General features: G+C 39.7%; 1 protein-coding gene across 1 annotated transcript; it reads right to left on the bottom strand.

Moving 5' to 3' along the window:
- Positions 1-64,742: 64,742 nt before the first annotated feature.
- On the bottom strand, positions 64,743-286,698 carry CNTN6 (contactin 6). Its single transcript, XM_054033268.1, has 23 exons — positions 286,586-286,698; positions 241,673-241,807; positions 203,543-203,669; positions 193,500-193,675; positions 166,643-166,738; positions 150,385-150,588; positions 148,410-148,512; positions 133,550-133,734; positions 131,004-131,140; positions 125,672-125,801; positions 124,216-124,366; positions 97,391-97,518; positions 90,301-90,476; positions 89,843-89,960; positions 88,710-88,868; positions 88,469-88,618; positions 83,888-83,958; positions 80,725-80,959; positions 79,948-80,063; positions 78,277-78,463; positions 69,171-69,283; positions 66,933-67,101; positions 64,743-66,082 (listed from the first exon to the last, which is right to left on the bottom strand). Exons 2-23 carry the CDS (start codon positions 241,725-241,727, stop codon positions 65,982-65,984), a joined length of 3,087 nt encoding a protein of 1,028 aa, XP_053889243.1. The 5' UTR covers positions 241,728-241,807; positions 286,586-286,698; the 3' UTR covers positions 64,743-65,981.
- Between the last annotated feature and the right edge of the window lie 1,660 nt (positions 286,699-288,358).

The raw sequence follows: 288,358 nt of genomic DNA, 5'->3' as shown, positions 1-288,358 counted from the left end.
GCCAATAAAACTGATTACATGTTAAATGGGAGATAAAAAATATAATATAGCATGGAGATCTCTCTCTCTTCCTCTTTTCTTTTTTGTAATTGCAAATGATTGTCCTTGTATGAAACAAGAAGTCATTAACCTAATGGTGATCACCAGTATTGATCTGTTTTGATTTCATTTTCTGTCTAGTTACATTTCAGTGATGTTTCTTGAATTACCGTAGACTTTCCTGTAAAGAATATATATTAATGGGGAATTCGTTACTAGGCATGGAGGAGGCTAATCAAATTAGCCTCTCTCCCAATTGATCACTCAAAATTCAAACCAAAGTCCAATGGTTCCGAACATTTGCTAAGTGTCTTAAAATTTCAGATGTCATTTCTTTACCATCGTTTTTCATTTTGATACATCTCAACATTTATTGTTTTTGAGGAAAAAAACATGAGTCCCCCCTAAAAGGCATGAAAAAGGCCTTTCTCATTGCATTTCTGACTGTAAGTCAGAAATCTCATGAACCTATTTTTCACAAGGTATCCAGGGTTTTTGTTTTGTTTTTTGTTTTGTTTTTGTGTGTGCACACTATAGTGTACAGGAATCGCATAGTCTCCCTTTAACTAGTTTGATACCATTGTTTTTTGGATATCATATTTGCAGAAAACACTTTTCTGTTTTAGAGGAAATATCCTTCTCACAATTATTTGTTGAGTACTCACTGTGTGCTCTGAGTAACACATGTAAAAGACGTATCTCCCCTACCACCAAGGTATTGATAATCTAGTGTACTGTAGTGGAGATTAGGAGTGATTAATTACAATGATAAACAACGTCTTTTATTTAATATTAGAGTCCATTACTTCAATAGGACTACTCAAGTATTTAAAGTTATGCCCAGGTTTAAGAGTTGTATTGCATTTGGGCCAATGTGAATGGCAAAGTGGAATATGGCCCTGAAGATAAACTGACAGGTATTCAAATGGGAGTGCACAAATATTCCCAGTTGAAATGCTGAAAATGGATTGAAAAGTGTTTGGATGTACAGGGCTATTTTGAAACTGATTTTAGCTATTTTGGAGTGAGATTTGGTGGCTAGGGAATTTTATTTCTAATCTGATCAATGTAGGATTTCTGTGCTCTGACTGGAAGTTGGAATGCAAATATGTGTGAAAAAACAGCGTTCAGGATCCCGAGAGCCTGTACATTTCTTAACATCTTTAGGGATGGACTGTATTAGCAAAGATGCTAGTGCTTTTCTTTCATTCGGATTTGTCATGTTAATTAAGTTTAAATAGAGAAAAATGTCTACCAGAAATAATAATAATAATAATAATAATAATAATAATAATAATTATTATTATTATTAATAACAGTAAAGAAAGAGAATAAATAGGTGGCTTCTAAAATGTTCAACACCACAGGAGCAGTTGGTTTCCATATCAATAGGTTAACAAACTATTGCTCTAGTAATAATTCTATAGGGTTTGGTATGTAAGACCATTTGTATTTCAACAAACACTTGAATTTACAAGCAAAGAGACAAAAGAGAAATGCTTCTCAAATACTGATAAGTTTACATTCGTAACTTATTTAGGAATTGCAATGATCACAGGATTATAATGCATCTTCAAAACACAATGTCATTGCCAGATTAGGTTAATGTAACTGGAAACCTTTGTTCAGCTTCATTGTTCAGACCAATAAGTTACTGATATATAGTCCCTCTGTTCACATGAATTTAGATGATCACCTGGAGAACACAAGGTAACATTTTCCAAAGTGCCTACTTGACTTAGGACCTTAAATCCTGCGTTGCCCACTGGGACCAGGAATGACGACTCTGTGGCTGGGTCTACACTACCCGCCTGAATCGGCGGGTAGAAATCAACCTCTCGGGGATCGATTTATCGCGTCCCGTTGGGTCGCGACAATCTATCCCTGAATTGACGCTCTTACTCCACCAGCGGAGGTGGGAGTAAGCGCCATCGACGGGAAGCCGCAGAGGTCAATTTTGCTGCCGTCCCTACAGCGGGGTAAGTCAACTGCGATACGTCGAATTCAGCTACACTATTCGCGTAGCTGAATTTGCGTATCTTAAATTGACGCCCCCCCTGTAGTGTAGATGTAGCCTGACTCATTCTATATTAGGTCAGAACTCATCATGAGAAAATTCCATTCTTTTCAATACAACCCTTTTTTGTTGGAAAACAGAATCCCATTTTTGTAAAACATAATTCCAACTATACATACAAAATGATGGAGTCTGAATTAGCTGTTACCATTCAAAAAAGATCTTGGAGTCATTGTGGATAGTTCTCTGAAAACATACTCTGAATGTGCAGCGGCAGTCAAAAAAGATAACAGAATGTGAGTGTAACAGGGTGCTGGCTTAAGAGGCACTGAACCAGCCCCTGTTAGCTCAGAACCTGCTAGCGTAGCTCCCATAAAGGGGAACTGATGGAGCTGGCAGGGTGTGGCTCATTAAAGGAGCCTAAGAGCAATCACCTGTGAGCCTGCTGAGAAGAAGGCCTATAAAGTTGACAGGAAGGAAGTGGAAAGGGAAAGAAACAGAAGGAGTAAGGAACTGCTGCTCCTAGCTAGCAACAGGCACTAGTTGTCCCCTAGCTGGCTACCTAACTGCAATTGACTTGTACATAGACTTGTATACAGATGGTGGTGGGAATGAACACAGGGAAATAAACGTACACTGGGTTGCAAAATAAGAGGTCTCTGGCTAATTTGTACAGCGAGCAAGAAAGCGCTCATCTACAGTGAGGAATTATGAGGAAAGGGATAGATAAGGCAGAAAATATCATAATGCAACTATATAAATCCATGGTATGCCCATATCTTGAATATTGCTTGCAGTTCTAGTCACCCCATCTCAAAAAATATATTAGAAATGGAAAAGGTATAGAGAAAGTCAACAAAAATGACAACGGGTATAGAACAGCTTCCTTCTGAGGAGAGATTAAAAAGACTGGGACTTTTCATCTTGGAAAAAAGATGACTAAGGGTGGGATATGATAGAAGTCTATAACATCATGACTGGTGTGGAGAAACTGAATAAGGAAGTGTTATTTATTCCTTCATATAATACAAGAATGAGGGGTCACTCGGTGAAATTAATAGGAAGCAGGTTTAAAACAAATAAAAGGAAGCACTTTGTACAACATACAATCAACCTGTGGAACTCATTGCCTGGGGATGTTGTGAAGGCCAAAACTATAATAGGGTTAAAAAAAGAATTAGATAAGTTCATGGAGGATAGGTCTATCAATGGCTATTAGCCAAGATGGTCAGGGATGCGACCTCATGCTCTGGGTGTCCCTAGCCTGTGACTGCCAGAAGTTGGGAGTGGACAAAAGGGATCGATCATTCGATGATTGCCTAGTCTGTACATTCCCTCTGAAGCACCTGGCATTGGCAACTGTCGAAAGATGGGATAATGGGCTAGAGATGCACCACTGGTCTGACCCAGTATGTCTGTCCTTATGTGTTGTTCACCAACAATGAAAAGCAGCTTTGGACTCTTTTTTTCCAATTCTTCATTTTTCTGCTAGTGAAAACCACTAGAAGCACAGGCTTGTTTCAAATAACCCTACATGGAAATAAAAAAAATCCATTTGTCTGGCTATTGTTTAGACTTCAACTAGATTCAGAGTCAGCATGCAAGTTATGGTCACTCATTACTATCCCTTGCAAAGGGACTTAGTTGTTTTGAAAATTTTACCCAGAAAGTGTGTTCTAATAAGGATGTTGCGGAACTGACTGATCTGTGCAGTATTAAAATGATTGATATACGGTTCAAGAGAAAATAGAAAAATAAACTATTGTTTTTAATCAAATTTGAGTTGAAATAACTAAACATGAAAACAAGAAATGACTGTGTGTCCCATCCAAGAAAAAACATAACAAAAGATCAACCATTGTGCCAAAGTATTGAAAGCATAGAATGTTTCCAAACTGTTAAAACACTGAGATACCTCTAAGAACTGGTTCACAGGATGTGCCTTTGGACTCGCTATTAATTTCCTTGTTTTCATTCTCTCACTATTTTAATATCCCTTTAAATAGAGAGGGGATATTTTTTTAGTAATTTTTTGGTGTGGATTATTTCTACTCTGAGACTTGAAATTTAATGAGTGGGCTTAAGTTGCATGCAGACTGTGAAACTAATTCAGGATTTGCCCACAATGGCACATACTGGAAAATCGATCTGAATAAACTAAATTGTAAAGTGGATTAGTTTAACTGCATTAAACCACTGTGTGAACACCCTCATCCAGAATAAAAGTAGACTTAGACCATGTCTACACTGCAAACTTTGGTAAAGCTGCTTGCGTGTGTGCATACTTGGCTGCTTGTGTTGGCACTATGCATGCTCAACAGGAATGCTTGTGTTTATGCACAGCGAGGTGAACTATGGATGAGTATTCTAGTATGCGATGCAGCACCATTTGGTACACTGCCTTTTGAGAAACTTTTTTGCAATGCATTTATGTGTAGAAAAGAGTCATGCAGAGATGACTGGGAGCAAAGGGTCAAGTTCCCTCAATACAACTTTCACTATTCCTTAATGCAATCTACATGACATAAATTTTGTTCCTTTTTTTCAGTCCCACAAACTGTACCCTAATTTTTTGCTGTATGTGGTCTCTGACAGAAGCATGGAGCTTGCAGAGCTCTATACTAATGTCATGAATGTTGCAAACATAGGATGAACAATACTCCATTATTTTCAGAGCTGCAAGAAAAAAACACAACAACGATTTCATCAAGGACAGATTGCCAAGGGACATAGTGAAAAACAATTGAAGATTGTTGGTGGCATGCATGAAGCAATTGTATACATTGCATTGCTGCTTCTGGGCCAGAGAAACAAGCATTGACTGATGGGATTACATCATTAATGTAGGTTTGGGATGATAAGCAGTGGCTGCATAACTTTGAGATGCAAAAAGCCACATTCCTGGAACTGTGTGCTGAACTTCCTCCAGCATAGGGACACCAGAATGAGAGCTGCATTGACAGTGGAGAAACGAGTGGCGATAGCACCAAGGAAACTTGCAATGTTGGCATGTGACTGATCAGTAGAAAATTATTTTGGAGTTGAAAAATCCACAGTATGCAAGTATGTAGATCCATCAGTTGTCTCCTGCTACAAGTATTGTGACTTGGCAATGTGAAGAACATAATGAATTTGCAGCAATGGGTTTCCCAAACTGCAGTGAGGCAACAGATGACGTGCACATCCCTAATTTGTCACAAACCCATTCCCTGCCAGACAGTGGAAAATGCACTCAACTCCTCCAGCTGGGTCACATATATTCAAAACATAGACCGGTGTGTCATCATCATATTAACAGGGATTCATAGGCATTGTTGTCCTGCTGACAGTGAAATGAACAGCAAAGTATCTTTTGACTTCAGTGGAAGACACAATACAACAAATTATATGCCTTGAAGGGCTTAAAGTCGAAACAGGTGAGATAGACAAACCATGGGGGAAGGAAGCATTATTATCCTCCTTACAGAGATTGGGTACTGAGGTGCAGAGACTAAAAGGCTAGATGCTTTGCTTGGTACAGGAATTAGTGCATCAGAAAGCTAGCTCCTGATTACTGGGGGCATCCCTGCCCTGAGTTAAAATTGCTGTGAGTTTTAATTTGAACAAATGCACCCTTTGACAGTGCATTATTGCTATGGTAGAGGAGAGATCTGCCATGCTCCTTGCACTGGGGTGTCAGAGGTGCAGGTCCCATAGACAGCACATTTGTGACTGCTCAGAGTTCCCCTCTGATGGGAATTTTCAGCTGTCTTGTTGCAGTTCCATTTGCACCTCCTTGGTGATGTAAGGGGACTGGAAACTGATTAGAGAATCTGTCCCTAAGTGACTTGCTCTAGGTTACACATTAAGCCTCTAGCACAGCTAAGAATTGAACCCAGTCTCAGGGTAACTGCATCTGTATCCCCTTCTCCATGGTCCACTCCAGAAGTGCCCAGTCTGGTCTCAGGTCTTCAGCTGTCACCTGTCTCTGGGAACGGACCTTTGTCCCATTCCCTTCTGATCAGGGGGTTTTAAGGCTGCCTTATCTCCAGCAAGTGAATCTGTCTAATGACAAGAGCCCGTGCATTGTTTTCTCTCTATGGGCTATAAACCGTCTACTGCCAGCAGTTACAAGGTACCACACAGCTCTTTCTAAGCAAGCACATTTATTCTTAAGGTAAAAGTATTATAGATAAAATGTATTAAAAACAATAAAAAGTTCCTAAAAGCTTACTAGAGGCCACCCAGGGGTCCTAGTAGGCCAAAGTCTTTCCAACCCTTTTGCAAGAGTTGGGGTCTCCTTGGACAGAAGGTCCTGTTCATTTACTGGAGCAGAAAGAAGGCCCGAGTCAGTTTAAACAGTCTTTTTATATTCAAAGCCCTTTCTTTGTCTGTTAGTCTCTGGAAAATCCAATGTGAACCAGTATTGGCAAACCTCCCCTGGGGGTGCTACCTCTCTGGAGGTGTTTACACCATAAGTGATTCACCTTAATCACCCTCCATTGGTGGTTCCTGATGGAGCTGCAGTACTTCTCCTCCCCCGAGTAGCATACAATCCCTGGTCCACAGTGATCTTTACATTACTTATAAACTTAATACCATATGGTCCCCAAAGGTATTGCAGAGGGTTTGGGGGGTTGCAATCTCTGTCAGACCTGGGTCTGATGTCAGACCTGGGTCTACTGAGCCTCAGTCCATTGCTTTAATTATGAGACCACCAATTTCCCCAGCATCCAATGCTTCCTTTCCAGCACCTGGCATTCACTGTAAATTCATTTCATTTAATTAAAAACAGCCAAGAATTCTAAGATCATTACAGGTAATGGGTAACTTTTCAATCAGCTTCACGGTGTCATAGTTTTCTTCCCTAGACTGTATTGGGTGCCACATAGAGATATCAGAATTTATAATTCTATCCTAATTGCTGACTCCCCATGCCTCCTTCCCAATACACAAATGTTTTGTCCATAGAGAATACAACCGTGCTATCAGTGAGCAGGTTAAAACTTTATTAGACAAGGTCAGGAATTTCTTCGACATGCCTGTGTAGCTGGAATACCAATATAGCAACATTTTTGACTGAAAGGGAAGTGGGAAGGATCACAGTAAATGTCATATCCCAACAGTTTACTCTGTATGCTGTTTAGTCTGTTTTCTTTTTATATTTCCATTTAATTATATCAGTATTATACAATGCTGTTAGGGAGGATTGTTACGCTTGCTTTGATAGTCCCAAAGCCAGCAGAACATTTTGTGGTTGTTGAACAATTATGCAATTAATTGCTCAATAAGATTAGCAATTGTGTTGCTAGGGAGATAGTCAAAATGATTTTTTATTATTAGTTTTGTAATTCAAAGTGGGTCCCAAAGAGTATTGTAGTTTCTGCCTTGTTTGCTGTCACTCGTGCTCTAAATGTCAATGAGAGAGAACCTTGTTCATGTTGCACTCTGAGCATAAAGGCAGTGGAACAGAGTGGAACAATTAGCATATTGATATTTTTACTTTTTTTTCCCTATCTCCCTAAACAATTTTCTAACTTTATAAAAAAATTTCTATCAATCATGTTCTTTTTTAGTGTTAGAATAATAGTAAGATTTCATATATAAATTCCCTTCCCTTACTTTGTAACATCCTTTGTAACTCAGGCCCTTTATATACAATTTTTTCTCTTCTGACTTTTGCACATAAGCACTATCAAAAGAATTTCTCTCAACTCCATAACAGAAAAATAATGTGATCCACACTTGCTGTAAAGTCATGTCAATGTATCTGTTGTATGTGTGTATGGAGAGAGAGAGAGAGACCTGAAGTAGAGGTCTGAGTAAGCTTGAAAATTTTTCACCCACAGAAGTTGATCCAATAAAAGATATTACCTCACCCTTGTCTCTCTCTCTCCACACACACAGACTCACATTCACATTCATGCTCAATGTGTGTACATGAGCATCTGTGTTCACATGCACCTGTGCAAGCTAACTTTATATTCAAGCCAGCTGGAAAAGTCTTCTCTGGAATTTGTGATTACGGCTCTGATCTTCCTCATGAGAAATCCATTGGAATCTGCTCACACTCATCTCATTGCAGGATCAGGGCTTGAGTAAAGATATTGTAAAATAAAGGAAGCAACAGGGTTTGGAGAGATGTATAAAGTTGTGTGTGTGTATGTGTGTTCGCATGACATTTTTCTACTATATTGGTTGGCTGTAGAAAAATGTCTCTCTCTCTCTCACATATACACACACACACACACATACACACACCTCTCCAAACCCTGTTGTTTCCTTTCTCACTTTAATGAAATCCCCAGTAATGATGCATGTCAAAGAAGACTTGTAATGATTCATTTTACAATTTAATCATGTTATTTGACCATCCAATTTTCTGGTTGCTGATATAATAAAGAAGTGGAACCATATGGATGAAATAAAAGGTAACAGAAATCCTACAAACAGTGATTAATGCCTCTTACACACCACCCATATACCAATTAGCGCACCATGTTTCACAGCATGCAGCCTCATAAAAATAACCCCTCCACAATGTTATTGACAAGATATTTTCATCCATAGTTAATAGATGAAAACTGAGAGCCTCCGTCCCACAAAAGAGCGGTTAGCTGCTTGGATTTCTGGCTGAGCTTTGAAAACTTTGGAAAATCCAGCTTCCAAGCAAGCCCGCTTTCTATTAAACCATGCTATGTTTGCAATTTCTCTCTTGCAATTAGAAGTGAGCCTATGGGGTGAATGGCACTTAGCTTACAAGCTTTGAGGGGCTTATTTGCCAGACATCGAAACTCTAGTGCGCAGCTTGCTGCAATTCTGTTTCTTAATGGCATGTCAGGGAGTTATAGCCTGGGGCTATAGAAATCTGTGGACGTAGAAAATCTGTGACTTCTGAGGAGTTAGGGTTTTCACAAAGCTTTCCTGAAGATTTTTGTCATATTTTCCAGAATGTAAGCTTTCATTTTCAGAAAACAAAATTTCTACAACTAACCAGGATGAAAAACCAGAGAATGTGGACTTCAGAAAAAATAAATATTAAAGGAATGTTTTAAATACAGTGGGTTCCAACCTGCAATTTTTATTCACTCCTCACTGAGGGAAAAACTCCCCCTAGAATTGACGGGAGTTTGCTTGAATGGTCGCTCAAAGATTTAACCCAATGGGCCAAAATCCACAAATATGACAGTCATATCTGTCTCGTCCTTAAATCCATTTACTCACAAATGGCTAGAATGTGACATCAGGCACAAGCTTGAGCAAGAGGTGATATGAAGCATCAATCCAAGAGTAGTCTCTGGAGACATCATGACTCAGAATCACATTTCTGTCACAATTCTTCCCTTCCTTCTCATTTGCTCTAGGGGATTAATACTTTGCTGGCCTATAGCTGCAGAAAATTACAATCCTCCCTCATCTTGTCTGCACTAGCCAGCAAGTGCATCTGTGTGTGTGTGTCAGGAGGAAGGAGGGGAGACGAAGGCGCTGCACACTCTTTGCTTCTCCCCACACACCCCTTCCAACTCAGAGTGTAAAAGTAGCAAGTGAAAGGAGAGAGTGGCACCTGTACTGATAGAATAAAGGAATCATTAAGAGTATATGACAATTCCCCTACTGCAGAGCTGTCTGGGAAGAGGAAACAGAGCCAGAAACTCAGTGATACAGGAGATGGAGGCTAATGGACATAGGTCAGAGTAAGAGTAAACAGCTGCAAAATGGTGAAAGGGGGAGAAACAGGTGCATAAGAAATGTTCACATAACGGTGGCTACCAAGCATTTTGTGAAAATATACATCCCAGTAGAACTGGTCGGGAATCATTTTTCATTGACAAGTGCCAATTTGTTGGATCCAAAACTGTTTGTGAAATGGGGTTGAGATTGAGGAATTTCTTGACTCAGAAAATGCTGAGAAAAAAAGTTTTGAAATTGTTGCAACATTTCATTTTGACATTTTTAAAAATGAAAAATTCCAGTTTTCCAGTTCAAACTACTTTTTGTTTAGAAATGTCAACTCATCAGACTGAAAAACCTGTTTGAATTCATGAAACATTTAATAACCAAAACAAAATGTTTAAAAATTGGTTTTTGATTTGCCAATATTTGAGATTGACTTCTAATCTCAATTCGAGTTGCCCACTCGCTGGACAATGGGAAAACAGTTCTGCATCATGCCCAGCTCTACATCCCAGAATCATATTTCTGTGGGATATATATATTTTTTCAGTGTCAAAAGAACAGCATCAATGCAATTATCTAGTTGTACAGAAAACATGGCACTGGAGAGAAAGAAGGTGAGGAAATCTGGGCCAAATTCTATCAGTGGGTAGGTCTGCACAGCTCCCTCTCACTTTAAAGGAATCTACCTGTACTGAGGGCAGAGTTTGGTCATTGGAATCAGCTTTAAAAATAACCATGACATAACACTGGAAAAACATCTGTCAAGCATTCATTAGACCAGCAATAGAGCACTGAGAATGGATGGAGGTTACAGGGGAAGAATAGAACTGAAGCCAGTAGAATGATGGGAACAGAAGAGCTTGGATGGAAGGAAGAGTATGGATGTCTATAAAAGCAGCTGGAAATGTGGCGGAGAAGGAGCTGCCTTTACTTAGGGGCCACACCTTTATCTCAGCTGCCTTTATGAAGGGCCACTGCTACATAAAGAGGAAGAGGAGAAGAAACAGACTTTGTGCTCTTTGGAGTGGGCAGAGTTGTTTCATAATGTGTTGTACAATGTCTAGTGCAGTGGTGTCCTGATCCATGCATAGGTGCTGCAACTAGGGGCTCTGGGGGTCCGGCTGCACCCCCTGGCTTGAAGTGGTTTCCCTCATATACAGGATTTACAGTTTGATTCAATGGCGCTCAGCACCCCCAATATACAAATTATTCCAGCACCCCTGGATCCATGTGTGGAGGTCCCTGTGTGTTACATTCATAGCATACAAACAGAGATGTTAGATTTAAAAAATGCTTTTTTAGGTAGCTTTGTGCTAAGCTAGCCCCCTAGCCTGTAAGCAGGACCAGGAAACTCCTTGCAAATTAAAGTGACAGCCTACAATTCCCATACACCATGCTATGCACTACCACAATACTACCACTACTATACTACTACTATGAGCTGCCATTTCAAACTTGTGACACCAGTAAGGCCATAGCTGCCAAACATAACTGGGAGTGAACAGTGGAAGAGGAAGAGCCACCACTGGTAGAGGAACATGCAACAGGGAAGTATTAGCAGGACAAGAGATGGAAAGGCACAACAGATGGAGGAGGGAGATGCACTGAAGAGTAAGGGGAGACCGTTTCTAATTCTCTCTGTCAAATAAGGACCAAATACAAACATATTGCATTAAACACAGTTCAAATACACACATACTTTCCTACTATAGCACTTCCCTGTAAACAACTGCTTTGACCTTGATAAAAAAACAACAGGGAGGAACCAGCCAGAGACTCCAACTGGTTGGAGCAACTGCGGAGCAGCCAAAGCACAGACTGCTGTACTGAGGAGAGAGGGGCTAAATGAGGCCCAGCCCAGGCCACATCACGCCCAAGCATCCTCCCCTCCAGCTTTGTGGAAACTAGGACTCAGGGTGTACTTTTTTCCCTACCACAAACCTCCACTACCTGGTCAATAACTCCAGCCAGTGGGAGCGGCTGCAGAAGCAGCCAAAGCAGGGACCTTTGGACATTCAGAGACCTTTCTACAGTTTTGACTGGTCTTTCTCTGCCCCATGTTGACTGGCAGTTTGCTCCAACCCTTCCTCCTCCTCCTCCCTCACAGTCTCTTTTACCTTAGCTTCATTCCACAACAGTCTGTTTTACCCTCTTCTTCCCTCCCCTGGCCCTCTTACATCCTCTCCATTAAATGTCCCCCCTCCCTTCACTTTTTTTCCCATCTACCTGATCCCCTCCTAACCACCCCACCCAAAAAATGTGGAACTTAACATGACCTTTGCTGCTATCACATCTTGTATTATATTCCTTTCTAGCCATCCCATGGTTGCCTTGTCTCTTCAGATTGTACAGTGTGTCTGGGGTCCATATGTGCTAGGCATTCTTGGTTGGTCTCTAGGCACTGCTGTAATAAACATGATTAATAATAATAATAATTTGTCACAGGGATTTTGTATGCTCATGAATGCAGACTTGATTGGGAGGTAGGGAAAATGTGGGCCAGAAGACTATTTCACTATTAATATATAATAAAAACAATAACATCTAGCTCTATATGGCCCACACTATGGAGCATTTTGAGACTCCTCCACACCTCCCCTGAAGTTTTCCACTACCCACACAGATACAGAGGGGTTTTCCTTAAACTATGCACGTAGGGCCTCAGTCTCCCCATTACTCATGCTAAGTCATAACTTATTCCATGGCTAGTCCCTTTGGGCCAAATTCTATCCCTCTTGCATTGATTTCAGTGGGACTACTCATGGAGTAAGATGCTACTCAGTGTGAGTGTTGTTGAATCTGGTTCTTACTCTTTTGGACTATTTACTTACTTTAAAAGATTTCATACAAAGAAACCATTTTTTTTGGTGAGAGAACTTGAATTCATGTTGAACTTTCATGAAAATGGATTTGGAAGAAAAACGTGTTATGTACATCTGTACTATTCCTTATTCCGGTATCTGTTTTTATTTGAGAATTGACAATGAGACAAAAAAGAAAGGGTTTGCTGATTGAAATGGATTAATTAGACAATATTGTATTGGACTGTATTGTTGAGGAAGCAATTTTGTTAGACCTCTGAATACTTATTGTTCTGTGCTGTAAAGTGGAGATTGCTTTTATTTATTTTTTTATGGTACCATAAAAAATAAAAAGGAAAAAAGAGCACTGATCAACAATCTTTTATTACACTCAGAGACTAATACAATGCAGCTGCTTCAAACATAAGAAAATATATTCAACAGGCTACTTTACCCCGGATTCCTTGTGGTAGGACTTATTGAACTAAGAGGTTGTTGATTTGTTTATTTTTATATAGATCCTTTCAAGAAGAATGTACACCACAGACCAAATGTTCATATGATGAGTGGGATCCTTGTATAGATGAGTTATATCTCTGCACGGCTGTCTTAATGACAAATGAGTCAGTTCACTTTGGCTAATTGATCATGCTTTGTATATTTGTTTATTAGCATGAAACCATTTGTTTCTGTTCTTATTTTGCATCTGTAGAAAAGTAAAGCTGGCAACTGGTAAATTATATAAGAGATCTCCTTTGAATTGTAATGATAGGATCATTTTTGAGATAAGTTGGGCTGCACTTTCTTTCAGATACTTTTGTGTTCATATAAGTAAACTACAAAACAGATTTTAAAATCATGTGCTAGATTGTAACCTGTCCTAACATGGTTGCAAAAGGCAACCAGAAGAAGTAAAGCCATGGACACATTAGTGGATCTGTCCCAATGACTGCTTTCTAGCCATCAGAGGAGTGAGGTTCAGGAACAGCTTCCCAATAGGAGTTGGGAGGACAAACAACTTAATTTTTAAGAGAGATCTGAACACATTTATAAGTGCAGTTGTATGACAGGGTTGCTTGTGATGGAAGGGAATAGGGCTCAGAAGGCCTGAGGCTCACTTCCAGTTTGTCTTATGTTCCTAAGTCTCATGCTTCAGAGTTTCAGCCAAGCACTGTCAGGGATCAGGAAAGGATTTTTCCTCCCAATGGTATTCTGGGAGGTTTTTTTAATCTACTATACTTTCTCTGAAGCATTAGGAATGGCCATAACTGGAGATGAGACATTGGGTGAAGGTTCGGCAAGGGCTCTGAGGTGGCCCTGGGCATTCTCTCATTGATATCAACTCCTGCTTTCATGTATTGTGTGGGTCTCTATTAGCAATTAAGGAAATATTTGAACCCAATAACATTGTTTAGGGAAATCAATATAAATTTACAACAAGGCTAACTGACTTTCAGATTGCACTGTAACATCTCTTCCCTAGAGTAGTTCAGGAATTCATGTGAATGGAGAGGTTTGGATTTCAGGTGGGAAAGTAATTGGACCAAATGAGGGACTACCCAGAGAACTACAATATAGGGCCTTTGAGGATCACATAAAGGAACACAGTGGGAAGGAAAGCACAAAATAAAAAAGCCAGATCCTCAGCTGGTTTATAATGCCGTAGCTCTACTGAAGCCAGTGAGCTGGGCTGATTTACAATTGCTAAGGATCAGGTTTAAAGTTATTTTGCAGTAGGTACAAGTTGCTTTTTAGGAAGTTGTATAATGATAACTTCCAGCATAAAACAATATTCAACAGTAAAGTATATTAAGGAAAGAGCTGAAAAGGAAGATAAGGAGACAGTCTAAGAAGTCATAACTCAAGACAGGAAGAAAGTGGAGTAACTTTCAAAGGAATTAGCAGAAACAGAATCCCTTGTTGGTAGGAGTTAAAACATTTTTCATGCTGACAATGATCACAGTTAGAGGTGTATCTGTTCTTATCAAAAGTAACTATGTTTGATTGAGGCTTATTTGGCCAGATTAAAATTACCCAAGACATGATTCCTTGAAAATAGAAGGGGTAACTTGACTACCACAAAATGGTTAGTGCTCAGCCATGGAAGTAGGGTGACCACCCATCCCAAATTGGGTGGGCCAGTCCCAAAATGCAGACTTCAAGTCCTGGCCCCAGGCTGAATGACTTTGACTTTGGGACAGCATTAGTCACGGATTCCCTGCAGCACCGCTCCATGGCTCAGGGATGGCACCAGCATCTTCCCGGTGGTGGGAGGAGGGGACTTAGTCCCCCTTGCCACAGGGCGCTGCCCTCTGCTCCCCTGAAGCCCCTCCCCCTATCCAGACCAGAAGTCAGACCCAAGCAGTAGTAAGAGCTGCCCAGGGAGCCTGGGCCATTGCAGGGAGTCCCGGACCCTCCACCTGCCCTGGGAACCAGGGATGGGCTTGGGCCCCCGGGCCAGGGCAGATGGAGGGTCCAGGGCTCCCCACAGTGGCCCAGGCTCCCTGGGAGGCTCTTACCACTGGCCAGAGGGCAGGATCTTGGGGGGAGGAGGGGAGAAAAGAGAAGGATCAGATGGCAGGGCCACAGAGGGGTCAGGGCTCCTGCATATATCTGGCTTTTGCCTTTTGAAAATGTGGTCATCCTACATGGAAGACACTGCATAAGAAGAACTGTCTGGGGTAATACCAAGTATTTTCTCCACAATGTTTACCAGCTGCTGGAGTAAGAAAGGGAACTTCCACCCCTGCACACATTCAAACAAGAACATGAGAGGAAGGCAGTACAATGAGAAGAAATAATACTTACTCACTGAACTGTAGGCTATCTAAGGGTGAAATTCACCCATGCAGAAGGCACTGGGTTGCATGGCCCTCTGCACATTTCTCCCCTTATGTATTTAAAACCATGAAGAGTGTTCACACTGCCCTTAATGCCCTATTGTCTAGGTGTTTTCCTGGACTGACAGCTAACTCCATCACTGAACCATTCTTCAAGACTCATTTATTTGATAGACAGTAGCCAGTAGGTAGTTTCCATTCTGCTTTAATATTGGTTTAACCACCAGAAGAATTTTAGTGTTTAAAATATTAAACACATCTTCAAATATTAAACAGTTAACATTCCCCCTCCCCCCGATTGTTACATTTGTACTGAAACTGCCTGGAAACTGTGGTGCAGCCAGTATCTATGGATCTGCGGAAAACTGGTATCAATGGCTATCTCTGATCTCATATACATTTATAAAAGCAGAAAGGGCTCGTTGTGAAGACTTTCAGAACATTGCTCAGAGCAAAATGGGGAAAGCTTTTCTTATGTGCCTTTGTGATTGCTCCAGTGGGAAAAAAATCCATGCCAATGAGCCTAAAGGGCCAAATTGATCAGTAGAATAACGGACAGATTATTTTTGCTTTTCCAAGTTTAACAAATGAAAATAATTAAAAATGGGAAAGTAGATAAATGACAAAATCTACTTTTAGTGAGTAGTACTGGGGGCTAACTGCTCTTCCCAGTTCTCTCTGCTCACTGAAAACAAAAGAACAAGTAAAAGGACTATGAGCAGGGGATCTAAGAGAAGCTAATGGGGTTGGGTGTAAGGACACCACTTCTCCACTCCTCTGACATTGCCTGAATGGATGTGCAGCTGCTCCACTGAAATAATTACAAGCAGAGAGTTGTTGTAGCATCCACCAGGCGAGGTTAGGAAAGGTGTGGTTAAGATTGTGAATCCATGTAGTGATGGATCTACTGGGAAAACTCACACCATGCCTGCCCCAGCCATACCTGAAACCCCTGTCTCTGTTGTCATGGGGAGAGGGGCTTCACAGTGTGTTGGAGGTCTAGAGTCTCTCCATGGTCTGTCCTTTCCTTTCCTCTTGCCATGCAGTGTATCGGTGGTAGGTTCACTGGGTTTAGGATCTCACACACAGATAAAAAGGAAAGAAGGGATGTAGTGGCTTTGAGTGGTTCCTCTCGGTCAGCCTCGAAAGGAGGCCACTCCATCTCACTATGCCACCTAGCTATCGATAATCAATTGGCAGGGGATTAGCAAGGTATGGTAGCAGTTAATGGTCTAGGCCCCGGCCCCTGGGGCAAGTACCAGCAATCACCCAAGCTCCCTCACTTGGGAGGATGGCAGCCACCATCTGGCTCCAGGCCTCTGGGCAGGGCAGAGCAGTTAGCAGTCTTTAGTCCAGCCTCCCTGGCTGGGGAAGACAGCAAACACAGTCAGGCTTTAGCCCTCTGGGTATTTGGCAGATGGCAGCAAGGCAGGAGCGTCTGCCTCCTTCTCTGGCTCCAGCCCAAATGAGCTGGAAGCCCTGCCTCGTGTACTTCCTGCCCTGCCCCCCTGCTTCTGACATTGGTGGCAGGCCTGGCCTAGCTCTGCCCACCAGGGGGCAGGGAGTGGTTCCTCCTGATCAGCCTTGGAGGGAGGTCACTCCACCTCACTATGGGGAGGTAAACAGTTGGTCCTGAATATCTATATTTCTAAGGAAAAAAATGACATTTCATAAATATTGAACTGTGGTGTCATTTTCAACCTATGTCCACTTTCCTATATTGGATTCATTTCTAAAATCTACTAAACCAGTTCAAAAGACTGAAATGTTAAATTAACAAGTTCTGGAGTTTTATCAGCAACATGTAGCTTTTTCATTCAATATATTTGCATTTAAATGACCCCGATGGCTCCAGGGCACTAAGGCAACAATTATTTCATTATATTATTCCATGAATAACTAATAATCATTAGTGGGATGGAGTTTACTACTCTTTTAAGTAGATTTGAAGGAAACTATTGTGCTTGGGAGAATTCTTCTATAGATAGCACTAGAGAGTGAAATCTTCAATATGCCTATGCACCATTTACTAAACGGACAGTAGAAATGTAAGGTTCCTCAAAATACTCCCCCAGTTTGCTATAGCCTTGACATGGAGAGAAATATTGTTTGTTCTCTGTGATGAGACTGCCGGCAAAAACTGTCAATTAGTGACAGTTTCGTTTTGTTGCTGTTGTTGTGGTCATCAGTCACTTAGGAACTGCACTGAAGCATTCAACTCACAAGGCCACTGAACAGTCCTCAGTTGTTATTAATTTTAGCTAATTTCCCTGTTGTGCCAGATTTGTGTCAGTGTTCTACAATACTGTTGATGGTATACTTTGTATTTTCTCCAGAAAAACTGGTTTAATGTCAAAATATGAAAGTGTCACTGAACAGATTCTCTGTTCTTTGACGGAAATTCAAGATTCTTTAAATTGAAAATTCTGAAAACTCCGATCAGCACTACGAATCATTTTGTTTAGCTGATCTAAAACATATTAAGTATTTGAAAATGGATGTATCCTTTGTTTTCTCTGAGCATACAGTTTACTGGAACTAGTATGATGATTAATCATGTGTCTTGAGATGGGATTTGAAGAGAGTCAGAAAGGTCCAGAAGGTGGGACAACATGGGAGAAAATGTTTCCCATTTTTGTGAGACAAGAGACCAGGCTGGAGAATAGGAAAGGTTTCAGGAAAGGACCTTGAAAATTATAAGGAGAAATATTGCATTGAATTCTTAAATGGACTGGAAGCCGTTGCAGATTTCTGAAGGCTGAGGTCTTCCATAAAGCCAAACGCACAGCCCTAAGCAATTTAATTTCTTTCCATTTTTAGGAATCCATAAAGAGATGAACTACCATGTTTTTATCAAATCAAAAGTTACATTTTTTTAAAACTAGAATCCCTAAATCAATCTCAGGAGATAAGTTCAGAAGTACATTGGAGTCACTTTATGTAAAAGTGTACATATAGGAAGCACATGTAGTATATAGAAAATACACTGACTATATGAAGAGTGGATGTTTCTCTTGTTTTGTTGACACTTCCATTCATATGGAAAATTCAGTGCCAAGTTTTCATCTCTTCATGTTCTGTTACCTCTTGTAAAAGTCAATATGTTACTATTTTCTGTATGTCAGCTAAGACTGATTGGACTGCTGACTTTAAAGACAGGTCAGAAAGTCACTGGGAAATAAAACAACAACCTTTGCTAGAACAGAACAATGATAAATGTCACAGAACAAAAGATTTAGATTCAGAGAAGTGACATGCAAAATGTTTTGACTGCCATGTTTAGGGGAACATTCTTTTAATCATATTATTGTTTAACAAACTTTGCAATATAAACATATGGATAGTGATAGCTTAACATGTCATGTTCTCTTCTAAACTGCACCAGCTTAACTGTACCTTTAAGACAGTGAGCTCTGTGTTGTGGGCCGTGCAGAGCTGCACTATTAAGAGAAGCACCTACTGGCACTCTGCAGAATGTCTCCCAGAACTCACAGCACACACAGGGAGCAATGTGCATTTCTACACCCATTTCTAGATACACTCCCCCTTCATGATGGCCCATTTCCATGGGCTGGTGGAGGTGAGGATTATGCCCCTTCTCTTCCCTGCCATTTTGGATAACTCCAAAGGGAGAATAAAGAGACTTTTTACATGGCTATAAATGTTTTTCAGTAAAATGTCAGACCTGGGAATTCTGAATTCACTTCAGTTGCCTCATTCATTCCTTATTCTGTGCTATTAATAATCATACATAGAGCACTATAAATGTGCAAAGTACTTTACAGACATAGAGTAAGACATGTCCTTGACCCCAAAGAACTTTAATCTATGGGCTCAGTTGGGAAACACCTACTCACACCACTTGTCCTCATTCACAAAATTAGTCTCATTGAAGTAAATAGAAATGACTGAGTTGCGGTTGGAAGATCAGACCCTTTCAATCACTTCTGCATGTCTTTCTTCAGAAGACACTATTTTAGTTCCAGTGGCAGAGCAGCAAGATAAGAGCACCTTAAGATTTGATCTTCTTCCTAGTGTTAACTGGGTCTCAATTTTCAAACCCACGTTTTTGGGGCTGAAAATAATCAGAGGCAAATAGTGAATACAAAAATAAAGGCCAGCTGTTAAAAACTTGTTCCTTACTGTGCATCCATGCTTCACTTAATACATTCTTCATACCGCTTTAAAAGCCACAAAGTCAGAATTTGAAAATATGACTACTGAACACATCCATTTTAAATGGTTCTTTAACAGCAGAGTTCGATTCAAAAGTAAAACAAAGTAGAAACTGGATGATTTCAAGGTATTGGTAATGGGAGGTGTAGTCTTTCAACTCTAGGTCAATGGATCACCTCTGGCTGAGTTTGGAAATGACAAAGTCATTACCATCTGATTGTTCAGTGTGAAATAAGTTGCGAGTCTCAGTCCTGTTCTAGTATTACAAGTGGCATGAACTGAGAACCTAAATGACAGTCTAAGCACAAAGGGCAAAGGTTGAATGAGCCCTGAGATGCTGGAACTTCTCACCTCAGAGGGGGTTGCTGAATTCTCCCGGTCTAAATGAAACTTGTGGAAGATACAAACAGATTCCTTCCTGCAAACATGCTGCAAGTGGAACTCCTGCATGTTGGACACTTACAGTACCTGGCATGTATATTCAGTTCAAGTATGATCAACATTTATTAACAGTTGCCATATGGCAGTATCTGACATATTTCCTTACCTAAGTATTTTTGAAGATTTTGATTCTATCTTTGAGCTCTTAGAAATTTGGCAAGGTGCACAAACAGGTTTAACATAAGCATTCTTTTACAAAAGTTCCTTGGTTATTACTCTATAATTTTATGGGATATTATTTATATGATATTAAATTAAAATTAAAATAATAAACAGTGTAATTGCTTATTGTGCAATACTAACTTTTATTTGATCAATTATGAAAAAATTACCTACCTAATACATTTAAACTAAAACATTTTATTTTTAGTCTATTCCTGTATTCCAAGTTACTCATGGATGTTATCAAGGGAATTCAATCCAAGTTTTTTAAAACTTTGATCAGCAAAACAGTTTGAATAATTGTGACTGACAACCATAGTTATTAAACTGTTGATCTGTGTAGTCCCATTTTAATGGTATCTTTCAGGGAAGAATATATGTATCATATTAGCATAAATTTAATTTAGTTTCTCATTCAAAATGCAAATCAATAAAGCTTAATTTTAAGTAGCTCTCCTTTATTTTTATTTTCTTTTAATGCTAGCAACTCTGTAGGGCCAAGTTTCTCAGCATCGGTGAGATATAGGTGGCTAGATAAACAAATCACTCTAAATCTAGTTTGGACTCATCTATGAAGATATAGCAAATTGTCAGTTTTGGGTGTTTGCCTGATGAGGAATCTATGAAATCTGAGTTGGGTACACCTACTACAATAATTTTCTCAGATATGATGTGATGACAAGGAGATGTTCTTATATTGTTTGCTGGAGACTCAAACTTAAATATGAACAGTAGAAACTTCAGGGTTGGATGTACAGCAACATCACTCCAGCTGAGGATCTGGTCCCCAGACATTATTTATTTATTGAAGACCAAATCTGGCCATCCTACTCGAAATGACTAATACCTTAATTCACAAGTAGCAGTCTCATTGATTTCAGTGGGATTACTTACAGAGTCTCGTCATACTCAGTGTGAGCAAGGTTATCAGAATCTGGCACTGGAACAGCTGCTAAGCTGATTTTAGCCCCCAATAAACAAATCTCTACCCAACAAAACTCCACTCCCGTGCAAATATGAGCTCCCATCAAAGCCCTACTTCATTCCAAGCCTGGGAAAATAAATTGTCTTTTGGAGTGTGCCCCAAAGGTCCTTCTAACCTGAAAATAGAGCATGGCTTTCTAGAAGATGACAGTTCTTTAATATGATTTCTATGTTTATATATTTTTCAACTTAAAATCCTATCTTTATAATTGAATTGAGAAACAAAATATTTTGCCTCTGATTGACTGGAAAGAAACATTTTACAGCTTTCTCTAGAGTTCTAAGAACTGTTTAAAGTCATCTGGTTTTTAAAGACAAAAGTTAAAGGGGAGCAATTTCAAAGAACCACAGAGGAGAGAAATCACATTTTCTGTATCTTCTTATTTGTATACACTTAAGCACTTATTTAAAAGAAGGGAAAATACATTCTGTTTTGTACAGGCTCAGGATGTGAGACAAATACTGCTTAGGCATTGTCAACTGCAATGCAGTAAAAGCCTAATCCCAACTCTCATAGAAATCAACGTGATCCTTTCAATTGACTTCAGTGCAAAAAGAATCTGGCTCTGAAACATTCAGAAGCAGAAGAGTATTGTAGCACACTGAGACACATTCTGTATTTACTCCGTTTGAGCAGATTATGTCATTGGGCATTATGTCCGAGCATAATTTAAGGGTAGAACATGATTATGACTTCCAGGTAGAATTAAACAAAAGTCACCTGCCATAGAGAAGCTGCTGTTAAAAGCTAGAAATCTGACATTTTCTGATTGTGAGGTTTCAACAGTAAAATCTTGATTCAAAATGAAAACTAATTTCTAGCATTCTTTTTTTTCCCCATGTCCCAATCAGCTCTATTGATAATATTGTTGCCCCTTCTGCTGGCACCAGTGACCATTCCAGCATCCCTAACGTCCTTCTGGCAAGTGGTAATAATGGAGAAGAAATCCATGAAACAGAGTCTGGATATATTTAAAGTGCAACTTGCTTTAATTACACATACACCATTCCTGGAACAAAGACAGTCACAAGCATGATGCAGGTAATCTCCTCTTCCAGACATTTCCATCCCCTTATCAGTGCCTAGTTTCCAGGATGCTATTCTGTCCCAAGAATTCTATCCAAATAGAGAATAAAGCAGAGATCAATCTCCATCTGTCACAGCTTCTTTCAAAGGGCCATCACATAACAAAACTGACAATACAGCATTGCTTCAAGGACTGAAAACTTGCTTGCACTCAAAGAAAAAGATAAACTATCTGTGATAGTGCCATCTGCTGACTTGTGACAAACAATATCCTACATTTTTAGGATTTCATTAATCTCAAAGTTGCCCAAAGTTCTTAACTATACAGAAATCACTTCATTTACCAGTGAAGGGCAGACACCTCTGAAGTGAAACATGGCATCTACTTTACAGCACACAGGTAGGTATTAAAATATCCAACTTAAAATACAGTTGTCTTCCAGGAGGGAAGAATGTACCTTTCTGAGCACACTGTGGTATGGCTGCCTAAAGCAGAGGAAAAGGTTGATCAGAAAATTTTGGAGATTTTCTTTCCCCAGAGATAAAGGCAGTTCTCATAATTACTGTTAACAGTAACTGGCTTTATTTTCTGCTTGGTTATAGTTAGTTTAATTTTCTTTCTCTTTTTGACATTTTCCTGGTTTTCATAACAATAGTTGTTGGTTATTTACTGTATGTGAATACCTATTATGTTTTGAAATAGTCTCTCAATCCTATTTATTTGCATTCTCATTATATTCCTTTTCTTCAGAAGTTTTCAGGGTCCATCGACTTGAGAAACTTAGTCTGAACTCCTTGACGAAAGCATTTCATTTGACAGATCATTTTAACCTTCTGAGTATAAACCTCTCTCTCCACACAATGCAAAGTCAGTCCTACTTCATAATCTTATCTCACAAATATAATCTGGCCTATCCATCTTTTAATGCTACTTCTCCAAAGGCAAATGTCATATCACCACAATGCCTCAAAGTTCCAATTCTTCAAATCTCCCCAGGACAAACACAGTCATTGCAAAATCCCCAGATATGTTGAAAATATCAGATCAAGAATTAAGTCATATCCACTGGTCAATAGTCAAATAGAAGCTTCCTGCTTACGGTAGCCTCTTCACTTGGAGATATTTTCCCCACCATGTTTGGCCTTTGATTACTACTAACACAAATCCTGCTCCTGTTGAATCATATAAAATTGCCATTGACCTCACTGGGAAAAGGTTCAGGTTCCGATTTTTGTCATTCAATCAACAAGAAATTTTAAAGATTAGTTTCTTTACATCTTTGCTTAGTTTGATCTTATATATTCAGTGAGCCGCTCTGGCTGAGGCTCAGAGCAATCTTTGCAGACTTTGGAGAGAGCCTTTATGTCACAAACGAGAATCCCTACAATGGGGCATTTCAGGATGGAGGGAGGAAAGCAAAGAAGAAAAACAACAAGCTGCAAAGATTCCCCCAAGAAGAACAAAGAATAAAATTAATTAAATGGTTTGAAAGCAGTGTTTAATCTTTTCAAATGAACTGAAACCTGTTTCCACCCTCCTACCTCTGTTGATTTCTCTTTGATATAAACCCTCAATTAATTTTTGTAGGCTTTTTTACCAAGGCAGTAAAAAGCTCTCATGAAAATGTCCAACTAGCTGATTCTGTTAATCCACTTCTCTAGATTAATATCTAAATTACATTATAGTATCTGTCCAGCACGTCTACATAACATTCTCTCTTCTATTTTCAATACACCTTCATATAATCACTGGTCCCTATGAAAGGCTTAATTTGTCATTTCCTAAAACTAATTCATCTTCTTTAAATCCCTTTTCAGTAATCTCTGAAATTAAGAGAAATTATATAAATAAACGATTCAATCAACAATTTTATTTAGTCTTCTGTTTTTTTCTGATGTGTCTGGTCTCAACATTATCCACAAGTTTTAGAGATTAATCAGGTTCTCTTGCAAAGGCTTCAGTTGCTCTTAAATAGTTTCATCTCATCTATATTAAATATTTAAACTTCCAACATTTAATAATGATGAATAAGGTTAAGATTGGAGCTAAAAGTAAATTAAGAAAAGTTCTTTTATTTCAGCCAGTGATCACCTAATAGTTTTAAAGAATTATTAAAACCATCATTCCCATATTTCTTTTCAGGTCATAATGTTGCCAGTCTTATATTTAAATATATTCCCTTTTTTGTCTGCTTTGTACTACTCTTGCTGTACATTAGAGTTGGTGCTTGAAAGATTTTAATCTGGCCTCGTCTATTTGCATACAGCACACTGCTTTTTATGTTGTCTTTTAGGAGACCTAAGTTTGAAAGTGACCTCAGATCTTCTGATTTTTTTTTAGCTCAGCAGAGGATGGAAGATGGGGGATTAATTGGCCAAGCCCTGTGCAAGTCAAACCAATGGGATTCCTTCCGTGAACAAGTGCTAAACTATCTGGCCCAAAATTATTCATTTTGGGGTGTTTTTCTTTCCCTAGAGGAGGAACCTGATTTACCATTTCAAATACTTCTTCTCCACTCCAGAAATCTCAAATGCATTTTTAATGTAACAACACCTAATAACTTTCTAATGTTTGCATTATTGCTTTTTATTTTCAGATCTCCCTTTGAAGAAATATTGAACTTCACATGCAGTCTATATGCATATAGATATTGCAGGTGGCAATTCATCCTGTTTGTGACTCTTCTGTTTATATATATTGTAGTGCATTCATTTTTTTATCTTTCAGTAATAATAAAACATTTTAGCGATTGAGTGTTCTATTCACTAACTCTCTGATGTCTAATTTTCTAAGTGACGTATGCTTTTGGGGTATTAACTTACCCGGTTTCCCCAATCCACCTTTCTTGAGGTGTAACACCCAATTACCTCCAGATGTTTCAGACTGTTAGTAATAAATATTAAGTCATTAAGACATTCTGAAATTTCTGTTCTTCTGATGCATATGTTTGTAGTATGAAATCATGATTTAAAGCTTTAGTTGTGGTCCCTTATTAGACACTTCACCAAATTATCAGTCAAACTCCCTTAGTAACTGTCCTGTTTGCAGCCTGTAAAATCAGCCTTCTTTCAGGCAAGGCTCCATGTTAGTTTCTTATTTTACTTGTAAGATATGTAACGCTTTTCAACTGTTATTTAATGAGCGCATTTCAGTTACATTCTCCCAACACCCTGATAAGTAGTAGTATCCCCATTTTACAGATGCATAACTGAGGCACAGATAACCCGAATCAATGGCCATTGAAGGCAATGAAATGACTCCCATTGACTTCAATGGGCAAAAAAGATTAAAGATGGGGTTTTCAAAATCACTCAGGTCTGCTCCCATTCAAGTCAATGTAAGTTTTACCATTGACCTCATTGGGAGCAGGGTTAGGCCAAACACTGGACTATTTTGGAAAATCTCACCCTAAGTGGCATACACAAGGAGTTCTGTGTGAGAGATTGAAATAGAACTCCACTGTCTGGAATCACAGTCCATCTGTGGGGAGGAAAATTCAATAGTGTATGCTATATATGCATTAGACAGACTACATCTTCATGAGATGAAGATGTTATTAAGACTAACCCTTGAAGGCATTAAGCCAATAAAAGAATGGCAACAGCTAATTTTTGAATACAGCTAGCCCTAAAAGAGGTGAATCTTCCTCTTTCAGCGAAATTAAAAGAGAGTGGTATAAAGTCTTTCTGAATTGAACAAGCAATGCTCTTTGCTCCCCACTTTTGTGATAATTGGACCTACAAATTTACACTAATTGTGAGTTCAACTGTAAAAGGTACGTGAAAGTTCATAAAATGTCACGGTAACTTATAGTGACAAACATTAATGGGAAAAGGTACAAAAGGGAGATGGACTGAACTAGACTAAACACAACAGACAACTGATATAACTCAAGGACTGTGTTGATATCATGCTTGGTAAAAACAGAAGTGGAACTGGAAATTAATGTACTAAAACAAATAATAAGGGGATGGGCTATTCCACCTATCACTCCCTTTTTGGGTCCTTAAAGAAAGAAACTTTGGAGATAAAAGATGGAAGAACAGATGGAGGATCTGGAGCAAGCTTCACTATCATGTCTTCCATCCCACATTTTCCTGGGACACTAAGCCTTCATCTTCATAATCCTGAGAGATGTCTTGACCCGAGCGGTCAAGAGAGACACAGATGGCATTGCCACTTCTACCAGCTCCAGCTAAATCCCAAATATGGCCTGAGATGAAAAGGGATTAAATTTAAAAACAGCAGCAATGACAACAGCCATAGGTGATGAGTTACTTATCTATTGGGGGGTGCTTCCCCCAGCTCCGCCCAGGCCCCACCCCGCTCCACCCCTGCCCGTCCCACCTCTTTCCCGCCCAGGTCCGCCCCCTCCCCTGAGTGCGCTGTGCCCTATCTCCGGCCCTCTCCCTCCTAGTGCCTCCTGACACTGCGAAACAGCTAATCCCTGGCAGGCAGTAGGCGTTAGGAGGGAGGAGGAGGTGCTGCATGTCGGGGCACGCTGGCGGACAGGAGGCACTGCAGGGAAGGGGAGGTTCTGGTAGGGGGGCTGCTGGTGGGTGCTCAGCATCCACCATTTTTTCCCATGGGTGCTCCAGCCCCAAAGCACCCACAGAGTTGGCACCTATGACAACAGCAGCTCCAGCTCATCTCAACTAACTTCTTTTACCCAAATGGATAGTTATTACCATTTTTATACCAGCCAAACAGAAAGGGTACAAGAAATGTTGTCAAAATGAAAGTCTTACTTAATACTTTACATTTAAAATACTTTAACTGTTTTTATTTTTCTGTATCTTTAATAAAAGGTTAAAGGGATTTTTAAAGGTGTGTTTGATACAGTACTAAGCAGGCTGTGGTTTCTGTATAACAAATCCTGCACCCCATTTAATGTTGGACAATGACTAGGTTATGTTAACACCTTTGGCCCATTTATTCCAACTAAACCAATATAACTGCACCCTTTACAGAGCGCATCATGACTCATCCTGTTCATTTCACCTCTGCAAGGAACCAGCAGCTGCAAAACTACAGCTAAGAAAAGCAAACAGCCACAGAGGAGCATTACGAATAATCAGCTTTCCAGTTCAGATGACATCATCCATGTTGCAGTCATGTATTGGTGAGATGAAGTTATAGAGCACTGCCAAAGAATTAATTTAGAATGTATCTTCAATGATTTTAAATGGATGTTGAAATGCTATGGTAATTTAAGATACTAACAGCTTCTCCTATTAAACACATAGTTGTTTAGACAGTGTATTTCTGGAAAGGAGATATAAATTCACATTGGTAAACAAAAAGATATAGTGGGATTTAATTCAAATTTAAAATTGGGAATATTCATTCATTTGTGGGTCTCAAGACAGCTCCTTGTATGGCCTACTTTGACTCAAATTCTTTCTTTGTTATAGGACTTAGTGGAGATTACACACCTTTGCCCACAGCCTGTTTAGGTTATCCATAATAAACCAAACAAGACTCCCACTGCTTTCCCCTCATCCACAGAGCCAGTGCATGTGTTATTCCTTGACTTTAGCAAAGCTTTTGATATGGTCTCCCACAGTATTCTTGACGGCAAGTTAAAGAAATGTGGGCTGGATGAACGGACTATAAGATGGATAGAAAGCTGGCTAGATCCTCGGGCTCAACAGGTAGTGATCAATGGCTCCATGTCTAGTTTGCAGCCGATATCAAGTGGAGTGCCCCAAGGGCTGGTCCTGGGGCAGGTTTTGTTCAATATCTTCATTAATGATCTAGAGGATGGTATGGACTGCACCCTCAGCAAGTTTGCAGTTGACACTAAACTGGGAGGAGTAGTAGATACGCTGGAGGTTGGGGATAGGATACATAGGGAGCTAAACAAATTAGAGGATTGGGCCAAAAGAAATCTGATGAGTTCAACAAGGACAAGTGCAGAGTCCTGCACTTAGGACGGAAGAATTCCATGCACTGCTACAGACTAGGGACCGAGTGGCTAGGCAGCAGTTCTGCAGAAAAGGACCTAGGGGTTACAGTGGACAAGAAGCTGGATATGAGTCAACAGTGTGCCCTTGTTGCCAAGAAGGCTAATGGCATTTTGGGCTGTATAAGTTGGGGAATTGCCAGCAGATCAAGGGACATGATCATTCCCTTCTATTTGACATTGGTGAGGCCTCATCTGGAATACTGTGTCCAGTTTTGGGCCCCACACTGCAAGAAGGATGTGGAAAAATTGGAACGAGTCCAGCGGAGGGCAACAAAAATGATTAGGGGGCTGGAGCACATAACTTATGAGGGGAGGCTGAGGGAACTGGGATTGTTTAGTCTGCAGAAGAGAAGAATGAGGGGGGATTTGATAGCTGCTTTCAACTACCTGAAAGGGCATTCCAAAGAGGATGGATCTAGACTGTTCTCAGTGGTACCAGGTGACAGAACAAGGATTAATGGTCTCAAGTTGCAGTGGGGGAGGTTTAGGTTGGATATTAGGGAAAAAATTTTCACTAGGAGGGTGATGAAGCACTGGAATGGGTTACCTAGGGAGGTGGTGGAATCTCCTTCCTTAGAGGTTTTTAAGGTCAGGCTTGACAAAGCCCTGGCTGGGATGATTTAGTTGGGGAATTGGTCTTGCTTTGAGCAGGGGATTGGACTAGATAACCTCCTGAGGTCCCATCCAACCCTGATATTCTATGATTAAATGAAATTATTTTGTCCATCTTTAAACTGTTTAGCCATCTATAGTTCCATAAAACAGGACTCACTCCTGATTTTGAGAACAAGGATAGACCACCTCTGAATGGTATCATCTCTGGTGAAAGTTCTCCACAGAAGCCCATAAAGACGAGACTGTAACCAAAATACTTGTTTGCTGTTTTATTTGGTTTTTAATTTCCCCCTTTCTTTAGCAATAAAATAGTTATAGTTAATTGTGATTGTTGTTCTTGTCTTTAATCATGGTGTCCATGAAGCCATGACAGAGAACCCCCTATGACTAGTATAGTGGGAATTACATCCCTGTATTGGCACTAAGAGACAGAGCTATTAAGATTTGTTTCTCTAGCCTAGAAAATGTTAGTAACATGGAGGGGGGGGGGAATTACTTGAAACCGCCCTTTTCTATTCTCCACATCCTTCCGCACAAGTGCACTCCTGTAGTGGAGGACCGATGGATAACCTCTGGTGTAAACCTCAGTCATCTTTTCTTGACCTATTTTTTAAGGAGGACGATTGAACTGTAGATTAATCAAGATCCATACGGAATGTCTGAAAACAGAGTACAATGAAATCTGCCAAAACAGGGCTGAGCTTGCTGTGATCCTTCTTTTCATCACTCTTTAAAAGCTTTTCTAAGGATAAGTCTAGAAGTGAGCATACTAAGCCACTGAAACCTTTTCCTAGGGCTTAATGAGTCCTACATTTCTTCAGCTCTGGGGCAAAGCAATAGATGTGTTGCAGCTACTTACACTTTTTTAATTTGTATCCCCGTTTATTCTGTTGTCCCTAGATATACAGTTACTGGGAATGTGCCAGTAGCTAATGTCTCCATTTTATTACCTTGATTTTGTCTGTCCCTAAAGGGTATCTATTTTTTTCTATGGTTTCCTAACCTTGCTTCATATCTGATTCAATAGCTGCCCTACAGTTGGATCCTGCATAAGCTGGAGTCAATGGCAAAACTCCCCATGACTTCACTGGTGCACTAGTAGGCCTGGAATTAATAGTATACTGTTCATGTTATTTCTCTCTCTTCTGGCTAATCACCAGAATTAGGCCAAGGGAATGTATATGGACAACATCCAGTCAAGATGCCAAATAACACAAAAATCAGTAGGCCATATGCAGCAATGGGAAGATCGTCCATGATATGCCACTGTTCTATTGTGGTCCTCGCCTTCCCTCAGTTCTAAGAAGCTCATGCAAAAAGATACATTCTTTAAAAAGTTCCCAAAAATAAAAAGTTTGTTTCTACTTGCTTGGCAGGAGGAAGAAGCAGCTAATGTCTCCCTGCTGAAAGCATTAACTGATTGCATTGTTGCTTGAGCACAGCAGCTGTCCTTATACATTTAGACTCCTAGTGACAACAAAATTAAGGCAGTCTCCCCTCCTGTCAGGCAATAAAATGATTTTATCAACTTCTTTATTTCTTAGGAGAACTTCTCAGATTAGGAGGGACTCACAGGAGAGAGAGAAGACGTGGTCTTTTCAGTGACTGACCCTCTACAGCTGCACTAAGCTGGTCACATGGAATAAGTCCAACTGAACGTAATGACAGAGCCCGCTTTTTATTGTTCCCAAGGAAGGCAAAGAAAAAAATAAACAAGAAAAAACTCAAATTCCAATGTGCCCTGGGGAGAGATTTCCTTCCTGGTCCCAAATTTCCCACTTAGTTTAAATTTGTTCATGTGAGCAAGTGTTTCATCTCGTTTAAGCCCAAGATACCACAGGCATTCCAAGTAATTGTTCATTGTTTTCTTGTATGCTGTTAAGTGGATCCTGCCAGTATATCTGCAGCAGAGTATGATTATCCAGCAAGGGGAGGGAGGATGCCCCTGCATATATTTAACTATTTCTTTTTCATTTCCTGAAGGAGTTCCCAGAGGCTTTCTCATTGCTGCTAAATCTGAGAAGATCCCTACTATCCCTAAGGTGAGCTTTCACTGCAGTAATGTCTGTGATGTCCCAGGCAGGCTATGGATCAAAACTCAGGAGCTGTCAGGGTTCCCTCCCCACTCTGAACTCTGGGGTACAGATGTGGGGACCCACATGAAAGACCCCCTAAGCTTATTTCTACCAGCTTAGGTTAAAAACTTCCCCAAGATACAAATCCTTCTTTGTCCTTGGATGAGTACTGCTGCCACCACCAAGTGAGTTAGACAAAGATTGAGGAAAAGAAACACTAGGAGTTCCTGTTTCTCCAAAATATCCCCCCAAGCCCCTTCACCCCCTTTCCTGGGGAGGCTTGAGAGTAACCAAGGTGAGCACAGACCAGACCCTTTTAGTGTCCTAAAAACCCAATCAGATTCTTAAAAAACAGAACTTTATTATAAAGAAAAAGTAAAAGAAGCACCCCTGTAAAATCAGGATGGAAGGTAATTTACAGGGTAATCAGGTTCAAAACACAGAGGATTTCCCCTCTAGGCAAAACTTTGAAGTTACAAAAACAGGGATAAACCTCCCTCTCAGCACAGGGAAAATTCACAAGCTAAAACAAAAGATAATCTAACGCATTTCCTTGCTATTACTTACTATTTCTGTAATATTGGATGCTTAATTCAGCTATGGCTTAGGGAGAGGAATTTTCCCTGCCCTGGTTCCTCGCTGACCCAGAGAGAACACAAGGGAACACAAAACAAAAACCTTCCCCCACAGATTTGAAAGTATCTTCTCCCCTCATTGGTCCTTTTTTTCAGGTGCCAACTAGGTTATCTGAGCTGCTTAACCCTTTACAGGTAAAGGAGGGATTTTATGCTACCCTTAGCTATATATTTATGACAGGGGCCGATTTGGACTTTGGTTGCCCTTTGGATTGTGTAACTCTACCTTTGCCCCTTCTCCTCCTTTGGGTTCTGTCAAAGTTGATCTAACAGGGCAGCTATGGATCTCCTTGTACAGAACAAAAGGGGGGGGGAGAAATAGCTCAGTGGTTTGAGCATTGGCCTGCTAAATCCAGGGTTGTGAGCTCAATCCTTGAGGGGGCCATTTAGGGATCTGGGGCAAAAATCTGATCTGTCTGGGGATTGGTCCTGCTTTGAGCTAGATGACCTCCTGAGGTCCCTTCCAACCCTCATATTCTATGATCTTTAGAAAAATCTACATATGGCACAGCCAATTCTACATCACCTTCCCTTAGCCCCCTGTATTGCAGGGTACATGTTGATGGCATAATGGGGATAGAAGGGCATATGGGCAGCATAGAATACTCTTCAGTGGTCTCCGGATGGTGAAGCAGGTGACCTAAATTAGGTTGGGAGCTGAACCAGCCCCAGCAGTCCCATGTATGTTGTCCCAAGTATACCTGAAGCCATCATAGACCCTCCCCTTTCAGGTGCACCAATGCTCTGTTCTGGATCATTTGAAGATCTGGGCCACTATCTCTAGTTCTTTCTACTGCTTTTATGTTAGGCCATCGCTGAAATATGGCTTTGCGATCTGATAGTGTAGCGAGGAATAAGAAAACTCCAAGTAGTTTTAGCCTCCAGGACTTTAACACTTTTCGGAGACAAAATTATTAAGGGAAAAAACACAAAACACTTGATCCATTTCCGTGTCTTCAAACGCCTATGAATGTTTTTATTTGGGTGGACATCTTACCTCCTGTGAAACCAATGGCAAGAGGAAACCTCTGGAACCTGAGTGACCCATTGCTGAATTGAATTGCATATAGTTGAAATAAACGGAAGATGAGTACAATGGAATCACAATTTCAGTATATATATATGAAAAAAAATGAATGAAAAAAAGTTAAATCTTTTTTAGGAAAGAATAAAGAGCTAATTTTTGTATAGTTGTGGTTATATATGATTGCATACATACAGCTGAATTCAAGTCAAAGACTTCAGGAGCATTGCTGAGTCCTTGTATCCAATTGACTGTAGAAGAAAATGTTAACACTTTTCAGCATTCAGCTAAATCATCCAAATTTGCCACAGCAGGATACTTTACCTATTTTCTGAAACATTTAGTTTAATTTTTTCCCTCTCTTAATCTGACCCTTGTAAATCAGTGATGGTAATTTGTGCTCTCTTAAAAATCCCATTTTAAACATTGAGGGTTAATAAATGCATAGTAATACACATTGGGAAACATAATCCCAACTATACATATGAAATGATGGGGTCTAAATTAATGGTTACCACTCAAGAAACAGATCTTGGAGTAATCATGGATAGTTCTCTGAAAACATCCGCGCAATGTGCAATGGCAGTCAAAAAAGCGAGCAGAATGTTAGGAACCACTAGGAAAGGGATAGATAATAAGACATTAAATATCATAATGCCACTGTGTAAATCCATAGTACATCTGCACCTTAAATACTGTGTTCAGTTCAGGTCATTCTATCTCAGAAAAGATATTAGAACTGGAAAAAGTACAGGGAAGCACAACAAAAATGATTAGGGGTATGGAACAGCTTCCATCTGAAGAGATTAAAAAGACTGGAACTGTTCAGCTTAGGAAAGACATGACTAATGGGGCACATGATAAAGATCTATAAAGTCATCAATGGTGTGGAGCAAGTGAATATGGAACTGTCAGTTGCAAGTGCTTTGTAGGATAGAATAAAAATTCAAAATGATATGAATAAACTGGAGAAATGATCTAAAGTAAATAGGATGAAATTCAATAAGGGCAAATGCAAAGTACTTCACTAAGGAAGGAACAATCAATTGCACACATACAAAATGGGAAATGACTGCCTAGGAAGGAGTACTGTGGAAAGGGATCCAGGAGTCATAGTAGATCACAAAATAAATATGAGTCAACAGTGTAACACTCTTGCAAAAAAGCAAACATCATTCTGGGATGTATTATCAGGAGTGTTGTAAGCAAGACACAAGAAGTAATTCTTCCATGATACTCCATGCTAATTAGGCCCCAACTGGAGTATTGTGTCCAGTTCTGGATGCCACATTTCAGGAAAGATGTGGACAAATTGGACAAAGTCGAGAGAAGAGCAACAAAAATGATGAAAGCCCTAGAAAACATGAACTATGAAGGAAGATTGAAAAACTTGGGTTTGTTTAGTCTGGAGAAGAGAAGACTGAGAGGGTACATGCTAATAGTTTTTGAATACATAAAAAGTTGTTACAAGTAGGAGGGAGAAAAATTGTTCTACTTAACCTCTGATGATAGGACAAGAAGCAATGGGCTTAAATTGCAGCTAGGTCGGTTTAGGTTGGACATTAGGAAAAACTTCCTGTCAGGATAGTTGAGCGCTGGAATAAATTGCCTAGAGAGATTGTGGAATCTCTATTATGGAGGTTTTTAAGAACAGGTTAGACAAACATCTGTCAGGGATTGTCTAGATAATACTTAGTCCTGCCATGAGTGCAGGGGACTGAACTAGATGACCTCTCAAGGTCCTTTCCAGTCCTGATTCTATGATTTAGCCCTTCACATAACACAACCACCATTAATAGGCAGCAGGTTTAACATAAACATAAGGAAGTACTTCTTCACACAGAGCACAGCCAACCTGTGAAACTCATTGACAGGGGATGCTGTGAAGGCCAAAAGTATAACTTAGTTCAAAAAAAGAATTAGATGAATGGAAGCTAGGTCCATCAATGGCTATTCGGCAAGATAGTCAGGAGCACACCACCACACTGTGCGTGTCCCTAAACCTCTAACTACTAGAAGCTAGGACTAGACAACAGGGGATGGATCACTTGATAAATTGCCCTATTCTGTTCACTCCCTCTGAAACACCGGGCACTGTTGGAAGACAGGATACTTTGCTAGATGGACTATTGGTCTTATCCAGTATGGCCATTCTTATGTTCTTAAACCATTATTACATAGGTATTGCCATGGAACACTGGAAAACAGCTCATGATATAAGAGCAATTGTTATAAAATGACACTCATGCATTTGGATTTTAGCTTTAGAATTAAAAACACCGTTTATTTTGAAATAATGAGGCAATGTTATTTCTACAATTTTTAGTCTGATTTCAGCAGTTAGAATCTCAGTGTGACATCCTAACATGCTAGCATCTTTGCAAGAAAAACACTGATGTGCCATAATTAGTATATTAAGATAAATATTGTAAATTTCTTTTGAAATATGCCATTTTTCTGCCCCTGGCCTCCAAAATGTTATGATCACTTTAGCAAGGGATGGTGTATGAAAGTAAGCTTTATAACCATGTTTCCTTGTGACATACAACATGAAGTACCATTACTCGTGTACCTTACCATCTGCTTCCTTCTTTCTCACTCTTCCTATCTGCTTGAGAGCCTCTCACACAAGTGACATGGCCACACACCTCCAATGATTCTGCATCAGCCCACATGCTCATTCAGTCCCTAGCTTTCTACTTACACTGGTGCCCATTGATATGGTGTCCTTTATGCTACAAAATGGACTCATGCTCAGTTGGTATGGGAATGAGCCTTATCTAAATGCCTAGACAGACTCATATCGCCATCTGTTTTCACCAGAGAGGCCTTTAAACAGTGGCCTATTTTTTTTTAACAGATAAGCTAAAACCTCCAGGACTTTTAAAGACACATCAGTCCTAGTTAGCTAGGACACTCATACCCAGTTGCGTATTATAACTATGGATTTTAAATTTAAATTTAAATCGTATTTCTCTTTTAGCAAAAATTCAAGTTTTAGGGGATTCTAGGAACTACATTACTGACTAAGATCCCAATCTTGCTACGATAGTGTCGCCAGTTCTCACAATTATTGTGAGTCTTATCATATTTAATTTTTGTTAACACTCCAACTGCTGGAAAAAAAAGATTGACTGCAGGAGAATCTCAGCATTTGTTTCTCCAAAAAAGTACTTTCTAGCCCTCAGGATTTCAAACAAAAGCTGACCTGAGGGCATTCTCAAGCTCAGAAACCAGAAGGCAAATAAAAAGAACCCCAAATTTATTATTTAGGGAAAAAACCCTGATAATTTTATAGGGCTAACTTATGAATTTTGAATGCTTGAGGTTGTCAATGCTTCAGTAAGTTCTGTGCAGGAGTAGGGCCTGCCTGCATGGAGTTCTTAGCAGAACTGAGTGGATGGAGGGCGGCTAAGTACGAAATCCATTGCTGTGCAGATGGCCCCCATGAGGACTAAGTCCTACTTACATGTTATTTTGAATGCTTAAGTGGGTCTTAAGTAGTGTACAGGTTTTAAGCTGGCGCTCTTCAGCGGTATGAATTGCACTGTAACAGAAAACAGAGAGGGGTCTATCCTCTTCTTTGAAGTCAGTGGCATAAGTTTCAGTGACTTCAATGGAAACAGGTTGCAGATAGGCAACATAAGCTACTCCCCTCCTATCCTCCAGTTCTGTCTTCCAGAGCTACATGCTAGCTAATTTCCAAAGGAAGATTGATATGGACAGAATGTTGCTTTTAGAATCTGGGTTTTTATTGAATTCCTCTCTCCTCACCAAAATTTTAACTGCTTAGCTGTGCTGACCTGAGATTTTCAGTCAGTTTGTGTACTAGTTAACATGATATATTGCTGCTAAAGAAATTCCATTGAATGTGGCAAACTTTTTATCTATAACACAAGATCAGGATGAAACTCCTTAATGCCATCCTGAAAGAGATCTATTTTCATTCCTTTTTGAGCCACCAGAAACACATTTTGTATTACAAACCACAATTGTAAATAATGATTCTCTTTTAATTCAGTAACCTCAGTGTCTAATCTTCCACTGATGTGTATATGTCACAAGGAAAGCTTAAAGACGTAGCTGCTAAATAGATCAAAATGAGCTAAGGAAAAATGCCTTTAGCTGAAGAGAAATCACAAATATTATTTAAGGCACTTTATATGTTCTCAACATGCATGAATGCTAATCTTTGGGAAATTTCATGTAGCAAACATGGTTTTAATTCTCATCTTTAGTTCTCTCAGTCTGGAATTGTAAATGAACTTCACCCTATAAAAAGAAATAGAGACATTAATTTTCTTAAGCGATCTAGCTTATTCAGCTGGAAACTAAATGTGAATTAATGGTCCTGATACACTGAATATAAAATTAGTGATAATGTGAAATGCACATAATGATAATATCAGCTGAAAGAGTTATAATGCTAGGGTATAACTCCCCCCCTCCCTCAATACACTCCACTAGTATAAAAAATGCAGTGAAATGTGCTATCTAGCACTTGGGTGCTTTTTCAATAGCTTCTTTAAAAGAGTTTGTAACACCAGCCATATTAACACTGTGAATGTATACTTTATCTTATTTGTGTGAGACCTGATTTATAACTATGTTGTTCACTGGGATAATATTATAATGGAGCTCAGGTAAAAACCTTCTTGCCACAGGTGGACATGACAGCTGCCCTTCATCCAGGATAAATGTAAGAAACAGCTAAGCTCCTTTTTGGAGTAGATAGCTGAAATAACAGGAGGCAATGCAGAAACTGACTGGTGCAGGCGATGGATTTCACTGGGTATTGTTTGATGGAGATATCTCTGATCAGGAACAGAAGCACTCAGAAGTAGAGCTGGTCAGAAATTTTTCAGCAAAAAGGTTTTTTTGGTTAAAACTGAAACTCTTTGTGGGAAAGGGTTGGTTCTAATTCATTTCTCTTTTTAAACAAGTGGAAACAAGTTTTGAAATTGCCAAAGTGATCCATCTTGACATTTTCAAAATGTAAAATCCCTTTCTTATGGATTTAAAATGGCTTTATGTTTTTAAATTTAAGCTATTTATACTAAAAAAAGACTTTTTGCAGGAGGCGGCATACTAAAACACTGTAATCCTGGCCAACTTCCAAATTACTAAGATTCATTCTACCATTCTTCACTTCTTGCCCTAAATTGTTATGTAGTATTGCTATACACTGTTAAACAGTTGCTGCATTTCACTGTACTGTGGGGTACATTTCTTTGTATCTGTGTAATGGCATCTTCTTTAATGATGTAAAAGCAACCCAAGTATCAGAATGCATGTTGGTAGAAGTCTGGGTATGTGTTCATTCATGTTAGTGGATACATGGTGACTAACGATGTAAAGTCCCATGATGACAAGATAATTTGTAGTTATAACACCAGTAATTAGGCCAAAGTATACTATATTTACAAGTTTGGTTGACAGAGATAATAGTATTGATGTAATATACTTACATTTCTGTATGACATTTGACATGGTACCGCATGTCATTTTGATTAAGAATTAGAATGATACAAAGTCAACAAGGCACATATGAAATGGATTTAAAACTGGCTAGCTGATAGGTCTCAAAATGTCATTGTAAACAAAGAATCATCACTGATGGTGTATTTCTAGTGGTATACCACAGAGAGAGGTTCTTGGCCCAACACTATTTAATATTTTTATCAATGACCTGGAAGAAAACAAAAACTCATCACTGAAAAAGTTTGAAGATGACCCAAAGATTGGGGGAGTGGTAAATAATGAAAAGGACAGGTCACTGATACAGAACAATCTGGATCACTTAATAAGCTAGGCACAAGCAAATTATTAGCATTTCAATATGGACAAAGGGAAGGAATAAAGAATGCAGGCCTTACTTATAGGATGGGGGACTCTATTCTGGAAAGCAGTGAATCTGAAAAAGACTTGGGGGGCCATGTTTTGGGGGGGGACTTAATGTTATCAGTGCAACGTTGTGGCTAAATGTGCTTATGTGATCTGTGGATGTATAAACAGGGGAGTATTGCCTAGAGGTAGGGAGGTTTTTATCACCTCTGTATTTGACACTGGTGCAACCACTCGACCCAATAAGTTAATCAGTTCTGACGTCCACATTTCAAGGAGAACGTTGAAAAATTGGACAGTGTTCAAAGAAGAGCCACAAAAATGATTAAAGGATTGGAAAACATGCCTTACAGTGTGAGAATCAATGAGCTCAATCTATTTAATTCAGGGGTGGGCAACTTTCGGCATGGGCCCCATCAGGGTAATCCGCTGGCAGGCCGTGAGACATTTTGTTTACGTTGACCATTCACAGGCCCCCAGTATGTGCCCGCAGCTTCCTGCAGCTCCCATTGGCGGGGAATGGCGAACCGCGGCCACTGGGAGCTCTGGGAAGCCGTGTCTGTGGACAGTCACCATAAACAAAATGTCTCGCAGCCCGCCAGCAGATTACCCTGATGGGCTACGTGCTGAAAGTTGCTGACCCCTGATTTAGTTCATAAAAATAAATGGTGATAGGAATTCTTCAGTCTGAAAGATAAGAGTGTAGCAAGTTCTAATGGTTGAAGTTATACAAATTCAAACTAGAAATAAGGCATTTTTTAATCAGTGGGGGGTAATTAACTATTGGAACAACATTCCAATGGTTGTGGTGGCTCAAATGTTGTAACAAAGATTGGATGTTTCCCTAAAAGTTACGTTCTAGTTCAACCACAGCAATTAGCATCGAGAAGGAATTAATTCAAGGAAGTCCTACAGCCTATGTTATGCAGAAGATTAAACTTGATGATCATAGCAGTCCCTTCTGACCTAAAAATCTAGGCCCCCCCCATAGTCTTATCTCAACCCTCTAACACATTTTAAAACTACAAATTGCTTTGTCTTCACTAGGATTTTATCTCATGTTAGTTACCACATTAGCTAACATGAGTCAAGAACACGACTGTTTTCCTAGTAAAGACAAGACTATTTTCTGAAGAGGTTAGATGTCAGTTTAAGTTTGTACAGTGAAATGCACTATATCTAATCAGAACAGTTGCAGAATATTGACTGTGCCTGCAGCCCATTAAGCACAAAATGTTCTCTGTAAAATAAAGTCTAGTTTAATAACCAGTAATTATTAATTTCCTTTCTTTTCAGACATTCATCTTTGAGAAATAAACAAATGTGTAAGATGTAGTTTAATTTAACAAAAGTTCAGTTGAATTAAAATCCACAAATAAGTCTTAGAAAATGAATCCTGCAATTTAAAGCCTCCTCAGTTTAACCTTTGTAGTGCTCAGTTAGGAACAAAAGATAAGTGTAAGCAGACAAAGTGTGACTCACAGGCCAAATATAATTGTGAAATATGGCTTGCTGTCATCTTCATCTTTAATAGGCCTACAGAGACTACAGGTTCCAGCATGCCATACTACATCTTAATCTGAACGGAATTGTTGCAGCATCACATGCTAGGACTTTTATTATCTCTGTTTGTCTTAAATTGGAATATTGAACACTGGGACTAGAGCTGCTTGGAAAAAAACAATGAAGAAATCTTTTTCCAGTGCAAAAAATGCAGTTCCGTTAAAATCTAAAAGCTTTGTAAAATCATATTGATTTTGTTTTGAGCAAAAAAAGGGAAAATATAGTTCTGCCATTGTCAAAACATCCTTATTTGACACTTTTGGAATGAACCATTTCAATTTTTCCTTTTGAAATGAGTTTTCATTTCAAAATTTGTTTATTTTAATGGAAAAGTCAAAATTGAAACAAAAAGTTTAGCTCGGCCAAAACAATATTTCCCCCAAACTTTTCTTTCATGGATCATTTTGAAATTTTCAGGTTTTGTTTCTAATTGCAATGAAAACAAATTTTGCAATCTCATTCATTAAATTTTTGTTCTCCTCACAACTGTAGCTGGGACATAATTTTTTGGCTCTATACAAAAGACAAAAGAAACGACAATCCTGCCTGAGAGTTTCCACAAATTACTTGCAGTTCTTTGGTACCAAGTAAATTGTCTTTATGAAGTCTTTGATTGGATGATGTTTGGATGTCACTGTGTAATTAAACCCCAAAAGAAGAGTCTGATAAAGCAAGTAGCTCTGATAAAGTAGTGCACGTCTCACATACAAATGGGAAATCTCTCCTCTGAGGTCTATGTGGCAAATTTTGACTCCAATATTCTATGCAAGTGGAATATGCAGGGTCCATGTAATGTAAATATGAGTTCTATGAAATGAAGGAGAGCAGAATATTGGAGGGTCTGGGATTGGAAGCCGAAGGACCAGAGAGTAGCATTTTGTCCATAGTAAGTAATGAGCAATATCTTATTAAACATCAGGGACCACATTGGAATTGTGGTTTAAAAATGATGATATGATTGGGCCCTGGATATTTAATTTTATTAAATGCCAAACTACATACCATAATAGCTTGGAGAGCCTATGAATCAATAAGGCTTGGCAGTTTTATTTTGTTTAAAGCTGTGAACTACCACGTAGTGACCAAACCATAGTTAATGTCTTTAATTTAAAATAAAAAACCCAACTGTTAGGCTGGCATAATGATAAGCAACAGACTGTGATTTTATCTCGTACTTTTCATTTAGTGTTTTTATTAAAATGCTTTACAGACAAGGTTTTATAGAGCAGGGCATGTTCCCATTTTTTACTTCCTCACAGTGACTTGTATGTCAAAGAACCAGTGATGTATTTATAGAAGAAATCTTCCAGGAGTTGGAAAAAAATAGTTTTATGTTTGGAAATGATTAGGAATCCATACTTATGAGTGTAGTACCATAGATAAATTAGATAAATTATTATGGTGGGCCTTAGATACAAATGTCTGCTGCTATGCACTGCCTAATATTTCAGAAACACTTTGATTTTCCTTGTCTGGGAAAGAGAGATGATGAATAATTTACTCACCTCTTGACTATGTTCTGCTTCTAAAATAAGGATTTTTAGTTACTGACCCTTTTTATTTTATTTTTCTAAGCATTCTCAAGCTCTCTGTGTAACAATGTAAAGATTTGGCGGCTTAGCTATTTCAAACCTCAATAACAGGAAGGTCCTTTTGGAATATCCTAATCAAACTACCCTGTATTCAAATTTCTGTCTCTTAGTGAGATCAAGCTTGCTGTTTTCAGGCTATATGATTACATGAAAATGAGGTTGCAACAAAATGATTTTTTAAAGAGACAACAAATAAGCCAATATAAATCTGAAAATCATACTGTTCTATTCAGGAGGGTAGGAACATTTGAAATTCATCAGTTAATGGAATAAACAGCAACTGCAAATCTTTTATGGTCAAGGTTACCTAGCGCACACGAGCAGGGTCTACATGGACCAATTAATGTGCAATACATTAGTGCTTTTAGAAATCACAAAACCCATTATGCACATTTCCCCATTGTGTAGACACTCCTAGGTCCCTTTTGAAAAGATACTTTGGCTCCTAAATCATATAGCTGCTTTTGAAAATTACACCCTTTCTCTAATCTTTTGTTCTTTGTCATTGAAGCTTAAGTGTAATTAACAGCTCAGTTCCACAGTACCACCTTCAGATTCAGTCTGTCACTGCTAGACAAGTAGGATGGCACAATTTTTAATCAATTGTATAAGCTTCAATAATTATACTGTACATGTTCCACACACTGGGGGCATCTCAGGTGTTTGTATACATATTTATAAATATAGCATCAACATCCTGAAAGTCGAAGGCAACACAGACTGGCAGGAAGAAGTTGGTCAGAAAATGGAATTTCTGTCTGGAAAGAAATTCTGATGTTTTGAAGTGTCCTTTTGTCCCAAATCCAGATGAAAAAGTCAACAATTCTAAATTTAGTTTGCGATGAAAATGTCAAAATATTTTATTTCAGAACCATCAAAATACTTTATTCAAATGTTTCATTTTGACAATGTAAAATATAATGTATTCAATATTCTATCATACATATTAAATATTGAATATACTATATGATATAATATTATACATTAACTCCTCACTTAACATTGTAGTTATGTTCCTGAAAAATGCGACTTTAAGCGAAATGATGTGAAGCGAATCCAATTTCCCCATAAGAATTAATGTAAATGAGGGGGTTAGGTTCCAGGGAATTTTTTTTCACCAGGCACACACACACAGTATAAGTTTTAAACAAACAATTTAATACTGGTACATAGTGAGGATGATTGTGAAGCTTGGTTGAGGTGGAGGAGTCAGAGTGTGGGATATTTCCCTTACTGCTAAATGATGAACTAGCAATTGGCTGAGCCCTCAAGGGTTAACTCTCTCTCTACACAAGGCAGCAGGAATGGAGGGAGATATGCGCATTTCCCCTTTAAGCACACTGCCTTGTTAATTAGATCAGCTTGCTGAGATGCAGCTGCTGCAAGCTCCCTCCCTCCTGAGCCCTGGTGTGTCCCCCCTGCTCTATGGAAGATGGGGTAAATGGGATGCAGGAGCAGGGGGAGGGGGACACCCTAACATTACCCCTCTCTTCCCCCCCCTCCCCGCACAGCAAGCAGGAGTCTCAGAGAGCGGCTCCAAGGCAGAGGGCAGGAGCAGCAAATGGCAGTGGGGGGAGGGACAGCTGCAATTGCTAGCCTGCTGGGCAGCTGCTGCACAGGGAACTTAGAGGAGCAGGGAGCTGATAGGGGGGCAGCTGGTCCACCCTGGTTCCAAGCCCCCACCAACTAGCTGCAGGGCTGCTCTTCCTGCAAGCAGTGGATAAAGCAGACAGCTGCCAAACGACATTAGAAGGGAGCATTGCACAACTTTAAATGAGAATGTTCCCTAATTGATCAGCGACATAACAACAAAACAATGTTAACTGGGATGACTTTAAGTGAGGAGTTACTGTACTAAATTAATTAAAAGTTACAAAACTCAGAATGAAACAGGAAAGATAGAACAACAACAACAAAAGTTGAAATGAAATACTCCATTTTGATAGAAATTGTTTCAATTTTTTTCTGTCAAATTTCACTGAAATTGACACATTGCCATAAAATGTTTCGATTTTGATGAAAACAGTTCAGACAAAAAAAAAAAAAGGTCAACCATCTCTAGCAGGAACATTGCCTATTCCTGTTGTGTGGGCAAGTGAAGAATATATATTATTTTAGGCTTGATTCCAGTAATTTATAGGAAAGTGGATCTGTAATAGTACTCTTTCAGTCAGGCAACTAGTTGTGAGGGATGCTGTAGTTAATAGTACAATAGCACCTAATATTTCTATGCACCTCACTTGACATTGAGTAAGAGAAAGTGTTGTTATGAAATCCCTCTCAGAAAGACTGTGTTCTTCCAGGCAAGTTCACAGTATCAAATAATGGTTGAGCTGATAAATTTCAAAATGTTCAGGTCTGATCATCGCTTTCACCTTTTCCTCTCTCTCTCTCTCTCTCTCTCTTTTAAACAAGGAGAACAAACATTAGAGGTTGCTAGCTGGACTGGAATTTTTTCACACCAAGAGACATTATTCTTTGTCTTCTCTTAGGGCTTCAACAAAAGATCTGCCTCATTGATATTTTTGTGTATTTGTTGTAACATTTTATTATATGCTAGATCTTTTGGAATTTTGCATTCCTTAAAATCAGTCAGGAACTGCCATCTACTTCTCATGGTGGCTGGGGGTGTGTGCATAAATTCAGACCTCAACGTTTTTATACTTTTGCAAGTAGTTGCTTTGAGTGTCTTTTCTCTCTGTGGTCTTGTCATATACAGTGCTACCACTAAAACATACGTGTTTCATTACACAGTAATGTAAATTCTATATGGAAATCATCATTATATAATAGGCATCAAGCCCAGAATAAGTGATAAAAATGCAGTGATCTGGTTAAAAGTACTCCTGTTCTTTTTACGGATACAGACTAACACGGCGGCTACTCTGAAAAGTGATGTTGTTGTTTTTTTAAAACATTTATACTTTATCATCAGGGGTTGGGATGAAAATTTAGTCCCATTTCAAATGAGATCATGAAGGATCCTAAGAGTTTTCCCTCTAGCCACTATTAGATTTCTGCCTCTATTTCTTATAGGCAGAGGTCATAGAAAATAACTATACACCTCTACCTTGATATAATGCGACCCGATATAACATGAATTCGGATATAACACAGTAAAGCAGTGCTCCGAGGGGGCAGGGCTGCGCACGCCGGCGGATCAAAGCAAGTTTGATATAACGCGGTTTCACCTATAATGCAGTAAGATTTTTTGGCTCTCGAGGACAGCGTTATATCGGGGTAGAGGTGTACTTTGCACCTACTAGACAACATTTTTGGACAAAACTTTTTGGGTAATAAACATGCATATTTGGGTTGACCAAAAAATTTTGTGAATTAGTGTTGAATTCACCAGATTGTTTTGGCTGGGGAAAAAAAATCCAAAAAATATCTAAACGTTTTGTTCAATAGAAGCTGGTCCAATAAAAGATATTACCTCACTCACCTTGTCTCTTTAATATCCTGAGAGCAACATGGTAACTACAACACTGCTTAGATTTCTGATTTTGATTTTTTTCATTTGAAATGACTTTTGGTCTTAAATTTTCATTTCATTTTATTTTAAAAAGGTAAAAAAAAAAACCCTCCTCAAAAATGAAATTACGTATTTTGTTTTGCTACAAACTAAATGTTTCATGTAAACTAACACTATTTTTTTTACGTTTTGTTTCCCTGAAAAAAACAAAAACAAAATTGGGTCAACCAAACCAACAAAAGGATTATTCGCATAGCTCTAGCACATAGTGGACCAGGTCCTGCGCTGTACATAAGAAACACAACACTTCTCAGAATAATGAGAGACAAAGTTGTCATTTGGTCCTCCTTCATCTTAGAATGGCTCACTGCCCAAGCACATATTAGAATGCTACATGAAGGCTACTCTAAGGCCTGGTCTACACAAGGAAATTAGGTCAGTATAATTATGTCACTCAGGCATAGTTAAGCCATTGTAACCCCCCATATAGAAAGCACGTGCTAGCCCTCCTGGGGAGGTGGATTACTTAAACTGATGGAAGAGCTAATCTGCTTATAAGGATTTGGGGACTAGAAGCCAGATCTGCAGAGCATGGGACAGCTGATGTTCCCACAATGCCACCAGGAGGCCCCTGCAGGAAGCACTATGGAGAATAGGTGCCTCAGGAAATACACCCAAAACATCCAGAGTGACAGTGCCATGTGGCCCTTTGATTGGCCAAGCACACAATTTAACAATGGAGGGTGCCTCCGGAAGCTCTTTTTTAATAATTGGTGTCACATTAGCTATCCTCCAGTCATTTGGTACAGAAGCTGATTTAAATGATAGGTTACAGACGACAGTTAGTAGTCCGGCAATTTCACATTTGAATTCCTTCAGATCTCTTGGGTGAATACAATCTGGTCCTGGTGACTTATTACTGTTTAGTTTATCAATTTGTTCCAAAGCCTCCTCTAATGACACTTCAGTCTGGGACAGTTCTCAGATTTGTCACCTAAAAAGAATGGGTCAGGTTTGGGAATTTCCCTCACATCCTCAGCTGTGAAGACCAATGCAAAGAATTTGTTTAGTTTCTTCGCAATGGCCTTATCATTCTTGAGTGCTCTTTTAGCATCTCAATCGTCCAGTGTCCGCACTGGTTGTTTAGCAGGCTTCCTGCTTCTGATATACTTAAAATGTTTTGCTTTTACTTTTTGAGACTTTGGCTAGCTGTTCTTCAATTTATTTTTGTTTTTGATCTTCCTAATTATATTTTTCATTTGCCAGAGTTTATGCTCCTTTCTATTTTCCTCACTAGGATTTAACTTCTATTTTTTAAAGGATGCCTTTTTGTCTCTCACTGCTTCTTTTACTTTGTTGTTTAGCCATGGTGGCACTTTTTTGGTTCTCTTACTATGTTTTTTAATTTGGGGTATACATTTAAGTTAAGCCTCTATTATGGTGTCCTTAAAGAGTTTCCATGCAGCTTGCAGGGATTTAACTTTTAGCACTGTACCTTTTAATTTCTGTTTAAGTAACTTCCTCATTTTTGTGTAGACCCCTTTTCTGAAATTAAAGGCTATAGTGTTGGGCTGGTGTGGTGTTTTCCCCACCAAAGGGATGTTAAATTTAATTATATTATGATCACTATTACCAAGCAGTCCAGTTATATTCACCTCTTGGACCAGATCCTGTACTCCACTTAGAACCAAATCAAGAATTGCCTCTCCTCTTATGGGTTCCAGGACTAGCTGCTTCAAGAAGTAGTCATTTAAGGTGTCAAGTAAGTTTTTCTCTGCATGCCTTCCTGAGGTGACATGTACCCAGTCAATATGGGGATAGTTAAAATCCTCCATTATTATTGAGGTTTTTTTATTTTTATAGCCTCCCTAGTCTCCCTGAGCATTTCACAGTCACTATCACCATCCTGGTCAGGTGGTCAGTAATATATCCCTACTGCTATATTCTTATTATTAGATCATGGAATCACTATCCATAGAGATTCTATGGTATAGTTTGATTCATTTAAGATTTTTACTTCATTTGATTCTACGCTTTCTTTCACATATAGTGCCACTCCCCCACCAGCACGTACTGTTCTGTCCTTCCAATATATTTTGTACCCTGGTATTACTCTGTCCCATTGATTATCCTCATTCCACCTCATACCAACCCCCCCAAAAAAACAACAGTTGACCTATAGGGTCCAGTAGGTGAGTTATGAGCACGCTTGCTGGATCAGACCACCTGGGCGAAGTAGGAGGAGGAACTCCATCTTCTCCTGGTTCTGGGATGCAGGTGTAACCCACACATCTTCTGGGTGTGGTGTTCTGTCCCATTTAGTGGCACCAAGACCACTTAAAGAGAAAGCTAAAATGAGTCTGCTCTCCAGCCTTAGCTAAGAGGCAGTTGGCTTTTAGCTCATGTGGTAGAGGCTCATGCACTAAGTTCCAGAAGTCCCAGGTTCAATCCCGCCTGCCGACAATCCGGGTCTGTGGGAGTTACAAGTGGGGTCCGGACTGGGATTTCAACTGGGAAGTCTCTGAAGCTCGAGATGTGCTTCCTAGGCTACAGGAAGTATGTAACCAACACACCTTCTGGGTGTGGTGCTCTGTCCCATCTAGTAGCACCGAGACTACTTAAAGCAAGAGATAAAATGAGTCTGCTAACACAGCCAGTTGGCTTTTAGCACATGCTGTAGAGGCTCACACACTAAGCTCCAGAGGTCCCCAGTTCAATCCTACCTGCCAAGGATCGGGGTCTGTCGACATTACACAGGCATCTAGCTGCAAAGTGCCTGACCAGAGGCAGAAGATATAGGCACCTAGGGAACTTTTACTGCAAAAATTTAGGCACCAAGCAAGTTTGGGTACCTGCAGGGTTTTGTGAATCCTAGTGGGGCTGGAATCTGGGATTTAGGTGTCTAAAGTGGCATTTAGGGGCCTACATCCTTTTGTGAATCTAGCCCTAGGTGTCCTGACTCTGCTGCTCTACCCACTGTCCAACCCACCCTCCCAATAAACCAGTCCAACGCATACAAAGCAACATTTCTTCCGCTGTTCCTTCTGGGGACAGTGAGGCCCTCACATTTCTTTCCTTCACAAGTCTAGCTGGCCCTTCCACTCTCCTGAAGAAGGGAGTGGGGGAGGGAGAACAGAGCTCACCACCAGCATCAGTGAACAGCAGTAAACTCCAAGACTCACCTGGAAAAGCTTGAAGAATGAATAGCTATTTGATCCTTTAGTTCAAAATTAAAAGTTATCCTTTTAACATCCAAGTGTCCCAACTCATTCCCTACCTGAGATTATGGGGTAGGTGTTAGCTCAACTACAGTGATATGGCAGGGGTTGAGCCATGTAGAGTCAGGAGCTTCTTTTCTTGGAGTCAGCTTTTGTCTAGTACTTTCTGTGCTAGAAGCAGGAATATAAACATGTAGCACTAGCTCAGCCAGGAGGAAGACTTTCATCAGCTCATTTTTGTCAATAAAGAGAGGAGTCAATCACTCTTGGAATGCAGCTCTTTCCAGTGCTGTACATACTAGGCCAGTGCAATCGCAGAATAAATCAATAACCACATTAATCAATACGCAGTAAAATGCTGATCTCAGTGGATAAATTGTACAGCTGTAAGAAGGCCTTCAAATAAATTTCAAACCCACTCGAACTTTGTAGGCTTTCAATTTACTTAGGATAGTGAGATGTGTGACAGATTCCTGTTACACATATGCAGTCCCTTTAAAATCTCCAGGGTAGCAGTGCTGCAGAATAACACAATTAACTCACACTAGCACCACCTAAAATGTCTACTTCATGGCACATTGAATGCCCCAGGAAATATCCTTTAGCTGATACCTGTCAGCACAGAAAATTATCAGGAGGCAATGACTCAGGAAGAAAGGCCAGGATGAATGCAGAGGAGTATAAAACTAGTGGATGCTGGACTGGAATCTGGATTGAAGACATTGCGGTTTCATGGATGTAAAGAAGGGTAGATTTGCGAATCTAATTGCCACAAATGCTACCATGTGCCTAGGGCAGGCTGGAATAGTTGACCCACCAGACACTTTCTGAGTTCTGATTGAGTGATTAACTCTAGGGGTATGTCGATGCCGCAGCTGTGCGGGTGCTTGCCAGCAGAGATACACAGACACACACTAGTTCTGATAAATCTACCACACTAGAAGTAGTCACATGTCCATGGTGGTCTGGGGTGGCAGCTCAAGTTAGCCACCCATGTACCAACCCACCTGACCCTTGGGTCTGTACTTCGATTGCTAGCCTGAGTCAGTGCCCATAGCAGCCACACTACTATTTTTAGCATGCTAGTGTAACCCACACACTTTCTGGGTGTGGTGTCGGTCCCATCTAGCGGCACCAAGACCACTTAGAGAGAGTTAAATGAGTCTGCTCTACAGCCTTAGCTGACAGTCAGATGGCTTTTAGCTCATGTGGTAGAGGCTCATGCACTAAACTCACAAGGTCCCCGGTTTGATTCTGGGGTCTGTCAGCGTTACACTAGCTCAAGCAGAGCTAGCATGTGTCCATCTACCTGCATTGGGAAGCACACTCCCAGCTGCTGTACAGACATACAAGCAGGAGATGACTGGAAAGAATATTAACATTGAAGTTAAACAAAACTAAAATCCTCAGATGAAAGGCACTATGTAACCACAAAGCATTATTTTCTCAGTGTTAATAATAATTACTAATGAATATCTAACCAATAAAACAAATCCTTTTTCTTGTTGAGAAGGCCATGGAGAAAATACAATTTTTTAAATCTATTTGTTATTCAGGATTATTCAGTAGTTGTAGTTTAAAATTCAAGCTGTGTTTCTTTTTTCTTTTTTTATTAGTTGGGCAAATCAGATGGTGTTGATTATGTTACCTGACTGAAACTTTAATGTTTTTGCTCAGGTTTCTGTCTAGGAGACAAGACTGCTTTTGAAGTCACTTTAGGGTAGTTGGTATTTCTCAGCGTGAAATCCACTCCATCTGTCTAATCTTCTGAGGTACTCTAGTATCTACAGGCCAGATTTTAAAAGGCATTTAGACCTGTCTAAAGATTCAGATAGGCATATAATCAGACTTTTTAAAGCACTATATACCTAATGCCCATTGAAATCAATGGGAGTTAGGCACCTAGTTGTTTTTGAAATTCATGCTAGGCCAAGAAGGCTAATGGCATTTTGAGCTGTATAAGTAGGGGCATTGACAGCAGATCGAGGAACATGATCGTTCCCCTTTATTCGACATTGGTGAGGCCTCATCTGGGGTACTGTGTCCAGTTTTGGGCCCCACACTACAAGAAGGATGTGGAAAAATTGGAAAGAGTCCAGCGGAGGGCAACAAAAATGATTAGGGCTCTGGAGCACATGACTTATGAGGAGAGGCTGAGGGAACTGGGATTCTTTAGTCTCCAGAAGAGAAGAATGAGGGGGGATTTGATAGCTGCTTTCAACTACCTGAAGGGGGGTTCCAAAGAGAATGGAACTCAGCTGTTCTCAGTGGTGGCAGATGACAGAACAAGGAGCAATGGTCTCAAGTTGCAGTGGGGGAGGTCTAGGTTGGATATTAGGAAACACTATTTCACTAGGAAGGTAGTGAAGCACTGGAATGCGTTACCTAGGGAGGTGGTGGAATCTCCTTCCTTGGAGGTTTTTAAGGCCCGGCTTGACAAAGCTCTGGCTGGGATGATTTAGTTGGGAATTGGTCCTGCTTTGAGCAGGGGGTTGGACTAGATGACCTCCTGAGGTCCCTTCCAACCCTGATATTCTATGATTCTATGATTCTAGGCACCTTTAAAGATCTGGGCCTGGACACCTCACTATCTTTTAATATATGTATCCATCTTCACAATGCCACTGCGAGTAGAGTAGCTCTATTATCCCCATTTTACAGATGGGGACCTCAGGTAAAAAGACCAAGCCAGGGTCACACAGAATGTTTGTGGAATAGCAGGAATTGATCCCCCTCCCCCTCTGGCCCAGCGTGCTAACCACTGGACCAGCCTTCCTATCCAACCCAATAAAGCCCTAATTGTGCTCTATATGCATAGAGTACAGAGATGTTGCTAGCCACCACACAATCTGCAGACAATGAGCAGAGCTGTTGTGAGCCCACCTCCTACTTCCCCATGCCTGATACTCAATTGCAGCCCTTTTGCCTTCGTTCACTAAGCAAAATGGACACAAAAACAATGTCTGTGGTACACGTGTACAGGCACACATTAGTGGCCACTGCTTTATTCTCCTTTCACAAATCTAAGTATTGTGGAGGGCCTAATGGGGTTCCTTTATACCACTGTGGATCTCAGCCTTATTGCTACCAAATAATTCTCTTTCTAAAGAAACATGTTGGCATTTGAAAGGGAAGATTAAGTAACGAAAAGATACATAACAATGGTATAAAAATGACATTCTAATTGCTACCTCAGACATATTTTCAGGTACTAAGTGCTAGGAATTTACAAAGAAAAGAAGTTCATATTAGAAAACGAAATGTTTGAGGGCTGTGGAGAGGCCTTGATTTTACCATTCTGTCAAAAATGTCCAAGTGACCTTTTCTATATGGGAAATTTCTCCAAGGAAGACTTTTTATGAACCATTTAATAACACTGATTTTTTTCTCCTGCTTTTAGGATTGGATAATGGTCAGCATGAGAGAAATGCCAAGTCCTTGTGTATACTCTGGAGATGACATGGGGCACATTTGAATTATATGTTGATGTTTTGCAATGTTGTTTAAATTTTCAGAAAGAGTTCATATTTTTAATGCGTCATTTTCTATATATTTTTTGCCCCTGTCAGACAGAGCTATCCTCATAAGTGGCAGAACTCCAGTAATACACACTCAGTACTAGAAGGCAGGAAATAGACATTATATCATTGCAATGGCAGAGAGAGGTTGGACTACCTTTTTTTTAAATTATTCCAGAAAGAGAGGTGCAGTGTATGTTTGCACACTATCTGCACTTTGAAAATTTCATATATGTCCTTTTGGAACCAATTTATAGGTCATTGGTCTGATAATTTTATTATATGTCCATCCACATTTACGCAAAGGACAACATTTTCAAAACTGGCTGCATAAAACTAAGTCCTTAAATCCATTTTTAGGCACTGATGTAAAAGTGGTCCAATTTCCTGGGCAACTTCTATGGGAACTGTGGGTGCTGGACATCTCAGAAAGCCAGACCTCTGACTATGCATCCACATGTGAAAATATTGTCCCAGGCAATATTAAAATATTCTCCTGAAAAGGTGTTTGCAGTACGCCAAATACTGCCTTTGAAAACACCATGCATCCTCTACTGAAGCCAAAGGAGCTGAATGAAGCAGCTGAAAATCCATCCCACTGTGATCTTGTTTTCATGTTTGTCATCTCAGCTGATATCAAAAACGTACGAGCAGGAGCAGAGTGAAGCTATAGGCTCAGCTCATTAGTTCATTAGGGAACAAGGAGTATTCTTGCCTCAGCTGTGCAGAGCAGTTGGAGCACGTCCTACTGAGCATTCATTATCAAAACACAGGTCATTTAGCTGCTGCATGTTCCAGAAGAGGAGGGGAAGACTTGTCTGTGGGGAGAAGGAAGCCTTCTGTTGATGTGAGTGGCCAACAGTCCCCCAGCATCTAACACCAAGACAGTCAATCAGAGATGGTGCCCTGAGGCCTGGCAGGTGGACAAGCAAGCTGTAAGCTAATCAGACCCCCAGGAAACCCAAGTGTGTCGCACATACTCAGATATGCCAACAGCAAAAGATGTTAGAAGAAACGCTGTGGCATATAGGCATTGACAGAAGAGAGGCAGGGGACGGCCCAGGAAGGGTGCCAAGTGTCAGCAGTATAAATGTGCAGCTGTATCCCACATATATTTCCAATAGCAGAGGGCAGGTCAGCACATGGAACTGGTGTAGCTGGAACCAACAATAGCAGTGTGAGAGACAGCCCAGTATATATGTCGTGCCCAGCCAATATTCTGTACAGGCACTAGAAAAAGACAATATGGAGGGTATTATGGGAGCTTGGAGAAGTGACTTGTTCCAGATAAAGAATATGGTGAGATGAGTGGGATTCTTCAAATCCACACATTAGTGAGGGAGCAAGGAATCAAGACTCAAAAACACACAGAGACTTCTGGACCTTGCATAATTATGCTTCACATGCATAATTCCCAAGACCTTCAAGTGACCCTGTCTAATAGCTATTGATTTCTGTCATACCTCAAACATATTCAATCCCAGGCTCTGCTCACCATCACACGCTCCCACCTGTGACTATGATGTAGTCGGGATTTGTGCTCTTCTGAGAGCCATCACAGGACTACCACACTATTCTCACCACTGAGTTCCCAACCCCCAGTGCAAATGGAAGGAGTGGATATGCATGTAAGGGATCCTTCTGAGATCTGTTGTGTTGATAAAGGGGTGTTTCCTGCCCAACAAGAAGTAAGATGTTAATAAAATCCTTCTTCACTTGTTAGAACATTGAATGGGTAAGTGTGGTTTGGGGTTTCCAATCAAGTTATTGCTGGTACTGCTTTTGTAACAAACACCATTAAAATTTTTACCATTTATTAAAGAGACAGAATAAGAAGGAAAAAGAATTTGAAATGTAAATTACTAAGTAAGGCCTTCATTAAATAGTGTCTCCTATGCCCTTTCCCTTTAATTCTAAACAGACTTTTATAGGGAAAAACCCTCTTTGACAGTCTTTTAGAGGTAGTTAAAGATGGTATTAACAGCCCTTTTCAGTAAAGAAGAGAACAAGTCAGTCTAGGTAGTCTTGAGCTGCTGCTGACGTCCAACTTTGTTTCCTTTAAGACAATGCAAAACAAATGCACACAAGAGGGAAGGAAAAAGAGCAGCGAAGACAGAAACAATTCTGTCTCTGGTGCTGACTTTATAACCTTGGTGCTGGGAAACACAGACTCAGCAAGTGGTCTGATCAGTCACTCCAAGATGTGGCAAGCTTTTATTAGCATTGGCTGCTTAAGGCATTGTCTTACAGACTCACAGCTGTTGTTACAAAGGTTGCCTTGGCCAGATGGGCCAGACTCTACTTAGCTAGAAAGCTGGGGAAGAAAATATGAAAAAGGAGAAATAAAATGGGGAAGGAAAATGACAATGAGGGGTGAGAAAGGAGGCAGCTCATGTCCTAGGTATTAGTCAAGATTTAGCCAAAGCTGGGGGGAGGAGTGGCAATGTCATTTGGTTCCCCCTCTGTGGCATGGTCTGGTCAGAGTGCCTTACAGTATCAGAATAACAAAGACCCAGTGGTGGTGTGGTAGATCCGGGGGTCCCAGGAGATGCTGAGGATGATGACAAAGTTTCCTCCTTCTGTTCAAGCATTCTGCTATTCCTTTGAGTGACCACCTTCCCATAAAAAGATTGAGAAAAAATTGACAAATTTCCATTAAAATTAACAAATCAAAACACATGTTAGTGATTTAACTGTAAACATTTCCTCACTGCACTTCACTTGTTCAAGCTTTCCCCCCAAACCACAAGGGACCAAATTTTACTTTAAAAAAACGAAAGCTGAAATTCTCCTAGAATCTCTTCATTTTAGCAGATAGGGCTTCAATGAAAATGTCAAACATCGGAAGACTTCCCATAACATCAAGAGCTGGCAAAACTGCCCTTATCGCTGGTCTTTTAATTTAAACAATTTAGTTTGTCCCAGCCTCAGTTTTTTGAACAGGCTGAGTTGGATTTTTGAAAGTTTAGAGTACAGGCCTCCTCACAACAGATCCTCTCTGTAGTGCTGCACTGCAAAGGAAGGCCAGGGCTAAAGTGAGAAAGATAAAACCATTGTTATTGTTTTATGGTCTTGCTACTGCAAGACCATAGTTAAGGTTCCCTCTGAATATTTTTATAGGATCTGTAACTTAGTGTCTTGCCTTTATTCAGAAACTTTTTTTGTAAACATACCATGAGAAATTTGAACCAAATTTCAGCCACAAATTACTATGTGTCTGGAATGATCTCCAATGTGTATTTTGTGTTACCATGTTGTTGATGTGTTAGTAAATTTGGGAAAACCAGAACACAGGAAAAACTTTTTTTTTTCCTCACTGTGAACATTTGCTGTCCCCTGCTGCTGACTAAACAGTAACATTGTGACATCAGAGACCGACAACCACTCATCACACCCTCCCTCCAGTTCATTTGCATACTTGGGAAGAATGACTATTGTGCTGGTTGTCGTGGCAATGGTTGCCTTTGATAACTGATTTACATCAAATGACCAGAACATTATTACTAAGAGGAGTCATGGGAGGAACTGTAAGGAAAGCAGACTGGGTTTGGATAAGCACCTGGCACCTGCTTGTGGTAAGTTATACTGTTTCTTTTCAAAGGGTAATTGTATGTTATAGAGTCATAGCGTTGAAGACCAGAAGGTCCCATCAGAACATCTAGTTTGATCCACTGCATATCACAGGCCACCAACACCACCCAGCATCCACATGCTAAACCTAACAGCCTAAAGTAGACCAAAGTATTGTAGCCCACAGAAGACTAGACTATTATGTGCCACAGGCAGAGAAAAGAAGTGACCGAGGTGCACCAGTTCCCAAGGCCCCCACAGTGGCAGGGAAGTAGTTAAGTGAGCAATACACAGATAATCTTGGCAAATGACCCACAGCCACACACTGCACCCCACCACCCCCAGGTCACTGCCAATCTGACCTGGGGGGAAATTCCTTCCTGACTCCACATATGGTGATTGGTTAGATCCTGAGCATGTGAGCAAGAACCAAGCAACAAAGCATTTGAGAGAGAGAATGATCGGTGCCACCTCAGAGCCCTGGCCCTCCCCACTTAGTGTCCCATCTCTGGACATGGCCATCCCTGATGCTTCAAAGGAAGGAGACCAAAGAAACCCAAATACACTGGTTGGACAGAGAGGTCCCTTCCTGACGTCTGCAGCTGGCCAGCTGAAACCCTGAAGCATGAGCTTTTAGGAACATAAGACATTCAGCAGAGCTGAGCTCCAAGGGTGCTGAGCCCTGCCCTCTATCATCAAATAATTGCATTCATAAATTTGTCCTGCTCTCTCTAAAAACTAAAGTTGTTTATTGGTTTGCTGCCACAACTCCTATTGGGAAGCTGTTCTAGAATCTCATTCCTCTGACAGTTCGAAACATTCTAATTTCCAGCCTGAATTTGTTCATAGCTAAGACTAAGATTTTATCATGGTTATTTTTAGTACAAGTCACCGACAGGTCATAGGCAATAAACAAAAATTCATGGAGCCCTGACTCCAGAGCTGGCCACAGCTGCAGGACAGAGGCACACAGCCCAGCTGCAGCCTTTGCTAAGCCTGGGTGATAGCCGGGGGGGATGGGGGTTCAGGGCTCTGAGAAGCCACGAGGGGGGCACACGGCACCAATGCAGCTGCTGGCCAGGGGCACACAGCCCTAGCTGCAGCCTTTCCCCCTACAAGCCACAGGGCAAGGGCTGCAGGGTCTTGGTTCCAGCCATCCAGCCCCAGCTGCAGCAGGGCAGGGGCGCACAGTCCCACGTCCAGGCCCGGCTTCAGCTGCTGACAGCTGAAGTGGAAGAAATCACAGAAGTCCGGTAAAGTCACAGAATCCATGACTGCAGAGACCTCTGTGACTAAATCATAGCCTAATTCATGAACAGTTTATATCCATTTATTCTTGTGCTAACAGTGTCCTTTGGCCAAATAGCTCTTCATCCTTTCTGGCGTTTACCACCCTGATATATTTGTAGAGAGCAACAATATCCCCTCTCAGCCTTCTTTTTGCTAGATTAAACAAGCCAATCTCTTCCAAGCTCCTCTCATAAAATAGGCCCTCCATCCCCCTGACCATGCTAGTAGCTCTTCTCTGCACCTGTTCAAGTTAGAATTCATCTTGCTTGAACATGGGTGACCAGAACTATACACAGTATTCCAAATGGTGTCTTACCAGTGCCTTGTACAATGGCACTAATACTTCTCTCTCTCTGCTGTAAATGCTTCACTTAACACATCCGAGGATTGCATTTCCCTTTTTCCACAGTGGTATCCAATTGGTGGCTTGTAATCAGGTTGTGATTGACGCACACACCCATGTCTCTCTCCTCTGTCACTTCAAGCTGATGAGCCCCCAGCTTTTAGGAGAAAAACTTACTATTAGACCTAAAGTGCATGACCCTGCACTTTGTACTTTTGAACTTTATCCCATTTCTGTTACTTCAGCCTTCAGGAAGATTGGAATGACTTCGTATAATATTCTGATCCTCTGTATTGACTATGTCTCCCAACTTTGTCTCATCAGCTAATTTCATTAGCACACTCCTACTTTTTATGTCAAGGTCATTAATCAAAAAAATTGAATAATGTTGGCTCCAAGACTGATCCTTGAGAAATTCCACCAATAACCTCCTTCCAGTCCTATAATACACCTTTCAGCACAACATTTTGCCTTTTCCCCTTTAGGCAATTCCTTATCCACCTTACAATTCTGTACTAATCCCCATCTTCTCAAATGATATTCCCATGTAGTACATTGTCAAATGCTTTACTAAAGTCCAAGTGTATTAAATTTACTGTATTTCCAGTATCTAAAAAAATCAGTTATTTTCTCAAAGAAAAAAATCAGATTAATCTGTATGATCTATTTTTGATAAACCTATGTTGCATTACTTCCCTTTTACTGTTTACCTCCATGAATTTAATTATTCTTTTCTTCACAATTTCTTCTAAAGCCTTGCATACTATTGAGGTCAGACTAACAGCGCTGTAATTGCCTGGGTCACTTTCTTTTTCTTTCTTGACTATAAGTAAGGCATTGGTCAATCTCCAGCCATATGGTACTACCCCGAATAGATAGATGTATTAAAAATCCTTGCTACCAGATTAATAATCTCATGTGCCAATTCTTTTGGAAATTATCTCACAACACCCCCCCACCCCACCCCCGCCACCAACCCCTCCAATTTGAGCATATTAAATTCTTTAAGTTTTCTTCCACCTCAGATGTGGTAATTTCCATTTCTATATGATCACTTCCATCAGCTTTCCTGCCTTGTTGTGCCTGTTCCATATTATCACCCTTATTGAAAATTGAGGCAAAGTATTCGCTTAATTTTGGTCATACCTAGATTATCTTTAATCTCCTTCCCATGCACACTGTAAAGTTTTTTTTTTATTTGAGAATTTACTTAAAGGTTTGCTCTTTGGGACAGCTTGGTAGGCATATATTTATATATATAGGTGAGAGTATTAGCTCAGGCATGTTATTCCAGAATAACATACTTTATTACCACATAAATACAGTGCAGGATACTATAAATGGCAGACTAAAGCAGTGAGCAGGGTCAATTTCAGTTCCTTTTACTCTATTAAAGTTTCTCCAGGAAAGAGATTCATATATTTTGTTAAAACCAGGTGACGTGTCTATATCAGTGGAATAGTTTATTCCAGTTGAATGATACCAAAAGCCTGCGTCCTGCAGACATCTTTAGAACATATTTTAATTGAACCGTTTGAATGAACAGTAGCAGCTAGCAGACTGCTGGGGCCGCACAGATAAATAATGATTGTTGCTAATAAATATTTACAACGTAATTATAGTGGGCTAGATTGTGTTTAGGCTCAGCCCTGTGGACAGTCCCAGGCCAGAAATGTGACCAAAAGAGGCACAATTGCTTGTTTGTTCTAAGGGAGTTTAATACACATGTAACTTTATTCACATGAGTAGTACCACCGCCTTTGCAGGAGCTCCACACTTTAATGGGCCCACTCGCATGAGTAAAGTTGCACACTATGAGGCGTTTCATGGCTAGGCCTTCTGACCATTTTCTCAAGCAAATAATCCTATTGCAGTCAATGGGACTAATGGCATGACAAAAGGGTTTGTAGGATCAGATAAATATTTGAGGCTAGAATGAGAATAGCAAGGAATGGCTAGAAAAAAATGCTTCCATTTGAAAAGTTTCTTCAAAAAGAGAGAGAGCGCAACAACACTGTATATCGAACTGTCCCCATGAAATGTTTCATTTTCCACTAATCTGCGCTCTCTGATGGAAAACCAGTCCCTCAGAGAAATTCTGACTAGCTCTAACTGTAACTAATAGCAGCTTACCTATGACCAAAACAAAACAAAACTTTTCATTATGGTACCTTCCTGGTAACACCACACAAGCAATACATCCATGAGAGAGTGAAATGGATTCTCGTCTGGCTCTGATATCATCAATGTGAGATGCAAATTTCTAACAGTGTTTGCAGGATCAGGGCCAAAGGGAATTTTGCCTCTGTAAAGGCTGCTTCCAGCTGCAGAATCTTTATGAATTATAATGTCAGACAGCCCAGAAAGAACCAGCTTAACATTCAGAGCCTGCTTACGTTGCGGAAGTGGTACATAGAGACGTCAACTCTTTACATGTGACCTGCGGAAGTTAGATGAGTGATTATTGAGAGGTAATTAACGTGGAAACTCCCAGCAGCACGCTTGGAGAATGGCTTTCTAGAATAGAACTATACTTTTGTTTTGTGACAAAATCTAACAAGAGAATGTACGGATGTTCAGCCTCCCATCCCCATGTTATTTCTTTGTCTGGTAGACACTATACATTCAGATTACAGACATCTGAAATTGCTATTAGCATGGAAAGGTGCCACGTGAACTGTAACCTACCTGCTGTGTCTGTAAATTGGCAGATACAGCACTTGCACTGACTATTCAAATTAGCTGAAAATAGTTTTGCTTATCTCTATTTTTAAATGTCATCTGTCATAAAATATTAAGCGACTCTAAACAATGTTCAGATGGCTTGTGGGGTTGTGCATGCAGTCAGATATCTGAGTTGGGATTTTGCTCTGACTGTGAGCTCTCCGCAACGCAGAAGAGTGGGAGCAACTCAGCACGTGCTTGCAAGGTTAAATGCAATGGTAACTTCATGAGACAGTCTCTTCATTTTGAAGTAGATAATAAACTGTTCTGATTTTGAAGCCTACTAGTGGATTTGATCATCATGTCAACACAGTCATTTTTTTTTAAATTAATCTCAGTTTTGAAATTATTGGGGTTTACTCTGGTCTCACACTGATCTTCCTCTATTGACTGCAATGGAAAACTCCTGATTTACTCCAATGGGTGAGGAGAATCAGAACCACCCTACTCTTAATCCATCTGTTCCTTCTTCAACGATAATTCAACGTTGCTATAACAGCTAGAGTTGCCATTTGAAACACTTGAAAATATTTCAGCCTCTTCATCTACACAGGTTATTTTGGACATGAAATTTGTTGGCTAAGGCTGAGGTGAGCTTTGGATAGTCCTAGTGCCTTTCTTTGATTTAGAGGAAATAATTAGTTATTATTCTTTCTTTTCATGCTTTTAGATATTCATTGTCTTTCAGGAAGTCTTCAAGGTAAACAGAGAGACAATGGCGATAAAAGAAAAGGTTGAAATTAGAACAAATTCTGTGGTTAAATATCTGAATAAGAGACTATCTACAGCAGGGCTAGTCAATAGGCAGACCATGAGTCAAATCCAGACTGCCAAATGCTTTGGAACAGACTCTGAAATCTGTTTATTTACTTATTATTATCATTATTGTTGTTTTTGTATTATTTTCTCTGGAGTCTGGACCTTGACTATACCTTGACCAAGAAATTTGGACCTTGACAACAGATAATTGATTACCCCTGACCTAAAGACTAAGTGTTCTGCCCCAATTTACATGGATTTTTAAAATTAATACACTACACAAAGCATCTTTGTGCAGTTAATACACTACACAAAGATAATAAAGATACTAAGTGCAGCATAAATCCTGGTTCTATATCATAGTGATGTCCCAGGAAACGGATCTGGATTACATTGGAAAAAAAAAAAGTCACTGGTGCTGTCTCTCTCTCTTTCAAGGGTGGACTGGAAGTTTCATTTGTCTTCCCTGGAGCTGGGAGAGGACATGTACCAAACAGTTCCAAATACGAGGCAACGTTCCCGAAAGTAAACAATTCAGGTTCCCCAGCAGGGTTTTTCCAGACTGCAATTCCCCTAGCATATGTACCTTAACTGCCCCAGCATTTGGAAGCAGGAAGCTAAAGCTTCCAACATTTGAATGACCCTTCTCTCATCGACAGGAAAGCTGCATTTATTTTGCTTCTCTAGTCCTGATTGGCCCCAGACTCTGTTTTATTCAGAGGCAAGGTTAGGCTTGCTGAGAATTAAACCAAGACAATTAGCCCTGTCTTGTCTGGCCAATTGTTGTTAAGGCAACCCAACCAAGTCCCAGGTGTCAGGAATCTCTTAGGCTCATTTGATTCCCAAAAGAGCGTGAAAAAGGAATTCAAACAACAACAATAATTCTGCAGCATAGACAGAGTATAGTACAGAAAGAGAAAACAAGGCAAGATGATCTTTCATACTCCACTTACATCACATTTATTCACTTAATCAAACCACGTACAAACCTGAGTTTTATAGGCTATAGGAGCATCTATATACCCCACAAAGCACCAGACCATCCTGTCACATTCCTGAATATGGGCACCCTTCATGGCACATCTTATCCCTATGTATTACCAAACAGTGTAAAAAAAGATGTGATTCATAGGTGTGCTGGTAAGAGATTAATCTTTATTTCCAACTCCTGGTTCAGTCAGCTGACATGAGTCCAGTTTACAAAAGGTTATACCATTGTCACATACCTGGGATCATTGTCTATTGAGTCCTGTGTTTATTGTTACCTCTTCTTTTTGTTTAATCTTTTTGTTAAATCAAATGCAAATAAAGCCTCGTATCAATAAAATTAGCAACCATCAACAAGCACAGGTGATCAGTGGAACACACCAATAAAGATGGAAAAATGTTATGTTCTCAGAACAGTTTTGTGCCTGATTTGGCTTCTGAAGTGGATCTGCCATCTAAAGCCCGTGTTTTTTAGTGCCAGTGACTGGGTGGGTGACTTTTGTTACCTCCCTCTGTCAACAGCATTCTGGATGTCCTCAAGAAATAGAGACAATGTCTGCCTTACTTTTGTTTAAGTATCTTCTTTTCCTCTAGCACAACTGGTTATTGCATATAATCATGTTGTGGATTAACTAGATATTAATTTAGCACATTGGACGCCAATTTCTGTTTGAAATTTGCCTTTCTCTCCCACTTGACATGGGAGTAACTGTTTGCCATTTGTCTTGTTCACTATCCTCCATTCAAGTTTCCTGGCATATCAGTTTCTTGTAGAGGTGGTTGGAACATTTTCTGCAAAATTTCATTTTGTTGCCATATGCTATTTCATCAAAGCTGAAACATTTTGTGGGGGTGTATTGGTTTTGACAAAGTTTACCTTGGAAAGGAGAGAGAGACTTTCACACAGCCTGGTGTTTAGGGCACTTACCTTTACACACACACACACAAAATGAAAATCTCTGTTTTTTGTCTGAAAATTGACATTTCAACACAATTCCATTTTCATAAAAACATTTGAAATGGCTTGTTTTCATGCCAATGTGGAACAAAAACAAATTCTGAAAATTGCTGTAAATTGGAATTGTCAACTCTAGTTTTTGTTATCTACTTTAAAGTCAATTTCTTTGACTCAAGAAGCATTTTTAGATATTGTCATTCTGCCCATACATCTCCAGAATGGTGATCCTACTAACACATGGGAAGTGTAATCTGATATTGTAATTAATGCTTAGTATGACTCCCTTGAGTTAATCGGGGATATTTTAGCAAGTTCTTTGCTATTTGCAGTGACTTTTCTGCTAATCCATTTAATGGTATTGAGTAATGGTTTGGTGCTTAGATATCAGAGTTCCTGAAATGAACCATATATGAATTAGGGTCAGATATCTGCTCTTAACACTTATGAACAAACTATGACTCACGATATATGGTAGGAAATTTATTAGAGCATAAGCTTTCGTGGACTACAGCCCAATTTGTTAGTCTCTAAGGTGCCACAAGTACTCCTGTTCTTCTTTTTGCGGATACAGACTAACACGGCTGTTACTCTGAAACCTGGATATATGGTAATGAGCAATTACATTGCTACTGAGGGGGTTATCCAACAGCTCAATTTTCAAAGAAACTGAGTATTAGTCCACTTAAAAAACGGTAATCTTTTCTATTTAGTTTAGATATGCAGGCCTTGCAGGAAGGGTGATCAGGAATCTCATGTGATTTTTCTGCCTTTTGTTGTATTTATTGCAAATTCCTCTCCCTGCAGTTCCTTCTTTTCACTTGCTCTTGAAAGTGTGTCCACTATAGGAAGTTCCTCCTTGGGCCTGTATTTCACATTTAATGAGGGTTTTTGCAAGTTCATGCTAATTTATGGATGTGTAGATGTCACCTCTCACAATGGTAATATAGTTTCCAATGGTTTATAATCTCTACCTTAACAGATTTCTGCCAATATACATATGCATGAAGCTGCTCACAACCAAGCACAATTGCCAGCATTTCTTTTTCAATCTCAACATAGTTCTGTGGTGTTTTAATCAGTGCTTTGAAAGTGTGTATGCCAGGGGGTGACTAGTCTGCAGAATGACATCCCCCAATCCATTTGAGCTCACATCTGTTATAGGCAGCACTGGCTCTGCCGCTGATCAGGCCTTCCATGTCTATGGACGAGCATGATGTTTTGAGCTTTGCAAAATGTGACCTGTTCAAAATAAATACTAATCTTAATAAGAATCTGTTCTTACTGCTCTGCTCCTTAGTATGTGACTAGATTTCTTTTCCCTCTGGGCCTTTTGTGAAAGGGAATGGGTACACAATAATCATCAGTAGGAACATTCAGAACATGTAAGCATGTTTCATGAAAAGTGCTGGTGTTAGTAAATATTTTCTCCATATTCAGTTTTGTAACAAGGAAAGGGGACACAGCCCGGGTCTTCATGCTGAGGGTGCACGTTACACAGTATTTAGTAGTGGAGAGGGAATGTAAACTAGTGCGAAGTGCTGAGGAACTTTTTGGTCCCCCAAACCTAATGTGAGAGAGTCAGTCCATTGATACTGGTGTTCATAAAGCTGTCAAGCTATAATCAACTAGTGTCACTTCACATTTTGGGCCAAACTCGTTTATTTTAAATGGTTTATAGTCCCCTACGATGGGACTGAGTTTGACTGTCTAATAACTGAATAAACTGAAGAACTTAATCAGGTGATTTTCATCATCTTGTAGTATAAATATAAAATATTGTTCCTTTCCTTCCCCCTCACAGTCCCGCCTGAAGATGAAGCTACAGTTTCAAACCGTGACAAAATAACTAATAGCTAATACATAGTGACGGAATCTGTCAGGAGACTAGTATAATTTTTTTTAGTGACAAAGCATTTTAACAAGCTCTGATATAACATCATTGCTCTGATAAATGTGAGAAAATGGTGGAAGTCAAACACAAAGGGAAAACAGATTTTTCCTTGTGAAGGTTGGTAAAATCTATACTGTATATATCGGAGAGAAAGAGAGACAATCTGTAGGAATTATGACTAATACTCTTGCTGAATTGATTAAAGAGCAACTTTACAAACCATTAAAGACATTGGATCCTATTCTCCCACCACATGATTTCAGTATCTCCTGGTCAGATCCCTTTAAGGGCCCTTTAAGATTAGTCAGTGATGTAATATGCATTAGGTGATATTCTACCCCATTGAAGTCAATGGGAGATTTGCTATTGACTTCAATAGGGCCAGGATTTCATCCACTATGTACAGGCAGAGGGGAACCACATAAATGTGAATACCCTGCAATTAGATGGCTGGCCACAAAACATTTCAGAACTTTTTAAACATTTGAGATGATTTATGTCAAATCAACATGCAGAGCTTTTCAACAAGCCACTGTATACTTTATTGGTAACGGAAAAAAGTTCTCCTCAGATTAGTCATTAATTCTTTCAATGATTGCATTTTATTCAACAGCGTAGTATTGGTATAAAAAAAGATATTGTGAAAAGTTTTCTATAAGGTCACACAACAACCTTTCATCTCCTGAGTGGCATTGCTGTATGGTTGTGAATTGCATTAATGCTAAAGGAAATTATGTACACAAAGTATATCCCAAAGCAGCAAGATGAAAATGTAGTCTTAAATATTTAAGTAACTATATGGTTGGATTATTCAGTTATTTAATTTATTTATTTATTAGAAAAACAGAACCGAAGCAGATGATTTAGAAAATGAAACACAAAATTACATTGAATTTATAAGAAAAATAGTACGTCAAATATTTCACAGACCAACCGTGAAGATGTTCCTTTACTAATAATCTTAATGTAAATATTTAGCCCCCTCTGAAATGCTTGATTTATTGACCAGAAGAGTTTCTTTGCATAAAAAAGTTTTTTAAAAACGTATTTGAGACTATACTGGTTTAGTGTATGCTATATCATAAGAAATATTGTCTCGTTAAGGGCCTAATCCGCAGGCTGTGGGATTGAAGTCAATGGGATTGTTTTAACTGAGTTCAATGGGTTTTGGAATGGACTCTAATTCCTTTTGTAGAAGCAGATGACTATTTCCCTTTTCAGAGAAAATAATTTGGTAAAGTTCAAAAGGGTACATTATATGTCGATTCATGTCTTGTAACATCCAGGTAGTAACCTGATACAAATAGGTGCAAAATGTAAACAAATATTTTTTTCATTAAATTGTAAAGTGTGATTATTATTCTTTTGTAAAGATTGAAATGAGGAAGATAGGGTAAATATCCACTCCACAAACATCTGCAAACCTATTCCCTCTTTGTTATCAATTCACAATTTATGAGTTGGCCCGGGTCTTTCATGTGGGTCATATAATTAAACTGGATTTGCACCATACCTCATTGTTTGCAAAATATAATAGGTGTCACTTGTTGCAATCACACAGCTATATTTTGGCACCACTCCATTTAATTTATTTATATATATTTATCCACAGATTAATATATTTTTATTAATGCAATATTGATATTTACATTCTTAATACTGTACAGTGTATATTCCCACCCCCCCAGTAGTATAGTCATCGGGAATGTTGACTGTGGCTGGAGTATCAGGATAAAATCTATAGACGAGTTACTTTCAAAGGTCCATGACTGTCCGTGGCTTTAATCATCAAAGAACTGAGAAAGTAAGAATGCAACTCAGAATCATAATCCCATTTGTTACCACATGGACTACCAACTGGAATGATTTTGTTCCTCTGGAGTTTAAACCTATAAAAATACAAAAATAAAACCACCTCAGGCAAGTAAATTCATATGCAAGAGTACTTTGTGTCAGATCTATTTTTCAAAGAATTCAGAATCATTCAAATTTTTCAGCAAAAATGCATATACACATGTTATGAATTATAATAATTCATATCAGCTCATGCAAGGTGCTAAGTGTCATCAGTGCCCAGAGACGCTAGCACTTCATAAGATTGGGACCATGATGCTTTGTTACTAGGGTGACCAAATGTCCTGATTTTATAGGGACAGTCCCGATTTTGGGGGCTTTTTCTTATATAGGCACCTATTACCCCCCAACCCCATCCCGATTTTTTAGACTTGCTATCTGGTAACCCTCTTTGTTATTGCTAATGGGCTCAAATCGTACTTTTTCCGGCAGCGTTGCCCAGGAATTACAGAAGTAAAATGACATCACTTCATCTCAACAAGAGAAAAGGAGGAACCTTTTCATGATAGCTGGCACCTTCTCTGAAGGTATTTTAGGAGGAGATGCACCCCCAAGTCTATTACCAACAAATCAGTGCTACATAATGCCTATTAGGCACACCCTTGTGTTGAATAGAGTCACTTATTCCACGTGGAGTTTTGGTCCCACTCTCCAGGCCACTGCAGAGGGAGAGATACCCTAAAAAGTTAGGCCACATACAGACTGTATAAATTGCTTTCCCCAATTTGCATTAAACATAAAACTATACCAGAGATTGCTCCAGGTTTACCTAGATCAAGCCATGCTATTGCTCATCGATGGTGGTGAAGATCTAGTTAGCCTTCCCTTTAGAAGTGCACTGGCTTCATTTTAGACAATAATATTCAGAAAAAAAAACCAACTTACTTGACATTTTTGGAATCCTAATTTCCTCACTACTGCTGCCATCCCCACCATCGCTGACTGTTCTTATTTCTATGAGATAATCTTCTTCAAATGGTACCAGAAGCTCAGCTGAGGTGTTATTTGTCTCCAGTATATGAGTTTTGCTTTGTCTAGTTTGCCTGTATGAAATCTAAATATAAAGGGATTAGAAAAAAACAGAAATAATTGGATTTTTGTAGCTGCCTTTTTTAGGGTCTCTGAGAGCGCATTATTTCTCATATCTCACACACATGTAATTCTTCATTTTCAGAACCCTGCAGATTTATTGAGCAGAAACACAGACCACTTCAGAAAGTTACTATCATTTTCTGTGTAGATTCAGCATATGGGGCCTAATGGGTGTAGTGCTTCAATTACAATGCCAGCCCTTGTCCTATGTGCAACACAGTATTCATAAGAAATAGATCCAAATTTCAGTTACAGTGTAAGGCCATGAAAGATTATTCAAAATGTATTATTCATGTCTCTATCTCAGTCAGTGTGGAAGTACGGAAGATGCACTTAAGGCCAGATTTTAGAGTTTCTCATCCACAATTGAGGCCTGATTTGAAAACAGCTCAGCTCATTGCCCATCATCTCCCCTTGTGGCCCCATTTTCAAAACAGCAAAGAAACCATTGTGCTGAGCTCCTTTGAAAATCTGCCCATTTGTTTCTGATTCAAAGTCCATCTGAATCAATACAAATACTCCCATTGAGTGCAATGTAATGCTTATCTGCAGATCTGAACAGGGGTGGCTCTAGCTTTTTTACCGCCCCAAGCACGGCAGGCAGGTGGCTTTCGGCAGCATGCCTGTGGGAAGTCCGCCGGTCCCGCGGCTTCGGCGTACCCACCGCCGAATTGCTGCCAAATCCACGGGACTGCAGACCTCCTGCAGGCGCGCTGCCGAAGGCTGACTGACTGCCACCCTCGCAGGGACCGGCAGGGCACCCCTTGCGGCTTGCCGCTCCAGGCACGCGCTTGGTGTGCTGGTGCCTGGAGCTGCTGCTGGATCTGAAAAAAGTGAAGCAACCTGTAGGTATATGTACTAAAAAAGCTCAAGAGGAGACAGTAATTTGGATAGTGTCAACTAGAACTCCTTCTCTCCTAACACAGAACTCACTTCATTTAGTACTGTTCATGTGGTCTTTTTGTTATGATATCATCGTGCCAGCTTACAGATTGGTTGGACTATTTCACTGGTGCACGAGGGCTAGCCAGAAATAAATTTAGATGCAAATCCTGCGTGCAAGAATAATCTCTTCTTCAGGAAGTCTTTCTTCTTTGCCAGCACAGCAATGACAGTATATAACTTCTTGCTCTTGGCAGCTTTTTGACACTTTTATGTTAAAAAAGATAAACTGAAGAGTGAAGTGGATGGAGAAATGGTGTTAATGGGCATTTTTAAAATAGGTTTATTGCAGTGAGTACTTAAAGAGCTCCTAGAATGTTGAAATATAATAGAAAAGTATTGCCTAGAAGCAAATGGTTAAAGCACAAAGGAGTGAACCTAACAGAACTCAACAGTCTAGTCTGTCCCCAAAAGTGTGCAGCTCGTCAAATAACATAACTCATTAGGGAGTAACAGTGTATGGGCTCACCTCTCTTCCAGAAATGTTGGATGTTTTTGTTTTGTTTTTTGGGGCAGGGTTCTTTTTTTTTTCATGGGAAATATCTGTGCATAACCTTGGGGTGAGTAAAACAACAATTCCACAAAGGTCCTGCATGTCCTTACTCATGCAAGTCTTCACCCATGTGAGGAAGAGTTTTTTCAGGACTGGGCCTAAAGGCCAGTGTCTAAATTCTTCATGATGGGAATGAAGAATCTTTCCTTTCTTGAACTGGATTGTGGCCACCTCCCTCCTTGGTCAAAACCACTGCAAACAGGCTTCATACTAAATTTACCCTTTTAAAACAATAGATTTATTAAAATGATTTTCATGTAGAGCTCCTTGACACTTTTATTACCTAGAGGTCTATCCTCTGATCTGTGTGGAGATGCATTTATGCATTGACAAATTATAAGAGCTAATAGCAGATAGCCCAATTTTAATTTTTATATTTGACTGTCCATCATGCATCCCAAACACTGAAGAAGTCAATATTTTCCACTTAGTGATTAGTCTCAGGGAAAGTATGATTGTCATCAAGCATTTGCTCTACTTGTGGTGTCTCTATTATAACCAATATGTATGATTAATTAGACAAAGAAATTACTTACTTTGTAGCCTAACACCTCTGATTCATTTTCCATTGTTTTTACATGTTCCCAATTCAAGCATATTTTTGAATTTGTCAGTTTCCATGCAATGTTTGCTGGTGGTTGACTTGGTGCTTTAAAAAAGATAATCACAAGATACAATTTGATATTAATTTGCATAGTATAATCGAACAAGCTGCTGACATGAAAGTAACCAATGCACGGCTGATCCAAACCAAGAGGAGTAAAAATATTTTCAGGTCAGTCATCCCTATCATGTTAGTTAGAATTGTAAAGTTCTACTCATAACACAAATAACCTACTGAGAAAAGTGCAATTTAGGAATATAGGAAGAATCTGGTGCTTTCAGCCTATACTAAGTTACACTGAATAGATTTTGTTAAATTTTAAGTACTATTACGAATATTTAGATGTAATGTACTACAAAATGTTTTTCTATGTGGATATCAGAAAAAAAATGAGGTTACAAAGCTTGAAACAAGCTCAATGTGCAAATCTTTGTTTTTAATAGATCAGACTGCCAGGGTTTTAGGAACCCTTGTGTCCAGTAGACAGAGTAGACTTTTGAAGGTACAAATAACACTCATTAGGTGCTAGATCCACAATGTTCCAGATCCTCAAAGGTATTTAGGTGACTAATTCCTGCTACAATCAAGTGGAGTTAGGCACCTAAATGCCTTTAAAAGTTTAGTGCCTAAATTGAACCTTTCGGCACTACTGAGATCCAATGTTGAATTTAGGCACCACTGAGATCCTCAAAACCCTGCTGATCTGCCACCTAACCCAGTAGGCACCTGGAGTCCCCACGGCACCTAAGCTTCCAGTTGTGGGCATGTGCAAAAAATGCCTAAGTCCTGACTGCCACCAACCTGCTTGGTGCACTAGCCATGCCAGCATTCCTAAATGAAGTGTTCCCCTGCCTGTCTTGCTTGTGGGGCCCAATCTGGTATATATGCTCACAATCCTCTGTCTTTTTTTTCCATGAGAAAGGACTGACTAGGTTTAGGAGACTAATTCCAGGAGAGGGTTCATGGCTGAGAATCCCAAACAGGGGGAGGTGCCTCCCTTTTGCCTGGAATTGGGCACCTAAATATCTTGGAGTGGAGACTGGTGGGACTTAAGCCTGTCTCCACTCCTTGGCATTTCCTGGTGGCTAGTTTAGGGATCTCTTCACTCAGGCCATTGAAAATCTACCCCAAAATGACTGGGATTAAATCCTGCAAAATTCAGAGTTCTCCAAGTATCAGGGGGTTCTCCAAGGATGTGTGAAGTTGAAACAGCATCTCTGAACTAAATTTGAGATTTAGAATGGTGGATTGTATCCTGCGGTATGGTGTATCTGTCTTGGTTAGGGGCCACATCTGGGAGGAGAGCATTTAGAAATTAAGGGAATGAGATGAGATTGCCTACAATGGCATATGACTACTAATAGAAAATATCTCCAACAGCCAGATATGGGACACTACATTGGGTGGGCTTTGAGTTACTACAGTGAATTCTTTCCTTGGTGTCTGTCTCACTGGTCTCACTGACATGCCCAGGATCTAACTGATTGTCATATCTGAGGTCGGGAAGGAATTTCCCCCCAGGTCAGATTGACAGAGATTCTGGGGATTTTTTGCCTTCCCCGATGCATGGGGCACAAGTCATTTGCTGGTTCAAACTGGAGTAAATGGTAAATTCTTTGTAACTTAAGTCTTCAAATCATGATTTGAGTATTTCAGTAACTCAAACAGAGGTTATAATCTATTACAGGTTCTGTGGCCTGCAACGTGCAGGAGGTCAGATCAGATGACCACACTGGTCCCTTCTGACCTTAAAGTCTATGAATATAGACTTGGATTGGAAAGAAGAAAATGGATTCATTAGCACCAGAAGGACTCCTATGGTTTTCATGACTCAGACCTAAAATGAACATATTAATTTTCTGGCATCCATTTTCTCCCCTTTTAAATCTATGCACTGCTGTTTCCACATCTGACCTTGACACTTAACATATGTAAATTATAAGGAACAGTTAATTTGATAACAGTCTGTAATCTCCTTTTGTTTCCTACAGAGATGGAACAAACTAATTGTTATATTATGCAAGAAAAGTAGTGATGTTTGTTTCATAATTGTGGAGAGGTTTAATCCTTTTCATCAATAGGAAAGGAAGATGTTGGTGAACAACCGAGGTGTAACCAAACAGATGTGTGCATATTTCAGCCGCTCCCTCACTGAGAAATAGTCTGAAAGCTGGGTGAATTCTGATTTCTTTCTTTAGAAAACGTCCATGAACTTGCATAAAAAGTGAACTCACTTAACTGATGTTCACAACCTCTTATTTGCTTTCCACAAACACTTTTTCAAGCAATTACTTGTTCACAAGGAGGCTCAGTGAAGGGAAAGTGTCATGAATCCTCAACCAATTGTGTATGCTGACGGGTATTTTCATGGTAGCGTTGCAAGTACTTGTGCATGGAGGATCTTCACCCCTCTCCAAAGGGCCGCCACAAAGGTCTTTGTTGTGCCACTGAAGTCTAACTTAAACTCATAAGCCATTACCATTTGACTTTCACCCAAAATGTGTCCGTTTGTATCACAGGAGAGTTATCCAAACCCTCTTGCTGTTACGGTGTATATTCTGCCTGCCTTTGTGCAGCAAAACTGGGGTGGAGGGGAAGGAGATTGCAGAGGGAACTCCAGGCCCTACTGCTATCTGTATGTAAAAGCCACCCAGAATCTAGAACTGGTGTTTGTTCTCTTCAGCACAAGGATGTAGGCTGGCCAGCCACCATGAATTTCCTAAACACCAAAGGGGTAACAGAGACCTCCAAACCATGTAGCCAAGAGCAAAAATTCATGGCAGTCACATTTGCCGACCTAATATACAAAAATACAGCTATATGTGTGATGGTGTCCTTGCTGTGATAAATGTGCAGCACCCTGTGATCTTAGTTGTATTTAATAATTTTTGGCTTATATAGGAGAATAAAAAAATGCAGCGTGCATATTAATTTTCTTGCTTTATCAAACAGTCAATTAGCTCCAAAATGGAATCTCAACTGTGCTACCCATTCCCAGTCAGTAACTTCACAGCCTCCTTTCAGGCTGCTTTCTCAGAATCTGCCCAGGTCCTTTTTTCCACACTCACTGCTGGTACCATGTCCTGGTGGGGAGGCACCGATGGACACCATTATCACAGTGTGGAAATAGACAGCATTATGGGCTAGGATGGTCACCAAGTGAAGAACAAAGGGAGGAGGAGCACTTTCAATTTGCCTGCTCCAGGACTGGATTCCCAATACAAATGGGCTAAGAAGTGGAAACTTCATGGGTGAAATTCAGTTTCTCCTCAACCATCCCAGTGGGATCCCCCTAACATCCCCAAAGTGGAATGAGCCAAGAGGCTTGCCTGTTGTGCCCCCTCCCCCTGCACTACCCATCAACAAGGCTCCAGTGGAGCAATATGACCAGGGATGCCCTGTGATCTCAGCTGCCCCTTAAAATGGGATCCCAACAGTGAAGAGGGTTACAACAGGGCTGGTAATACGGCCTGTGGTACTACCATCCTCTCCAGAGAATCCCCAAGGAGCTTGAGGAGGGGAGAATGCATGATTCACCAGCCTCACTCCATCCTACATGGGGCTACCTATGCCTCTATTTTGCCCTCCATAGCTATTTGTAAGGCAGATTTCACAAAAAAATAAAAACAAATAAAAATATAAAAGCTCGGGGCCAGATCCTTTGCCCTCCACCTGGCTGCTGTACACCTTGTAAAGCTCATGTGGTATTCTGGGATTCCTCCCTCTAGCCAGCAGTACCCTGTCCACTCCTAGCCCCACCACTGTAGGGGGATACATCTGGAGAGGCCTGAAGGTGTATCATAGAATCATAGAATATCAGGGTTGGAAGGGCCCTCAAGAGGTCATCTAGTCCAACCGCCTGCTCAAAGCAGGACCAATTTCCAACTAAATCATCCCAGCCAGGGCTTTGTCAAGCCGGGCCTTAAAAACCTCCAAGGAAGGAGACTCCACCACCTCCCTAGGTAACGCATTCCAGTGCTTCACCACTCTCCTAGTGAAATAGTGTTTCCTAATATCCAACGTGGAGTTCACTGTGCTAATGGAACAGTCAGTGGGGCAGTCACTACCTGTGTAAATTAGAGCAGTTCTAATTACTTTGGAGGCCAGATTGGCTCCCAGCCAGTCCTAGATTGGTGGACAAGAAAGGTGGCTTACAGCTATCTTTCCCATCCCTCATACCTCCATGTGACTGGACTAGGAGGTCTGGCCTACAGAGAGAAAATAATGTGAATACAATATTCTTATTAAAATAAATTAAGCAAACAAACAAAAGCCTAACAGTCTTTGCAATATTTGGAATTACACTTTCTTGAGCAAGAAGCTTCATCCTATTGAATATTCTGATAGGCAGATCTCACTTTGATATGTCATTCTAGTGTCATGCTAATCAAAAGAAAACACAGATGCTTTAAAAAGAACAGGAGTGTTTGTGGCACCTTAGAGACTAACAAATTTATTTGAGCATAAGCTTTTGTGGGCTACAGCCCATTTGTTAGTCTCTAAGGTGCCACAAGTACTCCTGTTCTTTTTACGGATACAGATTAACACGGCTGCTACTCTGAAACAGATGCTTTACTAAACCACAAGTATTTTGGTACATAGAGAGAAGTGGGTATTTGGTGGCGAAGGTGGGAACTAATCAACAAAGCTGCTAGTGAACATAGTTAGAAGTGCTTAATCTTTTTGCTGTCAGTCATAATAAATACTAAAGATAGGCCTAAAACACACAGATCCAAATCCCCTTGAAATGTGCGGAATTTCAGTTCTAGATCAGAACTTCATAGTTCAGGCCCATACGGTACCTACTCTACATTCTTATGTACTGTCCTCTAGTGATAAATGTTAGAGTATCTAGAGAGCTTAGTTTCATTTATCATTACTATTACTTGATACTTGTCACATATAAAGCACCTATCTTCTGAGGAACTTAGAGTTTTTCAAATATTAGTTAATGAGCCCTCATAACGTCGAAGTATAATTACACCCTTTAATAGATAGATAAATTAAGGTTCTAAGAAATTAAGGGACAGATTCTGCCATTTTCAGTTATGGTGAGTAATGCCTTACTGTGTGCTTAGGTGACCAATCACACCACTTCAATGACAGGGTGTAACAGGGTGACTTGCCTCTTTAAATGCTAGCCAACCCTAGTTACTAGGCAGGCCTCCCTGAGCAGGGCTCACCTGTATCTGTTATTAAGGACAGCGGGAAGCTGCAGAGATGATATTCCCTAGGAGACTAGAGTGGGGATGGAGGGAGACGACTGATTGTGGAGAGCAAATAGGCTCCAGCAGAGAACACTGAGATACCAGGGCTGAGCTGAGAGAGTTATGGAGGCCATCTTGATTACAAAGGTTGCTGGGAGCAAGTAGGTTCCAGCGCAGAAACCTGGGACTCTGGGATTGAAATCGGAAGCAGGAGGCCTCCAAGTGACCTGATGAGAAGATGTAAACAGATCAATTTAAGGAGGAATTTGAATGTTTATTAATTTAATAAACCAAAATCTAAGGAGATGTGTGAATGGACAAAAGGATTTGTGAGTTATAGAAGAAGCACCTAAAAGGCAGAAATTGAGGTAGGGGCTATTTGCAGGACTGCCTTGAGGTCACAAGAAGGCACTCAGCCACATGATGATGTATTCAAACTGATATATGTAGTGAGCAGCTCACAACAAATCCATAGGCTAAAAGATTTTACCCACAATAATCATTTTGAAGGGTAAGTTAATCTGCATAAAGCAGTCACTTCGGACAGGAAAAAGGACTAAATTCATTGGCTAAACTGTTTGTTACAAATTTTGTGTTTAGCTCTAATTCTGATGTACTCTTTTGAGGAATAGGCAAAATTCAGTTCTGCTGATAGTGAAGTTTACAAAAAACAGTACAAAACAAAACATATTTGTTCTCTCTTCTACAAGACAAACAAAATGCTACCTTTTCATTTTTCTAGCAGCAAAAGTTGTAGTAGATCCGTTCCAGGAAGCAGTATGTAAGTTGTGGACTGAAGGTGGGGAGATAGGACCCAAGGTTATGATAACCACATTTATCATGGGTAAAATAAACTATATGAACTGTAACTAGAAATTTAGAGTGAGAAGGGTACATCTTGAATTATTTGGCCTTCCCCTATGCCCTAAGTATGATTCAGTCAATGGAGCTAAGTGTCCAATTCCCAATGGAGCTAAGTGTCCAATTTAGTCCTAACTCACTAAATCCCTTTTGAACATTGAAGTCTTTGCAATCTAAAAAGGAGATGCAGTTAAACAAAAATAAGGATGGCAATACTCAATACAATTGTTTCTTAAATTGACATTAATAGGGGACTCACTCTTTCTAAAGCCTAATATTCAGGAGGAAGAGCAAATCCAAGAAGCAAATGCAAAAGATTTTGAGAACATTGAGGGCTTTTCACACAGGCCCTAATTCTGGACTGAGAACTCCACTCCAACTCTATTTTTTCTAATAATACTTGAAATATTAAGCTGTATGTACTGGGACACGTTTGAGCTTTCATAATGTATCATAACACTACATATTAAAAAGTCATTTGGTTCCTCTTAGTTGCCATTATGTTCTGCTTCCAGGATATGCCAAATTTCCAGGTTCTATGCCAGGTTTCTCCTGAATTATTTTTCACTTCCAACTCAGAAACCACTGAAAACAAGAGTTTATTATGAAAATGATGACAAAAATGTATAGCAGAGTTTCCAGACAGCACTATAATAATAAATTTGGCTTTATAGAGCCCCTTGTATGTGTATTTTTTCATCTCTAGAAATGATCTGTAATAAAGGCAGAAAAAAAAGCAGAATTATGACTGGGGTTAAGATAATATGTGAGAGGCACTCAGAATGTATTTGATAGCAAGGAAAAAACTGTATACTACTTAGTAACTTACATGTCCAACATTTCCACCACTGTATCTAATTAAGGATCAGTACAATTTCTAGCTGTAAATGCTATCAATCTTCAAGGGGCAAAAGAAGTTTAAGTAGTTGATTTAAGCCTTTGACAACAATATGCTTATTTAGATATCATTTAGACATGAAATGTCTGGTTAATATTCAGATTTTGTTTTGAATCTGCCATATGGTATGCACATGCATGCTCACTATTGCACAAAATTGTTCTTCAAACTCTTAATATTTTTATCCCTGTTTTATCCAGTGCCCACTGACGTTAATGACTTCCACTGGAATTGGATCAGTCTTAAATCTTATTCTTATCATGATTCCACAAATACATCCCTTCTGTGTAGATCTGTGGCATAATGCTTTTTCTAATGTGTGTTTACTGTTAAGTAATAGGTCTCTCACACGTCTTTAAAGACTCTATCCTGCGAGATGCGTGGTAGCTCCTGGATTGCGCTTGATACTTCCAGGAGTTTCTCAGAACCTTGGAGAATCAAGCCTTAAAACACCATCAGTTATTAGCTTCATTGGACAACGTTCTAAAAAGGGAGTGGCATGTTTTGTCATAATTCTGTTACCATGGGAAATTTAAATGACTGAATAATCTGCCTTTATATGAATCCATTACATATATTTCTCTCACTCTGCAGAACACTGGAAGACAACAATGTAACCAGTCAAGTATCAGAGGGGTAGCCGTGTTAGTCTGAATCTGTAAAAAGCAACAGAGGGTCCTGTGGCACCTTTGAGACTAACAGAAGTACTGGGAGCATAAGCTTTCGTGGGTCAGAACCTCACTTCTTCAGATGCAAGGGAAGAAGTGAGGTTCTGACCCACGAAAGCTTATGCTCCCAGTACTTCTGTTAGTCTCAAAGGTGCCACAGGACCCTCTGTTGCAATGTAACCAGTAACATTTAACAACTGTATTACAAAAGAACCCACCCCAAACTCATATTCCTGGTTCCCAATATTGTTGTTTGCCATTTGGAACAGCTTTTCTTTATTGACGTGCCATCTCTTTTGAAATCGCATATGAAAACATGCAGCAATGTAGCACATCATGGCTATTCAAAAGTAAATGTTTATCAATGGTTGCCACATGGCAGCATAATAATGTCTGGAGATATAATGATCGCATAGAACTGGAAGGTCATCAAGTCCAGCCCCCTGCCTTCACTAGCAGGACCAAGTACTGATTTTGCCCCAGATCCCTAAGTGGCCCCTCAAGGATTAAACGCACAATGCTGGGTTTAGCAGGCCAATGCTCAAACCACTGAGCTATCCCTCCCCCCTAGTGAACATAGTTACAAGTGCTTAATCTTTTTGCTGTCAGTCATAATAAATACTAAAGATAGGCCTAAAACATACAGAACCAAATCCCCTTGAACTGTGGGGAATTTCAGTTCTGAAATGCCATAGATATTTTATGTTCTAAAAAATGTGAAATTACTGGGGGAATCACCTAAAGGTAGAATAGAACAGATAAAATAACCTGCAGAGGTGAAATCATGGTCCTATTGAAATCCATGGGAGTTTTGCCATTGACATAATTAAATGACTCTATACTGCTTGCGACTGGCCCTTTTCAGCTGACTTGGGCTTGATCTAAAGGTCTGTTTAATTCTGGTGTAGACATTCGGGCTCAGCCTGGCGCTGGGCTCTAGAACCCTGAAAGGTGGGAGGGTCCCAGAGCTCAAGCTGCAGCCGGAGTCCAAATATCTACACCGCAATTAAACAGACCCTTAGCCCGAGCCCCTTACCCCGAGTCAGCTGGCACAGGCCAGCCACAGGTGTCTAGTTGTCGCGCAGACATATCTATTGTGGCCAGGATTTCACCCCAGGAGTTCCCTTTGCCTGTTTACTGAATGGGCATCTCAGATATCACAGGGGAGGAAACTGTTGGTAAATGTTGACTTTTTAATGTTGACTACTCTGCCTATTAACAGCAGAAGGAGAGATAAATTAGTTTATTTTATTTTTAAATGCACTGTTTAATACTGTCAAGCTATTTGGGATCCATTTATTAACATCACCACATAAAACAAAGATGCACTGTGATATGTTGATATTAGGTTAGGCATTTGTTCTGCTTTTGTATAACTCATTGCATATGAAATTAAATACTTACGTGACTTCTTAGTAGTGATGTTGACTGGAGTGCTGGATGGGCCTGTCCCAGCTGTATTGTAAGCCCTTATTGTTGCAAAATATATTGTGTTGGCCTTTAGTCCTGTGATGTTTTTTGCTGTTACATTTCCACTGACTCTAACTTTACCAGCTGCAGTTTCCTTGGAATCATCTGTCCAGTATAAAACCTGAATATTAAGAGCAAAGAACAGACAGTTCATTGTTTTCCCACCAATTACAGTCTTGATTGGAAACGAGACAAGCCAACAACTACGGTTTCAAGAAAGACAGCATGTTTTGTAATTGAAACTGTCAGGAAATAAAATTAACCATGAATATTTATAGTGAAGAAATAAAATTTCAGACTCTGAATACAAATTAGAAAAGCAAATGAGAAATCCCTAGCTTTATAGATGTCCAAAAGGGAAACCTTGATAAGGTAAGAAATTTTAAAGGCTTGTCTGATTTTATAATTTGAGCATATTTGAAAAAGACTTAAAAAGACACAATGAGACACTTATATCAGCCATCAAGGAGGGTTTTAATTATGAGTTTTGATACAATAGCAACTATTTACTTAGACCTTTCTCTTGCTCTAATGGATGTTTAATTTAGTAGGGCTTGCATACTCTACACCCCTGCCCCTTTGTTTGATATGTATGCTCATAATGATAGGACAATAGAATTTTAAATATTTCTGTTGTCTGCATTTGATTTATTCTAGGCTTATTTTATCTAGAGAAGTTGGTGTTTTTTTTCATAGTGCATGTGGAATGGGTTGGATTTACAGCATTGGAACCTCAAATAATATTTCAGTGTTAGTATATTCATAGAACATATAGAGCACAAATAATGGTAATGTAAAAAACTTTCCCCCACCCTTCACCAGTGTGCCTTCACTCTATCCTGAAGGCACCACCTCTTGGGATCAATCCCAATTTACATCCCATGAAAACCCATTGATATCAATGGGGTTGCATGTGGTGTACATCAAGGGGCAGTTTGGATGAAGTCTTCACGACCATTTCAGTGCTAGAGACTTCCAATCAGTGTGTGAAATAGGGAGAAATGTGCTGTTACTGTAAGCGGTTATTTTTTATGACATGGACAGTTATTCACTAGAAGCTGGACTGAGAATACCAATGTATTTCATATAAGCTACAGAACAGTCTTTTGATGGTAACAACTTTCAGTTACTTTCAATTTCAAATGGATTTGTACTGGTGACCCAATGTTAAAATACTACTTGCTCTAGCTCATCTATATGTCTCAGTGCCATCAAGTGCCCGATGTTGCTCAGATACTATAGTGATGGTTATTCTATAAGAACATGAATAGATGGATAGGTAGTTATGGTTTTTAGAATACAATGCAAGTCCTCTTATAGTACTCAATGCAAAAGAGTAGACCTAAGTGCTGTTAGTGAAGGTTTAATTTACTTTAGTACATTATAGGAAGGCATAGACAGAACTGCAGTACTGGACTGTAAATACTTGTGATTATTTCAGGTGAAATGTTGCTAATGAGAGTTGGGTGAAGGGCTCTTATCCATTAACTCACTGTAATGGAAGGCAAGCTAGAATATGCACGGCTTTCGGAAGAGATATGATTGCAGTGAAGTCTGAAATTAACATCTTTCAACAAAATATGTAATTAATTTTTTGTGTATCACCTCATAGCCAAGTACCCTTCCTGTATGCCTGTTCCATGCAATAGCATTCCAAGATACTTCAACTTCGGAAGCTGAAAAGCTCTGCACAGAAACCCCCATTGGTGCAATCTGTGGCTCTAGGATCATAAGAAAGAAAATGCATGTCTGTAATAAATGCAATTTACAGAACATATCATTTGATTAAAAGTTAAACATCAAAAGTGCAAGAACTAAAAGGAGTAAAAGGTATTATGGTTAAGGCACTAGTTTGTGACTCAGGAAATTTGGTTTCAGTTCCTGGTTTTGCACAGACAGCATATGTGATCTTGGCTAAGTCAGGGAACGATTTTCCAAAATGCTCAGCACCTATAGCTTGAGTCAGATTTTCAGAAAAGCTCAGCTCCAATTTAAGCACCAAAAATAAGTGGCCACATTTACAAAAGAGTTTGACATTTTGGATGTCAAACTCTTTAGATAAAACTGGCAATAAGTAGTCTCTTCTAGCCTTCTCCTGAATCCACTCAATGGGGGCTGCTAGATGCGGAGTGGTTTTGAAAATCTGGCCCTGAGCTCTCTTCACCTCCATCCCCTACCTATACAATGCAGGTAATATTTTTTCCTCTTTTACCACATTTTGCCTGTCTTGTGCATTTAGATGGTAATCTCTTTGGGGCATGGAGTGTTTCTTTGAATATCTGAACAGTGCCTAGCACGATGTAGCCCTAATCATGGCCGGGGGTCTACAAATGCTAACAGAACACAAATAAATAATAAATAATAATAATAAATACTGCTTACCATCTTCTCCTGAGTAGACAATAGATATGGAGCTCAGAGTCCCTTCTCCTTCATTATTGTAGACACCCACTTTAACTTCAAAAGGGGAGAGAGGTGTAATACTTTCATTTCTGTAGACATACTTCGATGCTTCTACTGAAGCCACTACTGCCTTCGTCCAGCTTGTTGAACCAAGAGGCCGAAACATAATGATGTAGCCAAAACCTTTCCCATTTTGTAATTCTTCAGGAACTGACTGTAGATGTAGAGGAAATCAATCAATCAATAAGAATTTGAAAGTATATATGGTTTTAATTGAATCTTCATTCTATCAGTATATTTCAGTTGTATTGATTTGGTTGACTGTGCCTTAAGAAGATAATAATGTTTGCTCCATCAGTCAATTTCATATTGAAATAAAAATCAAAACAATATATCTACTGAGGCAATCCATTTAGAAACAAAAGATTTGATCAGTCCCATTAAAGGCATGCTCTTGCAAGTGTGAAGTTTTTTAAAATTAAAAGCATTTCACGCAATTCAGGATGTATCTGAATCTTTTCCCCCCACAGGGACTGAAATGCTAATTTTGGATGATTTATAAGGAAAAAAGAATTTGGAAAAGAGCAAATGTATATGCTTAAGTGTACGTTAATTGCATACTTATATGCACACCACTTTTATTTCAATTTTTAGATGAGTGCAATCCCAAGTGCATAAAAATGTCCTTATTTAAGTTTGTCTTGCACAGAAATGTTACTGAAAGTCTACATGGCAAAATTAATGTTTCTATTAATGAAATCTCCTCTCAAGGTATCTATCAATGACTCATACCAAGCGGGCATTTTCATCAGCGCTGTATCCAGTTTGCCCTTTTTTTCTGAGAAAAAAAAAATTACTGCCATATTGGCCTCTCAAGGAGAGAGAACATCTGTGTAATATTTTGAACAAGAAAGTGAAAGGATCAGTGCTGCATGATACAAGATATACAGGATGTATTCCTTAGCAATATAGCACGCCTGCAAATATTCACATCAAACAAAGATGCACTGAAAAGCAACCATGCAAAAGGGGTAGAAAATCTGGAAGTATAGACAAGGGCAGGAAGAACTGCAGAACCTTCAGTGAGCCTTAGCTTACAGTTCAAAGCTCTACTGTGTGTTGGAATCACCATGACCCATCATCAATATTGTAAAAAGGAGAAAAAAAAGCTAGAAGAGCATAACAAGTTTCCTAAGAATCATATTTTAGCCTATTCTCCTTAATCCTCCTGAGCCCAATGGCAAGGAAGACCTGAAATAGAAAAGATTAGCATCTATATTGAGCTTACCATCTTTGAAGTGCTTTACAAACATTAATCCTCAAAACCCTCCACAGTATAGCTTCCCCTTCTATTTTGTACTCAGGATTGCAAGAGTTAACTGTGATAGATTATGGTGTGTGGGGGGGCGGGAGGAGGATATGTCAGAGTTTAAGCTATTTGCTAGAGCATTTAATTTGTTTTGAGGCTTTTGTGACCTCAGCTTTAATCAGGGTGATTAGTCAGTTCATCACGGTAAGCAGAAGAGTTGTGTTCCGTTTTGTTAGCCTGGTATAAGAAGTGTCTCCCATGGCTGGTCCTCAGGACAGATTGCAGAGTCCAAAACAGGGATAATTTGATGTGGGTGTTTTGGGGTTGTTGCTGTTTTCTTTTTTCATGAGGGATGAACAGAGGAGAGGAAACCAAAAAGTGGAGAAAATAGTATATTGAAAAATAAGAAAATCATCATTGAAGTGACATGGGTACACAGGGTGCCTGATATACAAGAAGAGAAACACTTTGTAGCACTATAAGAAACAAAAAGCCCATTGTGCAATTTAAACTCTGACTCCAAGATTCCTATTTTCTCAGTAAGAAACTGTAAAATATTTTACTGAAATCACCATTTGCTCTTCGATTCTTTCCATGGAGGGAAGAAAATAACAGCAGTGTCATCTCTCACGGCCATGGAAATCAAGAGGTGCCACTTATTTCTTGACACTGGGTAACAGAAGAAGAATTTATCTAAGGAGGCTGAGTGAAATGTCAGTTTAACATATGATCAAACACAGGTGAATTTATATTAGTTGTGGCCACTAATTATGGAACTTGCACCATTTAATTGTCCTTAATCTTCTCTAGAATTACACCCTATCTATAAATTCAAGACTCTCCACTTTTTACAAAGGGAAGCAAACTCAAGGGGCAAACAGAGGGGCAGAATCAGATCATGCTCCCTCATCATCCTGAACCATGGAGGAAGTTCGACCACTTAGAGAGGGAGCACTGTGAACTGAGGAGCCTGACCCAAAGTCCATTAAAATAAATGGGAGTCTTTCCCCTTAAAACATGTTTCATCTTGTAGAATGTCATATATACTCAGTCTCCCCAGCTCTATCCTAGACAGGAAAGGGTGTGGCCTATTTGCCTGGTCTTCTCCCTCCGATCTGGGTTGACTCCTCCTTTTCATATATCTAGATACAGGTTGACATTTTCTAAGACAACTAAAATATTTAACAGTTTAACTCCCATTAATTTCAGTGTGAGTTGTGTGTCTAAATCCCCTAATTGGCTCAGAAAATCCAAGCCACATTTCTGATCAGTAACAAAAAAACTGAAGGGAAGGAAGTGTCTATCACAGGTGTCTATCACTGATTCTAGGAGTGGTGATTGGAGTTTTAATCCAGACTGTATCTTGTGGCTTGTATATTTTAAGCAAGAGATTTCCTTAGTATTAGAGAATTAAAAACCAATCACACATCAAAGTGTATGCACTGAAAACCTCATCTCTTTTAATACATGATAGGATATGCCTTGTCAGCATAGTATTCAAGAATAAACAACATGCAAACAAAAATGTTAAAAATGTTTAATGCAGAAAATGTCCAAGCAGATTAGCGTGTTAAGCAATTTTCTGTATAATAGAGATAACAGGGTTATAGACGTGTTCTAAATATATTTAGAGGATGCCTCTCAAACTGTTCAGTTCTATAAATTATTTATGACAAAGAAAACCTGATCTGTATCTTCTGAGTCTTTCCCAGGCAGAGGGTGAAGTCCTGGCTCAATTTAAATCAATGACAAAACTCCCATTGGCTTCAAGGGACCTAGGATTTCACCCATATTCTTTTAGAAAACTATTAGATCAATCGATTTAAAAGTTACCTCCCATGTGATGACAAGCTCAGAGCGACTCCCTCCACCTCCGCTCACATTTGTTGGTGCCACTAGAGGAACTAAAGAACAAAGGGCATTTGTGACTTGCGATTCACAGCAGCTGTTGTCAAATGCATGATTGCAGGCTCACATTTTAGCTGGTTTTATATACAGCAATTTCTCTTTTCAAAATGTAATACATGGACTCTGTGGTACAACAGTATACTTTAAATGAGTTTTAAATTATATTTACACATTTTCAGTTTTCTAAGACTGAGGGCACAGATGGGCATCCTGGTTCAAAAAATTAAAGAACCTAGTAACATCAAGTATCTGACACTAATATGCATCAACTAATTGCAAATGTTCCATTCAGACTGTAGCTGCTATACTATTGATTTTCTGGCTAATTATACATTTGTGCAATAAACATGTTGCTGGAGAAATATATATTTTTAATTAAATATAGGTTTTCATTTTTCTTAAGAAACTCAACACTCAAAAAAATCCCACCACGTTTGTGCTTGTTTTTTAACAAGCAATCAGAAGAGGCCAATGGTGCATAAATATGGGGGCCTGATTCACCGTGACACTAGAGTTCCGGTGTCCAACTAACGTAATGCAATGGTGATTCAAGCTGAGGAGCATACTTCATATCACTCCCAAGTGAGGGTTGGGGAAGGGAGGCAAGAAAGCCAAGGAAATTCCCTGCCTCTTGCAATAAGTTCCCAGCAGAAGGAAACTGTTTTTAGTCCTTTCTGTGAACCTCACAATGTGCCATATTCTGACAGCATTACTCAGATTGAATAGCACCCCACAAGTAGCACCAATGAGAAGGATTCTCACCTCCACTATGGCCCTAAGTTGGAATGCTGGAGCTAACCAAAAGAGCATTCCCTTCATTAGGAGCATTGCTCAAGGCAGTTTATGCTGCTCTACAAGGCCTCCACTGCAAGGCGTGATGTAGAGCAGAGTCTGTGTCAGATGTGTGATGTGGGCCAGAAGGATAGGTCAGAGATGGAAAGGGTAGGTTACAAATTACTGGGCCCTCCATGCACCTCAAGCAGGCCAGGTCTGAGAGTGAACAAAGGTGGCTTAAAACCTTCTGAGCTGCAAGTTTTATGCTCTCAGAGGCACACCATAAAATAACACCCATTGACTTCAGTGGGACAATTTCTGGACTAAGTTGATATTAAACCAGAGTAGAGGTAGAGGAATCTGACCTTATGGACCAAATTCTGTCACCTTTACCTTGAGAAGTCCCTTTTTTTTTCTTGTCAATATTCTATGGGACTAATGACATAAATAAGCTACTACTCAATATCAGGAAGATAGCAGCCATATATGTTGATGCGCTTTGTATTGTCATTAACCAGATACATGACCACACACTAATTACAGGACTCCAGTACAGTTCTAAACCTTTGTGAGGCTTCATCCTCTCTAGAAATATTGTCTATTTGACATATTGACTATAAATCATAGTCTCTCTCCAAGAGAACATATTCTATAACCCAAGTTTAGCCTCAAGCTCATGTCTTCTGAACAACATTTCAGAGGACTGGGTGCAGACCATTCGTTTTGCTTTGTTTTTCCATTTTTAGAAATTTGATGACAGTAAAGTATGATCTTTTGGTGGGTAAATTTTATCGCTCATATCCAACGTCACTGTGTGCTTCATAGTTAAGGAGTTTAAGATGGGAAGGAGGGGGATTAATTTAAAGAAGTAAATGAAGAAAAAGACTTTCAAGCCAGACTCAACTAGCACTCCACTGTTCCATGAACCAGTTGATGCTCAATTAGCACATGTGTTAAATGAGTTCAGTCTTTACTACATTTGCATGGGGAAAAATTTATACTACTGCTCAACAGAGCCTCAACTGGGTCATAGTTGAGAAACAGATGAAAATTTACGGTTGAGTGCACCAACGGCGGCTCAATTAATTCTCAGCTGCATTTTAATGAAATGAGCAGTGGCTCATTTGCATCCACAAATCTACTAATGCTCAATCAGGTTTTAGCTGGCAAAATAGCTATTACAACAGGGCATTTCCAATTTACCCTTTCACTGCTAGTCTTCTGCTGCCACTGCTGTGTTCTCACTGTGAATTCATATTCTGTTAAGAAAAGAATACTAGGCTGTGTCTAGTATATCTCGCTACACAGCAGTTGTAATCAGGCTGCATATACAGCAGCCAGAATGTTTTACAGCAATAAAGTGTTTAAGGCAGTAGGACCTGACCCAAAGTCCAATAGAATTGAGGGGAGTCTTTGCACTGACTTCCATGGGCATTGGGTCAGGCCCTAGTGAATGCATTGTGAGAAAGTTGTTTTCTCTTATTTCGATTTCTCCCCAGTTCCCTATTTTAAATTGTCATCTTGTTGCTGGGTGTGTGTTTGTTTGTTTTTGCTGTGCAAGTGCCATCTCTTCACATCTAGTCTTGTGCAGCCCCCTAGCAGAGCTACTGAAAGCTTTTCCTGATGGAAGGAATCTTGAATTCCAACCTACTAGTTCTCACTGAATCATCATGTAAGCCACAGCATTGCTAATTAAGGGAGGGAATCAAAAGTCCCTGACTCCAATAGGTGCTTCTGAAACCTCATCCTGAGAAGATATTTTGGCATTTGTATCACTCTAGGTTGGTGGGGAATTAGAACTCCCCCTGGGCTATACTGAACTTTCATGCTCAGTCCTATGTGAAGGATGACACATAGCTGTACTGTCCCAGCAGCAGTTTTAGTAAGTCACAATTCCTCTCATACTCCCCACTTGCTCCAGGGGGAGAAGGTAGCAATTTACTATACCCCTTCTGGGGCTGTAGCATACTCCCCTTGCTCTTAAGAAAAGCTGGCCTGTATCTTCAGTCTATTCATCACCACCACCAGAATGAGAAGGGGTGAGTCACCCATTCCAGCTGTGTTGGGTCCCAGTCTTTAAAAGCACATAGTCTCCCAGTGGGTGGTAAAATGAAGGCAGCTGGGAGACTAAGGGAGTTAGGTAGTGGGTGACTTTCTCTGGAGCACTTCTGACTTATTATTATTGATTAACTGGGGGGGGGGGAAGAGGAGCTCTTTTTGTACTGGGAACTTGCCATTGAGTTTGGTGGGATTCTGGACTGGTTTCTGTGTTTTGAAATCTAGATGAGGTTGAGGACTGTCTCGGCTAGATTGCCTTGAAGTTCGGTGAGTTAGCACCAGCTTTCTGGCAGGGCTTTTATAAGTCAGAGCAGTGCAGTTTTTATTTGAATAGACCAGTAATTAGAGGCAGCTGAGTGAGACAGGTTGAGTCACTCATTCCTGCTGTGTATGGGGCCCACACTTTCAGAAGTATGTACCAGGGTATGTCTACACTACAATTAGACACCTGAGACTGGCCTGTACCAGCTGACTCAGTCTTATGGGGCTTGAGCTAACAGGCTATTTCACTGTAGTGTAGACATTTGGTTTGGGGCTGGAGCCTGAGCTCTGGGACCCTGAAAGGGGGTAGGGTCCCAGAATTTGGGCTCCAGCCCAAGACCAAATGTCGACACCACATTTAAACAGTCGCTTCACCCAAGCTCCACATCAGCTGGCTATAGGCCTTTAGTTGCAGTGTAGACATTCTTCAAGTAGTTGGTAAGATGAAGGCACTTGGGAGCCTAAGGGAGTTTGTCGGTTGAGGAAGGGGTAGGTTTTAAAAAATAATCCTTTCCCTAACTTGTAGGTACTCTACAAGGAAGACCCCACAATGGGGGGAAAATGGCATATCACCAACACTACTGCTAGCTTTTCCTCTGTGTGCACCTGTGGGGGCACCCACCAGATATGCATCCTGACTCTGGAGGCTTCTGCTCAGGCTCTAGTCTTGACTTGCAGGGAATGTGGCCTGCATGTTCCCACAGACAAAAGCCAGGCAGGGAGGAACCAACCAATATAAGAGGTGTTTGTTGGTAAAGTCCCTCAGGAAGTAGGTAAAAGAGCTGAAGGAGGGGGTGGTTAGAGAAATGTGTAAGGGCTAGGCTGACTTTGTAGCAAAGGACCTGATCTTTTGGCCACTGAAATCATTGGATACAATCCTATTGGCTTCAATGGTCTTTGGATGAAGTTCTAAGTTACTTCCTTCAGCTATGCCCAGATACTGGTGGCTGAGCTCTCAGACAAATTTTGAATGGAGATGTAAAATGTTGTTAGGGACTCTACTCAGGAAGACGACATTAACCATTCCATGCTGATACTTTGCTCTGTGGCTGGCATGTGCACATCATTATAACAGGCAGAAAACAAGATCTGTGATTAGTGTTTAAACAATAGAATTCATAATTTTGTTATAACAGTATGGCCAAACTCAGGCCTAGTGTAAGAAAAAACATCTCCATTGAGATCACTGGAGTGTCATTAAGACTGAATTAGCATATTATGAACTGAAAGATGCTTCCACAAATCGATGTACACAGGGCGTGGACCATGGCTCATTGATGTCAATGCAAAATCCTCATTGATTTCCGTGGGCTTTGGAGCAGTCCCATAGCCTGATGTAATTTCATTTTTAAATAGAACAGAGTAGTGACTAGGAGGTTTCTAAAATCATTGGAATAAATCAGGAAGACTTACTTGATGCTTTCGTTCTTAGCAGCTCTGATGGTCTGCTTGGCTCCCCAATCCCGATGTTATTGCCAGCAACCACACGGAATTCATATTCAACCCAAGGGTTTAAACCAGTCACTGTTGCTGAATAGGTTCTGCCATTGAGAACTTCAGGAACTAAATACAAAAGACATGTGAGTGAAAATGCACCTTTGGATTAAGTCTTGTGACATGCATGAAAGTGAACCAGAAATTTCAAATTGCTTACCGGTTGAAACTGCTTGCCATCCAACTGAAAAAGGAGTCCTTGTCTGAACACCGTAGATCTGGACTGGACTATTATTATCTGTTCCTGGTCTCCAGCATAGCAGGGCAGTAGTGCTAGAAATGTGTTCGACTCTAACATCTTGTGGGGGACCTGGAGGGCCTTATGGAAACATATATTTTAGGGTAACCGATGCCTAGGATAGTGAATTCATTGTTGGATGGGACTGTGCAACCCATATTCACTCACTGAAGTTAGTGGGCCTGTCTCATGGAAATAAGGGCTCACCTACATGAGTAAGAGTTACATAATCTAGCTCTTAAAATTTCATGTCTTCATTAAATGCTTAAAAAAATGACATTCCTGGGGTATTGAAAACAAGATATTGAACATATCTCTATTGTTAGCATGAAGGAAACAGAACTCAGTTGAAAGAGTTATTATATGACTATGTAAAATAACATTTTGGACCTCACATTCTCTGAATATCCAAAATTCCCACTGAAGTTAATGGGAGATTAGGGTCTGGATGGAGCCTTATACCTAGTAGAATTTGACTTTTCCTAAAGTTTGAAATGGATGCATAACTGAGCTTCAACATCTATTGTAGAGCATCTTCTTAGATTCTTAATTGTATCCCTGTATTCGGCGTCTCGGCAGCCAGTAGAATGCACAGAATGTTCCATCCTAAGAACTCTAAAGGAGTGAGGAGGGAAGGCATGATCATGACATTGCCTTTTTGCACCAATGTGAAGAATAACTTGGGTACACCTGGACGGGGGTCGCGGGGGGGGGGCGGGGGCAGGGGAGAGCAGACTGTGCCATTCTGAAGGTGCAGACTGTGGAGACAACCTCCCCATTTATTGGAATGCTTGGGGAGGATGTTTGCCACCTTATCTTAAATGGGGCTTGCTCCCATTGGAATGGGCAGTTACTCACCACCCTTACTTTAGCCAGTACCTACCAAGTATAGTTTAGTTCAAAGAGAGCAATGAGTATAGGAAATGCCATCACATAACTGCATTGTTATACCAGAGACCCACAGACTTTTTAAATTTCACCAACCTAGTTGCTGATGTTAACTTATGTAAGAATGTGAAATGCTTATGTTAGAATTCTACACTTAATAGACTTACCTCTTACAATTACATCTGCTGTTGCAGATAGACTGTCTATGGTTGTTTGTACCGTGCAAACATATTTCCCGGAATGATTTAGCTGAATATTTCTTATCATCAAATCCCCAACAGATTCCTGGAGATAAAAGGAAGAAAAAGATAAAACTAATCACTCACAACATGTTTTCCAACTGGACATTTTTATAACTTGCTAAATATTAATAAAAATGCAGCTTTTAAATTAAAGCATTCATTGCTGTCATCAGTTTATTTCGGTTTGACACTTTTATTATGGCTTCACAAATAACTTGAGCATGTTTATGAAATATAAGAAAGCAAACTAAATGGATGTAACTTTTATAAAGGAGCAGTGATTTGACATACATATCAAAAATGGGAATTATGAAAGATGTTTATGTGGTTTAAGGACTGTTAAGGACAGTTTGATGAAGCACTAAAGAGTTTGAAGAACTTACTCCTCCAATTCTTTCAAAATGATTCACTCCTCTTTTAAAATCTATCACATCTCCATTGAATGACCATGTGAACACAACCTCAGCGGAGGGGTCATGAGACACCTGACATGGTAGGACTATACTCTCTCCAACTGTAACATCCATTTTAGAAGGTGGAACAGTAATTACAGTCCTCTCTGTTGAGAAAAATCATTCTTTATTATAAACAAGTGTATAAAAATACCAGTATATGTTTGTAATAAAAAAAAAATTGAATGATTTTTGCAACATTGCTGAAATGATTTAAAATTGATCTAATGTTCTGCTACTGTCCCTATTAAAGAAACTGAGCGTTAACATTTTGATGATTCCAGTGCATTATTCATCATTTACAGCCTATTGCCAAGAGCACTGTGAATAGAATGGGTGCTATGTATATCTTAGAGAAGACTAGAAAATGTGCAACATACCAAATTATTCATCTCCTATAGTATGCTGATTCATAAATGCCATACTCACTAGATCTCAAACAAAACAGCATACATTGTTGAGGCTGCTAAGACTACATGGAGAAGGGAAGAAACATGATAATGCAGACTTTGAAAAACTGTCCTTGCAGAATACCGCAACCAAATAAAATGTGGTCACTGTTTTCTTACTTCTTAAAGAGAAATGTCTTGCCCTTTTAATTTATTATTTTAATAAATTTAATTTTCATTGGCAGTTTCCCACAGTGTCACGTGCACTGCAGTATTTAGGCTCCAAAGGAGACGACTCGAAAGACTGAAAAAGGATTTAATCTTTTTTATCCCCATACACTGATAACGAGAGAAGCAGCTCTCACTAAAGGAAAAAGTAGCTTGTTGAAGGGGAAAGACAGTGGTTTATATGGTTTTACTACTGTTGGCATGATTGGCACATAACCTTTCTGTGAGCAATTCTCTTGAATAAAGTCTCTGTGCAGGAACATTTATAAAATCATGAGAATTCAGATACATATGAATAAAATGTGCACAGAATCCATTCAATGATAATAATATGTTCTGAAAAAAAATATGTGTGGGGTGGGGGGGAAGATGAGGGTTTCAGGGACTGCATTAGTTCAACAGGTCTATCCCATGCCAGGATTAACCCCGTGTATTGGCAAAGTATTTGAGAATACAGTATTTTATTCAATAGGGGGCCTTGACTTCAAAGGGATCACTCATTTATTAAAGGTGGAAGATATTAATTTGCTATTCAGAAAACACTTTTGAGCAGATTGCCAAAGCAATTGCAGTCACTGAGTGCTATGCAGGTGGGAGCATTCTGTATGGTCCTGAAGTTCAAGTGACTTCCTCACAGAGTTGAGTTACAACTTCTGCGACTGTCAGGGCTGCGGTCAAGTGGCAATGAGGAGGAATATTGCGTTTTCTGTGATCCTTCTTTTGAACTAAAACTGAGTCTCCAGTTACAGTGTTTACACCCCCCGTCTTTAACTGGCACTTCCCAAGGAATTCAAAGAAGGATCTTTGTATTGTAAAAACAGATTAGGTGTTGCTAAAATCTTTTCTTTGCTGGACTCCCCCTTTAACAGGTACACATTGCAAGGAAAGGAAAAAGAGTCTTTGAAGAACCTCAATTGCTGAAGCAGAGCCAACTTTTTCTTGGTTTCCATTGCATGAATTAATTGCTGTTTAGAACCCTTTCTTTTAATAATCAGAAGAGTTTCACATCACTTGGTTTTTTTGAAGATTTGCCCCAGGGTGAAGGCATGACATGACACTACAAAGATTTTATTTTAACCAGTAGAATAGAGAACATTTTCCCCCTCTGAAAGCAAGAGTGGCAGGTGCATTCCATTTCACATGGATTCAAAAGCCAAATTCTCTGTTGGCACAACTCCATTGATGACAAATACTCTGAAAAACACCCAAAGAGAGTTTGACTCTAAAAAGCTTGTAACTCCTCTAACATCAGTGTAGTTACACTAGGGGTTCAGTTCACCTTCTATGCCTAGCTTGATTCATCTTTAATAAAGCTGTGAATGTACATTATATTTCCCATGTGCCAAATGGCCTCCTTGTCCTTCAAATTCCTCTTTGCAACACATATCCGTCACAGAAATCTTGCCATGTCAATCTCTTCTAGGCTGTCTGAACACCACCTGGTGCCTGAGCTGTTCTCCTGCAAATCTTACTCATCTGTACGGGATGGTAAATCAATGGAGCGGGTACTTTGTGCCTATTCTGTAAAGCTATGTGTAAAGTTATAGCACTCTATGAATACTAATACTACTAGTAAAAACAATTTAGCCTTATAGGGAAGTTGTATAAACAGTTAGAAATTAAACCAACAGGGTTGTGTGTAAGTTAAATAGGGCTCCATACATATAATTCAGAAACCTATGGAGTGTAATAGGAAATGATGGAACACCAGCCTCAGTTAGGTGACTAGAGTGAGTTGGGGATTTTTCAACACATCTTTTTTTTTGGTCAGAAACCGCCAATTTATCAAATCTAAATATTTTAATGAGAAAGGGTTGGCTTTGAGACATTTCTCAACTAAAAAACATTTTGAAAGGAAAGTTTTGAAGTTGCCAAAATGAAACACTGACATTTTCTAAATAAAATATTCAGTTTTCTCCTTCAAAAGGACCTTTTCATTTTGAAACATTAACTAATTATAATTTTTTAAAAATAAAAACAGTCATAATCGAAACAAAATGTTTCAGTTGACCTAAGCTGATTTTTTTGTTTGTTTGTTTTTACAAATTTTCAGTTTGCAAATTTGTTTGTGATTTTTGACAATGTGGGGTGGGAAATGTCTTGAAGTCTTGAAAAAAAATGCAAGATGGGAAAACTATTTTCTACCCAGCAATATCTGTGAGTGGGTGGGGTCTGATGAGTCACATGCACACACGCAAGAAAAATAAAATCAGTAAAATCCTGCTAGGAGACAGAACACAAAGAAAGAGCAATGTATCCCTCCCTTCTTTCTTGCCCTCTACTGCCTCCAAATACAGAGCTTTGTTTCCCCCTCTCCCCTTTCCATTCTACCATAGTGCTCAGTTCACTACTCCATATCTTAGGATTGCACAGGCAGGCACAGAGAGAGGGAGAGGGAGAAGGGGAACTCCTCAAGCATGTAGTACATCCAACTTCCATTGTGTCTGCCTATTGCTATCTCCCCAGAACCGTGCCGTTGTGACCACAAAGAACTGTTGGGTAAGGTCAGCTGGAAGACTATTTTTTCTGGGAATTTATTTGAGTCACAGACCCAAAGAAACTGAGAACAAACCATTATTCTAACAGTTGACAGTAATATCCCTGTTATAGAATTGTATAGATTGAATTCTTAATCCAATAGACAACTTGTCATTTTCTATTGAATCCCATAGGACCGATCCATAGGGATAGGCAAGCAGTTTGAAAAATGTAGTACTAGGGCTTCCCACTACAGATCTGCTCTTTTGGAATATCAAAAGGCTTCCATTTATACACTGACAAAGTCTATAACTACACAGTTCACATTACCTGCAAAAGAGACCTGCTTTCTCAAAACTTCAGGTATCTTTTTATTTTTCTGCAAATATACTTTTAAACGTCATTATCGTGAATTATATGGGGGTATGTGTATGTGTGTATTCTTGCTGCTTTAGCGAAAAAGGAAAAAGTACATCCTTATAGAAGCATCATGCTGTGAGGTGATTGTTCCTTTGGGTTCATCATTCTTGCTGAACCATGTCACATGACATGTCTCATGCCTACTTGCTCACTTAGTATGATCTTTGCTATTTCCTTTATGAAGTTGTGTTTACAACCTCCACCTCCGATCCTTTCAAATGCCTCTCAAAAACCTTGGTTTCCCATTATCTATCCATCTTGCTTAGTAACTGCAGAGATGTATTAAACAGAATAGCTTTTTTTCCAGAGACAAACAATAGATAAGATGCTGTGTGCTTGAGGTATAATAAAGACTTCTATCACAAAGAATAAACAACTCAATGAGCAGCAATAAACTTAATTTGCACATTAGATATGCTTTTCCAAGTTCTGACATTTCAGTTGAAAATAATGCTGAAGCAATGAGCCCTATAATTGAACAGCCAAAACTTCTCCAGAGGGGAAACAAAAACAAATGTTCCCTGCAAACAAGATCATTTTTATACCATGTTATTACTCTGTTTTTAATACACTTTGTAAATGCCAAATGAAATAATTTTGTTGTTGTTTTTAATGTGATTTTTTGCATACTGCTCCATTAGGATGTATATATGGCGGTATGTGCAATGGTATCTAACTCTCATGAAGTAAGAGCTCCTCAAACACTACACGACTCATTTTATTCACTGCTAGCTGTGCTGTAACATTCTCTCAAATTACACATCACATTGGTACTAACTGCACTTCCAAAATTTGAACATGAAAACTACGTTAGCCAGCTGCGGTATGGTAAGGAGGAAAGTCAAGCCTGCAGGCTAGGGTAAATGATTGGGAAGTTACCTAAAATGAGCCAAATCGGGGGGGGAAAAAAAGCTGAGTTACAAATTATGCTGAGTAATCTGTCACTCTCATAACTACTATCATTTCTAGTGTTGTCTAACATCGAGAGTATTCTGCTCACAACTGTGATAATTAAATTCAAAGTTACATGTTTTAAATTTACTTTTCTCTACCTTTTCATTGTTACCATTTAATGTCACCAGGATGTTTTCATAAGAGACCAGTTATATATATATATATATTAAGAATTGCAATCATGCTTAGTTAGCAGCAAGAGAAGGTACAAAATTTCCCCGTTTTCCCTGTGTTGGCAGCTACATTGTTGTAATGATTCACCCATCCACTGATCAGCAGGGACTGAACCCAGAATCTTCAGCACCAGTCACAAGCATCCTACTTCTGAGATAAGGAAGTATCTTTATAAGCTGCTAGCAATAGTACATTCTTAACAATTAGGAGGCCCAGCTATGAAATGGAGGACAAGATACAGTTAGGCTTGTCTACGTTGCTATGTCAGCGTTCAGTGCAGTTGCACTAGTGAAAATGCTTATTACAGACATGATTTAGATTGATGTAGTGCAATTTGCCTGTGTTGCAAAAAAAAAAAAAAAAAAAAAAGGTTATGATATTAAAGGCAAAGGTAAAATGCACCATTGTCAATCACAGATGCACTCAGGGCTTGCAGATGAAGTCCCAGTGTAGACAAGGCCTTAGTCATTGTATCACATTCACAACAGAGAGAAAAAGATCATAGAAGCATAATAGACTTTAACGTGCTTCCCAGAACAGCAGTAGGAAGTCAGAGACATTTAAGTTGACAATCACAGAGAGATATTATAGCTACAAAATCATCATTCCACCCTTAAAAATACTTTTAGCTACTCAGGTAGGGTGAATTTCCCCCTTCCAATACAAACGTATCACCCTGTTTTAATAAGGCTTAGGTGCATTGGCCTTTTACTGACCTGGCATGCTGCAGGTGAATGTAACCCTTTCCTGTGCTGGAAAATTGTTTTTTTTTTATTCTGTTAGGGTTCCCACCCTTTGTGGCTAATCATTCCATGTAGTATATAAAGAGATCTGGATACTTAGAGTTAAAAAAAAAAACTGCCCCTTTCTTTCTCACAAATCCTTTTGTAGGTGATCTTTAGGATAGGTAGGCAGGGCTGATGTGGGGAGGGAGCAATTGTATGGGGGTCCTGAGCTCAGGGAAATACCAAAATATCTGTATCATCTGTGTAAATAAAGTGAAATGGGAAAATGTCAGGTCCCAGATAACATGATGTATCGAAGCCTCAACATTTCCCTCAATGGGCCTGTAGGTAGGCAATTATCTGTAAACAGCCCCTTCAGAAAAAATTAGGTATAGCTCATAGGTAGGAGTAATTAATATGTTGACTCCATAACTCTTTCAATGACAATTCAGATTCTGAGAAACTTCTTTTCATATATTAGCCTGGTGGGTGCATTTTGACATATCCCATCAGTTTACTTCAGTCACATTCTCTTAGAACACTTCAAACTGAATTTGTCAGAATGCAAGCTGACTAGGACAAGTCCACAGTGATGTCTCACAAAGTTATATCAAAGAAGAGGATTAGAAGTTCCACTAATATGCAGTTTGCAAAAAAAAAAAATTACACGAGAAGAAGGTGTTTTTTTTCCTTCACTAAAATGACTTGCTTGGTGATGTGAACATTTCTGGTTAGTTGGCAGCTCAGATTACTCCCCCAAGAAGCAAATATTTTTAGCTGTTGGAGCAGGCAGTGAAATGACACATATGAATTTGGGAAGTTAAAGTGTTAAAATTCAGGAAAGTCACCAGCAGTGACATGTAGGAGATATCACAACTGCTCCTTGTGTTCTTTGGGAGTGTGTGTGTGTGTGTGGGGGGGGGAGCATTTTAATATTAAAAATAGGAAACCATCTGAAGGGCCTGAGACCACTCCTCTTTCAGTCATGTTGTTTCAGTGTCATCTGCCAAGGTGGTTAACCACAATTGTGACAGAGGGAAGCAGCTTCTTACTGGTTCTGTTTTATTAGAGTGAAATTTTTATTCAGCTTCTAAACCAACCTTTTTTTTTTAAATAGAACAAAACATCAAAACAAAACAAAAACAATGAAACAATCCAGTTATCAAATTAATTCACTAAATCTCTTTTCCTTAATTTACAGTGGCAGAAATCTTTTTTTAGCCTGAGATCCAATGTAAGCTATAAATGAGCAGCATTGATTCAACCCCTCATACATAGTGGAGAACAGAAAGGTGTTCAGAGGCCCACGGCCACTATAGTTCAATTTTCTGGTCCGCAAGCTCTTTGGGGCAGGGACTGTCTTTTTGTTCTGTGTTTGTACAGCATCTAGCACAATGGGGTCTTGGTCTAAGACTAAGGCTTTGTTGTCAATATCCTCTAAGAATGATACTGAAGCATAGTCACTACCTGTGGATAGGCCAGGCATTTTAACAGTTGCTGCAGCCATCTGGTAGTTCTGTTTCAGTGTAAAGATTTAGTTGAAATCCTGCATCATAACAGCATTATTATGATCTTTGACATCCCAGTATGTTTCATCAAATATGTATGTACATTTCCAATATTCATAAAGCACAAATGAAGACAATAAAATACCTTTCACAATCAGGTTTCCTGAATTCCTGGCAACTCCGAATTGATTCATTGCTATACAAGTGTACACTCCTGCATCTGTTTTGGTAATATTATATATCTTGAGACTGCCATCCTCTAGCATAAAGATCCTAAAAAATATACAGATAGATAGATAAACTTAACAGGATATTGTACCAACTTCCTGTACAGGAACTGTAATAAAAGTAGCATTGCATTGTTCATATTTAGATACTATTATTATGATTATGCTTTCCTACAACAAACTAAACGTATTCCCATTATTTTTCACTTCCATATATTAACTGTCAACGTATAAGGAACATAAAAGTGACATACTGGAATTGACCATCAATCCATCTAGTCCAATTTTCTGTTCAATGTTGAATGTTTCAGAAGAAGAAATAAAACCCCAATAATGCAGCTAATTATGCTATATTATACTAGAGGGGATTTTTTCCCTGACCCCAGATGGTAAGCCGCTTACGATGTGAAATATGAGGACTGACAGCCTGTGTAATTTTGTCAATTTTATAAAAAGTTGTTACCAGTCTAGATGAGAGCCTGAAACACCCTCTCACAGACAATGAAAACATAAAATACACAGTTTTGTCATATTGCTCTAAGAAATCACCTTATTAGTGATTATGTTTTATCTTGCTAAGTTATGTACTGATTTGTGAGTACTGACTAGTTATACTGACTAATATTATGAGAACCTCAAAGGTAATGGTGAGATATGTGGAAAGAAAGTTGGAGAAATAGATGCCAGATGAAAGCAGTGCCGGTATATATCAGAACTGTCTCAAGTAATGTAAACTCAAAATCTTGGATTTTTACCTCTGAGTCAACGTGGTATTTCAGAGTATAATCAAGTGCCCAGTTTGGCCTAAGTTCTTGCTGGTTAAACTTTGAGGTGGTTTGAGCAAGGACTCAACATTGTGTTACCTCCCGGATGATGAATATGGACAGATAACACTAGACTTTTCCTGTGTCATTTTATAGACCAGGGATCGGCAACCTTTGGCACGTGGCTTGTCAGGGAAAGCTGCTGGCGGGCCAGCACATCCCTCAGCGCACGCTGCTTCCCGCAGCCCCCATTGGCCTGGAACAGTGAACTGCGGCCAGTGGGAGCTGCGATCGGCTGAACCTGTAGACTCTGCAGGTAAACAAACTGCCCTGGCCCGCCAGCGGATTTCCCTAACGGGCTGCATGCCAAAGGTAGCCGATTCCTGTTATAAACTTACACACAATGTGCAACTATCCAGAAGTGGGAAAATTAATTTCAAATCTGAGTTAAACGGAGAAATAAAAAGTGAGGGAATTTTCTGGCAGAGGGGGAGATATAAATCTGATACATTATTTTTTTTATGTAAAATATTTTTATAAGCCTCACAGCCAGGGTGTTCAATATTTACAACATAAATGTAGATGATTTAACATTTAAATTATTAAAGCAAATGAACAGCAACTAGAGCGCAACAGGAAGTTGGCGGTAATATCAACTATGTTAAACATATACAAAATATTATTGTATCCTGTATTCCTACATATATTTATATCTTTGTGTTTATCTGCATAACGTACCATGCGCTATGTTCTACTCTCTTACCTGGGTACAATTCTCATTTACTTTATGTAGTTGAGAGCTGTTCTGTGTCACTGAATACGGAATCTGGTCCAAGTTTTGATAAAGTACAAATTATAATTCATCTTGTAGCATCACCACACTGTCTGTGAACTGCATGAACAAATTCTGATTTGTGTGGAGCTAGACATATGATTAAAACTGTGTTCAACTAGCTGTCCAATGAAAGGGAACTCTCACACCAGTTTAGTGTGCTGGGTGATCAGGTGTGAGTATAAAAGTTAGCTCTGTGAGGGTATGGATGGGGAGGGCTTTTCTGTCTGCCACTATTACTGAATCAGCAGAATGCTTTCATAGGTCCTAGAACTGACTAAACTTACCTTCTGATCTACATTTTCACCAGGTATAATTCATGTTGTTTATTCTCACACTGTTCATCTCCAGGGGTGGCTCTATGTTTTTTGCCACCCCAAACATGACAGTCAGGTGGCTTTCGGTGGGATGCCTGCGGGAGGTCCACTGGTGCCGCGACTTCAGTGTCCTCGCCACCAAATTGTCGCCGAAGGTGCGGCACCGGCAGACCTCCCGCAGGCATGCCACTGAAGGCAGCCTGACTGCCGTCCTCACAGTGACCGGCAGGCCGCCCCCCATGGCTTGCCGCCCCAGGCACGCGCTTGCTGCGCTGGTGCCTGGAGCCGCCCCTGTTCATCTCCTAAAAATGTGATTTTTGGGTGGGAGGGGGAGAGGTAGAATATACCTCCAAAATTCTCTGCTGGTGTTAATCGATCACAACTCCACTGAAATCAGGGAAGGGAGGGATTTTCCAAGGTCCGTAACTGAATTAGGAGCCCAAGCCCCACTCCTATATCACTTAAGTGCTTTAGAAAATGCATCCATAAATTATACTCTACTCAAACTAGTGAACAAAGAAGAATAATGCTAAACCAGCCTAATCTCCCCATGCCACACTGAGGAACTTTGTAGCTAAAATGGGACCTAAACCTTTTGGAAGCCTGATAGAGGAATGACCCAATTTATTTTTTGCTAGGTTGTCACTAGCCCTAGCATAGCCATATTGGGAAGAAAGACATGGCTGCATTCGGATCTTATATCAGTTCAGGGGCTTTAACACCAGCGCTGCCCTCTGTGAGGCAGTGGGCATATATTCTTCTGCCCGCCTTGCTTCCCGTACTGACCAGTAAGTCACTTCCCTCCCCCTTTTTCCTGCCCCCAACAAGAGCAAGAGGGAATTGTGGACGGCATTGTGACTGTGTTCTTCCCAGGCTTACTCCGGGGGTGCTGCAGTTTGTGCACTGTACATTGTGCCTCAGGCCACACTAGCCCATAGTAAGTATTGATGAAAAGATTACTGCACTCTCAAGTCTTTGGATATCAACACAATCACTAATACACAGCAAATCCAGGGACAGAAAATATTCCCTTTGAGAAACCAACCAATGTTCTGTGCATCTGCCTTGTTATTCCCTATACGCAATGTAATTTTATACAGTACTTTTGATTGCCCCTCTATGCCAAAGTATTTGACAAATGTGACACTTGTTAAAAGCAATATGGGCTCTTTTTACAGCACAACTTGAGTGTCTCTGCTTACAAACTGGGTCAAATGACATCCCTCAGGTTTTACCTTTTATACAGCCAACAGCTTTAACACAGCTGGAGATGAGGGAGGATGGCCCGACAAGGCCATCCATTGAGCTGTCCTGTACAGGAGCACAGCAGCATCTGGGACAACAAATTACAATAGCTGCCACAAGTGGCTATACTGCCGTTCTGAATTCTCTGGTGAAAGGGAAGCTTTATCCTCTGGATTTGGAGTAGAGAGAGGAGAGGATTTGGCCTTAAGTGAATATCCTTGTTACCTTGACTATGAGGCTGCTGAGCTGCATTCACATGCATACTGTTAGTAGCACTGTAAGAAAGTAAGTTTGGATTGAACAGCCAATTTGTTATAAATCAACATATCAAACCAGAACTTAGCAACATATGAAACAAAGAGGCAGACTTTTAGATCTAACAATATATCAACTAGCTGACATTTTCCGCTAAGAATGGCTGCACACAGAAGAAAAAAACTAGCACTTTTTAATTGACATCATTAAGCTAGATATCAGTACAAGAAAATAAGGGTGCCTCTCTTAATTGGTTTTGGAGAGAGACATGATAATAGAATCATAGGACTGGAAGGGACCTTAAGAGGTCATCTAGTCCAGTTCCCTGCACTCATGGCAGGACTAAGTATCATCTAGACCGTCCTTGACAGGTGTTTGTCTAACCGGCTCTTAAAAATCTCCAATGATGGAGATTCCACAACCTCCCTGGGCAATTTATTCCAGTGCTTAATCATTCTGACAGTTAGGAAGTTTTTCCGAATATCCAGCCTAAATCTCCATTGCTGCAATTTAAGCTCATTGCTTCTTGTCCTATCCTCAGAGGTTAAGTAAAACAAATCTTCTCCCTCCTCCTTGTAACAACCTTTTACATACTTGAAAACTGTTTATCATGCCCCCCCCCCCCCAATCTTCTCTTTTCCAGACTAAACAAACCCATTTTTTTCAATCTTCCCTCATAGGTCATGTTTTCTAGACCTTTCATCATTTTTGTCACTCTTCTCTGGATTCTCTCCAATTTGTCCACGTCCTTCCAGAAATGTGGCACCCAGAACTGGACACAATACTCCAGTTGAGGCCTAATCAGCACAGAGTAGAGCGGAAGAATTACTTCTCTTGTCTTGCTTACAACACTCCTGATAATACATCCCAGAATGATGTTCACTTTTTTTGCAATAGCGTTACACTGTTGACTCGTATTTAGCTTGTGGTCCACTATGACCCCCAGGTCCCTTTTCGCAGTATTCCTTCCTAGGCAGTCATTTCCCATTTTGTATGTGTGCAACTGATTGTTCCTTCGTAAGTGGAGTACTTTGCATTTATCCTTATTGAATTTCATCCTATTTACTTGAGACCATTTTGAATTTTAATCCTATTCTCCAAAGGACTTGCAACCCCTCCCAGCTTGGTATCGTCCGCAAACTTTATAAGTGTACTCTCTATGCTATTATCTAAATCATTGATGAAGATATTGAACAGAACCGGATCCAGAACTGATCCCTGTGAGACCCCACTCGTTATGTCCTTCCAGCATGAGTGTGAGCCACTGATAACTACTCTCTGGGAACAGTTTTCCAACCAGTATTGCACTCACCTGACAGTAGCTCAATCTAGATTGCATTTCCCTAGTTTGTTTATGAGAAGGTCATACGATACAGTATTAAAAGCTTTACTAAAGTCAAGATATGTCAAGTCAAAGATGACTGTATTTGAAAGATGGACTTGTGTAAATATGAAGAAAAATCATTTGCAAATGTTTCATTCTCTCTGCTGCAAGCTTCTCCGGCATTTAAAATGGGTCTATGCCACAGCTGCAGATACACAGCCATTAGAAAATACTGGTGATAAAATAGATTGGCGTGACTAATAAGCAAAAACAATTCATTCTGTATAGTGAAAATCAAAGAATATTTCACCTGTGGATTACCATGTGGTCACACACTGTATACCTGAGTTATAATTCAGACTGAGCAGGAGTTAGAGAGTTTAGAGATATTATGTACTTATTATTTGTATTGTGGTAGCTCCAGTCATGGACCACTATGCTAGGTGCTGTGCAAACATAAAACAAAAAGACAGTCCAAAGAGCATATGATCTAATTAAATAAAGATCTGAACGAATACCTACTGACAGAAAGATCAATCGCATGGCTATACATAGGATCTTTCCATGCACCATAGCTGTAGAGCACTTTGTATATCAGGGATTGGGAAGTCAAAAGGTAGCTTTCTGTTACCTCACTTGTAGGTCAGGAGAGTTCAGTTCAGCTCCTAGTGTAATTTACAGCTCTTCTAAGTCACGCCAGTTTGTAATGCCCCCCAGATGCCATTGTGTGAGCCGGTGGCAACAGAGCATGTTGTGTTGTGAGGAGGTGGTAGGAGGAGCATGTGCTGTAGACCTGGCTACATCACCTCTACATAAGCAGAGCATACCCCATGCCAAGGCATTCCCCTATATAAGGACGTTTTACACTCCCTTTGTACAGCCAAAGCAGTGTAAAGCGATCTGATACAGAACTCAAGAAATTACTGACACTTATACTCAGGTCTATTCATCAGTGCTTTATTTGTTCCAGGGCTGAGCCCCGGCACCTCTAGGCCTGGCAGTTCAGAGCCCCAGCACCTCTGGGCTGGGCAGTTCAGAGCCCCGGCACCTCTGGGCCGGGCAGTTCAGAGCCCCGGCACCTCTGGGCCCCGGCACCTCTGGGCCTGGCAGTTCAGAGCCCCGGCGCCTCTGGGCCCGGCAGTTCAGAGCCCCGGCGCCTCTGGGCCCGGCAGTTCAGAGCCCCGGCGCCTCTGGGCCCGGCAGTTCAGAGCCCCGGCGCCTCTGGGCCCGGCAGTTCAGAGCCCCGGCGCCTCTGGGCCCGGCAGTTCAGAGCCCCGGCGCCTCTGGGCCCGGCAGTTCAGAGCCTCAGCAGTTCACAGCCCCGGCACCTCTGGGCTTGGCAGTTCAGAGCCCCGGCACCTCTGGGCCCGGCAGTTCAGAGCCCCGGCACCTCTGGGCTTCCTGCATCCGTTATGAATGTAAAAAAAATTGCTTGAGTGCCAGCGCCTAATTGCTTGAGCCCAGACACCTCTTTGATTACAGATTAAGCACTGCTATTCATTTACAGTAGACTTGTTCCATGAACACAGAATGCTACAAAACAGTCCTCAGCATCCTGCCAACCTATTCTAATTAAAGTGTGTTTCAGAACATTACATGGGGACTTCTCACATGTACTGCAAAGGCTGTAAAGATTTCATTATTAAGACATTCAACACCACATTCTGCCAAAGTGACTGGAGTTTGAAATTCACTCTAATGGAAAATTCCTCAAATTTATGAAGTTAATCCAGCTCAGAGAGAGATTACTGCTGATGGTTCATTTCCTGAATTTAGCTGTGCAAACTCAGATATGTTTCTATATTCTCTTCTAGAAATCTAGGCCTCCATGGAGTTGAGCACAATGATTAATGCATATTATGCATGATATCTTGGCTACACACATGTTTATCCAGTTGGATTGCTTACTGTCCACTCAGATGTTGGTCAGATAATCCTTGACCTAGAGAATCACTGTTGATACACAAATCTTTAAATAATCAGCCAGTTTGAAACTAGACGTGCTTTCTCTACTGAACAAAATATATGCTGGCAAAGAGAAACTGTGACAAAAGCAAATGGAAGTTTTAGAGTGGTTTTAGAATTTGAAGTCACATTACCTAAAAATTAGGAAGCTGGCAGTAAATAGGGAACACAGGCACAATTATTTCAAAGGGTAATGAATACATAATTAGTTAAAAGGAAAGGCAGTTAAAGCAAAGAGTGTGAGTTTGTTTCTGGAGAAGGATGGGGATACAGAGCATGGCAGAAAAGCAAGACACAATTTAAATACATCCAGAAAAATAAGAGGGTAAAATCCAGGATTTCACTCAGAGGATTGGGCTGGTTGGCCTGTTTCTTGTATTTTTCAGTATGTCATTTATGCAGTGAAATTGTGGGCCTGATTCAAAGCTCACTGAAGATAATCGGAATCTTTCCACTTACTTCAATTGGCTTTGGATCAAGCTTCCTCAGCAAATGATTAGCAAGAAAAGAAGCTGTGAAAAGTGACCCCATTTTGCTTTGTGAAATGCTTACTATAAAATAATAACTTTTCACAAGGTGTGGACAGTATGAAGCTTGGTAATAATAATTCTTGTTTATATCAAAAGTCAAGGTAATTCCAAGTACTTGAACAAGATAATAATGTGCGTAAATATTTAAAGTTCAATCTAACACAAGTAACCAAGGGATACATTTTCTCCTCCAAGAAAGTCAGTATTTGCCAGCAAATAAATTACCATGTGTCAAAGGACAAAATGAATAAAAGTTAAGGTGAATCTGTTGAAAGCATTTCCATTAAGAGATGTCATGAAGCAAGAGTCAATGAGCTTTTCAGAAGATATAATTGGTTTTCTCTTTCAGACCCCATGTCGGCAAGCTACTTGACTGCGAGCCTAACTCTGAGCATGAACTAGTCCCAGTGAAGTCAGTGGAATGGCTCACTGGCTTGAAGGTAGTCATGTGCTTACTATTAATCCGGGTCTGAGCTGTGCTACCGTAGTGTAGGTGAATGACACAAATAGGTGACCATTCCGTGCGGAAATGAAGCGCTGAATGAAAATCCTGCTATATCAGGGGTGGCCAACCTGTGGCTCGGAACCACATGTGGCTCTTCAGAAGTTAATATGTGGCTCCTTGCATAGGTGCTGACTCTGGGGCTGGAGCTACAGGTGCCAACTTTCCACTGCTCAACCCCAGGGCCTTCCCCCACTCCATCCCTTACCCCAAGTCCCCCGCCTCTTCCCACACCCTACCCTGAGCCTGCTCCATCCCAGAGCCTCCTGTACACGGCAAAACAGCTGATCGCGGCGGGCAGGAGGCACGGGGAGTGAGGGGGAGGTGCTGATCGGTAGTACTGCCAGCGGGCAGGAAGCGCTGGGGGTGGCGGGGGGCAAACTGATTGGGGCTGCCGATGTATTACTGTGGCTCTTTGGCAATGTGCATTGGTAAATTCTGGCTCCTTCTCAGGCTTCTGTGCTATATAAACACATAAAATAGACACACACCCACTACAGACTTGAATTAATCCATTATTTCTAGAATTATTGCTTCATCTAGGAGATAAACATAATATAAAGTCCTATCTCTATAACTACAATCCTTAGCTCTGGATGCCTGTGACTTTACACTACAAGAGAAAATAAAAAGAACACTAAATTTTCACCCAAGTCAAAATTTTCTTAATGGTCTCCAGGAATAAAGACATTTTTTGCCATTTTTGTGCAGGAGACACAAGTCTGAGCAACACCAAAAGTGTTCACTAACACTGCTGCACATAAGCAAAAGCTTAAGAAATCAAGCAGAGACAATATGTACAACTTTTAATTAACTGTTCCAAACAAATCATCTCCCAAAGTGATATCTCCTGTGAACAAAAGATTGTTGACAGCTATTTTTCTTGATCTTGAGAGCGTGAAAGAATAATATGTATTTAACAAGGCTGATAGAAAATAAAAGCTGGAAGAGGTAGCAGATGTCAACACATTAGATTTTTAACTGTGACAGAGGTAATGTGTACCCCGCTAAATTATTCAAGGCAAGTTGTGCCGTTATGTCATTCATTTTACCTATTTACACACTTGCACCCCTACTTCACCATTGCTTTACTTCAGTACCCCACCAGCCTAAAGCCACTGAAATCATTAGTTACATGGGTGTAAAGTTTGACTAATGTTGTAGTGAATCAGACCCAATGGTCCAAGTCCTACAGTGTTTACTGTAGCCAATGGGTCAATTTTCCTTATTAAGGGCTGCAGAATCATTGTCTTTTAATTTTTAAAAAAATGGTGTTATTTAAACCTACTGCAATTAGGACAATAACGGAGAGAATTTTTTAAACATTAGATCTGAAATTTTGTGTCCAACTTGTGTGCACAATTAGCACAAGTGAATGCACAAGTCTGACATCTGCATGCACAAAGAGGTCTGAATTAAGGAATAGGCACTCTAGGCGTATGACTAGGGACTACATTCCTGGAATTATATGATTAGAATGGAATCTCCGCTTTCATTTTGGGAATGGGGAAGAAGTAATTTTCTAGTCCTCAGGGATGTGATGAAAAGCTTTAAACTGTGAATCAGTCATAATCAACCCAGCAACATTTGCCTGAGTCTGCAGACAAGCTGGAACAACAACTGAAACTGGTGTGCACAGTCTCATGCATTTCGATAGATTGTTAACTCCAAGACCAACTGCTCTGCTCGGTCTTACCAACATCACCCAAATAGAGGACCCTGTGTGAGAGGAGGGTGCAACATTGTCAGCACATCCATCCAAGCGGATCGGCCCTAGCTGCTGGGATAAGTATCGGGGAGGGGTATCCTTGTAGTCACTCTTTGTGAACAGAAAGTGCCCCCTTTACTATCATCACTCCAAGGAGGTCTGTGGTGACGTTGCTGGGACAAAACTTTGCACGGACCCATGTTGTGGTGTGCCAATAGGCCTATATTGGTTTAATCCAGCCCTATACACAAATAAGAATTGTTAGCCATTTGTGAATTTAATTACCTGAATTGTATATACAATCAGGGTAACTACATTTACAAATTGGACCAGGAGACCAGATTTTTAAAAATAGGACCGTAAAGTTAGGCTCATAAATCCATCTTTAGGAACCCAAATTAATAGCCTTGTTTTCAAATTTCAGATGAGTACATTCAGAATTCAAATGAGAGAGAGACTGGATTACAGTGATTTGGATAAGTATTACAGAAAACAAGAGAAAGAAATAGAAAAGTGAACCAGATTCTCAAGTAATTTCACTAAAGACAGTCAAATTATACTTTTGAAGGTGTAAATTAGACTTAAATTTAGCTAAGTGAATGAATTGTGCCTCATGACAGCTTTGGTTTTAGTTAAAAGGTTCTACTGACTTCCATCTTAGATCCAGTTGTTTATATTATATGTTAATGATCTTTGTACCTGTTTATCCCATTCAAAGTATTAATTTGTATGCTAATAGTATTGCTATTTAATAAACTATGTTTAAAAGAAGACTTTCTTTATCTGCGGGCTGATATTAATGAGCTTCAAAATCAAATGGCACAATTAACTGCAAAGAAAATAAATACCATTAAAACCAATGTTTGCTATTTGGATCAAAACAAAGATACAATATCTAACTGAACAGGGTTATTAAAATATTTAAATAAAGAATATTATAAAGCAATCATAATAAGCGATAACACAACATTGTTCCGTGCTAATTAAAAAGCAGGTATCTTATTTTTACTATTTTTTCACATAACCTGGGGTGTAGGATCTATGCACAATTTGGGAAGACAAATATTTGTTTTATGCAAATATAGACAGACATCTGAATTGAGTTTTACTGAATGATAAAGCTTACAGGCAAAATGCAATATGGTGAGGAAACTAAGTTTCCATAAAAGATAAGTTAGTAGAGTCCCCCATTTCATCATAGAGAAGAACCAAACCGAACCCATGAGGTCATTTGTGCAGTGACCTGATTTAATTTTGTCTAAGAAAAAAATAGTATAGTGGGACCATTGTTAACCAGCAACTCACTGTTCAATACAAAATACACATGATATAAAGGACCCTGCTGCAACTGGATAAATCATAGAATCGTCAAAAAGTAGGACTGGAAGGGACCTCAATAGGTCATCGAGTCCAGTCCCTTGTACTGAGGCAGGACTAAGTATCATCTGGAGCATCTCTGACACATGTTTGTTTAACCAGTTCTTAAAAACCTCCAATGACGGAGATTCCACAACCTCCCTAGGTAATTTATTCCAGTGCTTAGCTACCCTGACAGTTAGACAATATTTCCTAATGTGTAGCCTAAATCTCCCTTGCTGCAATTTAAGCCCTCAGTGGTTAAGGAGAATAATTTATCACTTTCCTCTTTATAACAATCTTTTATAGATTTGAAGACTTGTTATCCTGTCTCCCCTCAGTGTTCCCTTCTTCAGACTAAACAAACCCAGTTTTTTCAATCTTTTCTCATACGTCATGTTTTCTAGACCTTTCATCTCTTTGGTGGCTTTCCTCTGGACTTTCTCCAATTTGTCCACATCTTTCCCAATCTCCCAATCTGTGGTGCCCAGAACTGGCCACAATATTCCAGATGAGGCCTTAACAGTACTAAGTAGAATAGAAGTATTATTTCTTGTGTCTTGCTTTCAACATTCCTGCTAATACATCAGGAGAAAGTGGATAAGGAAAAGTTATTTACTTATTCCCATAATAAAAGAATTAGGGGTCATCAAATGAAATTAATAGGCAGCAGGTTTAAAACAAATAAAAAGAAGTTCTTCTTCACGCAGCGCACAGTCAACTTGTGGAACTCCTTACCTGAGGAGGTTGTGAAGGCTAGGACTATAACAGAGTTTAAAAGAGAACTGGATAAATTCATGGTAGTTAAATCCATTAATGGCTATTAGCCAGGATGGGTAAGGAATGGTGTCCCTAGCCTCTGACTGTCAGAGGGTGGAGATGGATGGCAGGAGAGAGATCACTTGATCATTGCCTGTTAGGTTCACTCCCTCTGGGGCACCTGGCATTGGCCACTGTCGGTAGACAGGATACTGGGGTAGATGGACCTTTGGTCTGACCCGGTACGGCCTTTCTTATGTTCTTATCCCAGAATGATGTTTGCTCTTTTTTCTCTTTCATTATTGACTCTCATTTAGTTTGCAATACATTATAACCCCCAAAAATCTTTTTCTGAAGTACTCCTTCCTAAGCAGAGATTTCCTATTTTGTATCTGTGAAATTGATTATTCCTTCCTAAGTTTAGCACTTTGCATTTGTCCTTATTGCATTTCAGCCTATTTATTTCAGATCATTTCTTCAGTTTGTCAAAAATCACTTTGAATTCTAATCCTGTCTGCCATAGCACTTTCACCCCCCTCCCAGCTTGGTATTGTCTGCAATCTTTATAAGAGTACTCTCTGTGCCATTATTTAAATCATATTGAAGATATTGATAAGAACTGCACCCATGATGGATCCCTGTGGGACCCTACTCAATATGCCCTTCCAGCTTGACTGTCAACCACTGATATCAGCTCTCTGAGTACAATTTTCCAACCAGTTGTACACCCCTCATAATAGGTTAATTTAGGCTATATTTCCTTGGGTTTGCTTATGAGACGGTCTTGAGACAGTATCAAAAGCCTTACTAAATTCAAGATATATCACATCTACTGCTTCCCCCCTCTCCACAATGCTTGTTACCCTGCCCCCCTCTGATCACCAATGTCCTCTTTTTATGCCTGTCCCAGCTCCTCCCCTGTCCGGGCTTCATCAGCAATTAGACCTTCTCAGCCATGACTCTCCTTGAGGTGCACCCTGTCACAGGGTTAGCTGGCCCTTTCCACTTGGTCAATCCTTGTGTGGGGTAGACATCCCATCACAATACCACAAAAATAACTGGTTTAAAGGCCAGTGGCTGAAATGCCATTAAAGGTTTAACTCAACCTGAAGAAAAACATTACTCAGCATCCCCAAATTCCTGTTGTCTCCCACTCCATTAATATTGGCTATCTATAGCATATCCTCCCCCGATCCAGTGCTGCAAACCGCAACTCCCCATCCTGGTCTTTTCCTAAGGTCTCCATGTGAGCTCAGGCTACGCACACCATATACTCTGCCCTACAGTTGGGAATATGGGGTGTGAATAACTGTGTGAACCAAAGTGCTGTGATGTAATTCCAGCATGTGGATACTGAGGGTATGAAATAATTTTTCTAGTTCACATTAATATAGTCCTGTTAGAAGATGACTAGGTAATGCAAACTAAGAACCTTTGTGTTTGCACACACAACGTCCACATGGAGCAGTTACAGCTCAATTTTTTGCAGAGCATTGCTATTCACACCCCCATAGTCCCAACTGCAGGACTGTCTATACAAGCCCTCAGTATTAAGGTTCATCCACACTAGTTATGTCCCCTTTCTGTCTAGCCCCATCCTATCTTCTCATTCGAACAGAAGGCTAGGAAACTGTGCCAGGTTACTTGCCCAACCTCAAAGTTGTGACAATATATACAATACTTTGCTCCTCGGGTGTCTGTGAAGGATTAAATTACCCAAACTGCAAATGGAGATAACATTCCATCCTACAAATGAAAAATAACTAGCCAGCTTGCTCAAATAAAAATCAATACATATAGCAACCACTGAGCAATTCCTGCAAAAGTACACCAAGGAAGCCAACTCCTGCTTCCCTCTCACCGCCACACACACACACACACACACACACCCCTACAACTTTTTCAGGCAATCTGTGTAGGAAGAAAAATATACTCCCAACTACCAACTTAGCAATCAATATTAAGCAGCATAGCTAATCAAGGACCAATTCAAGTGTCACCAACCTGTTCAGTACCACCCACCCAGCTGACCGCCACCTGATTGAAAGCTACAGCTAGAGTGAGAAGATTACCTTCTATTAGCACAAGGGAGGACAAATAATCCTCCCATGCTGTCAACAGGCATACACCAAAACTCATCGTCCGGCTGAGAGAGGTTGAAGGTTTCTTCAGTATGGTTCTGCCATGTGAAGGTGGCACAGTGAAATATAGTCCTTACAGACCTGGGAACCTGAGCCAAGAGTCCGCAGCAGGAAGAAATATAATATAGCTTTCTACTGAGAGGGAAAGAATCAGCTTCCGCTGGTTGTTGAATTCTATAGTGAAAGTAGAAGTGTAAATGTCAAATATAATTGTCAGAAGGATAGCCTGCCAATTTCTCCTGTTTGCTAGTAAATCCTGCTGTGTTTGAAAGACATTAACAATGCAGGAGCGCCAGAGAAAATCTCACTTACCCTCTGACAGCATGCCCACACAGCTATTATTAGATCTAATTCCACCATTAATCATTATTTTTCATGATGTTTCAGGTATTATTATGAGTTCAGATACAGCCACTGATAAGACCAAACTCAGTCCTGATGTAAAGTTAGACCATTAATACAGGACTTAAGTGGGATTTAAATGGTGAATTGAGCCTTATGTGACCCTTTGTGTGGGAGTGAATTCATGCCCAGAGAGATTCTTCCTTCCTCTAGGACATACTTAGAGTCAATATAAAATCAAAACTGTTGCTGTCTCACAAATATTCCATATTTACTGTCTGTACAACCAGCAAGTAACATTTAGCCACACCTCAGACCTAAAAGGCCTGTTTTGCAGTCCCTGGACACTTATTGTCATGAACACTGTCTACAAACACACACAGTCAACTGCATGTGCAATTCGGTGCACTAATATCTGTTCATGCAGTGGAAAGATTCCAACACCCGAATAATGAAATCTTTATAATGAAATCACACTGATCAAAATAGAATTTGTGAATGAAAATTCTAACATCCCTAACAATGGGATGGGGACAGAGGACAAGAGGCAAACAGGCAGGTCTGCATTTCTCTCTTACGAAGAACTCCTCATTGCCATCAGTCTTCCCACCTGATTTCAACATCTGACTCTCACTTCCTCTCCTCACAATCTCCCACACTCATCCTTGTGACTTCAGATTGGTACTGATGACCCATCCGACCCCTTAGCTGTACACCAGATCCTCGTTCTCACTTCTTCATTTGACCTGCAGCCCTAGTTCAACTCTCCGACTCCAACAGGGCCGTTAACTTGATTTGGTCTCCACCAAACACTGTTCTTTCTCTGATCTCTCTGTTGCTGTGTTCCCCATCCCTGACCAGCACCTAGCCTCTTTCAGCATCATTTATCAGCCCCACACTCATGCCCTGCCATGAAGGCTTCCTGTGACTTCCAATCCACCAGAACCAATGACTACTCATCAGTGTTCAACACTCTATTCCATGCCCTCTCTTCCATTTCTTTCATTGATATGATTGTCAATTATATCATTCCCCACTTTCCTTCACTATTTTTCCTCTCTCTCATCACAAAGTCAGCCCTGCCAACCCCCAGCCCAGGCTCACCCCCAACATCTGCTTCCTCAGCTCCTGCTCTCACGCTGCAGAGCATCTCTGCTAGCAATCCCATGACAAGGCTGATTTCTTCCACTACAGATTTGTTCTTTCCTCGTTTAGTTCTACCTTCTTGCTAGCTAAACAATTCTACGTCTCCAACTTAAGAGAATCCCCCACCCGCAATCTCAGCTGAATATTCGCAGCATTTGACTCACTCCTCAACCTGCCCCCAACTCGTGCATCCACTTATCTCTCTGCACAGGATCTCACTGTCTTCTTCCGAAAGAAAACTGACAAAACATGACATGCCCTCCCCTCAGGCTTTTCCTCCTTTCCCTCTGACAACTTTTATTATTATTTTTATTATCATATCACCTAACAGCCCCAATCATGGACCACTGCGCTAAGCGCTGCACAAATACAGAACAAACACACCGTCCTTGCCCAACGGAGCTTGCAATTTGTGTGTAAGGCAAGAGTAAACAGATGGATTCAGACAGACCACTGAGTACAAGGAAACAAGGAGACAATATTGGTGATAGGCAGTGGTCATAAAACTCCAGCAGCCTAATTATTGTCACGTTTTTTGGAGCCATCATGGGAAAGGAGAGTTTTGAGATGGGATTTGAAGGTGAGTAGTATGTAGCTATGCAGATATACAGGAAGCATCTCCAAAGCATGAGGGGCACATAATCTTTCTCCATAATATACGGTCTTTCCTATCCACACGCACAGCTAACACTCTCAACCATGCTCTCGTCATATCATGTCTCAATTAATTAACATCCTTTTTTTGGACCTTAACATATGAAATCTTTCCCCATTCAGTCCCATTCACAATGCTTCTGCAAAGATCGTTTTCCTAGCCCATTGCTTTGATAGGTCCGCCCTCTTTTCGCATTCCTTCACTGGTTCCCCCTTCTCTGTTGCATCAAACATAAGCTAATTATTTTCACTTTCAAGGCCCTTCATGACCTACCTCCACCTACCTTTCATCTCTTATTATCTTATGTCGAATTCCACCTCCAATCATCCCATGATGCAAGCCTCCATTTACCACTTGTTAAATTTTCAAACATGCTTTCTCCCAGTCTACCCATAAACATTCACAATATTAATTCATTACCCTGCTTAAAACTCTCTTTTTCCATGATGCCGAGCTTCCAGTTATCGATCTGATCTAAAGCCCATTGAAGTCAATGGAAAGATTTCATTTGGCTTTGAATCGTGCCCTAAATATCAATGATATTTATATTCATGAATCAAGGGCTGAATATGAAGCTCAGAAAGAGTGACAGAGGGCTCATCAATGACACTCACAGGATTTGAGCTTGTTACAATTCCATATGAAATGGTAAGAATGGCAGATTGTTTGGGACATTTTCAGCATGTACTGCATCCCCCTTGGTATAGCTCACCTTAACAAGGCTCCCAGGAGCTGAATCTGAACATTTTTTTTAACAAAGACAACATACAGAAGGTAAATTGTAACATGTCGATTATTATGCATGTTGTCATTCTTCCTTAAACATGAGAACATATGGTTCATTTGCCTATCTGACGCTCGCACTAGCTGCTGTACTAAACATGTTACATTAAGAAGTCAGTGATATAAGATAAAATTAGGTTTATTGGCTTGTTCCATTATGAAGCTCTCTAAGGAGGGGGAAGATGGAGAAAAGTCTTTTTTATTATTGCTTTCTAATACTGGCTGCCTGCTAACATTTCATTGGGTCAAGTAGCTATATGGGTCCCATTCTGCATTCTCATTAAGTTTCGGTGCAATGGCTTCAGATGGAAAGAGAACAGCAAAGGAAGAAAGGGGGACAATGAAACAAAAGTGATAGGATAAGAAAAAAAGGAGGATGTTCCCCTCTCTTTTCCTATCCCTGGCTCATTCTTCTCCTATTATCAATAAATATTTCAGTTCTATATTTGGGGGGAAATTGATGATGTAGTCATGTCATGCAAAAACACTCTTTTCCGTCTATATATCTCAGGAGGGTGTTAACAGCCGGTACTAATGTTAGTCATTTTTAAATCAGCAGGTCCAGGTAACTAGAATGCAAGAATTTTAAAAGAGCTGACTGAGGAGCTCAATGTTGATTTTCAACAAGTCTTGGAGCAGAAGACTGGAAGAAGGGCAATGTTGTGCCAATATTTAAAAAGAGTAAAGATGATGACAGCAGTAATTATTGGCCTGTCAGTCTGACATTGATCCCAGGCAAGATCATGGAGCTGATATGTGATTCAATTAATAAAGAATTAAAGGGGAGGTAATACAATTAATGCCAATCAACATGGAAAATAGATCCGTCAACGTAACTTGCTACCTTTCTTTGAGTTAATAATGCTGATGTAATATACCATATATTCTCGTTCATAAGCCGAATTGTTTTAGTAAAAAAGGGAAGCACCAGAGAAGGGGGTCGGCTTATGAACGGGTATAGAAAGGGGAGAGGTGGGACACAGCCCCACCCTCAACAGAGGGAGCAAGGAGGGGCAGTAAAGCCAACAGAGCCAGAAGGGAAGAGGCGGGGCCAGAGTCTTTCCGCTTCTGGCCATGCTGCTCTCCCCCCAGCCTCCGAAGCAGCTGCAGCTCCGGGGCTGGCAGGCTGCAGCCGTGCCGCTCGGCCCTGCCCCCCAGAGCAGGACCTGGCCCAGCCCGCTGGAACATGCTGCAGCCGTGCCGCTCGGCCCAGCCCCCCCAGAGCAGGACCTGGCCCAGCCCGCTGGAACATGCTGCAGCCGTGCCGCCTGGTCTGGCCCAGCAGAGCTGCTGGAGCAGCTCCAGCCAGGCCAGAGACATCCTCTCCTGGCCCTCCCCAGATAAGGTGGGAAGGGATGGGACGGGGAGAGTATGGGGGTCCTGGGCTAGGGGTGGAGTCATGTGGGGGGGGTGGTCACAGGGGTTACACCCCTGATCTCCAGCTTCTCCCCCCTCAAAACATTTCCCCACCAGTTGCTGTCCTGGCCCTTCAGGGTAAGCAGCTGGTGCGCTGGGACACTTTGTTTACTTAGGTTTACCTCCATGCCTGTGGACGCTCGAGGTAAACAAACCATCTCAGCCCTCCAGCGGCTTATCCTGATGGCCCGGGAGCCGAAGTTTGCTGACCCCTGAATTATAGGGTCAGCTTATGAATGGGTTATAAACATTTTCCATTTTTACTCATCCATCTTGGGGGGTCGACTTATAAATGAACCGGCTTATGATTGAATATATACAATGCTTTCTTTAAGGTGTTTAACTTGGTACCAGACGACATTTTGATTAAAGAACTACAGCAATATAAAATCAACATGGCACACATTACATGGATTAAAAGCTTGCTAACTCATAGATCTCAACATGTAATTGTACATGGGGAATTGTAAATGGAGTGTGCGTCTGGTGAAGTCCTGTAGGGATTGGTTCTTGGCCCTATGCTAATGAACATTTTTATCAATGATCTAGAAGAAAACATAAAATTATTACTGATAAAGTGTGCAGATGAGAAAAAAATTAGAGGCATCATAAATAATGATTGATTGATATAGAGCAATCTGGATTGCATGGTAAAATGGGTACAAGCAAACAATATGTCTTTTAATATGGCTAAATATAAATGTGTATATCTAGGAACAAAGAATGTGGTCATCCTTATTGTACAGAGGACTGAAAAGATTTGGGGGATGTGGTGGATAATCAGCTGAACATGAGCTCCCTGTGCAAAACTGTGGTCAAAAGTGCTAATATGATCCTTAGATGCATGAACAGGGCACATCTCAAATAGGAGTAGAGAGTTTATTCTACCTCTTAATTTGGCACTGCTGCTACCATGCCAGAAAACTGTGCAGTTTTGGTGTCCACAATTCAAGATAGGTGTTGTAAAATTGGAGAAGTTTTAGAGAAGAGCAACAAAAATGATTAAATAATTAGAAAACATACATTATAGTGATAGACTCAAGGATGAGAGAGAAGGTTAAGGGGTGACTTGATTACAGTCTATAAGTATCTACATGGGGAATAAATATTTTATAATGAGCTCTTCAATCTAGCAGGAAAGTGTAACAAACTCCATTGCCTGGAAGTTGGAACAAAACAAATTCAGTCTGAAAACAAAATATAAATTTTTGACAGTTAGGGAAATTAACCATTGGAACTATTTACCAGGTTCATAGTGGATTCTCCATCGTTGGTAATTTTTAAAACAAGATTGGATGTTTTTCTAAAAGATAAACTCTAGAAATTATTTGGAGAAGTTTTAAGGCCTGTGTTATAGAGGAAATCAGAGTAGACGATCACAATGGTTCCTTCTGGCCTTGGGATTTATGAATCTCTCTTCTCTCTTATCATCTTTCACCCATTAGCGAACATAAGAACATCAATAGTTGGTCAGACCAATGGTCCATCTAGCCCAGTATCCTGTCTTCTGACAGTGGCCAATGCCAGGTGCTTCACAGGGAATAAATAGAACAGACAACCATCAAGTGACCCATCCCTTGTCATCCACTCCCAGCTTCTGGCAGACAGAGTCTAGGGATGCTCAAAGCATGAGGTTGCATCCCTGACCATCTTGGCAAATAGCTATTGATGGACCCATCCTCCATGAACTTATCTAATTCTTTGTTGAACCCTGTTATATTTTTGGCCTTAGTCTTGCCTGGAGTCTTTCGGTCTTCCTCCCCCACAACACTCCAGGCAGAGCAAGTGCTCCTTCTACTTTGCAATCCTCCCTCTTATCTTAAGGGAAAGAGAGATTGATAAGGAGAGAAAAATGATTGAACCTAGAGACAAATCAATATGGTTAAAATGAACTTGGAACAATCTGAGCAATTTCGCAACATTCCTATGAATGGACAACTTTTCAGCCAATGGTTTTTGTCACAGTCTTTGCATTTGGGTGTGAGTGTCTTTGGGTTCCCTCATTCCTTGCTGTTAGACCAAAGGCCCTATTTCTGGAAACACTTCTGCATATGCTTAGTTTTTCATTTGTGAGCAGATCCACTGAGTCCAATGACACTATTCAGAGATGCAAAGTTAAGCATGTGGAGAAGTATTTGTAGAATTGAGCCTAAAATTGTACATAATTCACAGGAAACAGGATAACAATAGAGTCATTAACAGATAAATATATTATCAAGGTCTATAAGTCCCTTCTTCTTACATATTTTTGCCACAAAACATCATTTGCCATCCTTCCATATAAAGAGAAAGAAGCCACTGTGCTCATATAGTGAAATATAGTTTTAAAACACAAATACTCATCACTGTTACCAGCATTCCCTTGAAAGAGATGTAATGATGATGCTGTCAGCTTAGCAGAGTATGTTAAATGTTTAGTGCTTCCTGCTAGAAGAAAAATCAAAGTGATTCTGTCCAGCAAGCTGAGATTTTGCATGCATTTTCATATCTCAATAGGTGATTTCAGAACAAGCAATACATGGGCACTGGAAATAGGCAGGGAAATCTATGTATTTGATTTCTGTCAGTTCACTTGTTAGCTAAGAATAGAACTGAAGTGATTAATCAAATTTAGCAGATGCGGAATCAGTTCCATTGGTTCCCTAAGTCAAATTAGAATGTCATGAAGAGATAAGCTTAATCTGTATTCATGTTGACTTACAGTGATGCTGCCTGAGATATCTAAAACTGTTCTGACTGCTAATGCCAATACTTCAAGAGCTCACTTTAAAAACTAGAAAGGGAAATGAACTTTCTTCTTTACAAGTATACAGGCACTGATAAGATACTGAGTTAAAGGGAATCATCAAAGCTATGAAAAACTACTACTGAAGGAAGAGCAAGAAGGATAAATGAGAACAGACTGAAACTGGGCCCCAAAACTGGAAATGCACAAACCCAAACTATTTTGTAGGTGCACATATGTTCATTGAACATTTTGTTAGAAAAACCCGAAACCAGAAGTGCTGAAATACAGTGAGAAAGGTTGTTCATGTAAAACTGTGAAGTCAGCACAGAAGGTCCCATCCCACCCCTCACTGCTAGCAGAGGGTGCATAAGGCAGTGTGGTCTATTGGCTGGGTCACTAAACTAGGTATCAGGAGCCCTGGGGTCTATTTCTCTCTGCCACTCTCTCATGTGTGACCTTCAGCACATCAATTTGCCTTTTCTTTGCTCCTCAGACCCTTTGTCTGATATTTCAACATTCATTTTCATCAGAAATGTTGAAATGGTTTGTTTCACCATTTTCAATCAAAATGAAATATTGTGACATTCTGAAATCAAAATATTTCATTTGTTTGTTGAACTGACCTGAAATGCCTCATTTCAAGTCAGTTCAATATTAATCTGCATTTTTCCATTGTGGTGCATTGCTGTCTGGGAGCTGTAGTTTAAGAGCCTGATGCCCCTAATCTCCCCTGAAGGCCAGATACCCTGGCCAGACTACATTTTGCATGATGCATCTGAAATCATGTGATTCCCATGATGTACTACGCAGCTTGGTGAGAAGGGAGTCTGCATTGCATTGTGTCTGATGTAATCCTCCAGGGAGCCTAGTGGCCTTTGGCGAACAGGAGAGAATGGGGGCCTGAACTACAAGAGACAAGACAATGTGCTGATAGGGAAATGCACTTTAATGTTTTCTTGAACTGATTCAAAACTAAACATTTTGAGTCAGTTAAACAAAATGAAATATAACAATTTGGGTCAAGCCAACCAGAAACAAAACATTTTTATTTATTTTCACCCAAACAAAAATTACATTTTTTTGGCAAAACTGAAATGTTTTGATTTTGTGGAAACTGTATTTTCCATTGGCATACATGTTAATTGAAAATTCCTGACCAGCTCTTCTGTCTTGTCTATTTAGAGTGTAAATCTCTGGGACAGGAACTGTCTCTTGCTAAATGTCTGTACAGTGCCTGGCTTTGATTTTGGTTAGAGCCTATAGGCACAATTGTATTACATATAAATAAAGCCTTTCGTGGCTGGGGGCTGGCCCAACATCAGTCTGGTTGAGGACACCTGGTTGAGGTATTTCCTGAGTTGTGCAACATGCAATACTTCTAGGCTGTAGGACTGGACCTAGTACTTGTAGGGTCAGGGTTAAATTATGTTAGCAAATATGTAGGTGGTTTACACTGTTGTTGACTATCTTGTATCTGTTCTATGGACAGTGAATTTCAGTTCCGAGGTCTCTCAGCAGAGCATCTTCCATGAGCACTAAATTCATTAAAAAAGAAAATCTTTGCCTTAAAATGGAAACTTATGATCCCTTTCTTCCTCCTCCATGGTATCTATGTTTGGTTGTTTGTTTTTAGTCTAGCTAAAAAGCCACCTCAAACATAGTATCTTTTCCCCCGTTCCCAAATAGCAAAAAACACCCCCCCAAAGAAACCCCCAAACCACCAAAAGCATCGACAGCAAACAAACAAACAAAAACCTAAGGAGACCTGTCTACTCATCAGGTGACAAAAATGTTTTAACTTTTGACATGCTTGGCCTGACTGGGGTCTGAGTCACACCATTGTAAATAAGGACCAACTGCATTGAGACCAAATGTACTACCTTAGCATACAAATGGTGTAAATGAGAACAAGGCCCTTATGCTCTCACAATATTGTACAAGCTAGATTTTTCCAAACACAAGGAATTGATAATATCTGTGCATCCAAACACAGAGCCCTGGAAGAACCCTCCTGCTTAGCAAGCTGGTGGCACAGTTCAAATGCAATACCTTGCTATAAACAGACTGAAATCCTTTACTTAATGCAGTGGTTCCCAAACTTGTTCCACCGCTTGTGCAGGGAAAGCCCCTGGCAGGTTCGACCGATCGCGGCTCCCAGTGGCCGTGGTTCTCCACTCCAGGCCAATGGGGGCTGCTGGAAGTGGCGTGGCCCAAGGGACGTACTGGCTGCTGCTTCCAGCAGCTCCCATTGGCCTGGAGCAGCGAACCACAGCCAGTGGGAGCCGCAATCAGTTGAACCTGTGGACACGGCAGGTAAACAAACCTGTCCGGACCGCCAGGGGCTTTCCCTGCACAAGTGGTGGAACAATTTTGGGAACCACTGACTTAATGAAACCTCCTGGGTCACTACACACCATGTTGGGAATGGGCAGATCTCTCTGAGTTTAAGACTGCAAAGGTCAGCTGTAAGATCTTAGCGATTACTGGATAAATCTTTATTAGGCAGCGATAAAAGTCTGCAATTACAACATCTGTTTAGTTGTCTAAGTTTTCTTTTGATAGGTTATTAAAAGACAGCATCTAATTCTTCTTCTTTTCAAGAATTTCCTCATATTCCTCCTCTGATAAATGCCAATAATGTGCATGGTAAATACTGAAAACCCTACATGAAATACATCATGTACTGGAGCTTTGATTTTGGATAGATAATGTCCCTCATGTCTGTAGTGATGGAACTGGAATAAAGTTTTAGCTTACAAGTCAAACTGGGACCAATAGATATTGTAAAATAATGCTTCCCTTTGTAGATTGCTAGACTGATTTTTGTCCAGTTGCATTGTTTTCTAAAAAAATAAAACAACATTAAAAAGTCTGGAGTTTTAAAATTATGACTATTTTTATTACTGATTATTAATTCACTGAAACAGCTGTATACAATTAATATATTCCTTCCTCTTGCCTTATTAAATGATTTCTATGCTTTACCTCAGCAGGCTTCCTGTAAGAAAAGGGTGAGTGATTTATATATGTATGTACGTATGTGTTTACAGCATTTTGGGATCCCTTGTCCTTGTATTCAGGAAACAGCGTCTCTCACAGATGACCAACTGGGATAAGATTCCCATCTACCAGCTTGTTTCAGCTGAAAATAACTTGTAATATATAGCAAAGTTTTCATTAGGTCCTGATCCTGCACCCTTGAGGTCAATGGCAAAGCTCCTAATGACTTGTGCAGGATTAAAGTCTAGAGTTCAAAACTTCCTTTATCTGAGGTACAAATCACTCTCTCCCTTCTCCCCCATTTCTGCATTATTCAAAATTTGAGCAAACAGCTAAAATGAAGGTTTGAAAATACTCTTATAGACAGAACAAGAAGGTGGATCTCAGTTGATTAGTCAGTTCTGCCTAATAATCTCTTTGTTTTTATATGTAGGAGATAAAATAGATAAAAGGTAACATTTTCAGACCATGTGATTAAAAAAGGAGTAGCTGCTCATGATAATACTATGCATAGCCTATGCATAGCCATCAGAAATAGATCAAATCGTGAGCAAGCACAGGATGGGGCGGGAAATGAGTATCTTTTCTCCTTCAGGGCAAAATATTCTCCAAAGGTTTGGTAGCCCCATCTCCTTAACAAAGGATTTAATTTGTCTAGATCATCCTAAAGGAGCTATGTGGTTTGACTTATTTAGCAACTTGTCCATCATCACATTCCTGTCAGAACTGTGAACGATATTTTTTCTCAGATAATATGACAACCAGCTTTTCAGAAAGGTTAGAAAACGGGTCCGTGGAGATTATAAATGCTGCACAATAAAATAGGAAAAGAAACTCAGGTAACCTTTAGTTAAAATAGTTCAGATTTATGTGTCCTGCTAGAATTAAAATATACATATAACAAGCTAGAGGGGATACTTCCCCCCTTTTTAATAAGTAAAGATACATATGATTTTGCTAGGTGAGGAAAAAAACGTACAAGTCCTTACTTCATTTTCTGTATGCTACCTCATATTCTGCGGGACTTCTGGAAGAGTTCTACTACAGAGAACTCTGTCTATCATCTTTAAAATTCTGGCAATAGCTACTTTATCATTTAACAATCAAGAGAAGTAGCAATTTACAAGAGATTGTTGGTTATTATGTTACCTTATGTCCAAATGATACGCTTTAACTGCATGGGAGGAATGGGGGGCTGGTGAATTCAAACACCCAACCATTGCCTTTATAATGGAATTTATACGTTGGTTTGTTTTTTTAAGGTGCCTGGACCTCTTAAGGATGGATGCCCATAAATGCAAGATTATTATAATTATTAATAATAATTTAACAGGATCAGGGAACATATAAGTCCAAGTAAATATTATGGCTGTGTGCATGTACGTTTAATTTTATATATAATTATATACAATTATATATTTTAAAAATATATATATATTATAAAAATGGATATATTATAAAATTATAAAATTGCAATGATATATCTATTCAAGAATTTTATATATAAAATTAAACATACATGCACACAACCATAATATTTACTTGGATTTATATATATAACATGCACATGCAAATCCGATGGGACCCTCATTGCCAGTGCAGACCTTAATGTTGTAAAGTTTAGGCTGTCTTTATCTCCTTACTACTGTACATAAAGAAGCCAAATCATTCTCTCTGTACATTATAGATGTAGCATTTTGGATAGGGACTTGGTTGAACATATTGTATAATCTAAAAATAACTACGTGAAAGATCTGGCTAAACACTAATTAAAACAATACTCATGGTAAGTAATAGCTGAATGTTTTCCCCATAATTTAAAGATACCTCCTTTGCTATTGTTTCAGAGGAAAAATAATTAGGAACTTCTGTTGTGTAATAGCATCTTATATTACCATCTCTGGGCCAGATTCTCTACTGACTTTATCTTGTGTAATGATTTGTACCTGCGCGAAGTAGATGCAAAGTGCTCTCTTTTTGATTTGGTGGTGTTTTACGCTCACTTTGTACAGGTGTAAATGAATATATAAAGTACAAACAAATGGAGAATCTGGCCCTCTGTTTCTATATTTAACACCATTATATACAATTGCAATACTGAATATGGAGACACATTTCCACATTGCACATTTGGTTGGTGTAATACCAATGAATTATAATTTAAAGAGTGTTGTTATGGAAACTTAAGGATAGATAATAGGATGTATTAACGGATGGATGGATGGATAGTTTTCCTGTATGGGTGATTGAAAATCTTAGGTAGATCTCCCTTTAAAATCTTAGGGTATGTCTACTTTGCAGCTGGGGGGTATGATTCCCAGAGCAGGTAGTCAGACTCATACTAAGTCTGCTCCAGCTAGTGTGCTAAAAATAGCAGCACAGGCTAGCCAGCTAAGCTAGGACCCAGGGTGTCCGGCAGTCTTGAACATGAGTGGCTCAAGGTAAACAAAGGAGTTTGTGGTGGAGGACTTCTGCAGAAGGGCCAGCACATGGCAAGTGACTCTACTGCTTTGCTGATCCACTAACAAAATCTCCTTGCTTAAGTATTAAAGGTACGGACCGTGGATAATGATGTAGCCCTGGGTTGTAGTGTACAGCCTATGAGGTAGATTTCATCCACTCAAACCTCCACTGATCTCCCTAACATGAAGCTGATTCAATCAGGCTCTGTATGGGGTAAGAAGAGATGGCCCACAGAATATTGCAATGATATAGCTGTTCAAGAAAGCAAAGCATGTATCCCACAGACAGAATTTACAGTTACCCAAATGTATTTAAACCAGCTTTGTTGTCAATCAGCTTTCTATCTAGAATTGTACGGATAGAGTTCATGATGAATAGGCCTGCAGCATCAGAGTATTCCAGCAATGAGCTGTCAAAAATGATACTTAGTCAACCGATGTTCAGATACCAACAAAAAACCCAATCCAAAAACAAACAAAAAAACCAACTCAGCAATCAGTTTACCAAAGTACCTTTTGTTTTGTCGCAGAACATTGGTGCCCTTTTTCCAGTTGATAACTGCCCGGGGAGAAGCATTTGGTTTACATTCAATGGTAACTTCACCCCCAACTTGAGCAACTGACATTTGTTTCACAGGATTTTTGGAAAAATCTGGGGCTGAAGCTTAAAAAAAGAAAAGGAAAAAATGAAGAAACTCATAATATAGTTGACAAAATAAATCAATTTTCTGAAATTTTCTCTCTGCTGAACATAGTGGGTAAACTCAATTGCCTTTTTGCCTTTGCAGATTTGAATTCAAGTTTTTTATTTGAATTGTAAGAACTTAAGTCCGTTTAGAGGTCTTGTATTTATATTGCTTTTTATGAATTTTGTTCACCTGGAAACAAAAGGATTAGAACGACCCAACTTTCTGTGGTATCTCTGGTAGGCTTGGCTTAGGACTGTCTGAGAACTGGAAGGAATGTTTATTTTAAATCAGGAATGAGGTGATTTAGCAGAGCTCTAACAGTCTGCACAGTGAGTGTGTATCTAGATAGGGTCAGGTGGGCTTGTGTAGCCCAGGCCAAAGACCACACTACTGCATCTTCAATTTATTTTTAGCACACTAGCTGGATTAAAAGCTAAAGCAGATATGTCTACATGAGCTACAAATCATATGCCCAAGCTGCAGTGTAGACATACCAAAGGCTTGAGCACAATTAACAGCATTAAGCCTGAATCTAGTCCATTGTATTCATTGCTAGAGTGTAGATTATTCATTGCAAATACATTTTTCAATTCGTTTTTTTTTTTTTTTCTTCTGTTCTTGATTTGAACCCGATGTATGAAATCCATTCATTATTCACAGGTATTTGTCAAATAATTTGTTGGTGAAATTCAATCTTCTTGAGAGGAGCAGCACAAGACCTAGTGCAATTGGAGGTCGTGTTTTGATGGCTTAAGCGGGACCTGATTGTTGTATAGGCTGCAAAATGACTCTCTGTACGGGGATGAATTTCACCACATGTGAACAAATTTCAGCCTGTGGGTGTTGTTGAAATTCATATTGAGATTATATGCACTAATTGTGCTGTTTGCTTAAATCACGTGACATTTTTTGCTCACTTGAAATAATGACTGATGTTTTTAAATTGCAGAATAACAAATAATAATTTCAAATACCAAGTAAGGAATAACACACAATAAGCACCCTTGTTCACCCACAGAAATTCTGTTCACATGAAAATACCGATAAAGAACATCCTTTCCCCCAAACATTCATGCAAACAAAACACGTTTGCCCAAATGTTTGCGAATAGTAAGGGATACAAACATAGCTGAACTAAACAGCCTTGTGGAATTCAAATAGTCCACAAAAGCTGTTTTTGCAGTATTCAGTCAGCTCTCTTCATTTCTCACTTTCAGAATTTTGAAATTAGTTTTACATTCTAACTGCTATCTGCTTATTTTAATGACTCATTTACTTACCTATCACTCTTAACTCAGCATTGACATAAATTGTATTGTATTTGTTTTCCGCAACACACTGATAGAGGCCAGAATCTGACACATTCAGCATAGTTATGGTAAGAGTTCCATTTTCTATTTGAATTCTCTCCTAATAAAGGAAAAACAAGCAAACATTTTGTTTGAAGCAGTGAACATAAAAGCAGGCGGTCATGAGTCAGAAGTTGAGATTTTGTTATTTCTGAATGCTTATTAAAACACTATGAAAATTTAAAAATAAATAAAGCCAAGTAGCTTAGCTCAAATATATATCTTAGAAAAAAGGTTACATGATGGCTGTAATGAAATAAGAGGTGTTAGGCAAAATTTTTCTCATAAAACTTTTTTTTTGGAGGAAAATTCAGATTCAGCAACACCAAAATATTTTGCAAATTTGTGTAGATTTTGATGTAATTGATTCAATTAAAAAAAACTTAAAAAGAAAAAAAGAAAACACTTTATTTTTCTATTTTAAATTACCTTTATTTTATAAACATTCTTTAATTTATTTTTAAAAAACACATAAAAAAATTTGAAATCAAATCATTTGACACCCCCCTAACTATTTTTTCAACTTTTCGATTTGCCAAACATTTTAAAAAAATGTTTTTAGCTTGACCCAAAATGAGTTCTTTTCCAATTTATTAAAATTGCCTGCAAACCAAATAATTTGTTATTTGCCCAGCTCTAGCTTTAAGGCCCCAGTTCATCTAAGCAAATTAAACATATGTTTAACTATGGGCACATGCTGAAGTCTCATTGTTTAAAGGCATTGCTGCATTGAGAGCTAAAGGGTTATGCTTCAACAGGAAGCAGACACCAAAGCAGCTGCATCAGGGACAGCTACACCATGAGAGGAGATGGGAAATGAGACCCTGAGGGGTTTACCCGCTTCAGCACCTGAGAGACAAATCTGCAGGGAGACTCCTCCCCAGGGGCACTAAGGCCCATGTAGTCCACCCTTCCCCTCCATCCATGCGGATTTGGGGAAGACAAAAGCGCCAGAGTAGAACCAGAAACTCACCAGGCAGGAGCAGATACAGAAGCAGCTGCATTAGGGGCCTTTGGAAATGTATGATGTCAACAGACTCTGTTTCTCAATTTTTACTTTGGACATTCTCTCCTCTCTGCTAGTTGGCTGTTTGCTCCAACCCCTCATACACCCTCTCTAACAGTCACTCATGCCCTCCTTAAGAGTCACTTACCTCAGCCTCACTCCCCCTGCCCACCATATTCCCTTCATTTCTCCTTCCCTCCTCTTCACATTCCTCTCTTCCCTTGCTGTTTAGCTAATTCCCTCCAAATAAACCTTCCCTCTCATTTTTTTTAAAATCATGAAACGAATATGATGTTCGCCAACAGTCACTCTGCCTGTATATTCTAGACTTTTCCTTAATGATTTAAGGATTATGATCAAGGGCTACCTTATTACAAATCATAAACATGCCACATAACCTGCAGGACACTATGCTGTGCCACTTGTCCAGCTAACACTCACATATTCCCACACAGAGAAGTGGCTGTAGAGACTGAGACAGACAATACAGCTAGGCTAGATTACAACAGCATCACAACTGTCTTGCAAACTTGTCTTTCTCACCAACAGAAGTTGGTCCAAGAAAAAGACACTGCCTCACCCACCTTGTCTCTCTAATATCCTAGGAACAACACGGCTACAAAACCATACAGCACTATTTCTTATTGTTAGTTAAATAAATAAACTCTCCTTAAACCTTACCTCAGTCATCAGTTAAACATTTCAGGTGTCGAGCAGATTAGATAATATTGCCTAAAATATTTAAGGCATGAGTCATGTGAAAACAATCAGAATAAAATTTTGGAGGGCAATGGACTTTTTTCCATTGATAACGGGGGCGGCTCTAGGCACCAGCAAAGCCGGCAGGTGCTTGGGGCAGCCCATTTGTGGAGGCGGCAGGGATCCAGCATGGGAGTTGAGAACCAACAGGTGGCCCTGGGAGCTGTAGTTCCTTGGTTAGCTCCCTGCCTATAGAGCCAGCCCTGGAGCAGGGGAAAGAACTACATTTCCCAGCATTCCCATGGCCACTACCAACAGGAAAGAGGGGGAGGGAGTGAGGTAGCTGAGACCTCATGCTGCAGCCGCCTGTGAATGGAGAGCTGCACTGTGAGTAGGGATTCCATATTTTAACATTCCAAAAATAGGACACTCCATGGGGAGGGAGGGTAGCCCCACCCTGCCCCCATCCACTCCCTCCGACTGCCCCCCCCACAGAAACCCCAACCCATCCAACCCCCCTGCTCCCTGATCATCCCCTCCCGGGACCCCAGCCCCTAACTGCCCCCCAGGACCCCACCCCCTAGCTAAGCACCAATAGTCCTTGTCCCCTGATTTCCCCCTCCCGGAATCCCACCCCCATCTAAGCGTCCCTTCTCCTTGTCCCCAACTGCCCCCTCCTGAGACCCCCCCCCAACTTACCCCCTAGGATCCCACCCCCTACCTGTCCCCTGACAAACCCCTGGGACTCCCATGCCTATCCAACTGCTGCCTGTCCCCTGACTGCCCCCCCCAAATCCCTGAACCATCTAACCTCCCCTTCTCCTTGTCCCTTGACTGCCCCCCGGAACCCCCTACCCCTTCTCCAACCCCCCCAGCCCCCTTACTGTGCCACTCAGACCAGCGTGTCTGGCTTCGCGCAGCGCCAGACACGCTACTGCATACATGCTGCCGTGCTCCCCTGTGGAGCCACAGCCTCCCCCAGCACCTGCCTTCCAGATTTGAACACCTCAAAATTCAGGAGTGCTCAAGCTCAGTTTGGGCAGCTGTTACTTCATTTCTCCCAAATCAAATATACTGATCCACTGTAACTTGCTGTAGAAAAAATAGGATAAAATTGAGCAAGAAATGCTTCCCAGTGGCTTTTAGGACTGGAATTGCTATTTTCAACAGCCATTGCCTTTTGTTTGTTTGTTTAAAAGGAAGACAGTGATATTGCATTGACAAATTCCCCATAGAAAGAAAGAGTGGAACAAAAGAATAATAAAGGCACCTCAACTTTTCCTCATTTATGTAGGACAGTCTTATAATATGCATCCAGATATCCTCCAATCACACAAGCTGAAAATTGTTCCACTTTACTGCAGCCCTGTAACCATATGGGAAGCAATCCTGTCAGTGTTCTGTGCACATCCAAAATTCCTGCTGAATGACCCGCCCTGGGAGCGAGTTACCAGGAAGGAGGGTACAGGGCGGGGCGGGAGAGCCCAGGGCTGAGGCAGCAGGAGGTGTGTGTGGGGGGCAATGGTGGGGTGGTAGTGGGGACCTCAGAGCTGGGGCAGCAGAGTGTGTGTTGGGGAGAGCCCGGGGGGCTGGGGCGGCAGGGGGATGCGGGTGGGGGGGTGAGAGCCCAGAGCTGGGTGTGTGGGTGGTGGGGGAGAGCCCAGGGTTGGGGCAGAAGGGGGGTGCGGTAAGGAGCCCAGGGCTGGGACAGGGGACAGCCAAAATTATTTTTTGCTTGGGGCGGCAAAAAACCTAGAGCCGGCCCTGATTGATAAGCACATTTAGTCCTTCAACTTTGGATCATGTAATGATATACTCCATTTGTGAATACTCCTAGTTACTATCCAACAATTTTATCCATAACTACAGTTTGGTATCCTTGTTATTAAAGAGTAAAATATTAAGTATTTTAGGTAGGTAGGTCCCAAGTCAATTAGGGCTTTAAATTACAGTCTTCACCTTAAACTTCACCTGCAAACCAACCAGCACAGATCATCTAGTGGAGGCTGGATATGCTTAGCTTGAATTCAAGCTTTTACTAGGCCAATTTAATCAATGGTGTAGTGCTGCTGAAGTAAAAACAACAACAACAAAACAAATAAAAAGACCACACTCACACACTAGGGATAAATTTGGCCCATATTTTTGTTTCTATGCTTTAAACAATTTTTTTTTCTTCACTTTTCCTCAGCACACAATAAAACTGGCTCCGTACTACTAACATAACTTAAAACCAAATATTTCAAGTCTTACTATCACTATCCTCCAGGGACAATAAAAGCCACACTGTAAAGTAGAATACCAAAAAGCAAGAGAGAGTACTCTCTCCAAAATGAATCAGCGAGAAAGAAACCCACAACAACAGAATATAAATTCCATCATTGAATGCAGGTCTGGAAGCAACAGATTTGTTTTACTATTATATTCTTTAGACTGGCTATTCTGCCTCCATAGAATTTAGAGTGCACCATACAGTGCTACAGTATGTAATAGAATCCTCAGCTGAAATACTGTATGCATCTAAAATAAAATGTACATTTGTGAACTAGTCAATGCATTTCATGTAACTTCCTAATAGTAAAAGATAATGCTAGTTACAGAGATTATTTGATGTCCTCTTGTTACTACATTGATGCATAGGAAAGAGTGCCACCTATTGAGTCAGCAAAAACAATTTCTTCAGCATCTTGGAGGTCTCCCAACCAAGTACTGACCCAATCCAACCTTGATTATATTGAAAATTTGATGAGAGCATAGCCTGGGGTTATGTAGCTGGTATATTGCTAACTAATTAACAACATCACATTACTTATCCACTTTTTTCCTCAAGATTCTGACTACAGATATCTTTTGCATACTTAGTTCTACCTGCAGGGTGTTTGCTATCCTCTCAATGTATTTTGTTCTTCTTCTTTTTTTTTTTTTTTAGCAGACAGTCTATGAATTTAAAAACCCTTTAAAAAAGTAATACAAGCAGTTCACGCAGAAGCTGAATTCCCCCACCACCTCATGTCTCAGCTGACTTTTTTTTTGAGTTATTCAGACAAAATGAAGAATAAAGCACCACATTCACACAAGCAGAAATAATGTAGAGATGACCAGCTATGTGGTCAGAAAGAAGTAGTTTGTTAAACAGTGGACCTATACTATAGAATTAACCCTAGGGTGGAAAGCAGCTTGCTAAGATATTTTCAGCAAGCATAGTGACAGAGTGAATATTTTATTACGCTCACTGTCCATTCACCTGCAAACTATCCATTTAGTCCATTGAGCAACAACATTCTACATTTTGTTACTTGAAGTATTCCATTTACAATGTACTGTAAGTATTGTGAAAAATATTAATGAGACTTTAGAGTATTTTATCCCTCTTTTATTAAAAGAATACCATTAGAAAATGGCAAGCTGTAAATAACATCTCCTTCTTCAAAGACAGACTTGATAATTCCACTTAACAAGGGGCAACAATACTCACAAAATGATCATGGTTGTTTTTTTTTTTTTTAAAGTCAAAGCTAAATCCACCTGCTAAACAATGTAAAAAATGTTGTGTCTTACCTCTGGCATAAGGGGTTGGCCATTTTTTAACCAACTGTAGGAAGGACTTGGTTTTCCACTTGCCTTACATTCCCAAAACAAGCTGTCATAGAGAGACAGATAGGCATTTTGGATTTTTTTATCCCATTCAGGGAGTGCTGTATTAACAAGACAAAAAGTGCAAAGCATTGTAAACAGAAGCCATGCTTTTGGTTTGCTCAGTTTACAGCCAATCACGTGGACCAATATTGTCTCATTGTTTCCTTGTATTCCCCAGTCTGTCTGTATCCATCTGTTGTCTTTTGTCTTATACTTGGATCATAAACTCCCTGGGTAGGGACCGTCTATTTGTTCTATGTTTGTACAGCGGCTAGCACAATAGGATCCTGGTATATGACCGGGGCGCCTAAGCACTACGGTAATACTACTAGCAATAATAGGGTGACCAGATAGCAAGTGTGAAAAATTGGGACAGGGGGTGGGGGGTAATAGGAGCCCATATAAAAAAAAGCCCCAACAGGACTGTCCCTATAAAATCAGGACATCTGGTCACCTTACGTAATAATAAATAACAAACTGCATTCTTGGGGGGTGCACTGGGAGATATCCCTCTGTGAACTCTTCAGTGGACCAGGGGACTGTGACAGGATGATGACATCTGCTCTCCCTGGTGTGCTGATCCTGCTCCAGAGACTAGCACAGAGGAGAGCTGGAGCAGAATCCTATCTATTCCTTGCTACTGTTTGCCTTCTTTGAGCTGAGAGGCATCCCTGAGAGGCATAAACAGGGAGCTCTCACTGAGTTCTCCTGCAAGAGACACTTGGGCAGGGTGTTCAAAACGCAGAGAGGCTCTTTCTGACCATACCATCTCACGCTCCAGTGTAAGGGCCAATCACAGTTCTGCCATAATTAACAAAGAAGATCATTGTAATTTCAGGGGATGATCAGAACAAGATACTGTGACAAAATATCCTTCAGTGTTATTCCTGATACACAGCTAGCTATTGGTTGAATCCTGACTCTGTATCCCCAAATTGTTCATCCATGGAGGCAAAGCTCTCTTAGAGTCCAATCCCTGCATTGGGAATGTACATTTGTGATAAAAGAACAAGTTGGTAAAAGCGGACCATGCTTACCGTTAATTATGAACCGTATTTATTACAGTAGTGCCCAAGGACTAACCAAGAATGGAGCCCATTGTGCTAGGCACTGTACAAATACAACGTAGCAGACAGTTCCTGCCCCAAAGAGCTTACAGTCTAAATAGATCAGACAGACACAGGGTAGAGGAAATGGACAGAACTTTCTGCAACAGTGTGGGAATTAAGCGTGAGGAAGTAAATCACACACAAATCATGCCAGCCTGCTTATAAAATCATGAAAAATGCTTGTGAAAATGTTTGTGCTATTTATATACATTTCATTGCCTACCAACAATTATGAATGAAATTGTAAAGCACAATTAATAAGCTTGTAATCTTAATTGCATTTACTGCATTAATAATTGTATAATTAAATTAGTAGTTATTCGTCATGGCAAGGTAATCTGCTAAATGTAATACAACCGTTTGATTCGCATTCCATGAAAACAACTAGACAATGAAAACAAAATAACCCCAACCAAAGCATCATCATCAACAACAATTAAAGCAGCAGCAAATTGTTCTATTTCTGGCATAAACCTATGCTTTGACATTAACCTGGAGATTGGTAGTCTGTCAGTTAAACCAGACTCTACATTAGAATGGAAGTTTCCTAAAGAAAGAAAGAAATGTCTGTTGACATAGAGCCAACTGCAGGATCAGAGAGCTTAGTTTTAAATGATCATGTCTCATTGTCCTGTTTTATTCTTTATTCTCCTCACTTTAAAATTATTTCTGGCCTACAAAGAACAGTGTCATACTTTGCTATTTAGGGAAAGAATGTGGGCTGGTCCTATGTACCCATGCATGAGAGCAAAGGTGATAAGATGCCCCCTGATTTTCCTGTGTGGGCTACATGCATCTTGGGTCATAGAATAGGAGTGGGGATTGGTTTCATAGGGCTGCTACTCTACACTTCTGTGCAGGTGGGCAAGGGGTAGTTGGAGAATGACTCCCTTCTACAACACATTGGTCAACACAGCTAAACCAGGCTGGTAGGTGAAGGAATCTGCTACTGGTATAGATCCGAGGGTCACAATTCCTTCCCTATGTTCATGGGACATCACAGCTACATGCTGCCCCCATGATATGGGCTGAGCGTAAATTCTCTATCCATCCCTTAATGTTTCATGTAAATACATGAGATTTCTTTCTGCCTTATATTAACCTTCATAGCTGCAGCATGGCACAGCCTACATTTTTCAGTCTGATACTAATACACAATATCTTGTACTCGCTGAAGTTTAAATTGTAATTCAGAGGTCATTTCAAGCCTCCAATCCTTTTATTAATCAGCTTAACCTGAAACTATATTCTTCACTGATATCTCCTTGCAAGGGGCTAATGGACTTCATTATCTTTGTCTTGTACAGAATATTTCCAAATGCTAACATACTCTATGTAAAAACAATTCCATTTGCTCACCGTAGATTATTAGTTGACCTCTTGCAATGTTTCTTCCTCTAATGTTCCCTGCAATACATTCATAAAAGGCTTCATCTTCCTGCTGAAAATCTGGGATTTCAAGGACTCCTTTGGATTTGTAGTGTTTAATTTTCCTTGCCAATGGGTGTCCATCACTCCTCTTCCAGCTAATACTGGGAACTGGACTAAATAATTAGACTGCATTAGATGTGGGGATAGTTCAATCAATACATCAGAGAAAAGATAAGTATAATCCCTTAACAATAACTCCAGGGAGAAAGGGGAAGGATTTTAAATAAAGTTTAATAACACTCCCACATTTCTAAAATGTTAATTAAAATGGTCTCCAAGGATGGGATTTTCAGATGCATCCAAGTGACTTAGGAGCACAAAACCCATGCAATTGGACAGGCAATTGGATTTGTGTTCCTAGGTCACTTAAGTGCGTTTGAAAATTCCAGCCTCAGCCAATACTGCTTCACCCAGATCTGCTCAACTTTTAGGACCAAATCCTGACATCTGATATCAGAGAGAGAGAGACAGAAAGGAGACTGGGGGAGGGGAAACCTTAGAAAGCTTGAAAGGGCAGCTAATCTTCATGCAAGAATCTGAATTATTGGTTGGTTTTCAGAACAAACAAAATGTCTGCACCATTTCAGATACTCATTGCTAATCAGAATGATGAAACTTCTGACAGGCACACAAAGAAGGAATGAAGAGCTATACATAAGGCTATAAAAAGATGGAGTGAAATGAGGGTACAAAAAAAGAGAAATGAGCAGAGAATGGGAAAAGAGCATGAGTGACTGAGTCAGGAAGAAGGTAAAGAGACAAGGGAGAATATTTCCTTGTTTCGCATTTTATAGCTTTTTATCGTTTCCATTTATGTTCGGATCAATGTATTCTATATATGATAAAAATACTCAAGTGTGAACAAGGCTATAAATACTTCTTGAGTTTCTGGTAATATCACAGACCATACAAGCTTCACCTTCATGATTTATTGTGTCACCAGAACACTTTGAAATATTAATAGTCTTGCATTTCACGGTTGCCTTTCATGGTACTGAAAAGTAAAGTAAGCTGCTTTTCCATTGCAGAAGATCTGTTACACTGGGAACAGCTTTTTGAAGGGGCTTTTACTGAATGTTGGAGTGACTGTTTTTCCCTGTGGCTAGTAATGGCATCAGAAAATATTCCGTGCTAAAATTTAGAATGGCAACAAATATATTTTGTGTAACTTGTTGTATGCATGTTCCAAGGGAGCAGTAAGTATATGTCCTGATCCTGCATGCTCATCTTCATGGGCAGATCTCTGCTCCTGCATAGAGCCTCATTGTTTATGTCGGTACTGCTAATAAAACCTCACAGCTGGCTGACTCAGCATGACAGGGCTCAGGCTAAGGGGCTGTTTAACTGCGGTGTAGACGTTCGGGCCTGAGCTGCAGCCCAAACTCTGGGAACCTCCCACCTTGCAGGGAGGATCCTAGAGCTTGGACTCTGAGAGTCAGGGTCCCGGACCTGTATCAACTTGTAGAGCAGGGGCTATCCTGTGTATGAGTCTGTGTCTAATTATATTGAGAGAGAGGTCAAATGTTATCTGTATGGAAATATAATTATCTAAGTAGGGGAAAAAAACAAATGTGCACAGAACAATTTACAGTTACAACACCATGAAATTTAATGAAACACAAAATCATGCAAACCTCACTCGGTTAAGGTACCATTACAAACTCAAAACTCAGACCAGACGCACTGAAAACTTTGCAAATGTTTTCAGCCGTCTAGTGCTGGCAGAAGTTGATAAATTGTGCAGCAGAAGGACTTCTACCCTAAGCTCCTTTCTGCTATATGAAACTGAAAAGTATAGCATCAAGACCAGAACTTTAGCTGAAAACCCTCTAAGAGCTATTAGAGAACTCAGTGATCTATCTAGCTATCTTAGTATTTCATCACAACTATGCAGCCTACACAGCCAGTGTCCAGTTATATGCAATTCATTCTGGGCCTGACTGTGGCATTTAGCCACAGCCCTGAGTGAATATATATGATTCTAATCTGACCCCTCAGAGTAGCTTATTCAGTTACATCGAAGTGAGACTGGGAAATGGCTGAGAGCTAGCTGAAGGAGTCTTAACTGAATTAAAACTAAGGTAATGTCAGTAGCAAGGGGAAGCACCTGGAGGAAGCAACCAAGATTTTATCAGTGCCCACAATTAATGTGCTATGCCCTCTTTTCTTGTGCAGGTTTGTAACCTACAGGGCTTTTTGGGCCCCAAGTATCTTCTGGATGGTCAGATAGCAGTGGTTGTAAATTGATTCGTTTTATTACAAAGTAAAAAGATTACTTTTATTATTTGTGGTTCTCCAGGAGGTTATACTCTCTTTTTTGCAGATGAAGACCTGCTCACTGTTATCCAGGGCTCTGCTTCTGTACATTGGATTATTGCAAAACACACTGCTTCTTAAGCTCATGTAAAAAATGCAGCTAGTGTGCAGAAAAGGCCTGTCCCCTCCTTATTGTGATCAAGATTACGAAAAAGCTTAGTTGGAGTAGATCTTGCTATAGATTGACTGAGGCCATTGATAACAGGCAGGAGAACATGGCAGGCTTTTAAAACTGATATTGCATATTAAACAATGGATGAATTGCTAAACTTTTTAAAACTGTATCTTAGGGGGTGGGGGTTAGCTGGCAAAAAGATGAGAAAGTAGGAACCATTGAGAGGGAGGGCGGAAAAAGACAAAAAAAAGAAACAACAATTAAGTGTATTCACTCATACTTTGTTATCCAGAAATGATTATTTAAAGATTTCCTACCCTCTTCCTGGTTTATTTTATCTTAGCAATCACTATTAATGAATAAGGAAAGTCTTCAGCAGACACCAAGGCCAGAGGCAGGGCTCTGTGGAAAAATGCCTCTTCTGTCAATCTGTCAACTCAGATTTAGCAAGGCCTGAGCTGAAGATGTCCTCCTGTTTTCCTTATCCATGCCAGATCCTTATAATTACTTCCTTGGGGATCTTTCAAGACAAAATCTCCTCCTCTTTTCTTCCCCCTTTCCTTTGAACCAACACGATTGAAATGCATTTCTCCTCTGTTGTGAACTATTACAGGATGACAGAAGTAAAAGTCAGCATTTGGCTCATCAACTTTGCTCTATTTAAATTAGTAATTGCAATAAATACTCAACAGTACTTTGTTCTCTCATAGCAGAGGCTTAGACCCAGTGAATGGCCTAGTTTTATCAAAAGAGAGAATTCATTTGTGAGGACAGCAGCTCCAGCAGACCTTCTCCAACCCAAATTATAGGTTAAATGACTGCTGTTGCAGTCTATAGTTGGATCAGTGTTTCTTTTATGTGCCTATCATACATAAATAGAATCTGCATTATCTGGGCTGTTTGAGAAGGGTTGCATTTCTCCATTGGCTTTTTCTGGTAATTCATTAGCATGGGCTTTCCATGTCTTCAATCACTATTTTTTGCACAAGGCAGCTTTTTATCTGGTTTCTATAGATTTAAATGACACCCTGTTACCAATGAGCTTCTATTCATTACTGTAGAACCTCTTAGTAGCAACCTATTACAGTGGGCCAAATGAAACATTTTGACTAAGGGGAGGGGAAAAAAAGAAAACACTGAATGGATTTAAAATGGGTAAATTAAAATTCACCTTAACAAAGAGAGAGTAATTTTTTGCTGCTAGTCACTTTCATTAAAAGTCAGTGCTTTAAGGAGCTTAAGTATTGATAAACACACACACAAAATTGTCCAAATGCCAAGCTTGGACCTTTATAATGGGAAGTATTTTTTTATGGGAGGATTTGTGTTCATTATTTTTAAGATCAGAATTATCTCAAAGGCTAGTGAATCACCATAACATGAAGGGTCAGGCTGTAGTACCCTTACTCACACTGAGTAGTACCTAACACTATAAGTAGTCCCACTGACAATAGTGAGAGTGCTTGGGGTGTAAAGTATACTCAGTGTGAGTTAGGATATCACAGACTGGCCGTGAGTGTTTCCCCTTTTTTTAACTTGTCCTTTCTCAAACACATATAATAGAAGACTTAGAGGCATCTCTTGTGCATTCATTCCAAAGGGGAATAAGTCTTGAGCAGGTTCAATATAAGAAGCACACACAAAAAAGGATTATAGAGTGCCAGCCACTTGAGGTCCACTTCTCATCTGTCATTCCCCTTGAAAATACATAAGAAGGCATGAATATGGTGAAATAGTGTGAATGCAACTTTATGGACTTTCAGCGTAACAGGAATTCCAGCTCATAAATGATCACACAGCACCCAGGCCTTTCCAGATCTTTGGTCTGTGAAGGCCTCTTACGAAGCATAGTCGGGCGTCTCCATCATAATAGGAGGTCGGTCCTACACACATAAATGTTTCTCCTTCCCCACTTGCCCCAGAAATCAGATATCCACTCCAAAGGCTCAGCCTTTTCCCCGGTTCCCATCTGGATTTAAATCTCCACTGTGCAGTAGTGTGCAGGGAGCTTCAATGGAGCTGGTCTTCCTAGTACACAGGGGGTATGCATCCTTGTGTTGGCTCCCCAAAGTCCTGTCCCTCTACTTCTAACCCAGCCTCCCACTACCTCCAACACATACAGTTGCATTAGCTCTGCTGCAAATAGGCCCTCCACAACAAAACAGGGGCAATATTTGTTCCTCTGTTAACAATCAACTCATGTACCTTTGCTTTCATTTAATACATAACAATAAACAGACTAAATTAACTAAATTAAGTCATTGTTTAGGATTGGAAAGATTTGTAATGTCTAAGAAAGGGTGTCATAAGGAGGAGGGAGAAAACTTGTTCACCTTAGCCTCTAAGGATAGAACCAGAAGCAATGGGTTTAAACTGCAGCAAGGGAGGTCTAGGTTGGACATTAGGAAAAAGTTCCTAACTGTCAGGGTGGTTAAACACTGGAATAAATTGCCTAGGGAGGTTGTGGAATCTCCATCTCTGGAGATATTTAAGAGTAGGTTAGATAAATGTCTATCAGGGATGGTCTAGACGGTATTTGGTCCTGCCATGCGGGCAGGGGACTGGACTCGATGACCTCTCGAGGTCCCTTCCATTCCTATAATCTATGAATCTATAAGAAGAATGAGGACAATTTAAGAAAGTATTGCACTTCCCAAATAAGAAAACACAGTATATAAATGTGTGCGTGACTGCGAAGATAAATCTGTAGTTTGTTTCAGAGCTCCAGAGCACCGAGGGACACTGGGCGCAGCTACTACTTTTATTCATATTCTACAGCACAGACTGCAGAGTCACAAATCCATAAGTTACTAAGTTAGATAGAAAAGAACAAAAATACTTTATTTTGGGGGATAAGTCTTATCACACTGGGCCTCAATTTAATGTGTTTGTAACGTCATCATCTGCACCGATAGGAAGGTTCCAGCTCTTCATGAAATGAAGGCACATATAGCATAACAGCCAGTCGATCACACTGTATTTGCGTAGCATCTTTCATGCTCCGCATCTCAGGACACTTCACAATAAAATTAAATTTGCAGCTTAGATAATTAAGACCATGCCTGGTTAAACAAATGAGACAAAGCTGAGATTTGAAAGCTGCTATAATGTCTGCATCAAATACTGACACACGAAAGAATTAAGATCCAAAGGGCATAATAATTAAAGGGCTCCAGCTTCCAATCATTCCGCTTGATTACTTGGAGAGCAGCTGAGGCTTCCATTCCTCTGCAAGAGATGGCTGGTCAGACATGTGACAAGAATCAAGTGATCCACCTCAAGCAGTGCAACAGGGAGATGGAGATGATCCCCCTGGAGCTTGTAAATGATGATGTAAGGGGGGGGAGGGATAGCTCAGTGGTTTGAGCATTGGCCTACTAAGCCCACAGTTATGAGTTCAATCCTTGAGGGGGCCATTTAGGGATCTGCAGCAAAAATCTGTCTGGGGATTGGGCCTGCATTGAGCAGCGGGTTGGACTAGATGACCTCCTGAGGTCCCTTCTAACACTGATATTCTGTGATTCTGTGTAATGCTAAAAATTGGTTATCTCTAGCAGTTAATATACAGAGCATAAGCCAAAATATCCATTCCCTGAATCAGGAGTATGGGCTAGAAATTGTCCATCCCATTTTTAGTATATTAGAACTGGAGAATATCATTGAAAAAAATATTGGGAGCCTTCTAGTGGTCCTCCCTGTCTTCTATTTCAGTAGCCACCAGATCCTAGCAGATTATCAGTGTGTAGAGTTAGCTAGAGCTTGCATGTTTTTATATAGTTAGTAAGTATGTCTGGAAAGTATAGACACAATGTCCAAAAAGTGTGGCAAACTGATGGGGACCCCCCACCCCCAACCATGATAAGTGTTTGGGTTATAAGTCAAAGGACCTGAGCTATATAGACTCCATGTATGTGTTTGTAAGTTCTCTGATCCAGCAATGGCCTTGTGCCCAAGCTCCCACAAGGATTATTCCTGATGTTAGCAGAGATAATCTATATGGGGATGTAGGGATATAAAAGAAGGTACTAACAGTGATTCCCCCAAGTGATAGTGACCCCCTCATAATTTGTCCCACACACTTTAAAATTGTTTCACCAAGTACAAAAATCTTTTGGGTCTTCTGTTAAAACTTGTAAGCTACTGTCTGTAGAAACCATTGATTATATCTATCCTGTGAAAGATACTTTACTACTATGTAAAACTTACAAATAAGTTAACTAACTTTGTTCTTGAAGTAATTGATACAATGTAAACAAACACTATAAGCTGTTAAGTGACTTTCACTTCATTCAACGGCTGCTAGGACAGACCCCCCCCCCCTGTGATTAAAGGGCCGGGAGTTTCAAATGAATTAGCACACACCCCGAAAGTGGTGGAGACAGTAAATTAAAATATGGTTAAGGTATGGAATGTATGCTGATGAATGCTTGATATACATGAATGGTTAGGGAGGTGCCAGCCTAGAAAAGGAGTATCCATCGACCGAAGAATGTGTCAAGTGGATGACCAGAAACCCCGGGAGGGTAAACTGGGATCCACCCCATCACCTGGAAGGATGAGAAACACAAACTTTGGACAGTGTGGAGCCACCAGGAATGTGCCACTTTGGACAGGAATGTGCCATCTGCTGATTGAGTCAGCAACAGCAGGATGAAACAGCTCCCATAGACTAACATAGGAACTAATTCCTATAAGAATGGACTCTAAAGACTGATGACTTTGAGTCTCTGGTTCTGCTGCCAACCTCCAGGAGCATCAGGTGCACCTGACACAGACTCGGCTCCATCCTCATGACCAAGATACCTGGCCAGTAACTTGGCATGAGCAACTTCTAGGCTGGTAACTATAACACCTATACAAAACTTGAATGAATGATTGTGTGAATGAACCTCTCTCTCTTTCTCTGTATATATATATATGTGTGTGTGTGTATAAGAAATAAGTAGTCAAACAACATTGTTTACTTTTATCTTTTGCTTTATCACTATATTTACAATAAATGTGGCATCTTTGCCTTATCCCTCTTAATAAGATCCTGCTGGTTTTTATTCTACTGATATAACAGGGAATGGCTATGAACAAGGTTACTCCCACTCAGAATAAAAGTGAACTTTGCATTTGCAGCATGTGTGCCTGTTTTGGAGCCATTTTGTTTATTTTCATAACACGTAAGCATGCTCCTATTCCCATTTGGCCCAGGTCAGGGTGAAAAAGCATTTCTGGAAAGGTGTCTCATTTTGGAAGTTATGTATTTTATCAAAAACATAAACATTAAAATGCTTTTTAAAAACTCAAAATCAAACCAAAACTGTTTTTGACATTTAGTTTTGCTAAAAAAAAAATGAAACATTTTTGTTTCAGTTTGAGCCTGAAATTATTCCCCTTCCCCTCATTTGTTTGTTTAGCCACCAAACTGAAATTAGGTGAAGGTTCCTAACTATCAAAGGAGTGAAGCTCTGGAAGAGCCTTCCAAAGGGAAGAATGGGGACAAAAAACTTGTTTTAAAACTAAGCTTGATACATTTATAAAAGGGATGGTATGATGGGACTATAATGACATACGTTTACTATTAGTAAATATCTCCAACAGCTGGAGGTGGGACAATAGAGGAGGAGTGCTCTTGGTTGCTACAGAGAATTTTTTTCCCAGGTATTTGGCAGATGCGTTTTGCCCGCATGCCCAGGGTCTAACTGATGACCATATTTGGAGTTAAAAAGGAATTTTATCCAAAGTCAGATTGTCAGAGATCCTAGGTGGCTTCTGCCTTCCTTTGCAGTGTGGGGCCTGAGTCATTGCTGGTTTAAACTAGAGTAAATGGTGGATTCTCTGTAATGTGAAGTCTTCATGTCAAGATTTGAGAACTTCAGTAACTCAACCAGAGGCTATGGGCCTACTATGTGAGTGGGTGGGTGAGGTTCTGTGGCCTGTGATGTGCAGGAGGTCAGACTTGATGATCATGATGGTCTCTTTTGGCGTTAAAGGCAATGAGTCTGATCCTTTATTGCAGTAAACCCCTTCAAAAGCATAATGAAAGTAATACTATCTAGCACTATTGATACAGTTAAATCCAAAACGTGACCTTTAATGTTGCATGGAGGTAACGTTCAATGGAATGAACACAAGGCTGGAACTCAGAAGTTTAGATCCCAAGTTCTGCCACTGAGTTGCCGTGTGGCTATGGGAATTTAGTCAAGTAACTCTTCTGAATTTCAGTTTCCCTCTGTGTAAAATGATGAAACTAAAGCACATTTAATTGCTTCATTTGTCCTATTCTGCTCACCCTTCTAGTTAATCATAAATGTAACTGCTATTCATCTGATGGTGATGCATGATATTTGTGTCCTCCAACCCACCCAGTCACCCAACACTTTCAATACTAATTTATTTTCCATCTAAAAGTCAAAGGTTTCTTCATGGTCTGGGGAAGCTATACACTGAGTCTTGTTGTATTCTCCAGAATACGATTCACTGTCAGTAGATGATCCATGATTTGAAAATTACTTTTGAATACTGCCTGCTCCATGCTTGATGCAAATTGAAAGATACTCCATTCATCACTAATTATGGGGTCTTTCATGCTTGTTTTATAATTTGATATTAATGTTGTTTTTCAGCTTGGAGGTACATTCCTGTCCTTCAAATATTTTGCGAACAGCTAACTTACATGCAGCTTCTCCATCCACCGGGAAACCACCTCAACTGAGTTAATCTAATATTGATGCTCTGTTCACCTTCACTTTCTTGGCAATTCAACTTGCTGATTTCTGAGATCTATTGTGACAAAAAATTGCTTTCTTCTTGGCAGCCAAACTGCCAGTGAAACAGAGTTCTGCAAGGATTTTTCCCCCCAGTATACTAATTGATCTTTGTTCAGTCAGGTACTTCACTATTGGTTATATCTATTAGACTCCAAGACACAGGAACCTTTGAAGAAGTTGGAGGGGGAGGGGTGAGGCCAAAGTACCCCCTCTCTCTCTGAAGGTGGCTGCTCTGGTAGTAAGCCAGCTGCCCTCTCTTCTGACAACACAGCAGCCCCTGCTGGGTGAAAGGTATAATTGCAGCACATCCCCGGCAGAATCTATTATTCTGCTGGATGGAAAAAAAATCTGCAGGGGACAAATTGGGGGAGGGGCAAGTTCCAGTGCCAATGATTAGTCAAATAATGTAAGAGACAGAAGAAGCTAAATTTATCCTTTGATCTTCAACTTTCCAGAACCATCCAACCAAAAGATAGTCAACACAACGTCTATTTTCACTGATAACTAGAGATAGACAAACATTTTTTTATAAAATAAAACCTCTTTCTAGGTCTTTTATCATTTCAAATTCCCACTGTTACCTAATGTTTTTAACCATGCTGTAATAAATAATAATAATCGAGACAGTTTCAGTCTACAGTTACACTAGTTTACACGAAGAGTAAGTCCACGGACATCATCGGACGTACCTTGCATTTACATCAACCTAACACCAATCCATCGCTATCCCACTTCTTAATGTATTATCATTCCTTGTATATATAATAATAAATAGAATACCACCTTAATTATCTTGATCTAAACTATCATGACATTTTTTTTGAATCACCGTTACTAAGGCAAATAAAACCAAATCAAGACTAATGGATTTTGAAGTCATGAAATATTAAGTCCATTAATTACAATTAATGGTAAATTATTCTTTCTAGCACTGACATTTTATTATGCAGCTGTACTTATTACCTGAACTTTTTCTTCTGTTTCTTGCCTGACATTGCAGCTGTTCAACAAAAGACTTTACCTCTGGAGGCAGAATAATTCTAACGATCCCCACCCCTACCCCCAGGCTTCCCCACAAGTCCTTTAGTTTTTAAAATCACTGGATGAATTTTATCTCTATTCGTTTCTGGCAGATTTCGGTAACTGAAATTTTCTACATGGTATTGTTTTCTCACTCTCAATTATTGTATATGTGGCACCCACTAGAGTTAAGGGTGAACATTTCAGCTATAATCTCCTTTTGATATATTTATACTTATATTCATTTTGCCATCTGTAGTAACATATAATGATTACTTATTATTTACAGTGACCCAAAGTGTTACCACACAAATAAAAGGCCATAGCATAAAGGCTAAGGTCTTTATCTAACACCATTTTTTGGGCTATTTCTTAACAGCTACAGTGCTAGTATTGAAAAGCTACAAAGAAAAAAATGAAATTAGAAGTTAATGTGATATTTATTAGCATTTTTGGGATTGGAAATGCTTGTTCTTTACTATTATTTGCAGCACTATGCCATAAATATTGCAGAAAAGGTAAAATTATTAATTCTTCATTGAGAAGCTTCAGAATTACCTGAGGTCCCAATCATTGTTATACTAGTTTACATGCTATGTCCAGGGTGTAGGAAATATTGTAGTGAGGAAAAGATATATATAAAAAGTCAATATTCTTTTAGAAAGAAATGTTAGATCACTGCATATAAGCAAAAAGAAGCATTTGGCAAGAGAAGTCTAATCATAGAATTGCCAATAAGTCAACATCTTCATTCTTATTGTGATTTAGAATCCATCAAACTGGTGTTAATACAATGGGATGGCTAAGAACAAAAGACTCAGGAATCAGAAAATACGAACAATGTTTACAGTTCAATCTTAACTCTGATCTCATGCTCTCATATCTTAGAGCACCAATGTGTTTTGTGAGCAGTAGTCATTGGTGTGGTTTTATATTCCAGAAAAGGAAAAGGTAGTGTTTCTCTAAACACCGTGAAAGTACTTTCATTTAAGGCTTTTGGAGCGCAAGAGCACAGCAGGTTGTCTATAACCAGCTTAGGTGTGAAAGATCTCTGTAATACAGAGCACAAAGACATTGACAGCTGATGGCACTGGCCAACCCAAGTGGACTAACAGTATGAATATATATGAGTGAATAATGGGAATGCAGTTCTGAAGCCCAAGAGAGACAATACCTCATAACATCTGAGCTATATAAGAGGTGTATTTAAAAAAACGTTGAGCTGATATGTATAGACAATACTAAGCACTAGATATTTTTTTTAAGTATTTAGGCTCCTATACACACCTTGTGGGATTTTCAAAAGCACCTAGGCTTAGAGGTGTGCTAAGTGATTGTTCGGTTTGCTAACAGTTCCAGAAAAAAAAATGTTTCAGGTTGACCTGTAATAAACATTTTTTTGAAATTATTGGCAAACAAATAAGTTGAAAAAAAAATCATTTTGGAGTGAACTAAATATTTTATTAGACCTGAAATGAAATGCTTTATTTTGACTTTGAGGTTTTAAAATGAATATATTTTTAAATAAAAGGAAAGAAAATTTTGAAATGAAGTCATTTTGAATAGAAAAGACAAAACATTTTCTTTATAAAATTTGAAATAGCACATTTTACTTTTTTTTAGAATTGTTTATTTGTTTGTTTATTTATTTATTTTGGTGGGTGAACAGGTTACCAATTCAACAAATTTGACACAAATTCATTAAATGTTTGGTTGAGCTAAATCTGAAATTTTTGTCAAGAAAAGAGGAAAATTTAGTCAAAAAATGTTGCCCATCTCTACATAGGTGACTAACTTCAGTTGAAATCAGTGGGAGTTAGGAACCCCGATGCTTTTGAAAATTCCATTGGGCACATATTTGCATATTTAGGCACCTAACTTCCTTTAATAATATGGCCCTATGTAACCTGCTTAAGAATGATGCACATACTATACTTTTTTTCCCTGCTGTACTTATACATGCCTGTCAAGTCTGGAATGGTGTCTTTTCACATATTCACATGCTGGTACAAATGTGGTGCACGGCTGAATTCGTTTTAAAAATATCAAGGACTGCATAAAGGAAGAGAGAGTATATCTGTACTATAGCAAATCTATAGTGGAAAAATTCTCCTAAAACTCCATTACACAGATTTGAACACCAAACAGCACCCATCCATTACACACTTGTTCCACTAAGTTCATATTGTCAATATGGTATCAATGACATCCATATGTATTTATTTATTTATTATTCTTCAGTAGTCACTGGTACTTACTGAATGTACCCCAAAGATACCATACCAGCACCAATATCAGCTGTGATTAAATGTGTGGAGTAGCAGAAGCTGCTTTGAACAACTCTAACTTGCTCCCTGTTTTAAACATAACTCAGAGAGTACCATACTGTTTAATGGATTTGGCCTTAGCCACACCTCCTTTTGGATAGTCAGATCACGTTCACTTTTTTTACAGAATGCCCAAAATGTGAACAAGCCACATGCACCACGTTATTATGCCCTTCTTGGGCTTCCTGAAATAATATGGCAACATTCTTTTTTAATGTGTAACTTACATGCCTTTTGAGATGTCTCCATGTAGCCAGTATCTCTTTCTGTCATATGTTCACCATACATCTGATAAGACTCATACTTAAACCTTTGAAATCTAAAGCCAACACTGACTCACCCACTCTTTCTTAAATCAAGGCTTTAAATGTGTATAACTGTAAGTATATAAAGCAAAATCACAGTATTTCAGAGGGGGAATCACATTTGTTACATGTAGAAGACTAGTCTGGGAGAAAGTGTCATAAAAATTAGAGATTTTTTTTCTTCCTATTCATTTGTTTGTTTGTTAATTTATTTTATTTTTCTTCTTCTCAAAGTGGTTTCCGCAGGAACATTTGATTAATTTGTCTTCTCTACAACTCAGGCTTTTAACCTTCGGAAAAGCTCTAAATATTTAAAAACTCAGCATCTTAAAACAGATTGTCAAAGTCAACTAAAACTAAATAGAAGTCAACAATCTGAGGTTATTTTGGCTTTTCTAGAGAAAATATATACTCAGGGAACATACTGGTCTTCTTAACTCACTTTACATTTATTGAGTTAACTGACTGTTGTTTGATACACAGATCCTTACAGGACATGTTGGAAGAGATCTTGAATGCTCGACTGGGATGTTTGTCTTCCTTGGACATGGAGATTAATGGAGATTAAGATTAGGAAAACAAATCAATTGCAGTTTCCTGCAGTTCATAGATTTTAAGGCCAGACAGGACCTTTAGATCATCCAGTCTGCCCTCCTGTATAACACAGGCCATAGAATTTCATCCTGTTATCCCTATATTGAGCTGAATAACTTGTGTTTGATGAAAGCATATCATTATGGTGGGGTGAGTATTGGTGGCCAATCTAAGAAGAGATTCACTACCATGTATAGCAAATTCCCATTACATGTTTTCTCCCCCCAAAATGTCTTTGTCATAGCAGATACAGTCAATTCAATGCCATTTAATAAACACTGTTCTTAGAAAGACCTGTGTTGTAGCTAAAAGGGCCAATCATCTCTCAGAAGAACTGTACTCCCAATAATATCTGAAGTACTCTGAGAAGGGGACATAACACCTTCTCCATCTCTAAGCAGTTTATCTCTAATTATCCTTTACAAATGTCAGTTAATTGTTTTTAATATTCAAAACAGGAACATGCTTTTTATTTGAAAATGCCAATTAATCATGCAACAAGATACCTTAGAAACTGGCCAGATCCTCAGCGGGTGTAAATCAGGACATCTCCATTGACGATACATTGAATTACACCAGATGAGGATCTAGCTCACTCTATTGCTGATTGAGTGTCTTACTGCACAACATGTTGTGAAGTATGAAGTAGAAAGTCAAGCTACTTCAACTACTCCTTTGAACAAGCACAATAGTTTCCTATAAATACTATGCCTAGAGGATATGGTCCAATCCTGATGGGTGCTGAGTACCTGTAACGCCGATGGACTATAATGTGAGATTTGATCCTTAGCACCTCTCAAGAGATAATCAGCACCTCTCAACAGTAGTTATAAAGTGAACTGCGCAAAGGTCAGTGGCTCCATTTTGGAAGGTTCCTTAGCATACGTTCAGGTTCAATCCATATGGGTTCATCCCAAGTTTTTTTCTGAGATGTGAATTTGAACACAAAATTTGGTTTCACATAGTATTTTACATGATCTTGATGCGAAACTGCAAATCAGCCCACAATTGTTCTAAACTAAGGCTTGTGTTTTCTTCCAAGGTTTAGACAGCTTGGTGAACCTTTCAGTGAATGCAGTCTTAGTTCTGAGTTTGTAACAAACCGGCCACTAAGTCAGCTTCAGATTTTTGTTTGTTTGCTGGTTTGCATCATTGTGAATATTTAACACAGAAACAATAATAAATCAAAATAAGGTTTGTTTTTTTAAATTACCTATCTAGGTATTTTTGACATTTGAATGACAACCAATCAAAAATTCTCCACTTGACCCTAAAGATTCTAAAGATATTCACAATTCACTGTGACTATCACTGTTGAATAGCAAACATTAAAACAAAAACAAAACTCCTTACTTTCCAAGGGCAAAGCATTCCAGTTTAACAGATGAACCCTTCGCTGCGTATGTTGTTTCTGGAAAGCGTACTTCAATCTTTGGTTCATACTCTCCCATCACACCTGTTGAACATCAAAACAGCTAGCACTCCAGTTGTGTGTCAGACCTGTCTAGTACAACAGGATTTCAGTGTAAAAGAAAGGATGTGGTTATTTCTAAAATTAGAGTCTCATCCTGTTCCCATGGGAATCAATCAGCATTTTTTAAATTATTTCAGAGGGAGTAGGAATGGGGTTCTGGGTGAATTTTACCCCTATGCAAGCATCCACCATGAGGCCCAGGAATTATTTGAGTCTATGTGGATCTTAAGTTGTGTATAGGTTTTGCCCTGGGTAAATTTCACTTGTGCGTCAAGATATTTGAAAAAACCTCAGCACCCAGAAGCTCCCATTCAGAACAATGACTACTAATGCACACAGTGTTAACCACAATGCTGTCAAATATCAAAAGCGAGATGGTTAATGTTCAGTATGAGATGTGGGTGAAGATGAAAACAATGAAAACAGCTGGGTACTGAGCACTTTTGAAAATCTGACTATTTCATTTAGGTACCTAAACAGGATCTGAAGGTTTTGGAAAATCTGGTCCCAATTTTCTGTACTGAGCACTTTGGAAAATCTGACTAAGGGTTTAGCATCTGCAGTGCTTACTGTGAATAGGATGAGTTTGGAGGTGTTTAGCATTGCAGTGATTGTAGGCTTATATTTTTAGCCAATATGCTTAAACTTGAACTTCCTAACTATACAGGGATAGGGTACACTGCACTAGGATTAACCAATCGGTTCAGTTATTTCCATCGATCCAATGTCTTCACCCATATCCCATACTGGATATAAACCAATGCTTTTTTTTTATGTTTAACAAGCATTTCATTAACATTATGTGTATGGTTCTTCACTGTTGCACAGTGCTTCAGAGATCACTGGCCTGGGGTATGATCCAAACCCCATTGATGTTAATTGAAATACTCCCATGAATTTCAGTAGGCTCTGAATCAGGCCCCTACTCTCCCTAATGTAAAGAAAGAGGGAAGACGATAAGGAGCAGAAGAGATATGGAAAAAATATGGATGGAGTAAGGAGGGTAGGATAAAAGGAGCGTGTTGGTAGAAAGGGGCAAAGAAGAATAGGAGCAAAACATAGGGTGTTTGTTCCTAGGTTTTATATAAAATAACTAACTTATGAACTATGAAGCTATACATTTGTTTGGGGGCTGTGGTATTTACGCAAACAACACAAAAAAGTATCTTCTGAATTAAAATACCATCAGAACTTCATGGAAGAAATATTGCCCTATAATGAGTGTTTGCCTTTTATTTATTCTAGGAACATAACCTTCTGCTGTATTTTGTTAGTTTATCAGAGTACTTTGAAAGCAGTATGAGGGATTACAATTTAGGTAAACAATCCCATCAAAAAACTTTGCTAACAGATTTCCCAGCTATATATTCCCCATTGTGAACATTTATTTAGAGAGCTGCCTAAAAGGTGTTTGTTTTTTCTCACTCCAATGACTCACTTAGTTTTGAGTTACCTCTGGATTTTATATTTGAGCAATAATTTGAATTTAAGTTTAGAAAGCTTTGTCAAATTCAAATAAAAACATAAGCCTTCCTGGGAAGAATAAAATTAGAATAGGGAACTGGCATTCTTTTGCTTTCTTTCAGTTGCATTGTTTTGTCTTGCTGTAGATGTGTTTATTAATTAACCCTAAACTGAACCTCTTTCTTCATTTTACCAACGAAGGCCTGATCCAAAGTCCACTAAAGGTAAAAGGGAATCTTTGGATCAGGACCCAAATAAGAAGTATGAATCTGCATGTTTGTCTACAGGGATTTGTTATTGCCTCAAAATGAATAGCTAACATCAAAGTCAAATAAATGATTTTAATACGTTTTGTATTTTTTTCTAGATAGTCACATTAAAAGAACTTACCATCACTACGGAGGATGAGTGGAGTGGGTGGGCCCCGAACACTTTGTTCTGATTTGGCATTAGTTACAATACAGGTATAATTGCCCACATCAGATAGCTCTACTTTGGCGATGTATAGATTTCCTGTCTCTTGGGAGACAAATCGACGACTATCCTCCTGAACATACAAGGGGTTATCATTGAAGATCCAAGCATAGGAAAGGTCTGGAAAACATCAAATATTCATCACGCATCCTTTCCAATGTACTCTATTCCATGTTAGAGTCTAACCCAAATGTAGCCAGTTTCAAATATCCAGTCATCTTTACAGGAGAAATTTGGGATGAACTCAGATAAAATAAGCATTTGTTTGCCCTAAAACATAAATCAAACCTTTTCAAAAATTCACCGACTTTTGGATAACTTAAGTGCACCATTCACTTTCATTTTCTAATGCCAATCTATTTCTTGGCTTCAACAACAAGAAGAAACAAAAGTGCTGAAATGCCATGAAAAAGCTGTTTTAGGAAGTAATTTCCATTTATAATACTGTTCTTCTAAATATCTGGCACTTCTATTGCTCTTTGCATGGCATTTTGGCTCCCGCATATCCTTATATTTATTCTGGAAGCTTAGTATGTTTATGTGTGTAGAAAAAGCTTGTTTCTATCCCATCTATCCATCTAGATATTTGTAGGCTATTTGAATCCCATCTCTTCATTGAGACATTTGTAAGCTATTTCTAGGTATTTGTAGCCCCATTACCACAGTGTCTGAAAGCTTTTCAGATATTTGAGAAAAGAAACAACAATTCCGCTTTCTGTTTCTTTCCACCCTGTAGGAGAAATGGTCTGTTATTAACATAAGTTTTTGTAGGATGGCTTATTTATATTTGGGAGTGTAAGTTAGTGTGAGTTTTGTTTTCTAGTTCGGAAGGTAGTTAGTTCCATGGCACTTCTCATCTGCTCTAGGAGAGAGTTTCATAGATTCAGATCTTGTGAAATTTACGTATCTTCCACAGTTTTATTCTTGACAGTTTTATTCTACTGGTGGTACGTATATGTTGTGGGAGGTCACAATTATGGAGGGAGAGGTGATTTCTCAAGTAGTTATGGCAAATCTCATCAAGGGCTTTCACCATAAGGACAGAGACCATGAACTTCTCTCCATACTGTTGCTGACATTTGGATTTAAGAAAAATACCTGGGTGCTGCTGATGGGTTCAGCTGTGCTAACACACTGTCTGCACAGACTGGTGTTCTGGTAATTTTGGCTGGTGTTAGGTTTTAGAATAGGGATAACACTCAAAGTGATGATCACTGTGTTGGGCAACTTAAAGTTCAGAAATCTCCTACAAAGAGAAAGGAGAACAAAAAGAAGCCTGCGGCTTTCCCTGGCATCCATGAAGCAAAGGAAGAGGAACGTAGTTTTGTCAACTTCTCCTTTGTCCCCTCCAGGGAAAGAGGTGGGGTTTGTGCCCTGTGCCAGCCCCTCTGCCAGGGAAAAAGAAAGAGACAGAAATAGGGAGAGGTGTCACACCAACACCAGGTATTGTATAACTACTGCTTGTTTGTGTAGTGCTGCTCTTTACTGATGGAATCAAACAAGACCTAACGTGTGCATTTATGTCACCTTTGAAGGGCAGCTCATATAAGTGATTGTCCTTAATATTACTGCATCTAAAAACTCTTTCCTTTGGGTCAGTAATGGAAAATCATGAGTTTTGCTATAATTATCACAGGTACACTGTGAGCTAACTGACTCTATTTTGCAGATTACTGACTACCCAAACGGAGGAGCATACTGAATACTGACCAGCAAGTTCCATGTTCATCCCAATATTCTATTGGCCCCTTCTCTTCTGTTTTAAGCAACATGAGGCAGGGGGGAGAAGGGTGATTTAAGGGTATATCACCAGATTCCCAAGAAGGGAGGAAATGAGGGCCTCATATGGACATACTTGAGTTGTCTATTTTTTCTATAATTTATTTTAAGAATAGGACGACGTGCATGCATTTTGCTACCATCTACCTCTTGGTGTCTTGTAGCTCTCACCCCTATATAACTGACTTCTATGTCTCACTTCGCTGTGGTCTCCATGCAGCACTGAATTCCTTGCCTTTCTCTCTTCTAACCCTTTTCTTTCACCCCCTTTCCTCTTGTTTCCCCTCTGTTTCTAAGTTTTCTGTCTGCCTCTGCCACAGCTGCTCCTTTCTACTGCCTGGAGTTTGACAGCTGACTGCAGCGTTCTTTCTATCATGTTCCAAAAGTGGCAGGAGTAGTACTGAAATTCTATTTTTAATAAAACACAGTAAATTAGAAGTTTCAAAATCCAAAGCTGAGCTTTTCTTAAATGTATAATTCATGAGCTAACAACATTCTGCCAACAGCTTCATTTTTACATATCCCCCCCACCCCCAATCATCAAGCCCCTTTTTGAAAACATAATTTATGTTTTTCAGTTATGGCATCAGTACGGTGTGATAATAAGTCTGTAAACTTCAGTAGTTTGTTGGAGTTTTACATTCTCACCCTACAACATTATATGAGTATAATTAGAAACGACACATATCTGGGGACCGATCAAGGACACTTTCCCTAAGTAGCTAAAGCCTGTTTTACTGCTAGACATTACACTTCACTATTTGGATATACAATAAACCTAGAATAGGTGGCAATTCATAAAATAATGTCATACTTAAAAAAGATATATAGGGACAGATTTTCAGATGTGTGCATGACCAGCTGGTGCATGGAATTCCTCTGATGCAAACTCTAGTTTGAACTAACATGTAAAGCTGGGCAAAATTTCTGAGCCAAAACCTTTTTTGGTGAAAAATGCAGATTTTGCAACATCAAATTTTTTGAAAATTCAAGTTGTTTTTTCATATTCTTTGTGTTAAAAATAATCCAAAAAGACAAAGAGCTTTCTTGAAATGAAATGTTTGGGGTTTTTTTTGGTTCAAAATGACTTTGTTTTGAAATTGCCTTTATTACAAAAATTAAAAATGCCCAAATAAAAATCAAAATCAAAATTGAAATGTAATGTTGCAGGTTGAATGAAATGCTTCATTCTACCCATGCCTTTTTTCATTTCATTTCATTGAAATTTAAAAAAAAATGTGTTATCAAATTGACCCAAAATGAAATTTTTCCACTGATTTTTTGGAATTGCCAGTGACTCAAAACAAACAAACAAAAAAGTCAACTAATAGCTCTGCTCTCCTGTAGGTATCTGTTTGTGAAAATTAGTAATTGTATACATAAACAGTTAAATATCTGGCTCATAAGACTTTAATTTTGTTCTATCTGAATTAAACAGTCAATGCCCTAAGTGAAAAGAGCCAAATTTTAGGTCGATTTGTCACTCATGTGAAACGATGTTTATTGCAAGCAGTCAGCTGAGACCGTGATTTCGTCAGATTTCACAAGTGTAGTGTGCATCCTGTGGGGGAAGGGTGAGAAGGACGAATAACACCTCCAACATCTTTCTACTATTCAGTTCATATCCCCTTCACTTCAGCTGCAGGACTTAAGCATTTTAACTTTTGTTCTCCCCCCACTTAAACTTTTTTTTATAGAGTTGCACCTTTGAGAGTCAGCCCTGGTTTGCACTGGATTTATAGACCACTTCACATCTCAGGATAAACCCAGGGTACTCTAGAAAGTGGTGTAGGTAGTTCAGCAGATTCAGAGGTTCTCTCTTCTAGTGCAATACTAAACCAATGCCCCAGTGTGGTGCCAGAGACTACCGTGTTGCACAGAGTATTGTGAAAAGAGCGAGGAGTACTTGTGGTACCTTAGAGACTAACAAATTTATTTGAGCATACGCTTGCATGGGTTAAAACCTACTTCATCAGATGCATGCAGTGGAAAATACAGTAGGAAGATATATATATACAGAGAACATGAAAAAATGGGTGTTGCCATACCAACTATAACGAGACTATTCAATTAAGGTGGGCTATTATCAGCAGGAGGAAAACAAACTTTTGTAGTGATAATCAGGATGGCCCATTTCCAAAAGTTGACAAGAAGGTGTGAGTAACAGTGTGTGTGTGGGGGAGAAATTAGCATGGGGAAATAGTTTTTACTTTGTGTAATGACCCATGCACTCCCAGTCTTTATTCAAGCCTAATTTAATGGTGTCCAGTTTGCAAATTAATTCCAATTCTCCAGTTTCTTGTTGGAGTCTGTTTTTGAAGTTTTTTTGGTGGAGTACTGCGACTTTGAGGTCTGTAATTGAGTGACACTGTTCTCTCTAATAAAATACAAAACCAATGCCTGTTCAGAGGTTATAAGCCATTCCATAGAATATAATAGAAAATGATGTTCCTGCTATCGAAATCAATAGTGTGGTATTAAAAAAAAAAAACTATAGAAAGGATCATACTCCCTACTAAATGCTGTGTAATTTAAGAAAAATTCTACAGAATCCTATTAAATGTCTGTCAAATCCTACTGGCTTTATGCTATATAGAGCTTTTCCATAAGGCTGATCTCAGAGCCTAATGAATCAGCAAAGAAGGGTCAGCTTTCTCTTTCTCTCCTTCTCAGTAGTCTCCAGTCAGCCTCAGCTACCACACACTTTGTTAGGCATCTCCCCACATTCCTATCACATTATTGTATTTGGGCTTATCAATGTCAATGGGAGTTTTCCCATTAACTTAGTTGGGAACAAGTGCAAGCCCTTCTCCTTCATATCTGAATCTATATTTCTCCCAGTAGAAAGAGTATTAGAGCTCCCAGTCTTCTACCTGGAGGTTCACCACCACCCCCTCCTTTCATCCTTCCTCACAGGTCATACTTGCCTAGCAGCCAATTCAACTCCCACTGAGGTCAAAGGAAGCCTTAGTTTTGACTGAGTTCAATGGGATCAAATCCCTGGAGAGCAAGATACCAAATTCTAGAGTTCTCCTGTATGGCATAACACTAGACTTCCAGGCTTCTTTTATAATGCAGCACTACATTTTCTGGGCTATTATCTCTGTAAAAGTTAAGGCACAACTACTTAGACAATGTACACGCCTGTCATTCTATTTTGGGTAAAACAAATTCAAGGCAGAGTCATTAAACTAGTGTATTACTGAAAGGAAGGTGTGCAGAGACGATGTCTGTCACTTGTAGGATTTCCTTCATTTTTATTACTATCAGTAACTGAGCAAAGAGTCTGGTAAGATAATATTGGACAAGTAGATAGGAGTGGTGTGAAAATCCAGTAAAAGAACAGAGAAAGTAGTTGACAGTATATCCTCTGGCTAATGATGCCTACTGAAATTAAAATGCTTGGAAGTTGCAAATATGCAGGCTGATTCACTGAAGGTCAAATAAAGGCACAATTATCTTTTTTTTTTTAATGTTGTTCTTCATTTATCTACAGGATCTCTGTGAAAAAATGCAGTTATTTGAATCACACCTCTTGCTATCAACATACCTGTGACAGTCTCAGAAGAATTATTGAATTCTGGAGACTGTTGTGTAAGGACTACAGTGTTGCAAGTCGGGATACACATTTTACCCATCAGCAGTGATGAGGATTTGGGGGTGTTTTTTTTTTTTTCTGTTCAGAGAACACTACCTTTGAGATTTTCCCTTTGGGGTAACTACTTCTATATGAAATTAAAAATAAAACAAAATTTCTGAAGTTAGGGAGTAGAGTATTTTCCAGACCTGATCTCACTATTAGTCAATTTACTCAGTTGTTCTCTTCAACAGTAGACAATGTCTCACGCTTTAGAAATATGAATGCATTTAGCAAAATATGCAGTCTCGCACACGGTGGGTCAGGGGAATTGTAGCCCTTTTAGAATCGCTTGCAGGCGATAAGCTTATTCCCTGAAATATGAGATTTATTTCAAGAAATATTATAAGTAGTCATAAAATTACCTAGTCTTTTCTAGATGTGGTAGGGCCACATAAAAGATTAGATAGATAGATAGATAGATAGATAGATAGATCCACATCTAACCCACAATGGATTAAAAACTAGGCAAAGTTACATCATTCGTTCATATTTTAAACTAATAAAATATCTTTAGAAAGATCTTGTGTTGTTCTGAAAAGAAAAACACACCCTCCAAAATATGCTTTAGATCTTGAAAAGAATGAGGAGTTCTGTTATTAGCAGATGATATTCTTTCCATTTTGGCCCAAATCCTAGCATAGCCGATTACACTGAAGTTAATGGGGCTATGCATAGGCTCCATCAGAGACCCCGTGTGTAATATATTGCTGGATGGGGCTAAATACGAGCAAATCCTGCTCAATGGCACATCACACATGTGTCAGGCAAGCAGAACCTTGGTCCCAACCACATTTATGGGGTTTTCTGCAAATTTTTGAAGCAAAATCATCTACAATACCAGCTGGATTCATTCCCAGGATACTGTAGGAACAGAGTGTGATTTACCCTTAGGTCATAAAAAATATTCTGCTAACCTTATGGCAATTTTACACCTGGAGAGTATCCCCTGGCTATGTGTGCCTGCAAATAATGATTGAAAATCAAATTCAGAGAAGTGTGACACTTTTAGGATTTGCTTAGCAAAAAATCCACAGCAAAATGGGAATATATTCATGTCATTTTCTCCTCACATTTTTAATGAACACTGAGGTGTCAGCCTCTCAGACAAGCTTGCAAAGTGTAATTGTTCCAGTTTGATTACAATATTTTGATTATATTCAAGCGCTACATAATAAGCACTGAATGACAACTCCTATAAGCAGTTGCTGCTGGTTGGTCTTTGCCCAAAGCAATGTGCTTGGGCACCAAATACTAGAAAATAATTCTAGCCTTCCAATGGCAATGGCCTGGATCCTGCAATTGACTTTGTGTGGGCAGATCCTTTCAACTTCACAGGACTCCAGTCACTTCAAAGGGGATCCATGTCAGTGCAGGGGTCCCATCATAGGGAAAAAGGCCCTAAGCCCATATCCACAAAGGGATTTAGGCACTGAGATGCTGAGCATCACAACAGCTCACTTTTTGGTCCCTAGAAAATCATTGGCCTCAACAAAGCCTGAGTTAGGTGGCCTGGGTCACTATAAAATGTATGGGGAGAGAAGGTGCCTAAGAATGGGATCTTCAAAAGCCATCATGTTAGATGGCTCCCTGCTTAAGCAAGCCAATAGTAGTTGCTGATGAAAAGGGTATGTCGTAAACCCTGCCTCATTCTGGGATTTAGAGACCTATCACTCCTTGGGATCCACAACTGAGAACCCTCACCAAGAATCAGGTGCCAGAAGCAATTTTGCAAGAAACACAAATGATAGTGGTGCCCTCTCCCTTATAGCACAGTGGTTAGAGCACTCATTTAGGCGGTAAGTGAGTTGGGTTCTATTCTTCCCTATGACTGAGCAGGAGAAAGAATTGGAATAGGGGATATTCTACCTTGCAGGAATGTGCCTGGCCCACCAGGCTGTGGGATATTCTGATGGAGAGCTGTCTCCTGTTGTAGCTTTCTACTTTGGATTAAATACCTAAATAGTCATAGGGCCAGAAAGAGAGTGTCTGAGAATGATCTCTAGCCTGGTGGTTAAGGCACTCACCTAAGAGGTGAGAGACCCAGGGTTTAGTTACCCTACTCAAGTGGTTTCTAAGCCTTTTTGTGGATGTCAGTCCTGATATCCAAATACACATGGAGCAAAGTCTGCCTCCACTAGTGTTCTAATATGGAAAACACTTATGTGCTTAACTCTATGCCTATGAGTAGTCCCACTGAAATCATAGTAGGAAAGCTAAACATGTACTTACATACAGGGAATTAGATTCCAATCCTGTAAATACTTATGCATATGCTTAACTGTAAGCCTATGAGTAGTTCCTCTGTGATCTATAGGACTACTCAGATGCTTAAAGTTAAACTCTTGTGTAATAGTTTGAAGGAGCAGGGCCTCAGGTTTCACATACAGGTAAAGGAGTGTGAAAATGGGTCTTTGGTTCCAGTTCAACAACAAAAGAATCCAACTTCCTTAATGATCAGCTCCAACAAACTAACATCCTTGTTGTCTGGTGCATTCATTTGAATTAATTAACAGCTTTTTTATTTACTTCTCTTACATATTATCCATTCATGAATACACCTTGTTAAAAGAGAAAGGCCTAGTGGCTGTATGCAGGGTTCCACTGAATTCAATGGAAGTTTTTAAGTCACAACTTCTTTTTTAACCTGTATATAACTGGAGGGGAGAGGGACAACATCCTCAGATTTGCTGTTTTCTTTTTTCTTTTGTTCTTCTTTTTAAAATTGCACAGAATTACGAGTTAGTAACTGATGTGGCTGACAGTTCTCCCAGAGACCGCGGCAGGGAGAGAGATTTAAAACACCTCCCATGACAATCAACTCTCCTGAACCTTGTTAACCAGTCCAGGTAGTTTAGCAGCTGCGTCTTGCAGAGTGATGATGAGCATAATTAGTAATAAGCAGCTGATTCTATTTGGGGCGTGGGGCTGGGTATATAAATCCACATAGAAGTAGAAGCAGAAAGGAGCAAGATGGTTTTGGTATTGTGGTAGAAGAGTTATTTATAAGGCGTGTTATTTATTTTAAACCTAGATGAAATCTGCTGTGCATTATTTTGCTTACTTTGAAGTTGGCAGAAAAAAACCTTTCCTTATAATTTCTTCTTTTGACTAGAGCTACCAAAAAGCCTTGAAGAGTCAGGATATTCTTGATTGTAACATTCATTTTGCTCTAAAACTTACTGTCTTTATCTATTAATGTGAGTAAAGGGACAGATTAAGGCTGAAAATTTCAGGCATGGCTAGTGACTGGCAGTTTTAAGGTGCACGATTTGAGATACCATAAGGCTATTACTGAAAACTTTGGCCAAATTATTTAAACTCCATCAAGGTGTTCAGGGTCTCTTGCTTTCTTGCGGGAGATCTTTATCTCCTTTCTACATGACAACCTTCCTACCCAATATATAATTGACCTCTTTTTTTTTTTTTTTTGAGATGGTGCCAATTTCTCCTTGCACTGCTGGGGAAATGGAAGATAACCATTATATCTTGGGTTAGGGGATGAATAGTCTTAGAGGCATAACTGACACTTTTTTTTTTTTTACTTCATACATGATAGTATTTACACTTTGGGGAAATCAGTTTATTTTAAAATTGTGCTTTCAATAACGTTTAAAGTGCATTAAAAGAAGAGCACCTTTCTGGCTATCTCCGTACTGCAAATTTAGAATTGGCAATGAACTAGCGTCCATTGCGCTGTTCTTTTTCTTATAGCAAATGTTGGTCTAGTGGTAAGGCTAGTTTCAAAACATTTATAAAACAGAAGGGCAGATCCTCAGCTGCTGTAAACCTTCACAGCTCTAGCAGTGGGGTGGGATGTGAGGCCCAAGAGGAGCTTTTGTTCCCCAACCCCCACTTCACTACCGCTGTCAGAGGTGGGAGAAATAGTCTCTTCTCTCAGGGGCTGGATCCATCCCTAGGAGTCTGATTATTTTTTCCCTCTCCATTATTTCATGTTTTTATTTTTGGGTCCAATGAACATGAGGACCTAAGATCCCGGCTGGAACCTTATTCTGCATTCCCCTCCTCTTGCTTTTGCATTCCAATCTTCTAGCAGTGGGGTGGGGGAGATGGGAAAGAATTTTTTAATGAATATTTTTTTTTTTTTTTTAATTAGTGGAGATATCCCATCTCCTAGAACTGCTCTCAGGATTATCTGTACTTAAAATAGTATAGAAAGATCTTCTTTAGTATTCACTATCAGCATTTCCTATGTGTATATTTAGTTTCAGTTCTTCTACACTGTCTTGGGCTTGAAAGTTCCCATATTATTTTGTACGTTGTCTCACATTGAACAAGACTGTGAATTCCTCAAGGCAGTCTTTTCTCTATAATATGTAGAATGCTAGGGATGCATATTACATTCGGCTGCCAGTAATAATAATATAATAAATAATATGGTGGGTCCTTATTTTATGCTTTGCATGTGGAAATCCCATTGGCATCAATGGAATGTCTTGCATGGAGCTTGCACACTCTACAGTATGCATCTTAGAGTTTGACAGTACGGAGTAGAGAACATAAGTATTCTTTATCTTGATCATCTACAAATAATGTGAGGAATAAGATTACAGTTTGATTTCAAAGCCTCTTGATACCATAATACTATTCAAACAGTCTATGTTAAGTGGTGGTGATTTTTATTACAAGGGTCCTTCACAGCTACATGATTCATTTGTTCATTTCACAATATTAAACAAAATTATTAGCTGAAATCTAATAATGAATGTGTTTGAGTGAACTAACCATATCAGGAATGAGAGTTGTGGCAAATTAACAGAGATTTTGTGTAAAGCCCGCATGTTATTCACTGTAATATTTGTGGGAACAATGTGAGGCCTAAAAAGGATCATCAGTGGCAAATTTAGGCAATCTTGGGGCAGAGACCCTTGTTCTGTGTTTGTACAGCACCTAGCACAATGGAGTCCTAGTGCATGACTAGGGCTTCTAGGTACTACTGTAATACAAATATATAATAATAATCTCATCATTAGTTCTGAGGCTAATCTTAGATTGCAACAAATGGACAGAAGTAAATGAAGAGAGTACAGCCTGTAGAAACTAAAGTTCTGTTTAAAGAAACAAAGATCAATTTAATTTGACCTCTCTCTCTTTCTTTCTCTCTAATGAACGATACAAAAATGTCCATCTTGTAACGATCCTCCTCCTCCTCCTAATCCAGGTTACCCTTTTTGTATAAAACAAGGAAATTCAACACATTTGCAACTTTTCTCTGGCACGGTGTACTGTCCAAGAAAGAAAACAGCAAACTATTTGATAGCTAACTAGTTTCCAAACTCTTTTTAAGAGCCAAATCCTGCCTGCCTTACTCACACAGAACTTCCATTGAATTCAGTGGGAACCATGCATACAGCCACTAGGCCTTTCTGTTTTAAGTGCTCAATGTCAGGGGAGAGAGCTTCAATCAAAATACTTTTTCCACAGTAATAGACATTTTTCACTGTCTTAGCGCCCTAGAATAGAATACAATTTATACTGTACCTCACACCTTATTCCTCATCTCCATGGCATATAATTTTGGAACAGATACAGTGTCAATGGCTCACAGGAGAGGAACTCAATTTCCATTCTCTGGAGGCTTGTTATGCCAAATAACGTTTTTGTTTTTATACTCTTTCGTCAGCAGCTCACATTTCCAACCAATAAAACACTATGGAAGAGGTTTGTTCATGACTATCCTTCTGTCAGTTCAATTAATCTGGGATCAACTCACCTTTAACTATTTGTTTCCATTATGAACATCCTCCCTGGCTTTGTCAGTATAATGTTTTTACTTTGAGTCTAAAGGAGCCTACTAGTCTGAGGATGGTTAATTGTCCTATCTGTCCCATTGATCCATCTCAGAGACTCCCTTTGGAGCTTTCTCTGCCTTTAAGGACTGGGTTTCATTTAATCTCCCTGATTATATACCTCTTTCATAGTGCTGTAAACATTACATGAACTGACATTTCATCTCTCTATAAGATTTTCTGGGCTTAAACTGATTGATGGACTTCTTTCCCCCTTTGATACACTGCTTTCCCTTTACAGATCGCTATTTATCTTCTCCTCTTGAGAATTTGTCTTATTACTCTGTTTCTTTAACAAGAATTGCGAAAATATTGCTGAGAGAGAGAGAGAGAGAGAGAGAGAGAGAGGAAGCCAGTGCTAGCACACAGTAAAGTATTTTAAGCTCCCAAGTATGTGTGGCCACCTCCCCTGGAAGACAGAAAAAATGAATGACCGAAGAGTAGCTGCTGCTTTCAGTTTGAAAAACTGATTTGGCCACTGTGCTATTTTTAATTCTTCATGTTATTGTTTTTAAATGAAATTTTCTATGATCTTTAAGAGGTAATACAGGAAGCTGTTTGGGGCACATTAGAAAACTATGGGGTTATGAGCATTTGATTGCTCATGGGTAGTTCTCAAAAGGTTTGAAGGTCTGATCTGGTTTATAACACCCAGAATTTTTGTTTGCTCATGCAAACTATTCAAACCCCCTTCTGATTTGCAAGGTTGAGCTGCAAAATCTCAAAAGAACAGTTCTCTTGAGAGTCATATCACTTATTTCTGTTAGGGACATAAATACCATGAGGAAAAAAAAATCTATACAGTAACTCCTTGCTTAACGTTGTAGTTATGTTCCTGAAAAATGCGACTTTAAGCGAAACAATGTTAAGCGACTCCAATTTCCCCATAAGAATTAATGTAAATAGGGGCGGGGGGTAGGTTCCAGGGGAAAAAAAATCACCAAACAAAAAACTATATATTATATAGATATACACATAGTATACGTTTTAAACAAACAATTTAATAGTGTTCACACTATGATGATTGTGAAGCTTGGTTGAGGTGGTGAAGTTAGAGGATGGAAGAGGGATGGATATTTCCCTGGGAATGCCTTGCTGCTAAATGATGAACTAGCACTTGGCTGAGCCCTAAAGGGTTAACTAGTTGTTAATGTAGCCTCTCATCAAGGTTTCTAACCTGTCCTTTAAATTGGCTTCTGTACCCAATGACTGGAAGATAGCTAATGCAATGCCAATATTTAAAAAGGGTTCTAGAGTTGATCCCAGCAATTACATGCCGGTAAATCTAATGTCAGTACCGAGCAAATTAGTTGAAAGAATAGTAAAGAATAAAATTGTCAGACACATAGAAGAACATAAATTGTTGGGCAAAAGTCAACATGGTTTCTGTAAAGGGAAATCATGTCTTACTAATCTATTAGAGTTCTTTGAAGGGTTCAACAAACATGTGGACAAGGGGGATCCAGTGGACATAGTGTACTTAGATTTCCAGAAAGCCTTTGACAAGGTCCCTCACCAAAGGCTCTTACGTAAATTGAGTTGTCATGGGATAAGAGGGAAGATCCTTTTATGGATTGAGAACTGGTTAAAAGATGGGGAACAAAGGGTAGGAATAAATGGTAAATTTTCAGAATGGAACGGGGTAACTAGTGGCGTTCCCCAAGGGTCAGTCATAGGACCAATCCTATTCAACTTATACATAAATGATCTGGAGACAGGGGTAAACAGTGAGGTGGCAAAGTTTGTAGATGATACTAAACTGCTCAAGATAGTTAAGACCAAAGCAGACTATGAAGAACTTCAAAAAGATCTCACAGAACTAAGTGATAGGGCAACAAAATGGCAAATGAAATTTAATGTGGATAAATGTAGAGTAATGTACATTGGAAAAAATAACCCCAACTATACATACAATATGATGGGGGCTAATTTAGCTACAACTAATCAGGAAAGAGATCTTGGAATCATCGTGGATAGTTCTCTGAAGACGTCTACGCAGTGTGCAGCGGCAGTCAAAAAAACAAACAGGATGTTAGGAATCATTAAAAAGGGGATAGAGAATAAGACAGAGAATAACTTATTGCCCTTATATAAATCCATGGTATGCCCACATCTTGAATACTGCGTACAGATGTGGTCTCCTCATCTAAAAAAAGATATACTGGCATTAGAAAAGATTCAGAGAAGGGCAACTAAAATGATTAGGGGTTTGGAACAGGTCCATATGAGGAGACATTAAAGAGGCTAGAACTTTTCAGCTTGGAAAAGATGAGACTAAGGGAGGATATAATACAGCTATGTAAAATCATGAGTGGTGTCGAGAAAGTGAATAAGGAAAAGTTATTTACTTGTTCCCATAATATAAGAATGAGGGCCACCAAATGAAATTAATGGGCAGCAGGTTTAAAACAAATAAAAGGAAGTTCTTCTTCACACAATGCACAGTCAACCTATGGAACTCCTTTCCTGAGGAGGTTGTGAAGGCTAGGACTATAACAAGGTTTAAAAGAGAACTAGATAAATTAATGGAGGTTAAATCCATGAATGGCTTTTAGTCAGGATGGGTAAGGAATGGTGTCCCTAGCCACTGTTTGTCAGAGGGTGGAGATGGGTGGCAGGAGAGAGATCACTTGATCATTACTTGTTAGGTTCATTCCCTCTGGGACACCTGGCGTTGGTCACTGTCGGTAGACAGGATACCGGGCTGGATGGACCTTTGGTCTGACCCAGTATGGCCATTCTTATGTTCTTATGTTCTCAAGCAATTCCCCAGAAGACTCCTCCCCCATTCTTTATGATGTTTAGTCAAAGTTTTACTGTGTGTTATGTACTGTACACAAACAGTCACAGCATCACACACACACACACAGGTAAGCTGAGTTTTGCCTCAGTAGAGAATCAGAGATGTTTCAGAGAATAAAGTGAGTTTCCATGTCAGATTGTATGTATAAATTATGAAACCAAAATAATGGGGACTACAAGGACAAATGGAGACCCTCTTATACCACACAAAGTGATTTTAATATATAATGGAGTTCTTACTGCAGGCTACCATTCAGTTAATACACATAGAAAATGGAGGAATTGACATGGGATGAAGTGAGGTAGTGTTGCCTGTGGATTCACTTCATAGAGGGATACAAAATATTTTCAACTTTCCTACTTTCCCCATCTCTTTTACCCTCTGAAATAATTCTAGCATTACAAGGTGAGATGGGGAGAGGAGAAATACAAACTCTAGCATTACTGAATGGAAACTATATAGGAGTGTGCCGTACATCACTCCCGCATACTTAAACCAAAATATCAGTGCAACAATACCCTATTTTCTTGCACCTTAGTAGGCCATCCTTCTCCTGACTTCCCCCGTTCCCCAGCTACGGTTGTCTTTTTGGAGAGTATTGCTGGCGACCAAGCATCCCAAGCTAGTGGCTTTAGTAAACCTCATATCTGCTCCTACTCCAGCATATCTTCTTGCTTCCTCTCACACAAGCTTGAGGAAACAAGAGAAAATAGCTTCTGTTGATCCTTTCAAGCACACAGAATAGAGCTCAGCCAATCAAGAAGCTTGAAGAAATGTCGTGCGACTTCATTCGTGTGTTGATACCCAAACAACCCGGCTTGAAACGCTAAACACTTAACTGAAAGCACTGCCATCCGTAACTTCAACTAAATACTCACTGACGAAGCGTTTTGCACAGAAGCTCTTCAGTCTCAGAAAGTGTGTTTAGTTTCTCAACAAATATTTCACATGGCTCTCAAGGTGTCATAGTGCATGTGGTCAAAATTAGTGATATGGAGTAGTATATCCGTTAATTTGATCCCTATTTTTAGAGTTCCCACTTTCTTTCTATTGATGAAGAGGTGTTGAATACTGATGAGGGAATATTTGCTCTAACCCAAACAGTCATTACCAGGTAATGAATAACCGATCTACATGTACTTGGTTCTTTAGCACAGGGATCATATTTACATCATGTGTATACAGTGGCTAGTACAATGGAGCTTTGATTCTGCATGGGGTTGCAATATGAATAATAATAAAGAAAAAATTGGGCTCTTTTATGACCGTATAAAAAAGAACTATCATCTATCTGAATTTCTTTGATCTTTGAAATTGGACTGACAATCTCATGAAACAGGGCTTCCATTAATTTTTGCTCCTGGTGGATCTGGAAATACAATGAAATCTTTATAATATACTTTGACCATTTTAGACAAATCCCTTTCTTAAGATGCTACCACAGATTATTCTGAAGTGTACTGTGTATATTTCTGCTCCACTGTTATTGGAAGACCTTACTCTCTGTTAAGAAAACAGTTTTTATCACTCTTTTGATTAACACACTGCATTGTATTGATAACACTTTTCCAGATGTTTTTGGAACTTGTAATTCAGGCTGAAATTCGAAATGTAGAAGAACATGAAAATGAAAAATAATAGAGGTAAAAGTTGTCCATATTTTTCTGAAACTCTAAAAGGTTTGAGTACAGTTTGATATTGGAGTGAAGATTTTCTGTGGTTCTTAGTTAATACAGGAAGGTTTACACAGTTCTAGTACTCACCCAAATATAAATTTAGGCCACAATCCTGCAAACGCTTCTGCACTTGCTTAACTATATTGCCTCTAGAAGTCCAATTTAGGGGTCTTAAAGCTGAAAATCCACACATTGTAAGAAACGCATTTAAGAGCACAGCTTTAGTGGTTTGAATCTGAAGAATACTTACTCATATCTGATGATTTTATAGTAAAGTAGTAAATATACTTGCCATTTCATTCTCTTTTTAGGAATGCAATGCTCTGAAACAAAAATGACCAATTTGTTCAGTCCATTTCACAGTGTTCTACTGTCCATCACATTGTGAGCTGCTGGCTACCTTTTGCTGGACATGACAGTATCTGTATAAATCAACATCAACTGCACAATTCAGAACGTCATATAATACCTCCATAGTGTGGTGGAGGACCACAAAGCAAAACCACTCCTTGTCCTTCTCTGACTGAGACGGTGCTTCTTGTTTTGGTTTCAAAATTTCCAAGATCTTGAACAAAAGAAAACAAAAAACAAATATTAACTGTCAGATTTATTTAGATGCAAATTATGGGTCCAACTTTGCAATCCTTACTCTGACAAAAAATCTAATTGAAATTAAACGAGCCAGGCCTTTTATTGCAATACTATAATAAAACGTCTATCTGCATGCATGCTCATGGGAGACCAGTGGTCTCCCTAATCTAGTACCCTGTTTCTGAGATTGTCCAGTACCAGGTGCTTCAGGTGGAGGTGCTAAAATCCTTGAGGTGCGTGATTATAGAATAACCTGTTCATAGGGAAGTTACTTCCCAACTCCCGTCATTTTGTAATACGTTATATTCCCCTTTGCAAGCTCATTCAGCATTATTTGATGATCTATAGCACCACTTTTGGATACTGAACACAAAAAATAAGCTTGTCTTGGCCTTTTTTTTGGTATAATTCAAATGTACAAGTCTTTCATATCAATAGAGAAAAAGCCTATTTTTTCTAATAATGTTTTTTCATTTAATTATTAGGTGGACAGTAACTTTAGCATTTACTTTATTACGTATAGGAGAATCTGTACGGAAATGCCTGAAATGCAGGCAGACCTTTTTTAAAGGAATCTGATTAGTATAGTCCTGATCCAAACCCCACCGAAGTCAGTGGTAATCTCTCTGTTAACATCAATGGGCTTTGCATTTGGACCTATAAGAGCAAATGAAGAGCTTTACAGGAGACAAATAAATGGACACTAGGAGATTCATTATGGTAGTATAACCTACCCCTAAGTGTAATTTCTATGGCTAATTGTCAGTTTCTTTTAACTGTAGCTATAAATATACATCAAGAAAAGAATCTACCCTTCTGTTTCATTGCTTATTAAAAAAGTGCGGATAATAAGTTTCTCAGTGTGGTTCCCCGTTAATAATGTGACTCTAATGACAAAAGATAACATAGCAGATGTATCTTCCAAAAAACTCCACCGAAGCCAATGGTTTTCTTTTTGTTCCAAAAGCTCTCATTTAAAATGCTGAGATTCATTACTTTCATGTCAGAGTGCCTTATGGCAGGGGCTGTATCAAACGCTATTTTTTTTTTTAATTCAAACTGTGTTTTAATAAAATATAACAGGATATACCATCTCCTTCCTAGAGCTGTCTATCCCATATAATTTCACATATTGTTTGCTTTATTTTTCTTACCACAAGGGTTTTATGTTCACACTCTGAAAAGTACCTTTAGGTCCAGTTAGGCATGGAAATTTAGACCTGTAGATAGTGTCATGCAAATCAAATTTATAATCTGCAAGAAATCAGGTAAATAATAACTGTGTTTGCTTTTTTCCCCTATGACCTAAACTTTTTTTTTTTTAGAGCTGCACAGGGAGATAGATATGTCAGAGGACTTTGTTAATGGGGCTGTTAAATGTCAGGGTTAATTCGGGTCATTTGTATCCAGTGACAGAGTCAACTGTTTCTCACTGTGAGAACTAATCAGATTATTTTGTGGCTAAATTAGCTCAGATTTGACCCAGGCTGTCTGCTCCTGCAGTCACCTTTGTTTTGAATTTTTGCCAATGTCACTTGCTGATATGCTGGTGATGATAAGGAAGTTTTCTGTTATGACCTGCAGATTGAATCCATGTCCTTCTTGGCTAGTGAAGGCCATCAGGAAGTTGCTGGCGATATTGTTGGAAATTTTTTCCATGAGCTGTCTCTGGGGGAGACATACAATTTTCTTTGAAAGAGATGATTATAAGAGCCTTCCCAGACAATGACAGTCTCTTAAAGATATCTTCGTATTTTTTTTTTACCTTTCTTTTGCTGAGAAGGATAATCAAGAAGGCTCTGGTGGAATTGGTCGAGAATCTAATGGAGTTCTCAGGTTTTACCATAGCCACTTTGGCTTTAAGCAATGCTATAACATGGAGACGATGCTGATTGTGGTGGTCAGCAGGCGAAGAAGATCACATATCTGTGCTGTTTCTTTTGTATTTGTCAGCTGCTTGTGATAGCACTAACCCTTTGGAGTTCTTTGACACGTTTGTGGACCTTAAAATGAGGAAGTGGAGTCACATTTAAATGGCTCTGTTCTTTTCTTTTTGAGAAGATGTAGACGGTAATAGTGACCAATTGTTCAACTTCTCTTTGGGCTCTCACATTGATGATTCCACAGGATTGGACAGTTCCCAGTGTGTGTAGGGGATCAGTATATAGCTAGCTAGAATTCATGTCATCAATATGCAATACCCTCTAGTTCTATATGTCAGTCTCTTCAATCCCACCTGCTGTCAAGTGTCTTGCCTAACATCTAATTATGAGGTTAAGGATGAGACCAAGCTGGTGCAGATAAGAATGAGGTAATACCTAGTGGACAACCAGAAGAAATGGAGGAGTCTATATCTGTGCTTACCATTTATTACACAACTTTGCAACTTGGGGCTCTTCCAGTGTTTCCCCTAAGGAAATTGTATTTGTGTTTTGCAATCTGTACTCACTGTTGGCTGATTTGGGTGGGAGATTCAAAGTGCTGTTTTTTATCTAGAAAGTTCTGTTTGAGACCTTGCTTTCTCAAAGAATACTTTTTTCTTCATGTGGTTCAACAGCAGTTTGATCAGCTGAGGCATTAAAGTTTACAGTCCCTTAGCTTAAATGAGGGGAGGAGAGTGACAAGGGTTCCAAATGATTAGGGGTCCTGAATTCTGGAAATGACACGAAGGAGGCTCAGGATTAAAGGGGTCAGGGACACTGAAATCATATCTCATCCCTACAGAAGGTCCTTCCAGTCCAAGATGGAGGCACATTGGTAGATGTAGGTATGTTGGCAAGGCTTAGATGAGAATGATCCCTTTGCTTGTGTTGCACCTAGTCAATAGATAGAAGAATTCTGCCTCCAGGGTGGTCAATCCTGCACCAAACTAACTTTTTCAAAGTGGTAAAAATAGTGACAATTTTGTTCAGATTCAGTTTCAGGATTGTATCTGTTCACAATTTCCACAAACAAACACTATTCTCCCCATATTTTCAACAACTGGGTAACTTCCTGAGCCAGTAGGCAGAGAATTTAATAAACAATAATAAAAACCAAAAACAACAAAAAACAACCCCAGCCTCATCTACTCAAAACAATAGTAGTCACTACCTGGACAGGCTCAGCTCTTGCTTATCAATACCTGAAATCGCTCCCCTTTAGATGAACCTTACACAACTGACTTTATTTTTTTCCTCCTCTCCCTCTTCTTGTATATTGGTCTCCTGTGCAGATATTGTCTATTCAGAGGTGGATGAATTGAATTAGGGAGCTGCAACACCTCATGACACTTTCTACACTCTGTTATGGTGACAATTGAAGGTATCTGTTAATGCATTGGAAAAACATTTTTAAGATATATGACGTCCCTTTAATTTCCTGCCTGCTAGTTTTCTGGGTTGGAGTCTAAGTATTCTATGGGGGAAAAAGACAAAAAGGAAAGGAGCCTACAGTATGTTGTATTCACTACCATAAACAGAAACAACAAGGAGTCTGGTGGCACCTTAAAGACTAACAGATTTATTTGGGCATAAGCTTTCGTGAGTAAAAACCTCACTTCTTCGGATGCAGAAGTGAGGTTTTTACTCACGAAAGCTTATGCCCAAATAAATCTGTTAGTCTTTAAGGTGCCACCAGACTCCTTGTTGTTTTTGTAGATACAGACTAACACGGCTACCCCCTGATACATAAACAGAAAGGAAACCAAGAATGGCATGATTCTGTATGCCTCACTCAAACTTAACAGATACTTATAGTTTTATTTATTTGGTGTAATATCTAAACACCCAGTCTTTTAAACCTTTTATAAACATGTCTACATACTTGTTCTGAAAAGTTAGTACAATATAAATGAAGGAAGTAATAATAGAGTCATTGGATTATGCCTGTTCCCTTTTCTCCAAGGTGTCAACAATTTGCTACAGGTCCTTATCAATTCACTACCCATCTTCTTGGGAAGGGAGATTAGTAGGTGCATAGCACCCACTTACACCTGGACCCAAAGTCAGGCAATGGCATGAAAGAACACAAGTGCATAGGCCTTAGTGGTGACTTGGTTGATATAGGCATAAGTGCCTCATAAAGTACTGTGTGCTTGCTTATTAGAACATAGCAAAAAATCAAGTCGCATAAGGTCTTTCCCAACACTGCTATGAAGATATTGGTGATGACATGTGAATGCTGCTGTGAAAAACTAGTGTTTAGAATGTGTGTAAACACCTCTGGGAAGTGCTTTTGTGAGGATTGGATAGAACCTCATAAGAACAATGCCACAGACTTTAAAAGTCACCATAACATCTGGAGATCGTTTAGGCCTGAATATTCCAAATTTCAGAGTTTAGGGTTTAGGAGAAGACACCCAATTACACTGTGGGGAAAAAACCTCTCATTGTCTTCAATAAAAGAAGGATCAGAAACCCTCACAAAGTTTCAAACCTGCACAATATTTTCAAAAGACAAGCCTGGGAGCTTAACTCTGTTAGACAGTAAAAAACATGGACTGAACAGAGACACTGGATTTATGGCTTATTAGAACAATCTGTAACCCACTAATCCCCCTTTTTGTCCTATGGCTGCAGAAGTGTTAGTGGGCCACTCTACCTTGAATAGCGTATGTGCTAACTACTTATGTTAAACAAACTGTTACATCACCCAGGTCACTGAGAGTTCCTTTCCCAGGCCTGAAGAAGAGCTGTGTGTGTCTTGAGAGTTTGTGTCTCTCACCAACAGAAGTTGGTCCAATAAAAGATATTATCTCACCTGCCTTGTCTCGCTAATATTATGGAACCAACACAGCTACAACTACAAAGTTTCAAACTGTCAGATTACCTCAGGGATGAAATAAACCAAACCTTTTGAGGTTTATGCATTAGTAATAAAAACCAGCAGAAATCCCTCTCCTGAGCACATTCTTTCCTCCCTTTTGCTACTGTAGCACAGAGAAGACAAGGCTTTATTTTTTTCATAAAACAGAATAAAATAAAACAAAACACCCTGAAAAATGTACATAGTTTAGTCAATGGCTTCCAATCCCCTTCCAGTACTGTAAATCGTAGATTCACATTTTTGCTAAGAACAAGATTCTGCTGGTAAAAGAAGCTTGGGGGAAGGGGGAGGGGGAGGAGAGCAATACTGTGAAAAATGTTTTCACAAAGATGCAAAATTAACCAAATTTGCACTGCTGTCCTTAGATCTCTGCCAGTAATATTACACATCACTCTGGACATAAGGCCCATGGGGAAAAAATGGTTGGTGCTGAGCACCCACGGGCAGCCCCCCTATCGGCTTCTCCCCCACCCCAGCACCTCCCACCCACTGGCGGGTCCCACGGATCAGCACCTCACCCTCCCTCCTCGCGCCTCCCGCCCACTGCAATCAGCTGTTTCGCAGCGTTCAGGAGCCTCGGGGTGGGGGGAGGGGAGAGGAGCGAGGGTGGAACTGGACAGGAAAAGGCGGGGCGGGGTGAAGCAGGGGCAGGAAGAGGCGGGGTGTGGGTCGAGCAGGACGAGAAGAGGCAAGGCGTGGGGGTGGGGCTTTGGGGGAAGGTGTGGGGTGGGGCCTGAGGCGAGGCCAGTGGTCAAGCACCCCTTCCCCTGGCACTTTGAAAAGTGGGCGCCTGTGACTCTGGAAATTGATTCATTTGCTAGAAAGCAGGAGACTGTAAGGAGAAACTTTCGTTTGGTGGGGCTACAGTAATCTGTCTTGCATCCACCCTCTACCTTTCCTTAAGAAATTGATTTCCCCTTGTTTTTCATTTAAAATCACAGACTCCACCACTGATTAAAATATCAATAGTGCAACAGTGATTTTTTTTTTAAGTCCCAGAAACTCCTTTGTTTCCCAATTAGTAGGACTAATTTTGATGTGGTAAGAAATTGTCTTCCGTACCCGATCTACAAGTGATGTGCCAAAATCCTTGTGCAGGAATCTTGCCTATTTCACTGACATTATTGGCCAAAGTGTGCAGCACTCACTACAGTTGGGGACAGGTTTTCAAACTAATTGAATTTCCATTTGGTTACCTAAAGGAAGTGGCCAGATCGTTTAGAGGTGTTCAGCACCTCCCATTAAAACCAGTGGACACTTAGTGAGTACTTAATAGAATTAATCAAAAAAAAAATTCTGCTTAAACTGTTTTCTAATGGAAAATTGGTTAAATGACACTTTTTTTGAAAAAGAAAAAAAAAAAAAACCCACCCCTGCTCTCTGCAGAAAATACCAAATTTTCATAAAACCCCCTAGAATCCCTGGAAAATGAGGGGGGAAATATTGATAAATGCCTCATGGGATTTGTAGCGCAGGTGCCTCATTCTTCTCTATGGGCCAGTTTCCTCAACCAGTCTACACCTCCTATGATGCATAGCAGCCAGGGACTCCCATGATGCACTGTGACAGCAGGAGACTGGGAGGTATAGTCTAGCCAGGGAACCCAGCCCATGGAAAAGAATGGCGCCATGAGGCACCTGAACCACAACTCCCATGAGGCAGCACAGCTGTGTTTCCTAATCCAACAGTTTGGCTGAATATGTTCAATTTTTGGCCAAAAGTTTTTGTTTTTTTAGTTTTTCCATGTAAAAACAAATGTATTTTAGTTTTTGTCATTTTTTTCTGAGGATACCTCCCTCCTCAACCACCCAATTTTCCAATCAGCTCTAGAGTTGAACTGTTCTGAAAGTCTGCCCACTGATATAAATGACTAAATGTAATCTGTTTGGTGTTGAACTCCTTTGAAAATCTGACTCAACAGGAACATTTATAGTAACAGCAGCAGAACCACACTGCCTTCTTTGTTATTGTGTTACCTAGCATAACTTTATAACATAACATGACATAACCTAATAAAACATAATGTTGCCTGTCACGAACAGTATTAAATAAGATAGCAAAGATCAGGTGTTTGGCATGTGTTTAGATTGCTAATATGCATTTAGGAATAGTATGGATATGTAACAGATGGTATATTTTGCTAACTATAGACTTTCTGCAGAAATCTATAAATAAGTTATTACCTATTTCTCTATAATGCCTTCCATTCTTTGCCTGCATTTCTCTCCCTTTGTGAATAATGAGTTGCCACAAACTGCATTGTACTGTGAGCTGCAAGTCAAAAAAATAATCCCCCTTTCAGAACTGTGTGTGCTGGCAGATTACTATTGGTATGGCACAATTAATCAGTCAAATGTAATAATGAGGTCCTGTAGACAAAGAAAACACTCAGGTGAATAAGTGATTCTTCACAGTGAAGTGTGGAAATATATGGACTCAGCTGTGTGTGGCAGCAAGTCATCATCTTCAGTAGGGAACATTTGCAGACCTCAGCAAGAGAGATATATGCTTAGAGCAGGAAAAACATATGTTACCCAGTGGAAACCAAATTAGCAGCTGACAGGACCATTTCTGATATAGGTTGAAAAATTTGAGGTAGTGGAGTTTCCAGATTTGCATGGGGTGTAAATATGGGAAGGAAGTTTGTATAATTGTTATAGCTCTGTCAAAGTCAGCAGAATTATACTGATTTACACCAGCTGAGGATATGGCCTGTGATTCTTAAATTTGGATATTCAATTACAAGTAAAAGGAGAAGGTAAAATGAATAGTATTTTAGAGGAGAGTGAACACCAGAGCGGTTTTGCTAAGTACTGCACTGCAGTTAGCAGGAGATAAGCAAATCCATAGTGATCAGTGAAGTGTTTAGTTAAGGTGATGAATGATGATATCTGGAGAAATGTACTAATGTAATATACACAAACATTTCCTGCTCAATGTGCTCATGCTACTGCATTAAAAGGACTGATGATCAATCACTGAAAGGAGACTATTTCCCAAAGTGTTTAATGCCAACCACTACCATGAATGCTAATTGGATCAGGAGTTTATAACTATTTTTATTTTTCTCCACAGGATGCTTGATATTTATTTAATGTAAACGTCTTTTAAAATAAAGTGACGGGGTAATTTCTTTTAAGTCACACAACAGTGCATCCTAACATGTCACAATGCAGTGGGTGAGACTGGATGTGGGGAGATGATGCATTTGTGTACAGTGGGTATCAAAATCCCATCAGGAGTAGGAAATAATTTAATATTATCTATGTATGGTAAGGTCAAAGCTATATAAATTACATAAGAGTAGTTGGGACACTTCCCAATCTGCAACTTAATCAGACATCATTCTTCAGGGTGGTGGAGTGTTATTCCGTTCTTTTACATGCATTTTAAAATGCCAGAGACAGAGATGGCAGAATCCTCACCTTTCAGACAGAAGCTGGTAGGTAGGGAAGGGTGAACCAGTTCAAGTAAAACATGAACTGGTCTGGCTCTTAGCTGATTGTCTGTCCCCTGATCTGAATCCAAATGTTTGTTCTAGATAAAACCCCCTCCATCTAGTCTTACTCTGAATCCCACAAACACCCCTATTTCCCACCTCCATTTTTAGCCCACATCATACAGCTGATTTCTCTCTTTTTTTAAAATATGGGGCAGAGCATATTCTTTAGTGGGTCTTGGCAACTGATATGGCCAATACACTATTAATAACTAATTCCCTGCTCTTAAAGTGCTCTTAGGTGCCTTGAATAGAGATAAATATACCAGAATCTGCCATGCTTGCTTACAGATATGTGGTGTTCTGATACCATGGTGAGGGCAATGTGCAGAAAATAATAAAACTGTGTATTCTGTGAAGTAGGAGCAGAACAGGCATCAAGGCCAATGAAGTACTGACACACACTTTGCAATACATTAAATCCAGTGTATGATGCTCAGGCCAAGTGAGTGATAAATAGTGCTATTGTAACCCAGGCCTGGTTGGTGAGGGACTCTGGCCCGCTCTAGTAGCACATAGACCATCTAGAGCAGTGGTTCTCAACCTGTTTACCACTGTGGGTCGCATATGCGGCCTGTAATGTGTTATGTGGGACGCATCCAATACTACCTGTATGGCTCAAGGATGTCACATGGGCCACAGCTGTGTGTTGATTGGGCCACAGATTGAGAACCACTGATCTAGAGTCTGCTATAACCTTAACCTTGACTCATGTGGCTTGTAGCTCATGCAGAAGAGGTAAGCTTCAGAGAGTCCAGGTTTGATCCTGCCTGACGACAACCAGGGTCTGTCGATGTTATACTATCAATAGGAATTGCATGATTTAAGTTGAGACAGCTGAGCCTCAGAATGTTCATAGTTTGGGTTCAGTTGGGATGCTTATTAAAAAAGAAAAAAAAACCATCAGAAATATCTAGGCCCCCTGAGTTGGTAAATTTGGGTTAAAAATGTCACAGGAAGTGGTTGTTTCACAATGTTTTTTGACATTTCCATCACTTCTGCTCCCAGTTATAGCTGGGAACATTATGGGGATAGCGTTTATCATGGCGTTCCATGATTTCTTGTTGTAATCCTGGCCAGAAACACGAAGTAAGAAAGTAGAACTTGGGGGGGGGGGGAGAGGGGAGGGCGGGGAGAGGGAGAGGGAATCATCATATTCTTTTTTTCAAGATAAGAGGATCAACTCATAAAGAAAACATTTATCCAAATATTTCACAAGTTCCCAAAATTGTTTAGTTATGAATTCTAAAAATGGGCCAAGGTTCAGAAAGTGTTTTATTTTATCCAACACTGTTGATCTCACATTTAAGCCTAGCAATAGAGGACAGGACTTTTGCAATTATTTCTTTCACTGAGAAAAAATTACCTCTTGCATACTGGACAAACAATGGATTTGGCATTTAGAGAGGAATGTAGATCTGGCCTTTCTGTGGATCCTTGAACCAACTTGCTAGTGCAGGACACTGTTTCAGAAAGGCAGTGCTCAGAAACCAATCTTACCACTGCACCAGAAAGGACCCGCATGTATTTCCACCTTATGCATGTTTCCTGACTTTCAGACTGCACAATATGTGCAGTAGTCCACTGAACTTTCCATTACACCAGCCAGGACACCAAGTTCTTTTTGGGTGTCCATTAGTTAGAGTCATTGTCACTTACACCACTGTTTGGGCAACTGACTCAGGTTATGCAGCAAAGTTGATCTGATGCAATAGTATGTTAAGGATTCCATGCAAGGGATACTCTTGGTGTATTTATATGAAGATGATAAAACAACACTGATTTGGTGCATGAGATTTGGTGATCTGGTGATAAATGATGTTGCTTTATTGCCAATAGCTTAGTAGAAGAAAAAAAATCTTGTTTGTTATAATTAGAGAAAATAAAACTCTATTAACCTATTTTAGGAATGAATATTGAACAGCCCTGTACTACTAACGAGCAAACAAGGAAATAAGAGCATTTTAATATATGATTGTTACAGACAATTAAAGCAAATGTATCACCTTGCATAATTACTAACAGTTCATCTGAATTAATGCAATTTCATGCTTTCTTGAACTTTTGATTTTTTTTCCATAAACGTTTTCTCATTATATAATCCCAAATATTACTGATATAATTATAGGCCATTATTGAATAATACAATGAATGCTAAGTCATTAAAAGTAAGAGCACTTCACAAGTTAGAAATCCTGCTGAGGAAAAATCAATAGACTTTCTCACATTTCTGTGGAGATGTGTTGATTTGTGATACACCACGTTGGGCTCCGGTTTCTTCTTTGCTTTAGAGCGTATGATAGATCATGACATGATGTATCACAATGAAATTTTCCTCACAGGGAAATGTGACCAAAAATTGTGAACTCAGCAGTTTTCAGAAAAAGCTCACCGTTAAAATTTGCAATAAGCAATTCTACCATCTGTGATTAGAGACTGGTTATTTGTTACCTATTTTTTTTCTGCAGTGCAAATTACTCATATAACTCACTTCTGTTATAGTATATGTTACAGATCTCCCTTTGTGCCTGATTCACAGAGGATATGAGTCTCTATTACTGCATCCATCTAAAGAACCTGGATCCTTAGCTTAAGCTGTAGCAGTTCATGATTTTAGTTTTGGAGTTCCCTGCTATATTGTCGAAGATGGGAACCATCATTCACACTTCAATGGCTTTTATTCACATGAGTTAGCTCCAGTGCAAACGATGAGGCTACTCACATGATCAAAGCTTTGCAGGACTGGGACCTTAGACTCATGCCTACCTTTGTTGCTATTTCTTAGTCATCATCTTCCCTCATGTAAGAAGGTTCATTGACTTCAGCATGGCTACAAAAATAGTTAGGGTCAGATTCTGATTGGCCCAGATACGCATCCACAAGAGTGCAGGGCACCAGGATGCTTTCTCAGAGTGCTCCAGAAGGCATTGTGCCACCCAGAGGTACAATGCTTCCAGTTCCCATGTGGACACTGTAGCTTTGACAGGTTTCAGGGTAGCAGCCGTGTTAGTCTGTATCCTCAAAAAGAACAGGAGTACTTGTGGCACCGCATCCGAAGAAGTGGGTTGTAGCCCACGAAAGCTTATGCTCTAATAAATTTGTTAGTCTCTAAGGCTACATCTACACTACAGGGGGGGGGTCGATTTAAGATACGCTAATTCAGCTACGCAAATAGAGTAGCTGAATTCGACATATCGCAGCCGACTTACCCCGCTGTGAGGACAGCGGCAAAATCGACCTCTGCGGCTTCCCGTCGACGGCGCTTACTCCCACCTCCGCTGGTGGAGTAAGAGCGTTGATTCAGGGATCGATTGTCACGTCCTGACAGGACGCGATAAATCGATCCCCGAGAGGTCGATTTCTACCCGCCGATTCAGGCGGGTAGTGTAGACCCAGCCTAAGGTGCCACAAGTACTCCTGTTCTTTTTGTAGCTTTGAGCAATCCCTAGTGCAGATTGGTTCTACAATGCCACAACGGGTTGCTAATTCATGTATAAGATATCAGTGTGTTTCTTGTCATCTTTGCTGTACATTTGAAAACTTTTATGTATAACTATTTTAAAGAAAATCTAAAATAGAGAGTTACATGTGTTGCACAGGAGCCACCTTATTTTGGGCATGTGGGAAATTTCATTGACATCAATAGGTCTACTAGCTTGAGTAAAGCAAGCAGGATGTGGCTCACAATGAAATCTAGTGTTCTCACTTTAAATAGCATGAGGAAAACTCATCTAAATAAAGACAGTTGAGTGAGATTTCAACAAAAGTCCTCAATTAATTATTGCTGTCTGCAGTGTTATTATAGCCATGTTGGTGTCAAGATATGAGAGAGATGGAAGACCAACAGAAGTTGATCCAATACAAAAGATATTCGCTCTTTGTCTCAATTAACTAGTAATAGAAGAGACTGGATAAGTGTTCGTCACTAACTGCTTCATATGGCTAATTTGTTTAAATAGAAACAAGTAATACAGCAATGTATATAATACTATATTATTGGTACCATTACTTGTAATGTATGTCTAGTCCGATGGTCTTGATGGAAAAAAAATTCAGCACAAGGGAAATAAAAGTCCTGGTATAATTTATCTATAAATCTATATGAACTGCATTTGAATATCAGAAAATGAGTCAATTAAATCAAGATCAATTATTTAAAATCTTGAAGATACCTAAAAAAAAAAAAAAAAAAAATTGAAGATCAGAGTCCTTAAAATTTTCTTCTACAGAAAACAACTCTTTTTCAACATCATGGAAAACAGATATGATGATAAACAAAAAACAAACCAAAACAACAACAGAAGATCAGGTAACCTCAGAGTATGTTAATAGTCAGGGTGGGAGGGAAAAAAGTCAGTTTTATCAATGGTAACCCACAGTTTATGCTTGAACACTTATTTTAGAAACCTCCATTGTAAGCATATTAATGTTATCTTTGAATGTCGGTTTGATTTGTTGGTTTCAGGAGTTGTTACGCTCAGTGATCTAAATCAGTGGGTTTTGACCTTTTTCATACTGCAAGCCCATTTTACAAAAGGACTCACTTTCCATCTAGACATAAAGAGAGGGAGGTTCACAACTGACTGTGGACCTGTTCATGACCCCTCAAATGAGAGGGCAGTACATTGCAGTTAAAAGGTTGACAACCCATATTATAAATATATATGGCATTTTTTAATCCTTGTGACATGACCTAGTCATGAACAGAAGACGATATGATAAATGATTTCCCTCATGGCATTGCCACCACAGGCTCCCACTGTGAAATCAGATTGCCTGCCACCAAGCAGTGGAATCTGTTAGAAAAACATTGGGGAGGAGAGGAGTGTGTTCCACCTTCACATTGCAGGGCATTTGAGCCTTTAATGTGGATCTGTAAGGGCCATGTATTCATAAAAGTAGTTACTTTGGTAAGCACCCTCATTTTCTACAAATATCACCACGGTGGTGCATAGTGATCACATGTTGCTCAGAAACCTCATAGAGTCACAAAATACTTTAACTGTCAAAAGTGAACTTATCAAGTAAGTTCTCTAATGCTTCCTATATCCTGATAATAGTGTTGATGCTATTGATCTCTTTCTTCTTTTAACACTATCTAATCTTCAATTTTTACTTTCTAATTGATTTTCCATAAATTCATTCTTAAGATTAAGAGCAATGCTATCTCTAATTAAGGCAGCTGAAAGCTGCTTAGCATTATTCACTTCCTGATTTAAATCCTTATATTTTCCAGTAAACATTTAAAGAGCCTCTCTTTACTATAATCAGAGGGGTAGCCGTGTTAGTCTGGATCTGTAAAAAACAACAAAGACGCATCTGACGAAGTGGGTATTCACCCACGAAAGCTTATGCTCCAATACATCTGTTAGTCTACAAGGTGCCACAGGACTCTTTGTTTCTCTTTACTATAATCTCGTCTGTCTCCTTTGAAAATATATGTTGGGTAAGCCTCCAAATTGTCATTAATATAATCTTGTATTGCAACAATAGCCCATAGCACACTATAGAGACACAATGATCATGGCTGAACTAACAGCCACAAAGAATGCTGAGTGTCCCATTCCACTAGGCACAGGTTGAAATACTGATGTAATATTTACTGCTCGTGTTCCATTGTCCCACTGGGGATAGTCCACAGGCCTACCCTACCTTCTGTTTAACAGAAAACCTTCATCCTTTTTCCCCTCCTATCTCCCTTCACAAAGGCACAATAGTTCTGGGCATAGGACGTTATTTCTCCTTCACTTTGAGATTGAATACCCTCTCTTCTATCCCTAGTTGTCATGGCAGAGCTGTTTGGAACAGATGGGGGAAGAAAGTCAGTGACCAAAATTCATCCTTTTAGAGATCTATCCAATTGAATAACTTCACAGGAGGCCTCTAATTGGCATAAATTGGCTCTGGAGATTCTGATGGAGAGCTGAATTGCAATGAGAGGCAGCTATGCTGAATATTAGACAACCATCATTCAGGAGTATTTGACTGAAACAGTCTGTCCCATTTAAGCATTAGTGGCAGAGTGCAAATATGCATTCAGTAATTTCTGAGATGGTTTAGGCTACTGTTTAAAGCTCTGGCTTTTTCAGTTATGTTGCCTTCCTCTTTTAGAGTAAATTGCTCTGGTTGGCTAAGGGACATACAAGTATTTTTAATAATCTATAATCAGTCAGAAATCATCAGTTTATTAAAAATTGCAGCAGAAGCAGAGTAACGGTTGGTGGAAGGTTGGCCTTGCAGTTAAGGGACTGGACTGAGACGTTGAAGATTTGGGTTAAACTCCTGACTCAATCCCAGTCTTTCTGGGTGACTTTGGACAAGTCACTTAGGACAAGATATTTTAAGGTATTTACTATATAGGTGCCTATCTACATCTTTAGGTGCATAAATATCTTAAAAATCTGGCCCTCAATCTCTCTGTGCTCTAGTTCCCCTCTTGTAAAACGTGGATAGCAACACTTTGTCTGTCTTATAAATTAAGAAAGTAAGCTCCCTTTGCAAGATAATATCAAGCACCACACTGGAGGAACAGCAAAAAACCATAATTAAATTAAACAGTGAAGTAGAGAAAAATCCTTGACTGAGTTTATATTTGCTGTGTGCACAAAGAAACTCACTGCAAAGTGTATCCTATGATGTCCTTCAGCTGGACCACGTCTGACTTTTTTTTCATCTGTAGTGTTAACAGCATAAAATATTGAAACTCACTTCTGAACCAAGCCAGGGTGAACTGTACTGAGCAGTGAGTATTGATGGAGGCTTTCACTCTAAACTCCATCTGGAGGCCAGAGGCACAGCCAAGAAATTGACCCTCACAAAAGGAAATAAAATATAGATTTTTAATATTTATATTCTTTACATTTTCTTGCTTGTCATCATAGAGTCCATTTGTCACCGGTCATCACAGAGTCACTTTACATCTACATGAGTTTTCCCCAGATTGGAGAGTTCTTAAAAACAGATTTCTCTCCACAGTCTAAATCAAATGGGCCAAATTAATCCTTAATGTAACTCCGTTGACTTCAATGCAGCTACACTAGGTGCAATTGGCAGCGGCAGTTCGGCGGTAGGTCCTTCGCTCCTAGAGGGAGTGAGGGACCTGCCGCCCCCGAATTGCCACAGGTGCCACCCCTCTCCCTTGGCCGCCCCAAGCACCTGCTTGTTAAGCTGGTGCCTGGAGCCGGCCCTGGACTTGGCCCCTTGTGGCAAACTGTATCTCATTGCAGAGGCATTAATTCTCACCTTCAACGGGTCTCTTCTATTTCTATTTACCCACTATCCAATTTGGATCTGATTTTTCCGTATGCATATAGGTGTTTATATATGACTAAGTCGTTTGTTCACTCAGACTCTGATCATACAATTGGCTCTGAGCATGTGTAGTCCTGAACCTGCACAAAACCAGTTTCGTGACTTTGTTCACCATAAGCCAGATCTATCTTGCAAAGTGCTGTGAAATACTGAGTGTCCTCATCTCCAGTTATGTATTTATTTTGATTGGCCCTGGGCACCCTCACACAATATTATAAATAATAATCCAATAAAATATAAGCAATAGAAAAAGCAGAAGATCTCACAACACTTGGGCCTTCCACACAGAAGATAACAAAGATCCCCATCCCACCAATTGTTGCCCTATCCAAATGCTTGTCTAGCAAGATGAACTTTGCAGCCTTAACGGCTCTTGAGCCAGTGTACCCTGACATGCCCCCACCTTCTCTCTCCCACACACATCCTGTACCCCAAGAGGAGTGGGGAGAATCACGGGGTCCAGTTGCTGCACAAAACACCAGCAGGGACATCCCTCTGAATTGTCTGGAATTCACCTGAGTAGTGCAAAGGAGCCATAACCCGGCTTATGAATGTGACCCCAGTTCTATGGTTTTCAACTTCAACTCAAGATGTTGAGATGTGACTATTTATAGCTCTGTAAGGTAAAAACAATGTGATTCTTCAGATCAGAATTTATCCCTTTTAGCCTGAATAGCTAAGTTTGGGGCCTTTTTCACTTTTATTATTAAAAGTATTTATGATGAAGACTCTTTCTGTTCCTTGAACATAAATTGTACAATATAAAGACTAAATAAATGAGCTTTATCTTATGTCTTTGAAACTGATATTAAGCAAGATTTACCTGTGCTACAAGAATAAATAAGTAATAAAAACTGATTTAATTACTTTTTCTTTAAAGAAAACAGTCATTTATTACTGAGAATTTTATGTGGTTTTCTTCTTTTTTTCCAAATCTCCATCTATCTTTTTATTTTTTTGCCAAGCCAAAAATAAAACAGCACATGTGGACATTGTAGATATTGCATTCCATAATTTATTGGAAGCTAAGTCATATTGTGTTCAATGAAACTCGGATAGATAAAAAGGAACTTCACCCACACCGCAAATAAAGAGACTGGTTTTACTCTTCAAAAAATATTAAATTTTATCAATCAGAATCCAACAGCTCTGGGACCTATAGATGCTTTGTTACCAACAATATCTCAATCACATATATTGCTTTTTCCAGGACAACTTACAACAGGCTGATTTAGGATAAACCTTTCTATAGGAATAACAGAAGAGTAAATATTATCTAACTAAAAATAACCTACAAATACTTATATGGTCCCTATTACCTGAGCAATTCATAATCTTTAATGCTCCCCACAACAACACTCTAATGTATGGAATTGCTATTACCCCCATTTTATAGACAGGAAACTTTGGCACAAGGAGAAGAAGTGACATACTCAAGGTGACACAGAAAGTCTATGGCGGAAATAGAAACTGAATGCAGGTCTCCCAGGGTATGCCTACACAATATTGGGTCAAAATAATCGGGCTAGCAGGGTTTGAACTTGCTGTCTAAAAAGAGCTGTGTAGACAGTGCTTTGTATTTGCAACTTGGGTTCTGAAGCCGAGGGAGGGGATGGGCTTCAGACTGGAGGGTTCTTTGGTGATTTGTGCTCATAAACAGATGGATAGATTCATTTTGTACAAGGCAGAGCTTTTCCAGTCAATTGGGAATTGTTTCTACGTAATAAGGAGTTGCATTTGTGAACTCCAGGCTTATCTATTACAACTCTATATACAGCAGATTATGCCCATTCCTATTGGTCAGATTCTAGCCAGTCACAGGTGGGATTAGGCATTTATTGCTGCTAGCTATTTGAGTACCCACTCATAATGAAGATTCCAACAAGGAACTCAGGTTGTGGACCCATTTAACAACCTGAAGGCACCAGTCAGTCAGCAGTAGGGTATCTTCAAAGCGTTCCCCCCTACTACTACCGACATCACTTTAGACTTGCCTGAGTTTGGTATAGTCAGTTGATCTTTCCTCACTTGGGAGAAATGCTGAGGGAGGGCAGGTAGTAATTCATTGCCACTGCATGACCTCTTTGAGGTTGAATCCGCATTGGGGCATATCTTGCCTTGGTGACAGAATGAGGTGCAATGCATTAGGCTGGAAATCATCTTCCAATAGGAGTAGTGGGGGCAAACAAGTTAATCAGTTTTAAGATGGAGCTTGATACGTTTATGAATGGAATTAGATGAAGGGTTTGCCTGTCATAGCAGGGGACTGGACTGGATGACCCAGGAAATTCCTTCTGGTCCTATGTTCCTCTGTTCTCTGTCCGGTCCTACATGTGCATACAAGTTGAGACAAGCTTCTCCACCGATGATATGGGAATAACTGTAAGCAATGATTGTGTGTTTTAGGTGTTATTCCATTTAGGTGTCATGATAATGCAATGTAAAACAACTGGCAAAACCGTGACTTTTCCTATGTGCCCCTAGAGCGGAGTAAGGGGTCTTCAAGTGCCCCTTTTTACTCCTCTCTGTGGTGTTCCTGGTCTGAATTTGGCAGTATTACTTCCTTTCACCCCATAGGAAGATAAGGAATGGCCAGAGAAGGGTGGGGAATAAATGAATACTTGGCTCTGTCCCACCTCCCCCAATCATTGGCCAGTGATCCTGGCCAGTGATAGAGAGTCAGTGCTGCTGGGGAAGTAATTTGTTGCCGATATGGGTCAATTGCAGGTTGCTTCCATCTCTGGAAGTCACAGCTCCTTCCCTGGGCTGCTCTGAGGGTGGTGCTGTAATGGGCTGCTTCTTATCCAAGATGAGACACAGGGTAAATTTTTCAAAAGTGCCTAAGTGAGTTAGGAGCCAAAGGCCCATTTTTCAAAAGTGACTTAAGTTAATGGGGCTTAGGTTTTTAAAGATCTAAGGCCAGATTCTCAAAGGTATTTAGGTGCCTAATTCCTAATTCCCTAACACCTTTTAGGATTTGGGTCTAAGTCCCCTTTGAAGATGTGTCTTAGACTCTTAGTTTACTTAGGAGCTTTTGAAAATCATATCCATAATTCTCAACCTTGGCAAAAATGAATAAAATGTAAACAATACTATGGAATTCATACAATTATTCATTAAGGAGAAAACATATTGCAATGATTTTTGTGTCATACAGTACAAGAAGATAAAGTCAGGCTGATCAGTATGCAAGCGTTTGTAGGTAATTAATTGGTAATCAGTGGTTCAAATTACCTGAGAAAGCTTTTACTCCTGGGCAGTAGATACTACACCCACGACATCTTTAATCATGATATAATAATTACAATGGGCATCTCAACACATGTACAATAGCACACTACCAGCCTAGCTAGTAGTGTCTGAGCCATTTAGAGGGAAATTCATGCATGTCGAGACTTCATAAATTCAGAATATCTGATCTGATTTAACTGCATTGATTTTTCCATTTTCTGTTTCAAAACATATGGTTCAAGTGAAAAGGGTTATGACATTTTGAGGCATGCTATATTGCTTTGTGATGTTCATGTAATTTGTGTGCAGTCAAAGGTAAACAACATGATGAAGTAATCAGATGAAAAGCGGGATTTTATGCTTTCTGAGCATCTCATACAAAAAATGTCTAAAAGGGCTCTGCATGTACCTGATATTGTCATGATCTAGCTAAGACTAAATGGATCTGAATGTTTTTAAATATCTTATCCTAAAATGGTTAGATACTGATAAAGATTTGGGGTTTGGGGTTGTTCCCTCCTCCTCCCCCCCTGTTACAAAACAGAAGATCATGTCCTACAGGGGCTATTTCCTCTTCCATTTGTCACTTTAACAAAGAGAATATTTTGTCTGTTCTACACATACAGCAGTCAGACAAACACCATGTTAGAGCGTTTAGGAAATCCAGATTTCTTCCATCTATTCCAATCCCTGTTCTTGCATCCAAAATTCTTGGAGCATATGTGCCAGCACTGAACCTTATCTCCAGCCCAGGGTAGGGAGGATGAAAATGGAACATGAGATGTTCTCTCTAACACTGATAATAAGGTCCAGGTTCTTATACCTTTGCACAGAGTACCATCTTGCTTTCTGAGTAATCCCATTGAAATCAATGGGTATCTAAATGTGGCCATAAAACGTCAAGCAAAATACTAGAGCTCTGTTTAAAATAAAGGGGGAAGCTTTTAAAAATGTGGACAAATATGTCTGTACTACCTGATCCAAGACTGTTGCTTTCTTTTGAAGCCCATTAATCTTGTACTTGAATTCAAGTTCTTTTGAATGTTTATTGGAGTTCACAAGTAAAAAATAAGGATTTCTGACTGTCACTTGACCTTTACATGGGAAAGGAATAGACCTGTGTTAAATAGAAATCATGATCACTTCTTCTGATTAGTGATGGTGTATGGGACGACTTTGGCAAACCAGTAAAGTGCCTAAAACCACTATGGCTTACTGTTAAAAAGCAACCTAGTCAGCAGGCTGTACAGTGGCCATGCAGCTTGACCAAGGCAGGAGGGGAGGAGGTTTTTGGGGTGCCACGGAAGGGGCAGCTTGACCCCACGTCCTTTCTGATAAGAATTGTGTTGCAGTTGCTGATACATGCATTTTAAAAGAGTAGGATATGCCCAGGAATGTCTATTGAGGTCTCAAGGATGCAGGCTCTGGAAAAGCCACACCTGGTTAATTAATAATCAGAAGGAACCTCTTGCTCCATCATTAAATCTGCTTACTTAACAAGGTTTCTGTAAGGGACATATCATTGTATTACTAATGTATAAATAAGGGGGAAAAGCTTGAGATAGTGGGACTCCTTTGGGGGGGGCACTCTTCGGGGCTCGTTTGGTGACTCTTTTGGACTCTCCCTCTGGATACATCTTGCAGTCCCCACCGGCAGACGGAAGATTTGGCCACCGTGTCACTCGAGAGCCACTCGCAGCTTTGGTAATTATCAAGGGTTGAGGGTGTTTTACTAACCTGTTGCAGATGCGTGTAAGTGCTTGAGACTAGTAAAGTTTAGCTTTAAGTGAAAGCATTCTTGTGTTGTCCTGTTTGTGCCAGCCATCTATCGGTCGGACGGCTGTGTCTCCCCTGATTTATTTCCTGACACCTCCTCGCACAGAGTAAAGTTACCAAGAGCTTTGGGTTGAAAGAACCCCGGGTAACAATGGAATATATGACAAAATAATTTTAATGTATTAGAAAAAATCTCATTTCAGATCCCTGACAAATTGGATGTCTTAAATATTTGGTCTGCTGTTTTCACTCTCTATGAATAGTCATGAATGATATTGTTTCACATAATTTGAGTCACAACATAGTATTTTTTCCTCAGTATGTTATTTGACTTGTCATTTCTGGAATGTGCTTGTGTATGTTTGGATCATTACTTGGAACTAAAAGAAATAATAATGGGCAAGGATGGACTGCTTTACTGCAGCTGGTTATGGGTATTTCCCCCCAGGCCAGTTGTTTGCATATACTTAGTTTACTTAACACTGATGAAATAATTAAAGCAAATCCCCAGTGCTTGAGGGATAAAATCCCAGTTGAAGCAGCACTCTGACAGTTCTTCATGACTTTTTTTTTTAAAGGAATTAAATGTGAGTTATATAATCTTCATTCACAAAAATAGACAGGCTTTATGAAAAACAACTCCTTAATATGCATGAAGAAAATGTCTCTTAACGCCAAAGTAGAAGAGAAACACTCTCTGGTCAAAACTCTTCCATGAATTGGGATGCTTTTTCATCTTGTGGATTTTCTGATGTTCCTGCGCTTCCACCTTTGCTATTTCTTGCAATGAAATTACACCCCAAATCACTGCTTTGATTGGCTCTGTGACAATTTCTAGAAACGCCATTTTCTAGTGGTATTATCACCAAGGATCCTGTCATTGCACTCTGGGTATCTAGAAGGATGCTGGCAGTGAAGATTTTTAATGCTACGTTTTTAAATTTAAATTAAATTAAATTACATTAAATTTAAATTAAATTATTATTATTATTTTTTACGTTCATGAAGGGGAAAAGCAAACTAAAACTCTCAAGTCAGGGAAGCCTGCACCCATGCTAAATGTAACATCTTTGTTTTAGAAAATACCATGCTGAATGCAGAACCAGTAGTTAGTTAATGGTCATTCAATATTTGCACATCATCACTCAAAGTATTGTATAATTATTAAACGGATTGATTTTTCAGACTGAGTGAAGGGTAGTGAGGATGGACAAAGGGACTCCTTGACTGCTACTCCAGCATATAAATTTGAATAGAGCTGAAGTCCCTTTGCACCACTTGCGTAGTGTTTTGGGATCACTGGATGCACATAAACTCAGATTCCATGGGTCCACCACTGACCTGCCCCTAGTCCTCCCCCATCACCACCCTCCTATTTAAGGCTACTTGCTCTGCACTGCCCAAAGGAAATGCAGAGGCCTCTCTGCCTGGCAGCTCTCTTGAAGGCTCCGCCCACTCAGGGGTTAACCATTGCACAGAGCCTCATGCTAGGCCTCTGCACCATGGCTGAATGTGTCACCTAGGTGATAAAAAAAGATGGCTGCTGACTCCTGACTTTGGGAGTGGAGCGGGTGATTCAGAATCTAAATCTAGTTCTGGACCCATTTTTTTGTGACTGGCTGCAAAAGGAAGATCCAGGATCTGATCATTTGAAGGGGTTGGAAATCCAGATCTGGATTTGGATTTGAATTACGCAGCTCTAGTTCTTATCTAGATAACATTAACTGTTGAAGAGCATATTGGGCAGTGAATAATCAACGCTGAATTGCAGTTTCTAATTTAAAAGTATATACTTTATGGGGAATATGTACAATTTCCTTTCTATTTAGGATGACACAAACTTTCACCAAGAAGTATTAATAACCTAGGCATGGCCATGCCATGTGTCCTGCTAAAGCATCTATGTGTTTGCACTGTCCTCTGTCTCAATGATACTGTCTTTTATTTTAATAACCTATGTCATTTCCGCCCACACAATATTCCTCCTGCAGGCTTTGATTTGACAGCTCTGTTTTTAATGGAGTATAAAAAGGAAACTTCAGCTGAATCTGAACACCTATTTGTAATCTCATGGAGTAATTGTTTTGTTACTCAAAGTAGAAAAAGCTCATAATTTTCACAAATCTTGTTGAGGTGTGCAATGAATATGTGGCCAACAAGTTTGAGAAGAGGGAGGAAGACATGAAGTTACTTTGAATAACAATAATTTACATTATAATGTATGGTTATTTACCTTGTAATAAGGAAACAAATATACTTAAAATTCCCCTTCCCAAATATATTACTAGAATTATTATTTTGACTGGGATTGTAATAGCATCTTGAGGCCTCAATCAGAGATCAGGGCCCCACTGTGCTAGGCACAGTGCACACATGTATAATAAAATAGACACATTCAGTCACAAAGGGGTTAGCATAAGATCTGAGACAATAGGTGTACACAAGAAACAAATGGAGGAAGGTGTGAAGATAGGGAATGGGAGACTGTAACAGTGAAATAATCATGTCTCATATATAATAAGTAGCATTATTACATAATTATTCCTTCCACTATTGCTATTTATTTATACAGGTTCTGATTATGCCACACTTAAATTTGATGAGTAATACACTACTAGGGACCTGATCCTGAAGCTGGAACCAATTGGGCAGACCCCTGCATTCCCACAAATCCCTACTGAAGTCCCTGCAGACACAGTAGCAGGCTCAGGGCCTAGGTGAGTAGTCCACTGAAATCAATGAGACTACTCATATAGTAAGGTGTTGTTCTATGTGAAAGTGGTAGAATTGAGTCATGGTTTGTTTCAGGCAAAAAATACAAACACAAATTTAGGACCAGATCCTACAGTACTAACTTTCAGAGTCCCCACCCAATGCAGTAATGGGATCCTGAGACACTCAGAACTCCTACTGATGTTTATGTGGCCTTGGAGTGGGCAATGTACCGGCTGGCTATTAAGCAGTGTGATTTCAAGAGGTCAAAGAAAAGTCAGTGCTTGATTTATCAAGGCCTTTCTCTTCATTTTATAAGAGCAGTTTTGTGACTCTAATTTTGCACCACAATTTTAATTCTCCTTTGATTGGACCCATAGGTGGAAAACTGGTTAAAAGCTATGTAGCTTTTGTAATAGGTTGGGGCCAAGAGCCATATAGGTACCATTCATGAAAATTATTATATTGAATGAATGAAAATCCCTTTCTGTCTTCATATCTTTTAACCTATTTGCCAAGGACTTTGTACTAGACCTCTGAACAAGATGCCCTTGTGCCTTTCTCAGTGTTGCTGTCTTTTCTTTCTGTAAACCAGGTTATGAGCCATATGTTCAGAGTGACTTTTATATTGGGTGTTTTCACTTCAGTTTCTTGCTGCATTTCTGCCATCTCCTCTGATAATGAAGCCTTCTTCCTGAAATTAGGATCTCATATCTGTTTACATTCCTCTTTCTTGTATGTCCGCATATTAGTACTAGTGTTGGCTGGAACTTGCTGGTTCATCTGGTCCACACAAATGAGAACTAGGATCTTGTATTCCATATTCGTCCCACAAGTAGCTGTGGGAAGTGCAACTCTGGGGATATCAAATATCAAATCAATAAACGAACTACTTGACCTTTAATCTTTGGAGCTTCTGGTATATCACTAAGGGACCTTATCTCCCAATGAATTAAGTTCTTCTGGTAGAATGTTTCACCAATATAGAGTGCCAAAAACTCTGTATGAATGAGACAAAGCCATTTAACACTATCCATGTAGCCATAGTCCTTACTAGTTGTTGAATTGCTTTAGTTGCATCCAGTTGTGTACTCCTTATGCAGATTTTCTGGCCAGCAGAATTGTCTGGGAAAAGTCATTTGTGTTTTCCTTTAGGTTTTGGTAACTTTACCCCTGATAACTGATGGCCAGTTGCTGGTACACTAATCTAGGAGTGAGAGAGTTTTCATAGTCTCCTACGTAGTATCCTTGCTTTCCACTGCTGCATATTGTATTGTTGTTTGTAGATCCTAATAATACTTGCCTGGCAAAGACAATTTCCTCAGCATTCTGAGATCTAAATCATCCTTCAGAAAGCTGTGGACCTGCTTTTGGCTTAGCACCATGCAAGAGTTAACTCCTACTCAGTTTGGAGATATGTATCTTTGCAGTTTGTGTCAGATTTAGTCTCACCTTCACGTTCTTTAGCCAAATAGAGGTTTGTGTTTCCATTCCATTACTTGGCAAAGTTTTCTCTTCTCTGCATCGGGGAGATCTTTCAGTGGATGTTACTTCAAACACAAGCTCCACGTATGGAATGTGTTTCTGTCAGCCATCCTGGCTAATACTCTTGGTCATGTGATTCATGCCAAGAACTGTGTAAAAATAACATGCAACAGCAGCCTGGCAGAGAATGGCTTCCCTTCCTTCTTCCAAGTGAAAAGAAACAGAAACTCCTTCCAGTCCTTCCTGCAAGCCCCCTTTCTCTTTTTTTCAGGTTCCTCTTCTTCTCTTCCAATGCTCCTTTCATCTTGTAGCTCCTCCTTCCCCTACCCAGGCTGTGAGAAGAATATTACCAGAAATGTTCAGGACATCCTGTGGGTAGGGCCCGGATGCCTTTTATTTTTCCTACAGGCTCCCTTTTCAGGTGGATGTATCTTCCTTCTGGCAGGACAATGTGCCTGTAGGTGAAGAAAAGGAGGAGTTTCCCTTCATCAGATTTGGAGCTGGACTCTGAGAGACACCTTGATTACAAGTATATCTGTGACATATATGCAGCCTTCAGCTTCCTCCTCGTAGGCCCTTCTGGGCATCTTCCTTTTCCTCTCTTGATCTCCTCCTCCATTCATTCCCCAGTTTCCTCCCAGTAGCCAACCCTGCTTTCTTCTTCACTCAGTCTCCACACACAAAATTCTAAGATGGCTGCTCCACTACTTCTGCCTGACAGGGATTTTGTTTTGTCACAAAGCAAATTTCACCTTCAAGCTTGGAATTCATTTCCCATGAACAAAAGGTTGCTCGCAGAAATATTTGAGAAAAACAAATACAAAAGGGTCAGAATATGATGAATTAAAATTTGGTTTTCATTTGTCCAGCTCCAGAGACAAAAGCTCTTTGCTTAAGAAAGTCAGTGGGAAAATTATAAAACCCAGTACAAATGATAAACCAAATGATCAGCTTTACGAAAAAAAAGTCTGTGAACCATCTCAACCTCTGATGTCTCCTTTGTATAACCTCTGTGACATGAGATTTGCTATGAGAAATGGAACAAGGTTAATAATTAATACATTTACTGATGTCTGAAATAGCGCCATAAGGTTGGCTTTAGAAGTATGTTTTATTAATGAGGTTTGAAAACAATTGCTTTCTCACAATGAAAGACAGTGCAGACCTTTAGACTGAAAAAAAAAATGAGTGCAAGTAAAACATGTGGCTTCCTTCAAGTTTCCTTTGAGGGTACCAACAGAATTCAGTCACCACTCAGAAATGTGCAGAAGAAATAAAAAAGGGTTAGCATAATAATTCTCAAACTGGTTCAAACTGACATCAGCAACTGTACCCAACCTGGCTGAAATATGACACATTTCAGCACAGCAGAACAATATCCTTTTGCACAGTGCATAAGGAAGAAGGGAATCTTACTGTATGTCTGTTAATGTAACAAAATGTCACTGAAGTAATTACTGGTGTGACATTTATGTGACTCTGTTGGATATCATTATGTTGTAGCAAATGTAAAGCCTAATCTTCCTGCAACGTTTTTTTGCATGTGGCTAGGTGTGGCACTAGATAACTAATGAATATCACTCCGACCAAAAAATAAAATAAAAGCCCTCTTAAAAAAAAACACAACATAACAGCTTTATTGAACAAAAGTAATTGCATTCATCTTCTTTGACCTTTCAATCATCAGTGGTAATTATTGTTCTCTGAGTGCTGTAAGGAATTGGAAGTCTGTTTTTGTTGTTAATATTTTATGAGAAAATAGGGGTTTTTTTTTAATTTAAAATAGAAAACAACTGCAGAGGTAAATCCACCCCTTTCATTGTGGTCATCATGATACGTTAATTATCAAATAAATTACATTTCACCTACAGAATTACTTAGAAATGCTTTAATAAATGCAGTCTTAGCAACTTACATGCAAATTGAAGCTTTGCCTTCCTGCTCAGAATTGTTCCAAATGAATTTGTAGCCAAACACTGGTATGTTCCAATATCCTGTTTTGTATGTGGGTTATTGATTGCCAAGCTGCCTCCAACCAACCTGTAGTGATAACTCATGGTAAGATCAATATCTGTGCCATTTTGCTTCCACCTTTGAGGGGAAAAAAATCAAATTATGCTTATAATTTACAGAGCCTATTCATATTTATCAAATAGCGTGCTGTAGCATACCTGTAACAATAAAAGTATGGTTAAATATCAGAATGTTTTTTATATCAATCTTAATATTATCAATAATTCTATTGTTTATAAATCTTTGCTGCTTTGATGTTAGTCACCAGAGTTCAACCAATATCTACAAAAAGTAATGGTGACTTATTCATAAAAACTAAATTATCCATCCAATTGAGAGTACAGAATATGCCTTGACTGCAGATACATTATTTTTATAATCTAAATGGTACCTGAACATGTTTTATGGCCCTTGCAAGTGATGTCATAAATTTGGTTATAGAAATGTTTTAGAGATATAAATCAGAAAGGATTATACTTCAAAGAGCAGAAGAAAGCGGAAAGGTTTTATATAGCATGCCTGAGATTGATAATGTAATAATGAGAATGCTGCTATTTTAAAACATGATTTGTCTCTGTTAGTCTGTTAAGTAGAAAGATTGTGTCTGCAACATTTCACAGCTACTTACAAATGTCAAAATAAACATTATATTTTACTTAAAATAAATATTCTTTATTTTTGAAAGGAAAATGTCTCAGGGCTTTACCATTAGTCACATTAGGATGAAATTAACATAACTCAAGTTAAATCCCAAAAAACTAGCATTCATATGGGTTGAAGCCCCTCAATCGGTCCCGCTCCACGGGTGGTCTTGAATAACATCTGAAGCCTTGTCCTTGCATATACATATGGTTTTAGCATCACTGGCTCCACATGACCCTGTGGTTCTTCACCTAATCCAGTCCCCACACTCCACTCTACCCTCTGTTCACACCCTGCACTGGCATGTGAAAGTGGGGTAAACCCCTCTGTGGCCTGCAAAGGACATAGACACTTCCTGGATGGCTTAAGTGGCACAGATGCCTTCTGTGAGCCCTCTGCACCAGGGGAATTTTGTTTGTTAATTATCCATACAATCACAGAGCAAAATATAGAGTACTAATTAGCTTCAACAATTAGATTATTCACAGTGATGGTAGTTTAGCAGAACTAGATTCTACAGTCAAAAATTTGAAACAAACTTTTTTATTTTCACCAACATCTTCTAAACTAAAATCATTTCCCACAAATGTAAACACTGGAAGCTAGATCTTCAGCTGTCATAAACTGGCATAGCTTCATTAAAGACAATAGGGCTATACCTGTTTACATCATCTGAGGAGCTGGCCCTGCTGTGCATTGCAAAATACTTTATAGGAACCAACCACTGAGAGGGTTTTCTCCATAGAATTTGATTGTGAGGAATATTTGTGAGTAGGAGAAGACGCTTCAAAGAATCATGTGAAATGTCATTGCATGCTGTAAGGAAAATCTTGACAAATATGTACAGAGAAAGACAAGAAACATGACCTTGGAGGAGGATATATGCTTTTAAAGATGAGAAGTGATTGATCAAATATCAAATCAATTGAATTTCATGAACAAATTCTAGTAGCTTTAAATAATTTAGCTAGATCCTCTATATCTCTGACTTCTGTTTTATGAGTGCTTTAACATTAAGGAGTCTAGTGGCAACTGCAGAACATCAATATTTTGCTTGCCTCCAGTTGCTGCTAATTTTGATCCTTGAATTTCTATGTCTTATTTTATCTTTCACATTGTTATCAAGACAAGCAGAGCTGTAGGTAATGGTCATCCATCAGCCTTTTATATGAAGCAGTTCTGTATATCACAGTCAGGATTTCACCATATTTCATAATTTGTGTACTGTGCATGCTCTCTGGACTTTGGTTCTCCTTTTAGTTTTCTAGCATAGGAAATACTGGTATTTAGTTTGCCAGCTCTCTTTAATTTGGGAATCAATCACTGAAATAACTGCTGTCATCATTACATGGCTCCCAATTAAGCTCCATAATTGTTTTTCAACACAAATGCAAAGTTGTTGGCTTAGTTGCAGCAAATGAATTTTTCACAGTATCCCCATAATCATTCTAATCACCATGGAACAATGATTATTAAACTGTGCATATAGATCAGGGGTTCAGCTCCTGGTGTGGGCTTTTTTCCTTAATTAATATGTTTAAATCAATGAAGGAACAGAATTAACGAATCCATGAGATTGCCAGACAAGTGTTTAATCATAGCATGTGTGCCCTAGTGTATTTATCTGATATTAACTAATCCATGAAGGATTATTTCAAATCATTTTTAATATCTTTATATTAAGCCCAGTTGATCTAACAGTTTTATGAACCTTTTTGAATGCAATCATTTAAAAATATATATTTTATCACTGTATGTGGAAAATGCATCACTGACTAATAATTTATCTTCAGAATATAAACCAAAAATATGCAAGTCACTGAGCTTGGTTCAAATATTTGTTTAGAAAGGAAATGTTCTCAAATTAGACTGACAAAAACATGACCTCCAGTGAAGTAAATACCACACCTGTTTTTTAGATTCATAGAGTTTAAGGCCAGAAGGGAACTGTATGATCATCTATTCTGTCCTCCTACATAACACAGGCCATAGACTGTCCGCCATAAATCCTCCATCAAACCCATAACTTCTGGTTGAGCTACAGCACATCTTTTAGAAAGGCCTGTAGTGATAATTGGGGCCTAGCAGGGCTACCCCAGTTGTGAGCCTACATATAAAAAAGTGAATAAAAATTTTTAAAAGGTCACAATAATCTGTAACAATAAATATTTATCAGAAAAAGGTACAAAAGGGAGATAGACTCAATCAGGCCAAATACAAAAGGCCTACAGATATAACTCAAGGACTATGTTAAGATCATACCCTGGTAAACAACAGAAGTGTGGGATTGAAAATCAATGGACAAAAACTGGGGTGTTGGAAATTAGAATGAATTGGTGGACAAAATAATGAGGGCTTGAGCTCCGTTTCCATCCACCTCCCCCCTTTTGGGATCCTCAAAAAGATACTTTGGAGTGAAGGAATTAGTTATCATGGATGCTGGCTGACTGATAGATGGGAGAATAAGAAGGAGTGAGCATCTTTCCACTATCTTCTGGGACCTTGAAAACCACTGTGACACCATTGGAGATTCAACACTCTAATCTTGAGAGATGTCCTGATGAGATTGGGCCAGAGAAGTGGACCCATAAGACATTTTAACCTCCACTGGTTCAAGCTAAATCCCGAACACTACCTGAGATGTGAGACTTTGTGTCCCTCCCTCCTCAGGGATTTGTAATGGTGTGTTTGCCATAGTACTAAGCATGCTGAGGTCTCTGCATTCCAGACTCTGGACACTGATTAAAACTGTTTAATGCTGGACAATGACAGGATCATGTTAACACCTTTGAGTCTTTGGGTCCATTGAATACAACGGATTTCCACTCTAGATTTAAAGACTTAAAGTGATGGAGAATCCTCCCTCCATGTCTCTTGGTAAGTTGTTCCAGTGGTCAGTTATCCTCACTGTCAAAAAATATGTGCCTACTTTCTAGTATGATTTATCTCGCTTTATCTTTGAACCATTGGATCTTATTATGCCTTCTGTACTAGTTTAAAGGTTTATCAGATATATTCTCCATATGTAGACTATGATCAAGTCACTTCTTGACTTTCTTATAGATAAGAAACACCCCTAATTGATGGTTTCCCATTAAAATTACTTTTTGAGATTCATCAGACACTTTTAATCCATTTAATATATTAGTACATTGATATTGCTCTAACTTAATCAGAATATCAAGCAGTACTAAGGCAAGTGCCTTACAAAAGCCTAAATATATGATGTCAACACAGTTACCTTTATGAACCAAATTTATAATATAATCAAAACATGATATCAAGTTCATTTGACAAGATCTATTTTCCATAAAACCATGTTGACTGGCATTGATAATACTCACTTTCTTTAATTCTTTAACTTTATCTAAACTATAGGTTTCAACATTATAAAAAACACAATGTTTTGATTGCACTAAATAGATTTTTTTCCTCCTGAATTTTCATTCCACAGGAATTTTCAACATTTTGGCTTTTTATTCTAATGTGGAATGAAAACAAATTTTGAAATTTTAGAACTTCTTGTAGAACGGAAATTCCATTTTACACCCAGCTGTAGGTTCTACACGGTGGAATAGTCTGCCTGGGTGCTACCCACTGCAGGACTGGGGTCCTGGTTGGAAATTAAAGTAAACTCATTAGAAAACATCCTCTGAGTAGCTCTTCACATATTGGGTTGCTTTCTGTATGCTACCAAAAAATGCTAGCCACAAGCACAGAAGGAAGGAGGGTGAGATTTGTGTTACCACTTTTGTTTTAAAATATACATTGGGACTTTGTTATAAGCATTAATTAGACCAGCCACATTACTTCCCTTTGATCATTGCACCTGAACAAGCACTATCTATAGATCCAAGAAATCATGGACTTTCAAATCAGATGTGCATAGAAGCTTTATCTCAGTGAGATAGAATGGATTCTCTGAGGCATGTTAGTGCCAACTCAGGTCAATCCAATTATTATTATTGGTCCTTATTGATGCTCTTCTAAGTGGTTAAAATATTTATGTGCAGCTCAGTGACACTCACTAAGGCATGGCAGTCGTTCCTGTCTTTGAAAACATTCAAGACAGCATTTCCATTCTGATCATTACAACCAAAAGCCAAACTGATCAGTAAAAGGGCTGGGCAAGCACACTAAATTTTCTGGAAATCAGAATTGCCTCCATACAGCACAATGAGCACTATGAGTGGTGCTCAATAAAAAAAAACAAAAAAACAAGTTGCACTGTACAGACTTAAAAGACCCTCTCTGTTGCAGTAATTTTCCTTCATTTTCCAATCTAAGATGAAGTTTCCAGAATAAGCAAATGGTATCCAAATCCCCAGGAGCCACCTGAATCTCACTATCAGTAAAGAGAACAAGAAGCGGGGCAGAGATCGACCACACAAGCATGGCTGCCCCCTCATTCCTCCTCCGCTTCTCCCATAACTTCACAGTACCTAAACCTTGGTGTAAGCATAACACATGTTCCCTAGTTAACTGGACATGGGTGGGGACTGATGCAAAGCTCACTGCAGTCAGTATGAGACTTTCCTTTGATGTCAGGAAGCTTTGACTTAGGTCCTAAATCATCTCCTCTGACCTCCTACACCTCTCTATAGTCTCTCTGAAGTAGCAGCAGCTTCATCAGAAGCCACATGAGCACTGGACATTCATTGCTCCCACTAGACCACTTTCACACCCTCACTGTAGCATCATGTGGAGGCTCATCACTAATTAGAAGACAAATAAATGTATTAGTCATATAGCTGATTGAGGTTATATTGATAATTAAGTCATGAGATTAAAAAAATACACTGTAAGGGCCAGATTCTCAGTCTGCATAAACTATATCTAATTATGCCAGCTGATTATCTGGCCCAACATATTTACCAACTAACACAACATATCTTCTGTAGAAAGAGCATTTTCAAAGTCTTCATTATTAGAGTTCTATTTTTGTCTTACATCCTTTGTAATCAGCTGGAAAATCTCCTACACAACACTTTGGAGGAATACAGTTCTTTTTTGTGATCAATATTTATTTATAAGCCAGATGGACTAATGTCCATGAATGATTACAGAAACAGAAAAAAAAAGTCTAACATCTAGTGACTAAAACAGAGGGGAAAGGGATACACAGATGATTTCAGTTTCATTTTGATTTGACATAATTCACTAATGTTTTTGATATGTTCTTAACATCATGTCCAAGATATAAGTTTGATAGGTGCCTAATTGCTAAATTCATTGCCCTAGGCAGCCTACTGCAGATAGATATTTTTTTAGAGTGATCCAGGGGACAACATGTTAGACAAGGGACAGGCATCAGAAAGGATTGATCCATCAATCATTCTCAGATTTTTCAATAGTATGAACAAGATCTAGAAAATGTATTCTCAGATTCACTGGGCACAGTAATGTTAAATCCTTCTATTTAAGATGCTGTGAGGATCAAAGCACCATCAACTTCCATTGTAATCAACAGGATCTAAAGATTGCCAGAATTTAACACCTCAGTGAACTAGTATGTAAAGTCTGTTGCCAGTAAAACAACAAATGCCAGTGGTCGCTACACAGCATATAAGCCAGATGCCATGCATCCTCACTTTCTTCTTTCAAATCCCTCCACAAAACCCAATCCTTTAGCTATTGACGTCCACTCCTGTGCTAGCTTCCCCTCCCCTCCGACCCCACTTCGACCACAGCTTTAAAATATCAGAATGTATACAATGTTACTAATAAATAACATGGGTTATATCAATTGTAATTGTTTTACCCTTTGCCTTTGCTTTTCCCAACACTTTTACTTGCCTGTTACCTTTATCTGGATTTGGATTTCATTTGGGTCATTTTATCTTATTTTAGTCCCTGAAAAACACCATTAAAAGTTACAGTACTATATATAATATATATATATATACGCGCACACACACACACACACACACACACACACACACACACACACACGTAAAATGTGGCATTTATTTACTTATTTAAACAATATCTTTTCCTGGAATGTATAATCAAAGGATGTGAATTTCAAACTCACATGGAATTTTGTATTCAGTATGCAAGAGAGCTCATTTGATCTCTTGCAATCAGTGATGGGAAAAAATGCCACATGTCGTACCTGAACAATCATAAGTCATCACCCACAGTTCAAACAGGAAATGTATAAGTATCACAGAGTACTATTTGTGAACAATCCTCAACGTTTTTAAAAAATGAAAAGAAAAACAGAATGATGAATAAATTAGAGAAAATCAAGATATGCTTATAGATATTTTGCAGTCAGAAAAAGAGACTAAGTATATTGGTAAAATTATTCATTGTGAATTATTGACTTCACTCTAATGAAAATACTCAAGTGCAATGAATTAGAAATTATCTTGCAAGCCTACGTGATATTTTTTCCTTTCATCAATATTATATAAGGTACAATAGAAATACTGGGCCAAATATTGCTATAAACAACCAACTTTGTTAGACATTAAAAGGCATAGTAGTGTATTAGGTTGGGAGGTAATATAACTGAATATTCATGTTGTTTTACTCAGTATCTAAAGTTATATTTCTATCTTTACTTTAGTTTTCATTGCAATCTGGTCTGCATTCTGCTATTTCTAGCACAATGTAGAATATAGTGTCTCATTTTTTCCTTGTTCCCTATGCCCATTTCAGTGCACGCTCTCTCTCCATATATATATATTGGTGTGGTTGTTAAGTATTATGGGTTTTTGAAAAGAAGTTGCAAAAAATTATGACTATCGTCAACAGATATTTTTAAAAGTTATAATGAAAATCTTATAAAAAGACCTTTAGGAAACACTAAACATTTATTATTATTATTTATTTATTTTATTTTCACATCCACATATTTCTTTATATAGAAAAGTACCAGCTGGCAAATTATATTATATATAATTTAATTCCTATTGTAGTGCTTCTGTGTTTATAAATCAAAGAAAAACATTGCAGTAGTCCTTGCAATCCTTAACTCCACACTCAACATAGCATATTACTACAATTTCATACTGGTCTTGATTTATCTAGATATATGGGAACCTAACATATATAGGCCAGATCCTCAGATGGTATAATTGATTTAGCTGCTTTGAAATCAAAGGAGTTAAGTTGATTTACACCAAGGTCTTATTCCAGCTCCCAGTAAAGTCAATGCAAGACCTGAACAGTGCAGGTGAGGATAAAGCTGCAGGTGAGGATCTGACCATATAAGTGTAACTAGGGCTTTGCACAATATTGTATAGAATGCAAAGCTAAAAATGTTTAAACTGATTCTGACATCACACTAGTTGTGCGTCACTGTAACTCCACTTACTATAACTGTGTTACTCTCGACTTACACCAAAGTAAGTGAAAAGGGAGCAAGAAAAAGAAAACAACACCAAATTATTTGTTCCATCTCTTGTTCATTCCATTGTATTTTGGGGGTGGATTGAAAATAGGCAGGATGTGGGTAAAGGAGGTAAGGTTCATGGAATGCGGGAGAGGGAGAAAATGAGAAACAGAATAATGGAGAGGAGGAAGAGGGGGAAATAGGAGAGTATGGGGTGTGACTGAGAAGAGTTCATATTCCAAGGGTGTGTGTCCACAGGGACATCAGGGAGAAGATTCACAATGGATCTGTGACAACTCACACAAGCTGAGGATCTGCCCCAGAGACTCTGAGGTTCTGAGTCTCTGGGGACTATTTGTGCATATGTGTGGAGGAGAGAGAATATACTGCAGGCCTGGGCTGGGGATTTTCACAGGCTGCCAAGGAAGCTCCCTCTTCCCTAGTTCATTGAAAGTGGGTGAGTAGATGTATTGGAGAGCTTGGAACTCAGCGACCTGAAACAACTGATGGCCAGGTTGGTCGATAGCAGGAGTTCATGGGATGAGGGCTGGAAGACCTATATATAGTGCATCTGAAGAAGTGAGGTTTTATACCCATGAAAGCTTCCACCCAAATAAATCTGTTAGTCTTTAAGGTGCCACCGGACTCCTTGTTGTTTTTGTGGATACAGACTAACACAGCTACCCCCTGATACTATATATACAGTGAGCAGCTACTGTTCCAAAAAATGGAGGAAAATGTACTTCCTCATATATAAAACTCTGAAAAGATTTAATTGCTATACATTGGCATTTAAAATGCAAAGAAGCCAAGTTCCCATTTGCTACTGGCAGCTTTGCAGGGAAAACCTTCACTTCATATTTAAAAGTTATGAACATATTCTCCAATTCATTAGGTAACACTTGATTTCTTTCAATATCTTGCATGTACAATTTCTCATTTCTCAGTTTTCTTTTTCCAACATCTTTGCTTTAACCCCATTTAATGAGGAACATATAGCATCCTTTTCTAAACTTACAACTTCTCCTTTTATTAAACTCAAGTTTCCAGAACCTTGGAGCAACAGACTATGTTTAAAATAAAAGAGTCTAAGGTTATTGAACAAACAAACAATGCTATGAACCTAGATTTTATTAAGTGAGCCTATTGGGTATAGTAAGCTAGAAATCAGAACTGTGTCATGCTGTTTCTCTAAATAAACCTTATAAATATATACATGAAATGTTAGAATTAGAGTTAAGCAAGACTTGTGTTTTTTGCATTGTAATCTTTTTTATGAAAGTTTTTGCAAATACTTATGCACAGCAAGATGCTACTCTTTTCTGGTTTTCACAACTGTTCTGTGTATTTTAGGTAATGTTGTAGGTTTTTTAACACTTTATGGGAAATTTTCAGTGATGTGGTTTTTTTACATTAAAAGCTCATGAAATTACACAAGCAAAAAATGACATTTTGATGACGTGTACTCTGCAAAATTGATGTATTTGTGTATTTTTTCACCATCTTTTTAAAAAGAATTCTGAACAACTCAGGCCTGATCCAAACCAGTGAAGTCAATAGAAAGATTTCCATTGTCTTCAGTAGGATTTGAACCCAGCTCTATGGGATTTATAATTTCCCAAGGGCCTAATTTTTTGTTTGTTTCTTGCCTTTACATATGATTTCTTAATAATATTTTAAACAGTGGTTACTTTGAGCAGTTTATATTGTCATTATTAGGGTTTTTAATATAAGTATCCAATAAAATTGTTACTCAAGTGAAGATATTCCATTTTTGAGGGTTGGATTGTGCCACTTTCACCCATATTGGTGAGTATCTACTCACAAAGGTAGTCTCATTGACCCATTAATAGCATTATTGTGTCTGTTATCACTCACCAATGTAAGGGATGTGCTACTGAGCTTTTGATCAAGTTTAAAACATTTACAGGGAGACCACACAGTTGCAAAGATGACTTCACCTGTAGTATGGCAATGGATATCCTTTCGCTGTACAATTCAGCAGTATTTCTGGATCCTCTGAACCAATAGAATAAGTGATGTCATATGGCTCTTGGATAAAAATAGGACTATGAAGAGTATCTTCCTCTGTGAAATAAAACAATAATTTAAGATTAGCCTTTTATATGTAGGTGATTAAAAAATAAAACAAAACAAAACAAAAAAAACAGAGTTTCCAGTGTTCTTCCCTTTGTTTAAAACCTAAGACCTTGCAAACTATTATATTGGGCATTAATCTGCAGGTTTTTTTCTGAAATGGAGCAAACATTTAAAATCAGATTCATAATAAAACCTCATTCCAGGGGATTTGTGGTTTATTTACATAATGAAAGTGAAGAGTAGCTTGTTTGCATGTTTCCTGCAGAAATTATGTGGATGTCTATTACATCTACTCCCTCTCCTATCAACATCACACTTATGCATAAAGATTATGGGTGGAAGCTGAGAAGGACAAAGAGGTATCATTCTATCAATCTATCTTGTATGGTGCTCAACACTGCAGTATCTGACGGCCTCAAAACTGTTAACATATTTATCCTTACACAATAACCCTGCGAGGTAATAAAATACTCTTTATCCCCATTTTACAGATGGGGAGCTGTGACACAGAGAGACTTAGTGACTTGCCCAAGGTCACCCGGAAGTCTGTGACAGAACAGAGAACTGAATCCAAGTCCTAAGCTAGTGCCTTAGCCACTGGACCATCCTACCTCTCTAAAATGTTTAAAATTACTTTGGTAGTGCTCACCAGTTTTCTTTATGCATTTTTTGTCTCAATATGTTTTTTTTCTTGGAAACTGATGATTCATTGGTTACATGTCGTGTAACATAAAGACTGTCAAGTATTGCAACACACTTAAGTATACATTTAGGTCCTGATCCTGCAAGTAGAACTTCACAGGGAGATTTCTATACCTGCCCAGAGCTCCATTGATTTCAAGGGTCTATCAACTTGCATCTTGCAGAAATGGGGCCTTATAAAGTATACTGCAAAGCATAAGGAACCCTTGTTGCATGACTGGTTTAATCCTCTTGATCCTCTTGCTGTTATTAAAGCTTCTTCTATTCACAGATGAGACCAGAATTTTACAGTTTCATGGATCTAAAACTAATAATGTTTGACATTTGCAATATGTCCATTGAAAAGATACTATCAAATGAAAATCTTGTATATTTTAACTTTATTGCTTAAAAGCTTTTAAAGGATTCCAGCTGATCGTCGAGACAGTACTGCCGAAAAGGCTGCTCTATAAAAGGCTTTTCAGCGTAGAAGCATTTTTTAAAGACTTGTAAGAAGCAATCTCCCATTTCCTATTCCCTGGTACAGTCTTGGCTTGTTTATTTTATTGTTATCCTATTTAGTGCTTAATTATTTATATTGAATAATATTCTGTGGGACAGGATTGGTTACAATCAGATAATACTATAAATATTTATGTACTATAACTACTGTTAGATTTGTTATAATTCATTTCCTGTCCTACACTTTTGTATTGTGCTGTGCTCTTGAACAGCTTTTTGTTCAACCCCAGAAGTCCTGTTGCTACTTTTGTAAAAGTGTAACATAATGTCGGCTACCAATCTTTTTAACGGATGGTTATATCCAAATACCAGTGACCTTGTCAGGATTCCGCCCAAGGTTAAACACAAGTGTTTCCGGTATATTTTAATGTTAAAATCAGCCCTTGAACAAATTCTGCACACTAATATAAACTATATTCAGTCTACACTTCAGGAATGACATAAAAATTCACAGAACTCAACCTGACTGTGAGTGTATTTTTATGAGTAGCACTTGGTAGAAATAGCCTTCAGGAGAGGTGGAGTTAAATTGTGAGTAGTAGTCTGAAGAGATTGATTTATTTTACACTGAAATAGCTGTTTGGGAACACACATCTCATTTTTCTAAGAGTATCTTGTATTATAAAGGAAATGGTAGGGGTATACATACATTAGATACACTAGAAAGATAAAATACATCCACCAAGTTTAGGATATAAAGCTAGAGCTATACAATATTTCAAGCCAGTAAAACAGCTAAGATGAGCTAGTAGTTTGAAGGTAAACCATTAAACTTCTTTGAACGTTATATGCGATATTATAAGTGACATAACAGACCATAAAATGAAGTAAATCATATGAAAAAGCATCAATTTCCATAACTTTTTACATTCTGCTGAACTTTGTAGGCTATATCTGAACTTGAATGAGACTTCAAACATTTCTTCACTTAGCCATCTCTAGTGGATATAAATTAAGCTTCCCCAAAAAAGAAAGTTAAACCAGTGACAGGATGCAAAAGATAGCAAAGCAAATATATAACTGAATACAACCATTGACACCATCTCACCATTTGTTTTTAGTGGGACTATTCATGCTTTAAAATAAATATGTACTTAAATGCCTTGCTGGATCAGGGCTTAAATTAAAAAAAAATATTATTTATTATTAATTATCATACTACATTGTGTCAAGTTCTGTGCAAACACAGACGGAAAAGACAGTCCCTGCCCCAGTCTCAGTAAATATCTAAGTAGGGCTTTCATTTGTCTCTGCTTCCAGTGATGTCCAGTTTGCTTGTACTAAAACTACAGACATTTTCCATATTGTAGAACAAAATTTCCCTGACACTAGTAATCAAGGCCTTGATAATTCCTTCCCATATTGCATAGGGAAGGAATCAAATTAGGCTCATCTGGAGTGGCAGATAGCATAGGAGTCACTTTGAAGGTTGCTCCTCTTTCCCTCAGTCCTGTTAAAGCGTCTCCATAGACAGGCTCCATGAGGTGAAAGACTGGGGAGAAAATATCCCCTCCAAGTCCATTAGCACCAATGTATGCAATAAACCCCATCACATTTTGAACATCCATTGGGTTGAAGGGGAGCCACTGGTGGGGACCACAAAAGAGAACAGTCAGCTGTGTTACCATAGAGATGGGAGCTCCAGTGAAGCATTGGGCCTCCTTACAGAAGGCTTCTACTAATGTCCACAAAAATTTACGCATATATTTTTTTGGTTTAAAGGGCTGAGCTCCATTTATCCAATTCCTTGAGGGGCAAGGGAAGTCAGACCCCTTCCAGAGAATGCAATGCAGAGTTTGCCATGAATTTGTTCTCATTGGAAAGGGACAACAAGACCCCAATTGAACAGTATTTTTTTCAATAACATTAAAAAACAAACAAACCCACTCGTGTACTGTAGAAAGATATTGGGAGAAAGAGAGGCCCAGGTGACTCATACATCTGCCCCAGCTACCTCCCTAGACACTTCCAACAGATTAAATATACTGTTCTTTCTCTCAATATTTCCTACAATGCTACTTTTCCTCCACTTGGCGCCGCTAGATCTTTCTAATACTACCCTTTGTCAAACTGACCACCCACTGTGTAAATAACATTTATTTAAATTCTCTCTCTCTGGGCCTGCTGCTTTCTTATTTTTACTGCCTTTCTGAAATTTAACATTTATTATTCCCAGGGTTTAGCCAAATTATCCCTCGATTGCCTTTCTTTCGGTAAGTGCAATGTGCTTTTCTTGCCTTATGTGTTAATCTACACAGCCCTTTCATCATTATTATCTTCCTATGGCTCATGGCTAAAATTTTCAAAAGCACCTAAGTGTTTTAGAAGCATTAGTGCCATTTTCAAACATGATTTTGGCCCATAGAACTCTTAAGTTTCATTAAAAGTCAATGGGACATAGACTTCCAAGGGTCAGATTTACAAAGGTATTTAGGTAACTTAAGATGCAGAGAGGTGCCTAGTGGGATGTAAAAAAACACCTGTGCAGGTTAGGCACCTAACTGCAATTGAAAGTCTCTGTACTGCAGTATGATGTCAAATCTGGATACACTAATCGACATGTGATCTAAAAGGCCCTTTAAGGGAGACATGTGTTACTTACTCCTATTAGAAAGGTTACCCCAGTATTGTGCATGACTGTTTTTTGTATGTCTCTGAATATGGCTTCTCTGACATGAACCTCTTGATGCCAACTGGCAGAGAGCACAAGGGATCAGCTATATGCATATTAAGTTTACCTAAAGGTGGCATGTGAAGTCTCTACCAACAGACCACTGGTTGTCATAATGATTGTGAAATGTACATATGGAGAAAGTTTAAGGAATTATGTATCTGTACTGAAAATTGTGTTCTCATCATATGTGAGTTAAGGCAGGTCACCAGGAGGCAAGAAACATGCTCCTGTCAGGTAAGAGAGAAGAGACACTTCTCTCTCTCTCTGGCTGGTCAAGTGTGTGTTGTGTATTTTCTGCGTCACAGCGGAGACCTAGCTACAGTCTGAGACAAATGAGGCACAGATAGGGGAAAAACAACCAGCAGGGGGCAACCCGTTTATGAGTAAGGACAACAATAAGAGTAGGGGGTCTAACTGTGGGTGCAGGGAGCATCCTGCATCTTTTCCACTGAGGAGCCAAGCTGACAGTGTGGCTTGTCTCATACATGGAAGATCACAGCCAAGCCTGGCTGTACTACACCGGAAGGATTTTGCATGAGCTTTGCCCTATAAGACAGGACTGTAACGAGTTAAGAAAGCCTGTAGAGGGACAGCAAGGTCTGTGTAGGCAAAGAGGGCGGTGCTCGTGTTACCCATGTCCAGTGGAGTTGGTAGTTGACCCCTGGAAGGCACAGACAAGGCTTCCTCAGGCTAAGGGCAGGTGGCAGTGAGGTACCTCACAGCCCTGGGTACCCCAGGAAGAGCCTCATCTTGCCACTGTCATCCTGTCTGCTCTCTAATATTTTCTCTGTGAGCCATGGAGAATGCCACCAAGTTTGTCAGAATATATTTGCGCTGTTGGAGACCACATAGATTAGGCTTTATCAGCATGCATTTCTTCGGTTGTGTTGGGAACCCATTCCTTATTACTGTCTCTCTAAGAAAGGTCAGGCATGGTCATTTCTAATTTCCTGACTCTTCCATTTTGCCTTTCTTGTAGACAACGGTCATATATTTCCCCCCATATTGGCCAGTTACCCCCATTCCTCCATAACTAGTTATGACAAATGAATCTTTTTAGTGTCTCTTGCTCCTGTACACCTTGAATTTGGATTTTTATTTCAGTCTATCAGAATAACAGCATTTGACTAAATGGATGTATTTGTCCATAAACCTCGGCTGGGAATCTTCTGCTTAGTGTCTGAAAGCAAATACAAACTCTCATTATGAAATACATCCTTATAAAGTTAAAATGTATGTATTTCTCTATGCTGCCTGATCAGTTTGAGCTCCATAAACACCATAATTATGCTAGCTTGAATTCAAATGTGGAATATGGAAATGAAATAACATTCCTTTAATCATTATGTGATATTGTCTTGAACCAATATAAAGATTAACCCAGATATGGTGGAAGCCTATTTTTTTCAGAATCATAAATCAACAGAGGATTTCAATTTGTTTCCCTTTAGTCTCTGTGTAGGCAGCACATTTTCTGTTAGGTGGACTAAAGTCGTCAGTTCAGAGCCAGTCAGTTTTCAGTATGTATGTCCCTCTAGATTTTTACCTGTTTTTACTCTGTGTGTTTCACTCACAGTAAAATCAAGTAAAACTCTAAGTATATTAGATATGCTTGGGATCTGAAAAGCAAAGAACAGACCTGCAGCTCCCCTTCTTTTGACACCCCCACTCCTTGTCACAAATGGATGTATATGGGGAAGAAATATGTAGCTTTCCTTTTAATTATATGAATTCTATGTAAAATGGAATTATAGTCACTGTTATTTCATAAAAAAATTCATAGAATATCAGGGTTGGAAGGGAATTCAGGAGGTCATCTAGTCCAACCCCCTGCTCAAAGCAGGACCAATCCCCAACTAAATCATCCCAGCCAGGGCTTTGTCAAGCCTGACCTTAAAACCTCTAAGGAAGGAGATTCCACCACCTCCGTAGGTAACCCATTCCAGTGCTTCACCAGTTATATAGCACTACAATCACTATTATAGTGCAGCCTCTATTCATTATAGGTGAAACTGGTCCGTGCATGGAGTGCACCACTTAAACAGAAAGGCCATAGAGGGCTTTTGGCCTTTCTGCATTCTGCAGTCCCCAAAGAGACTAACACAAGAGAGGACACTGGGCATGGGCAGGGCCCATATAGGGTGACCAGATAGCAAGTGTAAAAAATCGGGACAGGGGGTGTGGGGTAATAGGTGCCTATATAAGAAAAAGTCCCCAAAATCGGGATTGTCCCTATAAAATCGGGACATCTGGTCACCCTAGGCCCATAAATGATGCATAAACAGAAGATCACAGGGTTACTGTACTTCTTCTTATTTCTTCTTAAATGTATTCTGATAACATGTAAATGCCCCAGTCTGGGACCTGGATTGTGCTAGGTGCAGTACTAACAAATAACAACAGGACAGTACATGCCATGAAGAGCTTAAACTGCTGCAGCCACTCTTTTGTCCCAGAGGCTTGAGTAGCAGACAGAGAAGAATTGTGTTGCTACTCCATAAAATGAACGGGTGCGTATTAAGGGCAGCCTAAATATGCTGAAATATCACACCACTGAAGAGGTCAGAACAAGAAAGCACTATGGTGAGGAGTGTTTCTAAATGCTAAGCTGCAATAATTTGCATAAGGAAACCAGATAAGGAGGCATTTATCCCAGCTATTACCTTCCAGAAAGGTTATAAATTTCAGGGGTAGTGAGTCTTTAATGAATCTTTCTTACCATGCCTTAGACAGAGCCTTGTAACTGATTCAAAACATTAATATGACTTTATGAACCAAAAACAGCAGATGATTAAGAGGTGTCTTTTCTAGTAACTTTATAATAAGGACCAGGTCAATGCTCAAAAAAAGCAGAACAGATGACGGAGTGACACCTCTGCCCTGTAGTGACACCATGAGGGGGAAAATATGGAAAACCAGAATGTCTTGAAAATCAGTTTAATTCTGGGACTAGACGCACTAGAAAGTTTTTACCACACTCATACAATTATTGCATGACATCAATACAGAGCAGAGTTCAGATTGTTTGGATGCCTTAAGTGTGCATTTCCATACTCAACAAGTTTGGGTTTCTTTTAAGTGTATTCTTAATGCTGAATGTCCTGGTTTGTAGCTTCATATGGGGATAATTACAATATCCCTGTAATGTATTCCAATCTAAATTAATGATACATTTCTCAACCATAATTCCATTTTATAGCTTTTTGTCTTTGTGTTACTATCACTTATTTATAGCCTGGTAGCACCTGACCCACCAATCAGGGGAACCATTGTGCCAGGCACTGTACAAACCAGTGTCTGACCCAAAAGACTTACACTTCAACTTGACTAGTTATTTGGCAAGAGAGAGTGCTAATGACTCTTGAGGCCAGTGGCCAGGGCACTCACGTGGGAAGTAGGAAGTCCAGGTTTCAGTCCCTGCTTTAATGAATATTTAACTGTTTATACAAGGTGGAACAGCTTCAGTCAATTCACTTTTAATGGGACTTGTGCTCCTAAATCAGTCATGCACTTTTGACAGTCCCACCATAGTGTGTGCTATTTAACTGTGTAAAGGTGTAAGCATCTGCCTTTAAGAAAGCCCTGCAAACCAGAGCGAAATAAAAGAAGACAATATTGAAAAAACAAAACCACCCCACATATACACAAAGAAGAAATGCTGTTTAGGCCCCACAAATATTAAAACTGTGTGAGAACCTCTTGTCGCAAATAATGCTAGGGATTTTGAGTCAGTCCTGTTACAAACAGAACAGAATGGATATTTTCTTCAACCAAAAAGTAGCTCAAGGGCTTTGAATAGTATGACTGATGCAAAAGAAGAGGCAGTCGATGATACGTAGTGTCAGTTGGTTAGCTTGTTAACACCAATGGAGCATAAGCTTAAAAGAACATATTAATGCAAGGAGTCGGATATTGGCCATGGAAGGAGCTAAGCAGTGACAGGCAGAAAGGAAAGGGAATGAAAGCATCCAAGGAAAGGAATAAAACATGTGAGACATAGCAGACGTATACCCAGGGAGACATATTTTCCCCAGTAAATTGTTCAAATCCCAGCCTGATATTGAATGAGGAGAGTAGCATATAGAAAGTGAGATTAAAGGACATATTACAGGCTTCAGCAACAAAAACAGCCTAAAGCCTGTAGGGATTTTTCCCCACAGGAGTCTTCAACTTTCATGTGCTTTCTTCCCCTCCAGACATTGATGTATAGAGCTTCAGAGACACTGGGTTCCTTTCAGGTTTCAGTTTCTCTTGAAAAAGTCAACTCAGGAGCAACTGAGACCTCCCAGTTTTCTCTTATCGGACACTAAAAATAGAAAGGAACCCAGCTTTGTGAATTGCTCTTGAATGTGGTGGTGGCCTACGAGACACTTGGAGTGAAATCCTAGTCTCTCTGAAGCCAGTTGAGAAACTCCCATTGACTTTAAAGGCATTCAGGATTTCAGACTCAGACTTTACATGGTGAGGCCATATATATAATATATTTAAATGACTTCCAACAGAGCCAGGCATTATTATGCTCCAGGTCACCACCATTCTGAAGCTACAGGATTGGTATCCCCCTCTCAGCATAGGGGGCGTGGCAGGATGACACAGGGCAGAGCTGTGCAGTCTGGTGATTCCCCTTGTGGCCACTGGCCGCCAGGCACAATATAAAGCTGAACAATTTAGAACAGGGGTTGGCAACCTTTCAGAAGTGGTGTGCCAAGTCTTCATTTATTCACTCTAATTTAAGGGTTCGCGTGCCAGTAATACATTTTAACGTTTTTAAAAGGTCTCTTTCTATAAGTCTATAATATATAACAAAACTATTGTTATATGTAAAGTAAATAAGGTTTTTAAAATGTTTAAGAAGCTTCATTTAAAATTAAATTAAAATGCAGAGCGCCCCGGACCGCTGGCCAGGACCCGAGCAGTGTGAATGCCACTGAAAATCAGCTCACATGCTGAATTCGTCACGCGTGCCATAGGTTGCCTACCCCTGATTTAGAACAAGCCATTTTTGTACATGTCCCTCCCTTTCCTCCCCCTCCCAGATCTTGTACTGGACCAGAAGATCAGGGTCTACAGAAGGTTTTCTTATCCTTTCCCCATAGGATTGAATTCATTACTGCTAAATCATCCCTGAAAAATGAGAGAGAAATCTTAAATATCTCCAGTGAGAGCAATTCTACACTCTGCAAATGCCAGTCCTTGGGAGATTGCTTCAGTATTTATCTATTCTGATTATTTTTCCTAATATTTAAACCAAAATATCTATGGTATGTTTACTGGCCAGTGCTTTCTTTGGAGTACTTGGAGATGAAGTGTCCATTTTCACACTCTCATTACATATTTCTTGCATATTCTCTGAAGTTCCTTGACGCTACAAATACAATATTGGTGTAAACTATTACATTATTGTGGTTACTGTTTAATCAGGAACAACTTGTCAAAAGTTATTGTATAGGGGTAGGATACAAAATATCACAGTTCTGCCAATGATTATGAATTGAAATGGCTACTTGTACAGAACTGGTTGGAAAATAGGGCATTTTCATGACACTTTTTCCCTCTTTCCATTGCAATTCAAATGCTGATAAAATATTTTGTCAAAAATTCAAAGTCCAAACATATTCAACAAATACTACTATGGTAACTTAGATACTACAGTCTGGGAAGAGTGGTATTTATTTTTAAGTGGTGACCACTATACTTAATTTTCCAGGAATATTCATTCAGTTTCATAATTTGAACTTGTATATGTGAATAAAAAAAGCAATGCTAATTTACACCAGTTGAGATTCTGGAGAATGTATATTAATGTGTACATCTATGTCTGTCCATGTATTTTATAGCTGTATAAATTATAGCTCTTAATATGATTAATATTTCACTTTAAATGTCAACATTTGATGATATTATGGCTCATAAAAAGGAGCATACTGAATTTTAGGGCCAAATTCTAACTTTGGATGTATACAGAGTACTAAGATAATTTAATACAAAGCCAAAATATTCCACAAAGCATTCAGAGCTAGAAGTTCAAGCTATGGCATAGGAATATTTCTGGTAAATTGCATAAAATTGTTCTCAGTCAATGAAGTTTAACCAGTTCTCCCCAGACGAGGATCTGACATTACATTATGTAGACTTGGATGCAGATCTATATGGATAATTTCATTATGTAGACATTGGTATAGCTATATAGACCATAAATAGGCATAGAAAATATAGACATTCACATCCTATGGAGTTTATTACTTGCACAACACCACAAGAAAGAAAACATGCAAGTTTACAACAGACAGGTCTTGCTGGAGTAGAATTACTTGCTGTACACTGCTACACTGTTTTTACAGCACCTTTTTCGGAAGGCTTTTGTACTATTGTGTAAAATGCAGAAGAGATAAAGGAAGCCTTTTCATTTATGAGGGTGATTTGTTTTATGTCATGAACTTGGCCATGTCCTTCAGATATAGAAGTATTGCAGAACAGGCATCTAATTACACAGACAAATATCCACAGTGAAGTTAAAGGGATGTGTCTTTATGATGTACAGTAGTCCTGACATGCATTCTTCTCAATGAAATTTCATTAGTTTTTGTGTTACCAGGCAAGACGAATAAATAATAATGAACCTTCTTCCAATCTACTGCACAAGCATTTTATTCACTATAATTTCAGCTGTAAGTGAGACCTAGATTCAGTGACAGATATTGTTTGCTGCATTGTACTGTTGTAATATTCATTTGGTACTATTGCCAAACTGACTGAAGGTTTAATTCAATAATTTACAATACAGGAAAAGATAACAGCTATATTATTTAATATCCTGCCAGTTAAATAAATCCAACATTTTGTTCTCATAACTTTTTTTCTGAATAAAATATAACTATGCTTACTACATTAAAAGGATGATGATTGAGTAAGCTCAGATCATTTTTATGGTTGCAAAAGTTGGTTTGCTCTATATTCTTGTGCAATTTACTCTAAACTCTATCGCGTGTATTTCAGTTATATTACTCAGCATGTTGCTCTCAGATTCATGTTCAGACGGGGGAAAAAGAGACTTTTATGTACACTAGTGTCTGACATTTGGTCCATTGCCAAGTTTTATTTAGATTCAAACACAAAATATTGCACCAAAAATATTTCTTCCAACCTCTGTGCTGGAAGGACCATTGGAAGTGTGTTAAAGACAGAAGGACATTTGCTTGTGTGTCCATGTTTACTTTATGCTAATGGTTTGGTTTAAATAGATTTAGACACAGTGTTTCATTGAAAAAGCTTATTTTATATATTTAGAGATTGTACTTCTCATAAGGCTACACTGATTGAGTAACTTCATAATCTGTCTTGAGAAAGGGTGGCACTTAACTGCACTGCTCAGGAACATAGCTCAATATTTTCCCTTCTTCTCCGTTGCTCTGTGGAGGGAAAAGATTACTTCAGCTCTTTTTGTGAGGTAGCTTGCTGTGCATAGAGACAGCAATGGCTGGACTGTCTATGTGTATAGCTATGGCTCCTCCCACTCCTTTTAGTTCCTCCCATTTCCATTCCCCCAGGGAGTGAGTAGCCCCAGATCTCCCCCTTCATCCTTGCCCCATGGCAATAAGGACAAGCTGAACAGGGTCAAGGAAGCAGGTATAGGGGTAGTAGGTGAGAGGGTGCCATATTTCTCCTTAGTCCTTTGAATGGACAAGGAGGGTTTGGGACAATCTAGATGATAATCTCTAGGGGCATTTATACAATCTTTAAAACCACATTTGCTTCTCACTTATCTGATTACCTTCTGGAATGGTTTATTATGGGATCTGCATGGAAGAGAAGGGATAAATACAACCAGATTTATACAGAGAATGAGAAAATAACCTCTCTCCCCTCCCACAGCATGACTGCAGTTACAATAAAGAAAAATATTCATAGGTGCATGATAGATGCATAATAGAATTAGCTTACATTTTTATTGCTGGCGCTAAGATATAGTTTCATGTCACAAATTGAGTGCCTCATCAATTTTCTCTTTGTAAAGGGCATGAGTCAAATCCTTTTGAAGTCAAAAGAAAGTCAATGACTTCAATGGGTTTTCGATCAAACCTATACTAAGAATAACATAACGGTATATATACCACTATCTTTCAATTGTGTGCATATGTATGCACGGGAATGCTGTTACTGTGCAAACACTGTGCGTATATCCATCTATAGAAGCACACACATACAAACACATTCCTAGTGGGAAAGAAAGATTACCAAAGAGACTTTCTTATTGCCCTCTATTCAAATTTCATTTTGTGCTGATTACAGTATGCTGTGCAGGAAATAATAATCCATTTACTAAGTACTATGGTGCCTGAAAATTCCACCAGCACTGTGTGCAATAGCTAGTGAATATAGAAGACAGCTGCATTGTTGTAGAGGGGATATGAAGTAGTAAAACAACCACCACCACAACAACAACAAATGGATCTGAAACTGAAATGATGTAAAAGGGTGTATGGTCACATTTTTGTAAGTGTACTAAAACAAACTCTATTTCCCCCTTGTTTCCATAGAACATTCTTTGTTAGTCCTATGCATGTTTAGTAGGAAACACGTGATAATGGGTATTATTTTGGTCTTTACAGTGGAATGATTGCTCACAATGACCAAGTCCCTGTATGGAATTAGATACAATTGCAATTACAGCCAAGTTAACTAGTAAGTGTCTGGATAATCCTATGTTACAATGTTATTAACATGTATTTGTACTCTGAATAGCTGGGACAAGATGACAGCTTCATATGTTTTGTAATCGTAACTGAGATTGACTGTCAATTTGGATATGAATTCATGAACCACCCACCAAAACAACTTAACTTAGAATCAGACATGATTCTGGCTGTAAAAAGGAAGATTTAAATGTAGCAACAGCACGTAAAACCATTAGGGACTATGAAGAGACACTGGAAATTATACCATATGGAGAAAATTAATTTTGTATCCAAACATAGGGTTCAAGACAAAATCTTTAGAATACACAAAGATATGTTAAAAAAAAGTAGACTGCCCCTTACTGCTTGCTTTCAGATAACTGATAACTGGGAGGGGGGGGGGGGGGGAAACCTTGGAAAATAAACCATCCCAAGCAATTAGGGCAATGTAAAACCAGATAACACTAAAAGGTTCAGTATTTTCTTACATACAATTGGAGAGGAAAGAAAAATATTTATAACATTTTTAAATCCAGGGAAATCCTGATTCAAGTCAGATTAATAAAACTAGAATGTTTTTGCAATATGTTTTATTTACTGATTTTCATGTGTCCATTGTCACAGCATCTGGACACTTTAAGTAGATGAAAAGCAGCTTCATGTTCAGTTCAACTGCTTACAATGGACAGTACAAATCTCTCCCCTTCCTATGCCACCCCAACTAATAATAAAGAAAGCAGCTATTGTCCATAGTCAGATTAATGCTTGGCCAAAATTATGTTTTGAACTCTGAGGACCTCAGAGCAGCAGCAGGTTCTGCAGCTAATGATTTTTGACTATTCTGGCCTTTGCCCTGCCCCAAACCCTGTCTTTGCATTGCCGCTGAAAAAGCAAACGTAGAGCACTGCTACCTGGCATATAGAGGTAAGTGGAATACCCACTGTCCCCCTGGGGTCACTCTGAAACCTATTCCCCAGCACATGCAGCGGAATCATTCCAGTTCGACTGTGTTTAGGGTCCGTATCCATAGGAAAGGAGAAGAGTGTGGGGTAACCTAATTGTACCGTAGCTCTATTTCATGTAGCCCCAAGTAGGTCTCATTACAGTAGTGCAGCTAAAATATAACAAAGGAAGGTGTTTCCACACTGACCCCATGCAAAATGTCATATATGCAAAAGCCTACGCAGAATAAATCCTTAGGTTAGCAAAGCAGCTATTTGAAGGCTAAGGCTGTCACACTCACAACTGTGAGTGCCAGTCTTAGGTCAGACTGCCAGAAAACAGGGCAGGCACCACAAACTTGTGGTATAGTCAACAATTAGGTTTCACCAAGTGAGTAACAAGTGTGAACTTCTGGATGACTATACCATTCTTACCATGGAGCCACAGACAGTCCACTTAGGCACTCCAGCCTATCTTGCCACCCAGACAAACAGGACTTAGTGATGATGGTCACATAAGCCAAAAATCACACCACATCAGGTTACTCCCAATCCCAACGGATCAGTCACTTACCCCCGATCAATTGGTACTTTGGGTCTCACATCAAAGACAACACTGACAGCCAATTCTCCAATAAACTAACTACAGATTTATTAGCTAAGAAAAAAGAAATGAGAGTTACTGAGAGGTTAAAGGAGGTAAAATACATTAACAGGTGAGTGAGTCAAAGTTTGTAAGTCCAAATGAAAGCAGTTGATGTAATAAACTGCTAGTTTCCCAAAAGTCTTTTCAGGGAACCCAGATGTTTCTGGGAATCTCCATTTAGCATTTGGTATCTTCCCTGAAGGGTCCAAACAGTCAGCAATAAAGGATCTTTCTTTGAATCCATATTTACAACTTCTTCTCACAGAAGACAAGCTGACAATCTCTCTAACCATGTGGGTTTTCCTTAGATGTCAATGAGTAGTACATGGAGACTGAGTCTGTGAATTCCTATTGTTGAACCATAATGACCCTTGCTCTGAAGTTAGCACTCTTCTTCATTTACATTTCCAAGGCTCCAGTTGTGTTTGATGGGTAATTTACTTACAGGGATATACACTCTGTAAAAGGTAATGTAATAGCCAACAACAATTCTTCATTAGTTTTCATGAAGTTTATACATCAAGTACATTCTCATCTTAACAATAACACACACTTTTGATCTAGGATTAACTAGTTGCAGGGATATACATAATGTAATGTAATCACTATCAACAGGTTATAGATAAGTGGAGACAATGCCATTAACATTTCCTTTAACTAAAGTAACACACAAGTCAAGTGGCCTGATTACACTACAATACTTTTTGACACTCCTTTAATTTCTATCAGCATATGAGTGAATTTGCCTGCACACCAGAGCTGAGCTGGCACTAGCGTAGACAGCATCATAAAGGTCGAGGAGCAGATTGATAGAACAACAAGGTGTGATAAATGCAGAACATTAACAGCAATGCAGCCTATTGGAAACAATATACAAAACGTCAGAAAAGTAATCTTAGTGGAAAGTGGGAAAAGCCAAATGTACAGTACATAAAAATGCACTCAACAGACTGAACTCTATCTGTTGTGGTTGTAACAAATGTAAACAATATTGATCTTGGGGGCTACCAATAATTATAAATGACTCTAACATGCCCTTTAAATTACCCTCAGGGGCCCAAGTCAATCTTATTTTATTGAGACACTATATTAGTTTATGTCTCAGACTTCATGTGCACTAAAATGCAAAAGAAAGTGACAAGAGGCTCTGGGGCTGAACTACCAGCTAAAGGAGTGATGAGTTACTGTACAATCATCAGCCAAGAGAATGACTCATATCAGATCAAGTTCTTGACTGTATCAAAAGAAGTACAGCTTGTATGGGGCCTGAGTGCATATGAATACACAAATCTGGTTAAATAGGAGATTACAGTAACACTGAGCATTTGGCTTTGGTTCTGGGTGTCTGGATTTATTCAGAGATGTAGGAAACCAGGCATTCCCCGCATAGTGTCATCTGCTGTTGCTTCAGATTTGGCCCAGACTTGGAATATTCATGTTCAGTTATTATCTTGGCATTCTGCCAAAATTTTCCTGTGTAACGTTAGTAACAGAAGGGAAATGATGATTTTGGCCAGTTTATATTTCAGCCAAACCTGAATGGAATTTCATGGGACATAGTCTCAGGGCTTTCCACCTGCTGAATTTCAAAGGCCTGATGAAAACAATAGAAGTACATGAGCTTCACAAAAAAGGCCATGAGAATGTTTTATTGTGGAAATATGTGGCAACTTACATATTACTATTGCTAACATAATTAGTGTTGTATATTTTTGTGGTTGTGTCAAGCACCTCAAGCTCATAGGTATTTTTAAAATAAACATAAGCAGAGATAAATGACTCTGAACTCAGATTTTACTTTACTAATTTAACAATGTTATTACTAGCAATTAAATGGCAAAAGTCCAAACACAACTACTGTTATCATTCATTGATTAAAAACCAGTTTAGTATGTTGCATTTCAAACTAACCTGTCACTTGCATGTTATGTATTTCAACATGAGTGGCAGCACAATATTTTAAAAATAATTAAGAAGACAGCACAAGTGATCTGTGTTAATGTTCTTGAATAAAATTACCAAAGCAAATGATTATAGATAAGCAAAAACATGATTTGAGGGAATTGTCTTTTGTGAATAGTTAGTATCTTGATGTTAATTTCAGTCTGTGCAAATTACTCTCACAAATAGTGATGAAGTTAAAAGCAGTTCTAATGTCAGTATTCTAAATTTTAGCAGAAGCATATATTCATCTGGATGTGTGTGTTTATGTGTCTGTAAGTGTGTGTCATAGATATATAGGGTAGAGTGTTTCAGAGATCATCTGTAGCATGTCTCTGTCTAAATGTGGCTATAGTATAATATTTATTTATTTGTTTATTTATATTGCACTACTGTGCAAAATGTCCTCCATGCTTTCTAAACATAAAGGAGGACCATTCCCCACCCCAAAGGGCCTACAATGGAAATAGACAAAACAGCAAACAAAAGGTGAAGGGAAAAAATGCAGCCTACAGGCAAGTGGTTATGGTGATACATAGCAGACCTCTTGGAAGCCCCTGGACTTCCTTCTCTCCCTCCATTAAAATTATGTTTTAAGTAGTGACTTCGAGTGTTTATCTTTTTTGCAGTGAGGAAGGTGTTTGCTGGGCAGTAAAGAGAGAATGAGATTGATAGAAAAGATAGTAAGGAGGGTAGGAGAGAGAGGAGTTTAGTGGGAAGGTCAGACGTGATTGGAGAAGAGGTCATAGGCCAAAAAACTTCAAGTGGCAATGTCATTGATGAAGTCTGGAGGCCAAGTATTTGTCCCATGCTATTTTGGCAAGGCAGAAGCCTTTCATAGGTGACCTATGATGAGGACCACTTGGGCTTTCAGGTTCCTCTTCACCTTTTGGTGTCAGTGGTGGAAAGCATCTGCTTCAGATCTGCCCTTATGAAAAGAGTACTATGGTATTCCACAGTAATGGTTCAAAATACTGCAACTTACACGAGTGATACTACTGCAGTGACCTAAAGTTGTAATTGGGGTAGAAGAGTTCAGCATTTTTAAAGGTGTTAAGACTGGTCTTTACGCCTCTCTATTTCTCTTGGGATGTAATTTAAAGTCCTAACTGTGCAATTCTTCACTTCAGAATCTCTGATCTTTCACCCCCTTTCTCTCTGACTCACTGGACCATCACTGAAATTAGCAATGGCTACATTTCTTTTTCTTTGTTTCACTCTGCACTTCCCCTTGATTGTCTCACTCTTAAAACAAACTGCTAAAAATAGCAAATTCTAAAACCTCTTGTGAGATGTGTTTTTGATAGCCATAATTACGGGGCTAAAATAAGTGCTGCTAACAAAATGGTTAAACTGTCAAATGGCAAATTCTATTATAGCAAAACTGACTAGATAAATGCCCTTTTTCCTCAGAGTATTTTTAGTGTTCCTAGGAGAGAGTACTTACATGAATTTTCTTTGTGTTACTTTTATAATTCATGTGAGAAATAATATAAGGCATGGAGAAAATGGCCTTTATCTCATACTCAAATGCCTATCACATAGACATTGTAGAATATAGAGAATATGTTGAATAGAATTTCCCTCGAAAGGAAAAAGTGGTTTTGTTTTTTGTGCTTTTCAAGCATATTTTCACAAGTGAAATTGCCAACTGGAAATGGATTTCACAAGCAAATCCGTGAAAAATTCCATGTCATCTCTGGTGCAGTCTCCACCAGTGATGGCAGCTTAGCCATTCTGTTTGTATGCTCCTTTCACCCCATTTTCACTAGCACTGCTTCCAGTTTTTTGTTATTTTCCCTCCAAAGCACAGATATATTGTAGAAATGAAAAAGTTTGCAGAAAATGTCTATCTTCCTCTAAATGTTTGGGGCTTGTATCTAAATATTGAAATTCGAAAAAATGAAAAAAAAATGGCTGAAATCCAAACTATTATGAGGAAAATTTCAATGAAACAAAAATAATTTTTTGAGGAAAAATGTTGACAAAACCAAAAAAGTTTCATTTTAGTCAAAATTATTTTCCGGGGAAAAAAATCAACCAACTCTAATTTCCATGCATATTTCTATGCTGCTCTTCCAATGTCTCCCTCAATTTAAATTTAGACTCCCTTTTCCATGATGTCCACAAACACTAATCGGAGTCAAATGCCTTCTTCGCTCTAGCTGTTTTAAAAAAGGACAGTAATAAAATGGGAAGACAAGCATAGTCCTAATTTAACACCTGCTTATACTTCTCTCAGGCTGTTGAGTACTGGATAATTTCCTGAGTTTCTTTGACTGGTTTGGTTCAAATGGATATATTGAGTTTAGGTTTTGTCTGCAAACTGAAGAGCCTGTTAGACGTTTCAATACAGGGCAAATGCAGGGAAAACATGGTGTATAAAACTTCTCTCTACGTTTTCACTAATGAAATCCCACACGTGCCTCCCACTCCCTGTGAAAATGATGACTATGCAGGGGAAAGTAGATGTGCAGAGAGAGGTACGAGAGGGCACTCTGCATTCAAGGGAAATTGGATTAGTCACCTCATCAATGACAGTGGTGAAATTCAGGCTGAAACAGATAAAAGCGTAACGAGAATAAAGAGAAGCAGGGTTCTATAGTACGCTGAAGGAAGAAATGCTCTCAGTAGGTGGACCACTTCAAATAAGTGGGAGAGAGAGTTTGAACTCTAAAGATAAAATGAGCAATTAAAAGTATTCTCATCTGAAAAGAACTCAGTAAATAACATAAAATAGATGCTACCAAAAAGCCATGAGGGCATTTGGGAATTGAAATGCAAGGACAGTAGGTCAAATAAATACGTGATCAAAATCAGTTACAATGGAACATAAATGTCCATGAGTTGTGCCTTTGCTTTAAAGTACAGAGCTTAGGCTGTACTCATCCATTCCATGAAAGTCCTGGTTCAGAAGGTAGAGAATGTACTTGTTTTACTTGCAATGGTTAGAAAAATCTTATCATGGATTGATATTCAGCATGTCTACTGTGTAGCACGACCAAGAGCACTGTGACAAACTGCCTGAAGGCCATATTTTTAGGGAATGGCACAAAAATGATTGATGTGGTGATAGTACTCTGATTTAGCTATGCTGAGGGGACACCATTTGCAAGGGAATAAAGCAGGGCAAAACTTCTGTCATTTCCTTTTTGAGTATGTGTGTCCAACTGGGGGGGGGGGGGGGGGGGCGGAACCGGGCGCGCGGATCACAACATATCTTCATAGCTTCATAGAGTCCAAGGCCAGAAGGGACCATTGTGATCAATCTTCTTGTACCAAATATTTTCCAGGTGCCTACATTTTCACAAATGTGTCATTATTCCTGAAAACTGAAGCCGAATTGTAATGACATTTCAAAGCTTTAGGACATTTTGGCTTAGTGTGAAAATTCCACAGAACTATACATGTAAAAAGAATTTCCCCCATTGTCTATATACTAGCTAATTTATATGTGCAGTATGACATCTTCCATGTGTTAGCTCTAAAAACAGCTCCTTCTATGCAATGCATTATCTGCATCATATATATAATGAAATGATTTATTGGCTAAAACTTGACTCATTGTACAGCACTTAGGACTCTGGGCCAAATTCTCAACTGGTGTAAATCCATGGAGCTATGCCGATTTACACTAGCTGAAGATCTGGCCCTTTACTGTTTACCTAGAGCTAATCAATTTATTGTTAACTAGAGTTTCATAAAGCTTAACATCCTTAACGCAACGTGGTTCAGTGACCTTTTCCTTTAGTTTTGATTTGTGTTAATTTCCACCTGCTAGGTTTCACTTTCAGTGTCAGGTTAGAATGAACACAAACACTTGGTATGAAACTCAGTTAAAACTATTGCGTTTAACCCAATTTAGGACTGGCCCCAGGACAGCCATGATTTCAACGTAAACCATTAGTGAGTCTTTCAAAAACATTTTGCGTTTGTAACAAAAAACAGGGAGGAAGAATTGTCTTGTGGTTAGGGCACAAGACTGAGAATTAGTAAATCTGGGTTCTGTTTCCCGTGCTGCCACAGATTTTCTGTCCTGTGTGACCTTAGGCAAGTCATTGAATCTTTCTGGCCTAAAGGACTATGTTATTTTGAAATGGCATGATATGAGATGTTGTTATTAGATAAGTGTTGTTAACCAAAATTGTATGATGGGGCATGTTGTTGGCTGAAGACCAAAATAACATATACTGTTGAATACACAGAGACACGGGGTGCATCAATCAGCAAAAACATCCCTGTGGCAATGAGTCTCAGAGGCTTAATCTACAGACTTTGGCTTGCACGGTCCACAACACCACTAAAAACAGAAATGTAGACATCCCACTTGGGCTGGAGCTCAGGCTGTGAAGCCTGGGGAGAGGGGTGGATTTCAGCGCTTGAGCTCCAGTCCAAGGAGGAACATCTACATGGCTATCTCAGAGCGATAGCGATAGCCCATGTCCGTAGCTCTGATACTCACTGTCTTGAGTGTTTTTCTGAAGGGTAGACATACCCCCAGAGGCTTGGATTTCTGGAATGAAGCTCCACCCAGACTACTTGTTCAGAACTTTAGGGGGATTGACTTTGAATGAGTTGGCATCTGGCTGCAGAGGAGAGAGGGAGTAAGATCACAGAGGGAGTTAGGGGGCTAGACTGTGCTCAGGAAGGGAAGCACAGCTGGGCTCTTATAAAACTAGAGTTTCCATCTGGGAATGAGAAGTAGAAGGGTTACTGGACACTACTGTTTGGTTTACTCTGGTTAAATAAAAGTTTAGTGGTTTTTGAGACCCAGAAGTTGGCAGTGTAGTTGATCAGTGGTTCTCCCGCCCCCCAAGAGATCTGCAGTGCCCTTGAAATAGAATGAACAGCAGCCAAGATCATCTGATATTCACAGAAAAGCACCCAGAGAGGGAGATTAGAGGGGGAAAAGGGCTGTGCTAATGCCCCAGAGACACTGGTATTAAACTGGTGTACCCAGGAAAGGCAGATCATTACAACGGTAAAATAGAGTTAATGGGTAAAAGTTTTCAAAAATGCCTAAGTGTTTTAGGACCCCAACTCCCATTTTCAAAAGTGACTTTTGTCTAATTGAAGAAATTAGTTTTTTAAAGGTATTTAGGTGCCTAAATAGTGGGCATTAGTAGGAGCATTGCCAGCAGATTGAGGGAAGTGATTATTCCCCTCTGTTCAGCACTGGTGAGGCCACATCTGGAGTACTGCATCCAGTTTTGGGCCCCCCACTACAGAAAGCATGTGGACAAATTGGAGAGAGTCCAGCGGAGGGCAACAGAAATGATCAGGGGACTGGGGCACATAACTTACGAGGAGAGATTGAGGGAACTGAACTTGTTTAGTTTGCAGAAGAGAAGAATGGGGGGGGAGGGGATTTGATAGCAGCCTTCAACTACTTGAAGGGGGGTTCCAAAGAAGATGGAGCTTGGCTGTTCTCAGTGGTGGCAGATGATAGGACAAAGAGCAATGGTCTCAAGTTGCAGTGGGGGAGGTCTAGGTTGGATATTCAGAAAAACTATTTCACTAGGAGGGTGGTGAAGCACTGAAATAGGTTACCTAGGGAGATGGTGGAATCTCCATCCTTAGAGGTTTTTAAGGCCCGGTTTGACAAAGCCCTGGCTGAGATGATTTAGTTGGTGTTGGTCCTGCTTTGATCAGGGAGTTGGACTAGTTGACCTCCTGAGGTCTCTTCCAACCCTAATCTTCTAGGATTCTATGATTCTAAGGAAGCAAATAGGCACGATCATGAGAGTTAGGCACCTAGGTGCTTTTAAAAATCTTGTGAGGTACATATCTGTAGTCACGTAAATATCTTACAAGTTTGGCTGTCAGTGACTAAGTCATTTTTTAAAATGGGACTTAGGTGTGCCCTATGTTTCCCTGTACCCCTGCCTTGTGTGTGGGCACTCTAGCGCCCCGCCCCTTATTGGTGATTTGCCTCCAGCCCTTCTGATGTGGGGGCTGGCAGTTAACAGGCATTAGGCATGCGCTGAGCATACCACCTGGATTGGGCCTCACTGGTGAGACAGGTGTTCCCCCATCTAGTTTGACAGTTCTGCTTTGTGACTTCCAAGGCTTCAGTTTGAGCTAAGGCTCCAAGCAGGTTCTTTAGATGTGGGGACACATCAGTGCTTAGGTAGCTTGCACCAGCCTTAGGTGCCGAGGGTACTTAGAACCCTACCTGATTAGGTGGTAGCTTTGAACATGTCAGTGGTCACTAAATGGTGGGATTAGACACCTAAAGATGCATATGGGACCTAGGAATCTTTAAGGATCTGGGCCTAGGGTTCTATATCAGTTAGGCAATTTTGAATACTTACCTGGCTCACAAGAGTTTTCTGAGGATATATCTATTATTGTTTGTGAGAAGTTGAGATACTATGCCATAGAGATGAATGCAAGCAAATAAACCAAAATGAACTTTGAAAAGAGATGAGTTTCATGTAGCTTCAGGTTTTATAATGAAAGATTCTCATTGCTTCTTTTATTAAAGGGAACATCCAGGAGTGATGATTTAAGTACCTCATTGTTTGTCTTCAGCACTCTGCAAACACTTTTTTTTAATAATACAGAAGTGATTTTAGTCCATAGATCTCACAGCACTTGTGTAAAGTTTGGTATAATTATCTCTGCTCTTCAAATGGGGCAGTGAAGCCAAGACAGGTGTAGTGACTTGGTCAAGGGCACATAGGAAGTCAGTGGCAGAGTTGATAATAAAACCTGACCTCCAGACTCATTCCCTTTATGCTGTACCACACAGCTCTAGTCCACAATCAGCTTGATATGATATTAAGAAGACTTACTATGGTTTGGGAAACTTTCTTCAAAACTTCCCCAGGACCTAAGGATCATCACAAACTTTACCACATTCCACTCCAAGAGCCAGGCCCATTACATTGACCTTGTCTTCGCTAATATAAACAAATAGCAAAAGGTATATTTAGTTAAAACAAACAAACAAACAAACAAAGAAAACCCCTCCAAAATCAAGCAAAGAAACAAAGTTCTCAAAACAAGACACACCAGTACACATACTTCGCCCTCTGGGGAGAAGATGAGAGACATATGACAGATGTGTGTCATGTTCATTACTGCCCTGCTGGAAGGCTTGCCGATACTATGGTGAACTGTGAAGTATAAAAGCTTATGCAGAACAGAATAGAAAACAAAACTGAAGAACACATATAGACCACTCTCTCAATTACAATATCACATACAATGTACACACTGTCAGATTATGTTCTGGAAACTCTGAGGGTTAAGTTGGCCAAAAAATAAAACCACCTACTAATTAGATGATGCCAAGTCATGATAGATAAGATCATTTGTCAGGCAAGTAAGAGTTCAGTGTCTCTCACTGGAAATGACTACATTTCCTCTAGCCTAGAGCTAAATATTCTCAGTTGTAAATACACAAATGTTTACAGGAGAGAAAGATATAGAAAAAGCTCTCTTTTCATCTCTAATACGTACAGCATAAAGCATAACAAATCTAATTATCAACAGCATTTAGAGTTAATGTGTCAGATTCTGACCTCAGTCACAACAATGTAAATCTGGCATACCTTCAGTGGATTGACTCCAGCGTAAATTCATAATCAGTCCCATAATGTTATTGTCAATGAATTAACTTAAGGGCTAATGAGGACATTACAGAAATTTACCCCAACCCTCTTTAGTTTTTTCTTGGCAGTGCACCTACTGGTGTAAATTTCTCTGTGAGCTGCATGAAAGCAAGTAATTGTCAATTGCTATTGGGTACAAGTCTTTAAAGTGGGAAGTTACTAGAGTATACAAAAAAGTTGCATTCCATATTTTGTCTTTGTATTGATAAGCAGCTGATCTAGTCTTAGGAATCAGTTCTTGTGACTTCATTTTTATAGGTTTTACTATTAATCTACAAAGTAATTTTCTAGACTGAGTCAGGACAACCTTTATTAGATGGAGAATATGCTGCTATCTGGAGGGAAAGTCAATGTAGATGTCTGTAGAGGTAATCAAATGCTATAAACAAGGAACTGTCCAAGACTATATAAGAAAGGCAAGGTGGGAGAGGCAATGTCTTTTACTGGACCAAGTTCTATTGGTGGAAGAGACAAGTTTTTGAGCTGCATGGAGCTCTTCTTCAGGGCTATTAGAGAATACTGTATAGTAATTCAGCAAAGGGGTAAAGGATTACATAGAAGTATTTGTGTTATGATTTTATAACATGTTTATATGTTACTAGTGAATTTTCCCAAACAGTAATAGTTTGCCCCACTCCCCATTTTTAAGAAAATCCAACTGCAAATAGTATAACAATACACATAGGGTCAATGTGTAAAAAGAAATCATACCTACAAAAATAGCATAGAATGATCCACAAATGACTTAGGATCTTCCTACCTGAGAAACTCTCTGGGACATGCTGCTGATGCTGAAACCAGTTGTGTGTGGGGGGGGGGGGGGGCGGGGAGGGGCACTCAAGCTGGACCCTGATTTGTATAAAAGTGAGGTGGGGCTACTGGCAGAGGGTAATCTGTGAGGCCCATCATCATCATCAAACGTGTAGCCTATTGAGGACCATTGTGCCAGCCAAAGTGACCACAGTTAATGGTGTTGCACTAAGCGTCTTATAGTGAAGTTCCCCCATGCGTCTCAATCCTGTGAATCCTCAAGTCTCTGGGGCAACCCTTCACTTGACGCCAGGTCGAGTCAGGACATATACCCCTTCCTGCATCAATGGAGACTTTGAGAGCCTGGTGTGCTGGCATGTATTTGTCCATTCTGGAGACGTGGCTGAAGAGCAGGCAACACTGCTTTTGAATATAATGAATGTTTGGAGGAAGGTCAGTTCTCTGAGAGATTATGACATTTTGCACAAAGTCAAACTGCTTTATGCTCAGGACTTGGCACTGACAGAGCATATGGAATGCCTCTAGCTGCTGCAGGTCTGCCTGCAAAACGATCCTGTTTCTGACCCATATAGCAATTCAGATCATAGATAGGTTTGATAGATCCTGAACCAGATGGTTTTGCATCCACAAGTGAGATAGGGACTTCATGCAGATGGCAGTGAGACTGATTTGTTGAAGAATGTCTGGTTTGGTGCATCCATTCAATTTCTACGTGCAACCTAGGTAGGTGAACTCATCAACACTCTCCATGATATTCCACCTGACCTGCACCAGGGGTTCTGGTGGCCCAGCTTCGAGCTTTTGTGCCTTTGTCTTCTGCCCTGAGATGTTCCACCTCATTCTTTAGCATGTTCTTTCCCTTCTTCCCCTCACAGTTCAAAAGAGCTTGAATCTGTTGATCATTTGAACATCTTCAAAACCCACCTGTTTGATTAGGCATTGCTGGAGGAGTAAGGCAGCTGTGGGTGGTATTTCTAACTGGTGAAACAGTGTGGTGGGGAGTGGCAATTTTAAGCATATTGATCCGCTGATTAGCAGTTAGATGAGGTATTGTTGGGTTGGGGAGGAAGATGTGTTGCAACTTTACACTATTTTTGCTTTGTCATTCCAATGACATTGTGTTTTCCATTCTATATCAGGAGTGCCTTTTGATGTAGAGTGGGGTTCTGTTCATTTGATTTGTTTTTTAAGACAGAAATCCAATTAAATAAACTAAGAACTCATCCTTTTTACATAGTTATGCCACTAACAAATGCACACATATATTGTTGTGTATGTACATATAATGCCAGGCATTATAATAAGCAGTTCTACAACATAATGAACTCATTTACAAAGACTACAAATTAGGCTCAGCATATTGATTCAAAAATATTTTCTTTATGGTTATACGGTTTATAACCAATGTCTATAAAACAATTGAACATAAATAGCACTTTATATTTTCAAAATGCTTCACAAAATGTTAACACAGTATACAGAATTTACCAATGTCATATCAGTAAAAGCAAATAAGCAGTTTTTCAGAGTTATACACAAATAAATAACCACACAATCAATACCAGTGTCAGAAATAATTTACACTAATGGCATCTTACAGACATACCCATTGTGTGTCCTCTGGTTGTTCGGAAGCAGAAGTAAATACGTATCAATTAAAAAATAATGCAAATATGAGATGAAGACACTAGGTGGGGAAAATGCTGTCCCCAGCACACAGGCTGGATAACTGGACTTTATTTTTGGGAAGATTCACAGAGGGCGTGACAGAAAAAAATTCTCTCTCCCAAGGGATAGAGTTTCAGTGTAGCCACTTCACAACTGGTACTGCAGTCTCCTCAGCCATGGTTGCTGTGTGAGACAATGTTTGGTGGAGCCCTGTGGTAATCATTGTACCCTGACCTTACATGCCTCCCCATTCTTTCATACAGATGAAGATCTCACTAATCTCAATGGGCTTCACCAGTTATGCTGAGTCCAGCAACCTCCACGACCCAAGTGGAAGGTGAATCTGTCACTGAATAAACAGCTTCATCCACGGGATTCTTTCTCACCTATTCAGGGCAACACATGCTATGGCATCACTCAGAAGGGAATCACTAGATTAAAAGAACTGGTTTATGTAAATGGAAATGAATGACCTTCACGTAATTATAGCAAGTTGAAAAGCAAGAGCATGTATTTTTGAGTTCAATAGTATCACACATAGTCACTTAATTAAATAGCAGAAATGATTTAACAGACTAATACACTAATGCAGATTCAATTGCCACAACATATTAATAATAATGACGGTATAACAGAGATTCACTAACAATGATAAGCGTATCTATTAGGGAATTCAATAATTGGAGTGTAAGCAGGGAAGAACAATATAGCATATTTTCATGTGGGACAAAGGGGCAAAATAATGTGGTATTAAGTTATAACAAAACCTATTTGTGTCAAAGTGGAATAGGATTTATACAAGAACAAAAGCAACTGTATAACAGTAAAGGCATAGTGGTTAGTAACTAAGCACTGCAGTGGACCTTCCTGTGGTAAAACACCTAGGAAGGAAATGGATTGTCCAGGCCATAAGTTTCCTCTTTACAGTCCCCTCATAGCACAGGGGTTTGTGGGCCTGGATGAAGCAGATTATGTAGCCCTCTTTTCATGTAGAAGCAGAAGATGAGCAAGGAAATATGGATCCAAGACTTCTACACTAGTTTGAAAATCCTCTCCCCTTCAGGAATCATACTGCCATTGGTTTTATCCCCTGACAAGGCTGTAGAGTGGAAGGCAGAGAAGAAAGCTTACCACTACATGGTGGTCATTTTAAAAGCAATATTGGCAACTATTGAGATGTTATCATGAATGTTGCAATATTTGGTGTTTTTCATAAAGTCCCAGCTCCTGAAGTCATGTGGTTTTGTAAGAATATGAATTTTTATTATTTCATTATATTTTATTTTTAAAGTAATTTTTCAGCCCTAAAACATGGTGAAGGAGAAAAGCTTGAAAATGTTAACTCTATATTCTCAAAAACATCAGCAAATAAAAAGAATCCATTCTTGTTGTTCCTGTTGTTTTTATTTATTTAAATCTCATTAATCTCATGATATTTGTAGGCCAGGCCTATAAGTTCTGAATGCTTCGGGTCAGCAATACAAAGAAGCCTGGAGGATCTTGTTGTGAGACCCTGCCATGGACAACAGCTGCTCTCAAACTCCAACCTAATATCCATGGCACCCTAAGAACATTGAGTTAGCACGGAGGGCCCAAGCACTCCCCTGTAATTTCCTGAGGTTACCTCCTCCATTTTCTGACAAAGACTTCAAAAAAACTAAAGAAGAAAGATTGCCTCCAGGACTCCATCTCAGGTGTTGCATTGAGCAGACTGCATGTAGCAACAGGATATTGGGGCGATCGAAGGAAGATATGTAGCTTAGTGTGAGTTTTATTGATCAAATCTGCACTATTCAGATAGTCAACAAAACTCCAACTAAGTTATATGTCCTTCTTCTATTCAGATCTCCACACTTTCTTTAATGCAGCCCCCTTACACCTGGCTCTCCCCAGCAATCCCAATCTAACATGATTCTGTTCTCAATATATAGATAAGGGTCTGGCTCTAACTCATGGTTGGCTTCATGCACACACAAACCAACAAGCAATGATTTTGGTAGCAATTGGGAGTCAGTGTTCCAGATAGTTGTTTAAAAATGCCCAGCTCCCCAAATAGATTTCCCCTCCAATCTACGCACGATCATCTGTGTCTGAATTTTACTTCATGTGTCCAAATTAAACTGTTAGTTCTTGAGAACTACCAAGAAATTGAAGGGGAAAAAATAGCTTTCTTGAGTCCACAAACATAGTGACTGAGTTAGCCAGCATTTGCTAACAACCCTTCTTTTACAGATGTACTGAGAGATGCAAACATAAGGAATTCAAAGAAATACTTGTGTTAATTTCTGCTTTACAAAAAACATGCAAATCCAAACACAACTGAATATGTGTTAAATGAAAAGGAAGTAGCAAATCAGTAACAACTAAGGAAATTTTATTTTCAAGCTTCTGCCAAAAATTGAGGGTTTTTGTTTTTTTGTGTGTTTAATGACACACTGAAAAGTAGTAGATATTGTCCTTTTAGTTTTGGAAAGTGATATTGGGGGGGGGAGAGGGGGGCATATCCATAGCTGGTGTCAGTGAGCATAGCTCTATTGTCTATGAGAATATATACCAGTTGAAGATTTGGTCCACAATTTCCATTACTACGTAAGCTAATCACTTTTAACATTTCAAGAAAAAAAAATGTTTTCAATTATCTGAGATTGATACATTTGAAAATCAACTCCTGAGAGTGCACATTAACTCATTTTTTCTTACTATCTATCATCACGGTTGTTGTTTATTATTTATATTACCAGGTCAACTAAAAATTGAAAGACCTAACTGGTGAGGTGGCTGGAGCCTTATCTTTAGAGGAGTTTACACATAAATAAAGTGAATCAAGTCCTTTAGATCAGAGAAAAATCCAAGATGGTACAGTAAACTGGAAAAGGTGACTTCATAGTCTTTCCATCGTTCTGTGCTTATAGGAAATTAGAACAAATTTACATTTGAAAACAGTGGTTGGGTCTGATTTATTCACTCTTGTTACCTACACATTTTCATATTACCTTCTCAGATTTGATTTTTTAACATTCATTTTTCCACTTTAAGCAACAGAAAAATGCTCAAAAATATTTTAAATCCTTAATCAACTACAATTCTCAGCTTCTTGGCAGAGATAATGAAGTGCAATTGAATTTTCTTTGAACCTGCTACATACCAAAATGAAAACACTAAATTATTTCTATAGTACCAAAAGAATGTTATTTTCTAGAGTTAAGCCTCATAGGCAAAGATAAAATTACTTGATTTAAAATAGAAAAATACCATACAAGAATTGACTAGATAGAATATATCTAACAAAGTAACTCATTGAAGAGATTATGAAATAACAATTATTTAAAGCACTAGGTGGTAGAATTTTCAGGCTATACATTTGGAGTTATACACTGTCCACATATAGTAATCTCCAGCTGACCAGATACCTCAAGTAATGACTTCTGTGCATTCTAGTACACATCGCTTAACATTAAAAACTGTATATAAAATCTTCCTGACAGGTAAATCAATGCAACCTAAAACCTGAAAGTGAATTGACCCTCAAAGAAGCATCTGTGCTCTAACATCTTTTGCACCATATGTTTGTGCACTACAGGGAATCCACAATAGAGTTCATGGTTTTCTTGGAAATGAACTGTGAGCAAAGATTGTTCACAATACTGATTGTAATATTGTTACATGATTTTAAAGGATTTCTCATTCCTTGTGTTTAACAGGTCAGTTTGATGGGCAATAGTGTGTTTAGGATAAGTGAAGACACCATATTTCATTGTCCTAGTTGTCAATTTTTTTTTTTAATTTAAAAAGCAACATTGAAATAAATCTCTGCAATTTCAAAATGGAATGTATGGGATTTTCAAAAGCGTTCAGCATCAGTCAAACTCTCCTCCTGTTGAAGATAATGGTAAAACTCCCATTGAATTCCCTGGAAGATGAGATAGGTCAGCGCTGAGTGGTTTTGAAAACCCTAACCAATAAGCCTCTGTTGAAATGGATTGTCAATAAAACATCATTCTTGTTGATCAGTCGACTTGTATGTCCCTTGTCACAATAGTATCTGAACCTGGGCTATGGTGTGCCTTGGGGAAGGAAGCCAGTGACATGCTTGATTTCCTGTGTTTTGTGCCCCTGTAGTAATAATACACTACGGTTCTTATAAAGAGACAGAGGGAAACAAACAGCATGTTAGCATTAGCTATCACTCCTAAAAGTAGGAGTGTGGGCCAAATTTTGTGCAAACCAGATTAGAGTGTTATTGAGAGCAAAATGTTCCCTGTATTTAATAATGGCTTATTCTCTGTGTAAAACTACTTTAGACATTGTACGGGGAGATTTTGGCAAACCAGTAAAGTGCCTGAAACTAGTATTGCTTATTGCCAAAAGCAGCCAAGTCAGCAGGCCATAAAGTGTCCATCCAGCAGGCTTAACCAAGGGGAGGAGGGGGAGGTTGGTGCCACAGAAAGGGCAGCTTGACCCCGTGTCCTTCCTGATAAGAATTGTGTTGAAGTTGCTGATAAATGCATTTTAGAAGAGCAGGATGTGCCCTCAGGAATGTGTCTAACAGGGTCTCAAGGCTGCAAACTCTGGGGGAAAAAAACACACCTGGTTAATCAATAATCAGAAGAAAACCTCTTGCTTGACCATTGGAGCTGTTTGCTTAACAAGTTTTCTTTAAGGGACATGTCATTGTGTTACTAGTATATAAAATAAGGGGGAAAAGTTTGAGGTAGGGGGACTTCCTCGGACTGGACTCTCCCTCTGGATACATCTTGTGTTCCCCACCGGCAGCTGCTGTGCCACTCGAGAGCCACTCGAGAGTAATTATCGAGAGTTGGGGGTGTTTTACTAACCTGTTGCGGACGTGTGTAAGTGCTTGAGATGAAGTAAAGTTTAGCTTTAAGTGAAAGCACTCGTGTGTTGTCCTGTTTGTGCCACCCATCTATTGGTCTGATGGCCATGTCTCCCCTGATTTATTTCCTGACACCACCTTGCACAGAGTAAAAGTTACCAAGAGCTTTGGGTTGAAAGAACCCTGGGTAACAGCATTACATGGAAAACCTGTGTGATAGGTACTTCCTTTGAGTGATTTCTGCAAAGCTGGCAGTCACCAACCCATTTACATTAACAGACTTAAAGGTACAATTTGTAAGGAATGGTTATTTTTAACTCCTATCTGCTATGCACCACAGAGAGGATTTCTTCTACTAGCTGGTGCTTCTACTGCTCTACCGCTTTGTGGACAACAGTATTTTTCTGGTCAATGGAAAAAAGACTTAGACTTGTTTATGTTTGAAAGCATATGCTGCTGTTCACTGAAGGACAGACTGTGGCTAGCACTAGCGTGGGAGCCTTCTTCCTCTCTTGTATTGCCCACCTCAAGGCCAGCCACAATAGCAATCTTTGCACTGCAGGGAAAGATCCCTCTGGGTATTCTTGAAGAGGAGGAGGAAGGTGCATTGCCTCATCTCTCCCACTCTACACCAGCCTTTGTTGCACGCTCCAAGCATTGGGAAAAGTGGCTGCACCATCTTAAGAAATACCTCCAAATTACAGGCACCTCAACTGGTGTCAAAATCTAGGTTGAAATCCCATCATACAACAAAAGATGGAGAGAAAGGCCCTCCTTTAAATATCACAGCTAGTTCTTCTGAGAAGGATGTTCCATCACCAACTAACCCACTTTCTGTTGCTTTGAACTCATTTTCAGAAATACAGTTCTCATGGTCAGTGTTTCCCCAGGTTATGAGAACCTCCATCTCTTCAGAGAGAAGCCTGAGCATCAGAACTTTGACTCCTCAGTGGCCCTCCAAGTGTCATATGTTCAGATATGCCGCTACATTTCTGGACTGGACTTGTCCATCTCCACACTCCATTGTTAGAAAAAGCAAAGATGTCACTTGTCTTAATATATGGTCTGTTGTTCCATTCCTAAAGGTGCTGTTATGGTAAAAATAAAACTATAAGAGACTGTGAGCGATGCCTGGGATGTAATGTAGTCAATATTCATCATGCTACAACCTAAAAGAATATTGCGGCATTTTACGTCAGGGAATTTCTCTCCCAACTTATACAGTTTCAAAATCCAGCCACAGAAGACACAACTACATCTCCCATTGAATTTGGTCCAATAAGTCAAAGTATATTTTAAAATATGGATCCACTCACTCTTTTAAAAGTGAGAGTAAGGTATGGCCAGTCTTCAATATATATAATGTGTGTGATTAATTTTGGATGTTTAGGCGCATCCCATCTCACAATCTCCTTTGTTCTTTCTTTTTACACCCTGACAAAGTGAGTCCATGTGTCAGCAGGGAACAGGCCAGCTGCAGAAGCAGTAACTATCTTAGAAAGGGACTGCAATTTCTTCTTTGAAGACCAGCAGCTGCAAGAAACCTGGAAGGGGAGAGCTCATGTCCCTGAGTCTTGGGGGCAGGTAAGGGTGAAGGGATGTTGGTGGGGAGGGGAGAGCAAAAAAGCAGCATTTTTAAATCCAGAAAAAAATAGATGGCAACAGAGGTGCTGACTTGCTGAGTTCCTTGGGGGGTACTTGACCCTACTTCTCCCCAAGCCCCGCCTCTACTCCACTGCTTCCCCAACCCTCACTCTTGCCACACCTCTTCCCACCCCATTCCACTCCCTTCCCTGCCTCTTCCTGCCCCTGCTCCTCCTCCTTCCCCCCCAGCACCTCCTGCACACTACTGAACAGCTGATCATGGTGGGCGGGAGGCGCTGGGGGGAGGGAGAGGAGCTGATCCTCAGGGCTCCCCGTGGGTGATGAGCACCCACTACTTTTTTTTCTGTGGGTGTTCCAGCCTCAGAGCACCTACGGAATCGGCACCTATGGGTGGCAACCTGAGAGGCAAAGGTAACCCTCCCCACCCCACACTTATTCCCAAATGGCAGTAAACTCAAGGGGGAGTTTGGGAATGAAATAGCTGACTGGCTACTGTGAAAACCAGACTAGAGCATACTGTTCCCCTCTCCTTTCACTGCTCACAGGCAGCCCCTGGCAGGTCTGTTTCTATTTCCCGTTTAACATCATTTTGATCTGCTTTTGGGAGGGAGTGAAGAACACCTGGGACTTCTGTGTCCCCTCCCTCGAGACCCGGTCTCAGAGTAGGGTTATTCCCCCTGCCCCCAGCCTAATGTGGGAGGGAGAAAAGGGATGGGAGAGTCACAGAGCTGCTTTCAATATTTTTTCTTTTATATTAATCATATTGTTGTATTGCAATGGTGCCCAACAGCCCCAGCTGGGATTGGGGCCCCAACGTATTAGGCACACACACACACACACACACACACACACACACAGAATTTCTACTTCACTGAGCTTAGAAGCTAAAGAGAAAAGACAGATAAAAGGTGGGAACGGAGAAGTATTATTGTCCCTATTTATAAATGGAGAACTGAAGCACCAGGAGATTAAGTGACTTGTCCAAGATCACATGGAAAGTATGTGGCAGAGCTGGGAACTGAACCTGATTCTGAACCTCGGCATAGTGCCTAAACCACAAGCTCATCCTTCCTCTCATTTCTGAGATTATTTGCCATTATCCTTGCAGAATAAGGGCTGGAAATGACAGAGCAGATAGGGTAAAGACAGAGAGATGGTGAGAAGAAAGAATGCTTCTCCTTCACAAATAGAATGTCCACTTCTCTATTATGATCAGATTTTTAACATTCTGTCCAAGTCCTTATTCCTGAAGTTGGATTTTCTCCCTCAACATATTAATACCAAGTGACATTTGCATTTCAACAAGAATGGGACGAGACAGCCACTAGGCATCCTTATAACAAATATACAGAATTTAAAATAATGATCGCTGAGTTTATCTTCACCATCCTCCTTGCCTCCGGTGCTACGCTGAGATCTGATTATCTCATTGAAATAGCAATGGATTATTGAAGAAGAAGAAGAAGAAGAAGAAGAAAAGAAAAGCCCAATCTGTTCCTTCACTGTGCCACTGTGCATGCATACATTATTGTTATTATTTTATTGCTGTAGACTGTGGCAAAAAAACCCTTGTTGAGCCACAAAAAAATACTCTGTGGAAAATGAGAGATGGAAGGAACATTTGTTGCTGCATGTAAAATCTGTGGTTCTCAGGAATATATATATATTTGTCTTGCATGCAGTTAATTTAATTAAGATATTCTTTGTAGACTTATGGGTTCCAATACTTAACTCCCCTTATACCAACCAGTTCCACACCGGTGTGACTCCATACTTTTAAGAATTTAAAGAAGTTTTGTCCTTTAACAGTGGGATTGATTATGGCCACTATGTAGATTTCAGGCCAGCTAGTATAATTTAGTTGGATGATTTAGTTGGTGTTGGTCCTGCTTTGAGCAGGGGATTGGACTAGGTGACCTCCTGAGGTCTCTTCCAACCCTAATATTCTATGATTCTATAAATCCGCGTAACACCATTGAAGTCAATGAAGCTATGCCAATTTATATAGCGGAGAATATGAACATTCATATACTTGGTCAAATTGGTTCTACTCTCATTTAAGTCAATGGTAATTTTGCCATTCATATAAATTGCAGCAGGATCAAGCCAAGAGCACTGTATTATGTACCTGTTTTACTAATAACATGATTATGTGAGACTTCTTTGAATGCTATCTTTCTTGGACATAATTTTTCTATTGTTGTCAAGTCTTTCATCTATATTTTAGTAGTCTTCACAAAACTGAATATTCCAGTGTGACAGTACACTTTTTGGATCCCTTAACTCAAAAATGTCTGACATACTGAGCTCCTTTTAAAAGACAATGTTTGCAGAAGAATATGAAAATAAGTTTACATAATTACAAAATCATGCAGACCTTTTAAAAATAAATATTGATAAAGACTAGGAAATGGAACAGTTAGAACATAAATCAGTCATACAGAATAATAAACATCTTGGAGTAGTAATAAAATGAGTATATCCACTGATGGAGATTGAGAACTGAGTGTATAATGATGTTGTAATGTCTGTGTGAGTCACCAGGCAACCTGAATCAATAGCTTTGATAGGTGTGAAATGTCCCCATTCATCTCCAAGGGATGAAGATTCTGAAGCCTAATGATGATGGTTTAAATGTCAGCACTGTTAACTACTTCACTGTTGACAAAAGAAGGCAAGGAAGAAGAGGGACAATGCGATAATAAAAATCTGTAAATCTTGTGTGAGTGGCATCTCAAGTAGGTGGGTCTTATGTGACCCAGGGACTTCTTGATGCCAACCGGCATAGGGCATAGAGGGTGCATAGGACTTTACTGGGATCCCCTAGGTTGGATATAAGCATAATAATTCACTAAAAGGTGGCATGTGAACAGGGACAGCTCTATGTTTTTTGCCGCCCCAAGCACAGCAGTCAGGCGGGCTTTGGTGGCATGCATGCGGGCGGTCTGTGGTCACGCGGATTCAGCGGCGTTTTTGCGGGTGGTCTGCCGGTCCCGCGGCTTCGGCGTACTTCCCGCCGAATTGCTGCCGAAACCGCAGGACTGGCCGCCGGCAGACCTACCGCAGGCATGCCGCTGAAGCCCACCTGACTGCTGCCCTCACAGCGACCGACACGCCGCCTCTTGCAGCTTGCCGGCCTAGGCATGCATTTACTGCACTGGTGCCTGGAGCCGCCCCTGCATGTGAAGTCCCTATCGAGAGGAAGTAGCCCACTTTTCATGATAATATTGCTAAATGTGAGGATGGATTTAAGGAAGTATGTGTCTATACTGAAAATTATGTTCTTAAGGCAGGTAACTAGGAGGTGACGTGTATGACACAGGCTTTTTTCAGGCTGTGAGTAAGAGACATTCATCCCTCTGTCTGGCCAATGTGTATTGTGTGCTTATTTGAATACTGAGCCAGATGCTGATTAAGAGATTGAAAAATCTACAAGAAAGGAGTATACAGGGGAAAACAATCAGCAGGGGGTGTCCTGTTTATGTAGAAGGACAATGCACTGTTCTGGTATGTCTGGGGGTGCAAAGAGACACCCCGGATCTTTCAATAAGGAAGCATGCTGACAGTGTGACCTGTTTCATGAATAGAAGATCACAACCAAACTTGGCTGAAAAATGTTAAAAGGGCTTTGGGCGAGCATTGCCGTACAAGACACGACAGTATCTAGTTAAGTAAGTCTAGGTTCTAGAATGTGTGCTATGGTTTTATTTTATATGTAACGATTTTTTTCCAATATGTCGACTTCCTATCGCTTGAATCTCTATACTTTGTTTAAAAGACTTTTACTTGTTTTCACTATAAACATCTTGAAGTGCTATGTGTAAAGCAGAATGGCAATCTGAGGAGAAACTGGTAAACCGAGTGTCCTGTTTCTTTGGAACCAGAGAAACTGTGAATGAGGGTCTAGAAGAACAGGGGCTGGACACTCAAGGGAGTCATTTGGTGGGCTCAGGAGTTGGAGTGTGCCTATCGCTGATCTAGAGACAGAGAGAGAGAGAGCAGGCGTAGCGTGGAATGCCTGTGTTGCCTGTGACTAGTGGAGTTTGGGGAGCTGACCCCTGGAAGGCACAGCCAAAACTTCTTCATGCTAAGGGCAGGTGTAGCACAATGCCTCATAACCCTGGGTATGCCTGGGAACAGTCACAGCTTGATTTGTGGGTGGAGCTTTGGAGAGGATCCGTTCATATTTGGACAGTATTTGGTTCTGCCATGCGGGCAGGGGACTGGACTCGATGACCTCTCAAGGTCCCTTCCAGTCCTAGAATCTATGGATCTATGAATCTATATTTTTGCCCCCTAATCTGATTCCTGACTGGAACTGAGCTTCCAGAGTTCATGAGAGAGAGGGAAGGCAGTGTTTACACAGCATATATTGAGTGTCTTCATGCATTCTAGCATGTTTTGAATATGGGGGTAGGCTGAGGACAAGGGCAAGGATGATGGATCTGTGAGCATGCAGGCCATGCAATAGGTGGAGGACTTGGTCCAGAATTAAAGCCGAGATAATAACAGAATGTAATTATTTTAATTGTTTGTTTCCTCGGCAACCTAGATTCCAGTGTATCAGTCTTTTAAAATGCTTAATATGTGGCTATTTGTCATTGACACAGCTGCTGTTAATCATTCATTTAATGGCAAGATCTTTATTACTGAAATACTAAAATTCTAGATTATACCTAGAGTCTATTAGATCAAATATGACCTGGTTTTATTTTAATTTTATTTTAAAATGCTACCTCAGGCTGCATTCTACATTATCTTGTGTTCATTCTTCAGGTCAAATACAGCTGCTGATTCATGCATGGTATAATTAATTTAAGCATCATTTGAGGTTGCTATAATTAATATAATTACATCATAAATATATGACAAATAGACCAATTGCTTTCAAACCTTTAAAAGTCAATGCAAATTTAGGGGTTGACTTTGTTGGGAGAAGGATTGGGAGCTTAACATAGACAATCCAAATAAACAGCAGAAAAGAAGAGGCAAATTGTTTGGTTAATGGACTATAAACATCAGAAATAGGCATGCTAATTTTCACATTTGGAAATGCACATTGAGTGAAAACTTCAGTTAGCAGACAATCCTCTGAAAATTGGAAGATAGTCACACATTTCTCATGATATATAACTTTCTATTTTTCCTTTTTGAATTCCACAGCTTAGAAGTATGTTGATGCCCAATATCTTGCTTTCTTGTAGCACTTCAAACATGTCTTTTTTTTTTTCCTGGGGTTCAAAGTCAGCAGCGTGTATTGCTTAACAATAAAGGCTCTCCTAAAGAAAAGCTGCTTACTCACTGGTTCATGAGAATAAGTACTGTTAGTTTTAGTAATTGCCTCTCTTTTAAAGAAAGGAATTATGATGCTGACATATTTATCAATCACAAACAGTAATAATGGAACATTTTACCTGTGTTGCATCTCAGGAGTGGCAGCAGAATGACTAGTTTCCATAGCAACATCATCTCCACTTTCCAAGGTCAAAAATCCCTCCCATCCAATCAGCAGAGAATAAAATATATCTTCCTGGAACTGTCTTTATAGTCTGAAAAAAAAAAAAAAAAGGGTAAAAGATGTTGAATCGTTAAAATGTAAATATAAACCAAATACCCAGAGCCAGGATTTCCCTTGTGGGGTTGCCATTTCCAGCTGCACTGTTGGACAGCCTGCCTCTAAATGGGGCATAACTAGTGCAGGGAAGCTCACTGCAGTGTAAAGGTGATTCTCAGATGCCATAGACCTGAAATATAGGCTTCTTGTAATGCCATGCCTCCTCCCAGCTGTAGTAGGAAGAAGGGTATGGCCAGAGGAAAGGGGTCATGGCTGGGATTCCCCAATGGCTTCCCCCATGGCTGGGATTCCTTAACAGCAGTTTCCATCCCTTGAGGCCATTTGCTGCTGAGCAGACCTCAGGCACAGAAGCACGAGCCTCATGTTTATGCATGTATGGTCTCACTTATATAGCAATAGGGTCTATCAACAGGTCCCTACAGATTCTTTCTACCACTTAACAGCTGAAAATCAGCCCTGGGAAACAGCCCATGTAAGTCCTACGTGTACCTTAGGTTCCATTAATCTCTCAAAATGTCACTCTAGAACAGGGAGTTCTCAAACTGGGGGTCAGGACCCCTCAGGGGATCACAAAGTTATTACATAGGGGGTTGTGAGCTGTCAACTTCCAACCCAAACCCCACTTTGCCTCCAGCATTTAGAATGGTGTTAAATATATAAAAGAGTGTTTTTAATTTGTAAGGGGGGTTGCACTCAGAAGTTTGCTGTGTGAAAGGGGTCACCAGTACAAAAGTTTGAGAACCACTGCTCTAGAGGGACTTAAATCGGGCATAGGCCTTTCATGGACCCTTGGCACAGGAATGAATTTCCCCAGCTAAGAAGTCAGTAGAATCTTTATGGATCTCTTCAGAGAGCCACTAGCTGGATGGGGAACAGTGCATGTGCATAAATAGGCTAATCACACCCCCAAATGCTGCCTACACTCTAATGCTCCTAGATGGTTCTTGTCTTGGAATTGGCTGGAATACAAATGGAGTTCCTACAACTCACGCAACTTCTGCTCTCATGCATGTATACACAAAAGCCAGAATTTGGCCCATATTCCAAATGCATATGGCCCCGTTGTCCCACTGCAATAAGTAAATGTCCCACTGAAATTAGGAGCTTTTCAGGGTGAGAATCCAGTGTATGTTCTTTAATATAAAAGATTTTATTTTATAAGGGGGATGGATAAAAGTTAATGTCAGATAAGAATTCTGAAAACAAGTGTTCATATTTGTGTGGGTTTTCAAATTACAGATTACTAGACTCTTTAATTCTTCACTTACTCATACAAACAATAGGATTTCATAGAAGCTCAGTTTTGTGATCTTCTTTAAACACCTTAAATCAGTTGTATTAGTCACCAAAAAAACAAAACAAAAAACCCCACAAACCTTGACAAATGTTGTAGTATGCCACATTATTCCACATGCTAAATACACTCCAGGGAAGGAAATGCCACAAATACCACCTTAATGTTAATTTTACTGGCCAATGGTGATTGGCCAGTTTTAATGAGGACCTTCTTGGTTACCTCCCTTAAATTTTTATTAGTATATTTGAAAACTATAAAAGAAATAACATCTGCTAAGCCTGGTCTACACTGTGGGGGGTTGATCTAAGTTACGCAACTTCAGCTACGTGAATAACTGAAGTTGACGTACTTAGATCTACTCACCGCAGTGTCTTCACTGCAGTGAGTTAACTGCTGACGCTCTCTTGTCGACTCTACCTGTGCCTCTTGCCCTGGTGGAGTAACAGAGATGATGAAGAGCGCTGGATCGTATCTAGACCCCCGCTGGATTGATCGCTGCCCGCCAATCCAGCGGGTAGTATAGACATACCCTTCATAACTAAAGATGGGACTTATGGGAAAAAAATATCTATACATTCCATATGGGGTTTTGCTAGGGGACTGTGAGCATCTCACCCAAGCTATGAGCAAACCCAGAGTTCCCCCTACACTTGAATGAATCCAGGACCCATCAGAGAACCCTCCATAATGCCCTAGGAGCTGGGGACATGGTGCTGAAAGGCAGTGGCTCTTCCATCTTCACCATGGGGCAGAGGAGATGCATTGGCAGATCTAGGGGAATGAACAGGGAATGAACGTGAATTGTAACTTTCACAATTAAGGTAAAAGCAATATAATATCATACTATAACAATCTTTTTTTTTTTTTGAAGGGTTATTCTTCAGAAATAAAACATGTTTCCCCAAGGGTTTAAATAACAATTTGCTCTAATTTCCTCTGACATTTCAGTCATTGTATGATGAATTAAATCAAGAAAAAAGGATCAGTTTGGCCTTTACTCCCAAAAGGCAAATTAGTAATTTATTGTTGGGAATCAGTTCATTAAAAAGTCAAAACCGGAACGCACTCGATAAAGTGGGCCTATCAAATTAGAAAATCATTCTGGACCTTTTAAGTGCTGAAAATTGTCCAGTGACAAATTAGATTTATGATCTACATTTAGGGCCCAATTCTCCTTTCCTTTGTATCACTTTACAGCAGTGTGGATCCATTTATTTCAGTGGAGTTAATTTACACTGATGTAAGCAAGAAGTAAGATTTAAGAGAATGAGAGATGCTGGGTGCTCGACACTTTTGAAAATCACCCAACTTATTCAAGTAACTAAATATGGACTTAGGAATCTAACTTTCAAAACTTGGCCTTAATGGATTGCAGGTGCATTGTCATAATAGACAAACAATCTGATTCTGCACGGTTTCTGCATTAGGTGTTGTTTGCAGGAGCGCCGCCAGCTTTTCTGCCGCTTTAGGCGGCGGAAGGTCCCACCCCGAAATGCCGCCCCCACAGAGGCGGCGGAAGGTCCCGCCGCCAAAATACCACCGCGGTCACCACCCCCCAAATTGTAGTGTTTTAGGCGACCGCCTAGGTCGCCTAATGGGTTGCGCCTGCCCTGGTTGTTTGCACCTGCACAAAGTGGTTGTAAAATGCTACCAAATCAGAATTCACAGTATACGTACCCTACTAATAGCACCTATCTTCCAAATGATTTCACCTAAAATGTATCTCAAAAGGTGAATTTTTAGACAGTTAGGAATATGTGAAAACAAGGTATTATCAAGGATCTAGAAGTGGGTAAGAATATCTTGCCCAATCTGAAACTACAGTGGTAATTTTGTATAGGTATGTCCTAAACCTTAAGGATTAGGCCTGGACTGTTGTGCAGGTGTGCATTGGGTGGGGGAGGGAATAAAGGACATAGCCTGTGTCAGGGCTTAGCAGAATTGCAGTCCCTCTGCTTACTGGGAGTATAGTGACTGCTCTTTCCCATCTCCCCTGAGGATGTACAACACACTGAAGAGGGGTGGGGAGGGGTGGAAAAGGAGTTGTATCTCAGCTTCACCTTCAGACATGTCAGACAGGAGTTCAGTGGCCAACTTGGGGAGAGTATGTCGCACACATGCCTTCTTAAAGGTTTCTTCAAGCGCCAATGTATCAGGGAGCTGGAAGCATTGTATCTCTTCAAATGACATTGGTGCCCCCCCCCCCTCATCTGAGGCGATGCAGCTCCATACTACCCCAAAAACAGGGCTGTGTCTGATGCACAGTTGAGTCTTGCTTTACTATTTTTAGCTTTCAGAGAGTGGCAGTTAAATATTAATCTATGAGTATATAAATGTCTTGTGGTTTCTGGAAAAAAGAAACCTAGTACAGGTAGTCAGGTTGTTCTGCTGAAGCATGTAATAATGCCCATTTAAACTGCATCTAAACATGAGTCTCTTGTAACACAGATGCACATGCTGCTGCCAATAGCAAGAATACATATCCAGTAATCATGGTATTCATATAAGCTAAAGATATTTATCAATGTTCTGACTTGTAACTGCTCTCCCACTTCTAACCTCAAACCCACAAGTTATTGCACATGATAATAAAAAAAATAAATAAAAATCTACTTTCTTTAGGTAGCCCAACTATTTTACGTATTTAAATTCTGCCAGAAACAAAGACCTTACGGGCAAACAAGTACTTAATAATTTTTACAACAGCTTTCCAACAACAGCTTCCATGGGATTATTTACTGTCAAACTAAATCAAGAATAAATGAAAAAACCCTGAAATATTTATAGTCGGAGAAAATCTGGTTCAGACTAGAACCCCAGTCTGGCATTAAATCAGGCAAAGTAACAAGATAAATCGTGCCGTCATACTCTTTGTTTTCTGGATGTAACACTATCACTTATTATAATTGTTACGCCATACTTTAAACACACAATCTACTTAGATAAAAAAACAAGGCATGCTAAATATGATCTTGGGGGAGACATTTTTCCCAAAGAAGTACTGGTTGCATGTCCATTTATTAACAGCATGTAATGTATACAAATATGTTTGTTACAAATGTAGTCAGTACCAGTGTTTTTCTGCTTTCCCATTAGAGCAAACAAATCAATGGAAAAGAACTCACTCATCAGATATTATATTCTAGTTGTCACTTACTTCCTCTCCTTTTGACATTGGAGGGGGGAAATTACTAATAGTCATATGTGGGAGTTACATGGTTATGGGTTGGTATATATAGTTGCACGCTTGAGATGAATATATCTATATAGCCTGATGGATAAAAAGATAGCTGAAGTGGGTATAAAGGAACTACACACAGACAATCGCTAAAGGCCCAATTCTGCCACCCTTAGTCAGATTGTGTAGCGTGTTACTGTGTGACTGATACTTTTGAGATTTTTTTTCACAGACAATAATCTGCCCAGCTCTGTTGGAAAGGATGGATACAGTGTAATATACTCATGAATTACTTCTGTCTCGGCATCTAGAATATTGATTATTTGGGGCCAAATTCAGGCCTGGTGTAAACAAATGTATTGACTCCCGTGACATTGTGTTCAGTGTGATGCGGTAGATAAAGGGAAAATTATTTTGTGCCTTAAGGCCAAAGTTTGAAATGTGATTGCTCTTCTCTTAGACAGGAAGAAGCATATAAGATATAGATTTATTTCATCACTAGGATGAGCTGACATGTATATAATGAAATAGCATAACAATACTCAGTAGATTTGTGTTTTGAGTTGTTTTCTAAAACTTTATTTTGTTACTAACTTTTCTTTTTGCATAACCCATTTGCTAGTTTTAGGCTTGGTCTACACTGGCACTTTTGCTGTTAAAACTTTTGTCGCTGAAGGGTGTGAAGCCCCCCACCCCGAACGGCAAAAGTTTTAGCAACGAAAAGTGCAGGTGTAGACAGAACTTTGTCGGCGAGAGCTGCTCTCCTGTCATTGAAGCTACTGCCCCTCGTTGGGGGTGGTTTTATTTTGTCGCTGGGAGAAAGCTCTCCCAGTGACAAAGAGCAACTATACTGCTTACCTTACAATGGCGCAGCTTCAGTGGCACATTGTAAGGTACACAGGATAGACATAGTCTTAGTCTGGGCCAGGGTCATTTCTGGTGACGTAACAGATTTCCATGAAAATGTGCAACCTTTCTCATGTCTGCTGTGATTGTCTATTAGTTTTCTAAAAGGGAAAGACAGTCACTTCAGGTGGAAAACTGACATTTTACAGAGGAGAACATTGTTGGGCAATGAAAATTACAAGATTTTACTCTTAGGGCTTGGCTACACTTGCGAGTCACAGCGCAGTAAAGGAGCCCCGGGCGCACTAGCTCACTCCTCGTCCACACTGGCAAGGCATGTAGAGCGCTCTGACTCCGCGGCTACAGCGTGGCTGGTACTCCACCTCAGCGAGAGGAATAGCATTTGCGGCACCTTGGCTACAATGCCCGGGTGTCAGTGTGAATGAGGTGTTGCATTACTGCGCTCTGATCGGCCTCCAGAAACATCCCATAATCCCCTTAAGTCAAGTGGCCACTCTTGTCATTGTTTTGATCTCCTGTAGGAATGTGGAAATGCCCTTTCAAAGCTCCATTTCTGACAGCCAGCATGCAAGCCGTTACTGTGGAATGCCGTGTGAGAGAGAGAGAGGTGGGGCGAAGGGGGAGGTCTGCTGCTGTCTGAACTTACAAGACAGCATGCTGACATGCTCTCAGCCCCCCCAAAACCCACTCTCTCTCCCCCCACATACACACAACACACTTCCTGTCACACTCCACCCCACCCCTCCCATTTGAAAAGCACGTTGCAGTCACTTGCATGCTGGGATAGCTACCCATAATGCACCACTCCCAATACCGCTGCAAATGCCGCAAATGTGGCCACACCAGTGCGCTTGAAGCTGTCAGTGTGGACAGATTGCAGAACTTTCCCTACTGCGCTCTACGAAGGCTGGTTTAACTCAAAGCGCTCTACATCTGCAAGTGTAGCCATGCCCTTAGTTAAATACAAGCACATTGACAGTTATACCTACGATAAAATGTTGTGCCATGACTGCAGAAATAGTAACACTTTGATCTGAAGAGGAAAAATAGAGTGTTTAACAGTAGAGGACGTAGGCCAAATTCAGTAGTGATGCTAATGATGGGACCAAAATATACATCCGTGAGAGTGCATTGGCATAATTCACATGGCAAGGAGATGAAGTGTGGAAGCGTAGCAGGAAGAGAGAAAGAAGGATATGATAGAGTGTGTGTCTAAAACTAGGAGGAGATAAGTTAGCAGTGTGCTTATCTTACTCTTCTTAATAGCCTGTGTTGGAGGATTTTATTCTGCAATCCCGACCTTCCCTCCCATCCACTTACCCAAATATCTCTGTCATGATATCTAACTATGAATTTGGCCTATAATACCTATTTCTCTCTTTCATGTACTCAGCTACCAGGAAAGAAGCTGAAGTCTGTCCCAGCCAGGCTTATACTCTTTATTCCTGATCTCTATATTGTCTCCTGAGCACTTGATTTATGGCATCTAATGCGAATTGTCTCATGAATGCCAATGATATACAGATACATTTTTCTTTTCAAACTCTTCATCCCTCAGACACTCTGCATTCAGACTCCTTCCCAGGTAGCCATAACAGAATGAATAGGAAATGCTTGTAACTATATGGAGCAAAGGCAAAGGTGAGCAGTTCTATTGATTCTGAGAAGATTTACCTACATTGCTATGGCATTTATTGCTTATTTCCAAATTATTGAATCATATCTTGTTGGGGGAGCGGGGGGTGGGGGGGGGAATTACTATTTGCCTAAGGTTTCCCTGATACTGATGGCTCCTGTTTCCTCCCTTGTTGCGAAAGGAACTGGGTCACCATTGGTTTTACCTTCCAGACTACTACTGTAAACTGTTTCTGTGGAGCTGAAAATACTCTGGCTTGTTTCTAATTCAAATTTAGTATACAAAGTCTCGGGGGCGGGGGGGTTATTTTTGATAATACTTTTTGCCTTCAGTGGACATTCCTAACTCCCAACACCTCAGTGGGATACGCATGTACCTGTTGATAGAATATATGCTGTCATTTCTTTCGACCTCCTTTGTTAAACACTAGCGGCCAAGTTCTACCCTTGAATATGTGACTGCAGCTTCTCTTGGTTCACTTTTACCACTGACTTCACTAGTATTTGCATGTGCGCATCCAAAGGCAAAATCTGGCTCCCAGGGAAATTCCACCGTATGGCTCTATGGTGCCTGTGGATGAATAAGATAGTTTCAATACTCCTCCTACCTCTAAAATGCTATAGGCTTCACTTTAGAAATTCCTTTCTAAAGGACTGGCAGGTCTCTTCCTCAGCTGAACCCATTTCTCCATTGATAGTGAAGATGCAGCCCCAGCATTTTACCAGGCTGATCTATGGATCCAAGATGCTGTGTAAATGCAAAATTACTATTGGATAAAAGAAGGAAAAACAAATTTTGTTATGACATAATGTTTTTGGCCTTGCTTTTTCCAGGGGCAGTGCAACTTAAAATGGGCTATGTGCAACCCTCCAGTATTTAATGCTCTAGAGCTTGGATTGTGTATGTCTCATAGCCAAACAAGGAAAGTAATATAGGTATAAATTAGCTAGTTGTGCTTTACAATTCAGTCTCTAGAGTTTCTAATCACACACTGAAGAATGTGTGTATACTTTGCATGCACAGTTATGGGACTGCACACATCATATTTAAGATATATGAGCAAATTACCAGTGGGCAATCTAGATGATCAAATGCACCTGTAGCTATTACAAGTGCAAATACAAACAAGAATATTGTTCTCCCAAATTATGCATGAATGCCCACAATTATGAATAGATGAACCTCTGTATAAAAGAACAAAAGTTAACAGTTTGTAATCAGTTGCTGCATTTAACACAATTATTCAGAATAAGAGCTATAAACTCCAGCACGTTGCATTGCTCACAAATAGCATAAAAATATCTTTTAAGAGTAAACTGCTTCAGCAATAAGTCATAATGAAAATAGCTGTTGTAAGACAATCACAACCCTTGGGCTTAACCCAAGCCTTTGGAAAAGCATAGTGAAGGTACAGTTATCTCATAAATACCATGCTCTTTGAAGCTGATTTACTAGTACTTTGAATTTTCTTCAGTTGATACACAGTATGCAATGACAGTAATCATTCTAAAAGGGTTGTCTCCTGGGCACAAAAAAGAAAAGAAAAGAAATTGCTTCGCATACTCAGATTTCAGTATCACTGGCAGTTTTCCCCTATAACATAGACGATCTAGACATATTAGCTTTCTCTCTTTTTTTGAAGACTGTACCAACAAAGGTATAATTTAGGTCAATCATCCCAACTCCAGAAACTTTTTGGACTGTAAAGTTATCAGGTTTATCGTTTTCACTCTAGTTTGTGTGATGTTTGATAAATAAAGGCTGAGATTCTCCCTTGTGCTGTGCTGATGCAAAGTTGGCCCTAAAGTTGGTGTAGTGGCTCCGAGGCCCCTGCTCCCTTATGTCAGTGCAGGGACAAGACTGAGAGTTAAGGGAGAATGGATTGGGCTTCCCTGTACCCCACTGATCCCTTATTGGCCTTTTTTGGGTTGGCAGCTGACATAATTTATAGCAGCCGTCAGGCTGCTCTAAGTTACACAAATGAGATTGGATTGATATCTGGCCAGCTTTGCAACCCTTCCCTTCTAGAGATGCACTGTATGCTCACTGGCTTCAGCAAAGGATCAGCTCCAATCCATTTACATTTCAAAGTTTACCCTATGAACATCCTTCACATTTAGGAAATTTCCTACTTTTAAAAATGAAAATATTTTATTTTTTCAAAGTGATCAATATGAAAAAGAAATCTATTGATATCAGTGAATGATAGTGTAGTGCTAAGATACCCATATCATTCAAATCTTCTCAAAGCTGGGCTGTTACATTTCTGTTTTAATCATTATTGCTTTTAAATTAAATCTCTGTTTTTCCCCCCCAAAATTGTGCAAAGCTGCCCATCTAAATCCCATTGAATTCAGTGGAAAGACTTATTGATTTCAATGGGTTTTGTATTAGGCCTTATACTGTGTGCTTCTTGCTGCAGACTTTGTGGCCTCTTATTTATTTTTCAGTACCTACAAAAGACAATTTATGAGATCTAGCTTTTATATTAACACATAAGGCCTGACCCAAACCCCACTGAAGACAATGGACAGGCCCAAAGTCAAGAAGGTACTTGGCAGTAGTTTCTATTCTGAACTGTCTCTAGCTCATGGCAGCTTCATTCCCATTACAGTACCTGCTGAGCAGATATCACTCACTGTAGAGTTTGCTTAAATGAGAGATGGTCAAATAGTATTTGTCAATTAATGTATCTGATTTTCATGGATTTTTTCTATTAAAATATTCACTAACTGATTATTTCCCCATTAATTACCCAGCTTTACCCTAAGCAGTGGCAAAAGTAATGCTTCCTATTATAACTGTGCTCCCAAAATACCCAGTTAGGAATGGGATGCTGGGGCTTGCCTGTGCTCCACTGATCCCTGGCTGACTTACCAGCCTTTTGCGCTGCTACAGGGTTCCAGTTCCAGAACCATTATCATTGTTTATTACCTACATCCTCTTGAACCTGACAATGGCCAATGCCCATTTACAAGAAGCAGCAGCATTTTAATCCCCCAATACCTCTAAAGGTAACCCCAGGAAGAGCAAAGTCCTCGTATAACCCAGTTGTGATTGTGCCCCAGTTCCAAACCCAGCCCCATTTGCATCTCACTGGTCTGCAAACCAGTCCCTAGCTTCAGAAGCAACAGCTACTACTAAGTATATCAGTGAAACATGTTCCCTAACAAAAATTCAAAACAGGAGTAAGTGTGGCAGACCTAGACAATAGGTTGCTAGCCTGTAACTCTTTTTAGAAACGAAATCAAACTGAAGTGAGACAAAGTGCAGTAATTATATGTCTTATGTTGCTTGATAGAAAAACAGAGGCCACACAAATGCTTCCGGAGGCAATATGGATAATGTACAGAAACAATTGCAGCAGTGATAGCAGTGTTTAGTGATGTGTGCCACGCTTCCTCCAACCAAGGAACAGCTACTCTAATTTAAACCCTAATATTTCTGTAGGTGACATATACAATGGTTCACCAACAGTTTGGCTGCTGTTGACCTTCTGTCTGGCTGCAGTTTCAAACACACAGATCTTAGAGGCCTGCTGGAAGACAAAAACCTCACATACAGTTTTCTGACTGTCTTCTCTTTTTGTTTCCAGTATATGATTCCCAGTATGAATGATCTGAGGCACATATAAGTAAGGGGGACAGAAACTCCTAAGATCAAACTCCAACTCTGACACTGATTAAATCCCAGTTCTGAGATATCACTTAAATAAATTGCCTCATTTTCTCTACTTTACAGGTGGGTTCCAGAGCATTCACTGACAGGCTCAATTCACTCCTTGGATTGCGCTGGTGGAAACCAAGCTAGGGCCCTTGAAGTGTAATGCCTTCCCATGGTGGGGACATAGCAGGCTATGCCCTCTGCAACCCTTGCTATTCTGGGGGCCAGGAGCACAGCACATAAAATGGATGGGGCTGGCCAGGAAGGGAAGGGGACCAGAATATTTGCAATAGAGACGCTTTCAGGGACCCTCTGCCACCAGGCTACATGTAGTGCTCTGGAGAGAGTTTAAAGCAGCCCTCTCCTGGTACAGGGCAAAAATACCCCAATTTGCCCAGCCTCAAAGAAGCTTTTCTGAGCCACAATTCCTTCCCCTCCCTCTTCCCACCCCCTGCCCGTGATCCCAGGGAGAAGTTGAGACTTCTTACTTCCCTGGTCCCCTGTCAGATCTGCTGGCTGGAATTTGGGGTTGTGGGGGCTGAACCCTGGTCCCGTAAAGTCCATGTCCAGACCTATTCATGGGGGGAATAGCAGCACCAAGTTGCCTGGTCCTCAGAACCGTGACCAGAATGCTAATATGGCAAGCAGCTCATAGAGCTATGGGTGAGAGGTCAGGCCTATTCTAACCCTAAATAATTTAACACTGAAAGGCTGACTTGCAGTGTGATGTGTGTACTGAGGATGACAGTGTAGCTGAAATCGAAAGAGGGGTTATTAGAAAGGGTATTAGTGTGTTGCTGTGGCTGTGTGTCCTAGGAGCAATTGACTACTATCAGAACATTGCTTCTATGTTCGGTGTTCACGTTGCCTTAACTTATGATTGCCATGGTTTTAGGGATTTGTTGTAGTGAGCAACCTTAACTCCAAGTTCTCTGCTTTGATTATTAGTTTATTTTGAAGTTTTGATAAGCACCAGCAGCATGCATGCAAAAGAAGACATGGACCTATCTCAACAGAAATGAGAAACAGAGAAAATTACAAGCCTGGAGAAAGATTGGCTGGTTGTTTTTTTCTTTAATAACAATAATTAATTAGAACATTGTACTGCTGTAGATTAATGTGTTGGTGCTTCCTAAATGAGTGAATTGTGAGGAGGAATTTGCAAGTGAGGGGGCGCATTCTTGGAGCATTGGGACTGAAAGGGCTATTCATTTATAGGATGCACCATAGAAGAAGGCATACAGAGGAGAGTGAGAGAAGGAGGTAAAATGAGTGTTTAGAGGTGGGATGACAGGGGAGTACAGTATATCATAGCAAACCTATCTAGTCCCACTGCTAACTGGGTTATTATATTTTGCCATCACCCCATACTAACAGTAGGAGCAATGTCCTCCAACAGAAAGAATGACAGGAACCAGACCTATGCTATTTATTATTTTATTGTTCAGCCTTTAAATAATGCAGTCAATACCGAAGGTATATTACTTATTGAAACTGTCTGAAAGTCCAACTTCTTGCTCAGAAGTTTTGAATCAGAATGGTAGCAATATGCCAGTGGCAATAACTAATGGCAGCCTCACCCATCTACTAGACCTAACTTTACATAAACACTTGATCTGATGGTGAGCTAACGCTTCAGAATACCTGAGATCATTTGAGGTACCCTCTCAATGTGTCATCACAAAACCCTTTCAGTAGTCAATACCATGTGATGAAAAACACTGCCAAATTCAAATGAAAGCCCTGCAACTACATCAGTTAAAACAAGATATTGCAACCAGATGGAACTCTTTAAGGACATAACCTGTATGTAATTCATCCTATGTCATTTGATGAGGTAGAAACCTACAGCCTGATTTTCATAGGTTCTGAACATATTTTCAAGGTTTTTTTTTCCCCCCTATAATCATAAGATCTAGAAACATTGTATTTAAATTTAGATCCTGGAGCCTTCATGCGATAACAGATATTTTTGAAGAATAAAAATTTTCTATGACAATCGCTTTAAGGGTGATCCGTATAATAGTGTTGAAAAATTAAAAACAAGCATATGAATGAACTTAAAAAGCAGTCTGTCTTAAATTTTGCTACAGTGTGCAGCTGCATCAATTTAAAAAAAGATTATATATATATATATATATTATAATCATTCTAAATGAACCCTTTACAGGAAAACTGTAAAGGGTTCATTTAGAATGATTATAACCCCTATAATAGTTAACAATTACTTAAAAGTTCTCAGAAATCCCTTCTTTACTCAAATATTAAGAGCTGTAAGTTTAAGGCGCACACACATTTATTCATACATAACAAAGAGACTAAATATGTCCTTTAAGTGAAAACTCAAATCAAGAACTCTGGAAAATAGCCTCCAAGATACTTTCAGCATGATAATGATAAATAGCTTGATCTTATTCCCATTGAAATCAGTGGCAAAACTCTTTATTTTAATAATGCAGGATCAAAATTGAAATGCAGTTAAACAACATGAGAGGATGTCTCTTGCAGGAGAGGGGTTTCATAATGGAACTGCTGATAAACCATTACAATGGTGTCTTGAAGATCTTTTGTCTTGCAAGATCTCATACAGAGGTTGTTATAATGTGAGTCACAGTAACACTTTAATTTATACCATCAAGTGCCTTATTCAGTGTTTAAAAAGCTGACACTGGCTTCATATGAAACATCACAGATTGTTTATTAAAAACTATATTAAAATTATTTTGATACCTTTCCAGTGCATGCCCTTCAAGAGGAACGACATCCTTTACTAACAAAGCACCTGATACTGCATTCCTTGCACACCTTACTGACTTCAGTGGTAACTTTCAGTATACAAGGATTGCAGGTGCCTGTTCCTAGTGACAGGCGCTGGATATAATCTGATAGGAAAGGCCTACTTAGTCTTTTTCATAGCAGTAATTCTGCGTCTTTTGATTTGTATTATATCTCCCATCTTCATTCTAGTACTTGTCTTCTACCGTAGAGCCATGCATGTAGCTGAGGGGGCTTTTCTTACAATTACATACAAATCTCTCTTTTTTAAAAAATCAGTATGTAGCAGGAATGTATCGTTTATTGAGATAGTCCTTTTTTTAATTCTTGGCTTGTAGACATATTACATATTTACCTGCCTAGAATCTCAGTTGCTGTTTATTGCTCCTACATCATAAATGATCCTTCTGTTTATTATTTCACTCTTGCTCATTTATTATTCCTTCCAAGTATAACTGGCCAGCTTGAAAATCTGGGTTCCATAATATCATCCTGGGACCTATTGCTAAGCCTTGTGGTAACTGCCTAGTAACTTTTCTTATTAAAAAAGTAGTCATGGCTAGTTTGTTAAATGACTGTTTTCGCCCCACACTTTCATTTTGTATTCTGGAGGGGGGAGAAAAGGAATAATGTGTTCAGCATACAAAGCATGCCAGGCAAAGCGAATAAGAGTGCACAAAGGAGGCTAGCAGATTGGAGGGAATCCAGTGTAATATGAAGTAGTACTGAACAAGTAGACATTAAAAATAACTATGGGGCTTAAGTGCTGGGTCAAGTGCTCCCTTACACCATACATCCATTAAAGGCACTCTGTAAGAGCTTCCCCCTATACACATACCTCTGCAATAATCCTGAGACTCCCTTGAAAAGAAGTGGCAGGTTTTCTGGCCACCGAGGGAGGCTGCAGAAAAAGCTTACGGAAAGCTGTAGAATAAGGCAGGGTAGTCCAGTGGTTAGGCATTGACTGAGGACTTGGGAGACCTGGGTTCAAGTCCCTGCTCTACTACAGGCTTCTTTTGTGATCTTGGGCAAGGCACTTAATTTCTCTGTGCCTCAGTTCCCCATCCGTACAATGAAAAGGAGTACTTGTGGCACCTTAGAGACTAACAAATTTATTAGAGCATAAGCTTTCGTGGGCTACTGCCCACTTCTTCGGATGCCTGCAGTAGCCCACGAAAGCTTATGCTCTAATAAATTTGTTAGTCTCTAAAGTGCCACAAGTACTCCTGTTCCTTTTGCGGATACAGACTAACACGGTTGCTACTCTGAAACCTGTCATCTGTACAATGGGGATAGTAGCACTTCCCTGCCTCATAGGGATTTGTGAAGGTAAGTGCATAGAAGCTTGTGAGGCAGTCTGATGCTTTGGTGATGGGGCCATATAAGTAATTAAAATAGATAACTTTTCACCAGCTTTACTAAGGGATTTAAGGAGAAAAAGCTGCTCAATAATCCTTCACAGCTGCAGATCCCACTGAAAGAGTCCCCACTGGGGTCAGTGTGAGTATACATGAGTGGGGACTGAGGGTATACATTGCAATCTGACTGCTAGGGAATGAGTGGACTTAACAATGCAGAACAAAACCTGCTGAAAAGGAGTCCTGATCTGAACACTGCATTGGGTGCCAGCTATTTCTAAATTCTAATCCTAGTTCTGACACTGCATCACTCTATGGCCTTGGGTAAGCCACTTAATCTCTTTGCCTCAGTCTCTTTGCCTGTGAAATGGCAAAAACAATGTTGACCTGCCTCAGAGAGGGGGTGTAAGAATTAATTAGCATTTCAACAGTGCTTTCAAGAAGAAATGCACTAGGTAGGTACTAGGAAGCCACCTTCCACTCAAAAGACAAGGGATCCTATATAGACATGCTGCAGAACTGGGGAGCTACATGGCATCATTTCTGGGCATATGGTTATCATTTCCTCTTTCCCTGCTTCTGTTTTAGGATGTTTCAGTCACCTAGTCTCATAGAGGCCATATACAGTACTGAATGCAGAACTCCCCTTGACACAAGTGGGAATTTTACCTGTGGAAGGAGTGAGATATATAGCCCTAATTACATAAATAATCTATTTCCTATGCTCTAAAAGTAACCCTTTTGGCTACTGTGAAAGAAGAATGCTTTTCAGTGAAGACAAATGAATCAGGCGGTCTTCCACTTGGCATGAAAATTGAGGGAGTTGCCTGTCTGTGGAATCTGAATATTGTAGAACAGTATACTTGCGGCTCACCATAGCTAAAGAGAATGAGTGATGACAGATTTAAAGAGAGCTACTACATCTAATTGTCTGGGATTTGCCAGCTTCAGGCTTTGTCTTTACTGCCAATAAAAGGGTGTTTGTTTGTTTTTACAGTGAGATAAAGGAGATCTGATGTGCTTTAGTTAAAATGCTAGTGGCCACAAGGTGCTGCATTATTACCATGAGATAAACTAGATGAAGTCTGCCATGGATAGGGGGTACAGTGCTGACTTTAACTTGTTAAGGCAGGGTTCGGCAACCTTTCGCATGCGGCCCGCCAATGGGGCCAGTTTGTTTACCTGCCGCATCCGCAGGTTCGGCCAATCATGGCTCCCACTGGCTGCGGTCCGCTGTCACAGGCCAATGGTGGCAGCGGGAAGCGGCGTGGACCGAGGGATGTGCTGGCCACCGCTTCCCACTGCCCCCATTGGCCTGGAGCGGCGAACCGCGGCCAGTGGGAGCCACGATCAGCCAACTGCGGACGCAGCAGGTAAACAAACTAGACTGGCCCATCCGGGTGCTTACTCTGGCAGGCCACATGCCAAAGGTTGCCGATCCCTGAGTTAGGGGTTGGCTTAATCAGGCATAGGTACCCTGGCCTTACCTTACTCTTCAGGGCCAATTATCCCAAGGTAGAATTTAAAACAAACAAACAAATAAAAATCTTAGGGAAAGGGATCTACAGGCACTTCAGACATTGTACCAAATGGCCTCCCAGTTCACTTGTGTCAGTGAAATTTGTAAATCAGATTCTCCTTTTTAACTCTCTACACAAAGTGGATGGGTGGATCTGCAAAAGATCAGAAGAGTTTTAGTCACTTTTATGAGTTGCTAGTGAGATGCTCTTTTGAACCAGGCACTCTGAGGGCTGGTCCACACTAACCCCCCAGTTCAAACTAAGATACGCAACTTCAGCTACGTGAATAACGTAGCTGAAGTCGAAGTATCTTAGTTCGAACTACAAGGTACTTACCGCAGGTCCAGACGCGGCAGGCAGGCTCCCCCGTCAACTCCGTGTACTCCTCTCGCGGAGCAGGAGTACCGGCGTCAACGGCGAGCACTTCCGGGATTGATTTATCGCGTCTAGACAAGACATGATAAATCGATCCCAGAAGATCGATTGCTTACCACCGAACCCAGAGGTAAGTATAGACGTACCCTGAGAAATTCCTTTAAAGAGGGGAGGAAAGCAAGGCCACCTATCACTCCTGGCTCATGAATTTATGTATCATAGTTTGTAACAAAATAAAAAGTGAAAACAGGGCTAATGTTACTTCTTAGGCCAGAACCTGGAATTTTGCCAGCTTAATAACAATCAGGTCTTCAGCCTGGCAGAAAGTATTAATGCAGCATGAATACAAATTCTTAGCTTCAGATTTATCCAGAGAGCTGTCAGGAAATATTTAGATTTTGTAATAGCCAGATATTGCTGCAAAGTGATAAATAAGGAGACTAGGTCAATTTCTACACCAAGCAAGGAGACATGATTTTTTATAGGTTATGTAAATTTGAACCATCCAGAAATGAGGCTAACTGGAATACTAAATAATATAATACAATAATATAAATACAAACCAGGCAGTTCTATATCTCCTGCTGCTAGTCAGGGTGTCTTATATTAGCTGAGCAATACATGTCTGATATACTGTATTTGTTTCCCAAGAATAAATTCATAACCACTATTCACACATAGATGCATAGATTCATAGATTCTAGGACTGGAAGGGACTTCGAGAGGTCATCGAGTCCAGTCCCCTGCCCTCATGGCAGGACCAAATACTGTTTAGAACATCCCTGATGGACATTTATCTAACCTACTCTTAAATATCTCCAGAGAGATGTGTACATGCATGCCAGTAGGTAAAATTTGAGCTCTGGGTTTATTGTTTAACTAGTTAGTGACTCAAATTAAAATGCTAATCTTTGTAATTGCATTCTTCTTTAGCAGATGGAAATTGTTTCTATTTATTAGTACAATTTAGAATCTCTTTTGATAATACCGAGAAAACTGGAAGCAGCAAGTGGTTTTAGCTCAAGTCTGAATTAGGTTTAGCGAAAGTAATTTGTTAACATATAGAAAAGAAAATGTGTGAGTGGGATAATCCATTTCAGCATTTTAAAGAGATTGATTAAATTAGATGTTCTATACAGGATTCTACCTAATCCAGTGGCAACGGAAGCTCCCAAACATAATAACCGTTTGCAGAACAGTGGGATTAGATGTAGATGGGATCCAGAAAAAGAGAAGGATGGTATTTGAGCAAGAGTCAGGGAAAAAAGGATGAGACTCAGTGGTCCACAAAGGGCTCCACTAATGACAGTCCATTTGGTGTGGAAGGCTTTCTGATATTATGGTGATGGGCAGCAGTACAACCCTAAGGTAGAGCAACATTGAAGTAATTAACAAAAAACTAGAATGTCTCATTTCTCCAGATTCTGTGGGACTCTGCATTTGGTAGACACATTTTTTTTTTACACATTTCTCCAATGGTAGATGTCTATTTGCAGACCCTCACACAGCTGAGGAACCATTCCTACCCCACCTACTTCTATGCACCACTGCACTGGTAGTTTGCACAGTGAAGTGTTCTGTGATGCGCAGCACATGCCCTGTGTATCACTCCCACCTCCATTTACCCATCTTCCATGCAGAATAGAAGCCCACCAGTGTCACTGTCAAAAGGCCCTCTGCAGCCAAGGAAGGAAGGTGCTGGATTGCATAACAAAAACCAACAAAAAAGACAGACATGCTATATGGATACAAAATCTTATTGCACGCCAAAGCCTGTTGAACTAAAGTCCCTTTATACTGCTCTGGCAGTGCCTTGGTACAAATGAGAAACAGGCACAGTCTGACCCAGTCTCCACATTGCCAATGACACAATACTCAAGGACAACAAGGGGACAGATGCAAAATAGATGCAGAATAGATGCAAATTTGCAAACTGTCACAACTTTTCGTTTCTCCTGTTTTTCATAGGCCATGAATTTCAGGCATATCTACATTCTGAATATTCCCAAATGGTAAAGGCCAGACTGTGATTGGCCTTTGTACTGGTTTGCAGGAAGGAGTGGGTGTCCTGTACCAGGATCTTTCCACCCACCCCTTGTGTAATCCATCCAAGGGCCAATCACAATAACAGGCTGTGTCACTAGGATCTGCCCAGTACTTGCTCCATCTAGGGAGTGGGTGAAGAACAAAGGTAGGGAGGAAGTCAGCCCCTGGCCCTGCCCTCCTCTGCATCAGCCTGTGAAGCAGTGTCAGCGCACAGCAGGGAACACATTGTTCCTTACTGTTGATGCAAAGGCCAGGCTGCCCGTCTCACTTGGACCACCATTCCACCCCTATACCGAGCTGTGTGTAAAGTGTACCACCTAGTACAACATTGTATAATTGTGTGTATAATGCACACACCAATACAGATCATACAGACAGATGAGTGAGGGTTGAGGGTTTGAAATGTGCAGGTGCTTATCAGAATTTGCAAACTCTGTCTGACTTCAGTATCTCAAACTGAGCTAAGATAGAGTCCTCAGAAGGGCTGATATTTTCCACCAAAGTTCTAATGATAAATGATTTATTAGTGTTTAATAAAGGATACATAGCCATGTCTTACTTTAATAACTTGTTACAAAGTAGGCATTACATGCAGTTTTGATTTCTTAACACGCTATAGCAAGTTGCATGCTCATACATATTACAACATGTAGATTATAAAATATGGCAATTCCCTTTTAAATGGATGATTATAAAATAAAGCATATGTTACCATAAGCCATATTATTGAACATATACAGAAAAATGTGTTAATGGGACCGGAAGAAAGCAGAAGGTTAGAGAATACAGAGCACTGGCAGAATTTTAGGCAATACTAACATCTAATTTCTTTCCCTCTATGAGAAAATATGCTTTTTTTAAACGTAGAACTTTAAAGACACAATCTAGTTCCTTCAAGTCAGTTCACACACCAGGCCACTATTTCTTCCTACTGCTCAGAAATTATGATGTAATTCTATTACTAAGATTAGCTGATGTCTGTTTATTAATGAATTTCTTCCCAAATCCATTCTGTTTCCTTGAAACTACGTGTGAGCTGTTCGTGCATGCTGAAGGCAGGCCATATCAACTGTCACCAAACAAGTGAGAAAAGGCGATAGAGAGAAACACGAATACATTTTATTACATTCATTACTACTGGATTCCCATTTCGCACATGACAGATTATTTGTTTTAATTGATTCTCTTTCCTGATAATTATACTGCACTCAGTCCAAGTCATGGATGTGCGTATTAATACATTTGCATCTGCTGTGTATCAGCAGACAATTTCTATAGATTCTGAATATGTTAGACAGAATTTTCGCTTGAATAATAATAAGTATTTGTGAATGTTTTTTTTTCTTCCTGGCTACATTAAAGGGATGTGTTCTTGAACTTATTGTTCTGAAGGTGTTTTACTTTTTTTGGCAACACATGCAATGGGAGAGATCCTCTGCTGGTGAAAATAGGCATAGCTTCCTTGAATTTGATGGAGCCATGCTTATTTATGCCAGATAAGAAACTGGTACACATATATTTGGGAAAAAAAGCTTTTATATCTAGCCAAGGCAAGAACAATAAGGATGGTATTACTTAGGATTTATTAATATGTAGAGATTAATTTATTAATATGTAATATTTTGGTCAAACCTTCTGTATTGAAAACAAAACAAAACAGAAGGCCATCCATAAGCTGACCTACGTGGGGATTGAGCTAGACAAACTGGCCAGTATACCTTGCCTTCCAGTAGTCTTCTCGGGGGAGGAGGAGGCACCTTAAAGGGGCAATGACTCCCTTCTTACCAGCCTGCCAACAAATCCTATCCCTACAGTTAAATGGAATCACTTTCTCCATCCACCAGGACAAAGGGCCCCATGGCTTAATAAGCTGTGAGGACACTTTAAGACAGTGAATCTGCTTTTCATTTCTGCTTTCTTTTCTCATCTTTTAAACTGTACATTCAAAAGGTAATAGAACTTGAACCTGCTTTCTTGTTCATCACTTCTCTGAGAAGCCTTTTTATACCCATCTAATCAGCACTTTAATTTAGACTCTTTATACACTAAAATATGTAGTCTGAATCATAGTGATTAATGGAAGGGGGAATAGCAGAACACTAAATTACCTGTTAAAGTATAAAAAAATAACAGTAAAAGATTAAACATCTACCTATCTCACTCAGGCCATTTTCTGCAAGCGTTACTTATGTTAGATAGCACTTATTCACATGTGTAGTCCTACTGTCTAAATGCTAGTCAGCAGATTTTTTAAACTGAATCTTCAAATTTAACAGAGTTCTGGGAATTTTATAAGAAGCCATCACAACAGTTTTGTACTAAAAGTGAAACAAATCGAAATTGACAAGACTCAGGGGTCCATATTAACTTAAGAGAAAATTAAACTGATGTTACCTGAAGCTTTGGCTATTTGAAAGACTCTTAAACCGAGTGTTTTGATCAAAATCCAGTCTAGGTAAGTCCCTTCTACCTCGCTACATTCTCCCTGTGTTTACAATGTTCTATATTTTCTATCCTAAACAGTTGTATGGTGTGTCTGTACATTGTTTAAACATCTGCCACTTTTTAAGACCATATATGGCAGCATTTCAGGGGTGGGCGGAATGAAATCAATGTTCAAGGCAAAGTTTTCTTCCGAGATCCACAGCTTTAACATTATGACAGGTTTCAGAGTAGCAGCCGTGTTAGTCTGCATCCGCAAAAAAACCCAGGAGTACTCTGTTTTTAAAGAGGAAGGGAAATCTCAGTGATGTTGGTCATGGGATTCAACTCTGACATACTGTTTTTCCTTCATCAGGAAAGGAGAGTGGAGTATTGGGATCAAACTCCTCCAAGTGGATTTAAGAGGAAAATTTTATGTAGAGTTTGCAAAGAGCATAAGGATCCTTTAGAACCATAAAATAGATACAAATGTAATCTCGAATTAATTTGTTATTAAATAATCAAAATAAAATCAGTTTCTCATGCTTGCCTAGTTCATTGTATTGTGCCTATGTGGATGCATCTTCTCATTCTCTTTGTGTTATCAAAATGTTTTAAACATACCAGAACTCAGATCCATTGTCCCTACATTCCCAAGTGCTTTCCAAGGCTACTGCTTTATGGTTGTATGCCCACAAACATCTGAATATACCTCTGTAAATTCAATACAGCTTCATGCATCCTCTGTAATATTTATACATGAGTCAAGGCCATATCACTTGCCAAGTGGAAACATCTTTCCCAGAAGTACCTATAAATTTCCTATATCTAAAAAGCATTACTTAAACACTTAATATATTGTCATCTTTTAGTATTCTCCAACAATAGGAAGCTTTTCAAAGGACTCCAGTTCTCATACAGATGTAGTAGCAGCAGAGGCTAAAGAGATGTTTCAAAATCCTTCCATCGATGTCACAATTACCCACCATGCATATAACAATGGTTTTATAGATTTCTTCAAGCGACTCACAACTGTGTACAGTTTTATAGGACCCTAAATCAAGAAGCAATTTTTGTCTTTTGACAATGATATAGAAAGTACCTACTTTCTCCAGGATAGCATACCCGCTCGAAAATGTTCGATCATTTAAAAAATGTCCCTGCTATTGTTTAGCAGAGTTTGATATGGTTAAAGTCAATCTTATTATAAGACAGGGAATATTTACGTGCCCTAAATCAAATGGCAATTTTTGACATTACTGTGACAGTGTGTTATTTCTCCATATCATCTTATGTTACCCCATTTTTTTAAACCTCTGCAAATGCAAATATGGATAGAGCATAATAAAGCAAACATCCTGACTCAGTAAATCTAATCATACATATTTGCTTATAAGAATTTAAATGTATTGCAGCATATCAATAAAATAAAACAAACCAACCAGCAAAAGTTGACCTGAATTTTGTATCAAGAGAAGCAAATTACCTACAACAGTGTGGTTTGGCTGTTCATTATTGATCATTTTCTGATGAGTGCACAGCCAGAGAGGCAGGATCATGGCCTTGATCCAGCAAATCACTTAACGATGTGTTTATTTGTTTCGATTGTAATCTCTTTGGGACAGGGACTGTCTCCTACTGCATATTTTTACAGTGTCTAGCATAATCAGGCCCCACTCTTGGTTGGTCCCTAGACACGACTGTAATAAATGTGGCTATTAATATTATAGTAATTCATAATACTGTGATTAACGTTAGTCATGTGACTTCTCCCATAAAAACAGTAAGACTACTTGCATGCTAATCACTAAGCACATACTGCTAGATAGGGCACCTATTTGCTAAGACGGTTCTGCAGAGGTCAGGAAAGGAACAGAATCGTTGCCTTCAGGCCATTGTGTAATATGGTTACGGCTGCTGCTATTTTTCATACTGTGGAGGAGAGGTGGTTTGCCTGGGGGATCCAAGTAGCTGCAGCTTCCCTGGGCATAGCCCCTGCACAACCTCACCCATTGTAAGGTATTAGGAGTCTCCATGAAACAGTGACGCATGGCACGCAGGAAACAATGAACCGATACGCAATCTCCCTGCATCCTGCCCCCTATGCACAATGGGGGACCATAATGATTGTGCTGTTTAGGGACAGTCCATGACAGGTTTTGATTGCATGTGAACGAATGACATGTCAATAACTACCTCCGTTTGAGCCACTTATTTCTTTATTTTGAGCTATTTTAAAACACGCCTGTTCAAAGCTCTTGGCAAACATACAGAACAATTATACTATAATATACGAGCAGGACTAGTGCCCAAATCCATCAAACTAGGACTCATCCCAGGACCCAATCAGCCCAATATAGTGCCTTCCTGTCATTTAACTGTATTTGAATAGGAATAAGGATGGAAATATGAAAAGGAAAAGAAAGGAAAGGAACAGACAGCAATGAGAAGGGGTGAGGATGGAATTCAAATTATGGCACGGGCATTTCCTTGATGAAATCCTTAACCTATGTAAAGCTATGGACACCTAGCCCACTCTACACGCATATACAGAATGCATATACAGTGTTTATGTCTCAACACTGTTCATCTAGCTATCTGTCATATTTTTATGGGGCACCTCTCACAATTGCAACAGAAAAAGAGAACATGTAATACCTGAACCTTTGTCCATCAGCCTTCAAACACTTTCTCAGACATACAGGCTACAGTGTGAATGTCATGGGTGTATTGACACATACAATTTTAAATAGTTGTAAAGCCCTCCAATCAATAAACCTTAATATGTTTATTTTAAATCCAATTTTTTTAATCTTAAAATAAAGTTCAGTCTCTAATGACCCTACACTAAATTCCTGTTTGAAGAGCAGGAGCTGAGGAGGATCTCAACATTAGAAGAGTGTGCATTTTCTAATACTAATGTTATTTTCATCAGAGTTATGTTTTTAATAATATGATTGGTTTCTGGGATTTTACTGCTTTTTGTCATCCACATGTTTAATTGCATTCACAGAATATCAGGGTTGGAAGGGACCTTAGGAGGTCATCTAGTCCAATCCCCTGCTTAAAGCAGGACCAATCCTCAGACAGATTTTTGCCCCAGATCCCTAAATGGCCCCCTCAAGGAGTGAACTCACAATCCTGGGTTTAGCAGGCCACTGCTCAAACCACTGAGTTATCCCTCCCCCCTCCATATGTGGGATGGAGGCACTTGTAATTTCTGATGATGTTACAATGGGTGTCTGCTGTTGTTGTATCAGTCCATCTTGTCTAGCAATGTGTGCATATTTTGCTTCATCAGACTGACTTGTTTAGGAGAAGGAATAGGAATGGGAGACAGAATGAGAAGCCTGTGGTATATTCATGAAAACGCTCATCCAGTGATCTTGGTCTAAATTACAGCGTTGTCATTTCTTGCCTTCACGTCTGAAGCAATGTTATCACAACATGACTTTGAATGTGAAAGGTTTTACCAATCCAGGACTGAGACAAAAAAAATTGATTCCTTATCTGATCTCCTACCCCATGGAAAGACTTTATTCCGTTTAGGAAGACATACTGCATGTTATTAGGACTTAGGGAATCCACATTCCTTAGCTCTTATAGGTCATTAGCAGGCTTCTTAAGAATGTCAGTAAACTTCACTGGCATTAAAAAAAGACTCTCTCTATATATCAGAATCAGAAGCCATGAACTTATTGAAAAAATTCCATCAAAAGTGTTTTTGACAGAAGAAGATTAGGTTTTAGACTGATTGATTGATTAACTGATTTTGAAAAAAAGTTATGCTTTCTGTGGAAAAGTTTAACCATTCATTGAGAAACATGGAAAACCAATACATTTGTGGAGTTTGGGTTTTTTGATTAAAATCAAAATTTTCTGCAGAAAAATTAGATGAAAGCTGTTTTTTCATCAACATTTTCTGTGAAAAACCACCATTTTCTGACCAGCTCTAGATAATACATAAAAATAAGCCCCTTAGACCACATAGCTCAAAATATCTCAAGCTTAATAAGGTTATGTGGGTATAAGTCATAGAACAATTAATGACTAATGTTTGCTATATGAAGCCTGATTCAAAATTCATGCAAGTGAGCAGAAAGACTTCCATTGACTTGAGTGGGATTTGGATCAGGCCTTTAATGATTAGGATTATCAGTCAGTTTAATCTTGATATTAAACAGCATTCCACTTACTGTTTGCCTGTATCTCTAGCTGTGTATCTTTATAAAGACTTAGCCCAGACCTAAAGAAAAGTTATGTATATCTCAAAAGCTTGTTTCTTTCACCAACAGAAGTTGGTCAAATAAAAGACATTACCTCACCTACCTGGCCCTCTATAGATCTTTAATTGCAATTTAAAGACAGTCCTACACAGTGCAGCCACTGCTGATGAAAGTTTATTTTGAATCGAGCTGGTCAGAAATTTTTCAATAGAAGATCTTTTCTTTACCAGTGTGACAGTCCTCGGAGTACCCAGGACTGGAGTCTCCTTGTTACCCTCCTGCCTCTAGTGAACAGGAGACTTTCTTGTGGCAGCTGGGTAGCAGCTCCCTGACACCACTAGCTCTTAAGCCACTCAAACACTCTCCTCTGGGCTATGTTAGGCCTAACTTCACTTTGCAGGTTAACTTGTAGGCACACTCCAATTCCCAACCCCCTTTGAATCATTCCTTTGTGATATCTAGCCCCTGACATTGGCTAGTCAGAGAAAGTCCAGATCCTCTGCACGCAAAGGTGACGTGTACTCCGATTTACCAGTTTTACCTTAAACCACTGCTCCTGTGAATCACACAGCATTTGTGAGCATATGTCTTGTTGTAACACAAAAATAGATTTGTATATAAAGAGTTAACTAGGAATAAGAGACCGTGGTGGAAACACATAGTTACAACACAAAACAAAACAAAGTGTGAATCTGTGGCCACACTTATTAATAATTATCTTTCCTATATAATAAAGTTAGGGTTACCATATCTCATAAATAAAAAAAGAGGACCCTCCACGGGCCCTGGCCCCGCCCATTTCCCCACCCCTAGCCCCGCCCCAACTCCACCCCTTCTCCACCCTAACTCCGCCCCCTCCTCCCTTCCACTCCCAGCCAGGGGGAAAGGGCTGCCCCAGTGCTACCGGCTTCAGGGTTTGCCGGGCAGCCCCCAGACCCTGCGCCCCCAGCCGGCGCTTCCCCAGCGCAGCTGGAGCCCGGGAGGGGAAGCGCCCAGCCGGGGGCGCAGGGTCTGGAGGCTGCCCGGCAAACCGTGAAGCCGGTAGCACTCAGGCTTTGGGCAGCCCCTATGCCTCCGGACCCTGTGCCCCCAGCCGGGCACTTCCCCTCCCGGACTCCGGCGGCGCAGGGTCCGGAGGCACGGGGGCTGTTCGAAGCCGGTAGCGCTTGGGCAGCCCGGCTCTTAAATAGAGCCGAAGAGGAGCAGAGCCTCCAGCCGCGGCGGCTCTGCGTAACTTACACTGTGTCAGTTACACAGAGCTGAAGAAGAGCAGAAGCCAGTAGCGCTCGGGCAGCCTGGCTCTTAAACAGAGCCGAAGAGTAGGGGAGGAGCAGAGCCGCCATTTTCCCGGACATGTTCGGCTTTTTGGCAATTCCCCCCGGACGGGGGTTTGACTGCCCAAAAGCCGGACATGTCTGGGAAAAAGAGGACTTATGGTAACCCTAATAAAGTAGATTTCCCACCCAAAATTCTGTCTTTTGCAAAGCTGGCTGGTTTCAGACAAACCAGGATCCAAGCATTAAAAAATTTCCCCCCCCTACCCCACTCCTCAAAGGTTTTCCTCAATGAATAGGTGCAGTGTCCTTCCACACACTCTGTTATGCTGAAGACAGTCTTTTGTTTCTATTCAGAGATAGTTTAAATCCTTGTCTTGTTGTAATGTTTCTTCTTTTTACCTTTAAGTGGTTTCAACTATTTGTCCTTGCCTTTGATGGTTTCCCATTCAAAGTCTTAGCATTGTGCAAGTTTAAACAATTGAGCCTTGCATTGACAGGGTGCATTGACAGAAACTCCCCCTTGCTGAACAGGCCATTATTGAAACATCCTGGTGACTAATCTTTACTGTTTACTCCTAGTCCATAAAGCAGACTTTCAATATAAATGCATTATTCCTTAAATATTACCTGTACATACATATCACAATGATACTGAATCTTGATACATTACCAGATTTCTGTAGATACCTTACATGTTACCCTTTATGTATAATTATCCTACCAGATATGTATTTGGTGTTATGAGTTTGTCAGGTCTGAGGTGAGAGCTGTTTCCAAAGAACAGGAGACCCTTTGCTAAGGGGTTTCTGTGTCACAATCAGAAGACGGAGATTCCTCAAAACCAAAGCTATTTAAAAGTTCCTTTTTTCAGCTTGGAATGACTTTTTTGTTTCAAAATTTAACTATAGTTAAAAAAAAAAGTTAAAGAAAAGTAAAAATGGAAACAAAACATTTCCATTGACCCAATCAATTTACTTATTTATCTATTTATTTGTTTATTTTGGATTATTGGCTAATGAAAAATGTTGAGATTTTGATTTTTTGTCCCATTTCATCATGGGAAAATTTTTGAAAATCTTAAAATATTCTTACTAGACTGGAGAAACCATTTCCCTCTCGTCTCTTCTTATGATCCCTGTATCAGGAGGGCCAAAAAAGAGAGAAAAGCTGCATCTCTCTAATAACTGAAGAAGAGTTATTCATTTGTTTTTTATTTCCAATTTGGAAAGTGTATTTGGTTTTAAAAGTTTACACTATACTGTGGAAAAAAAAATCATAATCTTGCAGTGTCTCAGTCATTTATAAATGAGTCATGACAGATGTTTATATATGGTAGAAATAAGAAGTGAATAACTTATTTGATTTATAGTTACATGTTTCATGCAGTGATGAAAAATATCTCTCTTTCCTAAACGGCTGGAAACTGATTCAGATAATTGGTTGAGATGAACCATATGTGTCACAAACGTATCTTTAAGAAAACACATGAGAAATGAACAAAACATCTCCAAATGAACACAAAATCTGTTTTGCTGGGTTAGTCAATTCTATTTAGGGCTGCATAGAACTCAATTGGGAAGTCTGAAGAAACTCAGGAGAGACATACAGTCCATTCCTCCAGTGCATCTGAATGGCTATGCACAGGTCTAGAAATGCAAAACATTCCAAAATCCAACAAATTTAGCCTATAGAAAATTCTTCCTCCCGAGAATAACCCTCATATGAAGGGCCCCACCAAATTCATGGTCCATTTTGGTCAATTTCACGGTCATGGGATTTTAAAAATCGTTAATTTCATGATTTCAGACATTTAAATCTGAAATTTCCTGGTGTTGTAACTGTAAGGGTCCTGACCCAAAAGATAGTTGTGGGGGAGTCACAAGGTTATTGTAAGGGGGTCACGGTATTGCCACCCTTACTTCTGCACTACTGCTGGCGCTGCCTTCAGAGCTGAGTGGCCAGAGAGTGGTGTCTGCTGGCCGGGAGCCCAGCTCTGAAGGCAGCACTGCGGCCAGCAGGACAGAAGTAACGATGGCATGGTATGGTATTGCCACCCTTACTTCTGCACCGCGGCCTTCAGAGCTGGGCCCTCGGCCAGCAGCCGACACTCTCTGGTCACCCAGCTCTGAAGGCAGAGCAGAAGTAAGGGTGGCAGTACCGCGACACCCTTACAATAACCTTGCGACCCATCTGTGACCTTTTGGATCAGGACCCCCAGTTTGAGAAACACTCGTCTGCCCTGTGAAGTCTGTTTAGTATAGCATAAAAGTACAGAAAAGACCAGATTTCATGGGGGAGACCAGATTTCACAGTCCATGATGCATTTTTCACAGCCGTGAATTTGGTAGGGCCCAACTCATGTAGTATAAATCCTGTGCTAGTCACTTCCTGGCAGAGAGCATAGGGGGTTGACTATGGGTAGGGTTGCCAACCCTCCAGGATTGGCCTGGAGTCTCCAGGAATAAAAGATTAATCTTTAATTAAAGAGTATTGCAATGGGTTCCCCCCCACCTTCGGGGTACCACATGGGACTAGGGTACCACTGAGCGTGCCTGACCCACCAGCATGGGCTCCCTTTACACTGTATTGCTCAGACAAGCCCTCCCTCAGGCTTCAGACTGCACTTTACCAAAACACATACAGGTAGGGACACATCCTGCTGCAGCTTTAAAGACAGATGCTGAGATCAGCTAAGGAATTGCCCAATACTCAAGGGCACGCCCTCCTCTCGAGGGGAAACCCAAAATTGTACTGTCTTGCGCTGCACAGAGAATTGTACAGTGTAAGTTCATGAAATCCCCCATCCCCCCCAACGTGGAGAGAGATATACACAGCTTTCTGCCCCAAGTTATGAATTCCACACACTGAGTTTTAGACAAAACAAAACAAGTTTATTAACTACACCAGATAGATTTTAAGTGATTATAAGGGATAGCAAACAGATCAAAGCAGATTACCTAGCAAATGAAACAAACACGCAATCTAAGCTTAATATACTAAAAACACCTGGTTATAAGTAGCAAACTCTCACCCTAAATGTTGTTTTAGGTAGATTGCAGAGATTCTTGAAGGCAAGATGCACTTGCTTGCCAATTAAAATTCCAGATATTCCTTTCACAGGCCAGACACCCTCTAGCATGGGCTCAGCTTTTCTACCCTAGTCCAGTCTTTTTGTTCTCAGATGTTTCCAGCAGTCCTCTTTCTTGGGTGGGGAGTCAATAAAGAGTGAACCATGATGAGGTCACTCCCCTGCCTTAAATAGTTTTTGCATATGGCGGGAATCCTTTGTCTCCCAGTGTGATTCCCACCCCCACTTAGTGGAAAAATACTAATATTATAATGGAGTCCATCACCAGGTGACTTGGTCACATGTTCCTGCAAACATAACTCAGAGGCTGTTTGTAGGGTCCCCAGGAAGACTTCCTGGTGAGAGATTAGCATCTTCAAAGATGCTTTCCCTAATGGCCCTTCCCAACCAGACTGATTGCATTCTGTCTAGTGGGCGTTCCCCAGATGTAAACACATTTGTAATAGTTGCACAGACAATATTCCTAGCTTCAGATACAAAAATGATACATGCGTACGAAGAGGATAATCATATTCAGTAAATCATAACCTTTCCAATGATATCTCACGTAACCCATCTTTCATAAAATACATCTTAGTTATGCCATAATCATATCATAACCATACCTCTATGAAGAATATGGGGCGTAGTGTCACAATTATGTCATGTGATTAAATCTCCAGGAATACATCCAACCAAAATTGGCAACCCTAGCTTTGGGACATGACTCAGACAAGTCTGACCCTCAGCAATTCCCAGCTTCTGGAACAGCCAATGTAAGAAAGAACAGCCCTTGGGCTGCTCTACTTCATGGTTGCGACCACTTAGCCTCTGAACAGCCTCAGGATCAGTGTACGTAGAAGGGGGGAAATGTATATTAGAAAAGAAAAATACCTGAGTGCTAAGTACAGCAAACTTAAATTTACTTCACAGCCTACCACACAATCCCTAACAGCAAGTATTAAATATTCGATCTGGAGGTACAATAGATACAAGTTACTATGGGCTATATTTGACCCTTCTGCGTAGAAGAGTATGGGGGATGAAGGATGCCCACCCTCTCTTGCATTGCCATGTTACCAGAATGTTCACTCCAGGTGATGAGGGAATGGTGGGGGGATGGACCTAATGGGCCAGATATTCTCCCAAGAAGCAAATGCACAGATGTTAAGCATAGAGTAAACAAAACCACACCTGTGCCTTCCCCCCAACATCTTTGCGGATGGCCATGGGGGAAATAAGCAGCACCCGTCTGAAGTACCTACCAGATCACCTCCTGGGTCAGTGCAATTATTCACTACCCACTACTCAAGGCATAGTGTATTATCCCTCTTCTAGCCTTATATTTCCACAGTCAGCTGTAGTTTATGGCACAATGAAAAACACTTATTCTTTAAATACCAACACACCATTTTGTAGCTTGGGGAAAAAAAATGTGTGGGAGCCACCCAACCAATCTATAAAACTATATGGAAAATGCTGTGATACTATAAATACAAAGTTGTCCCTTGAAGAAAGATTTCAAGCTGTTCTTGTCTATTTTGGTCTCATTAGGCTGCAGCTACATGATTAATGACTTAGTTTAAGGGTAATTTAATTTATAGCATGGTATGTATGAAAGGTTATTCCTTGTTATGCCCTACTCAAATTATGTCTACCTTACAAAAACAAACTTTTAATGACTCAATAAATAGAAGCCATAGATAGACTGTGTAACAAATTATATATTGGATAACAATCTATAACCTGTTATTAGGTTATGAGGGTTGCATTGATTTGAATTTTACCCAAAAGCAAACATTACGTTTCTGACATTGTAAAATAAAAGAACAGCAAAAGTCTGCATTGTGATCTTTTTAACATGTGGCCAATTCTTCATTTTCCCATTTTAAAAAAACAACTACTCCTCTCACCAATGGAGTCAAATACATCTATCCTTGCTGGAACATTTCCTGGTTCTCATGCATGATCAAAGAAAAACATAAAAATCGATTAAAGAATGGGATCAAAGAATGAGGAGGGACAACAATATCTCAGGAGGAGTTATCTTGGTGACATCCATTCCAGACTTTGACTGGAAAAGAAAGCTGTAAGACTCAATTGTGACACTTTCATTTTGGGATGCTATTTAATCAATGCAGCTGGGAGAAATTGTGCAAAATGAACAGTATGGGCGTTTTGATGTTTTTCTTATTCAATTGTCTATTTCCAAAATTCAGGGGTTTTTCACAATTTTGAGGGACAGAAATTCATAGTGAATAATATTAAGACTAGACAGACATCTTCACTTAAATGTTTGCATTTATGAATTCTGGGGGTCTAAAAAGCCTGATCCAAAGCCCATTGATTTTGGTGAAAAGACTCCCATTGATTCCAGTGTGCTTTGGTTCAGGTCTTAAATGAACAAGTAATCCATGGATTCTGTCTGGATTTTGTTATTGACTTTAATAATACTTTGTTCTTATTTTACAGACATTAGTTACAAAGAAAATCAGAGTTAGACTTAGAAGTGTTCGGAGATTTCTCAAAGTCAATGAACAAGTCAACATCAGAACCAAGTTCTCTTGACCTCTACCTAATCTAATACAAATCATTTTAATCCTGGTAAATAATATTATCTTTCTTAGCCTTGCTTTCCCTATCTGTAAAATTAGGGCAACAATACTCACCACAGGCAAAATCTGAATATATATCAATACAGGGCCCAAATATGCAACTGGTGGGATCATAGGAACTTCTACTGATTTATAGGAAGATGGGAATTTCCATACTGGATCAGACCTAGAGTCACTGTAATCCACTTTCCTGCCTCCAACAGTGGCAGGAATCGGAACTAGCAGAACAGCCAGTCTCCAGGATACCTAATGAGTAGGTTGTAGCAGGGTGCCTGATTGGCTACACTACCGGATTGGTGGGAAGAGTCAGCAGATCAGCTGTTAAACCCAGCAGTTTGGAAGCTTCTCAAGGCATTTCCTTATGGATGTGACAGCTGCTGTGCCTGCTTGTTCCCCGCAACTGCCCTGGTCTTGGACCCAGCCCTGCCACTACCTTGCCTCACTCCTGGTAACCCAGTTCTGACTGTCGGTTCCTATTCCTGGCTACTGATGCCTCTTCTAACCCCTAGGTCTGACTCCTTTGACCATTAGGCCTGACTGCCCTCTAACAGTGGCCAGTTCCAAAGGAAGATGCAAAAATCTCCACAGTAGGCAGATGAAGAATAATCTGCCCCAGTAAAGACCCTGCCCCTAATTCCTAATTGTCAGAGGTAGGTTTAAACCCTGACTCATGAAGTTTTATCTCTCGCCCCAAAATTTCTGTTAGCATTACCTATTCAATATCCTTGTTATCTATATACCAGAGTTAGAAGAGTTAATGCTTAAAAAAACTGTGGAAGGGATGTAACCTTGCTCTTCAGGGAGTAAGCCAATTCTCAGAAGTAATTCTCTTGATTTCATGCCATTTATTCAACAATGTGCCTTTCCCCACTGACATTGTCACATGAATCAGAATCCTCTGGAAAATGGGAATGACTTTGTCTAGCAGAGTACAGTCCCTTTCCTGTCCCCACGGGATTGCCCTGTAGATTTGCAATGCCTCTGGGCCTGCCATATGCAGCAGTGAGGAGCACCTTACCCTTTCTGATGTCTCTTCAATACCACTTGCTGCACAATTCACAAGGAAAGTTTAGAAGTGCTAGTTCTTTGCCTGGTTCCCTTTTCCTAGTGAGAGATTCAGCTGGCTTCATATTTGCCAGATTTTTCATTTACTTCTGATGCCATGTACTAAAGGCAAAACACACAGGAGTGCTGGTAATAGACTATTGTTTTTCTTCATTTTTCTGCACTGGTTGCCTGATATGCATCAGATAAATAGAAGGCTTATAACCCTATCATATGGCAGGAACGAATATATATATCTACTGACTCTGTTACATTGCTGTGACACAATCCTGTAGCAAGAGTCACCAAGATGTCTTATTAGGAGGTTACATCTTTTTCTGTTGGGTACCCTCCTCCTTGGGCATTTCCAGGAGCGTGTTCTGCAGGCGTCTACTCTGTAAATCAACTCAGAAACTGAAGCTGGTGCTCCATTCGTTCAGCAGAATATCTCAGCCGGCGCACCAGTGCTCTGGAATCTGCTTGATCTCCCTGTTGGTTTTCAGGCGGAGTTAAGATATTGGGTTTGCTTTATAGACCCATAAGTCACTTAAGTGGCTTGGGACCTGTCTTTTTGAGAGACCCATGTCTCTCAGCTGAGGTCAGTGGAAATGCTTGAGTTGGAGTGTCCAGGGTATATAATAGCTCTTTCTTCCAAGATGCACTGTTAAGTATTCTGCGCTCCAATCCAAGTAAACACTTAATCATGTGCCTAGCTTTAAGGATGTGAGTAGACAAACTGACTTCAGTGGGACTTTTCCCACACTTAACAATCACATGCATAAGTGCTTTTCTGGACTGGGCCAGTATACTTAAAGGCCTCTCTGTTTTGGAATTTCCCCCTTTCCTGGGTCTATGATATAATCCAAAAATATTCACTGTAAGAAACATCGAGAATCCTATCCATTGGATAGGCATTTGGGGGCCTGGGCACAAGTGTGACTTTTGCTATGGGGGCAGAGGATGCAGATGGGGAGAGCAGAGTTCTACAGGGGGTGGAAGAAAGTCTTAGTGCAGAGGAAGGCCATTGGTTTAGTAGCGGTGTGTGTGTGAAAATGTGCTTCTACCTGGAGCGAGTGAAGGACCTATGCCGAAGTGCCACCAAAGGCCCAGACCACCGCCAGGTATTCGAATCGGGCCCCACACTTCCTAAAGCCGGCCCTGCCCATGATAACGGCTTTTTACCTATATATGTTAATCTAAACAACTACTAATATTAACCATTATGATTCTAGCCAGTGGAAGGCAATGGTGCCTACATACACAAGCCAGTTAATTACTTTACACAGAGAAACATTTATCTATAAAAGATAATGCACACATATTTTACAAATTTTTAAACTATTTACAATGCATCAGAGAATGCAACATGTCAATAACAATTGCAAATGCATTAATTGTACTTAGTGTTGTCCATTTTCTTATAAATGGCTTAAATTCAATCAGTAGGCCAGATACTGTAAAATTATCAAATCGCCTTAAAATCAATATATCTGCATAGTTGCTGACCACTTATGTAATTGGTTAGTAAATCATTCATAATGATGCAAAGATATAAATTCCGTAACAGACCATAAGACATTAAATTATGCAACCACTAAAGTTAATGAAAAATAACTAAACATTAAAAACGTGTGTTAAAACCACTGAAATTGAGTTAAGACAGTAAAATAAAGTTAATGCAGTGGTTATCAGTGAGCTATGAGAGGCCTTTGAAAAAAGGTGTTTGTGCTGCTGAAATGCATGTGGATTTCATGCTGGACACTTTTTTTGGTGGGTCTTTTCAATAGTTCGAAATTCTAGGTTCCAGATCTTCCCCCTCTCTCTGTAATTGAGGGTACAGCAACAGTAATTCTATGCTGTTGGCATCTCTGCCAATAACTGTAGCCCTGCTTCTGGAGGGGTTTGGCTGGGAGGAATGGCACTTTTGGAATCTTCGCACAAGTCTGGAGGAGCTATTGAAGGCTCAGTTCCCAAATTAAGATCTGTGGATAGATTTGGGCAAGGCCGCAGCATCCTTTCAACAATGCTCTTGCTATAGCATAGGAGTGGCTGGAGGGCAGCAAATACAGCTCTTTGTGTGACAGCTTTTAGATCAATGACTGTTGTCACTACTTTATCTATTATTATTATTACTACTACTACACACTTTGAGGAAACTGCAGTAGGGCTCTGGGGTTGGACTTGGGCAAGTTCAAGTCCATGATTCACCCAAGATGTCCTCTGCTGGTATGTGAGATAGGGAGTTCTGTTACTGTTTCCCAGTGGTGTAAGATGCAGTGCTACTAGTTCTGTCTGGAATTATTAACTCTTACAGAGAAATAGAAAGCTACCTTGATGCCCCTAAGCTGGATCCAGTCTATTACTACTGCCACTGTCAGACCCTGGGACTCTAGATTTACCTTCTGCTGCCCTCTGTATTGCCTCTTGTTAATTCCTTGTTAGGTCCAATACCTCACTCTTTTGAAATATCACATTTCACTATGCGAACAGGAAAAAATCTTACACTCCCCTGCTGAAAACAAGAATTCAGCTTGAGAAAGGAAACTCTCCAGCTATTAAAGTGAAAACAAGCATAACATACAAAATCTAAATAAATAAGGATTAGATTGTGGCATTTAGGCACTCCCCTGTATAGGGCAAGATGCCAATGGGAAGAACGCAGTCTTAGGGAGGAGAGTTCCCAAGTGCACAGCCTCTGCATCCAGATTACTATACCTGTTGTGAGGTGAAGCTCATTTTCCTATGCTGGACATAGAGTAGGGGGAGGAAAAAAGAAATCACCTTGTCTCCTCCCCATCTTTTTGTGACTCTCTGTGATTCTTGAGAAGTAAGAATGGAGCAAAATGGATGAATCCCTAAGAACACATGCAATAATTCTGCTTGTCCTTATGTGGTACAGAGAATAGGTTACTTGACGCCCTACTACTTTACACACACACACACACACTTTCTGGGCTGGGCAGAATCTGGCCTTAAATAAACAAATACATATAAAGAAAAGATGTCTCTTGAAGGAGTAGGTGGGAAAGGCTACTAAGGCTGTAAGTGGCGATGAACTTATTTTAGAGGAGTTTCTCTCCTGACAGAGCTGAATTTTCATTTTTTAACTCAATTTTTGACAAAAATTCTAATGAAAAAGGAGTGGTGTGTGTGTGTGTGTGTGTGTGTGTGTGTAAATTCTCATGAAAAAAATTCCCACTTTTTAACCTACTCTTCTGACAATGAGCAGTGGTGTCATGATCCCAACAAGGGCAGTCAGGACCAAGGGTCAGAGCAGGGGCAAACCTGAGGCTGGGGACCAGTTCATAGCCAGGTTCCAGGCCAGGATCAATACCATAGGTCCAAGTTTGAGTCAGGAGTTCAGGTCCAAGGTCAGAATCAGAAGTTCAGGAGCAGGGAGCACAAATGATCATGGCAAAAACAGAAGGTCCACACTGTTGCCTGGACACTTCCTGGAATCCACGTTGGGTTTATATAGAGTAGGGATCTAATCAGGAGCCTTGAGCCTGCAGTCTGTCAAACCCTAGAGAGAGGACTGTCTGTCAAACTTTCAGCAGGCCATGTGCAAGTGTGGTACAACTGCTACTGGATGATATTATAGAGCTGTCAGCAGCCTGGCAGACCTGAGTTCTAGACCCATCAGGTCTTATAAAGGGATTTGATATCTTGTTCCAGGAGGCCTGTATCTAATGGGGCTCCTGAGTCTGCCAATGTTTTTATTTGTGTCACTTCTATTTAAATTTCTTTTAGCATCTTGATCAGTTCTGAGGTCACAGACAGTACTTAGACCTCAGTCATTACCTCAAATGACTCCAGTTTATGCTTATTTGATATAGGCAAGCTCTTCTACATTTTGAAAAGTATTCTTTTTTTCTTACTTTGAAATGATGTATTATGTACTTTTTTTGTATTTTTGCTTTGTCATCTTGTAAATGTTTTCCTTCTGACTGTGATTGAATTAACAGTCTTTGGAATGTCACTGGGGAGGACAGCAGTTTTGTGACCTGTGGGACTCTCATGGTCCTGGGAGAACGTGTTGATGGTCTGCTGAGAACTGTTAGGTCACATAGTGCTAGTTGTTTCTCCTTGTTCCCAGCTGCTCTTATGGGCTTTTCAGCTCTTCCTCATCTAGTTTACATACATGTAGTCCCTTACCCATATTATAGTCCCCAGAGTATTCTTATTGTTGAAGCTTCAACATCATACTTTGTATTCTAGGTGGCACTGAAGACACTTGCTTAAAAATAAACTTTTGAGCAGCTTGTGTATGGGTCTTTTCTCTTACATTGTGTTTTTGTGGCTCTTAAGACAATCAAACACAATTGACAGCAACTCCCTTTATTATCAGGGTGACATTTCTCTGTTGCTTAAGTACTTTTCTACAAATGCACTGATTGCTCTGCTATATTCAAACAACCGCATATGACTACCAAACAGCCCTTTTAGGGATTACTTGACCAGAGATAGCATTAGAATTAACTTTGCTAACTAGTTTAATATGCCTCTATTCCCTGTAAATCCATTGCACACTGTAGAATGCCAGAGACTACAGCTGGTAGGCCAAGAAGCAGTGAAAGCAGGGGTGGCTGCACTGAAGGGAAGGGATATGATTGATGGTGACCAGCTGGGGCCTCTGCTCCTGAACCCAATCTCCTGAACCCAGAAACTGTGCAGGGTAGATTCCCCACACATACTCTGGGGTACTAAGACCCAGAGGGTGCCTCCTCTTCCCATTACCATGTGGTGTTGTGGCAAAACTGCAGAGAACAATCAGTAGGGTGACCAGACATCCCGACTTTATAGGGTATTTGGGGCTTTGTCTTATATAGGCACCTATTACCTCCTACCTCCGTCCCAATTTTTCACACTTACTCTCTGGTTACCCTGACAGCCAGACAGAGACTTGAGCTGGTAGAGGCAGAAGCAGCCAAAATAGGGACCCCTGGACATTCCAGTCAAAAACTGTAGAAAGTTCTCTGACTTTCTCTGCCATCCACTGATTGGCTGTTTGATCCAATCTCCTCACAGTCTCTTCAAACTAAGCTTCACTCCAAACATGTCCCTTCTACTCTCTCCTCCCCTGTGCTCCACCTCCCTTCTCTTTTGGGCATAAGCTTTCGTAGGCTAAAACCCACTTCATAGGATGCATGCAGTGAAAAATACAGTAGGAAGATATATATACACAGAGAACATGAAAAAATGGGTGCTGCCATACCAACTCTAACGAGACTAATCAATTAAGGTGGGCATGCATCCGATGAAGTGGGTTTTAGCCCATGAAAGCTTATGCCCAAATAAATCTGTTAGTCTCTAAGGTGCCACAAGTACTCTTCGTTCTTTATATAGGAAGTGGATGGTGTCCCTTTAAATAGTTTGGAAACCTTGTACTGGGTCTTCTTCCTATCTTCTATTGCCATAGCCATCAGAACCCTGCCAGAACACCAGATCTCGCATATATATATATATATATATATATATGGAGATATACCTATCTCATAGAACTGGAAGGGACCCCAAAAGGTTATTGAGTCCAGCCCCCTGTCTTCACTCGCAGGACCAATTTTGCCCCAGATCCCTAAGTGGCCCCCTCAGGGATTGAATTCTTAACTCTTGGTTTAGTAGGCCAATGCTCAAATCACTGAGCTATCCCTCCTCCTTGTTTGTATATAGTTAATAAACTCAGTTATTTGGAACCCAACTGTGTCTGTGTGGCTTCCCTGTATTATTAATGGTGTGTAAAGGAAAAGGACATAACACTGTTTCTCTCATCTTTTTGCCATTTTCCATCTCTCTTAACAAGAACTTTACAGCGGATGCTGCCAAGAATTTTAATAACATGGACTGTGTTTCTGACCATCTTCCTTCATTTGGTCTCATCTTTAGAGACTAGAACCATATTATAGGATCTAAGTGAGGGAAATGACTCTCTCTCTCTCTCTCTGTTCCCTGAACACTCCATTTGCAGTATGTACCGTGCATGCCTCCCACTTGTATCAACAAAACAAACAAAAAACCCTCCACAGAGACCACAGGGCACACTTTGACAACCTGAAAAGCTATTCCCACAAAAGGCCAGATTGTGCCCATTAGGCCAATGCACCTATGTGAGTTCCAAGAGGCATTGCACGCTGCCTCCCAGAACTACCTGCCTGCTACACCATCACTGAAGGGGATCTCTCTTCCACAATAAGCCAGCTATTTAGGCTCTGTGTGACAAAGAGCCATAGTTCAGCTTTCTCCCTCAGCTTTCTCCGAGGCAGCTAGCACCTCAGGTGTGCTAGCAGGGAACTGTCCTTGTACTTAAGAGAATTGATGTAACCATGGGCGGTCCCTTTGTGTGAGAGTTAAAAATGTTTGTGCCCTCGTCAGCACACCCATTCAGGGACCAGCTACAAACTTTGACAGACCAAGGACACTTAGATTACCCTATTGCATTGGAGTTTCTGAGGGGGAATGAAACACAACAGGTTAATTCCTTCGAATTCCCAAGCTCTGCCCAGTATTCTGCGTGATTCCGGTAGGCTAGGAACCCATCTTATATGACCGTTTTAAAATTTTGACAGTGAATTCCTCTCAGAGCTAGAAAAGGCATGTGCACATCTCCAAAGCTGTCTTATCTCAGGACAGGCAATTGTTGGGTGAGTCCTGCCACCACTGATTCACATGCATGTTTGGGTGTCTGCTTAAACTTCTTCATATGACTGGCACTAAGCACCTGCTCTTTGACAGGGGCAGTAGCAAAGGTCGGTTTTAGATGGATTGTCAGAAAAACCCAGCAAATACAATCTCCCCTGAAAGCTCACAGGCGCTGTGTGGCAAGAGTAGGAGCAGCAGTGCGTTAGAGTGGGGTACTGCTCCCAGAACTTCTGTCCTCTGCAATGTGATATTCTACAGACCAGAGCCTCTCCGCCCCTGCACCAAGACTCCGCTGGAAGAGTCGTCAGCCAGAGCTGAGATCTGTAATGGGGCACAGCAGTGAGGGCATGCTAGGGCAGCAGGGGACAGGAGTCAGGCCCTACCAAGACCTGCTCCAGGACAGCAGTGAGCAATTAACAAGCTACCCATCTCTATGGTCACCCTGATACCTCTGCATGGATATGTTATTTATGTCTCTATACTTCCCCTCCACACACACCACCACACACACGTCTCTCCTTGCCCCCATTCTCTGTCTTTGTTTGGTTAAACTAAACTCTTCTGGCCAGCGACTACCACTTCCTGTATGTACAGCACCTAGCACATGTCGATCACTGCCATATTAATAGTAAAGCCTTGCTTCTGTGCCATCCCTAAAAAAGAATGGAAGTGCACATACCTTGCTAAAGTCAATGTAACACACATTGCTGTGTATGTGACAAAAAGTTAGACACGGGAATTGGGTGATACTATATTCCTGGCCACAGGTAAGAGGTTACACCACATCTAAAACCTAAAGGGTGCAGACGGTGATGCCAGAATGCCTGCAACCTGATTGCACAGTGCACATATCTTTGCACAGGGTGGACAAATGGAACTATTGCATATACACAGAAGAGAACTCAAGAGTCATAGGCCTACACTAGGAATTTTCCCATCCACTGTTGCTGTCACAGGTTCAGCTCCACCAGCGTTAGCAATTTTGTGTGTTTGATGGATGGATCACTGGCAATTTTAATACTGTGCCAAGTAACCCACCTCACAGCAGGGTATTAAAAACATTGGTGTCAGCCATAAACAGTTGAGATTCCAGCACTGCTAATGCCAGTGGAGCTGAACGGGTGTTAGCATCAGTGGGAAATGTAGACAGAGCCATGTTGTAAACTTGTCCTGAAAAGAGGACAACCAGTTTATGCCAAATCCCAAGTAGACAACAGTAGATTTGCAGCACCCATGCAACTGGGGCAAAAGAAAACAAACCAGGGATTTTACCAGTGAGAAATAACCCTGATTGAATGGCGCACAGCTGGTGCTAGCAGTACTGAAAAGAGGTCATCTGTCTTCTGTCCGCACTGAAGTTGCAACATTCAAGAGAATGCAGACCATGAGTGTATTAACAGAAAAGCAGGGGAGATATGTTTATTTTTTTGCTGGTGACCCACAATTTTGCCCTTTTCATTCTTATGAGAGAGAAACAGACATTTGGGACTAGAAGATAAAGGGATCTTGGGAAATCATTATCTGCTGCAATGGCATCAAAGAAGCAGTTTTGTAAAGCAAAGTACTAAAAATGAAGTGAGGTGTTGAATCTTTAATTATCATGTGACTATTGTGGGGCAATTAATTTTACAGTCCCTGAACAAATGGGTGAAAACACTTCTAGTCCTCAGGAGAAAAAGCAGAGAAACTGCTTTTTAATCTACTTAGCTGTATCTAATCCACAGGGCAGGAATCCATTGTGCTAAAATACTGTAAATGAGATGATAGCCTGGCACTTACCTGGCTGGAGCTTCACAGGGAGAGGAGATGGAGTTGGAGCATGAAGGTATAACACAAAGAAAATGGGCACCTTATTCTCTCCCAACACCTCAAGGGAGAGATTCTGAATCCTCTTTTTGCATGTCTAAGTTTCACTGCTCCCTTTTCTAAAAAAGTGTCTTGCCAGCATTCTATTCTATGCTATTCTATTCTATATAGGTGCTTATACCACTCACATCCGCACAGTATCTGAGCCCTTTCCAATAGTACATTTAGCAACTTCACTAACACCTGTCACATGTGGCTTGTCCTCCCTCTCAAGCTCAACTTGGGGGAGAACCGTGTGTGCAGTGAAGTGTTTTGTTTTGGTAGGGTTTTGATTTTTACAGTGTGAAGCAGTCTCACATTGTTTTGGGGAAAAAATGCATTTTCTGTACATCCCATTTTTGTATTGAGAGTTTAAATAATGTGAATAAATCACAGAGATTATCAAATGCTGGTCTGCCATTTTGCAAATGCAAACATCACCTGGACATCTACATAACTGATTATACACACAAATCAGATACTTTGGTGTCCAAGGGATAGTAACTGTAAGTGCAAAATTGTACCTGGAATTATTTAGGCCTACAACCAGTAATGGAAGGCCCATTGAAAAATGGGCTAGAATTTTGGCCAAATGTCTCTATATAATCCTCTTGGACTACCACCTTGATAGCAAAAGGGGGAATTTTTGAGTCAATCTTTTTCTGAATTTATCTTCTTTAAGAGAGTTCACTTGAAATTCATCTCTCAATGGCATGTCACAAAGGAACATATCACTAAGAAGGGTCTGTCTGCACCCATTGAGTTGGGAAAGAAAGGAAAGCATTTGGAGCCCTGACTCAGAGCTAGGGAAATCCTAATTTTAATTCCCTTGAGTGTTCTTTGCATTAGAAGAGTAAACTGCATTCATCTGACCGCACTGTGAGGGCAATTGGGAGAGCATCTGTGATGAGTATCTTTTATAAACTCAATCCATAAATACAGAGTTGCTGCAAAATCTTAGAAAGAAATTTAGCAACACTGGCGTATAGATAGGTACACGTTCTTTTAATGAATAATTTCTGTTGAAATACAAAACAAAATATATGGTACCGCTTCAGAGACACACAAAACAAACACACAATCTGAACTCTGCCCTATTTCTGATGCCGGGGCCTTGTTACATTCTTCTTTTGGGAGTGGAAAATATTGTAATACTCGCTTATAGAAATCAATGGATTTTTTGGAACACTGCACGTAACAACTCCAGCACACAGAGGCAGGACAAAATTTCCTACAACCTCTGTCCTCCCAATCAGACATAACATAAAATCAAAACAAGACCGCAATTTAGCACTAAGATATAGTTGGTGGTGGTGCTGACTACAGTGATCATTACAATATTTGCCTAAACCGCAAGAAACTGGTTTTAGGAAATCCCATAATTCACTGTTAGCCTCCTTAATTATGGTTGCAAAGCTGGAAACAAAAAAGAAAAGTATATCTCCAATTTGATTTAAAGTGCCAAAGTTGTTTTGCATTATTTACAGATTTATTCTTGAGTTGAAAGACAGTACTAGTTACTAAAAATAAAACCCCAAAATACTAGTATCTCACTAGTATTTTAAGAAGATTGTTATATGTATGGGTGTATTTTATTATTCTTTTTTGTACAATCTGATATATAGTAGTCACCAGCATCAGATAGATAGGAATTTGAGACGTTTTGTGTGATCGTACCTTTGAAGCAGAGACACAAGAAACACAAAACACTGACTCAATACCCCTGAAGCCCCAAGGCAAAGGCTTGCTGATGAAGATACATTATTTGTGTTGCTGTGGTGCTCAGAATTGCAAGCATTGTAAGATTTAATTTTCTTTTCCCACATAAGACTTACAGGACTTTCAAGATATTTGAAGAGGAAGCAAGTTTGATTTCTGCCTTCAGAAAAAAATAAAGGTGATTTAGAAGAAGTAACTATTCTGCATTCATCTTATAATATGTACCTATAAATTACTGCAAAAAAAATACAAAGGAATGAATAGACTTTTATCTAAACAGTCCTATTATTTTACAAGTGTAGTTATTCTATGAATGCTGTAAGAAATTCCTAGCATGGAGGCTCATTATATCAGTAATATAAGAAAAGTCCCTTTAAAAATGCAACAAATGTCTGCAACAAAATAGTTCTCCAAAAAGCACAATGGAAATATACCATGACATAAAACACAACTGAATGATCATCATACAGTTCCTATTGTTTGTCTCTGGACCCACAAACTTCCAAAACTTTTAATAAAGTATTGCAGTTCCTTTAAAGCTGCAATGTACCATATAAATAACTGATGGAATCAAACTTGCAACTAATTCATAAATCTTTGGATGAAAACATCAAGTTCAGTATATGTTATCACCTCGTTTGTTTGGATTTTTTGTTTGTTTTGTTTGTTTTGTTCCCCCCATTTAAATAAACAAAAGAGGAAACTTTCATCTAACGACTTACTTAAATCATCTGAAGCCATATGTTTATTGCTTTTAAACCTTCAGCTTTTAGAAAATGAGATGAGTATCCTGTTACCTTGCCCACCTTTTAATATGCCGTATCAAGTCACATGAAAGTGCCAAAATTAGCACTGTCATTCTCTGTGTTGCCCATTAGTTTTACTGCAACACACAGCTAGTGAAACAGTCAAAAATATACCTGTAGTGTCTTTATAGCAGCACAGTCTCCTATTATGTTTTATCCTAACCTCACTTGAATACAAATTCAATATATATTTTTCCTTAGCAAAGAATAAATACATTTTGAGGATCAGTTATTCATCGAAACACAGCATAAATAAAGCAGTGATTTGTTGTTTTCTACATTCTCTACCTCTTATGCTAATGAAAATCACCAAAAGAAAGAGAAAATGCACCTTCCCCAGCATTATTCACATTGCAGTAGACACCACAATTTTGTACTTACAGATCTTAACAGTGAAATGTCTCAGGATCTCTACAATTTTCTGCAGAACTGTTTCAAGCTCTCAGCAAGCCACACTGTTCATCCAGGCAGAACCAAGCCGTATGGAATGTCTATGCAGCTGGGAGATAATGGAACTATTTTCCCAGCTGGGACTACAAGCCTTTTATCCACTGAGCATTGCGTGTCTCTTCACTGGTACTACCCATGAAATACACTGCTTTCTTGCTGTATTCGTGACAGGACCCACACGATTTGTGTTTGAATCACATGCACACATAGCCGCTATGGCTTTAGAATATTCTTATCTGGAAATCTTGTACATATAAAAATCAGCTCTCTACTAATCGTTGTTCATGCAAGCTGAGAAAGCAAAAGCACAGCTTTCACACCAGTAGCATTTGTTTGCAGTGTTGTAGCTGTGCATGAAAGATTAAATTCTTTTCATACAGATATGAGTGCCTGTCAGGTAATCAGAAAACCTCTCTTCTCGAAAACTGGGTCACTAACCAGTAGTAGATTTAGAACAGGAGTGGAAATAATTATGTTTGTTTCCTGGTCCCACAACTGCTCCATGCACTACATAAGATTAAGCTTGTAGGAAGTCTGTCTGGATTTAGATTACATTCTACCACAAGTTCTCTTCACAAAACATTTAAATAACCCTTCTGTGCTTTCCATATTTAAAAAAAATAGACTTGCTTGTCTAAAGTAATGCATAACCAAATTCTATTTATTAATAAACTTCAAAACTGCCCTGATTTCCACTACTCTTTTTGGGATTGCTCCAGTGGAGAGGCCAAGAGCTGAGGATGCTTCTACTTTAGTTAGTAAAATATTTGTATTCACAGGAGAGGGACATGTAAATGGCAGGTTACAGAACATTTCTGCCAAGAGTAGTGCATTGTTTCACAGCTATTGCTTCACCAAAACAGTTTAATGTAATCCCCATGTAAATCCATTAGTTTGAAATGGGATTAATTGCACGCCTGCCTGAGCAATAAGATGCCGAAAGGAAGTGAAAGTCAGACGGCAACAGATATGCACGTGCCAAAAAGACCAAAGTGACATGCTGGTAAATAAAATAGAGGGAACGTTTTATTTTGTTTAGATAATTTGGATTGACTCCAGTAATAAACATAAAAGTTACACGCAATAGACCAACTTAAGTTTCTAGCATAACTCTACTGACTTTGGTGAATTTACACCAAATTTAATTTGTTCTTTTTTAGTGTAGTCAACTAGATGGTGCCATATAAGTGAACTTATGATCACTTTGACAGCAGTCATCTCGCAATTGTGTGCCATGCACATTGAAATGTACATAATAGCTGGTGTTGCTGTGGTCCATTGCCCTCTACAGGATGGAATGCCACAGCAGGCAGTGACAAGCCCTTAGTCTACATAAACCTTTATATGACAGTACTGTAGCTAACATCAATTCTCTTTTAGCTCAACTGGCCATATCATGGGGTTTTGAAGTTGTTCCTCAGTAAAGACTGAAGTAAGGGGGATCACATTGGTGGGAGAGGGTGATGGAAGCAGCACCCCCAAAAGGAGAAGAGAGTTCACCTACTCTTTCTGGTTTGAAGAAGCCCTCTGCCACAAATGCAGGGAGAAAGACTGGTTCTGTGGTTAGGGTCTTAGCCTGCTACTCTGGTGACCCAAGTTCCATTCTTTTCTCTACCACAGACTTCTTGTGTGACCTTGTGCAAGTCCTGTAGTCTCTGTGCCTGTAAAATGTGGATAACTGTACTCTCTTAGCTCATTGGTAGT

This window comes from Malaclemys terrapin, chromosome 7 (assembly GCF_027887155.1).
Source record: "Malaclemys terrapin pileata isolate rMalTer1 chromosome 7, rMalTer1.hap1, whole genome shotgun sequence".
Taxonomy (NCBI): domain Eukaryota; kingdom Metazoa; phylum Chordata; order Testudines; family Emydidae; genus Malaclemys; species Malaclemys terrapin.
The sequence above is the reverse complement of the archived record's forward strand: the minus strand, read 5'-3'. Positions and strand labels throughout refer to the sequence as shown.

What these genes read in the sequence shown, in the direction of transcription:
- CNTN6 (XM_054033268.1), bottom strand. Translation starts at nt 241,727, where the DNA reads ATGATGTTGCTATGGAAACTAGTCATTCTGCTGCCACTCCTGAGATGC. An exon ending in GTTCTGCGACAAAACAAAAG is followed by an intron (nt 97,519 to 124,215) that starts GTACTTTGGTAA and finishes TATATTTTTTAG; the next exon opens with GATCTTTATGCTAGAGGATG. An exon ending in AGCAGATGTAATTGTAAGAG is followed by an intron (nt 88,869 to 89,842) that starts GTAAGTCTATTA and finishes TGTTTCCATAAG; the next exon opens with GCCCTCCAGGTCCCCCACAA.